The 282,301-nt window shown below is 38.9% G+C and overlaps 2 protein-coding genes across 10 annotated transcripts in view; both read left to right on the top strand.

Annotated features, from left to right (window-relative positions):
- Positions 1–39,345, top strand: part of HERC2 (HECT and RLD domain containing E3 ubiquitin protein ligase 2) — a 120,917-nt gene extending 81,572 nt beyond the window's left edge. For 5 of the 6 annotated variants that reach the window (XM_081946432.1, XM_081946430.1, XM_081946431.1 and 2 more), the window contains exons 66-93: positions 300–471; positions 1,907–2,093; positions 2,551–2,691; positions 3,180–3,371; positions 9,948–10,101; positions 10,691–10,798; positions 13,410–13,541; positions 13,955–14,113; positions 14,199–14,317; positions 14,779–14,904; positions 15,367–15,522; positions 15,807–15,922; positions 16,033–16,231; positions 17,297–17,511; positions 18,171–18,348; positions 19,106–19,267; positions 20,953–21,044; positions 21,367–21,506; positions 22,928–23,115; positions 23,643–23,840; positions 24,111–24,194; positions 26,476–26,617; positions 27,575–27,769; positions 27,858–27,970; positions 29,304–29,494; positions 29,857–29,962; positions 37,053–37,265; positions 38,567–39,345. In XM_081946432.1, coding sequence (XP_081802558.1) covers positions 300–471; positions 1,907–2,093; positions 2,551–2,691; positions 3,180–3,371; positions 9,948–10,101; positions 10,691–10,798; positions 13,410–13,541; positions 13,955–14,113; positions 14,199–14,317; positions 14,779–14,904; positions 15,367–15,522; positions 15,807–15,922; positions 16,033–16,231; positions 17,297–17,511; positions 18,171–18,348; positions 19,106–19,267; positions 20,953–21,044; positions 21,367–21,506; positions 22,928–23,115; positions 23,643–23,840; positions 24,111–24,194; positions 26,476–26,617; positions 27,575–27,769; positions 27,858–27,970; positions 29,304–29,494; positions 29,857–29,962; positions 37,053–37,265; positions 38,567–38,839 — 4,451 coding nt within the window. In that variant the 3' untranslated portion in view covers positions 38,840–39,345. The remainder of the gene's footprint in view (positions 1–299; positions 472–1,906; positions 2,094–2,550; positions 2,692–3,179; positions 3,372–9,947; positions 10,102–10,690; positions 10,799–13,409; positions 13,542–13,954; positions 14,114–14,198; positions 14,318–14,778; positions 14,905–15,366; positions 15,523–15,806; positions 15,923–16,032; positions 16,232–17,296; positions 17,512–18,170; positions 18,349–19,105; positions 19,268–20,952; positions 21,045–21,366; positions 21,507–22,927; positions 23,116–23,642; positions 23,841–24,110; positions 24,195–26,475; positions 26,618–27,574; positions 27,770–27,857; positions 27,971–29,303; positions 29,495–29,856; positions 29,963–37,052; positions 37,266–38,566) is intronic. The other variant, XM_081946434.1, reaches the window with a different exon arrangement.
- A 12,498-nt stretch (positions 39,346–51,843) lies between these two features.
- On the top strand, positions 51,844–261,387 carry OCA2 (OCA2 melanosomal transmembrane protein). 4 transcript variants are annotated; one of them, XM_081947658.1, is made up of 25 exons: positions 51,844–52,163; positions 55,452–55,582; positions 78,972–79,255; positions 106,023–106,121; positions 107,530–107,721; positions 113,508–113,565; positions 114,252–114,324; positions 133,312–133,460; positions 134,550–134,632; positions 135,654–135,807; positions 151,631–151,702; positions 153,609–153,674; positions 156,469–156,525; positions 158,348–158,472; positions 164,765–164,903; positions 167,506–167,638; positions 187,487–187,634; positions 188,910–188,967; positions 193,380–193,488; positions 202,892–203,019; positions 211,559–211,618; positions 212,926–213,030; positions 214,988–215,081; positions 228,366–228,459; positions 260,360–261,387. In XM_081947658.1, the coding sequence occupies exons 3-25, from the start codon at positions 79,005–79,007 to the stop codon at positions 260,442–260,444; spliced, it is 2,532 nt and encodes an 843-aa protein (XP_081803784.1). In that variant the 5' UTR covers positions 51,844–52,163; positions 55,452–55,582; positions 78,972–79,004; the 3' UTR covers positions 260,445–261,387. The 4 variants fall into 4 exon arrangements, with proteins under 4 accessions (XP_081803784.1, XP_081803783.1, XP_081803786.1 ...); XM_081947657.1 differs by having other exon boundaries at positions 51,844–52,188; XM_081947660.1 differs by lacking the exon at positions 260,360–261,387 and adding an exon at positions 250,351–250,450 and having other exon boundaries at positions 51,844–52,188.
- The last annotated feature ends 20,914 nt before the right edge of the window (positions 261,388–282,301 follow it).

Genomic DNA, 282,301 nt, shown 5'->3' with positions numbered 1-282,301 from the left:
GGGCAAGTAGTAATATTGAGAAATTACAGCTGTGCTTTGGCTTAAGATGGAACAATCGTAATGTTCTTAACTAGTATTGTATGATGTTCCATTAAATCTGAAGCCTAGTTTGCCCTCTTGTACAATTCTTCTAGAGAAATAATTATGTATGATATCTGTATACTTTGTAAGGATAAGATTTGGTGATATTTATCAGAAAATAGTTGGTGTAAACAAAATTCTGCCTTTAATATTTGTTTTATTCTATAATAAATCATCTCCCACACTCATTGAGCTTGAAGATCTTTTTTATTCTCTAGGTGTTCCATCAGATGCTGATTCTTCTGCTTCTAGTAACAAAATCAATGGTATAAACAGCTCTAAATCTAACCGACCTTCACTTGCTAAGATCCTTTTGTCATTAGATGGAAATCTTGCCAAGCAGCAGTCATTATCTCATATACTGACAGCACTACAGATCATGTACGCTAGGTAAGCATGTATATAAAGATATATATGTAAATGCATTTACAAATTATCAAATTACCCAAGGATGTTAGCTTTAATTAAATACATGTAGGATATTTTGAAGAATTTTTTAAAATTTATATAGTGCTACCCCCGAAAGGGCCACTGGAGTCCAGATTCTCCTGGCCTTTTATGGTATGGCCACCAGTCCACACTGGTCCCTCGCTCAGGCACTTCTACTAGCCTGGGTCGTGTAGGGTCATGGTGATTAGTCTCCTCACAGCAGGCAGGTCACGTAGTGGGGTGATGGTCAGTCTTTTCCCAGCCAGTGGGTCATATGATGAGATGGTATTCATGTGGCTGGTCAGCCCTTCTTCCTTTCTCTCTCGCTCTCCTCTCTCCCTTCCTTGAATTGCCCACTGAACTCTTCTTCCACCGCCTCTGCTCCTCGGCGGATTCCTCTGCTTGCCCCACAGAAGCCTTTCCTCTCCTATCTCCTTCTGTCACTCAGGCTTGCCCCACAGAAGCCTCCTCTATCTTCTCCCCTTCTCTCCCTCAGATTTGCCCCACAGAAGCCTCTCCTATCCTCTCCCCTTTTCTCTCCCAGGCTTGCCCCACAGAAGCCTCCTCTATCCTATCCCCCCTTTCTCCATCAGGCTTTCCCCATAGAAGCCTCCTCTATCCTATCTCCTTCTCTCCCTTATCCCTCCCTATTGTCTTCTTTTTCCCCAGCCTCTTCCTATCCTCTTAGGCCTAACTCCCCCCCCCCCCCCAAGCAGGAAGGATAGGATCCTCCCTATCCTTAACTTCCGGCCTTTCTCCCCCCCCAATAAAACCCCTCCTTCTCTCACACTCCCTCTCTTCTCCTCTTCCAGCCAAAAACCTCTTCCTCCTATTCCGTTCCCCTGCTACATTTAATAAAAACTTCAAAACATATTTTGAGATAGCTTTTTATATGAGTTTGTAGCAGTACAAAGTAGAAGAATCAATCAATAGGATATATATAATTCTGCAATCCACAGAAGCTATGCTGCTTCTGTGGATTGCAGACTTATATATATCCTATTGATTGATTCTTGGGTCTGATGTTTTTAAAATCATAATTGGGCATATTCCATTGAAAGTATTAAAACCATTTAAGCTTTGAGCTTGAAAATATTTGTAAACCTCTGCAAGTCCCTTACTGTGTTTCAAATAATAAAATTTGGAAAAGAAATGATTGCTAAATACTTATATCTTAAACTCTTAAATGGAAATGTTTGGGATGAGAGGCTTCCTTGTGTAAGTGTATGTATTTTGCTGATAGATAATTGTCACAATCCCAAATTCTATATCAAATGTAATAAAAAAGAAGAAGAATAGGTTAAACAGTGAAGATAGCACTTCTTCTGCCACATAGTATAGGGCACCTGTACAACGTGATGGAAAAACCTGTTAACGATTTTTCCTTTTGATTTAGGGATGCTGCAGTTGGAGCACTGATGCCTGCAAGTATGATTGCACCAGTAGAGTGTTTGTCCTCATCTCCTGCTCCACCTCCAGACCTTGCTTCCATAGGCAGTGCTCCTAGCCTCGATGAAAGCATGCTAGCAATTGATACAGAGGAGAGGCAGAGCCCAACTCCTTGGCAAGACAGGAGAGCGGAGGTAATCTTTTCTCAGATATATGTTATGATAAAGACACTTACCATACTTACAGGCTGCGATCTAGCCTGTAAGCTTTAAAACCAATGGTGTAGGACAAATCGCTCCCCTATTACAATACAAAGTTCCCAATCACTTGAGATATTACCCATTTTAAAATTTCTCAGTTAAATTCGTGGTTTAAATATCTTGGCCAGAAAGGTTCAGAAAAAAGAATCTGATTTGAAAAGGTCACTGAAATAAAGTAACAAGGCATTCAAACTTACTCTAGTTGGAGGAGGGGGGGCTGTTTATTGTTGTTATATTTTGTTACGATTTGGGGGGTACAGAAAAGAAACTACAGGTAGTCATTAAATATTAATGCAAGACCTTAATTCTTCAGTTGGGGATTTCCAAAGTCCTAATCTATCTGCCTTATCAGGCTCTCTCTTATTAGACCGCTGCTGTTCTGCTTTTGTAGGTGGCTTCTGCAGAAGACGCCTTGACTCCATCTGCTGTGACCCCCTCTGCTACAGCAGCCTCATCTCGTCCTTTCATTCCTGTCACAGATGATCCCGGAGCCGCCAGCATAATAGCAGAGACAATGACCAAAACCAAAGAAGTAAGATCCTCATTTGTAATGATTACACACTTAACTAGATTTTCTTCAAAAGTAATTGAATATAGATGAGGATTGAGAGATTTGTGGTGAATATCTAATGAGATATGTCATATGCTTACCGGCCAGATATCATAGACTCCGTTCTTCTGCAATTATAACAAAAAGCATTTACCTGTTTTACGACATTTAATTTAAAGTGAATTAATAAAATTCTGTAGAGCTGTCAAGTAACAAATTGCTTTCACCATCTTCCAATGATAAAAATTCCGCTTCAGAAAAAAGTGTTCCCTATTTAAAAATTTTTTTAATTTAGCTTGCCTACAAACTTACTCTATATTTTGAAATGCTAAAATTTTGATAGTTAAATCAGAAATAAGTCTCTCAAGCTATATAAACTCAAATTAAATATCAATACATGTTGGGTATTTGTAGTTTCCTCTCTTCACATCATTATGGTACTCTGCCTTGCCTTCCATTTTATTTTGAAGGATGTAGAAAGCCAAAGCAAAGTCTCTGGGCCGGAGCCTCAGTACTTGGATGAATTCACCAGTCTCTTGGTACCAGATGATACCCGAGTCATGGTTGACCTATTGAAGTTGGCTGTATCAGGACGTGCTGGAGAGAAGGGAAAAGACGTCCTTTCTGCCGTGCTGTCTGGCATGGGTACTGCTTATCCTCAGGTAAATTAAATTGCTGCTGCATTGTTTATTCTGTAGTTGTTGCTAATTAGTTGCTCTGAAACATGCTGAAGTGTTTACTTGGTGCTTCTGATGTCTTGATTATTACACCCCTATTGAAAATTTGGGGGTTGATGAACCATAGTATAAAGAGTAGAGAAAGAGAAAGAGAAAATAAGAATAGGCCAGCCCAAGTTAGAGAATAAGTGTTCAGGACTGAAAATCTGTAATGTAATGTACCCAACGGATAGGCAATCAGTGCCTTCAAGATGCTGGGTATTGTTTATGCTTGAGGGCACAAGGCTGATCATCTATCTTGGGGATTAATCAAATGCAATCATGGTTTTCTCTCATTTCACCCCTTTGTAGTTATATGTGCCCACCAGGTTTCCGTGCATTCCATCAGCCTTGGGCCCTGGGTAAGGGTGGTGGGGTGGCGGTAGTTATACGGGAAGGTCTAGAGCCGAGGGAGTTCACTGTTCCTCAGATATCCGGGTGTGAGTCCCTTGGTGTGAAATGGGGCCTAGGGAGGCAGTTGGGTTTGCTGATTGTATACTTGGCTCCTCGCTATACATCAGCAGCCCTGCCCGAGCTCCTCGAGCTGATCTCGGAGACGTCGGTTGAGATCCCCAGGCTTGTGGTTATGGGGGATTTCAACCTGCCGTTGACGGGAGCAGCGTCTGAGGTAGCTCGGGAGTTCATGGCTTCCATGACAGCCATGGGCCTGACCCAGTTAATTCAGGGCCCCACACACGAAGGAGGCCACACATTGGACCTTGTTTTTGTATCTGAGCAGTGGACGAGTGATCTGGGTAGAGGGGATTTTACTGTTACACCCCTGTCATGGTCAGATCACTCATGTCTCCGGCTTGACTTCCCTGGCGCTACCCCCCACCGCGAGGAGGCGGGACCAGACGGTCCACGCTGGTACCGCCCCAAGCACCTGATGGAGCCGGATAGGTTCCAGATGGAGCTTGGGCCATTACCTGTAGCCCTGACCCGCGCTCGGTCGGAGGACCTAGCGGCCGCCTGGAATAGGGCGGCGGCTGGGGCCTTGGACCGGGTTGCGCCTTTGCGACCTCTCCTGCGGCAGCGACCCACCCGGGCTCCTTGGTATACCGAGGAGCTGAGGGTGATGAAGCTCCACAGGAGACGTCTAGAGAGCAGGTGGAGGTCCTCACGCTCCGAATCTGATCGAACACAGGTAAGATCCTACTTGCGGACCTACCTTGTGGCATTAAGGGCGGCCAAACGTAGATATTGCGCCACCCTTATTGCGTCCGTGGATAACCGCCCTGCCGCCCTGTTTAGGGTGACCCGCTCCCTCTTGTCACAGAGGATACAGGGGGCACCCTTACAGGGCAGAGCAGAGGAATTTGGGGAATATCTGCAGGACAAAGTCGCTCAGATCCGGAGCGGATGGGCCCCACTCAGTGGACCAGACGGGCCGCCAACAGCGAGTCTTGTGAGACCATCCTGGGAGGAGTTTGATTCTGTTGCCCCCGAGGATTTAGATAGGTTGCGTGGACGGCTGCGACCCACCACATGTTTAATGGACCCGTGTCCCTCCTGGTTGGTACTGGCATCTTGGGAGGTGACCCGAGGCTGGCTTCTGGGCCTGGTGAATGCCTCATTGGGTGAGGGATCCTTACCAACCGCCTTGAAAGAGGCGGTGGTGAGGCCTTTACTTAAGAGGCCTTCACTCGACCCAATGGAGCTAGCTAATTATCGTCCAGTCTCCAACCTTCCGTTTCTAGCGAAGGTTGTTGAGAATGTGGTGGCGCAGCAGTTTCCACGACACCTTGACGAATCCGAGTATCTAGACCCACGCCAGTCTGGCTTCCGACCTGGGCACAGCACAGAGACAGCCTTGGTCGCGTTGGTTGATGATCTCTGGAGGGCCAGAGATAGAGGTTGTTCCTCTATCCTGGTCCTATTAGACCTCTCGGCGGCTTTTGATACCATCGACCATGGTATCCTATTGCGCCGGTTGGAGGGGATAGGAGTGGGAGGTACCGTTTTGCGGTGGTTCGGCTCCTACCTCTCCGACCGGAGGCAATGTGTGTTGACAGGGGGACAGAGGTCGACCCCGAGGCCACTCACTTGTGGAGTGCCACAGGGGTCCTCTCGCCTCTCCTGTTCAACACATATGTGAAGCCGCTGGGTGAGATCATCCGTGGTTTTGGGGTTGAGTATCACCTCTACGCTGATGATACTCAGCTGTATATTTCAACTCCAAACCACCCCAACGAGGCTGTCGAAGTGATGTCCCGGTGTTTGGAGGCCGTCGGGGTCTGGATGGGGGACAACAGACTTAAACTCAACCCCTCCAAGACTGAGTGGCTGTGGCTACCGGCACCTCGGTTCAGCCAGCTGATTCCATCGCTGGCCATAGGGGGCGAACAATTGCCCCCTGTGGAACGGGCGCGCAATTTGGGCGTCCTCCTTGATGCCCGGCTGTCAATGGATGACCATGTGGCAGCCGTGGCAAGGGGGGCGTTCCACCAGGTTCGCCTGGTGCGCCAATTGCGCCCCCTACTGGACCGGGATGCCCTACGCACGGTCACTCATGCGCTGGTGACGTCCGGCCTGGATTACTGCAACGCTCTCTACATGGGGCTGCCCTTGGGACGCGTCCGGAGACTGCAGTTAGTTCAGAACGCAGCCGCGCGGGCTGTGATGGGGAGTACGAGGTACTCCCACGTAACACCTCTCCTACGCGAGCTGCACTGGCTACCTGTGGTTTTCCGGGTGCGTTTCAAGGTGCTGATTACCATCTTTAAAGCGCTCCATGGCACGGGACCTAGTTACTTGCGGGATCGCATCCTCCCACATACATCCCTGCGGCCAATACGCTCACACAGGGAGGGACTTCTCCTGGTGCCGTCCACTAGGCAATGCCAGCGGGCGACACCGAGGAGTAGGGCCTTCTCTGTGATGGGCCCAACCCTCTGGAATGACCTCCCCCCCGACATTAGAACCACTTCTGACCTCCGCTCCTTCCGGCAAAAACTAAAGACCCATCTGTTCCGACTAGCAGGCCTGGCATAATTCAACTGTCCCTCCTGGCAAATGTATTATATCTGGTTATTCTAGGGTTTTTTAATTTACTGTATTTGTTTTTAGGGGTTTGAATTTATTTTATATCTGCTTTGTACAGTTCTTTTAACTGCATTTTAACCTCCTCCACTGTCAACTGTACATATATAATTTTATTGTATCTTGTTATATGTTGTATGAACTGTACACCGCCCCGAGTCCCTTGCGGGAGAGGGGGCGGTCTAGAAGCATTAAATATTATTATTATTATAAAAAAATAATGGTCCACTTAAACTACTGATACATAGATCTAGATAGCTTTCAGGATAGGACTTTTCCTCTTTTGTCTATTGGTGATATTTTAAAATGTTTTTGGCTGATCCCTGGACTAGGGAAATAATCCAGATGATAAACACTGTTGCTTCTGAGCACTGTAGTCAAATTAGCCCCTGCTCCCCTGAAAGTGATGAAGTGGAAAAAACAACAGCTTCAGTACAAATTAAACAATTCTCAGGATGAATCAAATTGGTTACAGGTGAAGGCTATTTCACTTGTATTCCTTTGGTGAAAGCAGCAAAGAACTGATCTCAGGTTTTGCTCAAAATAGGTTGGTGTTTCTTTCCCATACTATGTGTGGCATCTTCTCCATCTTCTCCTTGATGCTGGAGAGAGGAACCAGAACAGCATGGTGGCAAGCTGTGAACATTTTGCAATATTCTTTACTGATAAAGTCACTTGTATCTGTTTCACGTTAGGCTCCAATGTTGGGCAGAGTTTACATTGTGACTTCAAACCACTTGTTTTCATTTTTTTTCAAGTGCGTGAAACTTTAGAAATAGGATCTGTGGAAAGGTGAAGATTACCACCAGACCAGTTTATTGTCTCTTCATTTGAGGCTGACAACAAAGAAATGTTATAATTAAGGGAGCTGATTAATTAATGTTGCCTCCAAGGAAGAATGTTTCTCTGCCAGTTTAAAGACAGAAAAGATAAGAATATTATTTCAGAAAATCTCCATCTAGGTAATATCAACCAGTTTCAAGCTTACCATTTGTGGCTAGAATAATAAGCAATGTGATGGCTCTGTCACTCTAATATCCTAGAGCATTCCGATCATCTTGTCCATTTAATTTGGGCTTTCAACCAGGATATGAAACAAATAAAATTGCCATTTTGTTTTCCATGGATGATCTACACCAATAACTAGATAAGAGGAATGTGTAACTATTTATTTTCTTTGACTTCTCAATGACTTTTGATACCATCGATCATGATATTCTTGTTGAACTCGTAGTAGGACTGGATCTTGGAGGCACTGTTTCATATGGTTTGGTCCTTTCTGTTGGGCTGTGTCCATAAGGTGATATTGGGGAACTGCTGTGCAAAATAACAGGCTATTCCTTCTGTTTGCTCAAAACCTTTTCTTTTAGTGGGTAGAGAGAGGCACAAGGGAATCCGCTATTCTGGGCTTAATAGTAATCAATAGGAAATACCATAGTATAATTTCTTACTATTAAAGGAATTAAAGCTGAATGCAGTCAAACATACCCTGGACCAAGGACAGCATATTATAATAAGCTTGAAGCAATAATAAGTGGAAATCCATGGCAGCAGCTGAGGTGCATAAAGAATTTAAAACTAACCAAAGACTTTTTCAGATATGTTGAGAATAAGATAAGAGAAAAGAGACAGTATGCCAGCTGTTCAGTGAAATGCAGTGAAATTTATAACAAAGCAGAGCTTCTCAACTTTTATTTATGCTTTGGAAATATTTGTAAAAACTAGTTGTGGTAGGTTCATAGAATAATGCTAATTAGTGGTCTGACAGCTAAGTCTTAAAAATAGTATTCTAGGATTTGAGGGCCAAATCCAGTATTTGAGGGGGGCTACGTCTGACAAGCAGTATTCCAATATTTGAGGGGTTGCCACAAAGAAGAGGGGGTCAACTTGTTTTCCAAAGCACTAGAAGGCAAGGTAAGAAATAATGGATGGAAACTACTCAAGGAGAGAAGCAATCTGGAATTAAGGAGAAACTTCCTAACAGTAAAAGCAGTTAGTCAGTGGAACAGGTTGCCTTCAGAAGCTGTGGGTGCTTCATCACTTGAGGTTTTGAAGAAGAGACTAGACAGCCACTTGTCTGAAATGATATAGGGTCTTCTGCTTGAGCAGTGGGCTGGATTAGAAGATATCCAAGGTTCCTTCCAGCTCTGTTTTGATTGATTGATTGATAGATTGGTTGATTGAAGTAGAGATTGAGAGATCCTGATGTTTTTATCTTGAGAAAGATGTCTCAAAAGGTATTAGACAGTACTTCTCTAAAATCTGAAGACTATCACACAGTAAAAAGTCCTGACATGACCTTGATTACTCTAGATTACAGGCCATGAAATAATGGGGTCAATTTTGAGGAAGGAAAATTCTGGTTCAATGTCAAGAAAATCTTTCTGATAATAAGTAAAACCAATTGCCTAGTGAAAAGATTGGCTGGCCTATCAGTTGATATGCTCATGAACAGAATGCATGGTTTGGAGTGAATTCTTTAATTTGGATTCCTGCATTGAATACAGGGATGAACAATGTCATAAATTCTATTATTATCTACTATGCTGTTCAGTATTGATACTAAAAGGTTGGGAGAAATTAGCAGGTGCTTGGAAGTGAAGGGCCATTATTTTTTTGATCTAACCGCACTGTTCCTCCAAGGAAGCAGTAGATTTGCATTACTGGTGCTTGTTCAATAAGGATAAACCACCCAAAATTAAGATCAGACAATCTAGAAGTATTCTTAATAAATAAATAATAAAAAGACAGGTTGTGGGATATATTTCAGTCTGTTCCTGATGGAGTTGTGCCACTTTTGGAAGAGCTCCTTGAACTTGGATTTTCGTGTTGTGTAGCAAAAATTTTATTTGAAGAGTGTTGCAATAGTTGAATTGTCAATAGTTGGTCATGCATTGGTTCCATTCAGCCTTGAGTGCTGTGGTACGCTCTGTGTGCAACAACCTTTGAGCATCTAATAGTTTGCATTTGTGCAGATTACAGCAGCTTGTTCACTAACTTGTGTCCACTATCAGGAATGTATTATCACATGGTGAAAGACATCTGTTTGTTGTTAGTTATTTCCAAACACAACTCAAGGAGTAGAACATTTAAAGCTTTAGCTTTTCTAGACATCCTATCAAGACATTAAGACCAGTAGAACCCTTTTGTCACTTGTTGACATTTGCTTGGCAGGAGTATAGGAGAGGGCCATCTTCTATCTTGTTCCAAGCAAAGGAGATTTTCATCTGCCCCCTAGTCTTTCTGCTTTTAAGAATAAAAGTTTACTATTTCCTCTTTAGCCAGGTATTTTCAGTTAATTTTAATAATAGTTTTAAAAACAATTTAACAGTTTTGTATGGGGGGGAGGGGTGTTGTTAAGTCATTCAGTAGACAGAAAGCCAGGATCTAAATCATATTTAGATAGATAAAAATTAATGATTGATAATTTGTAAGTCATTTTGTCTGAAGACTAGAGTAAAAAAAAAGCTTTATTTTCAGGTGGCCGATATGTTGTTGGAACTGTGTGTTACTGAGTTGGAAGATGTGGCAACTGATTCACAAAGTGGTCGTCTCTCTTCTCAGCCAGTGGTGGTAGAAAGTAGTCATCCATATACTGATGATACGTCTACCAGTGGCACTGTTAAAATACCAGGTACTAAAATCTTTTAAAGAGTATCCTGAAATCAGACATAGGATATATACTACCATTGTAAGTTAGATTGGGAATATATAGTAGTTTTAGCTTTGATGAAAGTGATCTAAAGGTAATATAATATAATGTTAAGGTAATATAATGCATACTTGATCAGCCCTGGTCCCACAGAGTTCTAAGAGATAGCAAAAGGGCAGACATAATATTATGCAATATAATGATTCGTATATTGTACCATAATGATGCTGTTGTAGTGCTAGATTAATTTAGAAGCAGTGTTCCTGTATCTATTAAAATTATTTCAGATATATTGGCTTAATGAAATCATACTACAAATTATTACTAGCACAATTAAATATTTTTTAGAATTTACGTTCAAGATTGGAGTAGTGGTTCTAAACTATGTGCACTTGAATTAATATTGTGCAATTAGTTTCAGATATTCAGCCTGTAAGGCTTAATTATCTTGCCTGAAAAGATACTTAAATCCAACTAAACAATGAATGCAGAATTTAAGAAAACAAATCTTTCTCCTCCTCCTCCTTCTTCTGTGTTTTTTGATTTTACATTTGCTGCATTCATTCTTCAGGTGCTGAAGGTCTTAGAGTAGAATTTGACCGCCAGTGCTCCACAGAACGACGCCACGATCCTCTCACTGTCATGGATGGAGTCAACAGGATAGTTTCTGTGAGATCAGGTAATTAAATATGTATGTGACATTTTAAGTTAGAAAAATGTTTTTTTGTGGATGAACTTCATGTTGAAGGTATGTAAATGTAACAGAATTATAAATAAATTAAAATATTTAATTCAGTTACATTTCATAAATTTACTAATTAAATTCTCCCCCCTTCCTCCCATTCCTATATTACAGTGGTTCTCAACCTTCCAAATGCCGCGACCCTTTTATACAGTTCCTCATGTTGACCCCCAACCATAGGAACTGGTGTTTTGGTTCCTAAGACCATCGGAAATATGTGTTTTTCGATGGTCTTAGGCCAGGGGTCTGCAATCTTAAACACTCAAAGAGCCACTTGGGCCCGTTTCCCAGAGAAAACAAAACACCGGGAGCCATAAAACCTGAGTGGCCATGGCTAACTCAATGTTACTCACTCACACCGAGTCACTTGACTCCCCCCTAGCCACGGCTTTCCAGGTTTTGTGGCTGGTTTTTTTTTTTCCTATGGGAAATACACATACACATACACACATTTCTCCCTCTCCTCTTCTCTCTTTCCCCCTATCCCATCTCTCTTTCTCCCTCTCCCTCCCTCCCTAATTTCTTTATCTGTCTCTCCCTCTCCTCCCTCTCCCATCTCTTTTTCTCTCTCCCTCTCCCATCTCTCTCTCCCTCCCTCTCATCTCTTTCTCTCTCCCTCTCTCCATTTCTTTCTTTTTCCCTATCTCCCTTCCTCCCCTCTCTAATTTCTCTCTCTCCCTCTCCCCATCTCTTTCTCCCTCTCTCCCTCCTATCTCTCCCTCCCTCTCCCCATCTCTCTCTTTCTCCCTCTCTCCCCCTTGTCTCTCTCTCTCTGCTGAGGAACAATCGCCAGCCATGGTGGAAGAGGTGACCCTCCTCCCCCTCTCACAATCCCCTGGCCTTGCTGTGTCATCCCTCCCCCTCACATGAGAGGAGAAGGAGAGGGAGAAGGAGGAGGGTCGCCAGAGCCTTAGTGGAGGAGCGAAGCAGCCCTGTACCTCCCTTTGCACCACATTCGCCCATTGGGCAGCCTTCACTTCCTGCCACTTCAGGTTTGAGCTTGTGTCCTCCGCACTCGGCCAAAGACATGGAGGACACAGCAAGGTCATGGCTGGAGCCTTAGTGCAGGAGAGAAGCCACATCCTTTTGTGCCCTGTTAAGACCCTCCTTAAGTGAGCAGCCAGCCACCCCGTGCACACCTTTGCTTCGCTTTGGTGCTCGCTTGTGGGTGGTCTCCCCCTGTAGTGTGCCCCCTGCCAACCCCACCACAGCTGGCCAGGGGGTTGCAAGAGAAGGAGGTGGGGGTTGCCTGAAAGGAAGTCTTGGCCGGAAAACGGGGGATGGATGGGAAGCAGCAGCACCACTTCCCCCCACAGCCGCCTCAAACCTGGCAAGGAGGAGGCAGAGGGTCAGCGGGGCACCTGGGAAAGCATGTGGGGGGCACAGGATAGGCACATGTGAGTTGGCGGGTCATTGGAGAGCCCGAGACATGGAGCAGCGCTGCGAGGTTCCGATGCTCCGGTTCCTGACAGAAAGCAGAGTGCCCCGGCCAGGCGACCTGGAGCAACGGGCAGGGGCTGCTGGGTGGCTCCCTCCCACCTGTTCCCCGCGGCGGCTGTTTCCTGAGCTCCACTGAGCTGCCTCATCTGTACCACTTCAGGCCCGCTCATAGTGCTGGTCGAAGAAGTGGGGCTCGATGCCAAGGGCGCGCATGCCCGGGTGGCGGCGGATGAACTCCAGCACGGCGCAGGTGCCACCCTTCTTGAAGCCCACAATCAGCGCGTGTGGGAGCCACTTGGCCACTGCTGCCTTGGCCCGGTTGCTCCCGCCGCCCCTGTCACGCGCCGGCCGAGCTGGAGGAGTGGGTGGGTGGTGGGCAGAGGACAACAGGCCAGATGTGCCACTTCTGCAGAAGTTTCTTGCGGGCGGGGGCGGCGTCGGGGGGTGGCTGGGGGGGTGCAGAAGAGGAACAGCAGGCTGTAGCAGAGGCAGGTGCCCGAGAGCGAGAGCAGTGCGCCCAGCAGAATTGCCCACCAGCGCCACAGCTGCACCTCCACCGGTCATGGCTCCATTGCTGGCGGCGGCCACGGCTCCCTGGCTGGCACCAGCGTGGGGTCGGGGTGCGCGGGTTGTGGAAGAGCCACACTCAAGACACTTAGGCGACCCCTGTGAAAGGGTCATTGGATCCCTAAAGGGGTCGCGACCCACAGGTTGAGAGCCGCTGCTATATTACATTGTACTTTCTGGCATTTTTTTCTCCTACTTAAATTTCTTGAACCACTTATTTTTGTTGTTTCTAATTTTTAATGTTGATGACGTTTTCTGATTATGCTCTGCAAAATTTGTATTTGGGGAAGATGTTTTGAAATGGAGTAATTGTTTGGGCCTGAGCATCCCTTCTAGGCATTTTAGTGTTGCCCCTCAGTGATTGAATTGTTATATAATGACCTGCTGCATTTGGAGTCATGATCTTCAGTGAAGATGAAAAGTTGTGACTGGAGGATCATCATGATATATTGTGCTGTTTTATGTGGCAGAGCGAAAATAATAGATTCCCTTCCTGAATAGGTCAAAAGATTAAATTGACTACTTTATCTAAATATTTCAGGTCGTGAATGGTCTGACTGGTCTAGTGAACTGCGCATTCCAGGTGATGAATTAAAATGGAAATTTATCAGTGATGGCTCTGTGAATGGATGGGGTTGGCGCTTCACAGTTTATCCCATCATGCCAGCTGCAGGTGAATCCCATGTATTGTTTCAGAATAGACATATTTCTCTGTACTGGCATATTTGTTCTTTTCATTTTTCACTTGAGTTATTAGCAAGCAGCTTAAATAGCAGAAAAGAGAGATTTACTCCTGTGTTAAAGATACCATGGTTGGTATCTAATTCGTAAAATGATAAACTAAGCCAGTGTTAGCTTTTTATCCATTGATGGCAGCCATATGTCTGTGATAAAAGGTTTTTTTTAGATACAGATATACATGAAATAGCAATCATCGTAAGCATAGTTGGAGTTTACACAAATTGTTAAGTCATTATCTTTCGTTCACCTTCCCAACACAGTTCAATTGTGTTTGTTTTATTTCTCTAAATATGATCACTAATTTTTGATTAGAAAACGGCTAATATTTTGCACTTTTTCCTACAGGTCCAAAAGATCTTCTTTCAGATCGCTGTATTCTTTCTTGTCCGTCAATGGATTTGGTAACATGTTTACTGGATTTCCGTTTGAATTTTGCTTCGAACAGGAGCATAGTTCCTCGCTTAGCAGCTTCATTAGCTGCATGTGCTCAGCTTAGTGCTCTAGGTGAGCTCATGTTTCTATTGAGTTTCTGATTTCTAATACTAAAAAAACCATTTCTTAAGCCTTTGTGCATCTGTATATCTTGTAGCTGCTGGCCACCGCATGTGGGCTTTACAGAGACTACGAAAGTTACTGACTACTGAGTTTGGCCAATCAATTAATATCAACCGAATCCTAGGAGATAATGATGGTGAAGCCCGAACTATGGTAAAATTACCAAGCCTCCCATTACTAGTATCATAAATTCTCGCAATTGCTGTCATGCTGGCTTAAATCTTAGAGATACAGATATAAATCTAAATCTCCCTCTCTCCGTGTCTCTTTCTCTGTCGTTTTTTAAACTGTACAATTGAGCAAGGTTTTGATTTCAGAATGTATGTGGGATTATCTCGATATCTGAGCGGGATGGGTGGTTAAGAAATATGAAGCATAAATAAATGCAAATAAATAAAAATTTGACTTATTTGACTAAGGTTGACAAATTGTACTTAGATACTGGCTTTATCAATTATGCCTTGTATGTGGTATAAATTATGGAAGGCTATGATGGTTAATATTTTCAAACTAGGTAATTATCTCTCAGCTGTAAGATGTAGCTAATATGCAACATCAGAAAATTATCACTGCTATCTAATCTGGGTTGTTTTTTTTATGTGTATGTGTGTCAGAGTTTCACTGGCAGTGCCTTAGCTGCTCTAGTTAAAGGTCTTCCTGAGGCTTTACAGCGGCAATTTGATTATGAAGATCCCATTGTCAGAGGTGGCAAACAACTACTTCATAGTCCCTTTTTTAAGGTAATTTAACATTGGGTGCAAAAGATTTAACAGTCAGAAATGGGAATCCTTTAGCATTGCTTGTAAGCAAACCTGAATGGTCAGCTTGAAATTTCATCTGAATATATAATAGAATTATTTTGATTAAAACAAAAAGTGCAACAAAGCTAGTCATGGGCTTTAAAAGAATAAATTCTTTTTCTTTCACATAAGAACTGAGCTGTTATTCTTTAAACAAAGAGCAGTGCAGTAATTGAAGAATTAAAATCTTTTGATTTTATACTTGTATTGTTAATTGTTTCAGTGTATTTCAATGCACCAAAGTGGTTTCTTATTCAATCAGTTGAACTATCATTGCATCCTTGCCATAATATTTACTAGTACCACTAATGCCTCTACCTCCAGTAATAATAAAATGAAGCCAAGGAGATGATGAAAGCTGAACGTTTGCTCTTTTGAAAAGCGCTGTTTTTATTTGTGTAGGTCCTTGTAGCCCTTGCTTGTGATCTGGAATTGGATACTCTTCCCTGCTGTGCAGAGACACACAAATGGGCTTGGTTTAGAAGGTACTGCATGGCTTCCAGAGTTGCTGTAGCCCTTGATAAAAGAACACCACTCCCTCGCCTCTTTCTTGATGAGGTACTGGTTTAACATAACATTTGCTTAGTTGGATATTTAAATGTTGGTTCTTAAAACAATGCACAAAAGTATATTATATAATACACACGTAAATTAGTTATCCACATTATACTGGGTAAAGACCATGAGGGTATATGTGGTTTGAAGTCAGTCAGTATTGGACTTGTTGCCATAACTTGCCCTATTTCATAATGGGATTTTAATGACTCATTATAGACTCAAAAGTTCAAACAACATTCAGGTTCAACTGAACTGATCCCAAAATAACATAATTTAAATTATAGGTTGCCAAGAAAATTCAAGAATTAATGGCAGATCATGAAAACATTGATATTCTGCATGGGAGCCATGAAGTTTTTAAAAGAGAACAAGATGAACAGCTCGTACAGTGGATGAACAGGTTCTTTGGGGCTATATTGTTTTGGGTAGAGAAGGTTTTTGGTAAATTCTAAATATGTAAAAAATTAGGGAATTTTACATGGTCAAACTATATGTTCTTTCCTTCAACAGGAGACCAGATGACTGGACACTTTCTGCAGGAGGCAGTGGAACAATATATGGCTGGGGCCATAATCACAGAGGACAACTTGGAGGTATAGAAGGAGCAAAAGTTAAGGTTCCTACACCGTGTGAAGCTCTTGCTACGCTTAGACCAGTACAGTTAATAGGTGGTGAGCAGACACTTTTTGCAGTGACTGCTGATGGGAAGGTAAGGAGCATATTTATGTATAAAATCCTCTCCTCTCCCCTCTCCTCCTCTATTATTAATATGTGTGCCTTTTGAAATAAAATCAGAAACTGAAACTTTAAATAAAACTAGTTAAAACATAAACATGCCAAATATTAGTGGTACTGGGAAGATCCCAAAGAGATATTACTGTGAATGAAAACCAAAGATTTACTCATTAGAGGAAAATTATTGTCTTATTAAAAGCAATTGCTCACTACTTTAATGATCCAGTGAATCACACTACTATGTGTGGCATATACTTTTATAGTCCATGCCATATACCAGGAACTGTGGTGGCACGGTGGTTAGAATACAGGTTTGCTGGTTAACTCATCTCATAGCAAGCAGTTCGATCCTGACCAGCTCAAGGTTGACTCAGCCTTCGATTCTTTCGAGGTCGGTAAAAAGAGGACCCAAATTGTTGGAGGTAATATGTTGTCTCTCTAAACCGCTTAGAGAGGGCTGTAAAGCACTATGAAGCAGTATATAAGTGCTATTGCTATAAATAGTGCCTTATTTCTATTCAAATCTTCCAGAATCATTTAATAAATTCTCATCTGAAAAAGATACTTCAAAAAGAATTATTACAGTAGTAGGCTATGAATGTTGGAACTGGAACTGGATGGAAACTGACCAGGCCTTTCATAATAAAAGAACAGCCTGGCCAATGACAACAATGGGAAGAGTAATACTGATAATCTACTGCGGTAATAGTTACAAATCAGACCAAATACTGGGGAGTGTTCATTTATAATCACTTGAATTTTAAGGACCTGCAATGTTTTGAAACTTTCTCTAGCTGAGCTTTTTAGCAGGCATAAATCCATAAATGGATGGTAACATCAAGATTTGTAGAATACAAACAAAGCTAGCAAAGAGAACATGATAATCAGCCCAAAATATACAAATGCTTCTAGGTGAAGCAAACAGAATTGGTGAAAAACAATAAAGATCTTAATTTTGGAAGGCAATACTGTTCTTGATGTAACCTACTAATATTTGTGTGTGAGAAATTCATACAAGTAACACATTTTTTTATTTTAGCTCTATGCCACAGGATATGGTGCAGGTGGAAGACTTGGAATTGGAGGGACAGAGTCTGTTTCTACCCCCACATTACTAGAATCCATTCAGCATGTGTTTATCAAGAAAGTTGCTGTGAATTCTGGAGGAAAACATTGTCTAGCATTGTCTTCAGAGGGAGAAGTTTATTCCTGGGGTGAGGCAGAAGATGGCAAACTGGGCCATGGAAACCGGAGGTAGCACAATTTTATAAGTAATATCACATATGTTCCATAGATGTGTAAAATCCTAAAGCAGCTTGGTATAGTAATTAAAAGTGCTGGCTTAGAATCCTGGAGACAGTTCTAATCCTGCTTTAGGCACGAAATTTAGTTGGATAATTGAGGTTTAGTCACTCTAGAAAGAAAGTACTTCAATCATTTCTGAAAATGTTCCAAACACCCGCAAGCTTTTTTTCTGTGGTCATCAGGAGCCAGAATTGAATTGATAGACCATATCAGCAAAGCAACGAAGCTGCAATGTTTATAATAAATCGAAGAATAATTTAGGAGGAAATGGAAAACTTTAACATACCAATCAGGTTAGACATTGGTGAATTGTGCAGACTTGAATTGCACTAACCACTAATCTGTGCCAGGGATTTTTAAGTAGCAGGCATAGTTCAGAATGTAGTGCATGCTTTTGAGAGAAAGAGGGAAGCTGGGAGTATGGAATTGAAGTGGCTTATCATGAGAGCTCTGTATAATCCTTAAAGGCAGCAAAAAAAGTGTAAAGATTATTTAACTTGAAAGTCTCAAACTGTGTTTTAACTGTTCCAGTTAATCTGTTATACCTTGCAGCCCACAATGTATTTACTAACGTATTGCTCTTGGTGCTTTACAATTATTTTGTTTAGTCCTTGTGATCGTCCTCGAGTAATTGAATCTTTGCGGGGCATAGAAGTCGTTGATATTGCTGCTGGCGGAGCACACAGTGCATGTATTACTGCTGCAGGAGATCTCTATACATGGGGCAAGGGAAGATACGGGCGTCTTGGTCATGGGGACAGTGAGGATCAGTTGAAACCTAAGCTGGTGAGATGGTGTCCAAGTTGCATGTTTGAACTACCTTTTTTAACTGATAAAGCATCCAATTCAACTTGTAATAGGCCACTTCATTATGCCAAATTTCATGCAAAAGATTAAAAGAAGTCAAAACGATAAACAAATAACTTTGGACTTCCTGTTTTGCCAGATTTATTTTTGGAAGCATCCATCCATCCATCCATCCATCCATTTGTTTTAAACCAGAATTTTAAAAACCCTCATAAAAACACAACATACAGCTATTTCAAAACCACTATTAAAATCCAATTTCATATAAAAAAAACATATTCAGAGAGTATCAGGGCAATCAGCTATATTTAACTTCTGTTTCAGGCTATCATGTTGATCTTTTATTTTGCTGAAATTACCTTATAAAAATGAAAAGTATAAAACATTGCTTGAATTTAAGTTCATTTTTTACTTTTACTTTTTATTTCATTTTACCAGAAAATCTTAAAATTGCAAAAAAATTATACTATTGTGCAAATCAAAATACAATATTAATTCAATGAAATGAATACCACATCTAAAAGTGGATATGCCATATGTTCCTGTTTCATAAAATGTATGCAAATGCTCAAACCTTTCAGAATGGCATCTAATATGTAATGTAGCACTGTTCCATTGTACTCAATGCAATGAACCACTGAAGAGAAGACCTACATGATTTTGTGTGATTATACTGATTAACCTTTTAAAGGTCTGATCATTCAAATTATTTGATAACCAAATGCTTGTTTGACAGGTTGAAGCACTCCAGGGTTACCGTGTGATTGACATAGCCTGTGGCAGCGGGGATGCACAGACCCTCTGTTTGACAGATGATGATACTGTCTGGTCCTGGGGAGATGGAGACTATGGAAAGCTTGGGAGAGGCGGAAGTGATGGCTGCAAAGTGCCAATGAAGGTACTTCATTCATACTTTAGTAACATGAGAAAAACATGTGCACCATCGTTCTACATTGTAAAAACATTTAGCCTTATCTATTGGATTCGGAATAATGTTGAATGATATGAGCTAAACAGAATTTTCATTCAAGAAAATTGTGTATTTAACAAATGTATTTCAGACCAGTTTGACAAAAGTCCAATAGGTTATAGAAGACCGCGAAAGATTCTGATTTCTCCCACGCTTGCAAATGTTGGTCCCTCTGGCTTGTATTTTTGTTTTCAGAAATTTAAATCAGGAAAAAGCAGGAAAAGTTTTCAGATTCCTTTCTAGTCTACCTGACATTCTGTGTCACTTCCAGCAATTGTATAGTATTAAAATAAGATATTATGAAATAATCATGGAAATATGTTAGTGTGTATAAACCATTAGATATGAATCACCATTGTGACCCATTAAGCATCTGTTTGAAGTGTTGGAAAAGATGAGTAAATGATTTGCAATTAGGTGTATGGTATTCCACATGCCAGGTATGATAAAAGAAATTTCTTCCTGACTGGTAACAAAAAATATACAGAAGATGTAGGCACATCTTTAATGATAATAGCAGTTGATCAGATCTCTATGGATGTAGCCATTTTGTTAGAAACAAAAATATCAATTTCCTGATATATTTTCTGAATTTTAAGGCTCTTTATAACAATTGTTTTACTCATTGTGAGACTGCCCTACCTGGCTATCATCTGCTTTCATGGGAATGTATATATCAGTGATGGCGAACCTATGGCACGTGTGCCACAGGTGGCACGCGGAGCCATTTGTCAGGGCACGCGAGGCACTGCCCTGAGTTCACCTTTTAAAAAGCCATTTTTCGCCCTCCCCAGGCTCCAGAGGCTTTATAGGAGCCTGGGGAGGGCGAAAAGAGCCTCCCCCGCCCCCCCAGAGGCCCTCCAGAGGCTTCAAGGACCGTCCAGAGGCTTCCCTGACGCCTTCGGAGCGCTTAAAACAACCCTCCGAGCAAAGCCTCCGGACCCTCCTATAAAGCCTCTGGAGCCTGGGGAGGGTGAAAAAAGCATGTTTAAAATGGGAGGGTCGCGCGTTGTGCGCGCATGCGCACTGGGGGGGTCATGCATTGCATTATGGGTGCGGCACACCCGCACACGACCCCCCTGCGCTCCCCCCAATTGTGGTACGCGAGCCAAAAAAGGTTCGCCATCGCTGGTATATATGGTTGGTTCAGATGTGGCCTTCATTTTCTCTGGGAGAATGGGTGGGTAGCTTGACTAAACAAAGATGATAAAGAAAAGAGAATGAGATCAGAGTATTTTAAATTATTTATTTAAATAATTAATCTTGGATTTTAGTAGTATCTTTTTGGATAGTGTAGAGCAGGGTTAGTCAACCTTTTTATACCTACCACCCACTTTTGTATGTGTCTCTGTTAGTAGTAAAATTTTCTAACAGCCCACCGGTTCCACAGTAATGGTGATTTTTAAAGTAGGGAAGTCAATTAAATTTAAAAAAGGAAAGTGCTTCAGTATCGGACAAAACCCCTACCACCCACCATGAAAGCTGGAACGCCCACTAGTGGGTGGTAGGGACCAGGTTGACTACCTCTGGTGTAGAGCTTTAGATACAGCAGCGTGTTGCATGTTCTGCAGTTACCTTCTTTGACAAGTTGTGTTTAAACTTTTTCCTCCTAGATTGATTCTCTCACTGGTGTTGGAGTAGTTAAAGTAGAATGTGGCTCACAATTTTCTGTGGCTCTTACCAAATCGGGATCAGTGTACACTTGGTAAGTGTATTTATTCTTTCAAAAAATGTAATACCACTCTTAGTGATTTATTTTCTTTTAAACAAAAACATAATCACGACAGGCTGGAGGTTAAAAGACACACTACTGGCATTTGTTACAAACAGAGGTAAGGTATTCCTTTACCAAAATTATGCTTCTTTAATGGAATCTAGGAAGATCACAGGTTTATCTTTGTGGTATCTGCTTTTTTAAATATAGGGAACAGTTATATAAAAATCTATGTTCTCCTAATTTACATGTCTGTATAATTAGGACCAATTAAAGATGGATGTATTAATTGCAATTTATATTTTGGATATAGGGGCAAAGGCGATTACCATCGATTAGGTCATGGATCAGATGACCATGTTCGAAGACCTCGACAAGTCCAGGGTTTACAAGGAAAGAAAGTAATTGCCATAGCAACGGGCTCTTTACACTGCGTGTGTTGTACTGAAGAGGGTATGTGGAATAATTCACTTCCTTTAAAAACAAAACAACAACCTTAAACTCCCAAAGTGAAGACATTTTAGAAGGCCATTATATCATCCCTGATCTTTTAGTACACTGCTGAGTATTTACTTCAAATCCCAGTTGCTTTCAATTTTTTAAAAATGTGTCCTTTCACTATTTATGAAGAAAATCTTCCAAAATAATCTTTGCCTTATGTTCAATTTGTGCAGAACCTGACGAAGTGGTAAATCTTTAAAATATACCCATGTCTTACAATTTGCATTGCACATGTAAATTTTATGTACTCCCCAAGTAGATTGTTTCTGAATGCCTTTGCCAAAGGCTTAATGAAGCAATAGAATTAGCATGTAGACGTCGTAGGAAACTAGAAATTTTACAAAATAAATTAGAAGTATAGGTGACAGTATATACTATGGCTGCATTTCACCTATCCATGCTTCATGAGCTGACAGCCAGACATTAGCCGGGGAGAGGAGGCAAAGATTGGAATATGAAAAAAGGGGGGCATCAAAGTCCAGCTGAGTCATTTGAGAAGCCCCAGCCAGCCAAGGTCATTATGATATGCAGAACTGGGAACCAAGCATCTGTTTCCTAAAACAATTTACAAGCATCTCTTTGGACCTTTGCAGATAACCAGGGAAGGTGGCCCAAAAGGGGGGGCGGGGGGAGGGGGGGAGAAGAGGGAACTTTCCTTTGCGTTGTTTACATGGGGAAACCTCAGATTCACATTAATGTCAACCATCCCACTCATCTAGCAGAGAAAGACCCCATGTCATTTGTTTTGTCAAGGGTATATTTTACTGAAGCTGAAATGGTTACATTCAGGATATTCTAAGATAATCTTAGAATATTATCAAAAACAAGAATTGTGACAATTGACTTCAGCTAATGAATGTAATTATCCTAAGAAATACTAATAGCTTAAATTTCCTGTCCTTCCCCTCCCTCTTTCCCCCAAATTATCATTCAGGTTCAAGAATCCAGGCTCTGTTTTTCCTTTGTGCTAAAATAGATTTTTTACAAGCATACATTTTCAGTCTCATGCATGTAGAGAATACTTCTTTGTCCAAGTTAACCAGCCAGAGTTGGAAGGCTATGCCATCAGCTCTTCTCTGAGATGTGACAATTCCTGAATCACCAGCTTTTTTTCTCCTTTTGTTGCTAAACTGACATTAAATTAATTAAAGGAAATACCCATGTCTGCTAAGACTGCTGAAACAGTACCTTCTACCTGTAGTATTGATATATATATGTCTTCTTAAATGTTTTGGTTGTTGTGTGCCAATTATTACTTGTTCTCATTAATACATATTGTTGAAATCATTTTGTAAATGATACTACATTTCTACGTCTTTATTATAAATGATTGATTTGTCTGAGTTGGTAAATAATAATTTTGAATGATACAGGTGAAGTTTATACCTGGGGAGATAATGATGAAGGGCAGCTTGGAGATGGGACAACTAATGCTATCCAAAGGCCACGTCTGGTTGCAGCACTTCAGGGTAAAAAGATCAACAGAGTAGCTTGTGGTTCAGCGCATACTTTAGCTTGGTCTACCAGTAAACCTGCTAATGCAGGCAAGCTCCCTTCCCAGGTAACAAAAAATCTTTTAACTCATGTTTTTAATCTTTTGGAAACTGTGTAAAACCAGAATATAATAGTAGCAAGTGTAGAATTGTAGACGTATTGCTCTATTTATGCACTGGTCATGTTATCCAACGACTTGTTGAGCTTGAGGCCAAAAGCAATGATTTGATGATAAAGATTTAATGTTTTTCCAGAGACTTCTTATGATTTCTTAAAAATCATACTGATGTTAGCTTCTTCATTTTCTATGACTTTATCTATTTTATGGTCCCACCAGTTCTTGCTTCCAGATACAAATGGTATTTATTGCAAATCTTCCAAAGCACCATTGTTGCTACTTAATCATACCATTGTTTGTAGTCAGTCTGTGAATACTGTGTGTTGTTATTATCATTAAAATATAAAACATATAAAAACAATGTGTAATATTCAATAGAGAGCCCAATTAGCTGTCTATTAGGTCTTATACTATCTTACATGAAAGAACACCCACTACTCAATGCACATGAAATTCTAATGATGTGAATTTTGTAGGTTCCCATGGAATACAATCATCTACAGGAAATTCCTATCATTGCCTTAAGGAACAGATTGCTCTTGCTACATCACATTTCCGAGCTCTTTTGTCCTTGTATTCCCATGTTTGATCTTGAAGGACGCCTTGATGAGACTGGCCAGGGTCCCTCAGTAGGGTTTGATGCATTACGAGGAATTTTGATATCACAAGGAAAGGCATGTATCTCAAAACATCCTACTAATAATTACCAGTTACTGCCATACTGCTTAAAGTGTGCAAATTGTTAACATCTGATATATGATTTACGATTTACAGTATATAAAGATCATAGCATTGATACATGGAATTCAAGTATGAATTACTAATAAGGTTTCTTCTAATATATTGCTGCTAATGTAATATTTTGTATTTTAAATGAAAAGTGAATAATCTCAAATATTCAACCAAAAATGTTATGTTCCAAATCGCTTATTTTCTCTTTTTAGGAGGCAGCTTTTAGAAAAGTTGTACAAGCAACTATGCTTAGAGATCGTCAGCATGGGCCAGTTGTAGAACTCAACAGAATACAAGTAAGAATATCATAATACGACTGTTGAATGTAAGATTTCTAGCCAGCCTTGTGTTTGAAGTTGAGGATTAGAGACTGGGAAAGTCCACTTATAATACTGATAGAAGGTTTTGCCACTTTCTAATTCTGATTGATTGTTGCTGATTGATTGGTCGCTTTTAAAAGCTTCACATTATTTGATAGGTCATAAATAAAACATTTTAGCATGCCATGAGAAATCTGTGGATTTTTTGTGGTTTTGTGGTAGATACAGATATATGTAAATCAAACATTAATTTGTAAATATCCAGTCTGCTTTGTGTAACTGTTCACAATTGTGTGGGCTGTATGTACATAGTCACACTCTGTTAGGCATGTAGTAATTCTGATCTTCCACCGTATATATAACCTCGGTGAATGGAATGGATTTACATTTCCTTCCCACTTTCCTTGCATCCACATGTTCCTCTTCAAGAGCCTTTCTGGAAGAAAACAGGGCTATCCTGAGCAACGTTGAATAGATGCTGGTAACATGCCTGAGAGAAGAAAGAGCTCAATTAAGCAGAGCCCTGATTAATTTTACAATGCAATACAAGAGTTGGAAGAGACCTTGGAAGTCTTCTTGTCCAACCCCCTGCCTAGGCAGGAAACCCTATACCATTTCAGACAGATGGCTATCCAACATCTTCTTAAAGACTTTCAGTGTTGGGGCTTTCACAATTTTTGGAGGCAAGCTGTTCCACTGATTGATTGTTCTAACTGTCAGGAAATTTCTCCTCAGTTCTAAGTTGTTTCTCTTCTTGATTAGTTTCCACCCATTGCTTCTTGTCCTGCCCTCAGGTGCCTTGGAAAATTGTTTGACTCCCTCTTCTTTGTGGCAACCCCTGAGATATTGGAACACTGCTATCATGTCTCCCCTAGTCCTTCTTTTCATTAAACTAAACATAACCAGTTCCTGCAACTGTTCTTCATATGTTTTAGCCTCCAGTCCCCTAATCATCTTTGTTGCTCTTCTCTGCACTCTTTCTAGAGTCTCCACATCTTTTTTGCATTGTGGTGACCAAAACTGAATGCAGTATTCCAAGTGTGGCCTTACCAAGACATTATAAAGGGGTATTAACCCTTCACGTGATCTTGATTCTATTCCTCTGTTTATGCAGCCTAGAACTGTGTTGGCTTTTTTGGCAGTTGCTGAAAAACTTTGTATTGACTGTTCATGCATTTTTTTTTCTTGACAAATGTGGGCCCATACTTCTACTTCAAATGTTAGCACGACTTTATTATTATTTTGAGTGATTCTTTTCCTGAAGTACATCATGTCTAAGTTATGTAGAAAGGCTTTTTAGGAACACAAACAGCTACTAATAGAAACATGGCTTGGACACTTATTTTTGTTATATTGATAATCATGACACTGATGAAAGATAGCAAATACATACTTATGTGAACTTAGAGCATTAAGACTGTACTAAGACATTATGAAATCTTCGATGCCTACAGCTCAGTCCCCAACCTTTCTGGCTCCATGGATCGGCAGCGAAAGTGCTGGGGGAGAGAAGGGAGGTTGTGCAACCTAGATCCCACTCATGCACAAATGAAGCTTTGCGCACTCATCCGTTGCTTCTGTGGCTGGGTTCCCAACAGGGGGTTGTGGATCCCTGGTCTAAAGTATATATGAAAATCTGGATGAGGCTCAAATCACAAAAACATAATGCTTCTCTACATAGAACATTTCACATTGCACATTGTTGTTGTTGCTTTACCCATCTTCTATAACTTGACATTGTTCAGAATGCCCTCAGGCATCACTAAATTTCAGGAAATTAGCATTGCATGTGGTCACTTCATAGAATGAAGTGGTTACCATAAAAAATGTCAGTGACGTAAAAACATCTAATATTAGGCCTAAGGCCAGACGTATGTTTCAAGAATTTTTTCCCCAGAGGCTGAATATACTACTGTTTATTGTTTTATTTCATTGCGCAAAACATGTGAAAGACATTGCACATGTATTTTGGAATAATGTGTTTTAGAGAATTCAGTATCCCTTTAAAGGAAAATCAGTGTTAGTAGGAGGGAGGAAGTGCTGAACAGATTTAAAATTGTGTCACTGCTTAACTTTCAAAGACATCATGTTTTAATCTGACTTTCTTCCAGTATTGTGTATGTATCTTCAAAACCAGCTGCTGAAAAGTTTTATTAGGACTATTAATTTGTGTTTTTGCATTACTAAAATACTCCTTAAGCTTTTACGTTTTGCAAGAGTTAGATTTTTACTAGAGTCACTTTTGTTTTGTGATCAGGTAAAGCGATCTAGAAGCAAAGGAGGATTGGCTGGTCCTGATGGCACAAAATCTGTGTTTGGACAGATGTGTGCTAAGATGAGCTCATTCAGTCCAGATAGTCTTCTTCTACCTCACCGTGTTTGGAAAGTCAAGTTTGTTGGTAGTACTTTTTTCCTCACTTTTTTGCAATACTTTGTCCTTTCTTGTACAATAAATACAAGAAAGAAGAAATGTCACTCATAATTTTTCCTTAGCACTAAATATTGTCAACTGATTCTCAACCCAAATCAATTACATATTGTCCTTCTCAAACAGACAGCTTCTTAGATTAAAAATATTTCTGTTACATGTTGCTTGCTGGATATATTTTTTTCCTTGCTATTTTCTTTTATTTTGCCTATATAGGTAGTTCTCAACTTATGACCATCTTAGAACCTGCCCATTACAATCATAAGTTGGGACAGTTGTGAAGCGGGTCACCTTTGTGCCCTACCTGATTCTATGACCTTTTTATTGTGGTGTTCATTAAGTGGCCATTAAAGATGGGCCAGTTCTGACCACAAGCAGAAATAAATGCCAGTTTTAGCAAAACTGTTGTAAATGCAGTCATGTGACCATGGGGGGCTTCAGTCATAAATGGGGGTCAGTTGCCAAGCACCTGAAATGTAGTCACATGAACATGGGGGAGGGGACAACTGTTGGAATTTTGGAACCAAGTCATAAGTACTCCTGGGAAGGTCCATCATAACTTTGAGTAGTCACTAAGCGACCAGTTGTAAGTTGAGGATGACCTGTACGTGGAAATAAAAGTTTATGCAACTTAAATATGTAGAACAAGAGGGAGGATGTATGGCTTTAAATAGATCATATTGAGGGCACTAATTGGCTTATCCTAAAGTATCTGACTGCAAGTTTGCTGATTAAGCATGTTTTTATAGATCAATAAACATTTTGAAATATGTATTCTCTTACGTGTAGGATTAACTGAATGGCAAAATGAGTGAATTCAGCAAGTACTCTTTTTCACTGCATCTAATGTTTATTATAAAAGTGGCTGAATGTAGCTTTAAACTACTAATTCAGCAGTTCCACAAAGTAATTTTTTTCTTTCTCTCAGGTGAATCTGTGGATGACTGTGGTGGGGGCTACAGCGAATCAATAGCAGAAATGTGTGAAGAACTTCAGAATGGACTGACCCCATTATTAATTGTGACTCCTAATGGAAGGGATGAATCTGGAGCAAACAGAGATTGCTTTCTCCTAAACCCTGCAGCAAAATCTTCATTGCACATGAACATGTTTCGCTTCCTTGGTAAATTATGCTGCAGCTTTTAAACTTTCTTAAAAACTTGGATCATACAATATGTGTAACACTTTTCCTTTTTTTTTTAATTACCTAGGAGTTATGTTGGGGATAGCTATTCGGACTGGAAGTCCTCTGAGTCTTAATCTGGCAGAACCTGTATGGAAACAATTGGCAGGAATGAACTTAACAATTGCTGATCTCAGTGAGGCAAGAAAAAGCTTATGTTCATCTATATAATATTATTAGCGTAAGGCAGTGATTCTCAGCTTGTGGACTGTGAAATCCTGGGGGGGGGGCTGTAATGTCATCAGAGGGTTGGTGAAGGCTTAAAGAAATGTTATGATTTAAATCTTGAGTTAAGCCTTGGTGTTCTGTGCCATGGTCCTTGGCCACAAAAGGTATTTAAAGGGGGCCCGTGGCAAAGAAAAGGGGCTGGTGGCAAAGAAAAGGCTGAGAACTACTGGCGTAAGTCTTACCTGGTTATGGTTACATACTTCTACTCCCAGAAGGCCATTCTTTTTGTATTAGATACATGTTTGTATTTGGCTAAATAACATTTTGCTTTCAGGAGGGATAAGATGAGAAGACAGTAAAAGGAAGCATTTGTATGTAGGATTGAAGACATTCTCTCTTTTTAAAGTGAGCAGACAATGGTCTGCCTAATTGATAGCAATACAATCTTAAGCTTGTTTAGTGGAAAATATACTTTCGAATTTATGGAGGTAAGTGGGCTATATCTACCTAAATTGAGATCCAATTTATATCTAGAACATAGGAGGAGATTAAAACCCTCCACACCCTTATCTAAGGCATGTAGGTGCTTGTTGTCAGGATTATTAGTACAGCAAAACTTCTTTCCCAAGAATAGGAGAATAAGAAACTCTCTGTGTGCATCTCTGTGTAAGAAAAGACACAAATACAGGAATATGGAATGCTTGTGTCATGGCTCCCACCTACAAGTCTTGTACATTTGTGCAGTTCTCAAAAGGGCTTTCACCCAAACTTTTCCCGTCCAACTGTAATCCAATATAGTCTTAGAGGTTACTTTATTTTACATTTTATTTCCAGAGCCCTTAATCAACCTGATAGTCAAAATAAAATATTTCCGCTGATGATTCTAGTATTAGTGCCTTTTTGCATAAAAAGCTGACACTGTATGGAAAATACTTACTTTGGGATATGTTCAGCTTGCCACTCCCTTTCATCAAATGTATTCATTCTCCTGCTTTTCACAATTCCCAAAATTAAATGAAAGCTTCCCCAGGCTTGAAAATGAGTTTTGAGGTATTTATATTCTTGTTCTGCAACTCATTAGAAGATTGCTTGTTCTAATTGTTTCTCCCTAAGAGTTTAAAATCCTAAACATTTTGTAAATAGTTCTGCAATTTGCCAATATCTCTAACTCTAAGCATATGTTCTTAACTTGTTTGAAGGATCATAATGTGAACTAATGAATTAGCCATATAATTTATCCCAAATAATAGGATATTTAAACATTATGTAGAAAAGATTTCACTTAGTTCTGTTTTATATTTAAAAGGTTGATAAGGATTTTATTCCTGGACTTATGTATATCCGAGACAATGAAGCTTCCTCAGAAGAATTTGAAGCCATGAGCCTGCCATTTACAGTGCCAAATGCCAGTGGCCAAGATATTCAACTCAGTTCCAAATACACCCATATCACACTGGATAATCGAACAGAATATGTGAGGCTTGCAATAAACTACAGGTTTGTAAAGTAGTTAAAGATAAGATAAATGACAATTAGTCCACCATTGAATTTGTGTTGTATTATTTGTCAGTGTTGAGATGAAATCAAGCAAAGAGAGCATTTATATGGTAAGATGGCAATTGTTAATAATTCAGATTATTTGAAAAAAAAAACACTGAAAAACTCAATACAACTTTGTACCATCTTCAGGGCCAGTGATCTTATGTTCATTCACTCATTTATTACTAATAGTTTCTCCAGGCTTTCTAAGCAAATTATGGAAGACATGCAGATATCTCTTCCCATCCTCTCATATGATTATGAAGCAGTTATAGTTCTCTTACTAACAAATATATGGTGGTGTGATTTTGTTTTGGCAGATTACATGAATTTGATGAACAAGTGGCTGCTGTTCGAGAAGGGATGGCCCGGGTTGTCCCTGTTCCTCTTCTTTCGCTATTCACAGGATATGAACTGGAAACTATGGTTTGTATATACAGTTGTTGTTGCCCAACAATAAAAATTGGAACACGTATTTGTACTTCATAGATTTATAACTATTTAAAATAGAAGCAGGACAGTAGCTATGCCTCATTATTTCCTAAAAATTAGATTTGGTTGAGTAAATAAGACAGCTGTTTTGTGCTTTAAAAATATTTAAAATCTAAATTTACAATTTAGACTTGTATGTTAAACCACAACCAGCAATTTCTATATAATAGGAAGATGTGTGAAAAGTTATCACTGACAGTGAAAATGAATAATTCTCTTTGTTTTTTGTCCAGATGTTGATGGAAAATAGATGTGCATTTCTGACATTTTTCTTATTTAATAATAACACAAATGATTTATTCTCCATCTTAAATTATTCTGATCAAGTTAAAAAAAACCTGGTGGATCTTTAATAAAGGAAGACTAAATGCTGTTCAGTCTGAGTCCTGGAGCTCAGGAAATGTTATTTTAGCTTTTTTACTTGATAGATCTTAGACTCAGAACATATTTTGCAGTTCTGAAATCAGCCCACCTCTTTTCTGCTTGTCCTAGAATCTCCAGATCTAGGTTCCTTCTCTGTTACACCTGTGTGAACCATAAAAATAGGTTTTTTGTTTGTTTGATAGCAGAACATTTATGAGCAGAGGAAATTAAGTAATTGATAGAAATAACAGCAATAAATGTTTACCAGTTCCTGAGTCTTAAAGTGAAAATTAAACATTCAAGAATCGAGAATAATTCAAAAAAAATTAGGCCAGCCTGTCTCCTATAACCTGGAAATCTTCCAAATGTGGAGTCAGAATTCTCAGTAACTGCAGTTATTTCCTCCCCCTTCTCCCCCCCCGCTATTTCCTTGATTCTTCTCCCATATAGACACCAGGATGTTGATCCATGCTTATTTCATTGTCTCTGTTATGTGTGCCTACATTCTCTTTTCTGTCTTTTTCTTGCACATGAATCAGAGATACGACTCTCATGATTATTTTTAGTCAGCTGTCTTTTATTTGCCTTTCTCCTGTAGTTTTATTGTGCAGAACTATTTTGGGATTTGGTGGCTAGGTTATAATAGATTTTTCTGTTATCTGGTTCCAAACATTGGATCTGAATTTTTATAACTGTTGAGAGATAATTAACACACACAATGGAACAAAGCAAAAGAACAAACATGCAAAGAATGTCAGTTGGTCTTACCTGAACTGCATGTCTCGAAGATGGTGTGGGAGTAGTTACACATGGGTATTAACACAGCCCTTTTGCCCTGGAGGCTGAAGTAAATCTTGAGGCCACACCTCCGTACCTCCTCTGACCTCCCAGATTAACCGATGGTCATAGCACAGAACCTGGAAGAGGAAGGGACAGATAAAACACACACACATCCTTCCTGCCTGTCCCTGACTGACCACTGAACCCACACACGGGGGCGAAGTGACTACTCCCTCGCCATCTTCGAGACATGCAGTTCAGGTAAGACCAACTGACAGTCTCCGAAAAGGGGCGTGGGAGGAGTCACACATGGGACATACCAAAGCTAGATGTCCATGGGAGGGATCACTGGGCCTGAGCCCCACGAGAGTCTAAGACTCCCTGAAGAACCCTCCTCCCAAAGGCCGCCTCCGTGGAGGCGTAGGCGTCTAGCCGGTAATGCCTGATGAAAGGCGAGGGGGAGGACCAGGCGGCAGCCCTGCAGATCTCCTCGATAGGAGCCTGGGTGGGCCAGGCCGCTGAGGTGGCAGCACTTCTGGTGGAGTGCGCGGTGATGCCCTCATGAACCTGGAGTCCTTGTGCTTCGTAGGCCTTGGAGATGGCTGATCTGATCCACCTGCTGATGGAGGCTGGGGAGAACTTGGCTCCCCGGGTGGATGTCTGAAAGGAGACAAAGAGGGCCTCAGAGTGCCTGAAGGAAACCGTGCGCTTCAGGTAGATGCGCAAGGCTCTTCTGACGTTCAGGCGATGCCAAGATCTCTCTCTATCCCTGGAAGGCTGCGGACAGAAGTCCGGCAGAACTATCTCTAGGCCTCTGTGGAAGGGAGAGTTGACTTTGGGCATGAATGCGGGGTCCAGTCTGAGGACGACCCGGTTGTCTAGGAATGAGCAGAGGTCCCTTCTGCTGGAGAGGGCGTTAAGCTCTGAAACCCTCCTGGCCGACGTGATGGCGACGAGGAAGACTACCTTGAGGGTCAGGAATTGGAGGGAGACCTCCCTCAAGGGCTCGAAGGGCGCCTCGGTCAGAGCCTGGAGGACCATGGGTAGGTCCCAGGTCGGGAATCGATGGACTACAGGGGGCTTCAGATTCACCGCCCCCTTAAGGAAGCGCTTTTGGACAGGGTGCTGGGATAAAGGTGGGGCGTCCACCCCCCCCGCAGGACCATGGAAAGGGCAGAGACCTGCCTCCTCAGAGTGCTAGGGGCCAGACCTTTTTCCATGCCTTCCTGCAGAAAGTCCAGCACCTGGGGCACAGAAGCCGCGGCTGGGACGATGTCCCTCGCTCGGCACCAGTCTGCGAAGGCGACCCAGGAGGCATTGTAGATGCGAGTTGTAGACTGTCTCCTGGACGCCTCGATGGTCTTAATGACCTTCGCGGAGAATTGGGCCCTCTTAATTGTTCCCGCTCAATCTACAGACGGTCAGATGGAGCCACTCCGGGTCCGGATGCTCCAGAGACCCCTGGAACAGGGTCACCTCCCCCTGCGGGATCCTGCAATGGGGGGCTGAGGACAGATCCACGAGGTCTGCTAGCCAGGGGCGGCGTGGCCAGAAGGGGGCCACTAGGACCATCTCTGCTCTCTCTGCCACTAACTTCCTCAGGACCCCGGGAATGAGGGGAAGGGGGGGAAAGGTGTAGAGGAGACCGGGCGGCCAAATGCAGCGCAGCGCGTCCGTGTCCATGGCGCCTCTGGCTGGGAACCTCGATATGAAGTTTGGCAGCTGGCCGTTCGCTGGGGTTGCGAAGAGGTCTACTGTTGGACGGCCAAAACTCCTGCAGATCTGTTGGAAGATGGTGGGATGGAGTTGCCACTCTCCGTGGTCGACTGTCTCCCTGCTGAGCCAGTCCGCCTGTTGGTTCTCTATCCTGGAGATGTGCTTGGCTCTGATTGATCGGACGTTCTTCTCCGTCCAGTTCCCCAGCCGGAGGGCCTCGTTGCGTAGGGCCTTGAAATGGGTGCCTCCCTGCTTGTTCACGTGGGCCTTGGCTGCCACGTTGTCGGTCAAGACCAGGACGTGGTGATCGGTCACTGCAGTCTTGAAGTGGCGCAGAGCTAGGTGGATGGCTCTGAGTTCCAGCCAGTTGATGTTGTTGCGTAGGTCGGTTGGCGTCCAGCGGCCCTGGGCTATCTGGGATTCCAGGTGCGCTCCCCAGCCAAACAGGCTTGCGTCTGTCATAAGGACCATCGTCGCTGGCTCCCTGAATAGTGATTCCCTGTCCAGAGCTGGAATCATCCACCAACGGAGAGAGAGGCGCACCTGGGGTGTCACGAGTACCTTGAAGTTGGCGTCGCTCGTCCCGGCTCCCTGGTGTGGAAGCAGGAACCACTGGAGCTCTCTGGCGTGAAGGCGAGCCCAGGGTACAATCCCTATGCAAGAGATGAATTTCCGAGAAGCCTGGAAAGAAGAACTACAGGAACAAAGTGACTTGAGGATCTTTTGCACCAGCTGAACAATGCTGTCCCTATGCTCCTGGGAGAGGGAGACCTCTCCAGACACCGAAACTATGATGGCCCCTAGGTGTTGGAGCCTGGTAGATGGAGCTAGTTGGCTCTTCTCGAGACTGATCGAGAACCCCAGGGACCTTAGGGTGTCGATGGTGAGACCTAAGTCCTTCTCGACACTGGCTGCGGACCTGGCTAAGACGAGGATATTGTCAAGGTAGCAATGAAGCCGGACCGGGAGGGAACAAAGGTGACCCACAGCCGTGGCCAGTACCTTGGTAAAGGTCCTGGGGGCTGAAGCCAACCCAAAGGGAAGGGCCCTATACTGGAAGTGGTTGACCTCGTGGGAAAACCTCAGGAATCTACGATGCTCAGGAGCGATTCTAATGTGTAGGTAGGCCTCTGTGAAGTCGATGGAGGCCAGGAAGTCCCCTTGTCGGATACTCTCCAGGATGGATTTAAGAGAGGCCATCTTAAACCTACGGTAGACCACCCTGGAATTGAGCAGCTTGAGGTCCAAGATGGCTCTCCACCCCCCTGAACTCTTGGGAACCAGGAACAGGTTAGAATAAAAGCCCGAACCCCTCTCCCCCTCTGGGATCCTCTCTACTGCCCTGATGTCCAGCAGATGCTTAATGGCCTTGCCCAGTAGGGCCCGTTTGGCCGGGTCTGAAGAGGAGGCGAAGGTTCGGAATCTATTCAGGGGCTGCAAGCGGAACTCCAGCTGGAGCCAGAGCCTACCGGTTTGGCGGACCCACTCGTCTGAGGTAACGCAATCCCAGGCATCCGCAAATAGGGAGAGGCGACTGCCGATGGGGTGATCCCGGGCCGGGTCACTTGAACCTGCGGAAAGGATGGACGCCCCCCCTCCCCTTGAAAGTGCCACTTGCCCTGCTGCTGGCCCCTGAATCTGTCTCTGGGGAACTGCCTATCCCCCTGTCTGGGAAACCTGGAAGCCGTGTACTTCTGATTCTGGAAGTCCGAATCCGGTGGACGATAGGGTGCTCTTCTGGGATAGGGAGCCTGTCGATGCTCTGAACGCCTGGTCGTGGCTGGGAAGACCTTACGCTTATTCTTGTCTTCCACAAGAATGGGATCCAGCGAAGAGCCAAACAGCTTGTCCCCGGTGTAGTCAGCTCCTGCCAGGTGCCACTTTGCGCGAGATTCTGCCTGCCAGTGGCACAGCCACAGCAAGTGCCGGGATGCTACAGAGGACGATAAAGCTCTCGAGGCATACGTAACCACGTCCAAGGTGGCATCTGCCAAAAACTGGGTGGCTGCCAACACCTTGGAGATGTCCTGCAATAGGCACACTTCTGAGGCCGGGGTCCTGTCTCTTAGTTGCTCCAACCATAGGACCGTGGACCTGTTAATAAAGGAAGCAGACGCAGCCGGCCTAATAGCCCAGGTTATCACCTGAAATGACTTACGCATAACCCTCTCCGCTCTCTTGTCCTCTGCTTTGAGACAGTTAGAGATGTCTCCAGTCACTACCACGGAAGATGAAGCCAAACTAGCGACTGGAGTGTCCACTGGCGGTACCTGCAGAGCTTGGGCAAAGGTAGCGTTGAGATTATAAAATTTATGTTCATTGCCCCCTGGGTTAGGGAAAGATCCTGGCTTAACCCACTGGGATTTAAGCACCTCTAAAAACATGTCTGGAATAGGGATCTCTTCCTTTTCTGCCTGGGGCCTGTGGAAGGGTCCCTTTTTGTTCCCCCCGCTGGTGCCGGGGGTGGCAGTCGCTGGAGTGGGCTCTGTAGGAGAGTCCAGGTCTGCCGTGGCTCTGGCCTTACGCAGTAAGGAACTAAACAAAGAGGGAGGGAACAGCCCAATAATATTGGGCGCCTCAAGCGTCTGGGCATCCTCATCCTCCGAAAACCCCATCTCTTTCAACTCTCTCTCCTCCAGCTCCGAGGTCTCGCTGGCAGTGGAGGGGGAGGGAGACCTGGATTCCCTGGGGGCAGAAGACCTGGGGTGATCCTGATGATCCCTGGCAGGATGTCAGGAAGAACTCTGGGACTGGTGCTTCATCCCTGACGCTATCCCCTGAGCTATAGCCCTGGCTAAAACCTCCTGGAAGCTTTCAGGAAGCTCTGGGAGGGCAGGGTGTAGATCTGGGGGTTGCAACCCCTCCCCTGGTACAGGGGATTGGGGGCCAGTCGGTTCCTAGCAGGGCTGGGTGCCCTGCGCCCAAAAGGGTCTCCCCGTGTCTCCGATGAGTGGGCAGGTGATAGCGTGGGCGATAGGGAGCTAAGCCCTCTGCCTGAGCCCTTAGGGGAGCCTGGGGATCCAGACCTGGCCTCTTCCAGAGCAGGGAGTCTGCGAGGGGAGCGGGATCTGGAAGGAGAAGGGCTGATGGTGGCCCTGAAATTTCTCCTAGAGGCCCTGGTTACCCGCACCTCCTTAGAGGAGGTCTCCTTCCTAGCGGCTCTGGGGTGGCCTTGCCTAGTAGAGGACCTCCCTCTGGTGGCTGGGGGCCCTTTGGAGGTCCCCTCTCCCGGATCCGAGTCCCCTGGGGATCTAGGCCTGGTCCCCCTTCTCCTCGCCGCCTCCGCCATGGTACTCACAGTTACGTTGTTCACCACCTCCTCCTTCTGCCGGCCTCTGCTGCTGTGCGCGTGCTTCTTCCAAGCTCCACACTCTTCTTAGCAGTCCCTGCCACCGATCCGCGGCCCAATCGCCGGCTCCCCACCGCGTGTTCAGGCCTTTGAAGCCTCTTCTGGCTTCGGTGGAGTCTTCTGAGCGCTCTTGGCGTCCGTAGAAGGATCGCAGGTCATGCGCTCTCCCACGTGCTCTTTTCAAGATGGTGGGAGTGCTAAGATGGCAGCCACCGACCTATGGCCCGATTCTCCGCCGCTCGGGAGCATTGGGAGCCGATCCTTCGGTTCCTGGCTCCAACGATGTCCAGCAAAGGCCTCCTGGAAGATGCGCAGCTGCCTTGGCGGTCCTTGCGGCGCGGGGCTTCCTCCCCTCTTACGCGGCCGCCCGGCCGCCTGGGGCTCGTGCTAGCAAGCGGAGAGGCTTTGGAGCTAGCTGCGACAAGCACGGATGAGGAGGGGTGAAGAAGCAATCCGAAGGTAAGCAACCTAAAACCTGTGGAAAAAACCTTGAAGTCTTTGAAGAGAGGGAGAGTCAGGAAAAACACTCCTGCTGGGCCGAAGGCTGAGGTTAATCTGGGAGGTCAGAGGAGGTACGGAGGTGTGGCCTCAAGATTTACCTCAGCCTCCAGGGCAAAAGGGCTGTGTTAATACCCACGTGTGACTCCTCCCATGCCCCTCTTCGGAGACCATCATATATCAAAGTGCACCTGAAAATTAGAGATGAAATCTCTAGTAGTAGCATTTTAAAAATACATTCCTATGAAGAACTCTATTTCAAGCTCTCGTGAGAATAAAAGCTAAACTAAAGCAGTTTCTTTTTTCCCCCCCTTTCAGGTGTGTGGGAGTCCAGATATTCCTCTCCATCTTTTGAAATCTGTAGCTACATACAAAGGGATTGAACCCAGCGCTTCTCTCATTCAGTGGTTTTGGGAGGTGATGGAATCCTTCTCCAACACAGAACGGTCTCTGTTTTTGCGCTTTGTATGGGGTAGGACGAGACTTCCAAGAACTATTGCAGATTTCAGAGGCAGGGACTTTGTCATCCAGGTAAGACTTCGAGAGCTTCAGGACAGCAAAGTCCCCTTATCTCATGCAATGTAGTAAATGTATTGAAATAAAATGGGAAACTTACAGTGAAATACTTGTTCTTGTTAGGTGTTTCTTTGAAGATTTCCAGTTCTCATTTTTTTTTTGCCATGGTTTCTATGATGTTGTTGTTTGGATACAAACAAAATGGTTCCGAAAGTAATGCACCGTGTATATATATTTGTCACTGATGGAAAGTAAATTTTTTCTTGATCCCATAGTTATTCTGCTGAATTGTGATGTACTTTGAATAAGAAACAGTTGTTTATTTTCAGGAGATTAAAACAAAATACTTAATGACGGTATATTTAAATGTTCGTGGCTTAAATCAGCCCATAACAAATTGTGAGATGATGTGGGTAGGAAAAGATTTAATATTCTTCAACAAGAACATTTAAAAAATATTCTGTAGAAAGATGGTGAAACTTTAATTTACAGACACCCATTCAGCAGTGTTCAGATGTAACAAATAAAATTCTAGTTTGGGCTCCCCCTCCCCCCCCACAATAAAGTTCTTTTTTTTCCCAAGACAATCGAAGTAATTAATATAATTGACGTCATTTACATCATTTATGTCATTTGTGTAATTAGATAAATGGCATAAATTGCTGCAAATTATGTTAGTTACTTCAATTATGCAAATTTGAATTTAATGGGCTTTGACATTACTTCCCCAAATGCATGCATAAAATTGAGGTTTTACTGTAAAACACATTGATGGCATTCCAGTGGCACAAAGCACTAACCATAACAACCCAATGGTCAAATCAAGAGGGCTCCTCATATGTAATTGGTAGTCACAAGCACTAGTCCAAAATGTGCAAAATACTTAGCTAAAACTTGCATGGCTGCTGGCACAGTGAAACATATACATATCTCCAGGTGTAGCATCCTACTGGTTTAACAACAGGTTCGCTTTGCGCGCACTTCACCCGAACCGGGCCAAACCTGTAGAATCCCACCCTTGCATATCTCCTTTGCACAATGTTTCCGCCATTAAATTACTATTATGTGGATAGTAAGCGGTGTCTCACGTGGATAGTGAGACACAGCTTCAAAATTAGTTGTTATTTGACTCGGGGAAAGCAAAAGCAGGTGACAACTACCTTCAGTGGGCCCTTTTTTTAGGAACAGGACTCTGAACCTCTTTGCTAGAAATAAGCCTTTTGTTTTTCTATAAGCATGGATAGGTGAACCCTTTAAATTTTGTGCTATGCAAATGGCATTCAGTGAAATTGTTTTTTCTTCTTCTCCCCTCACAGGTTCTGGATAAATACAATCCTCCAGACCATTTTCTTCCTGAGTCCTACACGTGCTTTTTTCTGCTGAAGCTTCCTAGGTATTCTTGCAAACAGGTTCTAGAAGAGAAACTAAAGTATGCCATCCATTTCTGTAAATCCATAGACACGGACGACTATGCTCGAATAGCATTGACAGGGGAGCCAACTGCTGATGACAGCAGTGAGGATTCTGACAACGAAGATGCCGATTCTTTTGCTTCTGACTCCACTCAAGATTATTTAACTGGCCATTGAGAGGGAAGGCCCCTTGCCAGAGACAATGCTGGAGCCCCGGAATAGAGTGCCACAAAATAGCTTTGATGCAACGGGTCACAGTCCAAAGGCATGCAACCAGAGAACTACTAATCATTACTAAACAAGGAGTGCGTACAACTTGTTGTAGGAATACCGGCAAATAATGGAAATAACTCTCTATCATCATGGGTGCCATACATGGGCGTTGAACATCTGTTTTGGCGGCTGGAGATTCCCTTCACCCCCTTTATGCTGCACTGCAGATAGAACTTGGTATTTACTGATGTGTTGTAAATGTTTATAAAACATTGGTAGTGTGGAATTTAAAAAAACTGAAATTATTTTAAATGGTCAGTGCAATAGTTTTTTTTTTCCAAGTTAAGTATTGTGTTCTTTGCATCTTCTTGATTGTATATTGGAACTACTGTGCAATTACTGAATAGTATTATAAATATTTCAATTAACTTTAATAGTTGTTTGGTTATTAAAAACTTTTTTGAACGCTGTTATCAGTATTCATTATATTCTAGTTAACTAACTTCCCTATTCACTAGCCAACAACTTATTAAGCTGCCATCTTCCAATGTCATGTTATCTGCTGTCTTCCCTCCCTCTCTCCGAATAACAGGATTCTTAACATAAGATGCAAAATCTACATAATTGTGCCATGACCATGTCAAATTATAATTTCTCTCTAAATAAAACACCCATCACTACCCACTGACAGCTTAATAGGGCTTTTGATAGTGAGAAATCTTTCCAGGGGTTTCCAACTTCTAAAACATCATTGTAGATGCAATAAAGAAGTGTTTACTAAAATTTCAAGTCTTAGATAGCCTAGAGTTTCTGAATTAGTTAAAAAGAAAAAAAGCCAAGTTGTTGTTTTCTTCCTGGATATATTTTTAGTTTCCAAAATTGCAAAAAATCTGGGATTCTCTAGGCAGTCTTGGGGATTTAGCTGTGAAGTAGGAAATTTCCCATCTTGTTTCCACTTACTGCTGCCGTAATTGTTTTTATGCATCTAGATAATTTGCCATTCATATTCCAAGCCCACCAAGAGTTTTTGAGATAAGTAAGATCTGAACACACACACACACACACACACACACACACACACACACCAAACTGCCGCATAGTCACATGACAAAATCACTGCTTAATCCTGATTTTCTCTTTCTGTCCCGTAGAGCCTAGTTCAAATTATTCCTGGAAGACCCTTTGTCTCGGACTTTCTTATAACCTCAAAACATACACTTTGTTTCTTAAATTACATTTTCACTAATCATGTTTTTTAATTTTAAATCTTTGCATTAAGTATCGGACTATTTTTGAAAAATAAAATTAGAACTGCTAGGCTGATGAACAATTGTTTCATTTAGTTAGCACCTTAGTGCAGCGGTCCCCAACCTTTGCGTCTTGACAGCCTGGCTGGGGCTGGAAGGGGATCCAGGCCACATGAGTGACAGGCTGACGCGCATGCTCACACGCAGCTTAACCCACACAAGCAGTGGGCCCGGAGCGCTAAGTGTACGCACACGCTACCCAACTGCAAGTCGACCTGCGTGTGCATACCCGCACGCACTAGCCCACGTCTTGTGTGATTGGTTCCTAGCCTGGTAGTGGACTGGGGCTGAGGACCCCTGCCTTAGTGTACAAAAATAAATCTAGATCAGATGATGAATCACATACCAACTGACATTACAAAGCACATTTAAAATGCAATGGAAGTTCAGTTTTAAGGGATTGACATGAATTTTGGGCATATGGGTTTAGACACTGCCTATGACAGTTCAACTATTTTCTGTCAAAATCATGATTATATCTATTTTTTTTAATCTATTATACTTTAATATAAACATGCATAGTGTGGGATCAATTAGAACTCATAGTAGCTAGAAAATGAAAATTGTCCCTTGATTATTTTTTATCGTACATTTGCTTAATCTCAGGGCAAATTTTTAAATATATTCCAAAATTTTAAGTCAGAAGTTAGGTCCATTGACAAATTTCTGCTTTAATAATAATACTTTCCTTGTGTTGCTCTTTCACTTCACAATGGGTTTCCTAAAAGCTCTTTTAAACCTTGCTAATCTCTGGCTATTCCTTGACTTGTCTCTCTATAGGATTAGTTTGCAAAAGTGGGTCCGGTGTTTTAAAAACTAACACAACCCTCCTACAATAAGCTTTTCATTAAAAATCTTAGATTATCACATTCTAGCTCATATTTTTCTATTTCACTAAGCAATGTGAGGCCTCTGTTCATTGAAAGGGCACATTCTTGAGGCTCTGTTATTGCGTTAAGTTTAAAAAAAAAACAACCCAGTGCTAGCTCAGTTTCTGACTCAAAGAAACTTCCCTTGCTCTTGCATTTTCAGTACTGTTCCAAATCACATGGCAAAGGATTTTTTACATAACCCATCATACAGCATTGAAAATTTGGCCAAATGAGATGTTAGAACTGGAATCAATATTGCTACTAATAGCCCTAACGATATTTACTTGCTGGGTTAACCCAAAGTTAAACCACAATTACTGAAATTCAAGAGAGGCCAACTGGAAAGTAACACACCATAATCTGAAACTAATTTTATATAACCCTTTATATAAGGCACGTAACAAGTTTCCGTTCTCTGTTCTGTAATGGAAGTCTAATTGTAGAAATTCTGTATAAATTAGAAACTAAAACTAGACCATTGCAGCCATTCTGTTCATTACCATCATCAAGCTATAACCAAAAAATGTGTTTAGGATTCAGGCAGCTGTTATGATTTGACTTCCTGCTACTATGAGTTTGAGGTTTGAACTTCATTTGGAGCCTGTCTGAAGACTAAATGCTTCAGGTTGCATGTACTGTTACTGCCCAAAGAAGGGTAAAATAGCAGATGTTACCAACCTACAGGCTTAAAAATATAATGTGTCAATTACTTGTTGGGTGTGAAGGCAACTAATATGTACATATTAGCTTGCTGGTGAAAATGCTAGCCTTGGTTTATATGAAGAAACAGGCCTGAAATCCCCCCCAAAATATATTTATAATACCTAATTCACATGTCTTGCTTTCTTAATTATAAGTGCTCCTTTGTAATTATATTGCTTTACTAGAAGGATACTATTACCTTTTTAAACTAGAGGTAATCCTTGACCTGCAACAGTTTGTTTAGTGACTGTTCAAAGTTGCAATGGCACTGAAAAAAGTAGCTTATAACCAGTTTTCTCAGTTACAACCCGTTGTAGCATCCTTATGATCATGTGATCAAAATTCAAATGCTTGGCAATTGGTTCATACTTATGACCGTTGCACTGTCCCAAGGACATGTATTCCCCTGACAAGCAAAGTCAATGGGGAAGCCAGATTTACTTAACAACAGTTTGACTAATTTAAGAACTATAGTAGTTCACTTAACAACTATGGCAAGAAAGGTCTTAAATGGGGCAAACTCACTTAAATGTTTCACTTAGCAACATAAATTTTAGGCTCGATTGTGATCATATGTAGACTATCAGCACAGCTTGTTGAATGTAGCTTTGGTTAGTTAAAATCTAATGTCTAGCTCGGGGGCTAGTTATCTTGTTTGATTTTAAAACAAGTGTAGATTCAAGGGTTCAGTTTTTCGCTTCAGGAGCTTTTCTTTTTTACACAACTTACAGGGTTGTGTTAAAAGACAATGTCACCCTGAAACGTTAACTTTAGATAATCCTCAAGATGGCTTTGTCATTGTGAAGTGTTAACTTTAGATTAAAAAAGAGTCTGCAGAAATTGGTAGGTGAGTAATAGAATGGAATCAGAAATAATGTCACACTATACTACAATATGTCAAGGCTATGCCTGAAATGGAAAATGTATTTTGCTTCCAATTAAAAAAAAAAAAACTTTACTAGGAATATTCTACTGGAGTATACTGAGGTGATTGCAGAACAAAATGTAAACAACTCAACTATTCCATATTCCATATTTTGTTGGAACAATTTTTAAAGCGTTCTTGCCGTGGGAAAAAAAGGGAAGTCCAGCCCATTGTTTTTCACAAACATATCTAGTGTTGCAATTATCCATGATGCTACCAACCAACTTTCAGACAAATTGCCCAAAGAGATTACGTTTAAAACTTTTGAAAACTCCCACTATAAAAACGGGAGGGAAACAATTTCTTTTTATTTCAGCACTCACAACATTCTTAAAGTAATCTAATTGAAAGGAATGTCAAGAGAAACTAAACTTAGGTTTCTTTTTTTAAAAGAACGTACTTTCAAATCAGTTATTTCCTCCAGGGCAAGCTGGTGAAAGTCACATAGCTGGACACAAAGAAACATCAGTTAATTCATTGATTGAAGTGAACTTCTTTCAAAATATTTTAAAACAAGCACCTTAATAGTGCTTTTATTCGCCTTAGTCAACTGAGGTTTTGATAAAGACATGATATTTACAGGATTCCCATGATGTACGAATGAAATTCCCTAATCAAAATCTGAGAACTTATTGCGACAAATCTATGTTGTCTCCTGGTTATTACTGCATTGCTTTCAAACTTAGAGAATATATCATAAAAAGATCTGCATTGTACTCCAGAATTTTCATAGACATCGATGTTACATTGGCTGGCTTGTAATTGCTGAATCTACTTTCCCCCCACTTTTTGATGATAGGTGATACAGATTGTCCTTATTTAGCAATTGCTTTGTTTAGTGTTTAGCGACTGTTCAGTTAGAATGGTGTTGTAAAAGTAACTTTGTGACTGGTCCTTGCATTTGCAACCATTGTACGTCTGCAAAGCAAAGAAAAACGGAAATCTACTGTGTTTCCCTGAAAATAAGAAAGAAACCTAAGTTTAATTTCTCTTGACATTCCTTTCAATTAGATTACTTTAAGGAAAAAAGAAGAATGTTGTTTGACCCTTGAAATAAGCACTTGGCCTTATTTTTGGGGAGGTCTTATTATTTTTGAAGTGCAGGAGGCGGCGAGTGTGGTCACCTCATGGCTGCTGCTATGTTGCAATATTTTCGGGGAGGTCTTATTATTTTTGATGTGCAGGAGGCGGCAAGTGTGTAGACCTCATGGCTGCTGCTGTGTTGCAATATTTTTGGGGAGGGCTTATTTTCAGGGGAGGGCTTGTTTAAGCATGCACTCAAAAGTCCGATTCTACTGTACTGCCGTAAAATGGCTTCTACTGTACAGTGCAATGGAGCTGCCATGGTAAAGGTTTCACAGTACTCTATAAGGGGGCTCCCTCTGGTAAGGGGGAAAATCCAACTTTAGAAATTATTTTTGGTCTGGACATTTCCCCCCCATAAATAAATATCCAGGCAACATCGGGTTATCAGCTAGCATCATAAAAATATGATGTTTCACTTAGTGACTACTTTGCTTAACTACTAAGTTGCTAGTCTCAATTGTCACTAAACGAGAACTACCAGTATTTGCTCTCTCATCAGTCATCTGCCATTTCACTATTCCAGACTTCTCAAAGGGAACATATAAAGGTTGGGCAGTTCAGTAGCTAGCTCCATTAGTTCTGGATGAGCTGTGATGGGGTATACAGGACATTCAGAAAGTATTCAGACCCCCTTCACTTTTGTCAATTTTTGTATGCTGCAGCCTGATTCTACAGTTGTTGACATTCTTTTTTCCCCTCAATCTACATTCACCCCATAATGACAAAACAGAAGTTTAGAAATGTCTGTAAATTTATTAAAAAGAAAAAAAACCCAGAAATAACACATTGGCATATTCAGACCCTTTGCAACTACACTTGAAATTTAGCTCAGGTGCTTCCCATTTCTCTCGATCATTGCTGACATGTTTCTACAACTTGATTGGAGTTGACCTTGATAATTTGATTGGACATGATTTGGAAAGGCACACACCTTTCTATAGAAGGTCTCACAGCTGAAAATGCTTACTGTAGCAGAGTAAAAGCCATGAGGTCAAAGGAACTGCCTGCGGGGCTCAGAGAAAGGATTATTGCAAAGCACAGTTCTGAGGGAAGGCTACAATAACATTTCTGCTGCACTGACGGTTCATAGGAGCACAGTGGCCACTATAGTTCTCAAATGAAATAAGTTTGGCACCACCAGGACTCTTTTAAGTGCTGGTCACCTGGTCAAACTGAGCAATCAGGGGAGAAGATCCTTAGTAAGAGAGGTGACCGAGAACCCGATGGTCACTCTGATTGAGCTCCAGATATCCTTTGTGGAGATGGGAAAGACTTCTAGAAGGACAACCATCATGGCAGCCCTCCACCAGTCTGGGCTTTATGGCAAAGTGGCTAGATGGAAGCTTCTCCTCAGTGCAAAATACATGAAAATCCACTTGGAGTTTGCAAAAAAGCACCTGAAGGACTCAGACTACAAGGAACAAGAATCTCTGGTCTGATGAAGCCAAGATTGAACTGTTTGACCTCAATTCTAAACATTATGTCTGGAGGAAACCTCTGATCATCTGCCCAATATCATCCCAACAGTGAAACGTGATGGTGGCAGCATCATGCTGTGGAGGTGTTTTTCAGCAGCAAAATCTGGGAGACTGGTCAGGGTTGATGGAAAACTGAATGGAACGTACAGGGATATCTTCAAACCTGTTCCACAGTGGTCAGGACCTCAGAATGGACCAAAGGTTTATTTTCCAACATGACAATGATCCTAAGGACATGGCCAAGACAACACAGGAACGGCTTAGGGACAACTCTGTGAATGTCCTAGAGTGGCCCAAAGCTTTGACTTGAACACTATTGAACGTCTCTGAAGGGACCTGAAAATGGCTGACCACAGACGGTTGCATCCAACCTGACTGAACTTGAGAGGAGGAATTTGCAAGGAGGAATGGCAGAAAGTCTTGCAATCCAGGTGTGCAAAGCTTGTTGCATCATCCCCCAAAAGACGAGGCTGTAATTGCTGCCAAAAGTGCTTCAACAAAGTACTGAGTGAAGGGTCTGAATATTTATGCCAATGTGATATTTCAGTTTTTTTTCCTTTTTAATACATTTACAAACATTTATAAAATTCTGTATGGGATACTGAAGGTAGATTGAGAAAAAAAATGAATTTCAAAACTGTAGAATCAGATTGCAGCATAACAAAATTGACAAAAGCAAAGGGGTCTGAATATACTGTATGCTTTTTTGTTGTACCAAAATGGTGAGTACTTCTGTATTTTCTTTGTACCCATCTTCACTGAGCAGCTGGTATCCTGATTATTTTTCCTTTCCTTTGAACAAGAAGATGCCCTTTTAGCTTTTTCTTGGAATTCTTTGCCAACTTCATCTCCCTGTGAACTTTAATCTTTTAGAATGTCTTCAATTCTTGCTCTTTTCTGATATCTTTTTTCACTTACATTTTTTCATTTTCTGTGCAGCCACAATGACTTGTTCCACTGTTGTCCCCCCCCCCCCTTCCAAAAGTTTGCAATTATGCCTTTGTAAATTAGCACCTCTCTGGAATGAGGGAAGTGGGAAGTGAGAAAAATGACATGGGGTCAATTGAGAGTTGGCAACTGAGAAGAGCTATTGCATTTAAAAAGGGATGCTGCTCGTGGGAATGCCAGACTGGCAGAGAAGAAAAGAAGAAAACCAGAAAACACAAAAGCCCATAGAAATTGTGAGCCTAAAAAGACATTCTGTGGATTGATGAGAGATTGTTTTGTAACTGTGGATCTGAATAGAGAAGATGGAAGTGGGGAAGCTGTAATTAGTCCAGCTGATTACAGAGCTTTAGAGGTCCTAAGCCAGCGATGGCGAACCTTTTTTGGCTCGCGTGCCATACATGGGGGGAGTGCAGGGGGGGGTCATGCGGGGCATGCCGCACCCATAATGCAATGTGTGACACCCCCCAGTGCACATGTGCACACTACAGGCACGACCCCCATATTTTGCATCCTTTTTTCGCCCTCCCTAGGCTCCAGAGGCTTTATAGGAGCCTGGGGAGGGCGAAGAAAGCCTTCCTTGCCACCCCCAGAGACCCCCCCGGAGACTTCAGGGACCTTCAGGAGGCTTCCCTGAAGCCTCTGTAGCACTTAAAACGACCCTCCGAGCAAACTGGAAGTCCGTTCCCGAACTTCCGGTTTGCCCATAGGGCTGTTTTTTTGCGTTCTGGAGGCTTCAGGGAAGCTCATGAAGCCTCCGGAGGGCCTCTGGGGGGGCGGGGGGGCAGGGGAGGCTCTTTTCGTCCTTCCCAGGCTCCTATAAAGCCTCTGGAGTCTGCGGAGAGCGAAAAATGGCTTTAAAAAAGGCTGAACTCAGCTGGCCAGTGTGTGCGTACTTTGAGATTTGCAAGATTCTATTAATGTAACATTACAATAAAGTAGAATTACTTTATCTGGGTGTGCTCTCTGTGTGAAATACCCACAAGACTGACCTGGGACAGAAGAAATGGGGGGTGGGAGAGGAGGAATTACCACGTCATTTTTATTATGACACTCTGTGGGAGGCTGCCCTTAAAGACCATGTTCAAGGGGAGAAGAGAAATTAGTATTTCAAAAAGTGTCAGAATTGAGCTGTAAAACAAAAAAAAAGGGTAAAGTCTCAGTGCAATTTCCTATAGATTTTAGTTTTTGAGCCTTGAACTCTAGTTATTGTTTTCTCCATCTCAACAGTAAGTTCTTCACCTCCCCTGTTCTCACTCCTTGATTTATCACATTAATACTTTACATCTATGGAGATTCTCAGTCATGTAGGTCATAATTGTCTGAAAAGGGCTTTTTCCAAAAAGCAACTGGAATGTTTTTTCTTTGAGGAAGACCTTTCACCTCTTATCCAAGAAGCTTCATTGGTTCTGGCAGGATGATGGGGGCAATGTAAGGATTAGTTCTGACAGGATGGGGTGGGGAAGGGTCATATTGCTTTGTAGTCATCCATTCATTAGCATTCTCCCTGAGAGCTCTTGAGGCCACTTGGGAGTTTATCTGTTTATCTAGTGAGTCCCAAGTACCCTCAAGAGCTCTCTGGGAGAATACTAATGACCAGATAACTCCTTCCATCATCCCACCATCCTGCCAGAACCGACAAAACTTCTTAGATAAGAGGTGAAATGTCTTCCTCGAGGAAAAGAAAGATTCCAGTTGCCTTTTGAAAAAAGCACTTTTCAGACAACTATGAACTTCATGACTGAGAATCTCCACAGAGGAAAAGTATTACTGTAATAAATCAAGGAGTTGAAAGCAGGAGAGGTGAACTTACTGTTGAGATGGAGAAAACAATAACTAGAGTTCAAGGCTCAAAACTAAAACCTATAGGAAATTGCGTTACTGTAACAAAGAAAAAAACATTCTTTTGAGAGGGATATGTTTTAAAATGGACACAAGTAAGAAATCACCATGTTTAGTATTGGCGCTCAGTACATTTTGTGTCTAATTGAATAATAAACCACCTTTTGCAATGAAAGCCTTATGCCTGGCTGTTACGTGTTTTCCCGAAAATAAGACAGTGTCTTATTTTCTTTTGACCCCCGAAATAAGCACTTGGCCTAATTTTCAGGGAGGTCTTATTATTTTTGAGGTGCAGGAGGCAGCGAGTGTGGTCACCTCATCGCTGCTGCTGTGTTGCAATATTTTCGGGGAGGGATTATTTTCAGGGGAGGGATTATTTTAATGCATGTGCTCAAAAGCCTGATTGGGCTTATTATTCGTGGAGGTCTTATTTTCGGGGAAACAGGGTACCATCTTGCATAAATGAATGAGTGGCAATGGCTACTTTCTCTTCCTCTTGTGTCTGAATATTTGCACACGCTGTATCCTTTAATTCAGTGCTTTCCAAACATTTTCCTTTATTACCCTACACTGCTTATTGGAAAGTCCTTATTTAAATATCCCTGTTATGATTGGGTAGTGGGTTTGTGTGCAGTTTTCCAATGGAAAAACAACCCACTTTTTTGGGTAATGCCCAGGTTTTGCATGCACTTTTTAAATTGATGCATTCCAGTCATGAGAATCATCCTACCAGGTCTTTATTATGCTTATTGAATCCCCTTTGCCTTACTGTGCTAAGAGCCTAAGCTCATCCTCTCTATTCCCCATATTTTGAAGCAGGTATAGATTGTGAACTTTATGGACCAATGTTATGTCTGATTTTCAATGACTGCTTTAAGAAGCCCTATTAAGCAATCCCCCCTCCTGTAGGACAATGTCCTTAATTTCTCAGGTCCTTAATTCAGGCTTTTCCATTTCCATTCTCAACAGGATATAGTTCGAATTGCTTTTAATTAATCTCATTATCCTTAGGCCAAACACATTTTTACCAGTCCTGGTTAGGTAAATAACTCAAAACTCTGGCTGCTACAGCTGTATCTGCTGGATGGCCTAGACCAGGGGTGTCAAATTCATGTTGTCACAGCAGCATAATGTAACGTATCTGGACTTCCCCCACTTTGCTAAACCAGGTCTGGGCGTGGCCAGAGCATGACACATCTGGCCCATGGGCTGCGAGTTTGACGCTCCTGACCTAGACCTTTCTTGTGCAAGGGGCCTAGTCTTTTCTTCTCTTTTCCTGGGCCATTTTTGGATCTTGGTGTTCTTTCCACCTTTTATTTTTGAGTCACATATGCGGGCAAATATGAATGAAATCTCCCAATCTGTAATCATAGTCTTTAACTGCTGCGCAACTCCAGCAAGCTCCTAAGAGTCTGATGCAGGTGTGAAATGCTACTGGTTCAGACCGGTTCGCCCAAACAGGTAATTAAAAATGCTCCCAGTACAGGCAAAACAATAGTTCCAACGATCAGCTGTATGACAATCAGCTGTGCCACACGATTTATATTCGCTACTGTGTTTCCCCGAAAATACGACATGTCCTCATAATACAGCCATGCCACATTTTTCTGGTGGGCAAAAATATAAGACCACCCCTGCATATAAGCCCCCTGGACAACCCCCACCTCTGACCAGGCAGAGTGCCACTCACCAACCTAGCGGTATCCCGAAAGTGCAAGCCGCGGGAACCTGGGGGGGAGGCGAAGGTGATCGCGTTGCTTGGTGCCTTCGGGATACTGCTAGATTGGTGAGCAGCGCTGTGCCCAGCTGAAGAGGGGGGTTGCAGGGCAACTGCTCTCTTGCAAGCGGGCTCCCAAAAAGCCGGGCACAGCCTCATGGGTGAATGGCTGTGTTGTGCTGTCGCAGCAGTGCAGCACAACAGCCATGAAGTGACCACGCTCATGAGCAGCCACCCGGCAAACCCCCTTTGCAGCCAGGCACAGCACCAGTCACTGACCTAGGGGTAGGGGTATCGCCAAGCTGCGTTAGTGCCTGTTCGCCGCCGCCCAGCTCTGCAGCTTGGTGCCTTCCAAATGCCAGTGAATGGCGTTCTGCATGGCTGGAGAGGGGGGTTGCACGAGCGGCTTTTCTGCTCTCGCTCACCCACCTCCCAATGCATGGCACCTCTGCCGCTGCTGCCGCCATCCCAGACTAGCTTTTTCTGCGGCTTCCAACCCAAGTCTTTCAGCAGTGGCTGCTCTGGGCGCCGCTTTATGGTTGTACGTTCATGCAACCTCCCTCTCCAGCTGTGCAGAGTGCCATTAACTGGCATTTGGAAGGCACCAAGCTGAGGGAGCCGGGCGGTGGCAAACAGGCGCTCATGTGGCTTGGCGATACCCCTAGGTCAGTGGATGGCGCTGTGCCCGGCTGCAAAGGAGGTTTGTCGGGTGGCTGCTCGTGAGTGTGGTCACTTCATGGCTGTTGTGCTGCGCTGCTGCGATAGTGCAACACAGCCATTCGCCCATGAGGCTGTGCCCGGCTCTTTGGGAGCCCACTCGCAAGAGAGCAGCCATCCGGCAACCCCAAAACAATAAACCCTCCCCCCATAATAAAGGCCAAGCCATATTTTGTAGGTAAAAAGAAAATAAGACCCGGTCGTATTTTCGGGGAAACACAGTAGAAAGCAGGAAATCCTGCTTTCTAGTAAATCTAAATTGTGTGGCACAGCTGTTCCCCCCTCTCACTGTTCTACTTACCCTTGCAGACTCAGGAAAGGCTCCTTAATCCTCCTTTTTCAGTACTGTTCAATAGCGCCTGCGGTGCACATGCACATGCAAATTAAACCGGTAGCAGACTTCAGAGCATTTCTCCCCTGGTCTGATATCTTTCTATTTGTTTATTTATTTGTAAAATTTATTGGCTGCCCACCTTACCTCAGGGTAACTCTGGGAGGCTTATAATCATAAAAGATAAAAACTGTCCAAAGCATATATATATATATATATTTAATGTTGCCTTTTTATATTTGTGTTGTATTTGTACTGATAAATAAATAAAGGGAGACTAGTATAGATCTATTTCGAGCTAATTAGCTCTCATCAGCTAGCCATACCCTTACTGGGATTTGAACCCGGGCTGTATATATCTTAGGCAGGAGTTTTAGCCACTAAGCCACGGGCTCTGTTCCTTATCAGTTGAGCCAGGGAAATAGGTATGTATTTGTGTTACAACCCCTGGTATGACTAAATATGGGAGGAAGGTCACTACTCCCTCTTTCTGTCCTTCGGCTTATCACAGAAGACCATGCAGGCAGAAAACCATATTTTTATTTTTAATGTTGCCTTTTTATATTTGGTTATATATATATATATATGTATATACTGAGGCCCAATTAAAAGATGGGGAGGCGGGAGTAGGATCAGCGGGAGTTGGAACCATTATTAATCTATCAACCATCTCTATTGTGATTCTCCTCCATTGGAGCTCCAAACTAAGAGGCAGATCCAGGTCTTTAGGATCTTACTAAAAGTCAGGAAGATTGGAGATGACTTCACTGGGGGAGGGGGGAGGGGCAAGATGTTCCAAAGGGCAGGCACTGTTCATCTAAGAACTTTCTAAAAGAAATAGTATCTTTGCTTTTAACTTCATTGTAAAGAAGAATTCAAAAGCATGTATTTTCCATGTGCAATCACTTAAAAGTAGGTGGAGTCTATGAATTAAGAATATTTTGAGGATTCAAGGGCTGGGGTAGACTTTGAATGAAGCTGGTTCTAACATTGCATCCCCTTGCTTTAATGATAATTGCCAGCATTCATGTCACCTGCCTCCAAGAATCCTTGGTATTATGTAGAATAATATTCATTCTAGCTCCTTCCAGATCAAGGTTTTCTCACATTATCTCATGTAGTTGGTGAATGATACAGCTGATGCCCATAAAAGTATCAGCTGGAGTAGTTGATCAGCTTGAGAGGAGCTGATATTTAAGAGATGATGAGTGTGTTTAATGAACCAAAGGCATTAATACTACGTATAGCTTTGAAATTGATGTTGAATTAGACAATACCAGGTTTAATCAATCAAAGTATTACTTAAGTCACATTGATTTAAAAGGAAACTTAAAAACTAATTTACAAGGCAGTCCTGTATTCAAAAGCCAGTCCTGTTAAAATCAATTACAGTAAGTTTATACCCACCACTGTTCTTGTTGAGCTCTTGGTACTCTTGGTGAGCTTTGTTTTCTTTTTGCAGATATTTTATTACCATTGTAGGCAATATTATCAGTGCTCTGACATGGGTTAATGAGGTTGTTAACTGCTAAATATATAGCAGCTTGTCCTACCATCCTTGAATTGTAGGCTTTTATGCAAAAATAGTTAGGGTGGAGGTTTGCCTAAATATGAATTTCTCCCATTTGTGTTCATTCTGAAGCATTTTGCACTCATGCTTTGTTGCTGGTGAAGAACAGACATAGCTCAGGGAGAGTTCTTCACGCATGTTTGAGTTCAGCTCTTATTATCCATAGTTAATGTGACTACTGAAGGAACTGCCATTCATAGTCTGCCTGAGACCATTGTTTTTAAGGCTTTACTGAATTATGACATCATAAATCAATTCCATAACTTGAATTCAAGTCTTATACTGTCACAGGACACTGATAGCTGTACTCCAATTTAGTCTATTGCTGTTATCTACAACTCTTACATACTTTAAAAGGGTATATTTTGTTGTCTTTCAAATTTCCTTTTTTTAAACAAAAGAACAATCAATGCTTGGGATTAAACCCAAGATCTTCATAAATTCCATATCATAGAAAAGAAAGAACAATGCTAACTTTAGTTTAAATTGCATTCACTGAGTTGTAACCTGAATGGTCGTCCTACTGATATAGAGTAACTATTGTAATGAATTGTTTTCTTGAAGTTACTGGAAACATGCAAATATGAAAAAAAGCCCAGAGCTGTTTTTTCCCCTTCTCCTCCTCCACTTTATCCCTTCTGTTTCATTGCACTGAACTCAAAGTCTGCCAGGAATGCAGACAAATTATTTTGTATTCACCCTCTTCACCTCCACATGCTTGTCATAAGATATAACCTTCTGAGTGAGAGGCCAGAAACTAATTTGCAAAATCCCAATCTTTCTTTCTAATAGTTATTACTCTTCAGCAATTCAAACAACCCCCAGCCTTATCAATCCAGCCCAAAGCAATTTCCAACTCATAGCTGAAAGTACTGCTAACTAGATCTCCAATTCTTCTGTTGTTGTTCTTCTCTACAGGATTGTATACAAATAGCAGAATCTTCTCCAACCTCATGTTGGAGCCAGTGGTGGGTTTCAAACTTTTTAGAACCTCTTCTGTAGGTGTTGGCTGCTTTGTGGGAGTGGCTTGCCAGCCATGTGACCGGGTGGGAGTGGCTTGCCGGCCATGTGACCGGGTGGGCATGGCCAACTTGTAAAATGTGGTGAAACTCACTTAACAACGCTCTTGCTTAGCAACCAAAATGTTGGCTCAGAAACTCTGGCATTTGAAGCACACAAGTCTTAAGTCAAGTTACAAGACCCATGCACCCCTAACCCTTTAGAAAAAAAACTCCAGAGGTGTTCAAACTTGACAGCTTTAAGACTTGTGGACTTCAACTCCCAGAATTCCTCCTCTAGTCATGTTGGCTCAGGAATTCTGGCATTGAAGTGTGCAAGCCTTAAAGCTGTCAAGTTACAAGACCCTTGCACCCCTAACCCTTTAGAAAAATAAATCCCAGGGGTGTTCAAACTTGACAGCTTTAAGACTTGTGGACTTCAACTCTCAGAATTCCTCCTCTAGCTCTTCATCTTGATGATGTGCGGATGGGCAAGGGGAGGGAGCTGGAACTGGTTCTAAATGGCACTGTAGATTTATGGAACCTCTTCTATAGAAGAGGTTAGAACTGGCAGGAACCCACCCCTGGTTGGAGCGCTGGAGAAGATTATCAGTTGTGAATAGAGTTTGTGAATTCAGAATGATACAGTGGTTAAAATGTTGGACTAGGAATGGGAGAGACCCAGTTTCAAATCTACTCTCAATCATGGAAGGTCCCTGAATGACTGGGTAACTATTGTTTTCTCAACTCAACCTATGTCACATTGCTGTGGGGAAAACTAGGAGGAGAAAACACATTGTATGTTATGTAAAAGCCCCCCTGAATAAAAGGCAGAATAATAAATCAGATCATTAAATGCAATCAACTTATAAACTGCTTCAAAATGTGATAGTTTTGCAGGCTGCATACAATTGGATTAAAGAAATAAACTCCTAAATACCCAGTCAGCGTTCTATGAAAGCAGGATTTGAGTTACAATAGAGTCTCTGTAGGTCAGGGCTGAGTTCCCACAGGACTAGTAATTAATTAGATATGAGCAAAGTGTAGGGACACAAAAATGATAGTAGGGCCATCAAAGCTTTGACGTCCAACATCCTTTTTCAAAAGATGAACTATCCCCCAAGCACTTTTATTCTTACAGTGGTTCTACATTGTAGGCTGTGTTTGCATTGAATTTTATTTGGGCTGTTTAACCCATTTTCTTAATTCATATAATATATTGAACCATAATCCAGATACATTATTGTTTTTGACAACACACTATGCAATCAAAAGTACTCCCCCAACAATCTAACCCAACCCCCAAGCAAGATTAAAACTCGTGTAAAAGCTTGTAGGTTAATCCATAATGGGCTAATTTTCTTTCTTGTGGGAACTTCATTTGCATGAAATATAGAAGGGCAACAGCGTTCAACTTCAGGCTTCAGATGCCGTGCTCAGTTCCAGCAACTGAGTTTTAAGACACTGAGATTTTGACCTGGAACTTCTCCCAACCCCTAGATTTGGAATTTCCTTGCCATGAGTCTCAGACCTAGTTTGAAACAGTTATTAATTTCATTCAAGATCCAACAAACACCATTTTCCTCTTTGAAAAAAACACCTTCTTAGTCTTGATTATTTAAATGTGTTCATCGATCATTTACAAAACGAAGAACAATGTGAATACAAGAAGTTTAATATTCACGTACTTGCTTTTCTGTTCTACGAATAAAGGTTGAAAACAACTTCCTTTATAAGCTGGTAGTGAATGAAGTATAAAGACTTTATAATACTTTAAATACAGTTTCCCAATTTATAAACCGGACACTTCATAATATAAGGGTGTCTCTCTGTGTGTATGTGATCCATTTCCTCCCTCCTTCCACCTCCCTCCTCCCCTCCACTTGAACCACAGGATGATTAGAAAAGGCTTTGTGAAGTCAGAATATTGCTAGTGGCTGTTAAATGAGCACCAGCATTCAAGTTGGTAGTATCACATGATGATTGACCTAAGAATTTTTGCTTCAGTTGGGTTTGTCAAGAATGTAATGGACACTTGTAGACCTGTAGATACTGAACTCATCTTCTCTGTGATTTATACATTTAGATTCCTGAAGTCTCTCTTCAGGAAAATGATAGCAGCTTAGAGTTTACAGAGGTGCTGCAGGAGACAGATTGCGTTTGTATCTTTTTCCTTTTGTGGACTTGAAGAAGGTATCAAGACATCTACAAGACCAGGTAAAATATTCTTGTCTAAGTGCCACATTTTTGAAAGTGTATGTTTAAAACATTTGAATCCAGTACCCAAGGACACAATTTATCCTAATTTCTCTTAGGTTATTGGAATACCATTTATTTCTTTCAAGTGAAATTTGAAATAAAACCAAATTTCACTTGAAATAAATAAATGGTGTGTGTGTGTATATGTGTGTGTGTATGTGTGTGTGTGTGTATGTGTATATATATATATATATATATATATATATATATATATATATATATATATATATATATATATATATATATATATATATATATATATATATATTTGTGTTGTATTTGTACTGATAAATAAATAAAGGGAGACTTTATTTAGGCATAAGTTGTAACACTAATACATACATACATACATACATATATATATATGTATGTGTGTGTGTGTGTATGTGTATGTGTATGTGTATGTATGTATGTATGTATGTATGTATGTATGTATGTATGTATGTATGTATGTATGTATATGTATTTGTGTTACAACCCCTGGTATGCCTAAATATGGGAGGAAGGTCACTACTCCCTCTTTCTGTCCTTCGGCTCATCACAGAAGACCATGCAGGCATGGTATGTATGTACACACACACACACACACACACACACACACACACACACACATACACACACACCATTTATTTATTTCAAGTGAAATTTGGTTTTATTTCAAATTTCACTTGAAAGAAATAAATGGTATTCCAATAACCTAAGAGAAAGGATAAATTGTGTCCTTGGGTACTGGATTCAAATGTTTTAAACATACACTTTCAAAAATGGTAAAAGTGGTAAAAATAAATAATTACACTGTACTGATTCATATTTAAGAAATTAATTGCTTTTCCAAATTGGTACTGGGACCAATGTGATACAGTTCAGACATTACATTCTTTCTTCATATCATCTAAGATAACTAAATAGGATTATTTTGAACAGTAAATATGTTTAAGTCAGCTCCCAGAAGTAATATTTTTAGTCTATTGTTACAGAAAACTAAATACCTTATGACATCATAAAGAATAACACATTTATTATAGCATGATCTTGCATGGGCTATACCTACTTCAGTAGATGCATAAAATGTTAAGGGGCAATCCATATATGTCCACGTATATATACAAACCAGAGGTAAAAACAAAACCCGGCTTTGGTAAGCTGATTAATCTTTCTAATGTGATGGGCAAATTTGACTTCTATTTTAGCTTTGATATTTATATCATTTTTACAAATGTATCCAAAATGGCTATACTGACAAAAGTAATAATTAAAATATTCCAATAGCTGTATCTTCCATGGTCAATGAAATCTTTGGATATCATGTACAGAGTTATCATTTGATGGATCGTATATCTATACTCCCACGATGAAACTAATCTTCTGATCTTTAGATCTTTGGTATTCTAAATAATTTAAAATAGTGTTAAGGGAAAAAGTTACAGAGAAGATGCATACAATGCATGCTAACAAACTCTTTTTAATCCAATTTGTGATACATTCAGATCCAATTGAGAGACATATTGTCTTCAACAGTAATGAAAATTTTGTGAAGATGAATGAGCTTTTCAAACAGTGGGATTTATTTTGGTTAAGGTATATTCTCTAGAAATTTTGGAATATTTTAAATGTTAATATGGTAGCTTTAATTATTCCCAATTAAAAAATTGCTAATAATTTCTAGTATTTTATATTATTGCATTTTCCAGATGTAACAATTTATTAAAGAAGCTTTCAGATATCTTAGGTTTTCACTAGAATTATAGTATCTGCCTTTATATTTTATTTTAGTTTTTTCATCTTAGTTTGTATGTAATTTTAATTTAATAGAATCCGTATTTCAATAGAATTTCAATAGAATGATTGAGGGCTATTTCGGAATAAGATGGATAAGAAAATAAGATAACTGGATAACTTAAGCATCCTATAACAGTTCTACTTTTTGTTTGAATTTCAAAATAGTTGAATTACTCTGAATATTACTTATCCTGGTGACAAATGCTTTTCACCTGAAGTGTTAATGAGTTGTTAAAATTCAGGCAACTGTAAAAATTGTCAGAGTTTGTGACAATGGAGCTTAGAAGAGAACAGAAGCTTTTTGCTGGTATATATATTCTATTTATTTCTCTAAAATAATAAGTTTGAAGACTGACTATTGTTCTTGCATGTTCATACTGTCATCTGCTCCACATGACTGCACAAATACTGAAATTAAATATAATTGGTGAATACATAATTTTTATATGTTTTGAATATTAAACAGTCAGCAAAAATTTGATAATATTTGATATTAATAATTGGAAAAGAAAACAATTAGGAGAAAATTTGAAAATAAATTCATTCCAGTTCTGCCTTTGATCTAAAAATGGTTTCAAAACTACTCAAGAAATAATGACAATCTCTAGTCATAGGAGAATTATTCACATGAAAGGATTCTTTCTTTGAAATTCTAAAACTTTTTCACCATTCCTTATTTTGATACATATTAAAGCATTTCAGAGTCCTTGGGAACTTGCCTTCCTGCAATTCAAAATAAACCAAAGCAATTGCATTTTAAAAATAAGACAATGGATTTATTTTTTTATTTTCTAATAATTGTATAGGTAAACACATATTATTGCCTTATTTTTAACTAATTTAAGCAGTGGGACAAGCTTTTGAATTTAGATCAGTGGGAAAGAGAACAACTAGCGTCATTTCAAGATCTTTCTTCTTGGGCTGCTTATTTTTTATAGCCATTAGTACATAAAATCCATTTTGGAAAAGTGTGTTGATGCAAAGGAATGATTACAATCTTGGGATAAAGAAGGATAAGATTGGAAAAAAGATATTTAGCAAATGAATCAATTTCAAATTCCAGAATCTGTCAGAGATTTTGAATAACTACCGTGGAGGCCATGTCCCATCCATAATTTCATACAAGGGAAAGAACAATGAGGACATTAAATCATGACACACCTAGTAATATCTAAACAACAAAAATTTCAATCACCAAAATTATTCAAAGGACCAAGATATAAATGCAGGATGAGATGTGTGAAAGCAATCCAAAGATATGACAGTTTGGGGTAAAACAGAATTACCAAAACAAACTCTTGTTGTGTTTGCTGTTTGCACAAATGCTGCCCTTATTTGATTTTGTTTCATGTTTCTTCTGCATTACATCTTGCGCTTTGGGTGCAAATGACCATGCCTTGTTAGAGTTCTTGATTAAAAGAACAATAGCTACAAACCATGGATTTTAGAAAGGCTGTTTTTCATAAAGTGAGGGAAATAATGAATATGTCAAAGGGAGAAAAACAAAGGGAAATGTAGTGTCTTGGTGAGGACTTCTTGAAAAGGGAATTTAGGATAGCAAAGTCTCAATAAGAAAACTAAGAGGCATCTAAAGAAGCAATGTGGTTGAATACTGTAGCATTGAGATGAAAGGAGGGTGTTCATTGGAAATGAAAATAGTTAATTACCAACCAAAGCTCTGAAGATTTGGGTTATAAATATATAAATATATATAAATATATATAAATATAAGATTAGGATAGAAAAGGTGGAAAATGAGTTAGGACTTGCAAAAGAGAAAAATCCAGAAAGGGGTTTCTTCAAATATGCCAAATGAAAGAAGAAAACAAAGGAGATAATAAATTCACTGCTTACTCCAAACAGGGAAATTTTAACACATGACTAAGAGAGAGTAAAGGAGCCAACGCCAATTCTGCATTTGTCTTTACAAGGAAATGAATAGGGAAGGATATAGACAGAATAGGTAGATTTAAGTAACTTTGCAGATACAGAGTCTAGTCTAACCAAATACATTACGGCATTTGCTTTGCAAGCAACAGCTCTCTTTATTAAATGCATATAATGGATTTGTTGAGTAGAAGAGAGGGAAGGGGTGGAGAAAAACAAGGTGAGAGGTTAATGGATTTACATAATAGTGGTGATTGAGAGAAAGGCTGAACAATAGTTTATGCATAATGGGCTAAGAACCACTGTTGTTGTTCAGGTCTTCTGTAATGGATTTGATTATTTTTTTAAAAAATGTTTTGTATTGTAATTCGGTCTGCAGAGTGGGTGGTTGAGCCCAGGGGCTGAAATGTTGTACCTTTGTCTCGTGACTGTTTGGAGTTTCCATTTTATGTCCAATTATTCTCTTGCACAGAATAAGACTAGTTTCTCCAGTATAAAATCTACAGGAGCATTATTGGCAGATGATGACATCCAATATATCACATTGGAGCAGTGCTTTTCAAACGGCAACTTTAATATGTGTAGATTTCAGATCCCCAAATTTCCCAGCCAGCCAGTGTGAAAAATAGCATTTTAGAGGATGAGCATATGAAGGTGCCCTTAACAGTATAGGTTGGGGCTTGGTAGGGTGTTATTGGCATAATTATGGGGCAGAGTTGGCATCTGTCATGAGCCATAATTCAATTTCACAATTTGACTCTGATACTGACAATATTGCTTCACCTGAGCTTGTGGATTGTCAACCTCGGGGGGTCGTCAAATCATGATTTGAGGAGGCTGATCAACCATAGGTGTCTCCTGAACAGTGGGAGCAGTCATATGATAAGTCATGACCCCTAAACCCCAGGCCTCCCTACATTCAGCGATGAGCAGAGCAGCGCTCTCAATGAGGCTCCTTACTACGCAAAGGGCAAGGCCTAAGTAATTGCAGCTAGCTGTCTGCAGAGAGATTTGCGTAGCTACTTTGCTTTCTGCCTTTTTTGTTGGGGGGGGGGGGGGAAACAACTGTTCATAACTCCAGCTCATGATACTTGTTCTTGTCTTTCACCTCTCTTGAACCCTTGAGTATTGGACCAGCTAATTACCGGATTCAGGTTTTGAAACTTCAAAAAACATATATTGAACTACTTTATTGTTGCTTGAATTTCAAATGGATTTATTCAGGCAAGCACTCTTTGCACAAACCTTGATTTATGATTGTGTCTTTGGTTATCTGCTTGGTAAACAACTCAACTCCTGAGAAACCGTGTCTATGCGTATATGCATAGGCAACCTGAGATAGAGCAATATCTGAGTTCATTGCAGAATTTAGTCTCTATGTTTGTGTTGTCTTGTTGTCTTTTACTGCTAGTGATAGGTTATTTGAAATTGGGTGGTTGTCTGAGTCCAAGTATATGACCAGTATAGAGCACAACTTATTGATGATACCTTTGAGTGGGCAATTAGTTCTGTTCTGTCAGTATTTTACATTGGTTTGCCTGTCACTAATCTAGCTCTGTGATTTATCTTTTGATCCCATTGGTGGATATTTTAGTTAGCTGAATACCCAACTAAGATTTAGGTTTAAGTAAGGCAGACTTTGTATCTGTTTATCTTCCTAAATGGAGCTTAACTTTTTCTTTATGCAAATACAAGCCTAGTAATGTTAACTCTTAATGTTATTGATTCTCTCTCACCACATGTTCATTCCATTATATAAAACTTCCTGTTACCCATAAAAGGAATTTAGGGGCCATAGGTGCTCCTCAGGAATAGGTTGCATAATCTGGCAGTAGTAGGAATGGTATTATATATCAGGAAACACATAACATATTTATATATCAGCATCTTGGACACCTCTTTGAACTTAATAACTTTCAGTGAAGAGGATTTATATTTTCAGCTGTGAGTTATGAACCCAGTCTTTGTCAAATGATATGTCATAGGCAACATTTACATGCTGCTAATAAAAATTACAATGAATATACAGATTTAAAAAAAAAAACTTAGATAATTTCAACCACAGATTCCGCTGGAACTAAACATTAGAGTTTGGTCCATAAACTTAAAAAACTCTTCAACAGGATTGAAAAAAGAGGGGAACTTGCAGCAGAAGATTAGATTTACTTTATTTAGTATGCAAGATAAACAAAGCTTTTTAAAAAGCTAGAAAGTTTTTTCTGGAGTACTCAAATAATGATATGATTGTATATGATTCACATGGACATTCCAAGAAGCCTTGAAGAGAGGGAGTATTTGGTAAAGAACTTAAAGCACAGTTTTCCGATCTGACATTTTTCTAGTGGTTTCACTTTAGAATAGATATATTTAGATACATGTTTATATTTAAATATGAAAAATATTTAAACTATGAATGTCAGAAGATTCTGGGGAGGAAATGGAAAACTCCTAGTGAGAATATGGTGAATTTATATCCTGCAGAGTAGTGGGAGACATTATGATTAAAAATGGCAAGTGGATGCTAGTTCTGGACTGCCAAAATCTCTCTAGAGAAAAAAGAGATGTTCGAGATCACACACACATACTCTGGGCAGCTACTTTATGTGACTAGATAGCAGAAACCAAGGTTTTTGTGGCACTTGAAATCAGCTGGAAGTTGCAAGATTTCATTGAGTTTATGATCATTAATGTGCCTCCATGGATTCAAGATTCAACAAAATCTCACTTCTTAATCATTTTGGATTTTACTTTTTAAAAAATTGTATTACATTTTAAACATTGAGAACCTTCAGTACCAAATAGTTTTATCATATTCAGTAGGTGCCATTTTTCTTCAATTGTTTAAGAAATAAGATTACAAGTTTAAGATTTTGTAAAAAAAAATCCATTTGGGAATACAAAGCAAAAGAGTGATGAGAGTATTGATTTAGAAAGTTTTAAACAGATTAAGGATTTAGATGGACTTGAACTAAGATTTTGAAGTTAATTAAATGAATCCTTCTTGTGGAAAATATTCGATGTCAACATCTGGATAACTGTTAAGATGACTGTGAAAGTTAGCCACTAAAGGAAACCAGAAGGAAATGGTTCTGTTGAGATTAATATTTTTGGGCATAGAAAATAATTTTAATTGTTAAAATTACCTGCCATGATAGATAAATTAGATGGTGTTATGGAAAAGGAACAGGTTATGTCAAATTAATTTGAAACCAAGTTAAAGGTGGATTTAAAATGTATAATCAGCTGAAAAAAGATGAAACAGCGGACACACTAAAAGACAAACCATTGGCTATACAAGTGAAACCAGCTATTGTTTAACGATTAAAACCAACATCCAAATACTAAATGAGAAGAGTGATATGGATAGCTTTTTAATAGATGTATATGGATAGCTTTTTATATATTTGTTTTTGTAGATTTTTTTAAATATATGTATATATGTACATAGAGTTTGTTAAAATTGTCAATGATTTGTGAGAATTGACAGAATATGAAGAGTGACATGGGTCTTTATACTGAAACTACAAAAAGGATTTGCTAAAGTCAGCAATGAGAGCATAAAAAGAACACAGATGTTTAGATAGTATTTGAGGAGGCTAAAGATTGTTCTGAGAAAGGAGAAAGAATACAGAATTGATTTATTTGATCAAGGCTAAAATAAATGGATTACTATTTCTGGCAACGTTTAATAAATCAGGACAATGTTTTAAAAGTTTTAATGCTGGGCCTTGACTGTAATAAAAATTGAATTGAATTGCATTTTAAGTGTTGAGATAGGGAACATTTATTTAAATAGAAAATGAAAAATAAATGATAAATATAAAAGGAAGGATTCAAAGTGGGTTTGTTAGATTTGCAATAGTTAGGTTAAATAGTTAGTTAAATTATTATATAAATAAAAAATAAACTATACATTTTATGTAGATTTTAAAAATGTGCAGCTTGTTATTGCAGGAGATGTGAGTGGTTATACTGTATGTTTATGAATCAGCATATGCAAAAGTGATACAGAAAAGAAATGGATCTAATTATTGTTTATTAGAATTTTCCCTAACTTGTACATCTTGCCCTGTATATGTGTTGAGAATATAGTTTCCAGATTTCCCATCTAGCATAGCCTGACCAAGCATAGCCATTGGGAATTCTTTTAGTTGCACTCTTTTGAAAAATAGTTGATTAGAGAAGTTTGGTTTAGTAAGATGTTTGTGATCATGGAGTGTGTATGTAATGCATAGAAAGAGGAGCCTGAGAAATATTTTCTAAATGGAATGCTTTAGCAGCCCTTTCGAGATTTAAGGGATTAACTCATAGCCACCAATTAGAAGCTATTGTTAAATCCTTTTAAAAGCAGAAAGCAGTTAGTGTTAATCCTGATGATTAAAAATATCTGTTTCACATTGCAACCATTGATTAAGAAAAACTGCAACAATTTTCAGGAATGTTACACAATTCTTAACACTGATTGGAATATAAAATGTGGGGCCAAAATAAGTGAATTAGGCATGATATTTAACAGTTGAAGGGTCACAAACATTGCATTGCTATTTCTTTATTACTCTATTTCCCCTCAAATCTTGGTATGCCAACTCACCATGGCACAGGTGGGGGAGGGACAGTGTGGTGGTGTTGGAGAGATTAGTGAAGAATGCTAGGAATGTAAATCAAGAGGATATAATTCCAGAAGGGGCACCCAAAGTGTAACGTTCCTCCCTACTACCTAGCTAAATCAAATAGGCATCAAGCAGGTAGTGATATATGAAGGTAGTGATATATGAAGATGCTGCATGATCTCTTCAATGACAACATAAAACAGATCATTTAATACCAGGGTGTCAAATTTGATTTCACTGAGGGCCGCATTAGGGTTATGTTTGACCTGGGGTGGGGAAGGGGGCATAGCCAGGGTGGGGGGTGGCCAGCTCAACTCGTGTTGGCACCGGTGGTGGCCCAAGCACTCTGCCCCCCCCCCAAATAGGCTCCTGAGCACCATTTTCAGCTGCAACAGCTTCCTGCAACCCTCTGCCAGTGAAAATGGAACTCGTGAGGGCTGCACACCAAAAATGGAGCTCAGGAGCCTATTTCCACTAGCAGAGGTACCGCGGGCCCATCCTTCAGTGTTTCCAGGGCAGTCTCGGGGGGGCAGATCTAAGCACCATATGGGCAAGATCCAGACCACAGGCCTTCAGTTTGACACTCCGATTTAATACTATGTAGGGAAGGCAATGGTCAGCCATTCTTTCATTTGCAAGAAAATTATATGGAAATGCAGTATAAAGTGTTTGACAATATAGAGTTGGATGATAGGCTCCCTCCAATTGGATGGCACTCAACATGTTACTGCAGATCTTTTGTAGTTTAGATGTTATATTTTATCCAAGAATCTTTCTCTACACTAGATAGCATAGGATATTGTTAAATACTTTAATACTCACACATCAATATTCTATTTTCTGCAAGTGCAATGGTTTGTAGCCAAGTGGTCTCACTTCCTTCGTTAACTTAGAATTTCCTTCTTGATTTAACTACAACTAATTCCCACTTTTAAAATGCTATTTAGTTAATATGCTTAAGAGCCACAGAGGTTTTTCTGCATATGATACATGAACATGCAACAAAGGCCCAAATAGTTTGGGAATAGATGAATTTGGGTGACATGTTTCATTTACTTTGTATTTACTCAGTGGAGTTTCTAGGGTGGTGCTCACAAACAGTTGCCTTTGTAAGCGTGCCAGAATTGCTGCCCATCACGGTGTTTACATTTTAACTGCTTTTTACAAATTAAAGAAAAATATTAGAGAATGCTAGCTTGTAACAAACTATGTCAGCCTCCAGGACTATTTTTATTTTGAAGCTTATTACTCCTTATGTGTCTTCCAAAGGGACAGTTAACCAATGGGGGAAAATGGAGAGTTTTACTTTAAGGGTTTGAATCAAATGTAAGATGGGATCACTTGAGTCTGGTTTGAATCTTGGGGACTTTGTGGGTAACATCCACATAGTTTTAGGCAACAAAATAGAAGTAGTTTCCCTTCTTCCAGGATAGTTGAGCTTATTACCCAGATATTTACTGGATCTTTTTCCAGGGCATTGCACCTATTATCCATATGCTTGCTGGATCAGTTTCTAGCTTTTAAAAAAAGGTCTGCCAAGGTCAGTGAGGAGCTACCACTTCCTGTAGTTGATGGTCCACAATTATAGAAAAACAACAGAAATGTTCTTAGTGGTGAATCATAGGCATTTTAGCCTATAATGCAAATGCAAATGTTTCTTCTTCCCTTTGAATTTTTTGATGATAGCAATGAGGATTACTGCAACGCTCTCTACATGGGGCTGCCCTTGGGACGTGCCCGGAGACTGCAGTTGGTTCAGAACGCAGCCGCGCAGGCTGTGATGGGGAGTACGAGGTACTCCCACGTAACACCTCTCCTGCGCGAGCTGCACTGGCTACCTGTGGTTTTTCGGGTGCGTTTCAAGGTGCTGATTACCATCTTTAAAGCGCTCCATGGCACGGGACCTAGTTACTTGCGGGATCGCATCCTCCCACATACATCCCTGCGGCCAATTCGCTCACACAGGGAGGGACTTCTCCTGGTGCCGTCCACTAGGCAATGCCAACGGGCGACACCAAGGAGTAGGGCCTTCTCTGTGATGGGCCCAACCCTCTGGAATGACCTCCCCCCCGATATTAGAACCACTTCTGACCTCCGCTTCTTCCGGCAAAAATTGAAGACTCACCTGTTCCGATTAGCAGGCCTGGCATAATTACAACTGTCCCTCCTGGCAAATGTATTATTATCTGGTTATCTTAGGGTTTTTTAATCTGTTGTGTCTGTTTTAGGGATTTTAAAAAAATTATATTTATTTAGCTTTGTACAGTTCTTTTAATTGCATTTTAACCTCCTCCAAACTGTACATATTTAATTTTTTATTGTATTTTTGTGATATTCTCTATGGACTGTACACCGCCCCGAGTCCCTTCTGGGAGAGGGGGCGGTCTAGAAGCACAAATAAATTGAAATTGAAATTGAATATAAGTAGGTAATCTTCACACATAATCTTCACAACTATCACTAAAACATCACAGTAAGGATATATCCAAATTGATTAATTGCATGCACACAAATCCTTTTCTAATGATCACTTCTCCCTTATTAGGAAGCCTTTGCCAAGTGCCAAGGGGAAAAAACAATCCAAATGCAAATGTTTCTTCTTCCCTTTGAATTTTTTGATGATAGCAATGAGGGTAATTTGGCTTTAGATGCTGAGAGTACTTAATTAACAAGTGCTTTAAATGCTTTCTAAGTAGAAATATTTCATGTAATTGATTAATTAATACAACTGGAACCTTGTGACCATGTCACAACTTTAATAAATTAACGACAGACATTTGCTTCCAATTTATGTAAAAACATGCTGACATCCATGGAATATTTGCTGTATGCTGCCAATTTAATATTATTGGGGGTTTTATTAAATGAAAATGTGTAAATTGAATAGTCATCATCTGGTCTACCTTATCTGAGCTCATAAATTAAGTAGGATTAGGCTAGTTAGGAGTTAAACAGAAGATTTATAGAGAATATTGGGCTGTAGGTTAGAATAAAAGTAAACTAGAAATAGAGTATCCAATAATAAACGATGTGATCCCTCTAAGACTACATCTGTCTAGGGTTAAGCCTTTTTAAATATTTGGAGGAAATACTGTAAACACAGACTTCTTTCCTTCATCACCAGTTAAATTAAGTTTTGTTTAACATTAACATTTATCATGACACAATTATGATCTAGATTTGACTTCAACAGATACAAAATATATTCAGGGTATTATTTTAAGTTGGCAGGTAGATAGGACTGCATGATCAATTTCACTTACAATTATAGATTTGCATTAGAGAACAATGGCGATTAAATTAATGTTTTCAGAGCATATAATTTCACCTTTCCCTTGACTTGTACTTATTCATATTTTTTAGTAACAGCAAAAGAAGGCTATTGCCAACTTGTTGGGTCCATCAAATATGTGTGTGATTTTGACAACATTTTCACTTGCTATAGCTTTTGGAAAGTGTAGTGTTTATGTTTGCCCTTTTAGCTTTGCAAGAAAAAAAAACTGTTAAAAATTAATTACATTTGTGGCCTGGATTGCTATATTATTTGATAGGGTTTTAAAGGGTTTTCTACTCCACGCTGCAAAATTGTTCCAGAAGGTAAAAATACAGATACTGTAATGTCAACCAGGTATCTTAGAGATTCTTCTAAAGTTATAGGTCAGGTGCAGTGCTAGATGGTGGAAAATTCTAATTCATCCCTTGGTATCTCAGTTAGCAAGATATGAAAAAATACCAACAACCTAACACCTGAATCTGGACAACCTGTGCCAATCAAAGGCGCAAAATTGGTTAAGTTATTTTGGCACATGGGACATATTATTCCACATACAGCTTTCTCCATCCCAGACAATAAAAACACAATAACAATTTAAGAAAGAACCAGTTTGCTGCCTTTTCACAATACTCCTGAAAACTTATGCCTCAAGCATCTGCTTCATACAGTTTAGTGAGGTGGTTTTAATGGGCCACACGAGACAAATACATGTTTTTTTTAACATGTACCTTTTAGCAGGCGTTCTTCCCATTTTAGCCCTTGCATTCCACGTTTACCCTTCATACTTCCTCTTCACACTCTTCATATCCATTTAAATTATGAGCAAAGTGACTTTTTCAAATCAATTACAAAGACATTTATCTGAAAGTCTAAATGCTTTTTTTTTTTTTTTTGGCTTGGAACAAATTTCAAATTAGAATGCTTGTGAATTAGCATTGTTTCCCCACCCCTCTATGAATGTTAATAGTTCTTCCTCTTGTTTTGTTCCTGTAATACATTTAGTGGCATTTTTAAATGATAACCACCCAAAGTGGGCTTTACCATCTTTGTAATCTAAAACCATTGAAGTTTTAAACAATGCATTAAAGATTTGATTAGCTTTGCTTCAAGCTTCGTAGTGCATAGTTTTGCTTTCTAATTTGAAGCAACCTAAACATTCATTAGCATAATTGAGAAAGCGATTCTCTTGCATTTTTTTTTTTTTTAAAAATATTTCATCCAAGCCGGTTATCTTTACAATGTCATGCTTGGGAACTCGTGTTTGTTTCAACATTGCCTATACAATTTCCTGATACAAATCATTTTCTGTGGCAAATTAACAGAAGAAAGTTAAATGTGGGAAGGGAAAATTCTAAACTAAATGTGAAGACAAAGGATTTGGTTTCCTCTGAAATGTTGGCAAGGCTGACTCTTTTGGGATGACTCTGCATGTGATTAGCCTGCCGTTTTTAGAAGTATGCAGCCCTAGCAGAAAGAATATCTGAGAGGATACGTGAACCCAAGTCAGCTGTCTTAACCTTTCTATGAAGCAGCTTTTGAGCATCCAGCTGTTATTAAAAATGATCTGAAGGTCTCATTAAACCGCTGCCAATTTTACATAAGCCTCAAGCCAGTCAGCTGAAAGACATGGGGATGAGGGCAAATGTAGTATCTACTCTCAAAACTCCAGATCAGACTTTCCTTTGCAGTTTGTTTTAATTCAAACTCTCTGGATGGATTTTATTCTCTTGGAAGTCTCTTCCAGCTGATTAAACTGGCCATCTTCTAGCTTTCTTTACCCATGGCCACTGTTCAGTGTTAATAATTCTTAGTTGGGCAGCTTTAATGGGAGAAAATGGTCCTGCAGATATCCAGCCTCAAACCACGAAGGGCTTTTAAGGTAGCAACCAACAACCAGCAATCATTGCATGTCTCAGTGTAAAATGTTATACGGGTGCTTCAAGAAGTGTACAAGAGCCGAATTAAGAAGTAACTAAGCCATGAGTGACATGAGAAACAAGGGTGGGCTGCTGCGGGTTTGTGCGGGTTCAGGCGATCCTTTAGCTAAGGATCTGCCCAGTTCAGTGAACCCACAAGTCCTACCCCTACCTGACTCCTTCAACCCCACCCCACCCCTCCCAGGAGTTTCCATGTTTGGGATGCCAGGTAAGTAAAGAGCCCGTGCAGAGGCTCTGGGAGGGCAAAAATGCCCCTCCCCATGTGGTGCAGGAGGCTGACTAGGCCATGCCCACCATGACACGCCCACCCAGCAACTGGGCAGAGAACCCATTTCTAAAATTTTTGAAGCCTACCCCTGATGAGAAATGGCTGCTATTGCAGGAACAAGACGCTCTATTCTAGAGCAAGGTTCTCCAACCTAGACAAGTTCGAGATGTGTGGATTTCAAGCCCCAGAATTCTTAGCAATGGCTCTGTTGGTAGAAGAACTTTGGGAATTAAAGTTGACACATTTTAAAATTGTCTAGGTTGGGAAACACTGAGCTAAGTGAGGTTAGGAATTTAGCAATGGAAAAACGTGACAAATCAAAATGGACTTTATTTGCATTTTTTGAACAGATGAGCAGGCACCCCAAACTATACGCTGGACATGCTATGTTTTGGCTCTCTTCTGTATATAGCTGTATGTCGTTCTTTAGGTAGAGAAGCAAGAACAAGAAGGAATTCTCATTTCCTTCCTTCTTTCATCTCACAGAGACCACCAGAATTGTCTGCAAGGAGGAGCGAACCATTTTTATTAACTCCTCCTTTTTTCCAAAGAGGTCATACACTGCCTTATGAAGAAGAGCAGCAGACATGATCCGCCTTTTGTGGTGGAGGTGAATGGGCAGAAAGATACCAGATTCACTCCCAAACCTTACCAGCCACAAACTGGATGTAAGCAAAATGCCTGAAGGCCAGGATCACTAGGGACTGCCTTGGGCTGAAACCTGTATATTAGGGTTAGAGTATTGAATCATTTACATCCATTGACTAGAATAGAACTGGAAGGGACTTTGGAGGTCAAGCAGGAGAACCTATACAATCTAAGACAAATGACTGTCCAGACTCTTCTTAAAAACCTCCAGTGGTGGAGTGTTCACACTCTCTGAAGGCAAACTGTTCCATCGGTTAATTTTCCTTACTGTTAAGAAGTTTCTCCTTAATTCCAGGTTGCTTCTCTCTTTGATTAGTTTCCAACCAGTATTTTTTTCCCTGCCTTTGGAGAACTTTGGTGCTTTGGAGAACAATTTGACCCCCCCTCTTCTTTGTGTAGCCCCTCAGATACTGAAATACTGCTATAATGTCACCCCTAATTCTTTTTAGGGTGTTAGGGTTACTCTGAGGAAACTGAATTAAATAAATATTTTTTTAGATCTGGGGGTGAGACTTGTTTTCTTGGTTGGCTAATACAGAGCAACATTAAGGACTGGCATCTGAGATTTTTTTTCTATTTGGGATGCATTTTTAACCAGAAGAAAAAATATTTTCTGCTTTTTTATTGATTTATAAGCCATACAGGGAATCTTCCTGCTTGAAGAGTAGGGACTAAATCCTTTGCAGAGGTATAAATAAATAAGCATGGTAGACAAAATGGAAACTCATCACATATTACTGTGCTATACACTTGATCTTACCCAAAAGGCTGAGAAGTGTTACTGTAGATCTCTAGTGGGTGATTTTAACAGGCGATGCTTCTCCATGGAGATCTCCCAAGATGTCCTGGATCTGGAAAGAAACTGTAATGTCTGGAGCAACTCTTGACTTATAAAATGCTGTTTTTTATATTTTATTATCCAGCACTTCAGAAGAAAGAAATTGTGCCCAACTCAAGGGCTTGATTCATTATCACTTTCTAAGCCATGTATCATGTTGGGTGTAGATGCAGGGAGACTAACCCAACCTGTGCCATTTGCTTGCCACAACAATGGGCACATGTAGTCAATTTTGACAGCGGGTCCCTTTTTGGATGGGAGACCAAGAGAAGTCCATGCTATAAATCAGGCAGGGAATCACCTGGAGGAAAGCAATGGCAAACTATTTTCACATTACTACCAAGAAACTACACGGATGTTTCCATACAATCACCAGGAGTTACACTCAGTGCAAGAGAGCCTATGCTACTGTATTGTACAGTGAGCTAATTACTCATTCCTTAAATATCAATTGTTATGTAGCCAACATCCATGCCTGCAGAAACGGGAGTTAACAGAAAACAAGGAAGTTTGCAGAGATATCAAAAGCATCCCTTTAGAAAATTAAAAAATCCCTCTAAATCCCCTCTAAAAACAGCCAAAGGTTTGAGTATGGTCTTTGAAACTAGAAATGCTGATCCACTTGAGAGGGAGAAAGAAAAAACATAGTGGAGAATGGAACGGAGCTTCTTTGAAAAAGACAGTTACCAGGATCCAATCTGTGTCAGTCACCAGGACCAGAGGTTTAGTCTTCTGATCTGTAGGACTTGTGCTGGAGTCCATCCTCAGAGAACTTGTCTCTCACCGAATGTGAGAGATTGTTATAACTTTATGGCATTTGATTATCTGCTAACACAGGAATTGAAAGTAGTGGAAGGTTAGGTAAGTAAGCAATTGGACCCAACAGGCATGCATTAATTATTTTCATGCTTGGGCAATTGTTTTATAACTCTACAGACAATCTGGATGGAAAATATATCAAACAGGGTATGGCGCTATAGATATGGAGAAGTATCCAGACAAATAGGAGTACAGATCATCTGTTCCACTGAATATGTGAAGTTGGAATGAGTAAAGAACAAACTTGAGAAAACATGAAGTCAGAAAGAGCAAGATGCACACCAACATTCTGTACCCAATTTCACATCCTGGAAAGGTTCAGAATAGAAACACACTGTTCGGCAGCAACATAAGTCACTCAAAACTCAGATGGCTTGCGAAAAGGATGGCTAAAGAGAAAAAAAATCTGGATTGAGAAAGTAAATCACCAACATCTGTTTTATAAAGGAAAATTAGGCTAATCAGGGTTGAAGAATTTGGAGGAGGAGGGCACTTCCTTAGAATACTGGTGCAGAGCTACAGAATTTAAACACCTTCTGTTTGTCAAGGGAGACTTAAGCAAGATTGACGCAGCAGAATAACAATAATTCAGAGATGTCACTCTAGGTACGATAACACTTTTATTCTCTTTCCTGAAATGTACTTTAGCATGCTTGCTTCTCAGCATGAAAAGCTGCCGGGTAGCTTCAGATAGATTTTTGAATCACTGCAGTGTTGTATTGTTGCAAGGGGAGCTGGTGCTGAATTTATTCTTTTAAAGTGCTTAATCTCTAAAAGAAGAGAGACCAAGTCTCAGATCTTTTTAATAATAATACTCTTTGATCTTTAAGCCTTTCTTTCTTTTTTCTTTTTTTATAAATAATTTTTATTAAATGTTTTGATCTTTAAAAACAATAAGGATGACACAGCAAAGAAAAAAACAATAAGACAGAACAAAACACGGAACATACATAACAATATACAATAATTTTACAGCTTTCTCTATCGGCTTTCCTTCTTAGCTTTTATAATTCTTTCTCCTGCATTGCCTTCCTCTCGCTATAACCTTGTCCTATGATTTAACAAACATAGTATTAACACTTATAATAGTATTCATTATTTATATCCATATATTTGTATTCTCTATTTTCTGTCTTGGCTTCTGTTTTCTAGCCACTTGTACATTTTATTCCATACTTTATAGAAGTCCGATTCTTCTCTTTCTTTTAGTTCTGATGTCATTTTATCCATTTCTGCGCATTCGAGTATTTTCCTGATTGTAGTTTCATCTGAGGGTGTATTGATTTTTTTCCAGTTTTGTGCAAAGGCAATCCTGGCTGCAGTGAGTATGTGTATGATTATGTATTGAGATTATTTGTCCATTTTTTGATCCAGCAGTCCTAATAAGAATGTTTCTGCTTTTAGTTCTATTTTTCGCTCAGTAATTTCTTCTAACCACTTTCGAATTTTGCACCAGTATTTCCTTGTGATGGGGCACGTCCACCACATGTGATAGAATGTTCAAGGCTTTAAGCCTTTCTTTCTATCACTGATATCTGGACATATTGTATAATAACCGAACAGACACAGAAATTCAGTATGCCACAGCTAAGGGCGATTTCATTTTTACTTAAGGGTCAGGATTTGGCCTCAATATAAATTAAAGCCTGAATGTATGGCTATGAACAATAAATATATTAAAAATTAACAAGTAAACCACCAATGTTTTAAAACTGATGCATCTTTTATTTCATTTTATTTTATTATAAACTATCAGATGATAATACCAATAGGGAAAATTACGGGAAGTGGTTTAAAATTGGAGTCTCTCTCTAGGCTGGTCTTTTCCAACTTTTGGTACTTTCCAAAAGGCCAAAAGTCACATTCCAAAAATGGGCTGACCTGAAATTTTCTCATCCACAGATACCTGGAATATGGGGGTATTGAACATCATAGTTCAACCACTTGTAAAACCTGTATTGTAGAAATATGTCCTAGAGATTTTTTTTCCAGTTCTGCTATATAGTTTTTATATATTTTATGAGTATGCTGAACAACTGCAAGGCAAAATCTGTCTTTACAGTTGATTAAACCTACCTGCAGCAATGACCTTTGTATAACACAGACAAATCTCTATAGGGATGGTTAACACTTTTTCACCTTCAGGACAATGTACTACATTGAATTACTTATGCAGCACATGATATGTTCCCTAACCATTTTCTTGTAATATTTCTCCCTTTTTAATATGTTCCTTCAAACTATTTGTAATCTTTCATGTTGATTATAATTTCCATGTAAGTTGTGGAATATGTTTTAGAATTTCCACCATAACTTCCCTTTGATGCAGGTAGAGCAAAAATAATGAGCAGTCAACAAAATCATAGATTTTTTTCCCCAAGACAAGATGATGGTTCTATGAATATACAAGTGTGCATCTTTAACTAACAACACTTCCTCCCTCCCTCCCTTCCTCTCTGGAAATATGATCTAGATTCTCTCATTTCTGTGAGTGAGTAAAAAAGCAACCTGATATGCTATTTACCTGTACCAAAATTACAATAGTTTAAGCTGCTAATGACAGGTGGGGATGGTATACTCTCAAATTAAAATAGCTTCCTGTTCTTCCTACTTTCCCACCTGTCAGGAGCAAGCAAGCAAGCAAGCTGAACAGCTTTGAGGCTTAGGTCAAACCTTTATTGTTAATTCATCACTTCACAAGAATCTTGCCAGACTTCCTGCTTTCCCCTGGGAAAGCCTGATATAGACCCAAGTGTTTGATCTCATACGCCTCCTCCCAGTTATGGAGTTCAGGCTGGACTATTTCTTAACTCCACCATACCACCTAATAGAACATTATGAATTGCCATGTGACCCTGTATCACATTTTAATCAGAACATGGTATTATGTACAATTGGATTTGACAAGAATACAGATGTAATGGTGTTGCAGAAGCAGAAAGAAAGCCTCAGCAAATATCCTTTACATGATTTTACCTGAGAATAGGAATCTATGGCTTATCCTTATGACTTATTAACTATAGCATAAAGACCTCTTGCTAAAGGACGTACCTCACGAGATCACTTTTGTTTCATTCTCATCTGCTGCAAGGCAACTTAACTTCATCTTTAGCTGTTCCAAGTAGCCATTACCCCTTTTCCTGGCATAAGTTTGCTATATGAAAATCATTTTATGATTTTGGGGTTGCTGGAGGGAGAGAGATAGGGAGAGGGAGAGAGGGAGGGAGGGAGGGAGAGAGAGAGAGAAAGAAAGAAAGAGAGAGAGATTGACATTGAGATTGATTGGGCTTTATCCAGTTTCTTTTGGCCACTTGAGGCAAAAGAAGTGGGCACTTTTGATCCACTGAAACCACTAGGCCTTGCCCTGTAGGGGCATCTTTGGCTTGAGTTGTGAGAGAGACTGAACATCTGGCTTCCAGCAGAGTAATACTTGACTGCACATTCCAAAATGTCACTTGGGCTCCTTTTATTCACAAGCTTATTGCTTTTTGGAAAAGAGCATTAGGCTAGGACATAGTGGCTCTTTTGAACTTTTTTTTTTTTTAAAAGCACAAGTGACATTCCTTTGAGTATATCCAATTGGGCATTATTAAACCCTAGGTGAAATTGACCAGAGTTCAGTCTGTTTTCTCTTTTAGTCAGAGAATAGGTACAGTAGACAGGCAGATTCTGAAGTAGAATGGAGGTGCCTGAAGAGTCCTTATAATGCTCTCATTGTACAAGTAACCTGCCACTTAGAATATTTCTGAACATGGGTCTACTAATCCAAAATAATCTGGTGGTAGGTGAACCAAGTGGAGGAACTATGTGAGTGGGTTGAAGGAGGAGTGTGGGGTCCTTGGCTATTGGGACAGCCAAACCAAGAACTGGAGGAATGCATAAGAAAGGCCTAGTATGCCTCCACTGATGGCCTCCCATGTGTGTTGGGACTATAATAAGAGACAGGTTTGCTCTAGTGGCTAAGATACCAGGCTAGAGAGCAGGAGACAATGAGTTCAACTCCTCCTTATCCATGAAAGCCATCTGGATGACTTTAGGCCAGTCACACTCTCTCAGTTCAACCCACCTCACAAGAGTTGTTGTTATGGGAAAATAGGAGGAGGAAAGTGTGTTGGATATGTCTCCACCTTGAGTTATTTGTAAAATAATGGCAGGATGTAAATAAATAATACATATAAGTTGCTCTGGATTGCTTTATGGGTAGTCCTCGAGTTACAATTCTTTTAGTGACTGTTCAAAGTTACAGTGGCAGCGAAAAAAGTGACTTATGACCATTTTTCACACTTATGACCATTGCAGCATCTGCATGGACATATGATCAAAATTCAGATGCTTGGCAATTGTTTCGTATTTAGGGATCATATGATGACCTTTTGTGACCTTCTTACCAGCAAAGTCAATGGTGAAGCCAGATTCATTTAATAACCATGTTACTAACTTAATAACTGCAATGATTCACTTAACAACTATGGCAAAAAATGTCGTAAAATGGGGTAAAACTCAGTTAACAAATGTTTCATGTAACAATATAAATTGTGGGCTCAGTTGTCTTCATAAGTCAAGGACTACCTGTATTTTATTAGTCTCATCTGGACTAGCAATAGTGATAATATTGCCAACCAACCGCTATGCATAAGCAGTATAGTTGACTGTCCTCTAAATAGTTATATGATAGACTGCAAATATTTAATAAAAATGAGAGAAGAGGAAACATTATGGGGATGAAATTGGTTAATTTCTCTCTTACTTCCTAAGGACAGCTACATATTGTAGCTTAGGGAAATGGAATGCAGAAATAGGCTGCTTTGCTTACTCAGTTTTCAGACTTGATAGAAAAGAAGATAACTTTTTTTTTGAAAGGAAGTGGATTGCAACACTTATAAGATCTATATATTTGGACAAGCATTTAACTTTTCAAGTACTAAAAAGAACTCCTTGGACCTGAGCAATTTTGAGTCATTGCTCTTTTAAAGAATTTAATATTACCTGCACATCTGAGTAGACTCACACTGGATTAAGTATCATCAAGATTACACTGTCAGTTGATTGGAAGGAACAGGCAGTTTTACTCGAGCACCTCAGACAGAAGTCAGTCCTGATATCTTCAGATCTTTCTATTCAAAAAGAATATACTCCATCTGTGCACGCACTAAGAATGTAATATTTTTGGTGTCTTCTGTTAAACAGATTTTCTTCCTCCCTCCCTCCCTCCCTCATGAGAAGAGATTTTTCCTCTCCAAATTCCTAGCAGTTCAACTCCTCATACCCTGAAAAACTGATAGTAACACATGGAAATCTGTTCTTTTTCATGTGCTTATTCAAGAATTGCTCACAACTTGACCTGGAGCAGTGGAGATGCCTCCTCACTTTTGCTTTAAATCGATTGGATAGCAACTCCCAGTGATCTTTACATGGTGAACTACTTAGTGTAGGAACCGAACACCTGCTGATGCTTCCCAGGAGAATACTACAGCTACCGATGATGCTGGATAAGCAAATCATGCTCTTAACATGGACAGATGTTGGTTTATTACTTCCAAGAAGTAAACACTGTTAAATACAAAGGGTTGGTATTTTTGTACCACATATATTCTAACTGGATCCACTTTGCACAGATTCAATTTACCCATTTCTTTTACTGAAATACAGCTTGAATGTGATGTATGCCTGCCACAAGAGGTCAGTGTATGCTTATTTGTTTGTAAAAATGCACATTGTTACCCATCATACCATAATGTAGGTGAAAGAGATTACAAATTCCATATTTATAGCATTTCGTGCCTTTGATGGTGATTTCTGCTGTGGATCATTGCTTAAAGGTATATCTAATGCTACTTTGTAAGGTGGATGTTAATTAAATCTTTAGCAATGGGGATCAATTCAAGAATTGATCAGTTCAATTGTTAACTCATGTACATCTGGGAACTGTACTATTTTAAACAGAAACCCAAGTCAGTTCAATATCCACACACACACACACACACATGAGATGAAATTATATGTCATACAGATAGAGTTTTTTTCAGCTGCTTCTAGTGGCAGAGAATGGAGATGCTGGTCTTTTTTTTGTTTAATTCTCCATGTTTATGTCAGGCATATAACTGGCTTGGACCATGTTTTTCAAACTCACACTGTGGTTTGTCGTTTCTTTTCACTCAAAGGTACCGTAATTGTTTTGATTAGAGCTCTTTTCTTCTTTCTTCTCACTTGATAACATTGCTTCAAGAAATAGTAATGCCTGTCTGGATTGCTCCTTGGATGAAGGGGACAATGAGGATATGAAGAGGACATCAGAAAGGAGAGGCAGAAATAGGACCAGAGATTCATGACTGCAATTTGGACTGGATTTCATGCCCTTGTAACTTCCAGATTAGACTACTGTAATATGCTCTACATCAGGCTGCCCTTGAAGACCATTCAAAAATTTCATCTGGTGCAGTTTGTGATTGCATGAGTAGTAAATGATACCAGATCTATGGCACATGTAACACCATTTCTGTGTGAGCTGCTCTGGTGAGCACTGGTGTGTACAATTCAAGATACAATTTAAGGTGCTGGTGATTACTTATAGAGACTTACATGGTTTAGGACTAGGGTACCTGAGGAATTGCCTTTTTTCAAGAGTCTCTACCCATTCAACTAGGTGAAGTAGAAGTCCGCCTTTTTCCACACTGGCCCCTGCGTTATGGACCATCTTCCCTTAGAGATTAGAATGTTCCCAACCCTGTTAGTTTAGTGTAAGGTCTTAAAACCCTGGCTATGTTGCTGGGGAGCCACATGTGCCAATGGTCCTGTTTTCTGCCCATATTATTAACTGACCAAATATTTTGCTCTTGTGCAAAATGTTTTTACTGGTTTTTACTGGTTTTACTATTTCATTGCTTTAAAATGTTTTTTTAATTTTTAATTGTAATATGTCTCCTGAATTATAAGCTTGACTGAGATGGAGAAATGGAATAAATAAAGTGTATGGCTTATCAGTTTACATAAAAAGAAATATAGTACATAAAAATGGAAGCTTCAATGATTCATAAAAACATTAGTTTTTAATATATAGCTGTTGTGCATGTTATTAAATTAACTGAAGATATTACCAATGGAGTATTATTAAAATAATACTTTGGATCGCAAGAAAACTCAAGAATGACCAAACCCGCAGTTGTACTGATACTTTTATGACAAATGGATGTAGGTCATTTTTTTCTATTAAAGACAAAAAACATTGAATCAGCAGAGAAGAGATGAAAAGGAGTGTTTAATTTAATCTATCCTTTTTTTTTTTTTTAGAAAAGAGAACACAATTCATCTGGTACCAGAACTATGTACCTGGACAACAAAGATGATGGTGCAATCACCAGAAACATAGATATGGAATTGGACTCCCATCACATGGATGTGCTTGGAGATGGAGCAACAGAGCCAATTTCTTACAATGTCAGCAAGCTGAAGCTCTTGAAGGAGATCATGATTGGTCAGGGAGCATCACATCAACCCTATCCAAGAATTGCACAAGATCCAGACCAGTGTATTACTTTGGGGAAAGATTTCAGTCCTCTCACTATGCAACCCAGGTAAGAAACCCAAGAGGGAACTAAATATATCCTTTTCCTTCTGATGGATTTGTTCATTGGCTCAGGAATCCAGATGTGTTTTATTTAACATCTTCCTACAATTAATAGGAACTGTGGGGGGAAAAGCTTAGCTGAGGAACCAAAACAGACAATTGCTGCAAAGGGATAGACTCTCAGCAGGTTTCAGAACTAACACATGGTTTTATAGCAGCTCTGTGAGCTATTTTCTTGTGCCTCTATTTTCAAGGATCTTTTTGTCTTCCTTGGCTTTGTATTTAAACAAAACATTCATATGACACACAAAAAACCCTTTATGCAAATAAAATAATGCTAAAATTGTCAAATCAAAAGTTTGCAGGACCCAGTTCTGTAATTATGGGTCATTGTTCAGGTGATTAAGTTAAGGCATGAAGCTGCAGTTATGATAGTAATAATGGTGTTTGTTTATTATTCATTTCATTAGCTGGGTGATGAGTGTATAAAAATAATTTGATGCCATCAAAATGAGACACACAAATACCAGAATATCCCAAAAGCCATTTTGCTTTTGCTTCTTCTATCTTTACCAGGTTTTGTTTGTTTAATCGTATTAGTTTCAGGTGCATACAGCAACTTTTGAATGATTTCTTGAGAGTTGATTCTTCTAGAAGTTTCAGAAAGTGGCAGCAGAAAAGACTACCTTTGACTATTGTGTCTTCACAAATTTTGCTAAATATAACTCCCATCAAGTCTTCCTTACATGACTAACAGTGAATGATTCTGGAAGTTGAGCAATATTAATATAAGTTCATTTCTAGGGCATTCAGTACATAATATTCCCTTTCTGCCATTTTACCTTAACAAACATACAGTGAAATAGGTGTGGGCTAAGGCTCCCCCAAATCCCATGAGTTGCATGGCTGAGTAAAAGATTTAATCCTGTACATTTTTAGTCCATGCAATCTTTACCGACTACTTCATACTGGCTCAGTGTTGCATTATGCAAAAGCATGATATAGTATCAGAGGTGGTATTCAGCAAGTTTTGACTGGTTCTAGTGAATCGATAGTGGAAATTTTGAGTAGTTCGGAGAACCAGCAAATACCACCTCTGACTGGCTCTGCCCCCATCTATTCGCTGCCTCCCGAGTCCCAGCTAATCAGCTTCACAGCTGATTGGCTGGGTCTTCTTCTGTTGCCCTGCACAGGAGAATGGAGCTGGAAAGCAGGTTAGTGGGGTGGGAAGGGAATGGGAATTTTACAGTATCCTTGCCCTGGAGTGGGGTGGAAATGGAGATTTTGCAGTATCTTTGCCCTGGAGTGGGAAGGGAATGGGGATTTTACAGTATCCTTCCCGTGTCATGCCCACCAAGCCACGCCCACCATGCCATGCCCACCAAGCCACGGCACACCCACAGAACCAGTAGTAACATTTTTTGAATCCCACCACTATTTAATAGTATGCATGTCTGTTAGTATAGTATGATAGTATGTTAATGCAGAATCTTATGTATTTTAAAAGCACATAGGAAAAACATAGAATTTTACAACAATTGTACAATTAATGCTGTACTCTTTTATAGGGCTCTTTTATTAGCTATTGTTTTTGTTGCACACCATTTCCCCTAATTTTTCTTTTGTTTGGTGCTTACCTGGGAAGAAATGCATTATAGAAATACAGTGAAATTTGTCCTCAGTGCAGAAGAAAGATGTAGACCTTCTGTAGTGAGGTCTTGATTTATCATAACTGTTGGATCTGGGCAACGAGAGACAGACTGCGGACACGAAGTGACTTAACAGCTCTTTATTAATAGTAGTAATGATCCAGCTTGCTCTGTGGTCGGAGGGTTCCCCTTTTATAGGGATCGGGTACGCCCCTCGACCAATCAGAACGATACCTGTTTCCCGCTGTAGCAGCGGACCAGAGGGGAGACTTACTACGATATATGCTAATATCTAACACCCCTCCCCTCCTAGATGGAACGTTGCGGTAGGTAACATAGTCTTTTAGGTATGTGGGTGTTTGTCTTGCTCGGGAGGAGCGTCGTAGTTCGGGTTGGTTAGAAGTGGTTGCAGGATCGGGTGCTTTTCCTGTTTCACGTTCGGGAGGTTTTGTGCCTTCGTTGCTAGGGCGTTCTGGAGTCTGCTCGGTTGCGTTGTCTGGGGTTTGCTCTGCTTCGTGCGTGTTTTCTTGTTCCAAGCTTGGTTCGCAGGTGTCGTAGTTTTCTGTGATGGGGCTCTCGCGTGGCTGACTTTCTGTAGGCAGGAAAATCTCGTCTTCGTTTCGAAGGTCTGAGTGTGCTAGGCGACCCCGAAGTTGATCGATGTGCCTTTTCCAGTTCCGCCCATCTTCTAGTTCCAGCAGATACGATCGTGGACCCGTGATGCCAATGACCTTTGCCGGCATCCACAATGTTCCCCCTGCATAGTTGTGGGCGTATACTGAATCCCCTATGCTGAAAGACCGAATTTTGCTTGTGGAGTCTGGGGGAGCTGTGGCAGAGTAATTTGGGTGAAGACGGTCCAGGTGAGACCGTAGATGGCGGCCCATGAGTAGTTCAGCGGGACTCCTACCCGTCGTTGCGCTTGGGGTAATATGCTGAATTAGGAGGTAATGGTCAATGCGTGTTTGCCAATCACCTGGACCCATCCTAGCGAGGGCCTCTTTTGCGAATCGCACCATTCTCTCCGCCTGTCCGTTTGATGCCGGATGGAATGGCGCGACGAGGGCATGCCGAATTCCTTGACCTGCTAAAAACGTTTCGAAATGCATGGCCGTGAATTGGGGCCCGTTATCGGAGACTAGGAGGTCAGGCAGGCCATGAGTGGCGAAAAGTCGCCGTAGAACCTTAATGACTGCCTCTGCCATGGTTGAAGTCATTAGGACTACATCTAGCCATTTTGAGTATGCATCCACAACTATAAGGAAAGTCTGACCTTGGAATGGCCCTGCGAAGTCGATGTGTATTCGCAACCAGGGTACTTTAGGTTTCTCCCATTCTGTGGTGGGCGCTTCCGGGGGTGCTGGTCTCGATTCCTGGCATGGGTCGCAAGTGGCCACCCACTCTTCTATTTCTTTGTCCATGTTTGGCCACCAAACGTAACTTCTTGCTAACGCCTTTATTCTAACAATTCCCGGATGACCCACATGTAAAGCATCTAATACATTCCTACGTAAAACATACGGAATAACAACTCGATCCCCCCACAATAAACAACCTTGTAACACTGAGAGTTCGTCCCGTTTTGACCAAAACATTTTGAATTCCGGGCCCACGTTTCCTTTCGGCCACCCCCTCCAAACCCAAGTTTGAACTTGCTTTATTACATTGTCTTTAGAGGAGAACCTTGCAACGTCGTATGAAGAAACCGGTCCAGAGTCCAAACAGTCAATGAGCAATACCGGTACTTCTGGAGTGGGGTCTGGCAGAATGTCAGGTAATGGGCAACGGCTGAGTGCGTCTGCGTGTCCGAGAGTGGAGCCCGGTCGATGAATCAATTTGTATGAATACGCAGCCAGGAAAACAGTCCACCTGGTCATGCATGGAGAAAGGGAGACCGGGGTGGGGCGGTTTCCCACCAAAAGTCCCAACAACGGTTTGTGATCTGTAATTAGTTCAAAATCGCGGCCGTAGAGGTATTCGTGGAAACGCTTTACTCCAGCTACAGCAGCCAGCGCTTCCCTGTCCATTTGGCTGTAATTCCTTTCGGCCGATGAAAGAGTTCTGGAGTAGAAGGCGATGGGTGCTTCTTTTCCGTTGGGCATCCTGTGGCTGAGGACTGCTCCAACTCCGAAGGGTGATGCGTCGCAGGTCAATACCAGCGGTAGGGTCTGGCTGTATTGGACAAGCAGTGAGTCAGTGGTGAGCAGGCGCTTTACCCCGGCGAAAGCTGCAGCTTCGGATCGTCCCCATTTCCATGGTGCGTTCCTCTGGAGTAGACGGTGTAGTGGCTCAGCAACGGTCGCCTTCTGCCTCAGAAAAACGCTGTAGAAGTTAAGTAATCCGAGGAAGGCCTGCAACTCGGTCTGATTTCGTGGTGTGGGGGCGTCCTGGATCGCCTTAATTTTCTTTGAAGTGGGGTGTATTCCCTGACCATCGATTCTATAACCCAGGAATTCTACGCTAGGCACGTTAATTTGGCATTTTTCCTTTTTAAGGCGGAGACCCTTTTCTCTGATTCTGGCCAAAACAGTTCTGACTCTTTTATTTAATTGCTCCTCGTTTGCAGCGGACACCAAGATGTCGTCAAAATAGGGGACGACTCCCGGTATCCCTTGCAAAAGTCGTTCCATGACGCTCTGGAACAATCCTGGGGCAATGCTCACGCCGAATTGTAGCCGGTTGCATTTGAATGCTCCTCTATGTGTCACTATAGTTTGGGCCTCCGCTGTGGCGCTATCAACTGGCAGTTGCTGGTAAGCTTGTGCCATGTCTAACTTAGCAAATACCTTTCCTGGCCCCAACGAGTGCAATAAGTGCTGTACTACAGGCACAGGATATGCGCTCTGTTGTAGCGCGACATTAATTGTGCATTTATAGTCCGCGCAGATGCGGACTGATCCGTCTGGTTTGACTGGGGTCACGATGGGTGTTTCCCAGCGCACGTGATCTACCAGCTCAAGGATTCCTTGCTCCACTAACTTATCTATTTCCTTATCTATTTTTGGGCGGAGTGCAAAAGGCACTCGTCTCGGTTTAAGTCGGATTGGCGCCACTTTGGGGTCTAAATTGAATGATATTGGTTTACCCACATACTTACCAAGACCGGGGCTGAACACATCCTCGAACTCCTTAAAAATCTGTTCAGCGCTGCTGTTTCTCACGGCGTTGATTCCGGTGACTTCTAACCCCAGGGCTTCAAACCAATCAAGCCGCAGAAGGTTCTGTAATGGTGCGCTGGCGATGGTCACGGGCAGCTGGGCTTCGATGTCCTTGAAACTGATGTGGAATGTGCCTTGGCCCACGATGGGGACTTGGTTCCCCTGGTAGTCTCGTAGCAGGACGTCTGGAGCGCGTAGTTGGCTCTTTCTGAGGCTAGGGATAGCCTGTTTCATGGATGCCCATGAAATAATCGTCAGGGTCGATCCTGTGTCAACTTCTAGCTCGCAGGGTGAGCCCTCCAAGAGGACTGTGACTCTCAGCCTTTTTGGCCGCTTAGGGCGGACCTGATGTATTGTGGTGAGATACGTTCGCAACTCCTCTCTCTGGGTCAACTCTATCTCATCGTCTACATCCTGAAAATACTCTCGTTGAGCGTCTTGATAGAACGCTCTTTCAGCTCTTTGTGTGTATTCTCTCTGGGGATACGCTCGCTCAGCTCCTTGTGAGTAATCTCTCTGGGGATACGCTCGCTCAGCTCTTTGGGAATTTTCTCTCTGGGTATACACTTGTGGATTTCTCTCTGGGCGCCCTTTCTGATTCCGCCAAGCCCCTGGGTTGGGCTTCTGTTGGCGGTACATGGGTGGCTGCCGTGAGGCAGGGACTCCGCTCCGGCACACTCGTGCGATGTGCAAGTTTGTTGCAGTGCGAACAAACAACGTTCCTGAACCTACAAGTAGACCTGGGGTGATTCCCTCCGCAACTTGCGCAGGGCGGCAAGCGGGATCTGGGTCTCCCCCCAGGCCTCATGTGACTGCTCCGCATCAGGTGACTGTCCTCGAACTCGGAATCCTCGTAGGCGGGGCTTGTGTCCTCGTAGTGAACTTTGGTGTGTCTTGGCGCTGGCTGGTCAGCGTTGAACCCGCGTTGAATTGTCTCCGCTGATCTGTCTGCTGCTTCTGAAGCTCTTGCCTCCTCGAGTACAATCTGTAGGCTTAAATTGGTTTTTGCTAACAGCCGCTTTTGTAGGGAAATGTCTCTCAGCCCGCTAACGAGTCGATCCATAATCTGCTCATCCAGGTCTCTGAATCCACAATGTGTGGCTGCTTTACGTAGGGCTGCAACATATTGGTTGATAGATTCTCCCGCCTTCTGGTTCCTCGTGTTGAACGCTTGGCGGCAAACATGGCGGGAAGGTTTTGGCGCGTAATGAGTCTGCAGGGCCTGTTGCAACGTCGCCCATGATACTGCCTGTATTGGAGTAGGCGCGGTGAGGTCTCTGGCCGTATTGAAGATTTCCTTTCCGCAGTAGCCGAGGAAAATGTTTTTCTTCCTTGCGTCGGTGATCCCCGTGTATTCGTTCGCTTCGAGGAAACACTCGAAACGAATCATGAAGGCTTCCCATTCGTCGTTTTCTGGGTCGAAAGGAGCGGGGGGAGCATGCATCGCCATCTTCTCTGTTTGAATTTGCCGCGCTGCGGTGATCTGATATGGCAGCCGGAATTTCTGCCGAATTCCTGGGCTGGATCAAATCCGGAGATTCTGGAGGTAGCGTTCTTCGTCCTATCTGCCTCTCGATCCCACCTTCGTCGCCAATGTTGGATCTGGGCAACGAGAGACAGACTGCGGACACGAAGTGACTTAACAGCTCTTTATTAATAGTAGTAATGATCCAGCTTGCTCTGTGGTCGGAGGGTTCCCCTTTTATAGGGATCGGGTACGCCCCTCGACCAATCAGAACGATACCTGTTTCCCGCTGTAGCAGCGGACCAGAGGGGAGACTTACTACGATATATGCTAATATCTAACAATAACACTAATGGGGCAGAGGACCATCTCAGCTGTCTTCTTAACACCATTCGATGGAAGGGATAAGTTACCTGCTGCAGGAGATATAAGATATATTATAAACAAAGGGGGATCCTGATTTAGATCAAGCCACTGCAGGTGTAAACTAGCATGATGAATATGTTTCCAGGCAGACAGTCTCCATTCAGTTCCTGAGTGATGTCTCAGTTAGGACTTTAGTTCCTGAGTCCTGTGAATGTCACATAGCTGCTGATATAAAACAATGTTCCTTGCTTTACAACACAGAGTCAGATTAAATAACACCAGACAAATAGCCTGATATGTGTATCTTTTATTCAGTGCATGATGTACTCACTGGATTTACTCATACAAGATTTGGCCTTTGCTACTAGCTTGCAAGGCTTGAAAGGAGTAGAGTGATGCAATAAATTCATTTGTCTGGTGACAGAGTTAAATCCAATACTAAACAGAGTGTGCTTCTTCAGATACTAGTTTTACCCCTTTCATTCAGTAATCAATAAACAATTTATGTAGTATCTTTTTGTAACAAGAAAAACAGGAACGGAGCTTATGCTTAGGAAGCCACTAAGATAATATCCTGTGGGGAGAGACTCCACCTGCAACTTCCATAGCATCAATATCTCTTGTTATAGTTGCTATAGGGACGTGTTTATTTTCTGTTGTATTTTCCATTTTCCTGATTGATTGTTTAAAATTTAAAGATAGTACTCAGGAAGTCCAGGAAAACATCCTTTTTACTAATAAACTCAGATATCTAAGTTGGCAAAGTACAATTTCATAAACCTGAACCAAGAGAACAAACTGTTCATTCCTGATCTGTTTGTTGTGATAGACATAAATGATGCAAACTGTTTTGAATGGAAAAATGCTTTCACTCATTCAAAGTGACTGTCACTGAGGATAACTTTTCCCAACCTGTGTAGGCTACCTCTGGAATTCTAACATGCATGGTCAATACTGGCTGAGGATTCTGGGAACTATAACCGTAACTCTTTTAAGAATAGATTGGATAACCACTTGTCTGAAATGGTATACAGTTTCCTGTTTGAGCAGAGGATTGGACTAGAACTCCAAGGCCCCTTCTAACTCTGTTATTATGTGGGAACAGATTTTTTAAAAAGAAATCTTCCTTTCTTTAATGATTAGAATTCATCCAAAGTTAAGAATATTCTAAACCTCCATCATTACACAATTATCACTTTTATCTCAGCCAGTGGTAACTCCAAATATGATTGTTATTTGTGCTGGTAATATTAAGACAGGTTGAATAGAGATGTACCTGGTCATAGATACAGATTACAGATTCACAAAGCCGCCTCCTCCTCCTCCTCCTCCTCCTCCTCCTCCTCCTCCTCCTCCTCCTCCTCCTCCTCCTCCTCCTCCTCCTCCTCCTCTCCTTCTTCTTCTTCATGCAGTTTAGCTCTTGCAGATGGTAGAAGCTGTCTTCCCAACTAGAATGGGCTGGATTTGAGGATTAAATGGGCTGCAAAGTTGCATGATCCTAAAATGTCAGATAGGAATGGAGCAGGAGAGAAGCGGAATTGTACTGAAGAAAAGAAGTTTTCTAGAACTTCTCTGTCAGGAAATAACCTATACTTTCTATACACGCTTATTTATTTATTCTCCAAATATTCATATTGGACATGAAATTGGAGTCTTGCAACCTCTTAATGAATGTTCTGAATAGAATATGCAGGACTCCAATCAAATATTTCTGGCCTTGCTTGATGAAAACACAAAGGAAGCCTTTGTCTGGATTAGAATTGGGAATTGGATATGTCTACTTTAATGAAAAACAAAAGGACTAGGGATGACATGATAGCAGTGTTCCAATATTTGCGGGACTGCTACAAAGAAGAGGAATCAACCTATTCTCCAAAGCACCTGAAGGCAGGACAAGAAACAAAGGATGGAAACTAATCAAGGAGAGAAGCAACCTGAATTTAAGGAGAAATTTCCTGACAGTAAGAACAACCAGAGGAACAATTTGCTTCCAGAAGTTGTGGGTGCTCCAATACTAGAGGTTTTTTTAAAGAAGAGATTGGACAGCCATTTATCTGGAATGGTATAGGTTCCTGCTTGAGCAGGGGTTTGCACTAGAAGATCTCCAAGGTCCCTTCCAACTATGATATTCTGTTATTCAGAATAAAAAAAAAGTGCTTTAAAGGCTGATGTAGGAAGATGAATGTAAGATAAATTATTTAGATCATCTTATGCCCAATCTCATTATTGTTATCTAGTTGATACAACTCCCTCAATTCCTACATATTATGATTTTGGTTAAAAATAGTCTGGAGTACGCAGGAGTAACATTCCTCCTAAAATATCTGGAGAACATTAACTTGAGGATGAAGCTTCGTTCCCCCAGCTTGTAGGTTGGTTTCTGAACACTTCATTACCAGGCTAGGTAACATCTTCAGTGGAGTTTAGGATATGTCAGTATCGGTGTTTTTCTGTTTATAAGGGCTTCAGGTGTGGGTGTGTCAATGAGGGTCTTGTGATGGGTCAGATGTGAGTCATCAGTGATGGGGAAGTTACATCAGGTGATGTCATTGGGAGGTGAAGTGCTGGTTGTGGGGGGGGGTAGCATGGATCGGTTGAGGGTGGTGCTGTCTCTGTTTGGCTGTGTGATTGATTTAGATTGTGAGGAGTTCGTAAGATGGTTGTAAGTCAATGTGTCTGTTGATGGAATTGCGTGTGGAGTGCCAGGCTTCGATTAACTCACGAGCATGGCGGGTGGTAGTGTAGCCGATGAACATTGACTTGGACAATACATATTTGGAGACTTAGAGCATACCTGCATTTAGCAATGTAAGCTGCTCCTATCCTGTGTTCATGCCAGATCCACTCTAAGCTCATAAAACAGTTTAAGAAAATCCTGTGAACCAAAATCTTGGCAGCAGTTTGCAAGATTTTCAGTCTAGCTACCACATTCTGTTTTTGGATAATTCCCCTGCTGCTGTGTTTTCTCACTTTTTTGTTCAATGAAAACAACAGCCAATATCCTTCCTGTTGGTGGGTATTCCTGGAGATATATATAAAACACACTTTTATGCACACCCACCCACCTGCTTACAGTGTTAAATTAAATTAAAGGTAATATGATAGTTAAGATCTTTGTTTTATTAGATAATTTAATTTTGAATGCTCCAGCTTCAAGTTTTTGTTTAAAAACTGAATCTCCACAGGAATATAAATCCATATTTAGAAAAAGATATTATTACACATTTAAATATTTTGCTCTATCCTAATTTTTTAAGTTTACTGTAGGAATATTTAAAACTTTTTTCATATTTTCTGATTTTTTTATTTTACACAATATAATGTTTAAGTGTTTAATTTTCTTCACTTTATTTTTTATAAATACAATACATTAGGTCTCCATTCTAAACTATACTTTTATTTTATAATATTACTGTTGTTAAATCGTTAAATTGATACCTATTTTTTAATACAATACGATCAACTTTAAAAATGCTAGTTGCAATGTTTTTTTGAAGTTTAAATTCTAAAAATAAAACAAAAATCTTTGCATTAAGGCCCAGAAAACCCTGTTGATTGAAAACCTTTTCCCAAACTAATTTATAAGTTTTTTTCTGGAGTAGGTACCATTTGCCCCTCTGTTTTTTGTTTAAACAAATCTAGAATTTTACCATTGTACCATTTCTCCAGTTACCTGAACTAAAAGGATTTCTCATCTTGATTTCCAGATAGCATATAGCAGTGATGGCGAACCTATGGCACGAGTGCCAGAGGTGACATGCAGAGCTCTCTCTGTGGGCATGGGCATTGTCACCAAGTGGTCTTCATGGGTGGGAAGCATCAGAAAATGGCCTGAAAATGGCCAAAAAACCACCCAAAAGGCTGTTTTCCATGCTGTTTCCAGGCTGTTTTGGGGGGCATTTTCTGGCCGGGTTTTGGGCAGTTTTTTGGGCAGTTTTTTGAACTGTTTTAGGCCCTGAAAAACAGCCCCAAAACAGCCTGAAAATGACCTGAAAAATGACCCAAAACAACACAATTTGTCGGGTCCTTTTCAGACTGTTTATGAACTGTTTTTCAGGCCAAAAACGGTCTGAAAAAATGACCCAAAATGGCCTGAAAATGGCCTGAAAACAGCTTGAAAACAGCCCAGAAAATGCCCCCAAAACAGGCAGGTGCGTGCCGGCCAGCTGGTCTTGGGTTTTCGGTGATCCAGTGCGCACACATTCCCACACATGCACATGCGTTCTGGTGTGGGCACTCGGTGCTGAAAAAGTTCACCATCACTGGCATATAGCAATAGCAGTTAGACTTATATACCACTTCCTTTCGGGAGAGGGGGCGGTCTATAAGAGCTAATAAATAATAATAATAATAATAATAATAATAATAATAATAATAATAATAATAAGTTTACAGAGTCAGCATATTTTCCCCAACCATCTGGGTTTTCATTTCACTCACCTGAGAAGGCTGGAAGGCTGGAGGGGCGGGGCCGAAATCACGACGACACGATGTGCGGTCTCAATGCTCTGAGATCGTAATCAACACTTTTGCCACTGGGGGGTTCCAAACGGATCTAAACTGTCCCGAAGAGCAGTGAACAGGAAGAATACATCTTGCTGAACTCGGGGATATCACAAAATCCCCGAAAGAAGAAGAGAAATTTCTTCAAGCCGGTGACATAAAATCCAGCCAAGGCTGATGACGTCGGGGCGGCCCCAAAATGGAAGGAATGGAAAGTGAAAGTGTTTCCAGTTGGTGAGGAATCTTCATTGTTTTAAAAGAGAGACTGCTTATAAAAACTGATTTAAATTGAAGAATAGAAAAATCAAGCAGCGAAATTAAACTTGCAATGGTTCTGGACAGTGGCTTTCCCTTTTTTTTATATGAAAGGAATCTTTACAAGCTTTTTAAAATGGATGGAGTAGGTCTTCTTTTTCTACCTTTCTTATTCTGTGACTCTTGGTGATTCATAGATCAAAGCTTTCCTCTTTCATCGCTGTGAGTATTATTATTATTTAATTCATTTAAAGACTGGACCACTTTTTCTAATTTGAAATATAAAACAGATATAAAAAAAGAAATATTTTAAAAGCGCTACGTGTTGGGAGGTTTTGTTGATTGGAGCTTTGTGTACTCAAGCGGAACTTTTCTCTTTCTTCGCGATTTGTTTTGACGGCTCATTGCAGAGCAATAGGGGTAAGCCAAATGTCCCTTTGAAGCATGTTTTCAACCAGAGAAGAAGGGAAAAAACGGCTTTTGTGAATCCATGTTTTAACTTTAAAAAACCTTCCAAGCGAGAGCACTTTGTTTAAGATGGCAGAATGTCAAGAAAATAGAGAGACTGTAAGCTTGCAGACAATATTTTCAGAATTACTAAAATTGACAAATACATATGAGAGAATTGAACAAAAATTGGAATTTTTGGAACAGCTACCAGAAAGACGTGATCGAAAATTTGATGATGTTCACCAAATGCAAAATGAGGGGATTAAAATCCAAAGAATTGAAGTGGAAAATGAATATAAAACGATTAAACTTGCTGACATTTATGGTAATTGGTTTGTTTTTGAAAATGTAAAGAATGGAATACTGAAAGAGGAAATAAATAAAGAGGAAACCTATTTCAAAGGGCAAGACATAGAAGAAGGAGAAAATAGTAAAGAATTAATGGATTATGAAACTTTATTAATGAAAATATGGATAACACTGCTGACAACTAAAGACAAGTGGAATAAAGAAGCAGAAAGAGGGCATCAGGATTATATGAGAGATCTTACAAGCAAGGAGTTGCTAGGACTAGTCCATACAAAGCTGATTAAGAAGAAACTTAGAAGATTGATACCACAAATGGCAGAGGACATAAGATTGTTTTGTTATAGGAAAGATACAGGTTGATAGATGGAAGAGTATAATTTAAAACTACTAGCTAAGCCTAGTGAAATTTAGTGATAATAGGTATAGTTAAATAAAAAATTGATAATGATAATACTGTATACAATGTGTAGTGTTATGATAAGCAATAATTGGATATGAATATTGAATGATACCCAAGATTATATATAAAGGTCAATAATAATAATAATAACAATAAAAAGAGAACTAAATTAGACACAGTTAAGTTTTGATTATTAGGGGGAAAATGTTATGATATAGAATATAGCCAAATAAAGAAAGGATAATAATAATAATCTATATATATGTATGGGTATAATATAAGGAAATTGGATGTAAATTGTAAACAGCGATTTGGAAAGGAGGATTAGAAAACTTTGTTATTAAATATTATGGATGTTTAGCTTGGATAGGATATAAGGATTTAATGTTAATGGAGGATTTTATAAATAAATAAATGAAATGCCAGTATGTGGTTATGTATTAAATTTTGCTATATTTTATGATGAAGGACGTTTAAACAATTATAGTCAAATAAAAGTGGAGGTGTGATGATGGTAATATGTATAAACATTTGAGTTAAGATACTAGAGTTAATATGAATTATACTTGATGATGGTAGAGAGATGTACAAAAACCATTTGTAACCAACTGATACACTTTCTACAGGATGTAAAGAAGGAGGATTTTTATGTTTGCTTTGAAAATTAAAAATAAATAAAAAAGTTTTTGGCAAAAAAAAAAGTATGGAAGGCTGAGTGAACTTTGAACTGTGACATTTGAACTGCCGAACTGCCGCTAGCAATCAGCTGAAATAGTCTGCAGTGCTGCCCCCTAACCACTGCGCCACCTTGGTTCAATATCCTTATGCGGTAAGAGTAAATAAATCCTTTATTAATGAAACCTATTAGAAACCTATAGGTTTGACTGAAAGAATAGTCTTTCCTCTGAAAAGGCTGAAGCCAGATGGAGAGGAGGATTCAAGCAACATAAAGTAGAAAAGAGTTATCTGGAAGTAGAGCAGCAAAAAGGGAAAGGACCTTGCTACCCAGTCTTGATGAGGAATCAAGATTTAAGTGTGGCTTTGATCTTACTAAATGAGATCAATCCACTTGTCACATTGATCATTTCTGGAACATCAAATGATTATGATGTCAAAAGACGGACAATCTGGTTACTATCATTACAATTGTATTCATGCACTTATCCATTCACTAGTATTTTGAGAATAGGTAATTTCTCATACTGGCTTTTTTTCATATCACTCTTAATTTTCTAAACTTATTTGTTTTTTCCTAAAAGAAAAAGGAAGTTGGTAACAATTGCATGCATTTAAAAAGAGGTTTGCAAAATATAGTAGGCATCAGGTTTCTGTTCATTTCAAAAGAATCAAAGTCCAAGTGGAAGGAAGGAAGGACAGGATAATAACAGTAGCTCATATGGTTTTGCTCCTTTAAGAATAATGTCATATACTGCTGTAAAAACGTTTGCGTATGTGATTGGGCATTGGGGAAGGGAGCCTTATGGTATTATTGCGGAGAGTTTTTGTGAATCAGTTCTGCAAATAGGTTCAATAAATAGTTAAATAAATAAAAGGAAGCAAAGAATGATGCTAGCACAGTTTTTGAAAGGATCATACAACTTTTTATTGTTATTTCCAATATATCCTTCTCTATTACCATCAGTCCACTCTCAATCTATATAATGCTTCCTGTTCCTTCAGAATACCTTGTACTTTTGTCTTTGATGTGCCACAGAGTTGTTCGGAAGATGCCATTATTAGCAGATTGAAATGTACCTATCACATATTCTTCTTTTGCTTTCATTTCCTTTTCCCCTCTTCTTTGTGTGAAACAGCACATCTCTTACTATTGAATATGATTGTTTTATGGTTGTGGAATGCCGAGATAAATTATAGAGTTTGAGTGATACTAAGCCACTTTATGTGTGAACTCTGTAGAAATAGCTGCCTTGCTTAGTTAAAGTCTGGCTACTCAGATTATGTAAGTAAATATTCCAGACATCCATTCCTCCTCTCTTTTCATATATAAGGAAAACTGTTGTGTTTATACAATATACAATATGCTTTATATAGTACAGAACCCCTAAAAAAGAGCTGTCAAACTTGTGGCCCGTGGGCCGGATGAGTCATGTGCTAGCCATCCCCCAAGCCCGGTTTAGCAAAAGGAACAAAGTCGGGATACGTCATGTGATACTGCTGCGATGACGCGAGTTTGACACCTCGGCCCTAAAATAATATGTCACCTTAAATTAGTGTATTCTTTCCAAGTTCTTAAGATGACCACTTCACCCACTGTTGGTAGTGTATATCTGCTTTTAATTTTTTAAAATAATTTTGCTTCCCAATTTGCTCCACCTTCACTAGCAGATAGAGAAGATAATGTTTCTAAGAATATAGGCAGCAGCAGTACCTCATGCAATCATAATGCTAACATGATCTGAGCATCAATCCTCCTTAGGATTTTATTGACAACTGTTTCATTATGTAACATTCAGAATAAATACTATGAACCTGATTTTAATTATCATTAAGATTGATAATAGAACCAGGAAAGCCAAAATCGAGAGGGAGGGAAGGAAGTGAAATGGAATAAAATAGATTTATCTTTACTTGTATTGAGGTTAGTTTTATGATAGTATCTGAATTCATGTTGCTCAGCCTAGGTAGATGTGATCAGAAAGGCTGTACTTTATGGATTTTCTCAATCTCTCTTAAAATGGAAGCTTTAAATACTGGCTGAGGGTATTGCTTTGCAATATAGAAAATGCATTAGTGTTGGTTTCCTACAAGTGCCGCATTATTTTTATTACAAGCAGTACACTGTTGATCTAAAAATAGTTGGGTTAAAAGCCTGCTGACGTTTGACCAAATAAGCTGTGCTAATTAAAAAGATTTACTTACCGTTCATATGCTTTGCCTGGAATCAATAAAGAAAAGGATGTATTTTTTTAAAAATAAATATTATGTTTTGCTTATTTTCACTGCACTGAGGAATGCAATAGCTGTGCCCCCAAATCTGATTAAATACAAATGGGGAGGGGAACGACAAAAATAGTAAATCCTGAAAGAAGGTTATTTCAACGCTATTCAAGTTACACAGAGAGGATTATATTCCAGATATATTGGATTTTTTTCTATTTAATCTGAAAACCAAGCATTTCAGCATTCACAAAGCAAAAAAAATGTGTGAAATATTAACACACTGTATGGATCAAGAATGATTCTTTTATACATGTAGAGTGGTGCATAAAAGTTTGTAAAGTACATAGTTAATATATCCTGATTTATTTTGTCAACAAACTTATTGTTCTGACCTAGGCTTCCCAAGAGCATGAAGCAAACTCCTGGTTCCAACAAAAAAAACCTTTTATTAATTTACTGTGAATTCTGCTCATTCACATCCAGCGAAGTCTTTCAAGGGAGGATTTGCAGTCACAGGCCTTATCTTGCTTGGAGAGCTGACAGGCCGATATCTGCAAAACATGCCAAGGAGTCTCGGAGAGTCACAAACCAATTAAGGGAACTAATTGTCTTTTGCAAACTCCACTCCCCTTTTGCTCCCCTTTTATTTCCTCTGGTTCCTCCATTCATCGTCCATCTGTGGCCTTATTCCCAAGTCGACCCCTGTTCTTTAGCTGTTCCCTTCATCTGGCAACTCTGTGCATGAGCACACTGAGAACAGGCGCCAGCTGTTTGTCTGCCTTACTGATGTCTGACTCTGAAGGCAGCTGATAACTAGCATACAGCTTTGGCTCAGTGGTGTATTAACCATTAAGCAGATTAAGCACGTGCTTAGGGCACCTGGCCCAAGGGGATACCACAAAGCTGAGAAAGAAAAAAACCCAGTGAAGATTTGTACAGTGTGTACAAAGGAGGGGAGCACCAAGATTTGTCAGTGCTTAGGGCACCAGTGAGCCTTAATTTGCCACTGTTCTGGCCCCCTCTCTGCCTCCGACACAGAGCCCTCATCAGAGCCTTCCCCAGACTCCAGGACTGGCCCATGTTCCTCTCCAACCTCCTCACTGTCTGAATCTGGCCACAACACTTATAACACTTTGTGGATGAGAAATGAGACAAAATTATTAGGAGTTCATGGGTTTGGTGGACCCAACTTTGTTGAGTTTCCTGTGCTTTCAGTTCCCCCAGTATGAAATGATATTCCTTACAACAGAGATGGGTTACTTGTGCTCAGCTGTCTTTTTAAATGTACCCAATGGCATTTTGTTCCTTCATACATTAGGTCTTCGGGCTGCTTCAAGGTGAACAACAGAATGACTGGGGGGGTGGAGAGTGTCAACCACAGGGTATAGAGGAACAGTGGTGTAACATTCTTTGAAAGATGTTATAGGGCATCCAAGATGGAAAGCGAAAGAGAGAAAAGCCATCAGTTTGGCATATTCCAGTTGTTGCATTGGAGAACAGAATCTTGTGGGTGTAGAAAAAATTGGGAGGCAGAAAACCTCCTTGTTTTTGCTGTCACATTTTATAACACTGAATGCTTGCTTGACTAACTTCCTTATTATTCTATAAATAAACCCCACACATTGGGGACCAATATCGCATTGAATCTATTTGGTGTTTAGTCTCCTTTTTAGCTGACTTCTTTAGCTGACTATTCAGGAGTTTTCAGATATTAATTAGATTTGTGTCACTGATGCTGGAGACATAACATTAAAGCAGTCACCGGTGATTTAGATCAACATCTTGTGGTTCTTCTGTGCATATTGTTGTTGGCATCAAATTATTCCAGAAACTCTGTGTCTCACATTCAATTTTTAAATCCTTCTTTTTGCATATTTATGCATTTCAGCATATTCCGATATCTAGTGAGGCATTCCTCATAAATCTGGGCTGCTCGCCCACATCAGCTCAGCTATGCAACATTTAACTCACCAAATTTTCTGCAAGGAATGGATGATGCTTCTCATGCACTTTTTGCTGACCCAAAGCAGAACAAGATACACAGGGGAGCTGTTTATGTGTACGTGTGCATATAGCTCTGCGATGATAGAATTGCTAGGCAATAGACATGTTTCAAAAAAATAATGATACAGCATGGTCCTTATCTGTTCTATTTAAATTTGAGCACAAAGCACAGAATGCAGAATAAGTGGGAGATGTTAGAAAGGTCAGTGCTTTTCACAAACTAGAGCATCACAGTGGAGGGCTTCGCTTATGCCTCATATATTTTTAGAAATATGCTAATTCTCTGCAGTCATGCAGATCTACACAGAAATAAAGCTTAGCGATCAGATGGGTGCCTGTTCATTGATATACTCAGAAAATCTCCATTTTGGGCAGAGAAGATTCACTACACTTAGCCTCCAGGCAGCTAGATACAAATCAGTTTGCAATTGCCATTAATTTCCCAGAGAATGCCCATTCACTGATCAATTTTGCAATGCCAGTTTCATCTTCCTTTCTAAGCCTGTGACTTTCCCTAAATGAAAATCAGTCAATGTTTTGGGTTTGCCCATTGTATGAATCCAGACTTTGTGGTTTGTAAAGTATGATTACATGCTACTTGAAGTCTAAACCCAGTGTGTTTTGCTTATTTAAGAAATGGTGGCTAGATAAAATAATGAAGCAACACAAGGTATGAAGGCCCAGCATACGTAACCTGGCCAAATACCATTTAACTCCAGCGAAATTTCCATATTGTCTACTCTCAGTTCGTATATTGGTTTCTATTTCAGGGCTGCTTGAAGAGTTTAGGGTGGCTCAAAAAGATTTGAAAAGGTTGTCTTGATTGTTTTCTTTTCACTAGTTCATCTACCCTTAAATCCAACATGATTCCATCCTACAGCTTGCAATTGGACAGTGGTTTTCAATTTTTGGTCTGCGGACCCTTGGGGTGTGTGATATCATCATAGGGGGTCCATGAAGACTTGAAGAAATGTTATGATTTAAATCTTGAGTTAAGTCTTGTGAGTCCATAGCCATGGTCAATAGCTACAAAAAATATTTAAAAGAGCCCGCGGTGAAGAAAAGGTTGAGAACCACTGCAATAGGATATTTTATGCAATTCAATGAAGTGTTATTTTTTTAATGAATTTGGATAAATGGTCCATATCAATTCAATTGCACAACCTTTGTCCCATCAAGTCTTTTATAAGTAGTGGATAAACTTATAAATCTTAGCTAAGTTTGAGAATTTCCCTTTCTCCTTTCCTTTCAGCAAGTTTGAATTTACTGCAATGCTTGTGCATCCATCTGCTAGAAATAGTTTGTGAATATGATTAAAGTTCTGTCTAAGTCCTTGAACTAGTTTATTGAATTAGTCTTTTAAAAGAAAGTATAACATGATGAATGGACTGGGAATCGAGATTGCTTTTGATTCATACTCACCCAGTTGACACCTGACAAGCAAGGAATATTGGGTTAATTTATTAAGGCTTAAAATAACTTATTTATAATTAGGTGATTTTGTATCATCAGTTGCATTTAAATGCTTTCTTAGGAGCAAGCCATACCTGCCAACACTTTCTGCAACTGGAGAATAAAAGCAACCAAATTATTAAGAGAGAGGGAATAGATACTAATGATCTAAACTAGCATTCCCCCCACCACCCAAAGGCTTGTGTGATTATACTGAAGAGTGTTATGAAAGAGAAGCTTTTTTCCCATTCTCCATCTTCATCCCAAAGGATGGACATACACAGAAAAGTCCTAAACTGCAAGAGAAGGACTGGCAGGGGGAGAAGTGAAAAGAGGAATGAGTTTAGAATTGTTATGAGCATCAAGCAAACTTAGTCTGACCCCTCTAGTGCTGTTGACCCTTATCTAGTTCTAACCAGGTGCTTACCATAAATTGAGAAGATTCATGTGCTTTTAGCAATAAATTAGTTAATTTGAATCTTCACATGTGGACCTGGTTTTTCACACCTGACATAACACCTTCCCTACTTGTTGTTTTCCAGATGTGTTGGATCCATGTAATCCTTGGTTGAGAGGGGAGGAACCTTCCTGCTTGTTGGTTCTGATCATTCCTATAGCAAAACTTCTAGTTTTCTAATGCCTTGTGAATAGTATTTTGGTGGCCAATAGCCATGGAGAAGAACATTTCTGCCATAATAGTTATACCCACCTATAAACATTGGAAAACGGTCTAAATTTTCTCCTGAGTCGGAAATGGTAGAAGGCATAAGGACTGGCTTTGAAAGAGAGGAGGAAGAACTGCTACCAAAACAATGGTCAGATAATAGAGACTTGAGAAATGTTTCACTAATTTGAGAAAAAGTCTTAAACGGGTGCCTCTCTAATTCACACAGAGATAAAATGAGATGGCAGGAAGCACATTCTGATGTGTTTGCCAGATTCTGTTTCTACACCTATTAACAATAAAAGTAGTTTCGATTCCACTCCTTCCCCTTTTCTTTGTCAAGACTGACATACACTTTCATCTATATTCCACTTTGCTCACAGCTTGACAAAGAAAAGGTGTGTGTGTGTGGAATGGAATGCAAGTTTGGGAGAATGGCATTCAAGCATCATTGTCCCCGGGAGACATGTTCCTACCTCAAGGACACACTGAGCAGATATTCCAGTATGGCTGGCTGGTTCCCATAACAAAATGAACAGAAGTGATTGGTGTACATAATGGACTGTGAATGGCCCATAGGGAAAGGGGGAATTAACTATGCTTGCTTTTGCACAGGAAGCCCAGAGCTGGTTTCGCTTCTTCTATCCCATGGGTGTCAAACTCACGTGATGTCACGTGATATAACAGAGCCGGGGTGGTGTGGCGTGGCCTACATGTGATACATCAAACTGCCAGTTTGACACCCCTGTTCTATGCCAATATGGTTTATTCAGTAAAGTTTATATTCTTGATAAAATAATGTCCCAGGAGTTTCTTTTTCTGGGTTCACCAATTGGACAATTGACACCTGACCTACATGGCATTGGTTTCTTAGTCAGGTCTGCCTTGCTGGGTCTAACAAAAATTCAGAATAATTTCTGAATTTACTCTATCTCTGACTCACTCTCAGGTCTTTTACCCTCATGTAATGTTGAAACTCTTGAAAAGCTGCAGGTGTTTCTAAAGAGGCCAGGGAAAAGGGATTCTGCTGTCAGATTGTTTTAAATGAATCTTCTTATTCATTTTCAGGGAAGTAAGCAGCTTAGAAACTTGTATAATTGGAGGAATACTCTAGCTACCAGAGCATGAATTCTCCTCAGACAAATATTCTGGATTTCTCCCATCCCCTCACAGACATGGGAGGATCTACAAGATGTAAAAGGCAAAGCATAAACCTATTTCTGACAAACCGTAAGCTCACTCAGAATCAATTGTCATAGAGAAGAGCTTACTCAAGTGCACAAACTTCTAGTCAAAGCAGACTCAATGCTGCAGATAATGAAAATGATCATAATTTGTTCAACTTGTGTGCTGCCTAATTCGCAATGACTGAGTGGCAAATCAACTATAAAATAAATTACAATAAAACCAATAAAACATGAAAGATAAAAGATGAAAATGAAGTTAAGGTCTTACTCTCCCTTACTAAATGCCTGGGTGAAGAAACAAATTTCATAATTTGATAGAAGGGAATGCTTATAGTTCGGGGTTGAAATGAGGCCTCCTTGGTATTCTCTACATTGTTTTTGTTTTTGCAGACATTACATTATCCAAACTAGGTAACATCATCAGTGTTAGCAGGGAATGGGGCTTGCTCTCATTTGATATTCTAGTGGCTTGCCCTGTCAGTGTTGGTGAGAGTGGTCTTGGTAGTCCTTTGGTTGGACTATTTACTCTTAGCTTGTTTGGCAGTCCCTTAAGGTATTGTTTGCTTCTTGATTGTAAATCTAATATTAATCTTAGTATTAATCTCTACTCATCTAGATGTTGATTGCTGGTAGGGAGGTGTTTTATTCCCTTTTTGGCTTGTTGATTGCCTCTTTTGAGTGATATGTAGATATTGTTTATGTCTATGTGCCTGTTAATGGCTGATTTGTCAGTGTGCCAGGCTTCTAGGAATTCTCTAATGTTTTTGCACTTGGCTTGGTCTAGAGTAGTCACAGTTTCACAGTTCATAAATCATCTTCCTTCATTGGTTCTTGATATTTCAGTTGCTTTTTGACTGATTTACTGATTTACATTGTGCTATTTACCTAATTCATGACCTCCTGGCTTTGATTCCTCAGTCTCAATAAACTACTGGGTAATGTTTATTTCCTGTTTGCAAACTCTCCAATCAGTCTCAGATGGGAGGGACATTTTATTTTTTAAGACTGGAATTATCTCTTTGATCTCAGAGAAGAAATCATATACACATGATTCCACTAATCCCAGGATACTTCCTAGATGCCATAAGACTGCAATTTATGATGATGTTTCTTGCATTTTTTTTCCATTTGAGACTGAGTTGCTGTAAATTATAGAAGGAAGAATTGGAAATGTACTGGAAAATAAAGAGAATGATAATATGAATGCTCTCATGGTTTTTAAGCTGATAAAATTCAGGGACTCACCCAGGTAATCATCAGGAGTCAACACTGACTTGAAGGTACAACAATAAATAAAAAAAATTAAGCAGCACTGATGAAAAAGCTTCTAAATGTGTTCCTTTCCACTGGTGAAGACCTCATATATGTCAGTGCTTTTTCTGGCCCTTAAGGAATGGGAAGAATGAAGTGTTTGTCTTCTCCCGTTACAGAGGCTTTGCAGTAAAAAAACCCTCATCAAATTCTCTTTTCATTAATTTAATCATGGTTCATTGATCACAGCAGTGTTTGAACATGCCTGCCTGTTGTGGCCCAGCAGGATCCGGTTGAGCTGCTGGTGGACTCAGATAGCGAGGAACCATATGTCTGCCTTGAACGATGTGGAGGACCCTGTGCAGGGTTCAGATTCAGAGCAGGGACCAGAGGGTTGGTTGGCCACCAGGAGGTGCCTGAAGCATGGAGCAGTGGGGAGGATCAAAGGCAGTTTGTCCCTGATTGAGAAGGGCTGAGAAACGGAAGCAGCAACTCTGTAGGCAGACTCACAGAAGATGATTAAGCACAGATGGTTGTGGATTGGCCCCTCCCAAGAGAGATTATAGGTGAGGCGTTGGGAGGGGACATTTGCAGGAAACAGCCGTTCAAATTAGTAGTTAAGAAAATCTATCTGTGTATTCTTGCCGTGTCTGCTCGTTTGGACTATCTGGGTTGCTCTATTGAACGTGAGTTGTCTGGGCCCTCAGTCAAAGGATTCGTTATCTCAGTAATTAAACAATGGCAAACAGCCAAGCCTGTGTTCTGGTTTATTCACAGGCGTGGAGAGGGGGTCAGAACACCTGCCTATTGTCTATTTTTATTGTTACTTACCTTCCCTACCAGTTCACAAATGTGCGCTCGCTCCCTTCACTTGCATACGCCTTGTCTGCACATGCTCGGAGGGTCGTTTTAAGCACTATGAAGGCTTCAGGGAAGCCTCGGGACGGTCCCTGAACAGGCACAAGACGTGTGTCTCCATCGCCTGGGCCCGGATCACCTCCGCCGTGCGGCGGCTCGGGCCTGGCGTCCTTGCGCCGCTCCGCCCAGCCTCTGCGCGCTCGCCATGGCCCGGCCTTCACATCGCTGCCTCCGCCGCCGCCAGGACGGGCTCGGCCGAAGGGAAGTCCGTCAGGCCTTGGCCGCGCCGCCCTCGCCTCCTCCTCCTCCTCTAGCCGCGCCACGCCATGCAGGCCACGCAGCCGCCTCGATCCCGTCCTCAGGCGGCACTGCGCCGCGCTCAATAGTCGCAACTCGGCTGCCTGCCGCCTTTCCCCTCCTTTGTCTCTCAGCCGGGGCGGCCCGCCCCCGAGTTGCGACTATTGCCGCCGCTGCTGCCGCCGTTCACAGGACCCGCCTTTCACCCTCTTCCTCCAGTCGGCAGGCTCTGACTTGTTCGCTGCCTGTCGGGCCCCGACGCTGCGTTCGAGCCGGAGGGGGAAAGGAGGAGAAGGAGAAGGAGGACAACAAAGCCCCCTTCGCTTTCCCCGTCCCCCTCCCTTTCGGCTTAATCCTTGCGACGCCCGCGCAAAGCCCCGAGGGGACGGATTCCTGTGCGGGACGCATGGCAGGAAGGCTATAGAGTCCCCCCTCCCTCCGCCGTCCAGACGGTCCCTGAAGCCTTCGGAACGCTTAAAACAACCCTCCGAGCAACCTGGAAGTCACTCCGGTTTGCTCGGAGGGTGGTTCTAAGCGCTACGAAGGCTTCAGGGAAGCCTCCGGACGGTCCTTGAAGCCTCTGGGGGGGGGCGGGGGAAGCTCTTTTCGCCCTCCCCAGGCTCCTATAAAGCCTCTGGAGCCTGGGGAAGGTGAAAAATAGCTTTTAAAAAGGTGAACTCAGCTGGCCAGCTCGCGCATGCGCGATGGCCAGCTGACAGGGCAGCGCCTTGCATGCCCTGACAAATGGCTCCACGTGCCACTTGTGGCACGCGTGCCATAGGTTCGCCATCACGGGCCTAGTGCCTGAATTTTAATCATGTGATTGTGTGGCTGTTGTGATGGTCATAAATGTGAGGGCTGGTTGAAAGTCACATTTTCAGTGCTGTTGTAACTTCACTACACTAAGGGTTGTCAGTCAACTGGTATGTTTAAGAACTATCATCCTTTCAGTAAGTATATTTTTGCTAATCCATTTCTTCAAGGGCAAAAGCATGCAGAACCTACTTCCAAATAGTGAAACCAACCATATATGCTCATCACATAAATCTCGAAGTTTTTGATACAATGAGTAGCAATGTTTCCATGTTAAGTACATTTCATATGTCTCTAGATTTTAAAAAAAGCCTTAGCTGCCATGTTCCAGTCAGCCAAGTGGACTAAATTCATGGGTATGTGTTTGCTACCCAGTCCATGTTTATGAAGCAATTAGTCATTTAGGACTAAAATAAATTTTAGCAACAAAGCACAATCATGGCTGAATAAACTCTGTTACAATATTAGTCCTTGGAGATTGCCAAGGTTCTGTTTCCATATTTTGAGAAATCACTGGCAACGTCTAAGGTCTACAATTGCATTTATGCTTGATAACAGAAAGCTTAGTACCTGGAAACCCTTTCTGGATTTTTACTGAAAAAAGAGAAAGGTGAACTTGTAATTTATGGGTTTGAAGATTAGAAACAATAGGTTATGGAAAGAAGGAAATTATGAAAAAACTAGAGAGAGGATAAAATATAAATGTATTTATAACCTCTGTGAAAATGATTGGACACCTCTTATTTATGATCTTTTTTCTTTCCTATTTCTATTTCTTTTTTCCTATTTTCTTTTATATATATAGTCACTATACTTTGTTAAATTCTGTGTTTCTTTTCTAATATTTCCATTCTTTTTATCCTGTTAAAAATATCTTCACACAAATTTATACTAATCTAATGAAGTTAAACTGTAGTTGATGGTGCTATAATTTAAAACATATTACTCTCATTTTTAGAAGTATTTATTATTATTTCATTGCTGTAAAATATATAATTGTTCCCATTTTAAAAATGATTGGTAGTACACCAGAACTTCATTTTTCAAGTTATACAGCTTTTACACTCTACACATTTATAGCAAACTCTCCCCCCCCTCAGCATCCTTCCTAACCATAAATGATATAGTTTACAAAGATTTAAGAAACTGTTTTTTAGTAGCAGTACAGGGTTTGGGTTTTTTTTTTGCAGCTGGAAAGGCAAATTAGATTAAGAAAACCATATTGTTTTGCCTCAATCAGTACATTTCAACAACTTTCAACATTTTAGGTTTTAAAAATACAGATGACATAATTTTCCCAACAGCTAGACCAAAAAGTAGTAGTTTATAGCCTTCAGAGCCACAAATGTTACATTAAAATGGCTGGAAGCATTAATGTTATAAATTGATTTTAAATGAAGGTACTCAATGGCTCAAGTGAGAGATGTACAATGTGTGTGTGTGTGTGTGTGTGTGTGTGTGTGTGTGTAAATAAATAAAGGGAGACTAGTATAGATCTATTTCAAGCTATTTAGCTCTCATCAGCTAGCCCTACCCTTACTGGGATTTGAACCTGGGCTGTATTACATATTAAGCAGGAGTCTTAGCCACTAAGCCACAGGCTCTCCTCCTTATCAGCTGAGCCAGGGAAATAGGTATGTATTTCTGTTACAACCCCTGGTATGCCCAAATATGGGCTTTTTATACAAATATAAAAAGACAACATTAAAAAAAAAAGGTTTTCTGCCTGGATGGTTTTCTGTAATGAGCCGAAGGACAGAAAGGGGGAGTAGTGAGCTCCCTCCCATATTTGGGCATACCAGGGGTTGTAACACAAATACATATACATACACACACACACACACACACACACACACACACACACAAATCTTACAAGATCTTGGCCTATATAAAATTTCAGAGGAATATTTGATAACAATATTTGCTTTTCCTTATGTTTTAGAAAAACAAAGTATGAGAAAGAGAAACAATACTTGTGATTTATATAATTATAGAATACATTATGCACCTGTACTTTCAAGTTCTTAAAGCATCTGTAACCTTGAATCTTCCAGAGATTATTAATAGGTAGTATTAATAGACACACAAACCCAAATAAACTTTGCTTGGTATCACAACATTTCAATATGATGACTTATATGGATACTCTTAATTTCCAGTTTATTTTATTTTATGAGAACCCAACAATCAACTTGTTGATGCATGATTAGTGAAGAACAAATAAGCATGAGAATGTTTTTATTTATAATAAAACATCTTTCTAAGACTAAAACTGATTCCAAACTGATTGTCACAGTTAAAGTAGTAGCTCTTCTCTGCTGTAGACAAAATTATTCGAGATGTATGCAGTGCCATTGCTGGAATCATATTTATATAAGATGCAGAATTTTGAGTTGGTACCGCAAAAAGGGAAGACTGATTGGAAAATTTACATCAATAATATTTTTTAGCTTCTATATAGTGAAGATAAATATACATTTCTCAAGTAGCTCGGGAAAATCAAAAGTGAAATAACTGCTTCCTTGATTACTCTGATCAGGAATTGAGAAAAAAGGTACTTTGATATATGGGCAGATGCTTCTTGGAAAAAAGATTTGTAAGAAAAGCAGTGTTATTACTACAAGAAGAAGGGAAAATGAAAAAACTGAGATAATATTGCTTGCCAGTTCTAACACAAATCTTTAAATTAATGTATCTGCTTAATCTAATAGTAAATCAATTTGTCTACTGATATATGAACTACATATACTGCTTTGGAGAGATGATTACTCTAATAATTATCTTTTTTTAAGGTATCATTACAGTTTTCCCAAATTCTTCAACACAAGATCAGAAGATAACTGTTTTACAGAAAGGACACCTCTGTTGAAAGTTTCCACTAAAAGCAATGGGTAAGAGGGTTTATTTTTTAAAAAAATGTATCTTTCTTGATATTGAGCAGTAGTGGGATTTAAAATGTTTACTGCCGGTTCTGTGGCATGGCTTGGGCGTGGCATGGTTTGGTGGGCATGGCAGGGGAAGGATACTGTAAAATCTCCATTCCATCCCCACTCCAGGGGAAGGTTACTGCAAAATCCCCATTTCCTCCCCATCAGCTGGGACTTGGGAGGCAGAGAATAGATGTGGGCAGGGCCAGTCAGAGGTGATGTTTACCGGTTCTCCGAACTACTCAAAATCTCCACTACTAGTTCTCTAGAACTGGTGAGAAGCTGCTGAATACTACCTCTGATATTGAGCCCCAGAATATATTATTAATGGCTGATGTCCTAAGTAATTTGAAGAGGGCTCATCCCTATGCTACTACTGGTATATCATAAATAACCTAAATGTTAGAGAAATAAATGCGAAATATACCACTTCAAGTTTGTGAAGGAAAGTGAGTTATAAATTACCGGTAAATAACTATCAACAAAGCATTGCTGAGATTCTCTTTCTTCTATAATAAGAGAACTATAATAGAACTCTACATCTTATCAAAATATGGGAAGTTATGTTCTGGACATGGAACTACAAGGACATTGATCAACAGTAAAAGTAAAGAATCATTTTGGAAATATATTTGTACTCTTTTATCTAGTTAAGATATATAAATTTCCTTGAAGCTATCCTTGGAAAGCAACTCTTCTTCCTTCTAAAATCTAGGATATTCTGAGATTACTTAGGAGGATGCCTGAGCTAGAAATAATTTATTTAGCCATTTCCCTAAGGATGACATGGATGATTTCATGAGATAGACTCCTGGTTGACTGATAACAATCAATAGGCTCTAAATGGAGCTTTCTGTAGACCAGATGGTTGAGTGAACCCAACCTAACTCTCAATTCTAGGAAATATTGTAGCATATTGATTTTCAGTTTATTTTGATATGTATCATTTTCTTTTTATGATGGCTTTTAATATGTTTGTACACTGCTCAGAATCACTGTGAATTGGATGGCCTTCCAAGGTAAATGAATAAATAAAATAACTGATTACTCAAGCTTAGTAATGAGGTAGTGAAAAAACATCTCCCTGAAACCCCAGAAGTGTAGAATATGTTGACTGAAAGTAGGCTAATGCTGAGGTTTCTCCTGTAATGGAAAAAGTCAGCATTGTTACTTATTGCAAAGGTATAAATAGCACATTAAGTTGTATTCCTCACAGGTTTAAAGAAATATCATGTTCACAAGCAGTTATATTTTTAAAAAAATGGCATCCTTAATTTCTGCTGTTCTTCAGTAGCCTTAGCTCCCAATGGGACAAATTTGAGACGATCTGACCATAATTTATATTGATAGTTGTCTCCATGATGTTTTATAGGTTAAGATGTACAGATGTTCATAATACAGATTTCATCACAGATGATGACTCTTGGGAAAACAGTTCTGCCGAATTTGAGCAGAGGTCTCAGCCAGGAAGTGAAATGACCAGCTTGTCAAGATCTGCTTCGTGCTCAGAAAAATGTGAAATATTGGACAATTTTCATGTCAAATTCAATTTATCCAAGATGAGGTATTGTTTTGAGATTTTTTTCTTTTCAGCAAATAACTAAAGTAACACTCATTTGCTAGAACTTGCTATTGATTCAAGCAGAACAGTCCAATGAGATAGATAATAGCATCTAGTCAGATTTATAGCCACATTATAATATTACAATACTGGTATATAACCTTCTTTATCTCCCTACAAGGTACTTTATGTACCTTGTAGATGACCTTTTTAAAGTTTAAGTAGGCTTTGGTTGCTGGAAGATTATTATTTTTATTTCTGTTTAAGTGTTTTTAATTATGCTTTGAGTTGTGTTCTCAGTTACATTAGTTTTATAGAGAAAGATGTGTGATAAACTAAATAAAGAAACAATCCTAGCTATAAATTTAGAAATAAGCCTTACAAAGTTTAGTGTTTTCTCTCTCTCTCAACTCTGCTTAGGCCCCTATCTGCATTTGAAAGCATGATCTGATTTAAGGAATATTTTATATCTATGGAATCAGTAAAGTAAAAAAAAACCCCTTTGCATACTATCTAACTGGTGACTAGTGGGGAAAAAGAGATAGATCTAGTGATTTCTGCATCACATGATCAACTAAAAATTCATACAGTGACAATTCTGTAACACGTACAAGTTTCAGTCGTGTAGATATGGGATTTATTCCCTCTAATCTACTACTGTGCTAAGAGGCACCACAAACATATTTCCTGTTATGTTGGAAACTATTCAGAGATAGTTCTTAGTGATTTTTTTAAAACTTGGAACAGAAAGATGTAAGCTAATTAATTAGATAAAAGGAAAAGAAATAGATTTATGTTTTATTTCCAACTAGGTCCCAATAAATCTTAAAACATGTTTGCCCTTGAAAAGCATTGGAAATAAAGTAACTGCACTTTATTTGTTTTCTATCATCTACTGCAAAACATCACTACTAATATGGGTATTCCAGGTGATTTAGTGGATGTAGAATTCAAACAGATGTGGTTTTATTGTATGATTTCTTACATATATTCATGTGAGAAAGCATGTCTTACCATCAGTCAATTTTTGCTCTTATTTAGCAATCCACTTCTAGATTTTTAGAGCAGTTCTCCAATTCATAAAAGAAGACACATAATTTCATTTCCCATGGATATTTTGTACCAAGGCTGCATTATCTTTCTTTGTGCACCAGTCTCTAAAAAGAGGTAGAGACTTTGGAAAGAGTGCAGAAAAGAGCATTAGGAGGCTGGAGGCTAAAATGTGTGAAGAAAGATTTCAGGATTGGGTATGTCTAGTCTAGTGAAAAGAAGAACTAGGGGTGACATGATAGCAGTGTTCCAATATATCAAGGGCTGCAATAAAGAAGAGGGAGTCAAGCTATTCTCCAAAGCACCAGAAAGCAAGACAAGAAATAATGGATGGGAACTAATCAAGAACAGAAGCAACTTAGAACTAAGGACAAATTTCCTAACAATGAGAACAATTAACCAGTGGAATGGCTTTCCTTCAGAGGTTGTGTACTCCATCACTAGAGGTTTTTAAGAAAAGATTGGACAGCCACCTGCCTGAAATTGTATAGGGCAGGGATCACCAACGTTTTGGACTTCAGGGACCACTAAATTCATAAGTTTAAATCCCGCTGACCACTAATATGATCTGCCTAATCACCAGCTGGGTGGGCGTGGCTAGGTGGTCATGTGACTGGGTGGTCATGGCCAACGATGTCACTCATGTCAAGGAGTGTCTCACCAGCCTCTACTCGCCCCTCCCCTCCCAGAGCCTGGCCGCCCGGGCTCCTTAGGACTCCAACAGGAAGCAGTTGTTGTAGCTAAGCAGCCACCTTAAGAATGAGTTGGCCAAACAGCTGGCTCAGTTCAAATTGGATCTGTCTGAAAAGGAGGCTCAGCAGAAGCACCTCACTGAGGACTACAAACATAGGCTTTCCAAGCAGAGGGAAGACCTGCGGGAGTGCAAGGCCAGGTACCGGTATCTGGAGGCTCAGCGGGCTGAGATGGTCAGCCAGTTCCAGGCCATCATGTAGTCCCACTAGAAAAAGGCCTTCCAGCTCTTTGCTACCAGCAGCACTTCCCTCCAGCCTTCACCCAAAGCCCCTCACCAGGAGCTGAAGCAGACCCCAAATCAGAATTTCTCCCTCCTCTAACCTGCACAAAAAGACCCTGAAAGGGGAGACTCTCTGCAGCAACACAAATGTTCATTGCACATATCTGGCCCAGGGGCCATAGTTTGAGGACCCTTGAATTAGTGCAATATAAAAAATTCAATTTTTTTTCTGTGGACCATCAAAATTTTCTCACGGACTACCAGTGGTCCACAGACCACCAATTGGTGACCGCTGGTGTAGGGTGTCCTGCTTGAGCAGGGGTTGGACCTCTGAGGCCCCTTCCAACTCTGTTATTTCCTATTATGTTTTAATAATCCAGTCAATGATCATTTTATTTCTTAAAATCAATTACTCACTTAACCTCCCCCCCAGATGTGCCCTTATATGCACATACAATGTGCCTACCCAAAATATTAAAGACATAACAAAATACCATATAGTTTTAAAAGGTTTTATTTCAGCACAAATATAGCAAATGGCAATATATATTTCTTGCAGATCATTAATTATTTTGGTTCATTGCCTAGTGCAGCTATGCATCTAGGTTAGGGATGTGGAAATCATTAAATATCCTGTGAGCTTTGCTGTCATCCTAGCTCATAATATATTGAAGTGTTCTTAGGCAGAAGGGCACAGCTACAGTTTATGAAGTAAGTCTTAGTGAGGCATGGCAATCTGTTCAGAAATTCACATTTCACATAGTAGATTCTTTGAAGCAGCCCATCCATATTTATACTCTTGAAACAATAACGGAATAAAAGAAGAATGTATTATTGTTGGTACTGATGTACTGACTAGTTGGAGACAGAAAACACAGCAGCAAATATTCTCTGTTGTTAATTACTGTCACATACAACAGCTCATCTGGCAGCAAGAAGATAGATATAAATTTCTAGAATCAGTATGAAATCATGCCTATTATTTTTCTTCTGCACTCTTCCTTCCTTCCTGACCTTCCCTGTTCTATTTTAATTATGAATATAGAAATACATTAAAAGCTGCCCAGCTTTTCTTTGTTCTGTATCATTGCTGTGTAAGCACAGCCCAATATAATTGCCCTGGTTATGCAGAACAGTTGGCAGCTAATCCTGCATTGTATCCCTGGTGCTGCAGCAGGCACAGACTCTTGATAAATTGTTCCCCAAAATACTTTCATGCAGCCCTGTTGAATAAACATGCTGGAGTTTCCAGACGCTGAGGTGGCCTAAATCTGCATAGTTACAGTGAAATAGCTGTGCTATGTTTGGTACAGATCTGAAAAGAAAAAAAAAACCTCATTTTTTTTTGGCAGTCATCAACACGATAGGCAAAAAATAACTGCAAACAAAGCAAGTCCCAAATGGCAAAGGTCAATCTTCAGTACAATGAATTCTAGGGTAGATATTTGGATCACAATTGTTTATAAGACTAGTCTTCATTATAGCTAATTCGACTCATCAGAGCATTTACCTAATATGCTAAAGGATTACCAGTCAGTGAGAAAAATACTCTTAAGTGTTATAGTTGATTAACAAGTTCCTATCTCCTGATTGCTTAGTTGAGTTTATTATTTTAAGGAAGTGCTTTTCTGGATATCTCAATGATTAATGTTTCCTGATTGTTATTGCTATTATGGGCAGTCTTTTTCTAAACATCATATTTTAAATTTAAATCTTAATTCAAAAGATTAAACTTGTCTTTGGTCTATGACTTTGTTGGTTGACAATGGAAATAAATAGACTTGACTTGTAACACACATAATTACATTTGTAAAATGAGTGCCTTAAATGTGTAAATTATAATTACAGTCAACTATTCCTTTTTTTCATAAAACTATGCAAGTGATTTCCTATTTTTCCAGAATATTTTTTGACTTCTCCCATCTAGTTCATATGAATTTCCTGGTGGTCTCTCACCCAACTATTAACATTTTGCTTCTGAGGCAGACAAAGTTGTGTAGAAGCATTGTCAACTGCTAAAACAAGATGCCAGATATAATATACTGTATGTTATTAATGTAGAATAGCCAAACTTCATTTTGTTTCAATTTTTCTAATCCTCAGTAAAAAGGACAAATGTAGACTGCGTTGTATAGTCTACTGCTTTTACCCTTAAGTACCCATGATATGGGTAGGAAAACATGAGTTATTTAGTGAATTAGCAATTAGGTCAAGTGTCTCCAAGTGGCTTGCTTGGAGTTTTAAGGGGCCTCTTCCATAACGAGATGGACGAGAGCTTACCTATTTGCAAACACTTATCACTGTATGTTATGACCAATCATGCAACAGAAAATAGTGATGCTGAAAGAAAAGTAATTTGCGCAGAAAACTAATCCTATGATAGAAGTGGAGTCAAGTTAAAAGAACAAAAAGACACTTTTAGAATTAACAGTTTAGAGCTCTCAGTGTCTTTGTCGCAGAAGGAAAACCGATAAATGCAGAGCCCAATAACTTGGCCCAAAATATTGTCAAAATAAATTAAATGTGTTCTGAGCTTCCAATGATGAATTATTTGTTTGCCACTACAAAAACAAAACAACGCACTTGTTTCTTACAAAACTGATATTCAGACAGTGCCACCCACAAAGGCAAAACACTCATTCATATCATACATACATCTATCGCTTCCCTACCAGAAACCCGAGCAAAACTCACATCACACATAAATCCAGGCAAAATGTATATTACATCAGACAGCTCTCCAAAATTCAGGGAAAATATAGCAAAAAGGCAGACAAACTCAGAATAATGTCCTACCCCAAGAAAACCAATGCACTCATAAAATCCAGGCGAAGCAATCATATGTTCTGGAAAAAGAACTGCATATAATCTGCCTCCTTTCTGTGGGCAAAATCTTCAGTACACCAAAATAGAGCATCAATTTAAAGCAACAAAATCATCATGGAAAAACCAAAGCCAAATACCACTTTCGCTTTATGGTCCACTGATTTTTCTAGTAGAAAAGGTTTCCTACTGAAGTTATTTTCCCCCTGATAATTTAATTACATTCTTTTTCTTCCTGGCATTTCCCTAAAAATACTGTATCTGCTCCCCCCACCTCCTAATTAACCAAGTATTGATGCATTAATTTCAACAGAAATTAGCCTACCAGCTTGTCATCCGAGCCTGATGTTATGGGCTGAGAAAGAGTAACTGGTCCAAAGTCACCCAGCTGGCTTTCATGCCTAAAGTGGGGTTAGAACTCACAGTCACCTGGTTTCTAGCCTGGTGCTTTAACCGCTGGACCATTTTCATTTTGTAATCTTTAATGAATTTGGTTTTGTGGAAAGGGAAATGATTTTGAGGTATCACAGTGATCAGAGAAATGCCTGGGGTGAACAGCATGGTCATTGGTACCTATCTCCTTGGGAACTTCATGCAAGGTATTGCAGAATGAGAACAAGAGGTATTTTTATTGACATCCATGCGTTTTGAACCATAACTCAATTTTTCTTCCAGAAAGTTAAAAATGTGACAGGATTATTTTTGGAAGTTTGAAGAGATTGCCACCAATTATGTTAGATCTGCGTTTAATTGACCGAATCAGTGCATAGAGCTTTCTTATACATTTATAGCATAAAACAATTTAAAAACTCATCTGTAGAAATTCTGTAATCTTTGTCTAATCACTCATATTTTCTCCAGGTTCTCAAACACAGCCCTTGATGACTTCATGACTTATGTTATTTCCTGGTGTTCTTTGTGAATCTTTTCTCTTATTTTACAGATGCTGCTTAAAACTCCTAAAGATTTCGTGCCTTTTTATCTTTGTAGTTATATGCTCTGTGAGTATTCAATTTTGAGAGTGATACTTATCCAAAAGCTAAAACTGATAGCATAAGCAAGCCCTACAAAATAGCATTGTGGGATGTTTTATTAATAATTCCTGACCCTGGCTCCAATTTTAAGGAGACCGTTGGTAAGGTGCTTTTCAGATTTTGTCTCTTCCTGTTTCAATATGGAACAATGAAAGGAATGTTACTGAACACAAATAGCAATAAAGGAGAAATATTAGTAATAATCTTAGTTTGCTTATTTGTTTTTTCTTTAATACCGGTAATATTCCCTTGAACATTCTATTAGAATATAATTTAAAAATAGAAGATTAGAAAACACAATAGAGAAGAAAACAATATTTCTTACTCTGTATTTTCCCCATGCCATTCTGTGATACTATGAATACAGCAAAGAGTATATATTTAAAGCACTGCCCGTGCAGTTTTTATGGAAAGGATAGGAAAGGTAGCAGTGGCTGGGCAGCAGGGACCCCCCCTGCAACCCCTGGTCTGTGGCCCAGTGTCAATCTACAGCGCAGCCCATTCAGAACTGGGCCACAGAAGTGGTGGGCTTTAGGGAATCATTACTAGAAACCATTTGTTCTTTGTAGTTATTTCACCAATGGAACACAGCTTTATGAAAAGTTTATTTAATAACTTGTTAACTGAAATACAATTATTGGGTGTATTCCCAGATTTTGTTTAGCATTCATCCTGAAAACAGAACATCTTGGCAGATGCTGGCTGTTTCACCTGTGGACATTTACAGTATCCTTTACCTGTTACCTTTTTGGAAAACACAAAATCAGAATAGAGTAGACCCAAGTTGCTGACAATGGGCCAATTCAAAAACATACTTGATGTTTAATGGCTTTTATTTTGTTTGCTCAGTTAAATATTGACAATGATTTCTTTCTTTAGAGATCCTGATAGTAAGCACTGATTTTTTAAAAAAATAATTAATATATTTGCGAAACTGTTTTCTAAGATCATGATCCAAGTGGTATTTAAGATCTGATTTCATATCTTCTTTAGCTTCTCCCTGAAATGTTTCTTTCCAAAATATAACCATCATAGAGTGCCTAATACTGTACCTTTAGATGAAAGCAAATGTTCAGTTTTAAATTAAAATGTACCTTTTGCTTTATATACGGGCTATAATTGTCACCCAGCAATGATGCACGGAATGCAGGATGTCCATTGTGGACTATTCTATGGCATTTCCAACCTGTTCTCTTCTAAATGCATTTTGGGACTTCAAGTCCCATTATTTCTATCAGAAGATTGGCTTGGGATGCTATATCTGGGAGGCAACAGATTGAGAAAGGCTTTCAGAGAAGTATAATAACGAGTTGGCTTTGTACCTTGGGTTGTGAATTTCAGAAGAAATTCCAGATGGTGTGAATTCCAGAAAAAAGTTCAGCATAGCCATAAAAGCAACACTTGGATGGAACTCATAGAACAGAACTGCCATTATAAAGCAGTGAAAGATGTTAGGTAAAGTGAACTGATACATAAAATATCTTGAAGGCTGGGTGAGAACATGGATTGAATTGGCAATACATGAGATAACATGTTCTGCATCTCTGCCAAGAACTTGTATCAAGGATGCTGCATTGCATATCTTTGTTTTGGGTTTGGGTTGAAAGAGGAAGTTGTCCCTCTTTCATCTTGTTTTCCCCTCACTGATTGGTAATGGTAGCCTGCAGTGATATGCAATTTATAAAGGCCTACTGTGCTTCTAACAGAGCAAGAATCCGATCATTTTAAACATTTGTAATAAAATGGTTTTCCTCCTGCTAAAGATTAACTTTAGGTTGGCCTCTTTTCCTAATCCAGTGAGCCTCCCTAAACTCAAGGATGTTCACTCTTCTTCCAAGACAATTTTCTCTCTCTCTCTCTCTCTTTGTGTGTATGTATGTACACACACACACACACACATACACAGACACACTGTATGCACATATTGACATATACACACATTTTGATGGGATTTTGGAAGAACTAATGAGTTTATTTTCCCTGGCTTTGGATGATTGTCTGGGAAAATCAAGAAAAGTGGAGAGTGTGAATGAACTACATGTGAAGGTTATCTCAGAGATCATGCAGATCCATATTTGCTGAACTCCTCCTCTCCTCTCCTCTCCTCTCCTCTCCTCTCCTCTCCTCCCTTCCCCTTCCTCTGTACTGTAAGAAGATGATAAAATATTTGAAGAGTGATGAATCTGACAACTTCAAATGATCTTGTTTCCTCTTCTTCTTCACCCTTTATTGTTTTACCTTGCTTGGGTATTTCTCTAATGCACAATTGGTGTCCTGCTAAGATGGATTGGCTGTTATTGTTAGATATTAAACCAGAGACGATATACCCTTCCTAATATCATCAACCCCCTTCACCATGCTGTAACTAATGAGAAGTTTTCATGTCCATTAAATTTGCTCTTAAACTTTATTGATGTGTTTGCTCACACTGGCAAAAATTCAAATTAAATAGCTTTAGTGTAACATTCCAAAACAGTAAGGTTTCTGTTTCTTTTCCTTGGTGATTTATTGACTTAAAAGATCAAAAGCTTGACAATGGAAAGTATTTGTACAGACAGTCTTTTGTTCTAGTTCAAAAGCTTTTGTTAGGCATATTATTTGTAAAGAATTTTTAGATGTCAATATCTAAGGATTTGGACAGTTCCTAATGTAACATGGGGCAATTCCTTTCTTGTGTTGTGCTGGAAGATCATGAAAACAGTTTGAGTTACATTGGGTGCTTCCCACAGCAAGAATGCCAATTATAACAACAACCAGCTTATATCTAACACCAAGTCTAAGGAACACAAGCAAGGTATCTATGAAGCTGTGGAAAAGGGGGGGAATCAAATCCTTTAAGTGCTTATTTAGCAAATTTAAAGAAAAGGAGTAGGGATGATATGATAGTATTATTTTAGCATTCGAGGAGCTGCCACAAAGAAGAGAGTGTCCACTTATTTTCTAAAGCACCAGAGAGCTGGACAATAAGCAATGAATGGAAACTAATCAAGCAGAGAAGCAACCTGGAATTAAGGAGAAACTTCCTAGCAGTGAGGACAATTAACCAATGGAACAGCTTGCCTTCAGACGTTTGGGTGCTTCATCACTGAAGGTTTGTAAAAAGATACTGAACAGCTATCTTGTCTGAAATGGTATAGAGCAGTGATGGCGAACCTATGGCACGTGTGCCACAGGTGATACGCGGAGCCATTTGTCAGGGCACGTGAGGCACTGCCCTGTCAGCTGGCCAGCGCGCATGCGTGCCCTGGCCAGCTGAGTTCACCATTTTTAAAAGCTATTTTTTCACCCTCCCCAGGGTCCAGAGGCTTTATAGGAGCCTGGGGAGGGCGAAAAGAGCCTCCCCCGACCCCCCCGGAGGCCCTCCAGAGGCTTCAGGGACCGTCCGGAGGCTTCCCTGAAGCCTTCGGAATGCTTAAAATGACCCTCCGAGCAAACAGGAAATAACTTCCGGTTTGCTCGGAGGGTCATTTTGAGTGCTCCGAAGGCGTCAGGGAAGCCTCCGGACGGTCCCTGAAGCCTTCGGAGCGCTCAAAAACGACCCTCCGAGCAAACCGGAAGTGACTTCCGGTTTACTCGGAGGATCATTTTAAACGCTCCGAAGGCATCACGGAAGCCTCCGGACGGTCCATGAAGCCTCCGGAGGGCCTCCGGGGGGGGGCAGGAGAGGCTCTTTTCGCCCTCCCCAGGCTGCCATAAAGCCTCTGGAGCCTGGGGAGGGTGAAAAAAAGCATGTAAAATGGGGGGATTGCGCCTGTTGTGCGCGCATGCGCACTGGGTGGGTTGCGCATTGCATTATGCGTGTGGCACGCCCGCACATGACCCCCCTGCACTCCCCCACTTGTGGCACACGAGCCAAAAAAGGTTCGCCATCGCTGGTATAGAGTCTCCCACTTGAGCAGTGGCCTCTTTCTAGAGTCAAGATTACCAAGCCAAACTATGTAAAGTATCTGGAAAGGTTCTGTGTTTGAACTAGGGAGGTTGACGAAGACATTAAGATGGTAGCTGATTTCTTTATCCTGTGTAAAATACTGTCACTGACTCAGGATACTTGAGCAGTTAAAATTATTTCTGACAGCATTCCAGCAATATGAAGGATCAGTATAAAATATTTCTTGGAAATTACCTTCATTCTCCCCCCGCCCTTTAATTGGATATTTTATTGTTTTATGGTTACCAAACAAACTATCCTAGTTTCCTTTTCTTTTTTTAATATGTTTTTTATTTTTATATATACATCAATTTCAATACGTGAACAGTGTGGCATCTGGGTATCCTTCATTTTGATACAAATGACAATACTAATATCAATAATATTTGTTACATTAATTGAGCTTACATACTCCTGGTATTAATGCTCCTATTTGTATTACACTATAAACCTTCGTTTAATTATTCAATATTTCAACGTATCATTCTAAGCCAATTACAACATTGATTAAGCATGCATAATAATACTATCTTTCGACCTCTAATCTTGCCTTTTCTTTAATTGATTCTATTTAATCAGGCCATCCTTACTAATCCTAATATAGTACACATATTGTATTAAAATCTAATTCCCTTACTCCATCCTGACAACAATCACAATATTATTTAAACATACATATTAAATCCATCTTTCAACCTCTAATCTTCCATCTAAATACTTTTATAATATGTATATCTTTATTTCTACTTCTATTCTAACTTTTAATTAGGCACCCATTATATTAAAGAAAGAAGGAAAAAAAAATCAAGAAATAATATTTCCTTTCTATCCATCATCTCTTGCCCATTTTAATATTTCAATTCTTATTTGTTTTTTGCATACTTCCCATACTCTTCTCTTGGATCTTTGTCTCTATCTACCCCTGCATTTTTACTGTTTAGTCTAAGTACTCCTCCCATCTCTATCCTTGTGTGCTGCTAAGCCTCCAAGGTATCTGCCCAAACCCCTACCTCTTTTTCAATGGTATATTTTCATTCCATTTTTAAATCTTGTAAGATACTTTCCCCCTGATTTGTTTCATTAATCATTATGGATTTTATTATCTTCTCTTCTTGCTTTGTTTGTTGATTTATCTGTTCTGTCTTTTCTTTTCTTCCATTCTTTCCCTTGTCTCCTCCCTCTTGGTCTTTATTCATTGTCCCTTGCAGAATATTTTTTATTTTCCCATCTATGCTTTGCATTAAATTGTTTATCTCCCTAAAGTTCTTTGTCATAGAGCCGTGATGGCGAGTCCCTTTGGGGAGAGGGGGCGGTATAAAAGTCCAAATAAAGTAAAGTAAAGTAAAGTAACCTATGGCACGCATGCCCGAGGTGGCACATGGAGACACATCGCTTGGCACACACAGTGTTGACTGTTCCCCTTCTGGGTTTCTGGTGCACATGCGCCAATCAGCTGGCCTTTGTGTGTGTGGCAGCGCCGGAAATTGGAAGAGCTTGTCTTCCATTTTCTGGTGTAAAAATGCACACCGGTCAGCTGATTGGCACGTGCATGCAGTAATCAGAAGACTTGCTGGCTGGTGCGCATGTGTACACTGGAAACCAGAAGTTCATTTTCTGTTGCGCACATGCCCCCTGGGCAACTCCTCTTCCTTGTTGTGGTCCAGACAAGCGCACACGAAGTGCTCCCTTTTCGGCAACTGGCTGAAAAGGTTTGCCATCACGGTCATAGAGTCCTTAATGATTTTAAACATCAACAATATTTCTTTTGAACTTCCATTCATTTTCCCCATATGGAGCATCTCGTCTTATTTTAATATGTCTACTTTTATGCAATAGTTCAACAATCATATGTTCAGGCCTAATGTTGCTCCTCAAAGAATACTATAGTCACATTTCTTTTATATCCCAGGGTTATTCAATCAGACATTCAGATAGTCCAGGAATCTTTCCAAATATTTCCTTATGTGCCCTCTATAAGTTTAATAACATTCAAAAATTGCTTTATTTAAGTATTTTCCTTGTTCTCACTGTTGAACCTCCCATAGTCATAAGGTAGATAAGTATAGAATTGTAAATGTCACCACAGTTCTCCAAATAAATGTTGTTTATTTTTCTAATCAAAAAAATTTCCAGGGTTGTTGAGTATGGTATATTTTCCTTCATCAGTAGATAGCACTCTCAGTTTTGGTTTTAGCATTGTCTCAGTTCTAACAGCTATTAAATCCAATTTAAATTTGATTTATAAGAGCAAAGTCAATTATTAAAGTAGATAGATCCAGCAATATAAAATGCCTCTCCAAAATAACTCTTACCAATTTGGCCATCCAATTTTCTGTGCTTTGAAAATTTTAACTTTTCCTCTCTTAGTTCTTTTCTTTTGGGTCTGTAGTTTTTCTCTATGTGATTCTTCACTGCCTTAATAAATAGTTAAGAGTCTCTTTTGGATTTTTTTCCTCTTTTCTTTTTAAGGTTAGGTTTTGAGTAAAAAAGGAATCATCTCACCCAGTTCCATTCACTGTTAATTTACACTGCTTGGATAACCTCAACTATCCCAACTTCACAGCAGCCATTTTTGGCTGCCTTTTCTCTTCGTCATAAATGCCATATCTCCTGGCATTTATATTTTACTGGTTTTTAAGGGTATTATTCTATAGTTTTAATTTTATTGGGTATTGGGATCTTAATGTCTGTTTATTTTAATTATTTATTAGCAATACAGTCCTGCACATCTTTTATCCTCCTCTTATCCATCCATCCATTTTATATTTGTATATATATATTCCCCATGTAGTAATTTTAATTGTTTTAATTTTGTTCTTTGACATGGACTGTACACCACCCCGAGTCCCTTTCGGGAGAGGGGGCGGTCTATAAGCGCTAATAAATTGAAATTGAAATAAAGGAGAGGGAAACCCCTCCTCCCTGGAACAAGCAGGAGAGATTGCAACTCTCTGCAACCTGCAGGGCGCCCCTCTTTTCTTCACCACCCCTCCAGGGTGGCTTTAGCTCCTTTTGGAGCCTTCTAACACAGAGAACTCAGTGTGGGAGTGTGGAGACCTGCTCCTCACATCCAATATTGCTTTGACATCAGCTGTTCAAACTATCCTAGTCTTCAGATTTAAAATCATCACCAGTACCACAAGCTTTGGGTAAGTGTATTAAATGTCTCTTACCCCAATGTAACAAATAACTTGGATTGTTTTAAATTACTTTCTCTACTTTGTCATTCATTACTACACTTCTCTTCATGCTGTGTTCCTAATAACTTCAGCTGTATGCAGAATTATAATGTGTAATACAGACAAAAGGAGGACAAAGAGCTGAAACAATCAAATTGTCATTTTACAGATTCTATTGGAGAAAACTGCCCTTGTTTTTCCACTTATGGAAGACTAGTGATATATTTTATTATTACTGAATATGCATCCTATAGATAAATTGTTTATTGTGATAATAATGTCAGTCTACTTACCAAAAAATCTCAAGGAAAAACATATCCATATCCTCCTCTATAAAAGCAAAATCAACTTATACAAAAATTCTTTTTGCTGAGTGTATAAAGATGAAGATGTAGAATTATGTCTGCTCTTCCATTAAACTGATATCCAGGTTAAAATGGAATCTATGCACATTTATACTTAAATATACAAATTTCTGCATAGGGAAATATAGTCAGAAATCCTTTTATAGAATTGTATTGCAGATATATTGAGAGAAGAAGTACAGCCTTTAGTGACGCTATTCAATTGAATTTGAGTCATAAACATTATGGCTAGCCTTCTAAATACCTACAATTTGGGGGACACTCCACTCCATCTCACCTCTGCTAATGTTTAGTTTAATAGCTAAAGGCTGAAAAACACTGCCTCAATTGCATGGAATCACACATAAACATCTGTATGAGACTTTTCAATGAACATGTGAAACTTGAAGGGAGAGAAAATCATGTATAATTCTCCCTTCTTATACTCCTTTCCTTCATCCATTGAAGGGCTAAAAGGCATTAAAATATCCCAGCATTGCTGTAAAAGTCTTCAGAAAAATACAAAATGCAAAAGCGCAATCCCATTAGAGTATCAATCTTTATACTCTGAAACACAAATTGTGAAGACATAATTATAATTCAGCATGAGCAAGAAATGTCACTGAGCACTTTCACACATAAGCATCAAATTTGCTGATCTTTAAAGACTTCACATGGCGCAGTTTTGAAAGTTGCCAAGAGCCTCCTCATTTGGATAACTCTTTTGAGGGTTGCTTCAATGTTAGAATGTTAGAAAATCTTCTCTCACATATTTTGACTGGGTAGCCAATGCAAATTGTTTGTATAGACTTGGCAGAACAAAAGTTTACTTAATGAGTGAATTATAACCTAATTATAAGCTAATGATTATGCCATCTACCTATCCTATACCTATTATGTATTCAGAGAGAGAAGGGAATTTTTCCATAGTACTGTGTTTTCTCAAAAATAAGTCCTATCCCAAAAATAAGCCCTAGCTTGATTTAAGCATGTGCCTAATATAAGCCCAACCCAAAAATAAGCCCTTGTGAAGGAGGGTAGGTGTGGCCAACATAGAAGGTGATAAGTTTCGGGCAGTAGCTGAGAGCAAGCAGAGGGACAGAGTGGGGGGGGGCATGACAGATGTGTAAATTGCCCAAACAAGTTAGACCCAAGGGCAGAAAATAAAACATTGCAAAAAAAGTAACTAAAAGGAGGTTGTTCTACCTTGCTTCTGGGTATACCAATTCAGAATCCCACATAAATTGAGGGCCTGAGTTGAAGCTGGGACCCTCCCCCACTAGCCAAGGAAGGGGCGATGAAGCTAGAGGAGAAAACTTACTCCCCCAAATCCTCTGGGCCGGGAACAATCAACAACCAATCATCCAATCACATGTCCCCTCACAAACATGGGCAGTGTTTCTTTTTTTTTTTTTGAATATTGAAAGTGATTTTATTTATTTTTTTATTGTCCAAATTTTATTGATTTTAAAAGTTTTACAGGGAAAAAGGGGTTAAAAGCTTATAGAACATTTTGACAGCTACATCGTGCGGGGGGGAGAAGCCCCCCCAGGTCTCGCAACTTTTACAAAAAGAAATAGAAAATTATCAACATTTACATAGATATTAGCAGTTTTAAGTTTAACACAAAATCATCAGTATGTTTCAATCATTTTGTTTTTTATCACTTCCATAAAGGTACATTGTAACAACAATTGCAATAATGTTTCAAATCACTTTTGTGATCTGAGTCTTCTAGTTGTCGCATCCTCCCCCCCGTCCACTGGTAGAGCCTCAGCCCCTCCCTCCTTTGTTTCTTGTACACCATCCCCCATGTCACCTAAGAGAGCACTGTGTTTTTTAGTGAAAGCCTCTGCTTCCACAACTGTGTTGATTCTGATTCTACTGCCCTCCCAAAAAATCAACATGCCTTCTGGTAACAACCACCTAAACCAAACCCCATTATTGTATAAGTTTTTTGCTAAGAAGGAATATTTCTTTCTCTTATCTCTTACTTTCTTTGGGATCTGTTTAAGAATAGTTATTTCTTTATCCTTATATTTTAATGGTCCTCCCCTTTGAGCTCCTAGAACCTCATCTCTTGTGGTTTTTCTAAGAAATTTAACATGAACTTCCCTTGGAACATTGTGTGTTCTTGCATAGGCTGAATTAATCCTATAGATCAGGTCAATATCCCACCAAAGCTGTTGTTTGTCTTTGTTAATATATTCTGCTAACATTGTGGTCATAATCTCCTTAAGCTTGCATTCTCAACTTCTGGAAAATTTTGGAACCTAAGGAAAAAAGACATCCTTTCAAATTCCATTTTTATCACATGATTCTCAAATTCTACATTCCCCTTTTGGATTGTCTTCAGGTCATCTCTCATCCCAACCGCACCCTCCTCCAGTACACCTATCCTCTGTTCATTCCGTGTGGTTTCTTGTTTCGTCTCTCTGAGCTGATCATTTAAGTCCTGCAATTGTTTTTTCATTTCGTCCTGTCCCTTTAAGATGGATTGAAGCATCTGATGAATGGACAAATCCTTTGAACTCTCCTCAGGGGCTTTAGGTTGTAAGAAAGATCCCAGTTGTGACTGGTGAGCAATGGGGCTGGACGTAGAAGATGTCGGGGTTGATGAGGCCTTTCCAGGCGGTAACTTCTTTGGACCCATCATAAAGCTCGGAGATAGTTATTGTTCTGTACAAAGAAATGGTGTCTCTGGGAAAGCACAGCTGGTAGGGATCACCAGACAGGCAGGTCCAAAGGAAAATAAATCGTTTAATACAAAACTAGAGCAGATAGGTGGATCAAAATATTCCAAATCCAGGGGAAAATTGTATTTGAAGAGGCTCCTGGAGGTCTCTGGGGTGGAAATTAGTTCAAAGCCATAAAGTTTTTCAAGGGAGGAGTCTCATTCACAAAGACAAAGAAGAAGGAGGAAGTTAGCCATATTGGCTCAGCCAGTACAGGTGGTCAGGAAACAACAAAATCAAAGTTCCCATGCATAGTTTAGAGAAGAATCAGTTCAACCATCCTTTCTCTCGCAGTTGTGGTCAAAAGAGAAAAAAGAATCCCCCCCATTATTTAAGGGAAGTGAAAGTAGATTTTAAACTTTCTCTCCCATACAAAGGAGAGATTTTCCAAGTGCCACTTTTCCAAGGGGGGTGGAAATTTCCCCCCTCTAATCTTGACTCCTCCAAGGGTTGAAACAAAGTCCCCAAAAACTGCAGATCAGTCAATAGAGTAAAGAACAGTAATAGACCTGGGGAGACCCCCCACCTCACCGCACTTCAGCTGTTTCATTCAGATTGATCATTTCCTCCCAGGCTGCGTTCGGCGAAGTGTGCGGTGGCATTCCGCGTGCTCCCTACACTTTCCGGCTCCTGGGGCAAAGCTGGAGACCCCCCCACGGCCGCCGCCGCTCCAGGGGGTCCCAGCAAGCCACCCCTACGGCATGGCGCCCCTCCAAGGCACCCTGTGCTCCCCCTAGGATTCAGGGGAGCCCACCAAAACAGCGAGAAGGCGGACGCACGCGACCGTCGCCTTCGGCTGCGGGAAGTCATCTCCAAACACGGGCAGTGTTTCTTGAGGCAGTGCTTAGCATGGTGGCTCCTTCCCTTCCCTGGTAACCTTCGTGCCTCACCAACATGACTCCAGTGGCCAGGTCTTTGCAGGGGAGGGGTGTATGGTGCAACTTGGTGTAGTGGTGGGATCAGCAATGTGGGTAAAGTGCCATACTGAGCTTCGCATGGATCTGACTCAGCCCCTTAATTGCGACTCCACAGATGGGCTAAACCAACGAGGGCCAGGAGCTGCCTCTCATTCCATCTCTCAGGGCACCTTGAAGTGTTTCTGGCACCAAGCAATCTCACAGCCAAGGGCCCCTTTCTTCCACAGTTCACCTTGTGGCTCTGGAACACGTGGCAACCACAGTTTGTGTTCTACCAGGCCTGGGGCTCAGATCAGACTGCTGTTACCATACATTGAGGCAGAAGGCTGTGTGGTGCATCAGGATTGCCTGCTCCTCCCTGTGCTTCTGCCTGGCACCTGCTGATACTATCCTTGCAGGGTGAGTTGGCCTAGATCTATGACCTCTGGCGTGCCTTTCCCATTGCCCCTTTGCCAGTGGTCGCCAGTGGAGTCATGCTTCCTTGCCTGCTATCACCTTTGGGCTGTGCTCATTCTCTGCCTTGTGTGTCTTCAGCAGGCAGGAGCTCCATGGAGGACTTGCAGTGGAGCAGGCAGATGGAGGATGGCGGGGGAGATTATGCCTTCCTCCTTTGCACTCCAAAGCCCTATCTTTCCTGGCCTTCGAGCCGCCGGCCTTCACCTCTGTGCTGGGAAGGTGAGCAGGATGTGCAACTCAATGCTATGCCATGCAATGCAAGCCAGGCACAGCAACCAGAGGCCTTGGAGGTCCGCTCCAGGAGTAGCTCATCTGAGAGCATTGTGACCAGGAGTGTGATGAGCCCCCACAAGGCCAGTAGCAGGAGGTGCCACTGCCGGTACAGGATGGGGTTTGGTTGGCAGAGGCTGGGGAGCCCTCCAGTGTGTAATCCTATGTGGTTAACAGGGAGGTTTGTTCTGGAACTGCGGCAAAGTGTTGTACCAGGTAGTCTCTTCCCCTGAGATTCCTCCCCATTCAGGATCATCCCTGGAGCCAAGAGGGTCAGAGTGGATTGCTTTGTATGGCTTGTGTTGCATGGCATACTGGTAGCACTGAATTGCATATCTTGCTCATATTTCCAGCACAGGGGTGCAGGCCGGGGACTCAGCAGCCAGGAAGATGGGATTTTGGGGCACAAAGGAAGGACTGATCTCCCCCTCCCTCCTCCGTCCATCTGTCAGGGCTGCCATGGAGCTCCTGCCTGCCAAATCCACACAGGGCAGGGGAGATGCAAAGCCTGAAGGCAATGGCGGATGAGGCTGCATACTTCCACTGGTGACTGCTGGTGAAGGGGCTGTGGCAGGCCGGCAGTGGGGGGGGGAGGCACTCTGGAGGGCACAGATCTTGGCAGAGGCATGGGGGGAGGGGGAGGTGATCCCGGGACACTGCACAGCCTTCTGCCTTGTCATATCAGTAGCCTGAGCAAGACCCAAGTTCCAGTGTCCCAGCAGCAGGGCTATGAGCAAGCAGATGGTGAGACAGAGACAGCCAGCTCAGCAGTAGCAGCATTCCCACTCCCATCAATCCCTGTACTTGCTGTCTCATGTACATGAAAAAAACCCAAATAAATCCCCCCAAAATAAGTCCCAGCGCTTATTTTGGAGTCCAAAAGAAAATAAGAATGGGTCTTATTTTCAGGAAAACACGGTATATGTGTGTTTCATTCTAAGAGAAGGAGTTGATTGGCTTTGGAATGGTTTTGATAGTGTACTGTTTTTTTTTTCTTTTTTCTTAAATCAACTCTGTTGCTACTTTCAGCTTTCACTTTTTACTTTCTGTATTTTTTTAAAAATTAAACTTCATTCCTATAAGGGTTTCTATATTTGCTATTACATAGCTTTGGTGCTGGCTCTGTAGTTTACATATATATTTTAATTTCATGTGTTTTAGTATTGATAGCAAGGTAAAAGTAGGAAATAAATTCAAGTCACCATTTTAGTGTAACCAATCCTTGGCATGCAAATTGGAGCAGGAAACAAATGGGGTGGGGCTGAGCTTACAGTCTCATGATCTCTGGTTGAAAATTTTCATATATTCAAAGGATTTTCATCTTATGAAACATTTCCTTTGGGGCTACTAGATTATTTTTAGGGGTTTTGTATAACTATTAGCATACTGAGATCCTAAATTCATGCTTCAACAAGTTTTGCTGACATTTTCAAAAGAATTTGCTGAAGTTGTTGGAATTTAATTTCTTGCTTTTGTCTTCCACTTTCAACATTAAAGCATGGATTCATTCATAACTTATCATCTGACTGCCTCATCCTGTTTCCCTAAGTATTCAAGCTCCTCTAGAGTAGTTCAAAGAACAGAATAGCAAAATACAGAAAGTAAAACAGAAGGGCAATAAAATAGCAAGAAATAATAAAACAGGAGTTCCGGTTCCGGCGGCGGCGGCGACGGGCAGCCCTTTGCCCGCTCCGGCTCCCCGGTGGGCTTCCCCACTCCTTGGGGGGCACAGGACACCCCGCAGAGGGGTCCTGCCGGAGGGGCGGCATCGCGGAGGTCTCCTGCAGCGGCGGCAGCCGGCGGGAGCTCTCTCGCGCGCCCAAGGCACCGGGGAGCAAGCTCGGAGGGCGCATCGCGTTTCCACGCCTCGCGCCTCGCTACAAGCCGACTGGAGAATGCTACAATTGAAGGAAGCAGCTGCGGTGCGGTGAGGTTGCCTCTCCCTTCATCCCTTACTTTGCATGAAGATTTATTCAGCTTTTAAAACTTTAAAATAGCTTTCGGAGCATTTTGGAGGTGCGGCTGGAGGGAGGGGGGCTTCCCCCCCCCTTGGACAAGCGGCAAGAAACAATTTTGCTCTCAGCCCCCGGGGAAGGAGGAGGGGGGAGAGCCAACGAATGAAGCGTCACTTAGGCTGAGATGATTTTCTTTTCAATTTAATTTTACATATTACAATGATTTGAGGACTTTTGGAACTTTTTAAAACTTTGTTACGCCTCTGTGCCCAAAACTGGCAGGGCAAGATGGCACACTTCCGTTGTCTTTATGAACTCTGAAACCTGACTCCACCTTTAAAATTCAGGCTTCCGGTCTTTGTCTCCGTGTCTCCCAGAGGAACCTCTTGTGGATTGGTATTTTTTCAACCTTCTAGGGGAAATTTTCTATCTATTGCCAGACTTATTGGAGAGACTCTCTTCTGCCTGGTTCTTCTGCTCCCGGATTCACCTGGCTACCCTTCTTTTCTAACTGCTTACTTCATATTTGGACTGAACTTTTAACGTTATAAAGGATGGCATCTAAAAGACCCCCTCCTGGAAAATCTGGCTTTGCCACTTCTGCTCCAACATCCGCAACATCCAGTCCAGCCACACAGTCAAAGATAACAGAACTGATGCAACATAAGACTACAGAGATGGACTTTCAACAAATGCTTCAACAAATTTTACAGGGCCAGGAGGAAATCAAGAAACAGCTAAGGGAAATGAAAGATGAAATTAAAGAAAATCAAGCCCAAATATATAAGAACTCACAAAGACTGAATCTTGTGGAAGGGGGGGTGGAGGAGGTGAGGGGGTGTGTGGAAGCTGTGCAGAAAGGGAACAAAGATCTTGACATCCAACAGATGAAATTAGAATTTGAGAGAATGTCCTATTATCTTAGATTTCAAAATGTTATAGAAGAAGATGGGGAAAATATAAGGGACATCATGACAAACATTCTGGCTGACTATACACACAAAGAAAAACAACAGATGGGGTGGGATATAGATCTGGTTTATAGAGTGAACTCAGCTTATGCTAGAACACACAATGTACCCAGGGAGGTTCACATTAAATTCCTTAGAAAAACCACAAGAGATGAAATTCTGGGTGTACAAAGGGGGCAAGCATTGACATATCATGATATGGAGATAACCATTCTGAAGCAGATCCCTAAGAAGATTAGAGAAAAAAGAAAAAATTATTCGCAATTAGCGAATAAATTATACCAGAAAGGGGTGTGGTTTAGATGGTTGATGCCTGAAGGTATGCTGATATTCTGGGAGGAGACAAGAATCAGAATTAATTCACCCATAGAGGCGCAGGCCTTTGTGGAAAAAAATAAAACACTCCTAGAGAAACCACCAGACACTACAACGGACACGCAGGACACGGGAGGGGCCAGAGCTCTGCCAGTGGAGGGAGATGGGGCAATAGCAAGAAGACTCAGATCACAGAAATAAATATGAAAATCATATTATTATAAATTGACCGAAAGTGAAAATGGAATTATATTTGGATTTTATATTGTAATGTTTAATTTGATTGAATTTAATAATAGAACTAATATGCTGATTATAATCAATTATATACTAATGCATTATATATAAATGTACGCTATGGGTATGGAGGGAGGGGAGCCTCACACACTTTGCAACTGCCAAAATTTGTATACCTGTCCATTTACCCTTTTCCCTATAAATTTTGAAAAACCAATAAAAATTTTATTACGAAAAAGAAATAATAAAACACTAGAGTGCAAAAAAGTGCTACGAATTATGAAATAAACCAGCTAACCAAAATTCAAACTAGCAATATCATAGAGAAGTATGTGATTTATTCCTAGCCTGGTGATTCATATTACAGGCATAAGATGCTTACTTGAAAATTAGTTCTTGACTTTTTCTGAATGTGTGGAAAAGTGTCTTGAACTGTGGCTAAAGATTAAAGACAGACAAATAGATAAGCAAGAAAATTAAGTAATAGTTAAAAGAGTTTTTAGATTTTAGATTTTAATGGTAAAGCCTCTTCTGAGTCAAACTCATTTTCTGGTGATTTATACCAGAAATCAAAATACCTCTGAGTCAAACTCATCTTCTGAACACATTTATACAGTTTTCTTAGCAACAGAATGGAAGTGGTTCTGACAGATAAATTTATCAAATTTGATTGCTCCCACATCCAATGATCTTGAATCTGAGGTACTTCCCATAGCTTCTCTAAAGAATGCTGAGAATATTGATGTCTTATCAAAACAGAACCACTTGGCTCTCTCATTTACCTTTACCTGCCAGATTGATTGAATAAATTCAGTTTGGCCCTGTCTGAAGGAGCCCTGCTGAATTGTATTTCTCTGTATACTGTATGAAAGCTGTGTTGGTAATTCAAGACCACACGTTTGAACAAAAAGGGGTTAAAACTCAGACTTTTTTGAGGCAATCACTGAAAGCCCTCTGTTTCAATGGACCAACCTTTGCCATCTATATTCTTGTATTGTTTATGAAGAAATTCTGGTCATTGGGTAAGTTTGAATTTATAAAAAATGGAGCAAATGAATATCTGGAATATATACCAGTATGTGAAAAAGCTACACACATAATGATAATTTTTCAGAAGTTGAAGACAACAAAAGGAGATGAAGAATTGGGATTTCTTCTCCTCAATTGGAGGAACTGAAATATGAAGAAAATGATTAGAGAATGAGAAAGAAATATTATTGAGGAAATAATCCACAATGATAGTATTGTATTTGAGGAACGAAAGACCAGGAAAGCAAGAGGAAAAATATCAGAAATGAATGGGGAATGAGCACAGGGGTCTTTGGGAATATTTATGTCAAAATGTTAAGATATCCCCTAGGTGGATATCCCAGGGAACAAATAATCGAAGACTTTAGTTCTAAGTCTATTTTAAGCCATTAAAACAACATATTTCATATTAAATTCAATTGCTAAGAAGCTAGCTAAAGATCCTGCTGCTCTGTTCAGTAGGTCAATTGCAGTTCTTGTCTGAACTGACATACAACCATAAGCATTCTGGTTAAGTGTTTCAAATGAAGCTGTAACAATTACACATTGGCCACTTTGTTCTATATTAATATATTGTGAAATGAGTTCCATTTTTTTCTTTAATAATTTGAAGAATTTTTATAATAGCTTCTGAATATGCCATTTGTGTAATTACAGAGTATATTTTGGTTGTATTGTGAGCAAGGAAGCAGCTATAATTATGTGCACCTGAAGTTCTTGTGGATACAAATTATGGCTATATTGTAAAATTGGCTACAGGCTGTAAAAGTATTTTGGGCTGCTAGGTTAATTAATACAGGTCAGCAAACCTTTTGAACCACAATTCAGAGAGTCAAGATCTGAAGAACACTGTATACAAATCAACGTGGAAATTATAGCAGTCATTTAAAACTTCAATATTGTAAAAGTTGCAGACAATTATGAAAACAAATGTATAATATTCTTAATATGTTTGTATAGCAATACTATATGTCCACTTTTGTGGACAATTGAAGGCAGTGTAATGTCTGGTGTATCGGAAAGCATATACAGTATAATAATAGTGAGAATTAAAAAAACATACTTGTAGCATGTCTAGATTATTAAAAACCAATTCTGATTTTTAAGATCTCTCTGTCATATAGATAGAGGATTGCTTTTTGAAAATCAATCTCCCTCCCTCCCTCCCTCCCTCCATCTCTACATACAGTAGTGGCCAAAATTGTGGAAACCCTTCGGGAAAAGTGTATTTTTGAGGTTTGATGGCTAATAACACTACTTTTTTTGCAGTAGTACCATAAAATTATGTATCAATGGTTTGTTCAATTATCTGTATTCTATGAAAAGCTATAGCCAGATAACCAGAAAAAGGAAGCACAACTTGCTTAAGTTGATATCAGGTAGCTTTCCTTCATCTGATTATAGCCAATGAGCATGAGTGTTTAGAGAGCCAATCAGGTGTTATCTTGTTTTGGAATCAGCCAATCATATCACAGTAGGATTCAGTTATTGATATTACGTATTGAACCTGAGAGGAGAACATTTGTCAATGTGTTACGTGATCGCTAAAAAGTTGGTTGGGATTTTTTGTGTTCTTTCATTTAGTGAACTTGTAAAACATAATAAAATTAAAGTAATGGTGCAAAGAGTTGACTGGTCACCCTGAAAGTGATGTAAAATAGTATTATTAAGTGAACAAGGCTATAATTATAAAGAAATTAGAAGAAATATTTGTGGAAACTTAACCAAAAGTGGCATTTCTAAGTTTTTGAAGAGGTATAAGGAGACTCAGTCACTACAAAACTATACTGGTAAAGGCAGGAAAAGGTGCACAACAGCAAGTTATAATAGAAGGATTAACAGACTGTGCCTACGTGACAGAAGAAAATCATCTGAGTGTATACAAGATGAAATGGAGCAATGCAATGTAATGTTGAGTGCAAGGACTGTTTGGCGCAGACTGCAGGAATTTGGCCTAAAATCTAGAATTCCACAAAAAAAGGCCACTTTTATCTCTCAAACAAAGATTGAAAAGATTAAACTGGGCTAAAACCCATGTTACCTGAACAGAGGATATATAATTTTATGGTACTACTATGAAAAAAGTGGTGTTATTAGCCATCAAACCTCAAAAATATTGTACGCTTTCCCCAAAAGGTTTCCACAATTTTGGCCACTACTGCATATCTCTTTATATTTCTATAACATCCATCTACTGGGTATCTATATAGATTGTGATTGAGGATATAATCATCTTTATCAATTTTTGACGCCACCTTTTGCTGCATAACTTTTGATGTATTGTGCCAGGTTGCATGTGAATTTGACCATAGTATGGGAAGTTGCCCTGTCAACACCCAGTACCTATTCAGTATGTTGTATTGAAACCACTTGGGAACTTTGGGAAATAACCCAGCAATTTCTATGTGCCAGAATATATATACAAGATTGATGAAAAAAAACAATGTTGCAAAGGAATACTTGGGACAGTCATAATAACATATGGTTCTGTATGTGCTTATCCCATTTTTTGGCCATGAAGAAGAACCTAGCATGTTCTCCAAAGTATTCCATGAGTGTGCAGGGTAGGAAAAATAGAATTTAGAGGCAGAATATTTTTGATATTTATCATAGTCCCACCTTCTTCAGTGAGGTCTTTGTGATACTGTTTCTAAGCTAAGTCTATCAGGGGTGGGTTCCTGAACTGGTTAGTACTGGTTCGCTGCATGTGCTTTGCTTGCTTCGCTCGCGCAAGTACCAGCCACACATTGCTTGCACATGTGCATGCTCATTTGACTAAAAATTGCTCTACGCATACGCAGAACCATGCCGGCAATGGCAAAAGACACTGGCGAACCGGTTCGGGGGCGTATCAGGCCTGGGTCACTGTTGGTTCTGTGACCCAGGTCTGAATTTTACTACTGGTTCAGCCGAACTGGGCCGAACCAGCAGTAACCCACCTCTGAAGTCTCTCCCTCCAATGATTTCCTGATATCAAGGGACTCTAGATCTTTCAATCTTATAAATAACAATGAGGAAGCAGGAAGACAAACCATATTTTCTCCTGAGGAAGTTTCTTTCTTTTCTCTCTCTCTCTTTCCTTTTTATCAATGGTTACTTCCATTCATCAGAGATGAGCTAATAAAATTCTAGACAGAACGCTCTTCAAAGAGACATAATCTTTAAATCTCTGAAGTAGGAGTTTGCTGTTTTTGAATTAATTATATTAACTATATAAAGTTACAGGAGCAGTAAAAAGTCAGATCAGATTAGAATGAGGAAAAGGGATGATACCATGATTAGTTTTTTTATGATGGCATCACAAAACTCATAACTTAGAAGACTATAGGTCTTTCACTTGTTGAAAAATGTGGAGTCCTTAACTATCATTCTATCAGCTGTGAACTTTAGCAGTTTCAGTGATTCTGCTCTTTTAAAGGTAGAACTTGGAGGCCCCTTTGTAACTGAGCGACAACCAAGAGACTATATTGTAGTTCAAATTGGACAAATAGAAGACTCCAGTCCTAAAAGGAGACGTCAACAGCAAGTAAGACTTTAAAAAATTGAATCTTCTCCCCACCCCCACTCCCCGTCTTATAAATCTGCTCATAGTCTTATCAGGCAATATGGGAAGAATCAAAAGTCTTATGGATCTTCAAAGAAAGATGCAGAAGATTCTAGAGCCTAAAGCAGATTTCAACATGAAAATTGTATTAGCAAGGCAAATGGGCCAAGAATGTTTATTTGTGTGCCATGTCATCTTAATTATTTCTAACTGGTTATCAGGTATAGTAGTAGAGGCCTGCAGTTTAAATGGATTTGATAACATTACATCCTTTCTTTCTATCACATTAAAAGTTGAGATGGCATATATGGAAACTTTGCCATTTCACTAGTAAACAAAGACATTAGAACAGGTCTGGTTGATAGAATGTTGAAGACATGGTGTTCAGTGTTTGAATTTATAAGGTTAATTGCTTAGTTTACATATACAAGCAAGAAAGGAGATCAGCAGGCATAGTTATAAGGCAGTAAGAAATCTGGGGAGCTTCCAGGTATAGGCAATTTCAGTATAATTACAACCAACTTCAATTAGTCAGTTTGCATCTCTCTCTGTTTTTTACAATATACCAATTCCTTTATTTTAAACTACCATCATCTGTCTATGGGCAACATTTATTATATGTATATTTATTAACTACATGCATGTATTTTGCCCATACAGTGAGAGCAGGCAAAGGGTATGATTTAGTCTTTTCTTCCCAATAAAGAGTAGGGAAAAGGAGGATAAAACCTACAGTAACTAGTTCAAAGCATTTTCTCCTAAACACTACCTTTCCTCACACTTTAAAGGAAACAGAAAACCATGGATTGAATGCACACCATTCTAATTTGATCCCCTGACACACTGATTCTTCATCCTTAATGGGTGTACTTCCATTGATCAACTGGCCATCTTGAGCTATTAGCTTAATTAAGGAATGACTCTCACCCAATTTACTGTATATATTACTAGTTTTTAAGATATCTACATGCCAATATGCCTCGAGTCTCTTCTATCCAATTAGCAACTGGAATTGGTGTATAGGTAATCAAACCTATTAAACCTCTTAATTCATTCATTCTTTTTTTGCAGATCTTACATAATTGGACTCTTGCATTAAATCTGAAGAAAAATGAGCAAGTTATTGTGACTAGAATCTTTGAGACAGTGAATAGGTTGGTTCATGAATCCAATGAAACCCATTGAAAAATATTTTAATAATTATTTATACAGTTGCTCTAACATTAGGACGATGGATGGGTGGCATCACTGCATGTGCTTATGCTCCTCTCCAATCATTTGAATTAAATCTTGCAATCTGTCTTATGGATCCCTTCTTTTCTCTTTTTCTGGGAAAAAGAAGGCTGCCAGAACATATCCTTTTCCCCCCTCATTGCCTAAATATTTAATTCTTCAGGTGGCATAATAAAAATTAGCAAAGCCATTTTATGAATGTTTACACTGATTTGTGTTTTTCTACAGGTAGTCCTCATTTAGTGACTAATTAGTTCCAACAAAATGGTTGCTAAGAGATATGGTTGCTAATCAAACCATGTAACTTAGAGTGGGAGCAAAAGAAAGAGAAGCTGGATGCTGCCATCTCATTTCAGATAAGGTTTTCTTATATAGCAACTTGAACTTCTTTTTTGCCCTCATGGAGTGGAGAGATCGCTTAAACAGGCCTTGTCTTCCGAGCTGTTTTTCTCTGCAGCTGTGTTTCTTTAAAAAGTGCTAACCACAAATTAACAAGCTCATCTCTGCAACCTTAATTAGTTGATTAAAACCCTCTGGCTGGCTCCCTGCTGCCCAGAATTGACCAAATTTTAATCAATTTCACACCGAAGACCTGCTTTTGTCATATATGCAGGAATTGGTTGCAAAGCTCCTATTTCATCACTGTTTTAATTGTGAATGGTCACTATCTGAGGCCATTGCTAAGCGAGGACTATCTGTATATCCTTGTGTGTAAATCTCTCTTTTCAGAAGTTCTGTTCTTGTGCTGAATGTGAACATGACCTAAAAAAGATCTCAATAATTTGAAATATTCTAAATCATTACATAGACAATATTGAAGCAAGAATAATAGCAGCAGGATGAATAGCATACAATTCGCAATGCTTAAAACCTTTAGCAGTATGAACCTGTGGTCATTTTTACTCCAGCTATCAAATAGAATTTTAACATTTCTTTCCACAGAAAAGAAACCTCCCTAAGAATCCAGGCATTTCTTCAGGAATCAGAAATCATTCCTCTTTCTATGACACATCAGTATCTTCATGCAAATATAGAGGCTCAAGTCATAATAGCTTCAGTCATTTTAGCAGGTGTTTATGTTCTGATTGTGTTTGAGGTAAGAATAATCATTTTATTCAAGAGAAATAGAAGCAGGAATGTTTTTGTCAGTTAATATGCCAACCTAAAAATCGGAATAAGAATCAGTGCATTTCAATTAAGTACATCTAGAAGTCTACACCAATCTTGGTATCCTTTCACCTGATTTTTTTTCATTGATTTTCAGTAAATTTTCATTCTATTTTAAACCCCCTGTTTCTGTGAAGCTGAAAACCAATTATAACATAGATCTCTGTGATAAATTATACTTAGGTTTGTTTTTTTTTTAAAAAAAGATCACTTGGAACTCTGATCAATCCCATCAACCCTTCATAGGAACATAGTAATTAAATGGGAAGTGCTTAACATTCTGATTGCTAGTAATCACACTGGAAGCTATTTTGGTCCTTAGTTGTGTTTTTGGTCAAAAAGATGCCAGGCTGGTATAGGGAATCTGTGATGAAAAGAAAAAAAAATCATTTTATATCTCCTTCCCCCAAATCTCTCAATACCTCATAATTCTTCCTCCGAATTTTTTTTAATTTTTTATTCTCTTACATAGCATTTTAAGTATACATTCACATAATGGTTATTCTTCTTTACATTTATCATTCTTATACATTTATTATTTCATTTAATAGGTTATAATATACAGTTTGGGTTACCATCTCTTCCTCCTGTTATAACACCACCTTATTTTCCCTTTCTTTTCTCCCTCCTTCCCTTCTCTATTTCCTTCCTTCCTCCTCACCTTCCCCTTCCTTCTTCCCTTCCCCTTCTCCTACTCCTACTTTTCCTCTTCCCCTCCCCACCCTCTCTCCTTCGGTTCCTCTCCCTTCCATCCTCCCCTCCTTACCTCTTTCTTCTTTCCCCCGTCCTCCTTTCATTCTCTCCTCCTCTCTCCCTTTCCTTTCTATTATTGTAGGTGTCTCTTTCAGGTCTCAGTTTATGTTTCCTTGGAATGGTATTTCCGCAAACCCAAATATAATTTAATATCATTTCTTATTCCCTTACCTTCACTAATCTATCCTAACTACTAATACCCCATAATACTTTTATGCCTGCATAAGACTTGGAGCAGAAGTAGCATAAAATATACTTTGACTTGCTAAACTTTGGCAGAACTAGAGAGCCTAATCTGTTGTGGCCCAGGAGGAGCTGTTGCCGCTGCCACCAGACTCCGAGAGTGAGGGTCCTTATGAGTCAGCTCAGGAGGATGTGGAGGACCCTGGACAGGGTTCTGACTCTGAGCAGGGATCAGAGAGTCTGGTCGGCCACCAGGAGGCGCCTGAGGCATGGAGCAGCGGTGAGAGCCAGAGGAGGGGGCTCCTGATGTCATGCCTTGGAGCAGTGGGGAGGAGTCATGAGACAGTGAGTCAGAGATTAACAGGGAGTTCCTGGATGCTCGTTATCGCCGCGCCCATAGATGCAAGGAACGTGGGCGTAATTATCGGTGGTAAGGGCTCTCAGCTGTTGATCAGGAGACTCCTCTCCAGGCTATAAAAGGGTTGACTGTGGATATGCTCTTTGCAGCAGTCAACAAAGGACTCCTGCAAGAAGTCTTGGTCTTGAAACATAGCCAGCTGGATAGCTGCTTTCGTGTCTTATCATTGTGAGCTTTGTCTTGGTGGTTTACTGCCATGGAACTTTCTGTCTGTTTGTAAAATAAACCCTGTTCATTTGTATTGTTCCGGAGCGTGTTCTGTGTGGGCGAAGAAGGAAGGGGGGGGGGTCAGAACACTAATCTACGAGCAACCTACCAATCATGTCATTTCAATCCCTTCTTTTCAACTCCTGCCACCCAACAAGATTTTTTGAGTGGTGCCTTTGAGTCAGCATTGATTCCTTGCAGCAACCTGGACAAGTGACTGCAGTTTTCTTGGGTAGATTTCAGAAGTGGTATTTGCCTGCTTCTTAAGGCTACTGACCCAAGGTCACCTAGCTGGCTTTCAAGTGGCTTAATTTCACCAGAATTCCCTCCAGTAATAGTTATATTATTTTCCACGAAGAGGCTAAAAGAAATGCTATGGTTGTTCCAGTAATCTACTGTCTTCCCGTGGAAAAGGGCCATAGTCTGGCTGCATGGTGACATCGGTATTATGTCTCTAGTGGGTCTTGGTAAGGTGAAAAAAAAAGAAAAACAAATATAGACCCCTACCAATTAATGGGTCTGTGATATGAAGGGTTTGAAGAAAGAGTGCAGAGAAGAGCAACAAAGATGATTAGGGGACTGGAGACTAAAACATATGAAGAACGGTTGCAGGAACTGGGTATGTCTAGCTTAAGAGAAAGAAGGACTAGGGGAGACATGATAGCAGTGTTCCAATATCTCAGGGGTTGCCACAAAGAAGAAGGAGTCAGACTATTCTCCAAGGCACCTGAGGGTAGAACAAGAAGCAATGGGTGGAAACTAATCAAGGAGAGAAGCAACTTAGAACTGAGGAGAAATTTCCTGACAGTTAGAACAATTAATCAGTGGAACAGCTTGCCTCCAGAAGTTGTGAATGCCCCAACACTGGAAGTCTTTAAGAAGATGTTGGATAGACATTTGTCTGGAACGGTATAGGGTTTCCTGCCTAGGCAGGGGGTTGGACTAGAAGGCCTCCAAGGTCCCTTCCAACTCTACTATTGTATTGTATTGTATTGTATTGTATTGAATCATAGCCTGCTTACTAAGCCATTATGAAGAGGTAAAGAAGTAAAACTTTTGCATCTGCCATCAACTGTTTAATACAGTAGACTCTTGGGTGCCTAGAGATACATTTCTTGAACAGCTTGGGAAATAGTGTACTGCTTTGAAGTCATTCTCCTTTAATTTAATCATTTGTTTGGAAACATATTATCTGATTCCTGATCCCCCTACCCCTTTTTAGGCACTACTGGAGCAACAGAGGATTTGCAGTTTATAGTTATAATCTTCCATGTTAGGTTTTTTCCCCCCTTCATAGCAGAATTTATTTCACAGAGCAGTAATTTTTTTTTATTAAATAGTTCCATTTCCACTATAATTTTTGAAGGCCATCTCTTGTCCCATCAATAGATTTTTATGTCTCTTTAAAATATGATAAAAAGTGGCCTGGATGAAAATTAAGATTGCATTTAAACACTAGGTGGCACTGCTTGCTACTCTAAATCGTAGCAATTGTTCTGATTTTTGTGATGCTTTCTCACAGAGAGAAAATGCTTTTCGGCCAACATCGGGAGGGTGCCACTCCATCCCCTTAATGGAAAAAAACCCTCAACTTTCAAGTGCATCTACTTTTTAAAGTTTCATATTTTCTCCTGTGCAAAGTTTTATGTAAGGTTTTGCAGTGTTGTTGCTATTAGCAACTAATTTATTCTTTTCTGGTGACCCTCTGCCAGATGGCACAGAGTAACTAATTCCTAAAAATAGAACACAAAGTACAAATTTAATATACTATCTGAAATAAGCTTTCTAATTAGCTATAGTCCTTTGGAAAAGAATCTGGCTAGATTCCATCCAAACCAACCATTTCTAAAAAATTGTGCTCAGCTTTATATTAACACCATCATTTTTTTACAATAAATTAAATTTTCACACAAAAATGTCAGATATTCAAACAATGTGTTAAAATTCAAAGTAACGTTTCATTTGTGATTTGCAGGAACTGAGTGTAGTAGAATGATTTTGCCAGGCTTCAAATAGGCTTACCTTACTACATTTTGAACTATTTTTTTTACTGTTAAATTCTATGATAAAATTCTGTAGCATTGCTTATATCTATGATAGCCAAGTGCTGTTGAAAATGATGCTAATTGTACTTATCACATTTTTAGTTGTATTTCTTCTGTATTTCTGTATTTGCATTTTGTTAGATACTTGCTCTAACTACAGTGGTTTCCACCAAGGTCCTCTGTTCCGGCGGGATCAGAGGTTTAGTCCTATTGGTTGAAGGGTCTGAGAGCTCCCTATAAAAGGGCTGCTGTCAGACCCAACTTTCGTTGGATTGTACTCACTTGTTGTACTTAATAAAGAGCTGTTGTTACCGTTAAGCCTGTGTGTGCCTATCCATTACCCAATCTAACACTGGCGATGAAGGTGGGATTGTAAGGCAACTAGGCAAACCAAAAGAGCATAGCAATCCAGTAAGTACATCCGGCCTGGAGCACAGCGCGGCTTCGAGCAGCCATTTTTGAGTGGCAAACTCAAAATGCCCTCTGAATACAAAATGGCCATGCACGCCCCACCGACTCTGTATGACCCAGTCACCGAGCACTGGGACTCATACATGCTACGATTGGACTGCTTCCTCAAGGCAAATGACCTCATGGGTCTTTCTGAAGGCTCAAGAAGAACATGTTCCTTGGATACTGTGGCCGGGAAGTGTTCGAGATGGCGAAAGACCTCTCTGAACTGGCACCGCTGCAATCAGTCACCTGGTCCTTGCTCCAGCAAACGTTGAGGACCCATTATACCCTCAAGCCGTCCAAGCACGTTCGCCGGCATGAGTTTAACATCAGGAACCAGAAAGTGGGCAAGTCAATTAATGAGTATGTTGCGGCGCTTCGCAAGGCCGCAGCATACTGCAAATTCTGAGACCTGGATGAGCTGATTCTGGACTGCATAATCAGCCGTCAAATCTACTGAGACTCTGCAATGCCAAAGCACTCCACAAGACGTGCAAAAGAGTACACATGTACATTGTGAGGCTGCAGAGCCCGAGAGCTCAGAAGGCAAAGAAGATGACAGCTGCCACATGCGCAGTAGCCATGCCCAGTTGGCGTGCAAATTCAAACCGCGTCTCCCACCTTGCGCTAGCTGCGGAGGAGACCATGCCAGATCGTCTTGCTGTTTCCACGATGCAATCTGCCAGCGTTGTGAGCGAAAGGGGCACATCACCAAAGTGTGCCGGAGTGAATTCCCTGCCACTGCCTGGCAGCCTAGAAGCACACCAAACCGCCAACTGAGGCCCAACCAAGGGGCCTGGCAGAAGCCACCACAGCACTCAGAGGGCGATAATAATAGTCACCTACCATATGTCGATCGGCCAAGTCTGCACTAGGCGGCCAAAAAAGCTGAAGTTCACAGTCCTCATTGAGGACTCTCCATGTGAGATGGAGATCGACACCGGGTCATCACTGACCATCATGCTGTGGTCTACCCTAAAGCAGGCTATCCCTAGCCTAAGGAAGCAGCATCTTCGTGCCCCTGACATCCGCCTATGCGATTACCAGGGAAACCGACTCCCCATCGTGGACCAAGGCACCTTCCAGGTGAAGTTTGATGCAGTTCAGCAGGAAACTCCATATGACAGTGGTCAGCAGCACATGCAGAGCCTCTTAGGGCTAGATTGGTTCCAAGCCCTGGGCCTAGAAGTGACCGGTATCAACACCTTGAAAGACGATGGCACTGAAGCCATCTTTAAGGAGTTCGAGGACGTGTTCGGCACCGGTCTAGGTAAGTATGTGGGGACTTCAATTTCCTTTAGTTTGGACCCCAACATAGCCCCAATAAGGAAAAAACCCAGGAGAGTACCCCAAAATTGACAGGGAAATTGACAAACTCGTAGGCCAGGGAATCCTAGAACCGGTTGATCACGCACGCTGGGAGACCCCTATAGTGACACCTGTCAAATCTGATGGGTCTGTCCGCATCTGCGTGGACTATAAGTGCACAATAAATAAAGCGCTACAACAAAGCACCTACCCTGTACCCATTGTACAGAACCTACTTCATTCACTAGGCCCCAGAAAAGTTTTTGCAAAATTGGACATGGCGCAGGCATACCAGAAATTGCCTGTAGATGGCACTACAGTGGAGGCCCAAACCATTGTGATGTACAGGGGTGCATTCAAATGTCACCGCCTGCAATTCGGCATTAGTATCGCCCGTGGACTGTTCCAGAGCGTCATGGAACGGCTTTTGCAGGGGATTCCAGGAGTCGTCCCCTATTTTGACGACATCTTGGTATTGGCTGCAAATGAGGCGCAACTTTTGAAACATGTACAAACAGTTTTGGCTCGAATTAGAGATAAAGGCCTCTGTCTCAAAAAAGAGAAATGCCAAATTAACGTGCCAAGGCTTGAATTCCTAGGGTACCTAATCAATGGTTCTGGGATTCACCCGACCACACAAAAAATTGAAGCTATTCAGGATGCCCCCGCACCTTGCAATCAAACCGAGCTGCCGGCATTCCTTGGGCTCCTTAATTTCTACAGCGTCTTTCTCAAACAGAAATCCACCATTGCTGAGCCCTTACACCGTCTCCTGGCTAAGAATGTGAAGTGGTCCTGGGGCAGAGCCAAGGCTGCCACATTTGCTGCGGTAAAAATGACTCCTGTCAGCGGACTCCTTTCTAGTATAATACAGCCGGACCCTGTCATTGGTGCTGACCTGCGACACTTCCCCGTTCGGCATTGGCGCCATCCTCAGCCACCACTTGCCCAACGGAACTGAAACCCCTATTGCATTTTACTCCAGGACCTTGTCCGCCGCAGAGCGGAACTACAGCCAGCTGGACTATGAGGCTTTAGCTGCAGTGGCCGAGTAAAGAGGTTCCATGAGTATCTATATGGCCAGGACTTCGAACTGGTTATGGACCACAAGCCATTGTTGGACTTACTGGCTGGGGACCGACCTACCCCAGTGTCATTATCACCTCGCATGACCAGGTGGATCATCTTCTTAGCTGCCTACTCCTACCACCTCATCCATCGACCAGGTTCCACTTTGGGCCACCCTGATGTGTTAAGCTGCTGCTTGCTGCCGGAACTCCTCGTGGACCCTACCCCTGAGACGCCAGTCCTCCTCATTGACTGCCTTGAGACTGGGCCTGTCTTGTCCAGTGATGTTGCCCATCACTCTGCAAAGGACTCCACCATCAAGCAAATTTTGAACTGGGCGTGGGAGGGGGTGGCCCAAGGGACCTGTTGGGGTTGATTTCAAAATGTATTTTACCAAACATGATGAGTTATCAGTTGTTAATGGCTGTTTACTGTGGGAGGACCACCCAAACTGCGCATTGCAGTATTAGAGGCTTTACATGTAGGGCATCCTGGAATTGTCAGGATGAAGTCTTTGGCTAGGAGTTACGTGTGGTGGCCTAACATGGACAGGGAGATTGAAGAATGGGTGGCTACCTGCACACCATGCCAGGAGTTCAGACCAGCTCCCCCAGAGGCGCCCGCTAAGGAGTGGGAGCGACCTCAAGCACCATGGTCTAGGGTGCACATTGACTTTTCTGGCCCATTTCACAGCAAGACATTTCTCGTAGTTGTGGATGCCTACTCGAAATGGTTAGAGGTAGTCCTGATGACCTCCACTATGGCAGAAGCGGTCATCAAGGTGCTACGGAGACTTTTCTCCATGCATGACCTGCCCAACATCTTGGTCTCCAACCACAGGCCCCAATTCATGGCCATGCAATTTGAGACCTTCCTAGCAGCTCAGGGAATCAGGCATGCCCTGGTCGTGCCATTCCATCCGGCCTCCAATGGCCAGGCAGAGAGAATGGTGAGATCTGCAAAAGAGGCCCTCTCTAGGATGGGCCCAGGAGATTGGCAAACACGGGTTGACCATTACTTACTAATTCAGCACATCACGCCCAGTGCCACTACTGGGAGAAGCTCCTCTGAGCTTCTCATGGGTCGCTAAGGTCCCACTTAGACCGGCTACACCCCAATTATTCTGCCTCATCGCCCCCAGACTCCACAGGCAAGATGTGGACATTTAGCGTAGGGGATTCCGTGTATGCCCACAAGTACACCGTGGGAACTCTGTGGATTCCTACCACAATGATAGGCATCACCGGCCCTCGCTCTTATCTCCTAGAGCTCGAGGATGGTAGGAATTGGAGAAGGCATATTGACCAACTCCGTGGTCACCTCTCCAACTCCACTCAATCAGAAGTAACTCCTGCATGAGTTAGCCAACGCCCTACCCAAACGGAGCAAACACTCACTCCTTCCATGGCCAGCTCAAGCCCGAGGGTACCGGGAAACTTATCTGGTTATGTTGCAGGCCTGCAGCGAGCTCCGAGCGAACTGGCTCTAGAAGCTTCAGCCGCGGCCTGTGAAAAGTATCAGGAGCTTCCACTAAGCGGAGCTGCCGAGCAAACAGGTCCGTCCGACCTGTCCAAGGAAACCCCTCCTACTGAACTGCGCAGGTCAGGTAGAGCTACCCAAAAGCCCACCTACCTGTGTGACTACGTAACAAATAGGATTGTTCCATCCAAGAGGGGAGGTGTTAGATACTTGTTCTAACTACAGTGGTTTCCACCAAGGTCCTCTGTTCCGGCGGGAATAGAATTTAATCCTATTGGTTGAAGGGTCTGACAGCTCCCTATAAAAGGGCTGCTGTCAGACCCAATCTTCGCTGGATTGTTCTCACTTGTTGTACTTAATAAAGAGCTGTTGTTACCGTTAACCCTGTGTGTGTCTATCCATTACCCAATCTAACACATTTCATTGTTGCTTCCTGTAAATGGGGAAATTACTAACAAGATTTGTGGTGCAATTACAAAAGCTGTACACACTTTGAAAATAATTCGGAAGAAATGCTTTGTAACTTGTTGAAGCAGAGCCCTTTGCCTATTCATGAAAGCAGCCTATCCTTTTCCATGTGAGCCTGATAAAAAAAAGGTGTGTTTGCTTTAAAATATCAGCTCATTAAAGTTAATATACCTTTTGAGTGTGTTGCACATTTTCTGTTTTGTGCAGAAGCCTGAATAAAGATTGATTCCTTTAATGCAGTGTTTCTTCAAGCATGGTCCTAGGACCCCTGCCCCCCAACACCTCCCAAGGGTCCATAATATCAAAATTATTTGTCAGGCTATGTTGAAAAATAATGCAATATTAAATTCCAAACAGTTGTGAGAGGCTGTGCCAGCAGTGAATGGGTGAATTTAAAATTTTAATATAGTAAATATCAACTAACAACCAGAGGTGGGATGCTCCCGGCATTACTGCCGGTTCAGTCCATGTCTATGCGCATATGCACAATTGCTCATAAAGAGGTATGTGCATGCGCAAACTGGTAAAAAAATGAAAAAAAATTACATTTGTGCAATGAAAATTGTTCTGTGCATGCGCAGAACTGAAAATCAAGATGGCACTGCCATAGGAGAACCGGTTCAGGGGTGTGACAGGCCTGGGTCACTGCTGGTTCCAGTGACCCAGGCTGCCAAACCACTACTGGTACGGTCGAACCTGTCTGAATCAGTAGGAACCCACCACTGAACATAACCCATATAAACAAAAGGTTTTTTGGAGTCCTGTCTGTCTGAAATCTTAAGGATTTTTCCAAGCTATTCTCAAAGTGTGAATAGTCATTTAACTTACAAGTACTCTTTGATTTATGATTGGTTGCTTAGCAGCCATTTAAAGCTATGATATACCGCAAAAAAAGGAAGCCAGATTAGAAATTCTGATGATTAGCCTCACCTCCCATGGAGATCACCTGGCTGCATTTTGGGTGCTCAGCAACTGCCTTGCATTTATGCTTGCTTGAAGTGTCCCACTGTCATATGACTGTGATTTGCATTGTTTTGCCCAGAACTGGTTCTTACTTCCAATTGCTGGGCAAAAATCCCCCTGGTAAACAATTGGTTCACTTAACAGTGCTGGCATTTGTTTATCAACCCCTGCAAAAAAGGATGTAAAATCAAGCAGTCACATAGTGGACCACTTAATGACTGTGGTGACCTACAACTGTAATTCCAGCTCAATTATGGTGGTAAGTCAAGGACCACCTGTATTGTTGGATGGATCTGTCTTTTTCTCTAGAGGAAATTAGCTCTGGGTTTCAGAAGGAGAAGAGAGAGTGACAAGTTTGCTCTGCCCTGGGAAAGTAGAAACCCAAAGAGAGGGATTCAGAACCTTCTTATCATGCTTTGAAAAGGGCAGTGGAGATTTTGGTCTGGCTTCAAAGATTCTGTTTTTCTACCTTATTGCCACAAAAGCATTCTTGGAATCCTTGATTGGCTTACCTCTAAGGGCTCGGTCTTTTACTGTCTCTGTCCTTATTCATCCAGATAGTAGCAAATTTCAACAACAAATATTCCCCAATACATGTTTGTGCCAGATGGCCACTGGGGGAAAAGGCAACTCTGTGTTTATTATTACAATGGCAACTACTGAACGTTGCTATTCTTACTAACTGGAAATAAATTCTTTCCTGAGAAACAGATATATTTAAAGCATGAAAGACAAATATGAGAGGGAACAATAGGGATTAGCAACATGCCTCTTGTTTTATTTGACGTTTTGCACTGAAGTCACTGCAAGCACATTTCAGAGGTAAATCAATCTCTCTCTCTCTCGCTCTCTCTCTCTCTCTCTCTCTCTCTTTCTCTCTGTCTTTCTCTCTCTCTCCCTCTCTCCCTCCCTCCCTCCATCCATCCCTCCATCCCTCCATCCAGTGTATTAGTTGCCTCAGTGACCAAAGCAACTCTAGATGGCATTCCAGGAAATAAACAATGAACACTAAAGAAGAACATGTTCTCTAGCAATTGGAAATGAAACATCTAATGCTGGGGAACAAGCAATGGCGTGTAACACTCATTTAATCCAAATAATAAGATAGGTCAGATTTGCTAGCTTCATTGTATAATTTAAAAGAATGTTTTTAGTTTTGGCTGGGAAAGCAATGAATGATTTAAAAATCAAAACGGCAGGTTTTTTTTTTTTTTTACCACCTGGGATTTTCTGGTGTCATGCCCTTTGTGTTAGGAATTTTGGAAGAAAAAAAACATTTTCAAGGATGACTGAAGTGTTTGGTGAAATCCACTCAAGTTCTTAGCTCAAAGGGATATAAAATTGATGTCAGAGATCGGAATTTGTTTCAGCCTGTTCTATTTTTAGAAATGTATTTTGGAGGTCACTAGAAGGGAATAATATAGTTGATCATATCAAAAACACTAAAATGTTACACATTGATGGCATATAGAAAGCACAAAAGAAAAAATGTTATTAGAAATGCAAAATCTGACCTGATATTTAACTCTGTATGTGACTTACGATATTTTAGATAAAATGTACCTCTTCCTTATCAGAAAAACCTCCAAAGATTTTTATGTCAACAGATTACTGAGTAAACATCACCTTTTCAGCTTAATTAGATATAGAACAGCATTTTGGAGAATGCAAGATTGTCTGATGAGGTCTGTGAGGATCCCTATTGTATAAGACAGTGGCACCCAACCTTTTGGGCACCCGGCACTGGTTCTGAGGAGAGAGGTTTTACCACAGACTGGAGGGGCCATGGTTTTATGTGTTGCCTGCATCCTGTGTATGTGGATTTGCTTGTTTGCATGGTCCAGTTTCTGGTGTGCCATGGCCCTGTGCCGATCCACAGACTGGGGGTTGGGGACCTCTGGTATAAGGAGAAGGTCGTGCTTGAGTCACTGTTTTTTAATCCACAAAATCTTATTCGCTATTTCAGAATTCATCTTTGGTGCGGTTGTCTATATTAATCCTTAGGGTTTAATTGTGATGTATTTAGAGAGGCTCCTAACATTTTAATCTTATTTCCACCTGAAGAAGGTTAGCCCTGAAATGTAAACTTTTATATATGAATGTTCTCCATAAATGTGGCATGCTCCTGATTTCATATTTGACCTCAATAATAATGACATATAAAAGATTTTCTGGACCCCAGTGCATAAATCTTTTTGTATAAATGTCATAATGCTACTATCAATGAAATTTGTTTGTACCAAACATTTATAAATTGTGTACTGAAGAAGAAAATTAAAAATGTTATGTAACATAAATAAGTTATATGTGTATGATGTGTCCATGCATGGGTATATGAATATGGAATTCCAAGGTTTTTTTAAAAATTTGGGCAAATAAATATCTGTTATAAGACCAAGGTTGTTTTTAAAATTTGGGCAAATAAATATCTGTTATAAGACCACCATTATCTTTTGCAAGTATTAATTTCTTGAATGCCTTTTCAAGTTGGTTAATATACAATATAGTTAATATACCTTAGCAGTAGGTGGCAATATTTCAAAATATCACGATGACAGGGTGTATACATTTCTGATCGATAATATAGCTTTATTGGATTGTATAAAGCTTATTTCAAGTTACTATTTTTAATCCTAAATTTCCTAGAATGAGAGAGTGGAAGGACATTTTGACACAAAAGTGCTGCATCTATTGCAATGCCTGTGAAGGATTTTCATCTAATAGGAATTCAACACTTACGTCTTGGCTACATAAATTTATTACTGTCCACAGTCTCTTCTGAAGGCCCAAGGTTCATTCAAGATATGTGGCAAAAAGCTTCATGGGGAGAGAAAATGTACAGAAAACCAATCTTTATGAAATTTATCAGATTTCATTCCCCTGTTGTGCCTAGCTACTAGACAGAGGGAGACCGGTTCTGCAGCCATGTTTAAACTGTTGCACCTGGTTATTATTTTTTTAAAAAGTATTATTACGTTAAAATTATCTAGAGGGAATTATTGTATTCTATAAAATAATACAGAATAATCAGAATAATTCATGGATTTCCCCTCCCAAACTAGGGGGAAAAGCTTTTATATGTTTATATCTCCATGCAATAAATAGATTCTGTACAAGTTACAAAATTTTAAAGGTGATAAACTATGCTCAGCAATAAAAAAACAATGGTACTTAATTTGGGTTGATGATTCAATGAAATAAAACTGCCTCAGCGATCTTTTGAATGCCATGATAGAAGGAGTTTAAAGAGAGGGAGTTCCAAAGTTTGAGAGCTGTCACAAGCTGTTTCCTTGTCTATTTACCTATAAGAAGAAAGAACTTTAATAGCCTTTTGGAGAGATTCTCATCAAACAAGCAGATTTAATTCATTATACATGGAAAAAAGCCCTATGGAGCCTCCAATAATATTATACGTATGTATACACCCGTAATAGGACTTTGCCAATTACTCAGAGGGGGAAATTATGCTCATGCCATGGCTTCATTAGCAGTCCTTTCTGTGCATGTGCACATGATCTCTTGAAGCATAACTCTAATACATATTTCAACTATGTGGACAATTCTAGTAACCCTAGTATGGCCCATGTAATAATGCTGTTATACGAGTCGCAGTGGTTTTTGATTTGTTTTGAATTAGTTGAAAGTGGGTTTTTTTTAGTTACCTTTAAAACCTTCATGACATGAGATCAAACTACCTCAAGAACTGTCTCACCCCAGGGGCACTGGCCTACCCTACTCACTCTAGCAGAAGGGCTTGGCTACGGACCCAATTGTTCAATGTTTTGTTGGTGGGGTCTGGGACAACCTTTTCTGCCATGGCTCCTGCCCTCTGGAGCGTAATGCTTTTGGAGGGGAGATCCATCCTCACTCTCTTGGCCTTCTGAAAATGGCTTCAAAACCTTGCTCTGCTGAGAGTCTTGGGTGTCTATGGGGGCATTCTATGCTGGAAGTGCCTAATGGATTAAGAAAGACAATCCCATCTCCATCCCACTCCTATACTGGTTCCTACTTTCAGTCCCTATTAATTTTAATGTTGTTAATGTTTTTGTATCCTTGTTTTTATGGTGTTGTAAGCTCCCCACAGTCACTTCGATGGTGAGATGGATGGCATATAAATTTTATTTAATAATAATACATTATATTTATTATTATATTAAATTATTCCATATATTATATTATATCATTCCATCTTCTAAGGATTTTCTGTTCCATTTAGCCAAGTATTGCCTATGATGACTATTAACATGACCCATATAATAAAGGTAAAATATTATCCTTTATATGATAGGAATTGATACACACTTTCACATAAGTATAAGCATCTATTGGAGGAACATCATTTTGGTGTCAGCATGGTTTATAACATACTAGATTGTAAACCACTTCAGAAGCAGTTTTGATCCTCTGAATTCCAGTGAGATCAGCAGTCCCGTAAAACAGATGTTCTGTTTCCGATTAATCTCTGGCCTAATCAAAACTGCTACAGCTGTTTTTTGTTGGTTTGAAATGTTGTGCTTTGTTTCTCCATTTGTGGTATTTCCCCCCCCCCCCCCTTTCCTTACATATAGTTTCAGGGCAGTCCAGAGAAGTAAGAAGGACCCTACAAAATTCCATATTATGGATGTTTTTTTTTTTTAAAAAAACCTTTTCTTTCTTTCCCTTTTATGTAGAGTGAGACATGAAGGGATTTTTGCAGTTGTGGGACTCAGCATAAAGTAATAATTTTCAGTTGTTCTCAGCTTATTAGGTCTCCAGAAGTGAAGACAATCACAGCTTGCCTTCAAATGGCTTTTGAGAGTTGGGAAATGAAAACAGTGGTGGTGTGAAAATCTCTTTATTTCCCACATATTTAACTAATTATAGGAGAGAAAGGAAAGCCTTAATAGAAACATCACATCTAGAAGGAGGATTTCTTCCCTTGCTTCCCAAAGCAAGTAAACGGATGACTTTCACATATCTGGGATCCTTGGAAAATAACCTCACATTTGTGACAGTGGGGCTTATTTCTCTAATACTGTTTGAGGCATAGAGCAGGTGTGTGATTTTCATTCCAGTCATCCTGAAACAGAAAAAAATACATTTTTACTTGTTCTGGCAAGGATCCTTTCTCTGCTTGTAATCAAGTAAAAACAGAGCATGGAAATTATTTATGTGTTTCATTTGACTCTAACTGTGCCTCAAGATGGTGTGTAGCTGGTTATACACCCCCTACCCATAGCGTGCCAACTTTGCATGGACATTCTTGTCTGTTCTATAGCCAAAGCATATATGTAAGTAAGCATTTAAGCTTCTGTTATAAGGTGCCCTTTTGTCTCTGGGGAGAATAATTATCAGACTCAAGAAGAATTTATGCTGTTGAGACAGAATCTAGCACATTCATCAGGAGCTATGTTGCATGGTTTACTTATACACATTCTCATTAGCCCTTCATATATTTGGCAATATTTGGCAACCATGCCAAGATATTCATATATTTGGCAATATTTGGCAACCAGGAAGCAAAATATGCAGCATTGATGTTCTAATCAAGAGCTGATGTGATGTGTAATTTCAATATTCTCTTACTGATTGCAATGTAGTAATTCTAAAATTCCATTCCAGTGGTAATAAGTACATTAAAAAACCTTTTTCTTTTACTCACTCCCCCATTGAAACGGAAATAAATGGAGAGAATTACAAAGGTTGTTTCATTGTTTTTTGGATTTCCAAACATGTTCTAGTACTGTTAGCATCAAGTAGATTTTGTGAAATAATTTCTTCTGAATAATATTTTGCTAGATCATATTTTTATTTAATTTGCTTATTTATTTTTATCCCACCTTTCATATGAACAGGGTTCAATGATAACATAGAATGTCAATTATATAAAATCTTTTGTTGTTGCATTTTCTTTAATGGAATTACTCCCTTTAATGGTATAACACCAATTCAATTTGTAGCCCAAATCTGAAGGATGCATTAAGCAAGCCAACACTGAGATACAGTATTTATTACCTTGCTCCTTTATTTTAAAATATTTATAAAAGGTGGCATCCTCTATATGAAAATTCCATGAAAAGATTTGTTTTCTTGGTAGAAATATTTATGCAAAGACTATCTAGCTCTTTCAATGAGCAACCGAAATGTGATTTGAACCTGACTGTGCATGGTTAAATCATGCATTTTCCTGTAAACTCAGAAAAAAGTGGGATGTATTGCAATTTAATGGCCTGATTTGCCTGTACAGTTAAGTCAATCTGTATACAGTAACTGTGTCTCTAAACAATCTACTGTGTGATTGTTAATAGATCTTTGTATCACACTGAAGACCTATTGGAAAAAGACTATTTGAGATATAATGTTTGAACAACTGAAATTTAATTTTGCAAAAGGCACTGTTACAGAATTTTCCATTACTTTTGCTACAGATTGTCCACAGGACATTAGCTGCAATGTTGGGATCTTTGGCTGCCTTAGCTGCCTTAGCTGCAGTTGGTGATGTAAGTAGCAAGCTCTCCTATCTGTATTACTTAGAACTGTTGGTTACAGATTCTGGTTTAATTTTGCTGTGCCATGAACAGTGTGTGTCTTTGCTAAAGAAGGCATCTATATTTAAACTCCCAGTTTACCAGTGACACACCACTGCAAAAAGGTATATAACTGTGATGGCGAACCTATGGCATGCGTGCCATAGGTGGCATGCAGAGCCCTCCCTTCAGGCACGTCAGCCTTTCACTGGCCAGCTGATTTTCGGGCCCCTGCTGCACATGGGGAGACATGCATGTATGGGGTGGGAATCATATTCATGGGCTGTTGCGGGTCTCATGGGGGGGTGGCGTGTCCCCCATGCCCCATTTTTGTTTCAGAAGGCTTTAGGGAGGCCTTCTAGGCCCAAAACGTGGCATGGGGGAGTCACACGCATTAGTGGGGCCCCAAAGCATGGGGGGAGTGGGAGCACACAGGGGGTTGTGTGCGCATGTGCAGGGGGAGCATAGCATTGTGTGTGTGGGTGCATGCGTGATTTCGGCACAGAAGGGCAAAAAGGTTAGCCATCACTGATATATAAGAAAACACATTAACCTAGATAGGAACCATAGAAATAATTTTATATGTACAGTGGGAAAAGGCAGAATCAATTTCAAAATGCATTCAAAAGGAATCTCATCTAGTTTGAAGATGTAGGTCACAAATATTAATGATGGTACTGGAATAGAAATTTGCTGATTTTTAGGGTTCAGCTGCTTTATACTTAGCCGTAATTCTGTTTCATTTCCACGTTCTTTGTGCACATAGCATTAGTTCAGCTCTCCTTTCTTCACGGCAAATCTGTTGATAAGGCTCAACAAAAAACAACAACAGTAAAGCTTGTTGCTGAGATTGCCAGAGATACAGCTGATTCTCATTTGTCAAAACATCAAAACCTTTATTTGAGGAGGCATCCATGGCTAGCCACAATGATACCCAAAGATTGAAACTTGCTTCATAATATCATAACTCAAAAGAAAAACAAAAAAGAAAACATTGCTTGCATTTTTAAATGAGGGGGAAATTACACATTGCTTTTTCTGATAAGGAAAAAAAAAAGCCCGTGCTATATTTGGATGTTCACTCATGAATGACTAGTGGTTATTTTCTGCCGGCATTGTTTTCTCATCCTTACAGCTCATTCATTCTCAGTTTCCATAATGCCCAGACAATTTTACAACAGGAATTATCCAAATGTGGCCTGGGAGCCTCTGGTGGTCCCTGGAAACGAACAAATTATCTATCATAGAGTTCCATTTGGCTGCCAAGCACAATTGGCTGCCAGTTGGCTGACTAGGGCAGAGTTTGTTCATTGCTACAGTCCCCAATTCCTCTTGTTCATTGTCACTCAGTTTGTTTCCAAAAATGGATCACTGGTTAAAAACTGGTTGATCAAAGTAATAAATACTTACTTTTTTTGAATTTCAAAATTGAATTTCAAAAAAGTCTTTAAAAATGGAGAAGATTGGAAGGTACACACCAACACTGTTATTATAATTGCCAAAAAACCCCACCCAATTTTGCAGACTGAACAATATTTTTTCCCTCATGTTATCCACATATTGTCCAGATGTTCATTTAGCAGTCCATCACTGCAGATATTTTGAAAAACACTACTTTAAAAAAATTGCCTTTTTGCCCTTATTGTTTCAATTTTTTTTCAACTGTTTCTTTTTCAAATGCTACTAGTATTTTTGTCAGTAAAACTAAGGCATGTGCTTATACAATTTTCATTTATTTTCATTTACGATCAATATTGTTATAAATAAACCCCGCTCCATTTTACCTTTACCAATATAAAGAGAGTTTGAATTTCCAAGATTCAATGACTAGATAAAAAGATCAATGTGATTCAGTGATAATTGTGCTCTTTAATTGCAGAAGCCGAGCCTGATCAAAGTAGTGGCATGGATTGATTTCGAAACTCTAGCGCTATTGTTTGGAATGGTAACTAAACATTTTCATGACACCTTAAAAGATCTGATTTTTTTTTTAAAAATATTATGTATAAACCCTGCAAGTTACTATCATTCACATGTGTGATTGGGCAGGAAGAGTTTCAGCATTAGCTACTTTAAAAACTGCTTTGGCTTAAAATGTTAAGAACGAGTACACTCCAAATATGGCAGGGAACTGGTCACAGGTATGTACCACTACCTTGCCGGTCCCTATTTTGGGCTCTCCAATCCCTTCAGGCTTTTTTAGGTCACCCCTTTTCCAGGGTATCTGGGTGTAGTTATCTCCCTGAGAGAAAATGTCTTACTTGGGGCAAGTGTCAGGGTTCTGATGGATGCCTTAATTAACTCATGAGCCTCGAGCCAAATTTCAAAAGAAATCCAGGTATTTATTAGGAGCAACATGTCAACACTGTTCCTGAGTGAAGTCAATTCTGCCCGCATGGGATTTATGGTCCAACTGTGACCCTATTTCCCCCTCCTCCAAGAGTGTGTCATTAATCACATTGTCCAACGAGGCACTTTTGCGAGCTGTAAAAAACACGTCTTTCAGGCCAGCACTGGTTATCTGAAATTCAACCTTGAGAAAGGTATGCATGGAATGTGCTTCTGAATGTGGCTGCTGAACTGCTCAATCAGTTTTCCCCCTTCCTACCCATGGCAACTCGAGAGTAGACCATGATTGCTTTGGGAGTTGACAGCAAGTAATTAAACTGTTACCACCTGGTCTTAAGTGAAGAAATACTGTTTCTTCCCAATTCTCTCTCTGAATCTGGATGGGAAAGAACAGGCAACTGCTCTTCTCATGGGCTTAATTTCTAAGCACATAGCTTTGGTATCCCTCTCTAAAAAGATCCAATATCTTTTTGTTGAAAAAATTCAACATTCAATAAAGTTTCCATATATATATTCCATACACACACACACACACACACACACACGCTAGCATTTCTTCATCAGCAAAGAAGAAAAGAACTAGAAGTTCAGAAAAAGGGACCAAAAGTAGCATTACATATCTCATCAAACCAGCACTAAAAAGAAATGTATTACCTGGTACACTTGTTTATATCTTCCCTGTAATTTTACCACAGTGAGTCTAGCAGTTGAGCAATGCCAGGTCCAGTCAAAAAATCTGTTCCTACACTTCTTGTTATTCTGAATCCTGAGGCCAATAAAAATATTGATAACTACCTCTATTTGCAAGAGTTTTTACAGAGCTAGACTATTTCTACATCATCTCCTAGTCTGCAGGCCACTCCATTCACAACTAGATCTTTACTGAATTTGGATCAGTTCAAGGATGTCTGTTTCTGAACTAGTTGTTGAAAAAGAACAATCTTCATTCTTTCACTATATACTCTTGATGAGAATGCATGCTGTAAGTCCAAGTTATAGCTTTACATGCTTATAGTTTCTAAATTTCTTGACTTTGGCCTGGGGGTATTTCTCATTAGGGTTAATTATTATGTATAAATGAATAAATGTGCTTTGAAAATGTCCCCATTAACTAAAGTGAAAAAAAATCAACAAATGGCTATACGATTTCTGCATAAAACACAGTTGGGTATGATTTAGTTCCATAGTAACCCCCTATGAGAATATAAAACAGGAAATCAGCAGCATTTTCACCCCGGAGTGCTAGATAAAATGGGAATGAGACACACTCAAATGTACTTATGTAAACATAGGTAGACTCTGACAGTAACCCCCTGGTAAGTCAACATGTGGTCCCTGTGACCATCCCAGTGGAGTTAGTGGTGTCCTCATTGGGCATCCAGGGGAGAATGTTGGCCCTATTGGATTTGGGTTGCACCAGATGTATGGTTAAATCACGTGGAAATTGGGACTGAGACTGAGGAGATTGAGGGTGCCTGTAGCTGTCTGCCAATTGGATGGATCAGTGGCAGGGTGGCTGGGTGGGAAGCTCACTTCACAACAGAACTTGTAGAAATGAGGATGGGGAGCTACAAAGAGCTTCTGAGTTTTGTAATAGTGTTAGATCAGGGCAATGAGAGGACAGACTCCAGTCGAAGGTAACAACAGCTCTTTATTCAAGTCAAGTATGTACAATCCAGCAACTGTGGGGTCTGGTAGCTCTCCTTTTATAGGGAGCTGGCAGACCTCTCAACCAATCAGAGTAACCCTTTGTTCCCGCCTAAACGACGGACCTGAGTGAAGACCACAGCAGTTTATGTAAATATCTAACAAATAGTACCTGAAACATTTACTAAGTGAGTCCTCCTCCTATGACCTGTTTTCCTGAAAATGTGCAATTGGGTGAAGCAAAGGGCAGAAGGAGCACATAATTGGCTACACAGAAGTCTTGAAATATTAGAGAAATAAAAGTCACTGGTAGAGTACTATCAAGTTGCAAGGATATAGCATTCTGCCTCCCAATGGCTAGCAATTTTCCTTTTAACTGGCATGGGAATGATCCAAACCTGTATCAATATTGGGTTTATCCAAAAGTGAAATACTTCCCAAAAAAGATTTAGTAATAATCTACTCGCTTCATGACCATTCCTATGTTTCAAGATCTTTCACTAAAGTGGAGGCACATTCCTTATTCACTTGGGAAAAAAAAGAATCCCCCAAACAATTGTTTTCAACTCTGAAAAAGAACTTGCACTAAAAATGCTCTGGAATTCATTTAATGACATTAGTTCACTCAAGGAAAATAGCATGTTCAGTTTCATCCGAAAGATTCTCCAGTAGAGTCATATTTACTTATGTAAAGCAAATTCAAGCATGGCAGCACAGCTTTAAAAAGATTTATGTCTTTCTAGATGCTTTTGGTTGCTATCTTCTCTGAAACTGGGTTTTTTGATTACTGTGCAGTAAAGGTGAGTCTGTTTTTAATGGTAAGTATTTACAAATACTTTGTGTGTACCTTACACTGAAAAGTGTGCTTGAATCATTCTCAGTTCAGTTGTTTCAATTCTGCTCTGAGTAATACTGACTGCTTTTACACGTATGCTAGCTTTCTTTTGTAAAGATCTTAACCAAGTTGATGAAATTTAGAGGTACTATTTTAGAAGACTTGACAAAGATTCAGGAGACATTCTTAATCTCTATTGCAGTTAATAGCACTTACACGGCACTTAACTTCAATAAGATTGAGAGACTAGTTTCATCCATTAGATGGTCAAATATTTGATATCTTACTACTATATAGCTGGGTTACATATCTCTTTGCAAATAACTGGAAATAAGCATTGAGGAAACAGTACATTCATTAGCACCAATAAAGTTATCTAGTTGGGTAATGAAATGTCTGCGAGCAACAAGCAAACTCAAAAAACACCAAGGATGCTGCAGTTCATCCCTGAGCTATAGTACATATAGTCTCTTCGATTGTATATCTGAAATAAGTCTGCTTTAAACCAAGGTTATGAAATTAGCTCCTTTTAATTATGATTATGATTCAGGACTTATCATTGAAAATGTATTGTTAATTGAAATCAGAAGCTAAATTGTCTGTTAAATGAAAAGAAAATCAGGAGAAATACATTACTCAAAGCCTTTTTACTTCCTGACAAATGATTGTTTCCTATTGGAGCTATATTAGATTACTGTGAACAATTTCAAAATGCACTTATATCTAAACTGCGATAATATTTACTTTTTCCCCCAAAAGGTCTTACGATAGAAATAACAAACAATCAAATTTTATAGTGGTAACCAAGGGACTATAGGTAGACATTGATTCCCATATAGCATTGCAATTTCCATAGATCCTAATTTCTGAGAAGCAACAATAGGTAATTTGAGAAATTGGACCATTTCTTCACTTCTTCATTTCGCCTTACAAGCTTCCCAGAAGCAGATTTTGTCAATGGGAGGATGGCAAGATGTGTAGGACTGTTGGTAATCGTATCAGTTCCTTTGCAGTTCCCCATTGAAGGGGGAAGCTGTCAAGGAATGTTGAAAATGAGGATCATGTCTTAATAGTTCACTGCAGCAGTGTGGCAGGGGTGTTGAACAGCAGCCACGCAGTGTGACTATGGTGATAAAACATTCCCCAAATTTTGTTCCCTTGGGAATAATGGGTTCCCAGTATCCTGTAAGTTAGCTCTTCTGAGGTGTTCTTGCTGAAAACATTTTGCCCTTTGATTCAGTATTTTGCCCAATTGAAAGTTGCAATATAGTCACAAGAGTTTAAGAAGTATATAAAAATAATATCTTTAGAAGAGGCTGGGGTGGGTGTGGCCAGCTTGACATGTCAGGGCACCTGTAGGGCCCGAGTGCTCTGTCAGCAAAAATAAGTTCCTGAGCTCTGTTTTTGGCTGCCACGGCCTCCTGCAACCCTCTGCCAGCAAAAAAAGAGCATCCTAACTCTGTTTTTGCTGCCAGAGGGGTGCAGGAGGCCATGGCAGCCAAAAACAGAGCCCGGGAACCCATTTTCATTGGCAGAGGCACCGCGGGCCGATCCTTTGCTGTTTCCAGGGTGGCTCTGTGGGCCAGATCTAAGCACACTGTGGGCTGGACCTGGCCCCCGGGCCTTGAGCTTCACACTCCTGCTCTAGAATTTCAACTCTTCTCTTGAGATCAACAGAATCCCTAATATATGTCATGGGAAGAACAGCTGACCTGTTGAAATTTGCACCTTGTTGTTGATCACCTTCATCTATTTCACTAATAATTTTTTTTGCATCTTTTTACTAGGCTTATAGACTTTCTCGAGGTAAAGTGTGGGCCATGATTATCATTCTCTGTTTTTTTGCTGCAATTCTATCAGCCTTTCTGGACAATGTTACTACCGTGCTCCTCTTTACTCCAGTAACTATAAGGTATTTTTTGAATTGTCATATGCATTGCAGTGCATTTATCTATTTGATTGCATTAATATTTTATTTTTTCCACTTTGGGCAAGGAGTTAAAATGTTCAGATAGTCATATATGTATGAAGCATATATAAATAGAAACAAAAAAGCATACTATAAAAATAGAAGTGGAACATGTAGTGAAACTAAGGAGTTTTTTTAATTGCATGAAGTCTGACATGTCCTCTTCCATACCCCCCCCCCCCAGTTTTTTCTTCCTTTAGCAATAATAAATCAGCATTCTGAGATAGATGAAGATGTACAGCTGTTTCTGAAGTTTTAATTTATTTACTTTTTTGCTTTACTATAAAAAAAAATCAAACTTTCAGAAATTGTAGTAAAATTGATCAATACTTAAGCCAAAGCCAAAGCCAGTAAACATAGTTTAAAATCTGTCTGTATAAAATAATAGCTCCTGAAATTAGATTCTCTACACTGAGTTATCTATAAAGAACATTACTGAAGACTTATTGGCTAATTAAAAAGAGAGAGTTTTCTCCTAACTCAGCCAACCAACGTTATGATCACATTAATAGATCTGTGTGCCATGCGAGTAAAAATGAAGTGATGCTATTGTCTTGATTTCGCCAGATTTGTCAAGGGCAGGAACTTCTGAAATGGGATGTTGTGAATGGTTCTTTCATGAAAGCATTAATCTGTGATTGGCACAAAATATTAGAAAAGTACTTAGCAGGGTAAAAGCATTTCCAAGTGGATCAGCACTGTAACAGTGTATGTACTCACTCTCTGAGTGGTAATATAAAAACCATTGTTTCAAGTCACTTGTGATTCTCTCAGGACCAGCCAAACAAGGTATTGTTCTGAGAGGCAACAATGCTTTAGTTCCGAAGGAGTAGCTGACATCGCAATGACACGACGTGTGATCTTGGAGCTCCAAGATTGCAGTCAATACTTTTGCCACTGGATGGTCCTTTTGGACCTAAACCATCCCGAAAAGACAGTGCAAGGGAAGAGTACGTCCTGCTGATCTCAGGGACACCACAAAGTCCCTGATTGATCAGGAGAATCTCTTTTTGCCGGCAACAGAAGCACAGCCATTGAAGCTGCTGAAGTTGGGACAGCTCTGGAACAGGAGGAAAACGGAAAGAAAAAGTGTGTCCATCTGGTGAGGAAATCTTATTATAAAAGAGACTACTCAAAAAAAAATTAAAGCTAAATTAAATTTGAAAACAGAAGAGAACAAGCGGTGAAATTAAGTTACATTAGACAGTGTGTTATCCTTTTTTAAAAATTTTATTTTACAGATGGAACTTTTGCAAATGTTTCCTATTCTTTAAATTGAACAGATTAGTTTTTCTTTTTCTACTTTTTATATTCCTTTTTTTATACCCATGGATTAAAACCTTTTTCCTTATTTTTATAATGCTGGATTGGATGGTTTTATTTTGCTCCATTTAAGAATTTTGTTTTCTTTAAGCCTGGAATATAAAGAAGATATAAAAGGAATACAAAGAGGGCTGTAATAACAGAGGGAAAGGAAGTAACACTGCCACTTGGAGGCTGGAGGCTTGGAAGGCTTGGAAATCTTGTCTTTTCTTTTTTCTCTTTGATCATTTGACTTTGTACTTCAAGGTTCCTCAGCTTGTTTACAGAGAGTGATAGTGAGAAGAGCATGGGTTGTTTATACAGGTGCTCTTTGGGAGCTTTATTGGCAGCTGGAGTGGAGGGAAAACAAAGCCTTGTCTTGAAAGATTATAAATGAACTTGCTTTAAATTTAATAAAAAGTTTTGAATGCCAGAGTGGCAGTGTTTACAAGTTGGAAGAATGGTGCAACATGAAAAAGAAACCTTACCATTGCAAAAGATTATGTTTGAAATTCAAAAATTATCAGGAGTAACAGAGAAAATTGAGAAGAGATTGGACAACATAGATCGCAGAACAGTAAAATTTGATGGAAAAATTGAGGATGTTCATCAAATGAAGAAAATGGAGGTCAGAGTTCTAAAAACTGAAGGAAAATATAAAGAGACAAGAAAATTGTTCATACTGACAGTGAACTGAGAATGGTTGGAAATGGAAAGAGTGGAATATAGAAAGGGGAGATAGATGGATTGGAGCTCTACCCCCAATTTCAAAGTATAGAAGAAGAAAAGAGAGAAGAATTGATGGAACAAAGGAGATAACTTTTGTCAGAAGCACTAGTGATAACCAAAGATAAGCTGATTGAAGAAGCAGATGGAGGGTTTCAAGCTTATACAAGACATGGAATAAGCAATAAGTTGCAAAGAGAGGTCCATACAAAACTTACTAAGGAAATAACCAGAATACTAATGCATCAAATAGCAAGAGACATAAGACTGCACTATTACTGGAAAGACACAGGTTGATGTAATGAAAGCTTATAATAAAAATGTAAATCAAATTTAGTTAAATTTAGAGCATTATGTATAAAATGACGTGATAATGGATACAGTTAAATAATTGATTGATAATGATAATAATGCATATATATGTATTGGTTTGATAAGAGGAAATTTGATATAAATTGCAAATGGTGACTACGAAAAGAGGTTTAGAAACTCTGTTATTAAATATAACCAATTTTTATTTAGAACATGTTATAAAGATGTAATGTTACTGGATGATATTGGGAAGAGCTAATGGAATGCCATTATGTGGTTTTGCTTTAAATCTGGAATATTTTATAGAAAAGAATGTAAAAACAATTATAGTCAAATGAAGGTTTAGATATGATGATGGTAATATATATAAATATATTTGATTTAAAATATATGATTTGATATGAATTGTAGGTGATGGCTGTGGAAGGGATGCATGGAGGTTTTGTAACCAATCAACACACTTTCTACAATTTGTAATGGAAGATGGTTTTGTGTTTTTTTTGTGTGTTTCATCTGTTTGTGTTTATTCAAAAATAAAAAATAAATTCTTTATAAAAAAAACAATGCTTTGGTTCCATAGTGATATCTTTCTGTGGAATAAATGAAAACTATTCTCAATAATCAAAGAAGGAAGAGAATCAGCAAAACAATTTTTGCCCAAAATTGCAACTGGCAATCATACTGAGTTGTTATGTTTATGTAGCTTTTTGAAATCCTTCAGCAATCATGAAGTTGCTTTTCGTCTAGCTTTCAATGGTTAAAGCCCTGAGCATGTCAGCTGACAGGTTGTCAGCCCAGGTTTGAGACTTGAGCACTGCATGATGGAGTGAACTCCCATTCTTGACTCAGCTCCACTTAGCAGTTTGAAAGCATGCAAATGTGACTAGATAAATAGGTACCATTTTGGTGGGAAGGTAGCAGTGTTCCATGTGCCTTTGGCTTATAGCCATGCTGGCCACATGACCACGGAAAATGTCTTCAGACAATGCTAGCTCCCTCAGCTAGAACTGAAATAGAGATGCACACTGCCCTCCAGAGTCAGATACAACTGGATGGGGAAAACCTTTACCATTATCATTACCCCTGTGAATAAATATATGTAGTTTGTATTCTAGTAAACTGAACATTGTTTTAACAACTGTCTCTTTTCGCTTTTTCCTTTGGGTTAAAATAATGTTCACCCCAATAACCAATGTCTATCAATTCTGCTTAATTGTATTGCCAGTACCGAGTTAATTTTTCTCAATCTATTTGATTCTTTTAGAATAGAATTGGCTTCCTAGATTACATTTGGCAGTCACATTTTTATTACATTTTTAACCACACTTCCCCCCCCCCCCCGGTTTTATTTATTATTTTATGGATTAGATAAAACAAACAACAAAAAAGCAAAAACCAAAAAGGTAAAAGAATACGCATACTTACATAAAAACAATCATGGAGAAAATATATGTGTGGTTGCTAAAAATTAACAATGACTTGATGGTACATAATTATTTGCATAATATATACATTAGAGCAAAACTTGATATTAAAATATGATGATTACAAACAAAGGGATGAAGAAAGAATATTATAGGACAAAGCATTTGAGTGGTTTCCCCCTTTTTCCACCCTATCCACTAAATTCTGCTTACATATTTTGTACTATAGACATCTGCAACTATTGCTCATATCTATGTGGGTCATTTGAATTACCCTATTAAACAGTTTCTCTTTTTCTCAAAGAAACAAAATCTGAGTGTGCGTTGTTGTGTAATATGTTGTATATAAGGAAACCACTCTTAAATTTGATCAGATTTCTGCTAAGATTATATCTAAACAATTTTCCACTATTGGTATTCTCCAATTTTAGTTTCCCAATCTAGTATCAATGGCCTGCCTAACACCACACTTTAGGAACTAATGAAGATGCTTAGATAGATGATAGATAGATAATTCATATATGATAAATTATAGATAGATATAGATAGGTAGGTAGGTAGGTATATCCCTCACTTTTCTGCATTACCTTGCTTTGAACAGTTTTTTGTCTCTGAATCCAGATCACTTCAAGAATTAAACATAGTCTAGAAATGAACACAATGATGAGGTAAAGTCATTCATTGAAAAATAATAATTGACTGTCCTTTTTTATTTGCATATCAACTCCAGACATGGCTCCCTGCACTCTACTTCATTCAGTTCTTTTTCTAGGTGTATTTCCCCACTCCTTCCTTCTGTTTTTTTTTACTTCAGTCAGCATCAGACATAGTCAACATGTTAAGGAATTATGGGCATCATACTCACAAGTTTTGTATATTCATGTTCTAGAGCAGGGGTCCCCAACCCCCGGTCCATGGGCCAGCACAAGTGTGCACCATGCTAGAAACTAGGCTGCACAAACAAAGAAAGACCCATCTGCGGGATGCAGGCAGCATGGAAAACGACACCCCCTCTGGTCCATGGAAAAACCTGTCCATGGAACTGGTCCCTGGTTGGAGTTGTTCTAGAGATTCCTTTCAACCTACTTGTTGATTTGAGTGTGTGAGAACAGAAGATTAAACAGTCAAATCTGCTTCATACAATAGTAGTTTAATTATGAATTAACTTATCTTCTCTTATCAAGGTGGCAGAACTCCATCTTTCACTTTAAGGAAGTGACAAAACTAGAATTTTATGGTGAATGTTTTTTCCCCCTGATTGGTTCTGAAATGTTGATTTAATTGGAAACAATATTAAACACAATTTCTATATTCAAATATTTTTTATTCACTTGAATGTCTTGCCAAATAGAATGAGGAACACATATTGAATGAGTGAATAAACAAATGTTTTCATATTATAGTGGGGATCTCATGTATAGTAATAGTATTTTTTTAAAAAGTCTTTCTAAATAAGTTATATATTTCTTCTCTTACATGGTTTTGTTAATCATCCAGTTATTGTTACTGTTTTTCCCAGTCTTTTTCAGTCCAATTTTAAAATGATTTTGTAAGCTCTTATTACCATGGTGATGAAGCTTAGTAGCAAATTCTCCTGATTCCCTGACAATAGAGATTTAGCTTTTTACCAATGATGCATGAAATATGATCTTATTGTCTTGTAGGTTTTGTGGCAAACTCACTTTTTATGAAGAAAAGACCACAGCTTGTCTTTAAGGAAACAAACAAATAAACCCAAACCCATTCTCGCTCATGTTTCCATGACACTGCTACTCAACATTGCTTCTTCATATAAAACATTGTGAAAAATTGGAAATAAATCTGGATCCAGAAGAGAATCCTATAACATCCCTTAATAGGCAAAATTTACTCATTAGAATTGGTTTTATGGATGTTGCATGTTTTTGCAAAATAATTTGTTCTGGTCCATTGATATTGTTATTGCACACATAGACATTCTTATTTTTTTAAGATACTCTGTGACATCTATTTTAATTTGTTCTTCTCCAACCTCAAACCATAAAGTAGGGGTGGACAATTTGTAGCTGTCTCAACACTGTTGGTTTCCAACTCCTGTCATCACCATTACTCTTCATACTTTACAGACATTGTCAGGAATCCCATGTGTTTCAATGAAAAAACTTGAGACAAACCCCATTATTTCTCTTGTTTTTGAATTGGAAGGTTGAAATAGTTAAGGTATATTAATGGAAGACCTATCATGCATATTCCATACTGCACTTTAATTTTATTGGAGCAAAAATTAATGGGAAAACTATGTTAATATTTAACATTAAACTCAAGTTATACAGATGATATATTTTGCTTTATTCTTAATTTTTGTATGATGGTTCGGGTGCTCTTAATAGGCTCTGTCTTCTTCTTATGTTTTTAAGAGAAATATTAATAATGTTTTTAAAAAGTCTTCCAGCAAGAATATTATCTGATATTTTCTTTGTGGAATTTTGCAGGTTATGTGAGGTGCTCAATCTTGATCCCAGGCATGTCCTGATTGCTGAAGTTATCTTCACAAATATTGGAGGGGCTGCGACAGCTATTGGGGATCCTCCAAATGTGATTATTGTTTCAAATCAGGAACTCAGGAAGTTGGTATGTATTGCTCTCTGCTGTATTAATAAAAATAACAATAAATCCCTACGTACAGATATTGCTGTGTATTACTGATTCATTCATCCCACTGTGTTGAAAAATGAACATACAGTATCCATTTTGACAACTTTACATATAACCAAACAATTAGTTTTTTTCCCTCAGAATGGTTGTTCAAGGAATAACTTAAATTAGAAAAATGAATATTAGACCAAAAAACTGTTCAAATCTTAAACTTCAATTTACTTCTCATCATTAATATGTAGTAACTACCTTATTATCTTCAAACTTCAAGTCTATATCCACATGCGTGGAATTAAGTCCCGAAGAATCAATGGAATTCATTTCTGAATGGACATACATTGGAATTGTGTTGTATGGGATGCAAATAACCAAAATTGTGCCCACTGATGGGAAGGTTTATTACTTTCATAAGATTTTTCATTGGTTCATTGATTTAATTTGTTTATAAAATTTTTAAAGCTGTTCATCTTACTCTCAGTGTGATTCTGGGCAGTTACAGATAAAAGCATAAAAACTCTATTAAAAACCAATCTGTACCAAGTTCTGTAAAAGTCCTTTGTTTTTATCTTGCACAAGACATGATATAACACATTTCTAATAGCCTGATAATATATTTATTTTCCTTTTCGGCATTAAACATTTAAACTTTCAAATACTGGTACATTTTAAAGAAACCTGACTATATTTTATAATTTGAAAAAGTATTAGTATTGCTGCGGCTAATTTACATAATTGTAGTTTAATTCATCTCAGCTCAGAGTGATATTGTAGGGACAGTGGGCAGGATCAATAGTGTTAAATAGTTTATGCTCCAAAGTCAATGATCTCAGAATGTAATCTAAAATGTTTTGTAAAATAATTATCTTAGCATTGGCATATGCCACAGGTAACTTCACAGACCATAGGAAATTCTTCTGACTTACAGACTTCAGACATACTGTATGTCTGCACATTAGTAAAGGAAATTTGAAAGAAGATGCTACAGTGTGAAAACAAACCACTGTCTTGGCTTTTTGGCTTTAGGATTTAATATGCTTTGAAAGTGACTCACAAGAGATGTTGCAAGATATATGAGAATGCAAGCACAATATCTCTTTAAAGCAACCACATCTTTTCTCAGACCTGCACAAATTTGAACTCATTAAAATAGCATGTCATTGATATGACTCCTTAAAATAGTGACTTATATTCAGGTGCAGATATATGGCTGTTTTAAAGAAGTACTTATTCATGCATTCTCACAGGTTCTGAAGCACCATTCCTGAATATGTTTTGATGCACAGGCAGCCTTTTTAGGCAGCACTGTAAAAATTGTTCTCACTTACCGACCATAATTGGGACTGGCAACCTGGTTGCTAGGCACTGCATTCATAAAGTGAAATAACATGTGTCTGCAGTGGATCTATGACCTCCCTTTTGCTTTGGTCACTAAGTGAATCATTGCCATTGTTTATTGAGTCATAATGTGATTGTGACTTGCGATTTATAACTGCGTTCTCTACTAAGTCTGCTTCTCAGAAGTTGAAAAGCACATAAATAGCAATTATGTGACTATGGGACATTGCAATTGGTATAAATTGATTGCAAAACTGTTTTTTCCCCAATAGTTGTTATTGTGAACAGTCATCAAATGAGGCAGTTGATAAGCAAATACTACCTATGCTTGTATTTAGTATACCTCTTTCTTGATGTACCTCTACTGAGTCATACTTGATTAAAAATATAGTGCACAGTGACTGAATCTGTTTAGATTTGCGAGTTTATTACAGTATGACAATAAGAAAGTGCTTTGTTTATAATTCCTTTATAAATTGTTTTTCCCCCAAAACTGAAGACTATATTCACTTATTTGTATTACAAAAACGGTATTATGTGTGTGTGTGTGTGTGTGTGTGTGTGTGTGTGTGTGTGTGTATGTATGTATGTATGTATGTGTTTGCTTATTTGCTTGCTTGCTTGCTTGCTTACTTACTTACAAATCTATATGGGCACTCATCTCACAAGAAGTGACTTTGGGTGGTGTATAGCCTATATCTTTCTTATATCTTTGTATTACTTCCTTTATCTTCTACTTTGTTCCTGGTTTTGATTAAAATTATTAATTATAATTCATCTTCCATCTTTATCTTTTGATGTCATAAACATATTTTAAAGACTCGGGAGGTGAAAGCTATTTTTAAAGCCAATTCCTCACGATACACTGACAAATGCTATCTTAAACTATTTTCCAGGATAGTGTAACTGATCAAGAAGGAGGTGCAAATGTGTGTGTGTGTGTGTGTTGCGTGTGTGTTGCATGAGTGTTGCATGAGTGTAAAAAGTAAAATTCTAAATTTCTTTCACTTGGCAGGCATTTTTTTTATCAGAAAAGGTGAGCACATTTCCTGTTATGGAAAGACATACTGTAAGTGGAATTTGAGAGCTCACCTTAAGATGCGCTTCTTCTAAGAGAGACATGACCTTAAGGGTGCTATTAAAAAGACTGTCTGATCACATAAAACAGCAGATGCTTTTGATTTCCATTTTCACTGAGTAAAACCATTGTAACTGACTGTATTTCAACTGTATTTTTTCCTAGGGGTTGGACTTTGCTGCATTTACAGGGCATATGTTTATTGGAATTTGTCTTGTACTTCTGGTTTCCTTTCCTTTTCTACGACTACTTTACTGGAACAAGAAACTGTATAACAAAGAGCCAAGTGAGATTGTTGGTGAGTGGAAATTTGAAACAAGGTAGATATTGATCTGATTTACTTGATAAAATGAAACATTAAGACGGGTGTTTTGTTTTGAAATATGGATTGGATTTATAGTGTGCTTCAACCCTGAGAATTTGTTATATTCCTTTTCCAGAATAATTTAACTGCTTATTCAGTGATTAAATTTGCTATGGACAGCACATTATGGATTGTGTTTAAGACTATCAGACACAATGAATATTACACAGGTAGTTGATTTAAAAGAACATTTGCTGGGAATCAGATGTAAAGTCATTTGGGCTGGCATGTGTCAAATGTTGATGCCAGGTATTACAAAAGTATGGCTTTAAATTCAGCTGCGCATACTCTTAATTGCTTATGAAGGAATTGGCTTATGTGACAGAATGCTAATGGACATGACTGGGATGAGATTAATCTCTTTACTGCAGACAGAAAAAAAGCTGTATACACGAAGAAGAATTTTCTATTGTAGTACCCTGTTTTCCAAAAATAAGACCTCCCCGGATAATAAGTCCAATTGGGCTTTTGAGCACATGCGCTAAAATAAACCCTCCTCCCCAAATAAGACCTCCCTGAAAATATTATAACACAGCAGCAGCCATGAGGTGACTACACTCACCTCCTCCTGCACCTCAAAAATAATAAGACCTCCCCGAAAATAAGGCCTGACAATTATTTTTGGGAGGGGGGGGTCAAAACAGAGAAACACGGTACAAAGAAATCCAAGTCCTTATATATTCTCTGTTACAAGTTTAAATTCTAGGTGTTTTCATCTTCCAGAATCAACAGACAACTTGGCTGAACTTGTGATAGCCTTGATCCAGGTGTTGACATAACGGATCTCCCTTCTATCCAGTGTGAAAATTAATATGGCTCCTCAATCCTCAGCTTTATTCTTTACAGTAGCGATAGTACTTAGAATTATATGCCACTTCACACTGCTTTACAGTTCTCTCTAAATGGTTCACAGTGTCAGCATATTGCCCCCAACAATCTGGGTCCTCATTTTACTAATCTTGGAAAGATGAAAGGCTGAGTCAAAGGCTTGACTACAACGTCAGTCTTGATTCCACTTTTTTGTTTAATATTTTAAATTAGTAGGCAGTGGTTTCTTAAAGACGTGCTTTATTTTTATTTTTATTTTTTTAAAATCATTGTTAGCAAGCATAAAAGGCATTTTTAGGAGCAGCTAATAGCAATTACTCTGAAATCTTAAATGGTATTCTGAAAACTATTAGGAGTTGAACATCCCAAGGCTGAGTTGTCTTGAAGTCTTTAAAGAAAATGGTATTATCCTATGCTTTGTTATTTAAAAGAGCATAATCATCTACAATATTTTTGCGTTTTATTAACCAAAATGGTTAATAAATGGTATTCAGTAAAGAAGCGTATTCAAACTAAAATTAGACGTCATCTGTGTTATTCTCTCATTACTATCTTCAGATTCAGCAGTTCTCATAATTAGTAAACTTTTTTCCTTCTTACAATCAGCAGTGGTTACATCATGATGAAGCTAATCAGTACTTGCTCATTTCTCAATAAAAGCCAATACTAAAGTACTAGTTCTATTAATGATTTCTGGGAAAGGAGATGAGAGGGGTGATCAAAGTACATTTCATTAAAAGGGATCTGAAGCAATTTGGCTTCAGAGAAGTAACAGAATGAGTGCAAGATGTCTTAATGGGACTTTCCAATCTTTAATTTCTGTAGTTCTGTGATAACCTTCAACAGAATTGTTTGAAACAGCTGTTTCAATCAATTCAGTGTCTGCAAAGTTGCCCCCTGATTACCAATCAAACAAGTACTGAATGTTTATAAAAAAAACCCTCATTCACTGTTCTTCATTGCTTAGATTTCTTCAGTTTTCATATTCTTTTTGAAGGTGTTCTGCTGCTACTCAGTTGCTTAGGATGAGCAAGGAATTCACAAGATTGCACTTTGAAATGCAAGGAGACTCCAGACATTTTAAAATTTAGAGACTAGATTGGAAGATATGATACTATATATCTATAGACACATATTGCAAGAATATTTTCATATTGTCAAGAAAAAAGACATGTATATTAACAGAATTCAAGCTTGACTTGAAGGTTCTCTCTCTTTCTCTTTCTCTCTCTTTTTCTCTTTCTCTCTTTCTCTCTCTCTCTCTCTCAGACACACACACACACACACACAGAGAGAGAGAGAGAGAGAGAGAGAGAGAGAGAGAGAGAGAGAGAGAGAGAGAGAGAGAGATTTAAAAAGAAGTTTGACATAAGGCAGTGAAAGTACAGGGAACTTGAAAATCCTGAGGTAATTATCTCTTAGCATTTACATAGCAGTAAAGACTGTGCTACATTAAGGTTTTGTGGAAACAGCTTTCTTTCCTTTAGTAAACATACTGGTTTACAAACCATACAAACCAACCAACAAATAATAACAAAAACCCCTCTATCTATATTACGGGAACCATACCAATTGTTACAATTAATCAACTTTTATTAAAAATTTGACAATGCCATGGAGGAAGGAGACACTCGCTGAATATCTGTAGGTAGGCTGGCCCATCACCTTGGCAACCTGGCTCTTTCTGACTTCCAGAAGAGGCATAGTGAACTCTGTCTCCAGGAGAGCAGAGACAATGGCTGTGGCAAACATCAAAGAACCAGTTCTTTAGAACCTCTCCAGACAAGAAGAGGATGGAAGATCATCCATATGTGTTCCATGAGGAGATCTCACAACAACAGTCTTCCATATATTTAAGCACCCAAGCTCACAACTGCAGTAGAGCCTTTTAAAAGATACTAAGTTTGCTAACATCATTTTCTAATCACTTTTGGAAATTGCTTATTTAACCATCTTAAAGCTATTAGAGACCTTCAGAAGGACAAATTAGATCTGATGGGTATATTTTCTTTTCTGAACAAAAGAAAAATTAACTATATTATCTAGTTTTCTTTCCAACTCTCTATAACTTCTGTCTTACTCTTGAAAAGTAAGAGTTATTTTTTCATTATTTTTTTCTACATCTGCAGGCTTTGTTATAAAACCTGCAATCATCTTAACTTCTTCTTTCACTCCTCTTTCATTTTTATAAGTCTTTCATTAATTTTTTTTCAAAAGCTGTCAATTTATTATTAAGTGATTTAGCTAAGTTACTGGACAAACATAGTTTTCATAGTTGTTCAGACATTTTCTGAAGAAAATCTGGTTTAATTCCTCTCTCTAGCAATCCTCTCCTTCCTCTATTTATTATTGCCACTTTTCTCATTGTTGCCATTATGATACTATCATAGAAAAATAAAAAAATGTCTCAAAAAGGGAAAGACCAAAAACAAGCTTTTCCCTCCTTTTTGTCATTTTGTCTTCCCTTCTCCTTAATGTTTACATACATCTTAAAGTGGCACTCTGCAGTTACAGTGAGAATCAGAGTCTGGCTGATATTACTCTTATATTTTGATCTGTGAAATTCACCAATTGTCTGGACTCTTTAATAGCAAGCAAAAACATTCTTCCAGTTAATTGTTTTTTAACTCTAATTTGTTCAAAAGCACTTTCACAAAAAATAATCTTTCAAAATAATTATCCATTTTATGCTTTCTTATATTCAGTCCTTGCGAAACCTTTTGCAGAAAGCTTTTAAATATTTAAAATTCTTTTCCCCTTTGTAATACTAGAAAGACTGTTGACTCACTATGGGATTTTCTTTTCCTGTCCCTCAGAAAACCTCTCTTTAATTGTAAATTAGTTATATCCGAAAGTGCTTTAAAAATGAGCCTCAGACTAAACTTACATCCCTATAGGTTGCATTACAGCTGTGATTGAAATCCCTCAATTCCCAGCCACTCAATTTACAAGCTGGCCATAAAAATCTCAGTTCCTGCAGTTTATTCATGAACAGCAGTTTCCTGAACATAAGTGGGTGAGCTCACAATCTCTCCTTTTTCTGAAAAGAAAGTAGTGGCTAGAATTCATTGTCTTGATTGTTAGCTCTGCCAAAATATTGTACCTGCTCTTTCAGGGACATCTAGTTCACCATACATCCTCATTTGAAGCTGACCATAAGTGGGTTAAGTATAGAAAAGAGCCTGTCACCTTAGGGATATCTCATTCTTGGTAGGATTCAGTTCAGATCCCTGGCCTTTAATGAATATGTATATGTACAACTGAGAACAAAAGATAGGCTAGGGCAGGGGTGTCAAACTCATGTCATCACAGTGGCATCACATGATGTATCAGGACTTCCCCCCCCTTCACTAAACCAGGCATGGGGATGGCCAGCGAGTGACGCATATAGCTTGCAGGCTGGGAGTTTGACAGCCCTGGACTAGGGATTCATCTGAACGTTTTAAAAATAGCTGACTGAGCTGATCCCTGCAGAGATACTTAAATCATCTAGAGTATTAGTGCTAGATAATGTCAACAGCCTCTCAAGAATTCATAATACATAAGCTATCTATAGGCCAACACATAATGCTGATCACATACTTCATTTGGTCATTTGCTGGGATAGCCTTCTTTAGATAATTTCCCTTATAGTAATCCCATTGTCATGGACCACTAGTTGCCGAAGGCCAAGATTATAGCCACCTTCCATTATCAAGAGTTGAACTAGTCTCCCCCAAAAGATAGGATTAAGCAACAACAAATGCAGAATACAAGTACTGGAATACTGACCTTGAAAATGCAACGTAGAGCCCATTTGAGATGCTATAGTGTAGCGGCTCCCAACCTTTTGGGCACCAAGGACCACTTCCATGGAGAGAGGTTTTTCCGAAGACTGGAGGAGGCATGGTTTCATGTGTTACCTGCATCCTGAAGATGGGGCATTACTTGTTCGTGCAGACTGGTTGCTGGCATGATTCTGACCAGTTGCTGGCATGATTCTGGTCCATGGACTGGGGTTTGGAGACCTTGCTATAGTGTACTGTTGTGGGCTAGCAGGAGCTGTTGGAGTTGCAACCAGACTTTGACAGTGATGGGCCTTATGAGTTGGCTCTGGAAGATGTGGAGGACCCTGGACAGGGTTCCGACTCTGAGCAGGGATCAGAGAGGCTGGTTGGCCACCGAGGCGCCTGAGGCATGGAGCAGCGGTGAAAGCCAAAGGGAGTGTGCTCCTGAAGTCATGCCTTGGAGCAGTGGGGAGGAGACAAGGGAGTGTGCTCCTGACATCATGCATTGGAGCAATGGGGAGGAGACAAGGGAGGTGGTTCTGGATGCTTGGCAATGAAGGGCTAATAGACGGAAAGAACAGCTACGCAGTTACAGGAGATAATTGAACTCAGGTGGTTGTAATTAGGCTCCTCTCAAGACTGTATTTAAGGAGGGACTTTCCGCAAGCTGTTTGCAGGAATCAACATATTTACCAGAGCTGGAGAAGCTATCGGGTCTTGTCCTCTTGGCAGGCTGGATTGCTGCCAAGGTCTAGTCTGTGTGTTAATAAATCATCGTGCAGTATCTTTGTCTTAGTGTGTTTTGGTGTATGAAGAGGGGTGTGTGTGTCAAAACAGTGTACTATGGACAATATATTCAAAAAGTAGTAATGTGATTACACCTACAGAGTCTTATACAACTAACTATTTAGTGTTATGAGAGAATGTACAAATGTCTTCAACCTTGCATTTAAAATTAAAGAACACCCAGATTGCTGTGGCATTTTCAGTGAGTTCTTTCTTTCCAAGGAGGGGCAGCAGTGGGGAGATAGTTGGGATGATTTCGCTACAGAGCATTCTGAGCAGTTGGAAATGACAGAGGATAAGGGCCCTGAGACAGGATCTCCTCCTAGCATTAAAACATATAGTACTGAGTGAAGATCAGAACAGAAGAGAAGAGGTTTGCTTGTCTTCTCATAAGGCAAGTATTTCTATTGATTATTGCTTGCATCTGGTCAGCTCTATTTTAGAGCTACGGCTAGCAAGTAGTCTTTTTCTGGGAACTTGTTCTGCTATCTGGGACTCTGTTCCTCATAAAAATCGGTGCCTTTTGGAATCCCACACTCTTTGACTTCAGAACTTTACATTTCAACCCTGGACTCCAATTCAGGGTTTTGGTTCAATTCTGACAAGACTGAGTAACTGAATGTTTGGATGCCACCAACCCTCTGTGGTTCAGGAAAAATATGCCTCTATTCCCAGATCTGGGGTTGATGCATTTGTGGGATGCGTGTCATATTTTTATTGTTGTGTTTTTACTATTTTTTTTTCTGTATTTAATTGTTTCAACCATGCATTGGCTTTTGTAAATTGCCCATTGTGCATTGGAGTGGTAAATTGTAATGCCTCCACGAGGGAGATGAACTGTGTAAGTCTGCATCCACAAGATTAGCTTTATGGAATTGTGATACTTCAATTATAGACCAGTTCCTAGAATTCTATGGCTGTGTAAGAAAAATGAGAGTGATTCAGATAGACTAAATGAAATAAATATGCAAACTGACTTTAGGATGGTTTATGGGATTGATTATTTGCTGAATGATTTTGTGAATATTTGGTAAATAAATTATTTGGATTATTTAGTGAATGATTTTCATTTGGAGACAAAGAAACTGTTGATTTCCCAAAGTTTCTCAGTGGCTTTCAATATAACTGACCCCAATATCTTTCTAGATCACCTGGCAGTTTGAGGAAATCTCCATTGAAATTATTCCTCTCTTATCTGCTAGGAAGATACTAGATGGTGACAGTTGAGCTTGTAGTTCCATGAATTGGAGCTCATCCCTAAAAGCTTCATTTAATCTCCAACATTTTTTTAACCGACATGTAACAGCCTGGAAGAGATCATCAGCAGATTTAAAAGCAAATGTTATCAATATGATGATGACATTCAAATATCTTTTTCAATGGCAACATCATAAAACATAACTGCCTTGACTAGTTGGCTGCAGATGGCAATGGGTTAGAAGAGGAGAAATAACTTTGAGTCCAGATGGATTGGGAAGGATCATCATTGGGTTTTAATACTAGAATTATATACAACTGTCTAGATATGGCCATACTCTCTTAGAATGAGAAGATACATAGCTTTGGAATGAGTCTGAATATAGATAGTTTTCTTTCTTTAACGGAGTTTATAATCAGAAACACTTTGATTTGTATTAGTTGATGTGCCAGCTTCATCAATTCATAGAGAATTATGAGAAAGTTACAGTTAAGCTCCAGCTTTCTTTTTTGTAATTTTCACATAAGGTTGTCCTTTTGTACTATTTAGAAAAACAAATGATCTCTGAAACATCTGTTATATTTTATATAAATGTTTACAATGACAGCAAACTTGCTTTTGGGAACAGTACAATGTGTTATTTCATGGTGATCCATAGGAAGGATTTAGTAGCAGAAACGTAGTGATAGTGACTGTGTAATGCTAATGTTCTTGACTTTAAGGAAATATAAAACTAAGCAACGTCTAATACATTTCTTGGACTTTGGAACAGTAGAATTCAACAGAACAGTAAGTAGGATGTTCTGACAGGAGTAACTAATCAGAAAAGGAGCTTGAGATGAGTGGGAGTACTAAAGGAGATATTAAAAACATAATTGGAAATGTTTTTAATAGCAGAGAAATAGGGAGTGAGAAAAGACGTTATTGAATTACACAAAAAGCTTAGTGAAGGTCTTAAAATGGAACACATTGTATGAAATTGTAGAGTATGTATCAGAAAACAAAAGCTAGGAGTGAGCCAAGGTTAATAAAGAATTCAAAGAACAACAAACAGAGCTGCTTAAACAGATCTAGGCAAAATAAAAGGAAAATTATCAGATATCAGCTGCTCAATGAAGAAGGCAAATTGCTAACAGATTATAAAGAAGAGACAGAATTACTCAATTCCTACTTTGATTCAATCAGTCAATTAGAATACAACTGGAAGGGACCTTGGAGGTCATTTAGTAGAACTGCCTGCTCAAGCAGAAGACCCTATGCCATTTCTGACAGGTGGCTGTCCAGTCTTTTCTTTAAAACCTCCAGTGATGAAGCACCCACAACTTCTGAAGGCAAGCTGTTCCACTGGTTAATTGTTTTCACTGTTAGGAAATTTGTCCTTAATTCCAGGCTACTTCTCTCCTTGATTAGTTTCTATCCATTGTTTTTTTGTCTTACCTTCTGGTGCTTTGGAAAATAAGTTGATCCCCTCTTCTTTGTGGCAGCCCCTCAAATATTGTCACCCACTAATCCTTTTTTTCTCCAGACTAGCAATATCCAATTCCTGCAATCATTCATTTGTTTTTGTCTCCAGGTGTTTAATCATCTTAATCGCTCTTCTTTGCACTTTTCCCAAAGTCTCAACATCTTTGAGCAAAACTGAATGTAGTATTTCAGGTATGGTCTTACTAAGGATTTAAAAAGTGGTAGTAATACTTCAAGTGATTTTGATTCTATGCCTCTGCTTATACAATAAAAGATTGCATTAGCTTTTTTGGATGCTGCTGCACATTGCTGGCTCATGTTTAAGTGATCATATTCTAAGACTCCAAGGTCCCTCTCACAGTTACTGTTTTTGAGCCAGCTTTCACCCAATCTGTGTATCTTTGGGTGTTTTTCTGCCTATGTATAATGTAAGCCTTGCTTTTCTTCACATTAAATTTCATGTTGTTGAATAGGGTCCATTCTTCAAATTGGTGTAGATCATTTTGGATCTTGAGCTTGTCTTCTGGGATGTTGGCTATTCCTGCCAGCTTAGTATCATCTGCAAATTTGATGAGTTCCCCTTCTATTTCCTCTTCTAAGTCATTTATGAAGATATTGAAAAGTACTAGTACTTGTACAATGCATCAGAAAGAAATAGATCTCAAAACATATTGAAAACAATGCAGTAGTTATCAGAAGCCATCATGGAGTTAAGTATAAATCTTGCCTGACTAGTTTCATCTCATTTTTTAAATTGGATAACTCCCTTAATATATTATTGTAATGTAGTAGACATAATACACCTTGTCATGTACAGAAGCATTCATCATGCTGATTATCAAGCTTGTTAAGTGTGAGCAGGCTGACAATTAAGGGGATATGCTGTTGTCTGTAATATTAGACTCAGAGTTCTGACCAATGATCTTTCAGTGAATTTGAAAGAAATATAAATTCGAATTTCAGAAAGTTCAGTCTTGGTTTATTTATTCTTCAACATTTTTGTTTAAGTGGAGAATGGGGGAACACTTATCAAATTTGCTGATGAGATACAATTGGCTGGGGTAGCTAATATTACAGAAGACAGAAATAAAATTCAAAATGCAAAAGAGATCTTGGAATAGTAGCTTATAGCAAATTGAATAAAACAGACAGAAGTATGATTTGGTTACAATGAAGACAAATGCATTTTAGGCTGTATCAACAGAAATAAAACTTCCAAATCACAGATATGATCTTTTCACTGAATTCTGCTCCCACATCGAATACTGTGTCCAATTATGGGTATCATACTTTTGAAGGAACGACTGAGATAAACCGGGAAGCTACAAACTAAGCTCCAAGAAAAATTATTGAAATAGCTTTCATGTTTAGTCCTGAAAAAACTAAATGACAAAGTTGGGAAATGATAATACTCTTCAAATTCCTCTAAAGGTGTCATGTAGATGAAAGTTAAGATTCATTCTCATTCCAGAATGTAGCACATGGAATAATGCATCACATTATGGGATGACAGGTGATGATTGACTATGAGTCAGTAAAATAAATTACTAGAGAGGGGATGGAGATTAGATGGTTGGGTTAATTCATTTTGGACTCTCACACTGAGCCAATGAGTTCAAGTCCCACCCTAGCCATGAAAGCCCCCTGGTGACTTTGGGCCTATCACACTCTCTCAACCCAACCCACCTCATAGGGTTGTTGTTGTAAGGAAGATTCGTTGGATATGTTTGCTGCCTTGGGTTATTTGTAAAAATAATAAAGGGGATATAAGTAAATAAAATAAAATAACGTGATGGTCTGAAAGGCATCTGTCTGTAACACCAGGGACAACACCTCTTCTTGTAAAATTTTATTTCAAACTAAGGAAATCTGGGGAGGCACACCCCTAAAGGCATATGATCTGTCTGCTTATTACTTAGGCTTGAACTTCCTTCATCTCTGGAGTCCATTTCCCAGTACATGATAGCATTAGCACTTAGACTTATATACCGCTTTACAGTGCTTTACAGTCCTCTCTAAGCAGTTTACAGAGTAAGTATATTGTCCCCAACAATTTGGGTCCACAATTTTACCCACCTTGGAAGGCTGGAAGGTTGAGTCAACCTTGAGCCTGGTGAGATTCGAACTGCCAAATTGTAGTCAGCTGGGAGTTAGCAGAAGTAGCCTGCAGTACTGCACAGGGATAAAAACATTTTATCCCTGTCACCAAAATAATAATATGGTTCAATTTTACTATGTTTATATAACCTAGGAAGTTTTATGTGTTTTGAATGGCTATTAGATCTCTGGTCTAATTGTTTTAGAGCAGTGTTTTTCAAATGTGGTAACTTTAAGATGTGTGGACTTCAACTCTCAGAATTTCTGGAGTTTCAGGATTTTGTGGAGTTATAATTTAAATATTTTAAAGTCGTCAGTTCTAATAACCTCTCTTTTAGATTATTTGGAGATTTAGATGACTGATTCTTACAAGTAAAATAAACTATAAATAAAAACAGATATAGTATAACAAACTGCTATTTCTGAAGGGCCATAGTAATTCTGGAGCAGTGATTAAATTTATTGGCTGTTCAAAGTTACCCTGTGGTAAGGTGGGCAGCCAATAAATTTAATAATAATAAATAACAAAAAATAATAATCAAAGCAATTTTCTTTTAACCAAACTGACTGGTAATTCTGGCAGCTGCCATCAACATCTTACCCAGTTTTGGAAGGCTATGTTGAAAAGAATTAAGACTTTTCTTTCTCCTTGGAATCATTTTGGACAGGTTCTGCCAGATGAAATAAGTTTCACTGAATACAACAGAAAAAGACCCACCCAGAGTTCCTCTTTCATGGAGATGGGCTGTTTAAAATGTGAAATATAAATATTAAATAAATAACCAGTGCTGATATTACTGAAACTAGTGTATACAACTGGTCCCGGGGTTAATCTTCTCATATCAATAATATAAGGAACATGCTGTAATTCCCATGAGTTTTCTTCTTCTTTTAAGGCTTTTCTCCAAGCTGTCATCCCAAATTCTGCAAAGCTAAAACAATTATAGAACCGTTTCTACGCCATTTGTGTAAACAGATCTTTTCATGGTTAAATGTCAAACAATTACTTTTGCTCTGGTTTGCTATCAGACGAGCAGTAATTTAAATATTTGTGTTTTCTAACAAGGCATATCTAATATGGAATCTTACTGGATGATTGTAAACATTGATAGAGGTGTATTTAGGCTATCATCAGACCATTCCTTCAAAACAAATTTGATATGATTACCTGCCCATACATAATTTGTTTCTTTTCTGAGAATTGAAATGCTCTGCTTGATTTAGGGACAGATTGATGGGGTATGTGAAGCACTGTACCTAGCTTGAAGATTGAACTTCCACCTAGTTGCTTCTTGGAATGATTATGATGATGATAGCTTAGTAACCTCCCAAAAGGAAATACCTCATTTAAAAAGTGTTTCATGAACTACTATAGGTAGTAAGGGACAATCACGGCATCCGTCTTGAACAAATCTTGCTAGATCCATGTAGAGAAATGACGGTCAGAATGGGAATTGTTCCAGTATAAATATCTCATTCATAGATAATTAGTACATGATTAAAATGGCTGCTGACTCTGTGGTCCAGATATATTTTAAACATTTAAAGTTAATTCTCCCTGGTAATCAGACAAAAGCAGGGAAAGATATTGCATTGGTTACTTCCAATTTTTAATGTAATCTCTGAAAGGTGAGTGCGGGTTTCAACAAAAAAAATTGTTTGTATATTTAAATGTTGATAATATAACTTTTTAAAAAAGATTTTAGAATATTTTTATAATGATTGTTTGTTATATATTTGATTTCTGTGCACCACCCAGAGTAGTTTTTTGTGAGTTGGGCAATTTAAATTTGATTAATAAATAAGTAAAGATGAATATAACTGTTAGATTTTATATGAGAAGTAATTCCAATTAAAAAGGAGCCAGAGGGTCATTTGGCCGGTCAACTAAGCTGAAAGGAGCTTCACGTTGAAAAAAGTGTGCTTTTTTATATTTAAAATATTACATTTATGATCACTATTTTCATGACTTGTCCTATTATGTTTTGTACTTGTTAACTTTTTTTAGTATGACAAGATCTTTCAAAAATTAGAAATAATCTGCATTTTTAAAAAATCTCTGGGGGATCATGACTGAAAATGCAAAAAAAAAGAACATGGAAAAAAACGACTTTTTTGTAAAGATGTTGACTTACTTATTGGCTGATGGTTGATTACATGTATCAAGTTAGTCTTTACTCCTAATGATAATGTAGATAGATCTTTCCACTAAGATCTGTCCCCAGCCTGGCTCTGCAGGTCTTCCAACAGTGTATTGACTTCTGCTGTAACCTAATCCATCATCTGGCCATCTCTTTCTTCTTATACTTTCTATCATCATCAACGTCTCCAGAGAGTTGTCTTTGTAGAAAGTGTCCAAAGTATGATAATTTGAGTATGATCACAGTACCTCTGATTAATTTCATTTTCCATTGTTTGTTTTCTTGGCTATTGGCAAAAGTGGATATCAGTAGTCGTCTCCAACATCAAAGTTCAAAAGCATCAATATATTCTTTATATTCTGCTTCTTCAAAGTCCAATTTTTGCTTCCATAGAGTGTCACAGGGCATACCATTCCTTCCATGATTCTGATCTTTGTAAGTACAGAATGCCTTCATTGCTAGTCTGAGGCATACTGCATTTCTTGACTGCTGGATGCTTTTTTTGTTTTATTTTGTTATACTCAGTACTAAAAGGCAAACTTCAATATTTTTTTCTCAGTTCTACAATGGTTTTTGAACCTGCTATCATTAGTTTAGTCTTCTTTAGACTTAATCTTGAAAATGGTGACTATCTGCTTGAAATTTTATGATGGAACTACTTTATTCCTTCTCTCTAGCTTGACTTGCGACCCATAGCCAGTCCCTGCCCATCTCTTTGACTTTATAATTGAACTCTTGCACCTCCTTGTACCAGTAATACAGTCAATTTTATTTCTCTGTATCCCATTTGGAGATGTCCCTATGTATTGTAGAGGCATCATTTTAGTTATATGAAGATGATGTTAGAAAAAAAGAAATGATAGGATTGGCAAAAACAGAAATTTAATTGTAATTCTCCTGCTTTATTTCTATTTTCTAAGCCATACAGACCAGCTAATCTTATTTTCTAAGTATTTCCAACTTTGGTATTCCAGTTTCCAACCTCAGATGTTGCATCTTGCATGTTCTGTCAAAATGTGTTTCAGATTGAGGTTCCAGTTGTATTTCCGATTGAACCATCATAAAATTCTTCTGCATAGGAGAGCAAACATATTAAAAGGTGTCCATGAAGTCTAATAGCTATTGATCAGCCACTGACTGCATAGTGCCTGAATAATAATACTATGTTTGCTATATTTTTATTGACCCTGAAAAAAATGCTGATCTTTCTTTTATTTTTTTAATTGTGTCCCAAGTAGTAAACAGTGTCTTCTCATTGAAAGTGTCCAATTCTAGTTCATTTCAATTTACTGATGCCTAGCACATCAGTGTTTGGTAGATTTATTTCATTTTTCCTATGTTTATGCTTCTATGTTTAGATATAGAAGGTAAGAAGGATGATCTTGAGAGAAATACTGAAGAACAATTATCTAGGCCCATGATAGCGAAGCTATGGCAAGCTTGCCAAAGTGGCACATGAAGCTAGGTCGCCCGGCACATGTGGCCTTGCCTGTTTGGATTTCTGGCATGAATGCACACATGATGATTAGCTGTCCTTCGTGTGTGCGGCAGTGCTGAAAACTGGTGTGTGCATGAGCCCTGGCCAGCTGATTGTTGAGTGTGCATGCGTGCCAGAATCCGGAAGTTTGGCTTTTCCAGAGTGCGAACCTTTCACACGTGTCAAAAACTGGTGTGCGCATGCGCATTGGCCAGCTGATTGTCGGCCACACATGCACTCTAGAACTTGGAAGTCTGGCTTTGTCAGAGTGCAGCCCCAATGAACGTGCATGTGATGTCTCCACGTGACCTTTTCAGCACTCGGTGCCGAAAAGGCTCGCCATCACTGAACTGGGCAAAAGGGTCTGAAACATTTTAAAGCCCTAAGAAATGAGATGATATTCAGAAACAACTTAGGCAACATCTCCCTGATTCATAGGAGTATAGGGGGCAACGGTAGAAGAGTTACACCAAAAGTACCCTTGCAAAATTCTGTTAATGTGACCTATTTCAATCAAGCTTAGTTCTAAACTTTTTGTAGAACATTCCCTCAAAGAACTGATGGTTCATTTGGTTTCTTGGTGAAGTTCAGGGGTGGTTTGTGATAGTCTTCTCTTATGGAGTAAAATTATGCTTTTGTGGTTGTCATTAAAGTGATCATCTATCTCCAGCATCTTCTTGTATTGCTACTGTCTGATGTAGGCTTTTGTTTGGTTACCTTCATGCCTTGAATGACCCTACTGGGAATACATAATGCTGGTATACAGTTCTGATGTTCTTCATATTTCTTTTCCAGAAATACTCCCCTCACTATGATCAGGCAGCACCACAGAATTTAAGATTATTTTTGTTCAAGTATAATACAACTGGCCCTCCCAATACTATTTGATTTTTGTAATGTAATGTGGGAATGACCTTGGGAGACAGAGGCAAGAGCCACAGTCAGCGAACAGTGAGACTAGAGGCAGCTTAGGCTGCAGCAAAATTGTGGGTATGCAAAGGTCCCTCCTTAGTTTCTTGGGCTGCAAAGCAATATGGGAGAAATGTATTTTCAGATTTTCAAGATTCTGTTAATGTAACCTTACAATAAAATAGCAGTAGTTCATCTGAGCGTGCTTCCTGTCAGGATCACCTTGGAAAGCTGATCTTAATCTTGCCAGTCTTCAACTTTTCCCATCGGGTGAAATGGGCTGTCTCTGCCATGCTTTCATTGGAAATGGAAGTTGAAGATTGAAGCATACTGTGTGCGAATGAGTGTTTCTGAGAATCTGCCCTTAGAAATTACTAGTAAAGCAGGTTTAACTATGTAACTATAGCAGAAAGGAGATTTATTTACAGGTTAGGGTTCATAGGGATGGACCCTATGGCGTGTGTCTGAATTTTGATCATATGATCATGGGGATGTTGCAACAGTCGTATGTGTGAAAATGGTCATAACTCACTTTTTTCAATGACGCAGCTTTGATCAGTCACAGCTTTGATCAGTTGTAAGTTGAAGACTACCTATATCTCCTCATCTCCTTCTGCAGACTAAATTAAAGGACTAGTTGTCTCCTATATAACTATTTCCCTGGCTATGACTCATCCTTCTGTCTCCCAAGGTCTAATCTACCAACCTCTACCTCTGTAGGCAATTGTCAAGGAAGATTGGAATTATAGTCCAACAACATCCAAAGCAGGGGTGGGTTCCAGCAGGCACTACTGCCAGTTCGCTCGTGTGTGCTTTGCGCACTTGATGCACACTGTGTGTGCATGCACAGTATAATTAAAATTGTTCTGTGCATGTGCAGAACTGAAAAACAAGATGGTAGCACCTATGGTGCTGCCCAGAGAACCGGTTTGGGGGCGTGGCAGGCCTGGGTTGCTGCCGGTTCCAGTGACCCAAGTAGCCAAACCACTACCAGTTTGGCCGAACTGGTCCAAACTGGTAGGAACCCACCACTGATCCAAAGATCTTTAAATCTGCCACTTCTGATTAAGAAACTTGCAAATAGAATGTCAGAGTGATGGCCAATATAATTTCAAACATACAAACATATGCAAATATATGTTTAGGACACACACACGAGATTCATTTTCAAACTCTCCCCACACCAGTCAATAGACTAGTGAGCATATCAGGTTTAGAAGATTGTTTTATCAATTGATTTCTTCTTGATCCCTGCAGTTGTTTAATTGTGCAGAAATATACACCACAGCATATTATAGATGCACTAACTGAAAGGAACAATCCTTTTCTGAAAACAATAGAATGAATTGCAGAAAGACTTTTTTCTCCAATAGTTGCCAAAGAGTAATCTTTTGAAAAAATGTTATCAGCTTGATTTTGGAAATGATGTAACCTAGAAACCTTTGAGAGGCAGTGTCTTTATATGGAATAAATGACAATTGTTTTGATAGTTTTCAAGACTGAATGCAATCTTCTTGGCAACAAATTACATTGCCAGGTGTTTTTTTTTTAGCTTAGTGATGAGCAGTAATTTGTGGTTTTGAATTTGATCTACTGCAGATGAAAATTACCTAAAATTGGTATTGTGCAGATAAATAAGTAAATAAATGATGAAAAATATACCTCATGGCATATGACCCACTCAGGTCAGAATTCAGTAGCTGTAAGGGTGAGATGGATGATGGGAAGAATATTGCATTTCTGATACCATTGTAGACATTTTTATAAATTGAAGAATAGTAAAGTGTAAGACTTTGATTCATTGCCCAAACTTAGATGGCAGATTGTGTGAAAAAGCTGACAGCTGAATTATAATTCTTTGTCAAAATGTCTTTTCTTTGATTGGATATTTGGGTTAGTTGAATGTACAGTTGCGTAATGCTAATTGTAGCTGTAGAAATCCAGGTTCAGATCTTCAGTCAACTAATGAGACTTCACTAGATAATTTTCACTGAGCCACTCTCTCTCATCCTAACCATCTTCTAGCGTTCTTGTGAAATTGCAAAAGTAAAAAGTATTTTCTACCTTGCAAAAACATATAGAAATTAGGCCCATAATAATTACTATGATAAGAAAAACCTAGTGCACAATTGAACCATTGCATTCTAAGCCATGATTATCAAATGGCTTGAATCTTCACATTATAAATGATTAGAAGGATAGAGTCAAAAAAGGCCATTTAGGTCATGACACACCTCCCTCCTTAGTACAACCATTCAATAGGAGACTAATTCAGACATTCTCTTAATCCTGGGCTTTGTGTCTATAAAAATGAAAGGAAACTCAAACGAGATAAGGCAAGATGAAAAGTAACAAACCACAATCTTACTGTCACCATCATTACTACGATCTATTTTCTATTGCATTCATTTAATCAATGCGGGTCATTTGTTGAACTGTTAGCACTTGGGCTTTGCTTTAATGTTAACGTTTTTGATCATATTGATCCTGTAGGCCAGGGCTGACAAACTCCTGGCCCATGGGCTGGATGCGTCATGCATTGCCCATGCCCATCCCCATTTTAGCAAAGGGGGAAAAAGTCCTGATACGTCACGTGACACTGCCGTGATGTCGTGAGTTTGACACCCCTGCTGTAGGCAGTGGCTTTTCTAATAGGAAGCAGCTGTTCAGCTTTTTCCCCCTTGTGATTATCCCCATCTTAGATTTCTGAAAAGCAGAATGTGTGATCTGAAATAATTGGTAGGAAAAAGTGGCAATGTATTCTGCCCAGGATCTTTTAAAGGCCTATAGCCGTGATAGCGAACCTATGGCACGCGTGCCACAGCTGGCACGCGAAGCTATATCTGTTGGCACGTGAGCCGTCAGCTCCAGCGCCAGTTCCCGAACTTCCGGTTGGCCTGTTGGGCCTGTTTTTTGCCCTCCCCAGGCTCCGGAGGTTTTCCTGGAGCCTAGGGAGGGCGAAAAAGGCCTCCCTCGCCCCCTGGAGGAAATACCAAGCTCAACTTGGGGGCGAGCAGTGCGACACACATGGGGGGAGTGTGTGGAGGGGTTTGTGCACACATGCACATGTGGGGGGGTGCTTTGCATTATGGGTGCCGGCACGCATATGCACACTATCCTGCACATGTGCTCACATTTTTGGTACCCAACAACAAAAAGGTTAGTCATCACTGGCCTATAGTGTCATAGTCCATCACAACAATTTATGATAAATTATATTCTAGCTTCGTTTCTGATTGAGATACTCAATTTCAAAAAATAGAAATGATCATTTATACGTTCGATATGTTTTAATGTTTGGTATGGGGTAGCACAAATAATTTCTTTAAAAGAACTCAAGGTTCAAATCAAGTTTAAACACCAGGATGTTATATTGACAGTGTATTATATTTAATGCTTAGCCAAAAGAGTTCAAGATTCAACTTAACTGTACATTGATCTTTTATATATCAAAAAGATCTGGTGCCAAGCAAAAGAATAGGATTTAAATGTTGAATAAATTTCACATTTTCAATGCTCTCTACATAAAGTAATTACAAAAATTGGCACAGCTATGAATAACATTTTATGAATATTTAACATATCTAAGAATAAGATTCAAGTATATAAATGAACAAAAAGCCAATCATAGTACATAAATACTAACAACACTCTAATCTGTTGTGCAGTTTTATCTACACCAAATCTCTTTCACTTTCAAACATAATTAGAGTGGTTCACTTGAATGACTGCATTTGTAATTTTTGCAGTAAACTTTAATATTTGTAAAGTAAACTTTATACTGTATTTCCCCAAAAATAAAACAGGGTCTTATTTTCTTTTCACCCCCAAAATAAGCGCTTGGCCTTACTTTCGGGGAACTCTTATTATTTTTGAGGTTCAGGAAGCGGCGAGCGTGGTCACCTCATGGCTGCTGCTGTGTTGCAATATTTTGGGGGAGGACTTTTTTTCGAAGGACTTATTTTAGTTCATGTACTCAAAACCCCAATTGGGCTTATTATGCGGGGTGGTCTTATTTTCAGGGAAACAGGGTAATCTATATATATATAAAACAAATACTACTCACTCATCATGAAATCTCTAGGACCGTAAAGTCTACAAATGAAATTTGGCATGTATGTTCCTCTTTGCTTCTAGGTGCTTGCTTAGAAAAGATTTTTCGAAATGACCATCAGATCACTAGTATTTTTATACAGTACTTAGCATACTCCGATGCTAAGGAGTTCTACTTCCCCTCCCCACCTGAAAAGAACACTATTCCAACTGCCAGTTGCGTCACATTTTGTTACCTCAGTTCAAACTGGCAGACATTCCACTCTTCACTCAGGAGCAATCTGGGGCTCCTTACAGTACTAAACATTGGTACTTCAACAAAATGTCTTTGGTGCCTTCCACCTAAGGAACTGCTTCCGGACTCAAGGCAGCAGGAGCAATATTCACTTATGTGTTTCAATCACCGACCATCACTGAGCCAACGGATTGTGAATCACATTTCTCCTGCATAGCCCGATCACATAGTTTTGTCGCGAAGCACGGTATCCAGCTTATGAATACATAAAATGACTGGTGATTGCTTTGGAACCAAGTTTCATTTCCATGATTTCATGCACTATTGTTTTTTCTCTAATGGATTTCTAGAAAAGAAATGCAATAATATTGGGTCAATAGAGATCCCCAGACTACCTGATTTGGTACCGGATCTAATAATGTTTAGCATCTATAAAATATTAACTTAAATTGCTTTGCATTCATTTCTTAAAAGTTATTATTCAGTGCCATGTGGAGATGCAGGATTATATCAACTAGCACTTCTTTTATTTTTCCTGTACAATTTCCTGACCAATTTCTGATTTAGGGTGAATTCACACTATACAAGAAACCAGGATATAGCATTACAAAGACTTTTCATCAATGCCCCCCACCGCTCAGGCATTTACAACGAGAAAGAAAATTGGGTGTTTTAAAAAATATATAAATACAACAATGACAGTGCCTGACTCGGTTGTAGCGTTGCAAATTTTGGGCCAGAGATATCATATATACCTCCGTTGTGACAAGGAACATTGAAATGTGCCATATTGTCACTCTCAGCTAAATAATTTTATTTCTTTTTAGAACTGAAACATGAAATCCATGTTTGGAAGCTGACAGCCCAGAGAATTAACCCTGCAAGCAGAGAAGAAACAGCAGTGAAGTGCCTCTTAATGCAAAAAGTTAGGACTCTAGAGTTCTTGCTAAGGAAAAAGCTCAAAACTTTCCACAGGTAACATCAGGCTCTTGAAAGCCAGTCTTATTGGAAACAAGACCTACACTGAATCTTTTTTAGCTTTATTATAAATGAAAGTGTTAGAACTCAGGGTTTCCAGACTTAGCAACTTTAAGATATGTGAACTTCATTTCCCAGAATTCTCCTGTGAGGGGGTTGAAATTGACACATCTTACTGATCTTGAGAAATAATGGATAAAGTTATGGAAATCTCAATGCTTAGACTACTTTTATTTTAGAGCTCCATTTAGGTCTCATATTTAGGGTAATATTCTGTATTTTCTTTCAAATGTCTCTCTTGTCAAACAATGGGTTGCTTGCCCATTTCCTGGAAAACTAAGAAATATGCAGGTGTAGTTGGATATTTTTCCACTGTTTTCTGCATCCTTTCCAGGCTGTGAATAGGCAATCATATATACAGTAAATAACTCTTCACAAAAGATCTATCAGCAGATTTTCAAGGTGGAAGTGATGCATAAATGTTATGTATCAAGCCCTGTGTACCTCCAAATCAGTTCTAGAGAAAGAGGAAATTGACCTGAGAATATTTAGTTATGGTATAAAGTGGATTGAGAAACAGAAGTCAAAGTGCAGGATGAAATCTGGTTTGATAGAGATTCGAACGAAAAATTGAACGAACTCAATTTTTAAAAAATTAAACAAATTAAATGTGAATGAGAATTTTTTTGGAAACATATCCATATTATATACCTCAATAGGAATCCTGCAGCTGCAATAGAGTGTAAATTTAATGGAAAATCTGAATTTTCTACTATGTGATAGTCTAGGACCATTCTAAATGAAGCAATTGCTCAGAATTGCATCCCTGAATCATTTAATTTTGTTATCCGCACCAATAAATATTAAAAACAGCAACACCATTAAATAGCTCAAGAAATTCTATTGATATTCACTGTTAGTGAAATATCCATTCTTTTTACATTCATGGATTGTTGGAAAGAAATTATGTGAAGGGGAGAATCTCTTTGGGTCTATCCATCAGCAAGACAGTTCTTTGAAACTTAAAAAGAACAAGCCACAATTGATATAGTCAGAGGAGCTGGCAAAAGAAAGATTCACTTAAAAATGAGCCCAAAGATTCCATTATTTTTTCTTCTGATCCATCCCTAGAAAATAGGTATGTGTTGTGTCACTTAATGGTAAGTGGATATGGAACATAAATATTAAGTATAATTACCGGCTACAAATAATGATCTAAGTTCTTATTCTATTAGTATGGTTTTATATATATATATATATATTATTTTTCAGACAAATCTCACAAGAAGATAAAAACTGGGAAACAAATATCCAGGAGCTCCAAAAAAAGGTAAACAATTCTGAAAAATGTTCATCTACATCTATAATGTTTTGCTTTTCTTAATATTGAGAACAATGCAAGTGCACAAAATCTTCTATTTTGAAATCTTCCAAGGACAGAAAAAATAATTGGGGAAAAATATTTTGAGGCTGAAGTACGCATATGGGCCTATGTACCTTAGGTCATATACAAATAACTAAAAGATATTTTAGAACACTTTGTTTTACTTCACAAGACTATTCTTGCCTGAAATAGAAACTGGTTTGTTGCTTTGCATTTCAGAAGAGTCAGTGCCATTTTGCAATTGTAATGTAATTCTTTATTATGCTCAATCTCAGTAAAATCTCAATAAAGAATGAAATAAAACTAAAGCAGTAAAATATTAAAAACCAAAGGGGTATAAGGTATAAGGCATAAGGAACAAAACAGACTACAATAAAACAATACAATCATGTTGCAGAAATCAACTTATGAGAATACAAGCAATACAGTGGTGGGTTCCGGATTCTGTTCCAATCGGTAAGGTTGGAACAGCCCTGGAGTTACCCACATGTATGCGCATGGCACGGGCGCATGGCATACACGCACACACACATGGTGCACGCATACATTCTAGCATCAAATGACAGTTCCGCAAGCCTCTGTGACACTCCAGCTGCTAGCGGAGCATTGCGCAAGCACTGTACACGGCATGCGTGTGCGCAGAAGTGCCAACAGCATAAAGCACCGGTAAGGAGTGTGGGCAGGTGGGCGGGCCCTCTGGAGCATCGTACCGGGCAGGATCCGGTATGCTCGTACCGGGGCGTACCGCCTGCAACCCACCACTGAAGCAATAAAACAAAAACTGAGTAATATTTAAGGGATGATATGTGTGGTGGAGGAAAAATACCACTTTCCATTTAACTGAACCACAGCAGCAGAGTATCTGTGGACATAGTGCCTGTTATGTATAAATGCTGTTCTGATGAAGCAATCTAGGGCAGAGTTAAAAGAGGTATCAGTCTAGAATCCCTACATAGTCATAAGCAAACTAAGTCCAACCTCCCTTGACTTCTGTTGACCATTATCTAACTCCAAGCAGGTGATAACCATTATTTGAGACTGCACATAGACATAAGTAGCAATGAGTCAGTTTAATTGGACCTTCATGTGTGGATCTGATCTTTTGTACCTAGTAGGAACAGATGTGGGGGCTTGGAGAAGAATGTTGAGGGAGGCAGCGAGTGCCAGAGGACAAGAAATAGAAAGCACCCAAACACCCCAACACTTCTTTGCTGCTTGGCTGAAACTCAGCTCATTGCCTAGGCAAAGAAAGCTGGTTCCTCTCTTCTAGAAAGCCTTCTCCAGGGGGAAGCAAGAGGTCAAAAAGTACACACTAAGAAGTTGCTTATATACACACAGCTGAGGCTGGAAGACTTATTTAGAGAGGAGAACAAGCCTCAAACTGTTGCTGACAGATCAGTTTACCGCCTTGGTTAGATATTTGATATTGAACATTACTTAGAGTTCTAGGTTTGGACAGATGAGGCAGTGTTTTCAACCAATGTCCTTGAACACTCAAGGGACTGAGGAGGATAAATTTTAGATCTCTGGAGTATGCAGTATTTGCTTTCTGTTACTTGCTAGCCAGCTCCCCACCCTTCTCTCTGCAAAGCTATCTATCTGCCTCAGGATGATTCTACTTTCTATTATTTTTTAATTATATTTATATGCTACCCATCTTACTGCCAAGCAACTCTGGGTGGCTAACAATAATATAAAAACACAATATAAAATGATGAAAGATTAAAAACATTCGGCAGACAATAACTAGTGAAAAAAACTGAGTTTCTTGAGAATTTGAATAAAAGACAAGTTGAAAATCAGGCACATATACTTTTATAAAAAGCACATTATAAAAGAAAGTGATCCTCATTTTACATGGACAAAGCTGGACTGCATATGGCATTCCTTTAAGCCTTCCTTAAAATTGCTCAGTTAGACTTTCAGTACTTTGAAATATGGTAGCAATAAGGTTCTTCTAACTTTTGATACTTTAGTTGATCAAAATATCTGGCTGGCATGATGCTGATTGGCATTCTAAAAATATATCTCTTACAGGATTTGACCATGGCTATAATGTATTGCCTTCCTGCCAAGTTAGATAGATGAAAATCGAATGCTAAAAGACAGTGACGTGCGGTGAGGTTTATGGCTGGTGAGGCTGGTGACGTCATCAGGAAGGAGGGGAATGGGACCACGTGTGCTGGAGGCGGAGGCTGCCTCAGCCTCCAGCACACGTGGTCCCATTCCCCGCCTTCCTGAGTGTGCTCCGCAGGGTTCGCGCTCCGCAGTCCTCGAAAGCGACTGGGGAACGACGAGAATCTTCCTGCCTCTGCTGGACTTTGCACAAGTCCAGCAGAGGCAGGAAGGTTCTCGTTCCCCAGTCGCTTTCGTGGCTTCGTCATCCGGGAGTGCCGACAACATTTCTGCCTCCGCAGCTCGCGGGCGCGAACGGACGGAGGTAGCCAGAGTGGCACTGAGGCAGTCCGGCGGGCGAGCAACCGAGGATCAGGCTGCCTGATCCTCCATCGCTTGCTCGCTCGCTCTTTCGTCCGCCCGGACTGCCTCGGCGTCTCTCTGGCTACATCCGTCCGGCTGCGCCCATGAGCTGGAGCCCCAGTCGCTTTCGTGGCTTCGTCATCCGGGAGCGCCGACACAATATCTGCCTCCGCAGTTCCCGGGCGCAGCCGGACGGATGTATATAATATTATAATATTATACATATATATAGTATATAATATATACTATTATTTCATGAAGAGAGGTGAGGCTCTGCCTCCCTTGCCTCCCCTGACCGCACGTCCCTGCTAAAAGATTTTACAGAAAGACACAATAATACTGCATTTTCTGCTGTATAGATCTTTTCTATCTTGTGAAGAAATTATCAGGTGGATGTCACTGTGGATAGTCCTAAATAGCAAAAGGATATACTTAACCATTAGTCAAAGATCCATGTCTGCAGAGCCACTTTGATAACACTAGCAGCTTTGTGGAGAGCTACACTGAGTCCACATTGGGCCATTTGAAACATTTTCTTTAAAATTTTTGTCCCAATACTGGTGATGCAGAATTGCCAACTTGTCATAGTTAGATGAGCCATACTTGAATTGTCACGCTTGGGTTGTTAGTAAAAATTGTTCCATATTTTGTAGAGATAAAATAATACAGCTAGTGAAGAGATCTAATGGCTGATGCCAATTTCTTGAAGTTGTGCAATATATAATTCAGATGGGAACTCTGCCTGCTGAATGGTTATGACTCATTAAAGCAGCTGCATCTATTTCCAGAATTACTTGTTTGTACAAAAATCCATCCACATGTTTTGAAGCACAATTTCCGAACTGCCTCTTAAATAAAGGATCATTTAATTCATCCTAATTTGTGAGCCATTTTATATTTTCATTAGCTAATATTTATTTGAAAATGTTTTAATAACATATCTGATTTGATTATGTAAATGGAGAGAGAATCCAATTCTTGTGAATTAAAGAAATCCTCAAAACTGCTTTATGCATTAGTCTTATATATGGAGAACGTGGTAGCCTCTTCAGAGCTTCTGGAAAAGAATGCTAGAGATTGGATATAGATATGTGGTAAACTCTCTTCCTAATTTGGGATTTGATGGACAGCATTCCTAACTGTACATTTTAGCTTAATGCTGTTATCAATTTCTTGCAGATCTTCCCTGCAATGGAAGGTTAGGAATAAAGATTCCACAGCAAATTTCTGTTTTTCTTATTCTTATAAGTTACCTAGAGAATTTATAGATCTTGAATACAAATAGTTTCCTAAAGTGGAGGTCTATGTCAAATTATTTATTTCATTTGTTTCTAAATGCATGTTTGTGCATGGGAGAAAATCACAGTAACTACTAAATACAATAATAAATGAATAAAAGTAGAAGAAAAATACAGTGCTCTACCTGTATTTTAACCATAATTAACACCATTTGTCAATAACCTGTCATAGTAACTGTTGAGAAGGTTGTTTAGTTTTGGAATGTGTGGCTCCTGTTAAACATTATTAAGGGACTTTCATTCTGGTGTTTCTGTCCCTGCTATAATAAGAAAAAATAATGAGATCTTATTTTATTTGTATGATAAAAATGAAAACTTCTTCAATTGGGATGAAAGACTTGCTGCTGTTCCCAAGATTGTCAACAGGGTTCTGCTTGGAAATGTAATACAAATCTCTAAAATCTAGATGTGTTTCATTCTAAATTTAAAATCTTGTTTTCATGCTTTAGATGTTTCCCCTGCCATTTTAATGAAAACATATATTACAATCATATTTGGTGCTGACTTGGGAAACATGCTAGTATGAAGCTGGATATTTGAAGACTATTTTCACTTGATTCATCTATTTTCTCTTTTGAACAGCACAGAATAACAGACAAGTTGCTTCTCATCAAATGTCTGATGGTTTTAGGAATTGTTATTCTCATGTACTTTCTCAATCCATTCGTTCCAGGAATTCATTTAGATCTTGGTAAGCTCCATTTGGATTATTTATTGATATTTAAATATATTCTGTTTTTGTAGGAAAAGAGCAGGCAGAGTTGGGGGGCAGAGTTAGGTGCATCATTAGTTTAGAATCATTGTGTTCCCACAAGCACTCCAAGTCTTACCCCTCCTGAATCGCATTGACCTTTATCATTGACCAATTTAGTGTTGAAGTTTAGTTGACCAGATTCTTATGTACAGGCTTGAATGAATCTTCTATGCTGCAACCTCACAAATGGTCCTGATTTTTTGTGCCTGACACCACAAGAGCTGTGGTGGCGCAATGATTAGAATGCAGTACTGCAGACTACTTCTGCTGACTGCCGGCTCACAGCAGTTTGGCAGTTCAATTGTCACCAGCCCAGGCTTGACTCAGCCTTCCATCCTTTCTAGGTCATTAAAATGAGAACCCAGATTGTTGGGGGGAATATGCTGACTCTGTAAACCACTTAGAGAGGACTGTAAAGTACTATGAAGTGATAGATAAGTCTAAGTGCTATTGTTATTTAAGTGCAGTGCTCTTAAGTGCATGCAAATGCATGCAGGTATATGTGTGTGTGTGTGTGTGTGTGTGTGTGTACTTCAAGATAATATAATTGTAACTCATTTGTTGAAAGCTTGATGATACATTTTTTTTAAAATGTAAAAATATAATCTTTTAATATAAAAGATTTAACTATTTTATCTCTGGTTTTCCTGTTGCTGGGTTCTTGACAATTAATCATACAAACTATAATTGAAATATAGTTTATATATTGTGCTACTAGTGCCACAACTGCTATACCTTTTTAAAAAAATGGAAAATAAGATTCTTTTTCTAAAGTTCTTGGTCTGGATTCATATGGATTCTTAACAGAGGTAGATTTTGTTCAATTATCTTTTAAAGAAATGTACCATAGGTTGAATTGAAGACATTTTATATAATACTTTAGAACACAATTTAAATTACTCTACATACTTGGGGCTTCCCTTGAGATGCACTCGGAGACTACAGTTGGTCCAGAACGCGGCCGCGCGGGTGATTATGGGGAGGACTAGGTACTCCCCTGTAACACCTCTCCTGCGCGAGCTGCACTGGCTTCCTGTGGTCTACCGAGTGCGTTTCAAGGTTTTGATTATGATCTTTAAAGCGCTTCATGGCACAGGGCCTAGTTATATGCAGGATCGCATCCTGCCCCACACATCCCTACGACCAATTCGCTCACACAGAGAGGGACTTCTCCGGGTGCCGTCCGCCAAACAGTGCCGGGGGGCGACACCCAGGAGCAGAGCCTTCTCTGTGGTGGGCCCAGCCCTGTGGAATGACCTCCCCCGTGACATCAGGATTACTTCCGATCTCCGCTCCTTCCGTGTTCAGCTGAAGACCCACCTCTTTCAATTATCTGGCCTGGCTCAATCGTAATTATTCTTATTCCTCCTAACTGTTTTTAAATTGTATTTTAAACGTTAAATCTTAATTTTTATACTGGGTTTTTACAATTGGGGTATTTTAATGCGGGTTTTTTATCTGTCTATATGATGTAAATTGTTTACCTCCTCCGAGTCCGTGTTTGTGTATCTGTATGTATGTTCTGTATGTACGCCTATGTGTTTTATATATTTTCTATGTTTTATATGCCCCATTGTACGCCGCCCCGAGTCCTACTTGGAAAGGGAGCGGCTAATAAATTCAAACTTATTATTATTATTATTGAGTTGCAGAGGACACTCAGGACTACATTCTTTTCATATATAATTTTAATTTTCTGTGAATGCATGTAAAAGAGAGCCTAACAATTTATCTGCCATTCAGAGCAGTTATCTTCCAAACTGGTGTTAACTGCATAAGTAGAACCCTGATTAAGAAAGGGGGCTTAGCAGAAACCTTATTGTCTCTCCTAATTATAGCTAAAAGGCTTAGAGGCCTTTCTCTATGCAGTGAAATCTCAAGTTAGTAGACCAGGGTAAAATGGGTGTTGCATCGAATGTACCAGTTTTCGTCATCAATTAATTTGATTTGTTTCATTACATAATTAAACCAGGGATGCAAATTCTAATATACAAATAATACAAATGGACAGAAATTGGATGATTTGCATCATTTGCACAATGATGTCATTAGGCAAATAATGCAGATTGCAGTGCACAGTCAATGCCAGATCCTATGAATAATGGACATCCCCCTCCACAATTAATGAAAATGAGTTTTTGTGCTCTACTGCAATTTCAGTGGTAGTTAGAGACTGTTTTTAGAAGCTGAAAATTACAGAGGGAAATCCAAGCTCAGGACCAAGGAACAAGGAGGTGTGCTTTTTTAATATGGTTTGCCAGCCTTGAAATATACATTTAGTAGCACTTGCAATATTTAGAGCTACAAAAGAAGTACTGCCTTTATTTTTTTAATGAAATGCAACTATTTTAATATCTGTTGATCAGTAGGATATACTAAATGTTTCAATTCTAAAGCATGATTTATCAGGGCTAGAAAATATTTTAAGTATAGAGGTATAACCGTACATTTGAACCTGGGAGAGGTTTTAAGTTGTTTTGATTTTAATTATTTTTGTTAGCAGCTTTGAATACTTTTTATCAGAAAAGCAAGATTGAAATACTTTAGTTAACTAATTTTCAATACATTTATGCTAAGAGATTCACATGGCTATCACTAAATTCAGTCTTTGGAAGAGAATTACTTCTATCTGTGGAAAGGTACTAGATTAGCACTATGTCTTAGGTTTTAAACTAAATATATTTTGAAATCCTACAAAGCTTGCAGTTCTTTTAACATTAAGGCCTACATCTCTGCAGCTGGTTACCATCTGACTTCTATTATCAACGTCCTAGTTTTAATTTGATTTAAAAGTCATTCTCTTCCCCCAGAGAATATGTTAGCTAGAATTTTTTTTTTTTGAGAAAAGCAGGGACTTCTCACAAACCTGTAAATGCAAAGGATATTTAGGAAAAATTGGGGGAATTATATCTGTGAGGCTGAAACACAGTTTGCATGTTGGAAATGAGTTTCTTTATGCATGTGTTGCCAAAATATTCTTTTTCTATTGATAGTGACAGAAGAGAGAGCAGTGTAATGAAAATACTAATTGTCTTTTCCGGATGCATATTTTAAAGATGAAATATAACTTTAGCAAAGGAATGGGAGAAAAAAAAGAATTTATTTTAGATTTGAGAACCATCTTATCTAATTGCATATTTTCAAATCAATACATGGACCAAAACTTAATTACTTTTGAAAATTGCAGATCTTCAAATTTTGCTAAACCCTTTGGCAATTAAAAAAATGTGTTAGGAAAAAAATCTACATCATAGGTATCTGGTGTAAATCTGAGCAAGGAAAGAAGGATGAAATATGTGTTGTGGTATAATAAAATAAACTCTGCCTCTTATGGTGAAATTTTAAAGGAGACATTGGCTGGTGTCACAAGGCTAGGATGTATGTTTCATCATGTCTCCTATGCATGTTTATGCTCTGCACAAAATGCATATATTCCATGAAAATGTGTTATGCTAAAGAAACTGTGAAACCAGTTGAAGGATTTTGACTGGTAAGATCCAGAAGAGAACCTTCGTTGTTTTCACCTTGCTCTTTGGAACATGTTACACCCCCTCATCCCCAAGGTGAAGCAAGCCCCCTTCTTCTGGCTTTCCAAAAGAGTGTTAAGACAAGGTATAGGGTTAAGACGGTATAGGGTTTCCTGCCTAGGCAGGGGGTTGGACTAGAAGACCTCCAAGGTCCCTTCCAACTCTACCATTGTATTGTATTGTATTGTATTGTATTGTATTGTATTGTATTGTATTGTATTGTATTGTATTGTATTGTATTAAGGCTCTGCCAACTGGCATGGGGATTGAGGACTGATATGAGATCCTTGGAATGGCTGGTAAAGTCAGGCTGCTCCCTTTCCCTTTTAAAACATGTAACATTAGGTTGAATTATTCAGATTTAATAGATTCTGGCTTTATTGTTATTTCTTCTGAAAGCAGTTGGCCTATTTGTTGATTTATTTACCTAAGAAACCTGGAGAAATTAAACACTCTAATTGGAAAGAGCAACAATAGAGCCCCTTTGGCGTACTCCCTGCCTTAAACGAATGACACTGAATGCATTATGCAGGGATATTGTATCTTAATAAGCAAACAACTACAAAATGGCAGGATTTGCACATGTAAGTGCTTTTTATTTTTCAGTTTTGTTGCTGCTTGGACAGCCATGCAGGTTAGCTAGATTTTGCAGTAATTTCCCACAGTTAAATGAATGAACATAATAGACTGATTGCAAAGTAGCCATGTGTGACCTTTTCCTGAAGCCCTGTCTAGCAATGATAAAATGTTTACATTGCTCTTGGGTGTCTCATGTGCTCAACTAGAAATTACTGCTGAAATTTCAAAATGAGGAATAGTGAGAGCTGTATTAGCTTGTCCTTATTAAAATGACTTCACTGTTAGGGTCTATATTTTATCATGTTACCTACTCTGCATTATTTGTAAGGTAAAATTGGGACATGTATTTAAAACTATATTGACGTATGGCTAAGGATTTTTGCTGTGAGATATACATGCACAGCCATGCCTCTGTATGCCTTTTTTATCCTATTCATTGCAGACAGAGTAAGATTGGTTTGCAAAGTACAATATGCCTTAGCAAGAAAAAAGTACAGAGTTGTTGCTGACCCCCTTCAATAATTGTTACCAACCACACTGATATCAGAAAGGCTACTTCTGTGCCATGACATCCTAGCAAAAATTATGTTATAATGTCTAACAAAGATATGTGTTGTATATTTGCATGAAGAAATTGTCAGGCTTCTGTCCTTTATCCTCCTTGCCCACACAAACAAATGGAAGTTATTAATCTGAAACCCTAAGAATATGTCTACTCAAAATATTTCAAGAAGAAGCTAATTATATTTATTCTGAACCCTTTTAAATTCATGGCAACTATGCTACCAGTAGATCAAATAATGAACCAAGCAAGTTAAGCCCAGGTTAAATTAATTCCCAAATTTGTTTTGCTTTGCAATAGATTTCCATTCCTTTACTATGAAGTCAGTACCATTATGCTCAATGGCTTTTAAAAAAAACTAGTCTTAACTCCTTGCAACTGCACGGACAGGTCCACATGGTTTCGTTGGCAAGATTGCAGAAGTGGTATACCAGTGTTTGTTTTTCAATTTCCCAGACTAGACTAGAACTGAGAGTAAGTCATCCAGCTGGCTTAAATGCCCAAAGGATAACTAGAATTTGGGTCCTTCTGCTCTTGGTCCAGCACCTTAACCATACTGATTATCTCAGTGGGTGGCATTTATTTGCATGTAAGTTTAATAAGGATATTAGTTTCCAAGTAAGCTGTTTATTCACCAATAAAACAGATGTGCAGCAGAGATTCTGTGCATGCTTATTTAATATGATTAAATCCTATTATACTTAATAATGATAAATAAACAGGTAAAGATCTGGGCAATTAGTTGCTTCAGGTGCTAACTCTTACTGTCTTTGTTTTCTATTTTTTTTCATTAGTAAGGCTTTCCTTTGTTTCTGGATGAGTATGCAAAAGAAAATTTGGAGTCTGGGAGGATTTCAGTCAGGAGATTCCAAGAGATATGGGTGGGAGTTGGAAGGGGATAGATACTTAATTGGGAAGCAAATCTATTCATTATTTGAAATTTATTCTTCTTCTTGAAAACCTTGCTTGAATTAGACTGCTGAGATTTGAATTCCGCCCTGAGCTTAGTATAAGAATGTTTTTCCCGAATTTTGCCTTTCTAAAGCTACTTTAGTCCTTTCCCCCATAGGGAAAAATAATATTTTAGAAGATTTCAGAGTGCAAAGTCTGCGCAGGAAAACCTTGTGTTGCACTTTTCAATGATCTCATGGGTAAACATAATCTGTTGTGTAGCAGTATAACCTTACAACCTGTTGACACCATAATGTTTCTTTTAACTGTGCCTGCAAGCAGAAGCAATTATATTTTACAGTGAAGGCCCTAATTACTGTAAGGACAATGTAGCAAAATTGGCAGTCACAGAAAAACAAAGTTAAGTATTATTGCATTTTGTTCTACACCTCATGTAAAAACTGATCCACTTCCCTTTACTAAATAGGATTTTTTTTAAAATCACACCGTTCAGTTACAACAGTTCATTTAGTGACTGTTCAAAGTTACAACAGCACTGAAAAAAGTGACTTATGACATCTTTTCATATTTAAGACATTGCAGCATCCCCATGGTCACCTGATCCAAAGTCAGACGTTTGGCAGTTGTCTCATATTTATGACGGTTGCAGTGTGCCAAGATTATGTGGTCCCCTTTTGCGACCTTCTGACAAGCGAAGTCATGGGGAAGCCAGATTCACTTAACCCTGTTATTAACTAAACAATTAAAGTGATTCACTTAACGGTGGCAAGAAAGGTCATACAATGAGGCAAAACTCACTTAACAAATGCCTCACTTAACAGCAGAAAGGTTGGGCTCAATTACAGTCGTAACTTGAGGACTACCTATATTTTATAGTTGAACCCTACATATCTACTTCTGCTAAATCACTTGATTGTTAAATCCAAGAATAAGCATGGATATATAGAGAGCCGACAAATTATTAAAGCATCACTTTTTGTATAATGTTGTATATGGATACTGAATAAGCCTGAGGAATGTTTTGCTTTGGCAAAAAGCCCTGTCTCCTTTTAATAAGGATCAAAGGCAGAATCAGTACAAGGTTCTACAGAATATTTGATGATTTCATGTATACAATTATAATGGAAGAGTTTATTTCAACCCCCTTCCCCAATATTTTGAACAGAGAAGGTTGACTTATGTACATACTCTTTTTATTTTTGATCTATTGCTGAAATCATTTTCAAACTTCATTCCAGAAAAGACATTTGCATTTAAAAGGGCAATGCCATGGAAACAACATATAGAGTCCAACAGATAATTTATGGAATTATTTTTAAAAAGTGCTCTTTAAATAAAGGTGCTCAGTACTAAGTATTTTATCAGCAGTTTAATATCCTGGAGAATTGATTCTGGCAGTGGCATCTATGACAAGGAAAACTCCAAACTCAGGAAGATAATAGATGAAATATCATGTTTTACTTGTCCTTTTGGAATGTACTTGTGACTTTAATTCAGGTATAAAATGAGGAGAGGGACGGGCTTGTATGACTGTAGAAGTTAATTCACATTTTCTTATTAATCATGCCAGAAAATGGCGTTAGATTGCAAAGTCTTAGAAACTGGATAAACAGTTGTCATTAAGCGGTGAGTTCATTAAGGCAAAATCTCTGTGGGCTGTTTGATCACCCTTTTTTAAGATTCCTTGGCAGGTAGACTGATTTTGCACTTAAGGCTGAAATATTTACCTGGACTTTGTCTATTATATTTTGGAAAACCTTTTCTTTTACAGACATGACTCTAATTCTGTTCCTTCAAAATGCAGCCATAGTCTTTACAGATAAACTTAAAAAAGAAGCACTGATGATCACCTAAATTATCATTGTGTCTCTCCTGTGAAAAAGAGTTTAATTCAACTATGTATAAAATAGACTCTTTCGGTTGGGTTGTCTGCCTGGTGTACATGCCTTTGTGTGTGTAACTCTGTCTTATCCAACAAGAATTGGATATTCTTATGTAGTTGGGGTCTACCTTAGCTGATGTGGTAAAGATAAATAATATCTCCAAGGCAGTGATGTCATTAGTCCAATCCAGAAAATACTGCCAGACTTTGGGTCAGTAGGTACAGAAATTTCAGTCACTACAATACATATCGACTGCACCTCCTTCTAGGACAATCTTTCACAACTTGCTACTTTTCAAATGAGTTGGACTTCAATGCACATAATCTTCCAGGCAACATATTATTTGTCATTGTTGAATGATGAAGTTGAAGTCCAGTATATCTGGAAAAAATGCCTATTTTAGGACTTTTCTTTGGGTTCTGTGCATATTTCTTAATTTTTATGCCAATTATTGGGACATTACTGTCCCATTGCACTAGATTCCCTTTGAAAATATCAAAATTGTCCCTGCTAGAAACCATGCTATTTTTATTTATATTTGTTGTATGCCATGTACATTATGACTTTGTGGAAAGTATCATTGATTTTAATAGATTATTATGAGCATATATTGAATATTTCATTTTAAAATATTTATTTCATATTAGAGATAACTATTTCAGTTTTAGTTGGGTTTTAAACTCAGTCTTGATTACATTCAAAGCGGAATGATGCTTAAAGGTTATCTTGAAAGACTGCAGTTGTTATATTCTTCTGTTTCTTTGCAACTGAATTTTATTCTTTTGTAATATACTGTGAATATTTTCTTTGAGAAATTCAGCTTTTAGTAGTCATTCACATAATATTTGAAGAAATATCCCATTAATATTTCCCCAACGCATAAATAAAGAATCTGCAATGCCTTAACACAAATAAGAATAAAAAACATAGGAACCATTTTTATCTAACACGCAATATGTGAATGTCCTTTAAATAAGTTCAGTATATACAAATTCCCAAGGTATAATACTCTGGTTGTAGAATTCAAATTTTAAAACAACAACAACTCAGAACTGTAACTGAAGAACACAGAAATGGGTAAGGTCCACAAGAACAAACCCTGCCAATAGCTGTGGAGAAATATTATGTTATTGTGTTATTCAGCTCAGGATGGATTCCATTTGGAAACATGATAATTTGTCCCCTTTAAAAGAAATCTAGAAAAACTTAATTTCACCATTAAAGTTTACATTTTTTCCTAAATTCAGATAGTAAAAATGGGAGTGAAATATAGATTGTTCTTCTCAAGCAGGATGATTAATTTACAATTATCATGTAAAGTTAGTGTTGTAGTAAAGGCAGCTATACTATTGCACAACTTCTGTGTTCTGATATTTATTTTGCACAGCTAGAATTTTCAGCATGGGCTAAATATTTCTGGGTCAAGACATATTTTTAAAAAAAATTAGAATACCAGATTAATAGTCATAGTCAAGCCTGATTTTTTTTTTTAGCATATCCTTGTTTTTAATTCTAAGTGTTGGATTCACACCAGGAAAACACAAGGCATTGGGTTACATTGCAAGTTTACAACTAGTTTATAACCAGATTTCTTTTTTAAAAAAATTCCGAATATTATCTTTTATAGGGCATGAAAGTAGAACACAGAAATAATGGTATTAGAGAAGATCCATCTATTAAATTACTTGAGATATTAAAGGCATATAAGCTATTCCCCCAGGGAAAATAAGTTGCAAGTTTAACCATGATTATGTGCTATTCTACAGTATAAATATGTTTTTAATATTCCTGTACCCAAAGGGTATGTGTACTATAGATTTACATGTAACTGGTTAAAATGGACTTATTCATGCTAACTTTCTTTTCTTTTTATGTAGGATGGATTGCTATGTTGGGAGCCATATGGCTTCTTGTGCTAGCCAACATTCATGATTTTGAAATGATTCTGAACAGAGTGGAATGGGCAACCCTCCTTTTCTTTGCAGCATTATTTGTTTTAATGGAGGTAAGATGAAGACATTTTAAAAGAGTGTTTAAAAACTTGGTGACAGCAAAAAAGAAACATTTCATTTTTACTTTCTTGAGTTGGTTTTCAATCAAGTGAAATATAGATTGCTCTTCTCACACAGAATGATTAATGTACATTTATGATGTGAAGTTAATTTTGTAAAGGCAGTACTGCACAACTTCTGTGCTCTGATATTTATTCTGCAGCTGGAATTTTCAGATATGGACTAAATATTTCTGGGACAAGACATATGAGTTAGGAACTCTTGGTATAAATATGTTCTGAATAAAAGAGCATAAAGGACAATTTCTTTGCAAATACAGAGATTAAATCCATCATCCTCATACTATATGTTTCCTATATGGTGTGGCATAGAGGAAGGATCACCGTATGTACTATTTTTCCTGTTATATACGTAAAAAGGTTAAGGCTGACATAACCAAGAACCATTCCCTTTGGGAATCGCCAATGATAGTATGATGTCTTTTGAGAAACTGTTGATGTAAATGCTTCCTGTTGTTCGTGCTTTCTCTGGCATTTTGTCTGTTAAATATTTTGAGTTTAATAGAATTATAATTTTGCTAGCTGTACTGAGTGGCTTGTGTGCTTGATCTAATCAGGATATAGGGATTGAGTGCCTTGACTGTATGCTGGGTGCAAATTAAATCGGAGACTATCCAATTTTTCAGTATTAGTTTTGATTTGGTTTGAGATTCTGTTAATAGTCAAGATATGTAACCTTTCATGCAGCCTCAGTATATTTCCGATGCAGCCTGTCCCCCCCCCCCGGCAAAAGTTTTCATTAAATATGACTGACTGTATGGGAAATAAATATCTTAATTATATTTAATTAAGGTAATTAATTTCATCGTTGCTCTCACCCCAACAACTTTTTCCTTTGGCCTGCTATGTTTTTGAGCACAGGGCCCAGAATACTACCCCAAAATTGTGTAGCCTGAAACAAAGCGATCTATCCCTTCGTTCAAAAATTGTGTGAATTAAAATAAAGAAAAGGAACTTTAGGAAATTATTCTCTTGTAAATATTACTATCTACTCTCAGGACTGAAAAGGAAATCCTGATTTACAGAGCATTGGGATCTTTAAGATTAAGATGATAAGATAAGACATCATTTTTGACCTGTGAGCTAATGGCCCACATTAAAAATGAAAATTTTAAGGACAGGGCTTTATTCCTTGACCGAAGTGAAGACTGACTATTCATATTACAAAAAGGGAAGATCTCTTAAATCCAAGATCAGTGCAAAGATTTGTCCTTCAGCTGTGTCCCAAATAGCAAGCTTTTTTTACTTTGAGTTCAGTGAATTAAGAAAATCTTCATCTGCATTTCTCCGGGGTGCTGTGTTTCCCATTTCAGTGTTTTATCTGTGTAATCAAAGGTAAATTCAGTGAGGCTTACAGAGAGGCAAATAAGATAGAGAATTTAGCTAGGTTTAAGAATCTTAGAAAGAGAAAGAATGAATACTTTCATCCAGTTGCTATATCATACAGCCAAGAAAATTCTTCTGCTGATGGATAGAGTAAGGTAACTATATGGAAAAATACACTGTGTGCCCTAAACTCTCCTATGGGATGAAATGAGTACAAGCCATGCCACAATGTTTTGATCATTGTAAAGAATAAGCACCCCTGCACTTTATAAAACTCTTTAGATAGTAAGTAAGATAGTAACCCTTTGACCCATTCTGTCATTCTTTGAGAGAAAAATAGTACAGTCTAATGCAGGGGTGTCAGATTCGCGTGTCATGTGCTGGTCCCGCCCCCCACCCGGTGTAGCAAAGGGGAAAATAGTCTCGACACATCATGTGACGCCGCTGTGACGATCCGAGTTTGACACCCCTAGTCTAATGTGAACAGAATGAACATTAAATTTTAAGCTGACTATATTTTCTTATCCCAATGCTGAAGAGTCTTATCTAAGAAGAGTATATATTATAAATAGAAAAATTATAGTGGCAAATGATCTTCAATAATAATATTTATTTACCTAAACGGTTTGACCACAGATGGGCAGTGGAAATAAGAGTGACTTTTTTAAAAAAGAATTTTATTGGTTTTTAAACATTTATAGAGAAGGGTAGGTGGATATACAAAACTTTTTGGCAGCTACATCGTGCTGAAAGTAGAAATCTCTCCAAATCTCACAACTTTTACAGAAAGAGAAACAAAAGGTAAAAGATAAGCAGAAACAGCATCTTGTTATACATTGTATCAACCATATGTTCAATCATCTCTTTTGCCACTTTCTGATATATCAACAATTACAATGATATTTCAAATACATTTATTTTTGTGACCTGAGTCTTTTCAATATTGCTCCCTCCCCACTGTCCTCTGGCAGAGCCACAGCCCCTCCCTCACTCATATCTTGTGTATTATCACTTTTTTCACTACCTCTTATGGTTTCGTCCTCTAGGAGGGCACTGTGTTTTTTCATGAAGGCCTCTGCCTCCACAACTGTATTGATTCTAATTCTGTTTCCCTCCCAGAAGATCAACATTCCTTCTGGCAATAGCCATCTAAACCAAACTCCTTTGTTGTATAATTTATTTGATAAGGAGGAATACTTCCTCCTCTTATCTCTTATTTTTTTCGGAATTTGTTTAAGAATGGCAATTTCTTTATCTTTATATTTTAATGGTCCCCCCCTTTGGGCTCCCAAAACCTCAACCCTCATGGTCTTCCTAAGAAATTTAACGTGGACTTCCCTTGGAACATTATGTGTTCTGGCATATTCTGAATTGATTCTATAAACCAGGTCCATATCCCACCACAACTGTTCTTTATCTCTCTTAATATATTCTGCTAAGATTGTACACATAGCATCCTTAAGATCTTCATCTTCTGTCTCGGGTAGGTTCTGGAATCTGGGGAAAAAGGGACATTCTTTCAAGTTCCATCTTTACCATGAAATTTTCCAATTCTCTATTCCCTTTCTGAGTTGCCTTCACCTTCTCCCTCAACGCAACCACACCCTCCTCCAGTACACCAACCCTCTGTTTATTTTCTGTTGTTTGCTGCTGTACATCTCTGAGCTGTTCTTTAAAATCTGTCACCCCTTTTTTCAGTTCTTCTTGTCCCTTCATAAGAGCCTGGAACATTTGGGTAACTGATAAGTCCTTTGAACTCTCTCCAGTCCCTTCTTGTTGTAAGAATGATGAAATTTTTGTCCATTGGGTCGTTGGGCTGGATGTAGAGGAAGTGGGCACTGAGGCTGCCTTGTTTTGTGGTTTTCTGGACCCCATTTGTTAAGTTCAGAGATAAGTATAAGTCTTATACAAAAGAAATGGCATCTGTGGAATGTGCAGCTGGTTGATGCCAAGGAGGCAGACAAGCCCAGAAGAGAATGTTAATCCTTAGTCACAGTTCCAAGCCAAAAGAAGAAAATCAAATAGTCCAAATCCAGAAAGACCACAAAACAAGGGGGGGCTCCAGGAGACCTTGGGAGGTAATAATAATATAAAGCCAGAAACTTCTTCAAAGGTAGTTTCAAAAGGCTAGTTTCATTTATAAGAGCGAAGAAGAAGACGGAAGTGGGCCATCTTGGCTCCCCCTTTCACAGGGAACCAGGGAGCAAACCATCCAAAGTTTTCATAAGGCTTTTAAAATAGCTCAGGAATCACTTCTTGCAATTATGATGTAAATCTTTCTCACATAGTTAGTACAAGTGGGTAATTCAACGTTTTACTCTCTCATTCCATTCCGAGATCGAGAGATAGTCCAAATGCCGCTTTACCCGAGGGGGGTGAAAACCCCCCTCCAATCTTGCAACTTCAAATAGATTGAATCCACAACTTGCAAAAAGCTGTTGTTCATCAATTAAATGGTGTTAAAAGAGATTAGAGCAAACTTCTCACCTCCGGCACTTCTACTGCAACTTCTAATTGATTATTTCCTTCCGGAATCCATTCGACGAAGGCGCAGGCAGCCAACAGCTGCGCTATGCACCCCCCTTCGCTCCCTGGCTCCTGAGGCGAGATTGGAAACCCCCTGACGGCTGCCGCCACTTCTGGGGGCTCCAGCAAGCCGCTCTATGGCAGGTGGTCCCTCCAAGACCCCCTGTGATCCTAAAAGGAGCTCACCGGAGAGACGAGCAGCGGACGGCAACGTCCGTCGCCTTCGGGGACTGGAAGTGATCTCGGAAATAAGAGTGACTTCTGACTTCCTGACAGCTTCCCCAAAGATGTTGCTTTCTGGCAAGAAGTATTACAGCCTGGATTTTTTAATGCATGCTATAAAATAGCAGAATTTATATTCCTCAATTCAAAACTTGCGGTAGTATAATGCACTGTTTGGGCTAAACTGAGGGTACAAACAGACAAACAGCTAAATACAATGTGTGTTTTCACAGTGTATGTACGTTGTATATGGTAAATTGTACTCCCAATTTGTTTTCCTGCTAAATGGATTAAACTCCTGAACGGATAGGATTACAACATTCAGAGTAAAGGCACTACTATGAAATGAATAAAGAAAGAAGTTACTATGTTAATTTGAAAGACACTCCAGATCTCTATAAACTCACAAAGTTAGCAGAATTGGTGTGCTGAAATTGTTTCTTTTAATTCAGGTGTGCTTATAGTAAAACAGGTGCAATTCTAGGTGTCATTTGTCTTCAGTTCAATAAAAAATCCTAGGAAAGGGTAAACTTCTGAATACAAGTAACAGCGGAATAACTAGCAATAATTTTAGGATTATTGTAATAATTTTTACACAGTGCCAAGTCAGAAATCCTACAAAAAAGGAAGAACTCCATATGCACATACAACTAAGTTAATCAAGCTAAATGTAACTATTCAGGTAGAGGTAAGGTGTTTTTTTTCCAGGTCGGAAACAGCATGAAAATATAAACTCACAATGTAGCCCCCAATCATAGTTGAGTTAATCTTGCAGGTGTAATGGTTCTTCAAGTCTAATTTTCTTCTAGAATTTTGAGTATGCCACACTCAACTTCTCTAACCAGCTGAGCTACACTAATGACTTTTATCCAAATTGTTTCTCTGCAGAACTTATCATAGCTCCAACTGTTCTGTTGTTTTTATTGCCAGGCCTCGCTGAGTGTTCATCTCTTCCCATCACAGGGAAACACAGAAATAAACTTTAAAAGATTGGAACTACTACAGTAAAAGCAGAGGTTATTTTTAGGTGATTCTTTTGTATAGCGGTAGACACATTATTTAAATGCTTTTCCTTTTTACAACTGGATGGATGCACAGTTCTTTGCATACAGTATTTCTATCATATTTTGACCATTGCAAACTTGACAATTATTCTTGTTTTATTCTCTTCATATTTGAGCCCGAGAGCCCAAGAGACAGTTGAATTTGAACCACACATTCTAAGAAACTCATTGTGGGCTTTATATTCGTCAATGCACATCTAGGTGGCAGTGTGCATTTATTAGTTTTTCATCTATGTTTATTGCAATAAAATGGGAATGCTATGGGGCAGCTCAGCCAATGGAAGTTGGTTGGAGGGATCAAGAGGTGCGCCTTCTTGGCTGTAGCCCCAGCCTTCTGGAACATTCTTCCTTTGGAGTCAGAATAGCTCTGACCTTGTTAGCCTTTCATAAGATTCTAAAAACCTGACTCTGTGTAAGAGCCTGGGGTACTGAAGAATACAAAAGACACGGAGCAACTTAGAGAAACTGGAAAGGTCTTCACAGATCACCTTGCAACGTAGATTTGCATAGTTATGATAGATAATCGTATGTAAAATGAAGAAATCCTATATTTGAAATGCCAAGAATTAAATCGGAGTGCCTGCTATATCAAAAAATATTCTGCATTTGCTTGGGGGCAGAAGAAAGGCCATCAATATTATTTTCAAAAAGAAAATGGAGAAAGAGGAAAAACTGTGGACAAAAGTTATTGTCTGCAGTTGGCAAGAGACACATCAAATGCTAACCCAAAGTAAGCAAGCAGATTTTGGATACAGATTATTAATTTCTACCCAAGAGAAATTTGACCAAAGGCTTTGCAGACTTGCTAAGGTTTGTCTATGGGATTACCTGAACTGGGTATGCTGCCTGAAATAAATTGGAATAAAGCAAGTAAGAAAAATTCTCTCAAAAAGCATAAAAATTTGTAAAGTAATGTTTAATATTAGTTGGTAAATGACTTAAAAAGTGCAGACCATGTGAAGAAATAACTTTTAATTCCATGGTATATTTTGTTGCCATGAAACACTGTTTAAAGACTTGTATGTTTGTTTTAATTTTTTCAAGAGGAATCATATTCTGGAGAGAATATGATTCCTCTTGAATCAGGCCAAGGCAGGGAACTTATAAGTAAAATATAGTTTATTTTCGCACAATACTTCAAGAAATAGATTTGATTAAGCAGAACTGTCTAAGATAGTTTCAGAATTAGAACTGCATGTGATTTTCCGGTAAAAATATTAAGAGTCCGAGCAGTAAAGCAATGTATTTGCTTCAGGGGATCTGATTTGTGAAACTTGAAATTTAAATCTAAATAGGAATAACATTTTGCATCCCTATCTTTTGATTAATGGTGATTTACAGAGCAGCATGTTCTAACATAATGCCAAATCTACTAATCTGTATAATTTTTTGTAGCTGGGTTACATATTGTGAATGAATAGCTTGTATTGGGAACAATATAAATTGAGATGGTAGTAATAAATGCTAAAAGGTGTTCTGGACTTTATGTTCCTGGATTAAGCCATTTAAACGGTCTCATTTCTCATTTATTTAGGCCTCAGTTCAGCTGTTTTGGGTCTTATTATTTCAATAGAAAAGAATATCTATAGCTCAGGGTTGAATTGAGGAGTGATGATGCTACCTAGTTGGGTAATGAAACATTTGCAAGCAAACAACTAAGTTTAGAGATTATTAAGGACTTAATTTTACTGTAAATAAAGTTTTTAATTCAAAATTCTAGGATAGACTTGCCTCATAGGATAAAAAGAGAGTGACAGCAAGAATCTTCTCATACCGCATTATTCAGATATTATTATACATATATTCTGTTTACTCCACATCATTGTAACCAGATTTCTTTGTAAAATATATTTATATATAGTTTCAAGCCAGGATAAGTGTCACAAACATTTTTTGATTCTGATTTGACTGGGTGACTTCCCCATCCCAGGACAAGAATGTTGTAAACAGGGCCCTTTGGACTAGCCCCCATTTAGTCCCACAATCTATTCTCGCAGTAATTGATCAATTTAAGGAAGTCACTAATCTCCCAGATTAGTGGCTCAGTGGCTAAAACACTGAGTTTGTCGATCAGAAAGGTTGGCAGTTTGGTGGTTTGAATCCCTAGCGCTGCGTAATGGAGTGAGCTCCCGTTATGTGTCCCAGCTTCTGCCAACCTAGCAGTTTGAAAGCATGTAAAAATGCAAGTAGAAAAATAGGAACCACCTTTGGTGGGAAGGTAGCAGTGCTCCGTGTGCCTTGGGCATTGAGTCATGCTGGCCATATGACCACGGAGATGTCTTTGGATAGCGCTGGCTCTTTGACTTTGAAATGGAGATGAGCAGCACCCCTAGAGTTGGGAATGACTAACACACAGGTGCGAGGGAAACCTTTACCTTACTCTCCTAACAGATGACTTTCAAAGGCAGTCATACTGCCAACAAGGCTAATAGCCATTGATTCCTATGCCTTTTATGAATTGGTCCAACCTGTTTCTGAAGCCAGCTAAGTTAGTGGTCAAGATTACTTATAGCATATTTCTTCATTTTGAGTGGGGATATCTGAAAGAATTTATAGAGGCTTCTGTAAAACAGTTCCTGTGGTGAGACTTATGAAATGTTTGCACTTAGATGAAGCTTATGTGAAGACTTTGTACTTTATTCATCTGCCATTTTCAACATGTAAACATACAGGATCATAGTCAACAACATCTCTCCTTTTAATTTTATATCAGCCATTTAGAATGTATGAAGATCATAATCAGATCTTCATCTACCTTCCTGGAAAATTCCTCTTAGAACATTCTCAGGCTCTGCAGAATTTCAGTCAGTTAGCTCTAAATAACCCTTTTCTAATTTGTTTTTGCAATTTTAATTCAGTACCTACATATTACTTAATGTTAGTCCATCTCATCAAGGACTGTCTACATTCCATGGAATCTGTTTTCTAAACTTTTATTCAAGGCAATAAAACTAGAGCCTTTGGTATAAAAAAATTATTCTTTGCTACTGACCCCAGTCTTCTTTTGTGGCTAGAATATAATAATTCTTAAATTCTTGTAAACAGTTCTGAGCATTAACCATCTGCTTGAAAATCCATATTAACTGAAAAATCACATCAGTCTTTCTTGAGGGAAAAACAAATCTGTTTGTTTTAATTTCTAGGGAGAGAGACAGTACCTAGGTTCCAGTTTACTAACTTTTGTTAGATCTGTCACCAGTGTTTTAAAAAACCTGTTGGATTAATAATTTCTTGGAAGTTGGCAATTATTTTGCCTAATAATTTAGAATGCATATTTTATTTGCTGAATTTACTTCATTTCTTTCTTTCTTTCCTTTTTTTTAATAAAAAAATAGGCTTTGGCTCATCTTCATTTAATAGAATACATAGGAGAACAAACAGCTTTGTTGATAAAGGTATAGTTTACAATACATTTTTTTGAAAGGATAAGTAATATTTTTTCATATTTATGGTATTAAATTAATGATTATGTTATGCTGTCAGAGATACAGTCCTAGATTCAAAGGCAACCCTAGTGAAATCCTGGGGTTTTTCTATTAGGTGAATTGTTAGAAGATGGAATTTGGGAATCAGGGATTTTTTTAAAAAAAGCTCCAATATTGGATCTGGATATTATTATTCTCAGGCTACTGTTACCGCCAGGAAAGGGAATCAAACATAGATCCTTCCTTGGTTGTAGGAGAGCCTCTTCCAATCATCTGGACCTGTGAATATATTTGATGCGGAAAACACTTCATGAGTGTTTAAAAACTTATGAAAAATAATTCACAAAGTAGCTACAACAGTATACAACAGCTGCAAAATAGCAGTTTATAAGGAAAAAAGATGGCAATTTTGCTTCTTTACCGATCATAATGATTCCCTTGAAGAATGGCTGATTTTTGTTTTTTGAGGGAGGGGGTAGATAGTCGCTATTATAAACGAACAGATATGAGGCTTATTTGGAATCTCAGAGGATTTTTTTTAAAAAATAAAGATGATTCTTGATATGTTTAAGTATATTATTGTATATATAATGTACATCATATAACTAGCCATTAAGTTGGCTGATTAGCTATATAATAAAAAACTATATTTTGAGCCATGGTGGCAAAGTGGTTAGAGCGCAGTACTGCAGGCTACTTCTGCTGAGTGCCGGCTGCCTGCAATTTGGTAGTTCAAATCTCACCAGGCTCAAGGTTGACTCAGCCTTCCGTCCTTCCAAGGTGGGTAAAATGAGGACCCAAATTGTTGGGGGCAATATGCTGACTCTATAAACTGCTTAGAGAGGGCTGTAAAGCACTGTGAAGCGGTATATAAGTCTAAGTGCTATTGCTATAACTGGGAAAAGGGCCCTGTAAATTTTGGACTAATTTTTTGCCCCCAAAACTATTCGGCATATAGCTGGAACACAGAATATAATTTTTAAGTAATTTTATATTTCCGTGTCTTTTTCTTATTTCTACTGAATCAGATAATTGTTCTGTTTTTATGTATATATTTGAATTTAAGTTTTAAAAACAAAGCATTTTAAACAATGACTTCTACTACACTGCTCAAAGACGTAATAAAGTTGACCTATCTAACATTTATATACAAATCTGCAGAATTTTAACATGAGTTACAGCAGGATAAATCAATGACAATCTTATTTGCAAAATAATTGCTTTCATGAAAAAGGCCATCTATTTAATCCTTCCTTTCTGTTCTGCCTGTCTGCCAGGTGGTCCCTGAAGAGCAACGCTTGACAGTTGCTATTATTTTAATTCTGTGGGTCTCTGCATTGGCATCATCTCTAATTGACAATATTCCATTCACTGCTACGATGGTAAGTCCTATGTCTTTGCATCCTTCTGCTAGGGATACAGTGTAGAGTAACTGCATGTCACTAGTTGTTTAGGTCACTATACATTTTTCTTCAGTACTTTCAGATATTAATTTATTAAAGTAATTTCCACCTTTCCCATTACTTTATTGCCAAGGGGACTCTTACGTTAATGCTCTGAGATGTGAAAGTTACCATAGCAATTCCCATACTCCATTAAAAAAAGTTAACAGTTAAAAGAAATAAAATGAGATTAGTCTGACAAGATTTCTTTTTAGCAAATCCATGCTAATAAATCCATCACTATGTTGTTTTCAAGTGCTTAGAGATGAAGCTATGTTTATTTGATCTAGAATCTTTTCAGATATTGATAACCCTTCGCAACCCTTTTGGTTCTTCTATTTTCCCCTTTTGAAGATAGACATAGAATTGGTATGTGCATTCTTGAAGGGAAGAGTCTCCATCACACATGAGGTGAAGGGGAGTGAAGTGGCCACAACGTGTCAATGGTGGGTTCCTACCGGTTCGGACTGGTTCGGCCGAACCAGTAGTGGTATGGTGGCCTGGGTCGCTGGAACAGGCAGTGACCCAGGTCTGCCACACCCCTGAATCGGTTCCCCAGTCAGTGCCACTGGCGCTGCCATCTTGTTTTTTTGATTGAACAATTTTGATTGAACTGCGCATGCACATACAGCATGCATCCAGAGACCACGCCGGAAGCGTACCCACAAGCAAAACGGTAGTAGTGCCGACCTGAATGATGTTGTCCTAATGGTGACCTTTACATTCTGGACCATCTTGACTCTCTCTTTTTTTAAAATGACAGAACCATTGAGAGATTCTACCTTCAGAGTGTTATTTGGGAAAACCTTATTTTCTACACATTTATTTCAATAGACTGCTATTACAGTACATGCTGCCAACCGTGAGCCATCTGTTAAGATTTTTCACTTTTATTACTATGACATAGAAAATGTTATATTAAATCAGCTATAACAATAATTATGAAATTTCTTGTATGTCTACTCCTAACCAAAATGTTAAAGAATATTTTAAACAAATAATTAAAATGGTTATTTCCAACACCATATAGTGTATGCCTTCCAATCATTCTGTCTTTTGTCGGGCAGAAATAAGAGATAAAAGTCAAAAGGGATAAAGAGGGTATCTAAAAAGCAAAATGCACTATAGAACATCTTCAGATCAAGACCATTCAGTAATCGTCTGTCACTGAATAAAACTACTACACATACACACAAACTCATCAGCAAAGGCTCAATTAATACATTTCTTTTAAAAAATCTGCAGAGGTGATATTTTCTTGTATAATATATTTAGTCAAAACTTTGATTAAAACAAAAAATAAAGGGCACCCTTCCCTTGTACCCTTTTATATCTTTCTCATGATTTAATCAAACCTCCATTGACGATGATGTTAGTTTGCTGAGTTGCATAAACAGACATAATCCCTTGAATAAATTACTTCCCAAAGTCCAGATTTTCCAAAATTTTAAAACATAACAACCCAATTTAAGTTGTCAAACTTTCTCTTTGTGCAAAAATATCAGCTCTGTTTGTTTCTCCTTGTGTTATTGTAAATACTCAGTGACATTTAAAATAGTTCTCACATTGTCCCTTAACTGCCTTTTTGGCAAAAATTCAGATTGATCAATCTTTGGATCGAATATTTTGTGTGCTTTTGTGCTTTTGGTGGGATTATTTTTAAAAGCCCCTACAGTTCTCAAGGAAAATTCTAGAATAGCCTTTCCCTTTGTGCTAATTTCCATACATAAAGTACTTGGATGAGCATTCACCTCATTCCAGGATAATTGTTTTCATGAAAACAATTTTAAAAGAAGTTAGAAATTAAGTTTCTTGTTTTCAGTGTAACTGGTTATCATCTTTAATCTTAATCTTATTGTTTCTCTTACTATTTATTATTTTAATATACATTTTGTAGATTCCTGTACTTCTCAATCTAAGTCAAGATCCTGAGGTTAATTTACCTGTGAAACCACTGATCTTTGCATTAGCCATAGGTGCCTGTCTTGGAGGTAAGCAGTGATGATGATAGTTTGAAGAAATATATATTATCAGTGAGAGCTAAAGCAACACGCTAAATTTAGGGTTGTGATTTTTAATTTCTCCGTCAGATTAAACACTTTTGTAGTTAACTAAAATGTGATCCATAACTAATCAAATTGCACATTTAAAAATACTCATTTTTAAAATATATCCTGTAGCACATGCAATCGTTATTTTTATATCCTGAAAGAAATAGTAATTCTTTAGAAAGTGGGACTGAAATTGACTTCATGCCTGATTTCACTGGTCTGGCCAATGATGGTATTAGTAATGGTATTAATGATAGTATCTTTCTACAATTTACATCTGCATTGGCCACTCTTATTGTGATGTTGTAGATAATATTTCCAAGTGTTGCAAGCCATCTCGTTAGTTCTGTTTCTGAAGAGTATAATCTGGAACGTTTGCCTCTTGAATGCAGATAGTCCCTTAGGTAGCATCTGCTAACCTATGGCTGTCTTCTCCTATTTCAATCTCGTCTGCCTTAGCTCTCTCAGATGCAACACAGCAATTACTACAAGCAACTATTATTTCAGTATTCTTACCTGGGTAATTGTCATTGGCATCAGCCCTAATATCTTTTCTACTCAAAATTGCCTGGGGCCAAATTGACTGGATATTCACAGTGTTATACTTCCTTGCATTCCTTGCCATAGTACAGAGTTATTTCTCAGTCATCTTATGATACAACATAAATGAATGTTCTTGTCTACTAGGAGCTGGTAGGAATCATCACTAGAACTGCCTTCGTTCAAACACCACACTTTATCCAGCTGTCATAATTATATGTATTAAAGTGGTCATTACCATAATTGGAACAGTCATCTACAGTGTCTTTTTCAGCACTGTTCAGTTTGCAGCCAGGTCTGTCCACATTTGAGGTGATTATAGATATGGTTATAGTTTTGATTCATTAACCAGAATATTGGTCTTAAGTTTATGATATTTATGTTTCGGTGTCATAAAGTGGAACCAAGTCAAGTTTACCTCTACACCTCATTCTTGAAGAAAATTTATTAGTACATTGGGAGACCACTGATTATGCACATCTTGCATGCTGGAACAATATCTGAGTGGATACCTAGACCCCAGCCCTCAATTCTCATAATTTCACCAATGTGTTTTTAGATATCTTTTTGGGAAGAGAAAGGAACTGTTGTGAGAATGAGGAAAATGCTGTCCAAGTTGACTGGTCCTAGAAATCAGTGACATCTGTAACAAACCACAAGGACAAAAATGGTGATGATCTTGATGCTGCAATTGCATATTGCACTATAACCGTGATGGAGAACCTATGGCACGCATGCCACAGGTGGCACGTGGAGCCATTTGCTTGGGCATGCGAGGCGCTGCCCTGTCAGATGGCCAGCGTGCATGCACGTGCTGGCCAGCTGACTTCAACCTTCTTTTGAGGCCGTTTTTCATGCTCCGGAGTCTTAGCCTCGGGAGCGTGAAAACCCAGCCTTACCGGCAAACTGGAAGTCAGAAATGGACTTCTGGTTTGCTCATAGGACCGTTTTTCACCCTCCCGAGCCTTTAGGGGCTTTCAGGAGGCTTCCCTGAAGGCTCCAGACGGCAAAAACTGGCCCTACAGACAAACTGGAAGTTGCAATTCCTGAACTTCTGGGCTCCCCGTAGGTCCGTTTTTCACCCTCCGGAGCCTTCAGGGAAGCTCCTGAGGCCTCCAGAAGGTGTCGTGGGAGGACGGGGAGGCTGTTTTTGCCCTCCCCAGGCTCCTAGAAAGCCTCTGGAGCCTGGGGCAGGTAAAAAAAATGTGCCAAAAGTGGGGGGGGGAAAGCTGGTCGACCGTGTATTTGCATGGAGGGGAGTCACATGCATAGCATTATGGGTATGGCACGCCCGTGCACGATCCCCCTGCAGTCCCCCTGCTTTTGGCACGGGAGCCAAAAAAGGTTCGCCATCACTGCACTATAATATTTAATACAAATATCTAAATTATGGGACATGCATAATGATGATGCAAGTGTCATATTTGGCCTCCATGGTCCTCCTGCAGAAGCTCAAGACAGTAATTCTTCATTTTCATATTCAGTGTTCCTCCATTTTCATTGATCTCTCAAATAGGATCTAATCAGGTCTCAGTCAGACGTCTTCATCCATGGAAACCAGTCCATGGAATCTAGTATTTCAGAAGCAGAAGGTTTATGTCTCTCTACTAATACTTTTTTTACTCTGATGCTAAGAATTATGATCTGAACAAAAGAAAAGAATTCACAGCCTAAGTAGACTAAAACCAACTTGCAGAGAGCCAGAAGTTAGCTCAATAATTGACTGCTTATCAAAGGAAGCTGATAATGGTCCTGAAGCTTTGCAGCATCAGAACTGAACAAAATCATGGCTACAAAACCTAAGCTGCAGTTGGTGTGAAGGACAGAGAAAAGAATTTAAGCATATTGAAGCCTTGATGGAAACAATGAGCCTATTCTTGATATTGATAATCTCTTATTGACAGTGGTGGTTAGAATGCATTATTACAGGCTAATTCTGCCGAATCCCAGCAGTTTGATCCTGACCGGCTCAAGGTTGACTCAGCCTTCCATCCTTCCGAGGTCAGTAAAATGAGGACCCAGATTGTTGTGGGCAATAGATTAACTCTTTAAACTGCTTAAAGCGTGCTGTAAAACACTGTAAAGCAGAATATAAGTGCTATTGCTACTGCTATAATGCGAACCTAGACAATTGGAACTATTTATTTACTTATATTTCATTTTTTTAGACCACCCATCTCCCTTCAGGAAGGCTTGTTTTTTTAATCTTTGTAACTCTGGTACCAAACTTTTTATTGGAACTTGCTATTTTTGTGTGATGGTTGACACCTTAATAAAAGATTATGGATATGTCTACAGTTTTGATCATAAGTGAATTGATATATGGTATCTCTTTTAATTTAATTCCAGAGATTTGTTCAGCTGTTTAAAGTGGCTACTTTCCAGAAAGGGACATATTGGTTGTTGTTGACTCATCGAGTCTGCTTTACTACGCATAGGGAAGCATTCAATAGATAGAATGGCTCTTTTTCTTTTTGCAAAATAATCTTAAACTTTGTGACTATCTAAAAATTATTCATATACAATACAATACAATACAATACAATACAATACAATACAATACAACACAATACATACAATACATAATGCTACACATATTAACTGCAATCAGAATCATTTTAGCACAGAATTGGAAACAAATACATACTCCTCAAGACCCAATTATAAGAAGGAAAATCTATGAATGTGTAGAAATGGATAGACTGTCTATGGAAATGAAGGAGAGGGAAGAAACCGAGTACTATCAAATTTGAATAGATGGTATTCCTGGTTTGAGAGTAAGCGTAGAAGTTAAGGTACAAATGGTAAAAGTATAATATATAGGGTGTATTTAAATAAGCATGATATAGAGATAGAATTTTTTGTAAATAAGATTGTTACAAAAGATATGGATACTGATATGGAAAAGCTGTTATAAGTGTAAATTTGTACTTTGTCTTTTAAATGTTAGAAAATTCAATAAATACTATTTAAAAATTAAAATTAAAACCATTCATATAGAGGACTTTTGAAGTGGAATGGAACAGGTCGTATTTTTTCCTGATTACTTGGAGATTGCTAGTTCTTCATGCATAATTTCTAAAGAATTAATGTTTCTTTTTGGGATTTGAGTCTGAAAGATTTTCAGTGGTTTCTTTAAGAATTTATCTAGCTGCTATCTTCATATTTTGAGATAGTTAATATTTTTTCCCTGTTTTTGCGTCCTGTTGTGAGCAATTTTAGAAAGATAGATCAAGCTCAAAATGGTGTTTACCAAAAGATAAAAGATGAACAGATGGCAACATTATAGACCAGATATCATATTATAAATATGTAGGAAGAGTGTTTCAGCAACTCGGCCTTGGGGCAAAAAAAATAGCTTGCCACTGATAACATTCTGATAAGTGAAGTAGCTATTTTCAACTTTTTCAGTGTGAATTTAGGTATTCTAGTAGATGTCAAAAATCTTTGCTGCTTAAAGTTGGAGCTAATTACTTTATGGGTCTCAGGACCTGGTTTCTGATTAGGCTGAAAACAGTTTGACCAGATTTCCTTCAGGCTATCTTCTCAATAGCATTGCTCTAATTGGAATCAGCCTGATTAAGGTTGAAGCCAAGGTCTGAATTTCACTGATTAATTTTGGCTTCAATTAAATTTCTTCCTAGTAGGCTTAGAACCTATCACTGTGATTGACAATTTTCAGTCTCTTGGCACCAAAATCCAGAAACCAAATTGGCCTCATCTGGATTTTCTTGTAATGGATTATTATATATAGGTTTTTAAAAAGCCAAATGTGTTATTTGATTAGCAACTTTAGATTGTGAGCATCAACATGATCTGGCTAAGTGATCAGTACCTCTAGAGAACTTTTGAACCTTTTTCAACTAACGTGCTATCTTACACAACTCAACCACTTCAAGGAAACATAAGGTCTTTATTCTGGCTTCCTTATATTTTACTCTTGGAAGGTAAAATTAATAATATCCCTATGGGAGACTGGCTCTGCCTTTGTGATTCAGGAGAAGCTGAATCTCTGACGCATGTCTTATTGTGGTGCCCATTTTGTTAAGATATTTGATTGATTCATGTCATTTCTATTTTTGACTCACAGACCAGGTAGCTCTGACATATTTTCTAGTTCCTTTTTATTATCTCTCTTAAACTACTCATTTTTTTTTCTTTTCAAGTCTAGTAAATTACATTTCTGAAAATGGGTTAATGCAAATTAATCAAGCACTAAGCTTTATTAAGATTTTCCTTTTTTTTTTTTTACTATTTCACTTACTTTGCTTACTTGGGATTATCAATGACCATAATAAAATGTTGATTTATAAGAAAGACTTACTAAATTTGCTTCCTCTTTAGTCCCCTCTTTTTCTGTCTTTGGTACTGTACTGGTCTTGAAATGTCAATTTACATTTTTCCATTTTATTGTTCTGAAAGACTGCCTTTCTAATCTCTGATTTGTCATTAGACATGCACTAAATCTAATCTTTTATGCTGGAAAGTTCCAAAGTTGAAAATTGCATGGGGATAGAAAAATTCTGTACTGAGTTATTTTATCTCAGTTTCGTTTGTGGCAGAAATTAGTTCTCTCTGTATTTGCAGACCCCAAAACATCCTTTGATATGTTTAATATCTGATAAGAAGTACTGATTCTGCAATTTTTGGGAAGAGTTTGCCCTTTCTCTCATTCTCAAAATCCCAAAAAGGCATTCTGATCTTACTACTTTGTGAAAAGATAGATGTAGCACTAACCCTCATAAGGGTCACTGGAATCTGGGTTCTCCTGGCCCTCTTTGTATGGCTGCCAGTCCACACTGGTCCCTCCCCGATGCACCTCTACTTGCCAGGATCACATGATGAGGTGGTGGTCAGCCTCCTCTCAGCAGGCAGGTCATGTGGTGGGGTGATGGTTAGTCTTTTCTTCAGCAGGTGGGTCACATGATGGGATGCTATTCAGGTGGCTGGTTGGACCTTCTTCCTCTTCCTCTCTCTTCACTCTCTCTTGAATGGCCTGCTGGGCTCCTTTTCCACAGCCTCTGCTCCTTCGTTGTTTCCTCTACTTGCTTCCTTTCATTCAAACTCCTCTCTTCCTCAGGCTTGCCTTACAGAAGCCTTTCCTATCTTATCCCCATCTCTTCCTTAGGCTTGCCCCATGGATATTTCTCATCTCCTATCCCCTTAGGCCTCCTTTTTCCCAGGCATCCCTTCCTATCCTTCCTGCTTTTTTTTCTTTTTTCCAGCTAAGCCTCTCCTTCCTCCTCTTGCACTCCCTCTGTCTCCTCCCCTTCCTGCCAAAACCTCCTTTTATTCCCTTCTCCCCCCCTGCTACATAGAGAATGATAAATACAGAATAAAAAGAAATTGGCTTCTGAGATACTACTTAAAAGGAATAAACATAAAGACATTCAAAAGTAAAAATAAGATTTATAAGGCTTGCTTATTTGATCAAGATTATAACATATGCAATGTTTTTTTCCCTCACCCAATATCTTCAAATGGGTTTTTCTTGACTGGGACTGAATAGCAAAAGCACTTAGCAATAGCACTTAGATTTAAATATCCCTTCACAGTGCTTTGCAGCCCTCTCTAAGTGGTTCACAGTATCCACATATTTTCCCCAACAATCTGGGTCCTCATTTTATCCACCTCGGAAGGATTGAAGGCTGAGTCAACTTTGAGCCAGTGAGAATTGAACTGCCAATTTGCTGGCAGCCAGAAGTCAGAAATAGCCTGTAGTACTGCATTCTAACCACTGCACCACCAGGGCTCTTCCTGTTCTTGAATATTGAATATTTATTTATAGATATGATATGGAAAGAGGCTATTTTTTCTGTTAAATGAACAGATTTAAATAATTTGAATAAGCAAATTTATGTATTTTAAAATAAATTGAAAAATTATAAGCTATGGTATTAAAACTGAAGGAAAATGTTACATTTGTGAAGGACTTCCTGAAAAGAGATGATAGGAAATTAATTTATGGGACATTATGTGACTAAATTTCTATACAGTGCATTCAGAAAGTTTTCAAACTTTGTTATGCTGCAGCCTGATTCTACATTTGTGGAAATTCATTTTTTCTCATTAATCTACGCTCAGTATCCCATAATGATAAAGTGAAAACAGAATTAGTTTTGCTGATTAAGACTCAATAATAAGGCTTTATTATTAATACATAAAAGATGAGATATGGGATGAAGGCATTTTAGGTTGAGATGTTAGAGAAGGTAATATGTTACTGAAATTAAAAATAGAAGGGACAAATTATGTGTGTGTGTGTGTGTGTTATATACACGTACACACATACATACATGTTTAGCTTAAGAGAAAGAAGGACTAGGGGAGACATGATAGCATTATTCCAATATCTCAGAGGTTGCCACAAAGAAGAGGGAGTCAAACTGTTCTCCAAAGCACCTGAGGGTAGAACAAGAAGCAATGGGTGGAAACTAATCAAGGAGAGAAGCAACTTAGAACTGAGGAGAAATTTCCTGACAGTGAGAACAATTAATCAGTGGAACAGCTTGCCTCCAGAAGTTGTGAATGCCCCAACACTGGAAGTCTTTAAGAAGATGTTGGATAGCTATTTGTCTGAAACGGTATAGGGTTTCCTGCCTAGGCAGGGGGTTGGACTAGAAGACCTCCAAGGTCCCTTCCAACTCTACTATTGTATTGTATTGTATTATTGTATACACACATATACACACATACATATATACACATTCGCACACATACACACACACATATACATAACATACATACATACCTTTTCCCCATATTTTTTCCCTTTCCCCACAATTCTATTTTCTTCTTGCACTTTTTAATGTTTTTTTCTTTTCTTTTTGTATTTTATCTAGTTTGCATTAGTTTTTATCTTTTGTCTTTAAACTTCAATAAAAATTATTATTAAGAAGCAGTAACTTTGTAATTAAATTTAATCCCTCTGAAAATGTGTTCTGTTAGATAGATTGCATCTCAGTGTTTAACTGGTGAGATTTCAGTGTATAAATTTATCTTTCATCAAATGTTACTAGTGAAGCAAGCAATTCCACAAAGGACCAGGGCTTATCTGAAATTTATAAAAACAATATTGAACTTATAACTGTTATTTCTTCAATGCATCTTTATGCTGTTTTACAAATAGTGGCTATGCAGAAGCTGTAACAATGACAACTTGCTAGACTAAACCTAACTAAGAAGGGGATTTACAGAGAGATATTAAAGAATTCAAAATTCACGGCCATTGTTGCCATATTACTTAGCCACCACAATGGACTTCCTGTAAGAAACTTTTCTGTTTCTGTTTTGGCCTCAATAAAAATTAGTACTGGGCTGTTTCAGCAAAGAATAGTTGCCATTTGTTAACATACCTTAACCAACAAATGAAATCAGAAGGATCAAATGTCTCCACAGACAAAAGATGAAGGCAATATTATTTGTGTTAAATCCACAAAACTGGTGCAAAATACTCCAACAGTGGGAAATCTCTCACGAAGTGAATTTGCCATCGGCTTAATAGGGGGTACTTTGGATTTCTGCCCTCTGAGAGGTCTATGGGAGGAACTGTTCTTCTTGGTCATTATTCCAATCTTTTGGAATAATTTCTTCTGATGTTCAGACTGTCCCTGCTTTGCTGTTCTTTAGAATGCTTTGAAAACTTGATCGAATACTATTTCACAGGGAATTTGCATTTGCTTGACTGTTTACATCTTTCTTGTGGGACAGAAGGTTATGATTATTTTTTAAAAAAACACTAAGAATTGGTTTTGAACTATTATCAGTGCTAGCACAAGTTATTTGTGGTATAGTATACCATTCCATTCCAAATGACTTGTGTTAACAATGATAACAGCTGAACTGTTGAACTGTTATCATTGTTAACACAAGTCATTTGGAATAGAATGGTATACAAGTAAATACTTCTCCCCCATTCCCTGGGCAAACATTGTTTGGACTGGTAATTCAGTCTTAAGGCAACTACCAACAATTGAAGAACTGCTCCTATTATACTTGATGGGGACCAGCTAACCTAAGGTTAAAGATACACAGTTGTGTATAGAATCCTACTCTTCTCTGTCAAAATGTTCCCACTGTATTTATTGTCCCTAGTCATTGGATTGTGTTGTGCTTTATTCCATTGGTGTTCTTTTTACTAGTACCTAAATAAATACAATAGTATTAATAAACTCTCAAGAAATGTGTAGTACAGGTGAAACTCTAAAAATTAGAATATCATGCAAAAGTTCATTTATTTCAGTAATGCAACTTAAAAGGTGAAACTATTACCTGAGATAGACTCATTACATGCAAAGCAAGATAGTTCAAGCCGTGATTTGTCATAATTGTGATGATTATGGCTTACAGCTCATGAAAACCCCAAATCCACAATCTCAGAAAATTAGAATATTGTGGAAAGGTACAATATTCTAGGCTCAAAGTGCCCCACTCTAATCAGCTAATTAAGCCATAACACCTGCAAAGGGTTCCTTAGCTTTTAAATGGTCTCTCAATCTGGTTCAGTAGGAATCACAATCATGGGAAAGACTGCTGACCTGACAGTTGTGCAGAAAACCATCATTGACACCCTCTATAAGAAGGGAAAGCCTCAAAAGGTAATTTGCAAAAGAAGTTGGATGTTCCCAAAGTGCTGTATCAAAGCACATTAATAGAAAGTTATGTGGAAGGGAAAAGTGTGGAAGAAAAAGGTGCACAAGCAGCAGGGATGACCGCAGCCTGGAGAAGATTGTCAGGAAAAGGCCATTCAAAAGTGTTGGGGACTTTCACAAGGAGTGGACTGAGGCTGGAGTCAGTGCATCAAGAGCCACCACTCACAGACGGATCCTGGACATGGGCTTCAAATGTCGTATTCCTCTTGTCAAGCTGCTCCTGAACAACAAACAACATCAGAAGCATCTTACCTGGGCTAAAGAAAAACAGACCTGGTCTGTTGCTCAGTGGTCCAAAGTCCTCTTTTCTGAAGAGAGCAACTTTTGCATCTCATTTGGAAACCAAGGACCCAGAGTATGGAGGAAGAATGGAGAAGCACACACTGCAAGATGCTTGAAGACCAGTGTGGAGTTTCCACAGTGTGTTAATTTGGGGAGCCAAATCATCGGCTGGTGTTGGTCCATTGTGCTTCATTAAGTCCAGGGTCAACGCAGCCGTCTACCAGGAGATTTTGGAGCACTTCATGCTTCCTTCCGCAGACGAGCTTTATGGGGATGCTGACTTCATTTTCCAGCAGGACTTGGCACCTGCCCACACTGCCAAAAGCACCAAAACCTGGTTCAATGACCGTGGGATTACTGTGCTTGATTGGCCAGCAAACTCGCCTGACCTGAACCCCACAGAGAATCTATGGGGCATTGCCAAGAGAAAGATGAGAGACATGAGACCAAACAATACAGAAGAGCTGAAGGCTGCTATTGAAGCATTCTGATCTTCCATAACACCTCAGCAGTGCCACAGGCTGATAGCTTCCATGCCACGCCGCATTGAGGCAGTAATTGCTGCAAAAGGGGCCCAAACCAAGTACTGAATACATATGCATGCTTATACTTTTCAGAGGTCCAATATTGTTCTATGTACAATCCTTGTTTTATTGATTGCATGTAATATTCTAATTTTCTGAGATTGTGGATTTAGGGTTTTCATGAGCTGTAAGCCATAATCATCACAATTATGACAAATGACGGCTTGAACGATCTTGCTTTGCATGTAATGAGTCTTATCTCATATATTAGTTTCACCTTTTAAGTTGCATTACTGAAATAAATGAACTTTTGCAAGATATTCTAATTTTTCGAATTTCACCTGTATTAAAGAAATCAGACAAAGCCATCATGAACTCAGCATTATAATACCCTGGTGAACATGAATGTAGCAAATTAGCCTTGTAGTGATATATAACAGGAAGAGCAGGCAATGTCAGAAAGAGAGGTCTGCCGAATGTGGGAATTTGTGGAAATCACTGAAACATTTGGAAGGAACGGGAGCTACTCAGGCAAGATTGATCAAAGTTCTTGAATTCTAAAACGTTCAGGAATAATGGTTTCCCCTTCTTTCACTCCTCCTCTCTAGTCTAAAAGCAAACTTAAAAGTGAAATTAGCTTTCTAACCAAGTGAGCAAGTAGTGATAAGGAATGCCATTTGGAATAAGGGAGGTAGAGTTTTATGAAGCTGCATGTAAGAGCATATGATTGTATGGTTTGTTAAACAAAGGCCATTGCATAGAAGTCAGTGAAAACCATTTACTGGAAAAACACTGTAATAAGAAATATCACTGAAGTTTGGAGTGGAATAATGTGTGTTTCTGTGCCTGGAAAGTTCTGGTTCTTTTTCCCATTGTCTAACAAATGTGGAGTCAAATATAAGAAAATGTGTATAAGGGTGTTTTCCTGCCTTTGATTGGTTAATACAATAGAATCTGCAGCGGTAGCCCCCATTCCCCGTCAAAGTCCATTTGATCAGATAGTGGCTTTAGCAAATGATCTCAGAAAAATAAAATTAGAGAATAATTTCAAAACACTGGAAGAGAAATCCGAAGATTTCAAACTGGAGTGTGTGAATGGATGATTGAAGCCTGCACATATTAAAAAGAGATGAATTTGTGATTTTTTGGGGGGATGCAATAAGGTTCAATCTAGGATTTAAGGATGATCCAAAGTAAGTACATTTACCTTCTGTTCAGATATAGTTATGTTGAATGTGAAAACTGGGATGAAATTAACATTTGAAGAACACAGTCTTTTGTTTCATTTTTTAAGTCACAGTCATAGATCTCTGACAGCTTCAACACTATCATGTAATGATTTATTCACACATGCACACAAAATCCATGATAACATTCTGAACTGCACAGACCTTCCTTGTGCAAAACGTCCAATGTTTTACTACTTCAATGAGTCTCTCAATTTCTTAAGTAAACAATGGAGAGAATGCTCTAAGGTATCTTTTTTCCAGTTTGTAGAGGAAGAACACTCAAATTCTGCTCAGTGACAACAGAATGAAAAAACCAAACCAAATTGCATGTACAGTAATTGATTTTCAGTTACTGTTGGGACTAATCCCATTCTGAAACTGTCACAGACTTATCACAGTTATAGTTTGCCATGGATAATCCATTGCTTATCTCTATGTTCACACACTGTTTCTTCATTTTAGAAAACATTGCCGCAGCTTCCCTCTCTAGGCTTTTACTGTATTTTATGCCACAATTCCCAGGTTTCCAGGGGTGTCTACAGGGAGGGTGTCTAAAAGTCAAAATGATGGCCACAACCACGAAGCCTTACCCTTTTTGTGTACATCACAACAGACATCTTTGTGAATTTATTATATTCTCTGTTCTTCTCAAAATCATGGCATGCCCCTTAATTCAGATTACATTTTATTCAGTCTATGGCAATTTATTATAAAAAATGAAAGTAGAGTTTTATGAAGCTGCACATAAGAGCATATGATTGTATGGTTTGTTAAACTAAGGCCACTGTATAGAAGTCGGTGAAAACCATTTACTGGAAAAACACTGTAATAAGAAATATCACTGAAGTTTGGAGTGGAATAATGTGTGTTTCTGTGCCTGGAAAGTTCTGGTTCTTTTTCCCATTGTCTAACAAATGTGGAGTCAAACATAAGAAAACGTGTATAAGGGTGTTTTCCTGCCTTTGATTGGTTAATACAACAGAATCTGCAGCTGTAGCCCCCATTCCCCGTCAAAGTCCATTTGATCAGTTAGTGGCCTTAGCAAATGATCTCAGAGAAATAAAATTAGAGAATCATTTCATCACAACAGACATCTCTGTAAATTTATTACATTCTCTGTTCTTCTCAAAATCATGGCATGCCCCTTAATTCAGATTACATTTTGGTCAGTCTACGGCAATCTATTATAAAAAATGAAATAACATCTAGATACAGCTCATCAGATGTTTAGATACTGAAAACTGTTATTTTTCCCCAATTTAGAAATGTATCTTTAATATATTGCATATGCATATATTTTTTAAAAATGCCTTTAGGAATTCCTTGATTTTACATGTATACATTTTTTTTTCAAGAGAAGGTGCTTAACCCAAAAAAGGAAGGAAACTATAGAGATAAACATTGCAACCTGCTAAATTTTCATTTTTCCATTTTGTGGCAAGAGGAGAAATTCCTGATTTCCATGCTTATGTGTACCCACATTTGTGTTTGTAGGTTTAAAAGTCATTGTATAAGATACAATGGGCATCTTATATTTTAAAGATACTTATTGTGCTACTGTTACATACCTTTCTGGGGAAATGAAGGACCCCCCTCTGTTTCCATTGTTCCACCTGTCAATAGTCAAACAGTGATGTCTTTCTCGATGCTTTTCATTTTATCTTAATGTTACTTTTCTGAATTTGAAAGAAATAATCAGCAAATTGCTTTGAATGTGTCATCTTAACAACACAGTGCCATCGTTTTTCTTCCTCTCACTATCTCTTGTCTCATTCACAATAGGAGCACAAAGACAGGCTTCCTTTGAAAAGGTGCAACTGTTTATAGGCAGGGAAGTTATTGTTCTGTCAATTTCTTTCCAGGTAAATGTAAAATGATGACTCTCCTTTCCTCATTTGCATTTAGTTTACACGTTGATCTGAGTGGCAAAATCCATAGATAAAGACCCCCCCAAATATCTGCTGGGTTTTGTTTTACTTGTTATTTATTGAATTTCAGGTAATGGGACATTGATTGGAGCCTCTGCAAATGTCGTTTGTGCAGGCATTGCGGAACAGCATGGCTATGGCTTTTCTTTCATGGAATTTTTCAGGTAGGTTTTAGACCTGACACTCCTCTGGTTTTGAATTTGATTGTGTTTTAGAGATCATTCACTAATTTAAAAAAAAAATCAAAATGACGAAGAAGAAAGTCTACATAATCAACAGCACAACAAACAGAGTGAATTAAGTGGGTCTCCATTTCAGTAACAAAAAATAATGTATTTTGTTGATTGTCTCTTAACAAGTTTGTATATAGAAACATAGACAACTGTCAGCAGAAAAAAGACCCAATGGTCCATCAAGTCTATTGTTTAAGTTTATGTGTGTGTTATGTGGTGAGGAGAGTGCTGGGTTTAGTCTTAGATTGAAGATATCTGTCTAAGCATCAGAGTCCAGCTGGACAAACACAAACTCCATGTCTTTCCAACCCCCATGTACCTTCCTGATTAATCACTTCCTAAGGCTGCAATTGAAAGGTAAGACTAAGCATCTGTCTGCCCTGCCAACCCCAAGTCACAGTTCTGTTTGTCACTTGCTTGTTGTGGGAGAATGACCGGCTTAATTCATTCCACAAATATGACATTAAATAGAAAGAATTTAGAGGGCCTACAATCCGAAGCAGAACTGAAGCCAGCTGAACACATTATTTGTCCCTTCTTCCTATCTTAATTTTCCTCATTACCAGGACCAGCAGTAGACTTTCGCCTATTCTTTTTCTATTTATCTTTTTCTATTTATTTGCCCCAACTGATTTTATGCTACAAAAATAACCACAAACATCTCCCCCCACCCCCGTTCTGAAATTCCTGGTTTTTGATTTTTGCTTCCTGCAAAGCTCCCTTAATCATCCCTTTTCTCATCAACAAAATGACTGCCTATCTATTAAGCAGAATACCTGGTTAATATTGATTTAGTGATGTGAGCAAGACTAAAGTCATCAATTGGTTGATCCAAAAAAAAGCAAAGTCTAAACTTGTGGAAAAACACTGGGAAGAGAAAAAAGAGCTAGAGTGAAGAGCCTGCCTCATCCTTGCATTGCTTGGTGTAGATATTTTCTTGCAGTTTGAGCGTGACTGGGAATGAGAAGAACGAAAACAAATTCAGAGGGATCCATTAATAGCTTTAGCTGCAAACAATAACTCAATACATCCAGATACTATCATTTGACAGTAAGCTGGAACAGTTTACTGTTGCAACATTGCAGGATAGGATTTTGGCAATAAGCCAGCACATTTTATGCTACTATAGTTTACAGGCAATTTGAGGGTGGGTAGGAAACACTATTAGCCTGAATCCAACCTGACTTTTAAAAAGGTTATCATTCTTTTTTTAAAAAATAATAATATTGTTTTATCATAGAAAATAAAAGACAAAACAGTGAAACAAGCAAACAAAACACAACAAAAGCATACATTCAACCCTAACAAAAAAAGGGTACAAAAATTGCTTGCACATATATACTAGAAGATAATAAATTTGACCAATCCTAACTCAGCCTGTTCTCTTCACAATGTTAATTAACTTTCATTGAGGTATAAGTGATACTGCTTAGCAAAATTTAATATTTGATTTCATTTTCTACATGCTTAATAAGTATGCTCATAATTGCAATAAGTTATTGTCTTAACAGCACATACCACAAGGAACAGCTTTCAAAGTGATATAAAAATTGATTAACTACATAAAAGTAGAGGAGGAAAAAAAATCTTATGAAGGGAAATTTCCACTCAATCACAGATAGATTGTACTATACCATTTTGGGTCTAATGTTTAAGATATACCATGTGTTATAAGCACAATTTTCAGATTATTTTCTTAGTGATTGATGACTGAAATAATAACATTTCATTCATTTGTTCAGATTCAAAAATTATGAGTGGAAGTTGTTATAAAGTTGTTTTAAATATTGATCTAATGCACACACTCTTGTAGTATATTTTCAGCACTACTTCTAAAAATCCTCATATGGGAAACCAGTACCTAGTAATATTTTATGTAAAGGCTATTGAAAACTGTACTAATCATTATGAAAATCTCTTTGTGGTTAACAATAGATACTTTCCACTCAATCTCTTCTTGCTATAACAAAAAAAATTAAAGGTATTTACTTATCAGGTTTAATGTATTATGTAGCATAACAGAATAACAGAGTTGAAAGTGACCTTGGAGGTCTTCTAGTCCAATTCCCTGCTCACCCAGGAGACCCTATACCATTTCAGACGTGGTTAAAAACTTCCAGTGAGGGAGCGGTCACAATGTCTGAAGCTATTCCACTGATTAATTGTTGTGTGAGGAAATTTCTCTTTATTTTAAAGTTTGTTCTGTCCTTGATTAGTTTCCATCCACTGCTTCTTGTTCTGCTTTCAGGTATTTTGGAGAATAGCTTGACTCTCTCTTGTTTGTGGCAGTCCCTTAGCTATTGGAACACTGCTATCATGTCACCTAATCCTTCTTTTCATTGAACTAGATATACCCAATTCCTGAAGCTGTTAATCACTTTTGTTGCTCTTCTCTGTACTCTTTCTAGAGTCTCAACATCTTTCTTTATATTGTGATGACCAGAACTGGATGCAATATTCCAAATGTGGTTTTACCAAGGCATCATAAAGTGGTACTTATACCTCACATGATCTTATACTGTCCTGTTAATGCAGCCTAGGACTGCATTTGGTTTTTTTTTTTGCAACTGCAGCACACTGCTGACTCATATTTAAGTGATTGTCCAGTAGGACTCCAAGTTCCCTCTCACAGTTACTACTATTGAGCCAGGTACCACCTATTCCTGCCTGCCTGCCTGCCTGCCTGCCTGCCTGCCTGCCTGCCTGCCTGCCTGCCTGCCTGCCTGCCTGCCTGCCTGCCTGCCTGCCTGCCTGCCTGCCTGCCTGCCTGCCTGCCTGCCTATCTATCTATCTATCTATCTATCTATCTATCTATCTATCTATCTATCTATCTATCTATCTATCTATCTATCTATCTATCTATCTTTATGTAGATATTTATTTTTGCAAGTTGTACTTTAGTGTATAGTGTACTGAATCACATTTTCAATATTTCATTCTTTAATTACTTGTTAAGTAAATAAAAAAATAATCCTTGAATAATAACCCCACCTTCTGTCCCCCCCGCCAAAGAAAAATAAATATTTTACATAAACTTGTGCCAGACTTTAATTCAACAAAGGGTTGAATCTAATATGATGTAAAGAAACTGTAGGAACAGACTTGTTCCCTTCCTTTACATGTTCTCAAAATCCTTTAGTCCTTCACATGTCCTTAAGATCTTCCCCAAAACCAATTTTGAAGAAAAACAAGAAGGGTTGTAAAAAATAGATGTAACCTCCATCGTGGGGAATCACCTCTATTCACAAAAACTCACCACTTTATGCCTCTTGATTAGATTATTGTGACCTGAATTACTATTGTATGCTGTCTTTTTCTTGAATTAAAGATATAGCCTTTTCCCTTTAAACTGAACAATGATATTTTATTTTAGACTAGGGAGTATGCTGAAGAGAACTGGTTATTTTGCACTGAATTGCAACATTGTGATGTTTATTCCTTAGTTTGTAGGAGAAAATATAATTGATTTAATGACATTTCACATTTAATTAGTACTTCAGTTACTGTATTATTTTTAATTTCTTGATAGAAACATATAGACTGAATATGATATTTTTATGATATTTAGGATTGCCTTGAGAGTAATTTATACCTATTCATGTAGCAGTGGATACTATCCTGTCCAGTAGGAAGTCTGATATCTAAAACAGGATTTATAAAGTCCTAGAGAAGGGGTGTCAAAATTGCAACCCACGACCCGGATGTGTCATGCGCTGGCCATGCTCACACCCAGTTTAGCGAATGGGAAAAAGTTGCGATGTATCATGTGACACTGCCGTGACAACGCGAGTTTGACACCCCTGTCTTAGAGGCTTGACACACTGACAAATCAGCCAAAAAATGACAACCATATGGCATCAGTGTAACTGTCAGGACTGCAAGCCATCTTTTCTTTTTGGACTTCAGGCCTGCCACACTTTCTACTATTCATTTTCTATTGTGGGAAAATGGGAGGAGGATTATGTGGAATTGGGTGATATGTAGCCATAATAACATTCTTTCTAGAAAGCCAAGGTCATTCTTTGTCTCTGCACTTGGCCGGAACTGGATGGGTAGAAGCTGCCAACATGGCAGTGGAAGATTGGACCATATGATGGACTTTGGGTGTGGAGGCAGGATCTTGAACTTTTAACTGGGTGGGAAAATCTGGAAGCTTTCAGATTTGGGTTTTCCGAGATGTGCCAACAAGGTTCTCTTAATAAATTGGACTTTTGAGGAATCCTTTGCCTCAGACTCAGACTTTGATTTACTTTTGGATGCTATTTGGAACTCTGACAGTAACACACAAACCAGCAAAAGCACTCCAAAACATCCTAAGTAAGTGAAAAGACCCATCAACCCCGGACAAAAAGGAGGAATCATCTACACCAAAGAATGCAAGGACTATTGTCTCTACTCTACTGTGTAGAACAAGCAGGTAGAAGACTAGCAGTTTGCATCCATGAGCACCAACTATGAAGAAGACTCCTTGATTTCACAGCATATAGACAGACTTAACCATAACTTCAGTTAGGAAACTGTGAGCATCTAGACCAAGTCAACTCCAAAAATGCTAGAGAGTTCCTGGAAGCCTGGTACTCTGACAAATCAGCCATCAACAGGTGCATAGGTATATAAACAACATCTACATAATACTCAAAAGAAAAAAATCAAAATGTCCACAAGGAAACAAAAAGACGAAAACACCTCCTCATTGGCAATTAATACCCAGATGATCAGAGATTAACACCAAGATTAACATCAGACCAACGATCAAGAAGTAAGCAATACCCAAATCAAGGAACTACCAATGCAGGCAAATAAGCTAACAGTAAACAACAGTCTAATCAAGCAGCCACCAAGACCATTCCTCTAACGCTGACAGAGCAAGCCACTAGTATATAAAACAAGTGCAAAACTCACTCCCTTCTAATACTGATGGTGTTTCCTAGAAACATCTGTATGAAAGAGACCACCAGGGACCCCACAAATCAGCCATTAAGAGGCACATTGATATAAGTTCCAAAAATAAAAAGTACCGGTATCTTAAGGTGAAGGAAAAGGGCAAATAGACCTAAAGCACTGCCCCCCCAACCTTTTGGGAACCAGGGTTCCATAGACAGAGGCTTTTCCACTGATGTGAGGCATGGTTTCATAGGAGACATGGTTCCACATGCTGCCTGCATCCTGCAGGAGGGACTTTGCTTGTTTGTGCGGCCCAGTTTCTGGCATGCCATGGCCTGGTGCCAATCCATGGACCGGGAGTTGGAGACTCCTGCCCTAAACAATACTTTCTCGTTACACACCTATTAGCTAATATTCAGAGAAACAGTCAAGGAAGAAATAAGTGCCTTAACCTTTAGACTGGCTTTATTGCTGGTCATTGGAATTTTCTCTTCACCAAGTGTTGGATGCTGAAGATGTGGAGTTTGGAGAGAGAATTTTGCAAGGGTGACCAGGATTGTCACAATTGGACAAAGATTTTTGCATTGGCAATAAGTAAGAAAAGAAGATGCAACTGATAACCTAACCCAGCCAGCTGCCAATTGTGGGATTTGAGCACTATTGATCAAGTGAGCCGGCTTGCATCTCACACCCTTCAAACTAGTACTGAAATTCTACCCTTTCAAGGAGGAAGGCTTATCTAACATGGGGTATTTACATCTGGTTTTCAAATATCCTGCACAGGATCTTGCATGCCTTCCAATGTGTACCATTAAAAATTAATAGCAGAAAAGTCAGAAAAAGAACATGTTTGTCTAAGAATGGCAGAACCATCCATGTTTCTGTCCCTATTTAATTTGTGAGGACTCTTCCCGTGGCTACTCCTCAATAGACTCTAGTCAAATTCTAGTTGATTAGTCATCTGATATTCAGAGGTCAAACGATTCAAATGATGTCATATCTATATGATGCAATTTTTGTCATTTTCATTTGCATTATAGATGTAAGAAAGAATATTTGCTTTCCAAGGGCACAACTGTGCTTTCATTATATGACTCTCCTCGCAGCCAGATGGCTTCATTTGTTTTGGTCAATTATAATTCAGATACATGTTGCACTGTATGATCACATTGAGAAGGTGGTTCAAATTAACAAAAACCCCAGACCTAAATCACAAAACAGATTGATCTTAGTTTCACAGTTAAAAAGAAAATAGTACTTTTATACCAAGAAGCAGCAATCAAGCCGTCCCCCCACCCCCAAACCTATAAGCCACTCCACAAAATGTGGCTACCTTTTGTAACTCAATCTGTCTTTCCAATTGGATTTGACCTGGCAAGCAAAAAATATAACATATCTTGATAACATTGCTAGGACTTTAGAAATGAGGCAGATAACCGAGTTTAGGATGACATGTTATTTAAATTCAATCTTCGCACAAAGGCAAATAAATTCTAATACAAATAGAAAATTCTTCTTTTTCTCACTACTGCAGGCAAGAGATTACATTATGCTAACTTGAAGAGCCTAAACTTGGGAATTAACATAGGAAACAGTTAATACACTGGTTTTATAAAATACTAAGTTCTATTCAAATTCAAGTTAAGCCATCATTTATCAAATCTAAAAGGAAGTTCTGTAAATAATGCTATTCTCCAACTATTCAGTATATGCATGACTGAATCATCTTTTAAATAGGTACATGAACGAAGGACTAAGGACTTCAGGGCAACACAGAGTTGCTATTCAGGGCTTGGGCTATTTGCCTAGAGAATTGCAATCTCTTGGATTTTAAATTCAAAAGGATGTTGGCTATTCAGGGAGATGCAATACTTTTATATTAAGCACATTCCTATGAGAGAGGACAAGAAAAGAAAAAAAAATGGATTTCCTGCACGTAACTTGCTGTCTAGGTAATAGAGGTTCCTACAGGTTGGCCATATGGCATATTAACTTGATTGCAAGCTTTATGTAGAAGCTGGGCATGTCCTCCCTTTCCTTACAATCCTGTTGGTTTCAGCAGCTAGTGTGTCCTGCTTATACTGACAATTCTTACTGCATTTGACACAAAAGGGTTGTCAAATGGAATAAAGAAACTCCAAGTCCATTCAGCCACCTTCATGTACTATTGATTCATACAAAGATGGACTTTCTTCTGTCTCTGAACTCTGGAATTTTTTTTTAGAACAGATCAGAGGGCAATCTGTAAGCCCACTAAGAACAATGTGGAGACCCATAAAAATTTGTAAAGGTTTACGAATAATAATTTTATCAGATTAGATAGTTTTTCAAAAAATTGGATAACCATTAGCAGATAATTAAAATACTGTAGGCATCATATATCTTGATTTCATCAAAGCATTTAATATAGTACTCTATGATATTATGACTAAAAGTGTGAACTAATTACAATTAAATAAACTCTTTCTGTCAACCTGCCAACCCATTCTACAGAACAATAACAATGTTATAATTCAGATGAATTGTAATATTGCCAATGGAATATTTTAATGATTAATCCTTAACAGATCGCAGATATTTGGAATTTTGTGTTGCAAAGAATTTGAAGAAGATTAGTCAAAATGAAATTTCAGATCACAATCCAAAATTTGTTGCAGGATAATATGTGAAGTGTAATATAGAATGAATATAATATATTATAACATAATGTAATATAATGTAACATTAATAAGGTATATTTTAATTAAATAATGTAATTGTACAGTATTCTATTTTTGTTGATATTTTTAATTGATGAGATCAGTTATTTTTTAGAAAGGAATGATTGAACTTTCTACTAGGTACAAACTCTAAAGGAAAATGTTTCTAAAAAATTTAAAATCTATATAAATAGAGAAGTGATGGTTGATCTTGATTCCTTTGAAACTAGGTTGATATCTGATTATCTGATATCTTTTGCTAGATATTCAGTACCAAGCTTCTATTTAAATAAATCTGTAATTCTATAAGTTATTTTATTTTCCCATTCCTTATATTAAACAAATACAGTATGTATTTGCTTAAAAAAGGTAGGATCAAAGAATAGGAACAGGTCAGGGATGAAGGGTTGCTTCCATATTTTCCAAGTTTCAGAAAAAAAGTTTTAAATATGGATTTGACATAGTAGATACTTTGTACTGTCCTAGCCAGCAGGAAATTCAATATTTATTCAATAGTAGCTGAATACCCGTGCTTCACTACGAAACTATGTGATTGGGCTTGATAAATCGATACTTACAGCTTGAAAATTAATGAGTAGTTATGATCGGTCTCCCTCTCCCCTTCTCTCCCTCAGGCTTGCCCCACAGGAGCCTCCCCTATCCTATCCCCTTATCTCCCTCAGGCTTGCTGCACAGAGGCCTCTCCTATCCCCTTCTCTCCCTCAGCCTTGCCCCACAGAAACGTCTCCTATCCTATCCCCATCTCTCCCTCAGCCTTGCCCCACAGACACCCCACCAATCCTATCCCCTTTTCTCCCCCAGCCTTGCCCCACAGAAACCTCTCCTATCATATCCCCTTCTCTCCCTCAGCCTTGCCCCACAGAAACCTCTCTTATCTTATCCCCTTTTCTCCCTCAGCTTTGCTCCACAGAAACATCTCCCATCTTATCCCCTTCTCTCTCTCAGGCTCCTCTCCAAACTCCCAGCCAGCAGGCTGGATGAGTCATGTGCTGGCAACACCCAAGTTGTAGTTTGAACAGAGATCTTTTCAGGTGGGGAGGGGTGAGTATCATCAGAGCGTGTTAATAATAATATAACAAATACTAATGATCTGATGGTCATTTCAAAAAATCCTTTCTAAGTGGGTACCTAGAAGCCAAGAGGAACATATGTGCCACATTTCAAGTTTGTAGCCTTTACAGTTCTGGAGATTTTGTGATGCGGCGTGAGTGATTTTCACTTATATACAGTATATATAGCCACTGAACATTATTTGATGTGCTAATGCTATAAATTGTCTAGTTGAGAAGCTTAAATAGTTTCAGTTTTTCTGACTGTCCATTGTATTTAAACCTAGAGGTTTTTTAACTACCTGTCTTAATTTAGTTATTTTTGTTTATTAAATTTATTTGCTACCCATCTCGTATCGAAATGGGTGGTTTACAGCATTAAAATATTAAAATTCCAAGAGATAAATATTTATAAAGCAATAAAAATGGAAATCACAATTGAAATAAAATTATAATTAAAAGATGGAGAGGGAGGGGACAGGATGTGTGTGCCTCTTAATTAATCTCCTCCAAAGTGATGTTTCCCTTTTGGGTCCCCAAGCCATCTGGCAGAGCCAGGTCTTCAGACTCTTGTGGAAGGTCAGGAGGGTGGAAGTCAATCTCACCTCAGGGGAGTCAGAGTTTGCAAAGGGCAGGAACCACAGCAGAGAAGGTTCTTCTTCTGGACACCACCAGCCAGAATTGCTTGACTGACAGGGCCCATAGCATGTCTCCTCTGCCAACAGGGGTGGAGTGGGCCAGCCCCACTGGGGTGAGATGATTCCTCAAGTAATCAAAATTAAAACATTTTTGTCATATATGAAACCAAGAAGCGTGTAATATAAAGCGATATGAAAACCAGAAAATTATAAGAAATGCAATTATTGTACTCAGCAAGAATAATAAAAGACTTTCAGGACAAAGTCAAAATTATATTCTTAGTTGGCCTAGGCTTTGAAGTAGTTATTTTTAAGTATCTCTATGCATGTGAATCAATATAGAGCTATGTTACTTTTGAAGCTGTTACTTTCCATGATAGTATGTGGATGTTAATTAACACAGTGGAAGATACATCAAAGCTAACTTACAAATATATTACTTCATGGAACTTAATTAAAATTGCAATTAAGATATATTTCAATTTGGATGTTTAAGGAAATGAGCATATCATCTGCAAAAAATATTTATTACTGATGTTTTGTTTTATATTAACTCTTTCAGTATTCATATTCTTCCTAATCTTCTGGGCTACAACATACTTTATATAATGAAGTCAAATATATAATGAGAGCGGGCATCTTTTTTGGCTCCATTTATTTGAAAGACACACATTTAATCCATTAGTGCTAATTACTGCTGGTGGTGTTGAATATAACTGAATAATTATACTGATGAAGTGTTCAAATCCCATTTCTAATTAAAACAACAACAACTTTACACTCTATCAAATATTTTAAAGACATTTGAAGTTAGCAGAGAAGTCATGGGGTAATTCTGTCATTTTTACTATAATATACTATATTTAATACTTTCTGACAGAATCTATTATATTAAATTGTAAATACCTATATTGACCCCCCCCCCAAAGTAATCACTTAAAATGTATTTAATCTATTAACCAATAAGGCAGTAAGTTTTAAACTGATTTACACTAATATAGACTGATATGATGACGTGTTGAAGATGATTGTTGGGTTTAGGAATAAGCAGAACTTGGATGTGCTAGCAAGAGGTAGGAACTTAATAATACTATGTTATGAAGAATAAAAAAAATATTTGTATTATTCCAATCTAAAACTATTTATAGCCACAGCATTGCTATTTTAAACTGATTTCTGTTACCAGTATTTCTTATTTCATCTGATGAGTTTCTGATCTCATTATCCACAGAATTGTTATACGCATAAATAAAGACCACTCTATAAGTACATTTTGCATGTAATTTTACTTAGACAAAGATTCTTATTAATTATATATTCCAAGTTATTTTTATTCCTAATTCCAAAAGCTAGTAATTTTGGAGTGTGATTTCCAAATTTTTAGTATCTACATTTCATAAGAATTCCTGTTGACATCTTTACTATCTCAGGCTAATAATTCTTTCTATATTGAAATTAGGTCAGCAACAGCAGCATTTTCACTTTCTTATGTTTCTTTTATATCCCTTATTCCAGTTTATAAAATATTAAAGATAATTGCAAAGCACAATTACCTTTAAATATTTTATAGGATGAGGGCAATGTTTAGTTATTTGGTTTCTTTCTATAGCCTGCTGTGCTGCTCTGTCTTTTCTAGAGCAGTGTTTCGCATCTTGGCCACTTGAAGATGTGTGGATTTCAACGCCTAGATTTATGGGAATTGAAATCTACATATCTTCAAGTGACCAAATTGAGAAACACCATTCTAGAAGATTCCCTATTTCTTCGGAGGAGGTTTGTGGAAGGGAATGCAGGAGGGAAGCCACAGTTGCTTAAAATTTCCAAGCCTTTGACATCTTTTGGCTAAAGCAGTCTTTCTCAACCTTGGCAAATTTAAAATGTGTGAACTTCAACTCCCAGAATTCCCTCTCTAGCATAGCAGTTTTGGAAGTTTAAGTCCACATGTCTTAAATTTGCTAAGATTGAGAATCACTAAGCTAAAGGAAAGACATAATCCAACATATGAAATAAATTGGCATGGATATTTCAATTACTTGGTGATGGAGAAATACATTAGAGATAATCCTCACTTGTTGACCATGTCTAGTTTAATGATATCATCATTTGATGATATGTCTAGTTTAATGAAAAGAAGGACTAGGAGTGACATGATAACAGTGTTCTGTTATCTCAGGGGATGCCACAAAGAAGAGGGAGTCAAGCTATTCTCAAAGCACCTGGGGGCAGGACAAGAAGCAGTAGGTGGAAACTAATCAAGGAGAAAAACAACCTAGAACTAAGAAGAAATTTCCTGACAGAACAATTAACCAGTGGAACAACTTGCCTCTAGAAGTTGTGAATTCTCCAACACTGGAAGTTTTAAAGAAGAGATTGGACAACCATTTGTCTGAAATGATATGGGGTTTCCTTCCTGAGCAGAAGGTTGGACTAGAAGACCACCAAAGTCCCTTTCAACTGTGTTATTCTATTCTATACACCAGTGATGGCGAACCTTTTTGGCATTGAGTTACTCAGTTGGTATTTGCATTTCTGCTGTGTACATGTGCGCTGGCCAGCTGGTCTTTGCACGTGCTGGAAGACCAGCTGGCTGATGTGCATGCGCATGCTGGAAACCAGAAGAGCAGCTGGCAATGGCACACATGCCCACAGAGAGGGCTCTGCGTTCTACCTCTGGCACGTGTGCTATAGGTTCACCATCTCGGCTATATACCATAATTGGAATTTTGAAATTTTGGGTGTAAGCCATTGTGACCATCTAAACTGGTTATCGTGTGATGCAACTTGATTTTATGACTATTTTTACAGTAGCTGTATAGTGAGTCACCATGATTGTTAAATGAGCCATGTAGTCATTAATCAAACTGTGTGGTCATTAAGCAAATTCACCATATTCAATAGGAATTTTTGCTGTTTTTTGTCAGAAAATGTCAAAAATGTTGTAAATTGTGATCACGTGACTGGAATCTACCGTGTTTCCCCGAAAATACGCCAGGGGCTTATTTTATTTTGACCCACGAAATATGGCCTTGGGTTTATTATCGGGGGTGGGTGGGGTGGGGGTCTTATTTGCGCCAGCCGAGCGAGTGGCCGGCACTGCTCTGATGTGTCCTGTTACCGCCCTGCGTCGGGCTGGGCTTTCTTTGCGAGGGGGACAATCTGGGGAGTGAGAGAGTTAGGAAGCCGGGGCTGGCGTTGGGCCGTTTCTCCAGTCAAGCGTCTGATTCATCCCCAGGGGTGAGCGTTTTGCCTCCTCTCTGCCCCGGCTTGGAAGCTGCAGAGGAAGCCTGCCATGCCCGGCGAGGGGGGGAGAAGAGACGACAAGAGAAGGCAGGTCTCGCTCCACACCTCTCACTTCTCCTCCACCCCACCTGCCACCCCTCTCGCTAAAGAGACGGTGGAGAAGGGAAGCAGCCTGGATTCTGTTAGCATTGGGGCGGGGTGGGAGGAGTTGGGCTGCGACATACGTGTCCTACCCAAGACTTGCAGCTCCGTCGTGTTTCTCGCTGTTTTGTCCAGGGAAGCACCCTGTAAAAAAAAAAATCTTGCGAGTTCAACTTCCCTGGACAAAACAGCAAGGAACACGACGGAGCTGCAAGTCTCGGGCAGGACGCATGTCTCGCAGCCCAACTCCTCCCACCCCGCCCCAATGCTAACAGAATCTAGGCTGCTTCCTTTCCCCACCATCTTTTTAGCGAGACGGGTGGCAGGTGGGGTGGGGGAGAAGCGAGAGGTGTGGAGCGAGATGTGCTCCTCTTGCTGTCACTTCTCCCTCCCCTCCCCGGGCATAGCAGGCTTCCTCTGCAGCTTCCAAGCCAGGGCAGAGAGATGACGAAGGGTGAAACGTTCACCCCTGGGGATGAATCAGATGCTTCACTGGAGAAATGGACACACGCCAGCCCAGGCTTCCTAAATCTCTTGCTCCCCAGATTGTCCGCCTTGCAAAGAAAGCCCAACTCGATGCAAACGCCACCTCCAGCCACCTCTTCATCCTGGTGAAACTACGTTTTTAAAGGATGATCTGCGGGGGGGGGATTTCCTGCACATTGGCAGTGGCGTCTCCTCACAGGGCTTCTCCCGATGTCCCAGGGGCGAAGCAACATCCCATAAAGGAAGGCATGGAAATCCATACAACTGGGGATGTCAGAAGAAGACTTGTGAGAAGACGCTGCTGCCAACGTGCAGGAAATCTCCTCCCCCTCCCCCTTCAGATAGTCTTGTGGGCTGGCCGGAGAAGTCTTCAATGAAATTCGCTCTGTCTGTGCCTCTGCAGGCAGCAGTATCTCCTCGCAGGTCTCATTCTTCCTTCTCTTTGGCCGATTCTCATATATTTTCAAGCAAAACACTGCCAAGAGAGGGAAGTATCTCTTCTCCCTTCCTTGCCAAACTTTGAGTGTAGACGTAACGCTTCACAAAGCTCCTTAATCCGCGGCTGTTGGCTCCCCCGCTTTGTGTTTTTTATACACATACCGACATACCCACCCTTCCTGGGAATGCCGTTTCCCACTCCCAAGATTCCGTTTCCAAGGAAAGAAGAGCGCTGGGGCCGCACTGGACTTTACCCCCTGCCCTGACTCCTGTCAGCCTCAACTTTGCTCCTGAAACCCTGCGGGCCACTTCTCTGCTTGAGCTCAGCCGAAGGGGGGGTTGAGGGCAAGGGCGAGATGAAGCTGATTGCTTCCCCTTTGCCTCCTCTCCCAAAAGCAGTCTCGGGCGGAGCCACTTTTGCAGCAGGAGACTCAAGCCGGCCTTCTGAAGGGTACTGTAGCAGCAGCTATCCACAATTTTTTTACCCTTATTTTGTCCCGATCCACGTGGCTCACTGGGCCACGTGGGTCGGGACGAAATAATGATTTAAAAATTGTGGATAGCTGCTGCTACAGTACCCTTTGGAAGGCCGGGGCGAGGAGCGTCGGGTGCATTATTGGCCTCCTGCTGCTTTTGTGGCCGTAATCGATGGCAAAGGTAGCCGCACCTGCCGGAGGCCACGGCCTGAGCAGCACCCGCAAATCAGCTGTTTTTTGAATGGAAGCCGGATCAGCTCAACTGATCCAATTAAGGAGCCGAGAAGCGCTGAGGTGACTAGGGAAGGGAAGGGCTTCCTTCTGTACTTGCCATGGCACCCTTTCACTTGGGCTTATTTTCGGGGAAGGGCGTATATTTACACCCACCTCAAAAACCAGGCGTGGGCTTATTAGCAGGACATGTCGTATTTTCGGGGAAACACGGTAACTAGTCGTAAGTAGGAGCCTGTGGCCAAGCACTCAAAGTGCAATCACTCCGAGGGTGGTGGGTGAGGGGGAGCAGTTGTAAATTCAAGGACATGTCATAACTTTTTTTGAGTCTGTTGTGTAATTGGTCATTAAGCAAAGACTACCTGTACTATATTATGTTGATAAATAACATCTAACCTCTACTAATGAAACTTATATAAAACAAATTCCTATTTTTTTCCTGTAAATGGTTTGTCTTATCAGGCTGGTCTAAATATTCAGATTAAATGTATCTACCATTCAGATAGTTTCACTGCCTAGTGATGGAGAGGCTGATCTACTCACATTGTTCATATAGTGACCTAATCATGGAATTTTGTACCCCTTGACTGGAACTCATGTGAATCCATTTGTCACTTTGTCATGTATTATGCCCCAAAAGCACAAGAGAAGGGAAAATTCTTTCTTTAGAAAAAGCCACATACTTCTGTTAGTAAGTATATCACACACTTTTAAAATACTAAACAAAGCTTCTGCATAGGATTTTGAAAACTATTATTCTCCGTCAATATCTAATCTTGTCATTGGAGGTCTCTTCCACCTTTAATTACATTGTTTGGTGTCATCCACCATGCCATGTTACAAACATATTCTTCAGATGTGGTACTTAAATATATGGAAAGAAAGAAAGTGAAGAATGTAGTCTTCTAAGATTGGAATTCTAAAATTATATAATATACTATGAGCAATTTTATCTATGGTAGTGCTGATTTAATTGCTTAATCTTTCTGTATCTTATATGTGCTTGAGCACAAAACTATTAAGTTCTTGTTGCAAGAGGATCTACTTACTAAATAATTGTAAGGGTAAACTCAGGGACATGATCTTATTCAGAAACTGCTACAACAGCAACATGTGCAAAAACATACTTTGAGCCCAAGAAACAAGGAAAATGTTAGGAAGAAACTCAGACTGGTCCTCTCTGATTCCCTGAGGTAAAAGATGGAGGGAAGGAAAAACAAAGGTTTGCAATTCTGTTACTCTGTTAAGGTTATACTACAATAGCTTGTCTCACTAAAGTATAGTTCTAGTCATCTTGTGGGGGTTCCTCATCTTGGCAGCCTTGATGGGCTGACATTCTTTATATATGAATCAAAGGCAACATATTGACTGGATGTTTAGAATATGTCGTCTTTACTTTAACTTTACTATACATGATTCTTATGATTTTATGCATTTTTATTCACTTACCATTTTGCCTGCCTATTAAAGCTTGAGATATGACTCAGTCTTTTGTAACTGTACCCAATTGCCTTTAATAATCTGCTTAACCATAAATGAGTCTTAGAAGAAGCACTCTGCACATGTTTTATTAAGCTCTCTTTCTGCGTGTCTTTCTCTATTCCTAGCTTCAGTTGAGGAAGGATGGGGGGTTGGAGGAAGAAGTGTGATTTATCTCCTGACAGCTGATGCTCTTGTATATTTCTTAAGTGATAAATATTTTAGAACAAGCTGCAGCTACTAAGAATAGTTAAAAACTTTTGATGGGGCTAGTCGCTAGGGAAATCTATTTGAAAACAAATATATATTGTAAATATGCCGATATCTATATCAACTTGCATGGCATATAGAACTTGTACAAAACAGAATATCTGTTTTCATGTACACACAGTTATGTGTTCATACAGATCTAAAAATCTGTCATACATTTGATAAATTACATTGCCATGCAATTGGAGATGCATCAAAAGCTCCCTTGGTGCCCAGGAATAATGCTTCAGACAAAATGTTTTGTTAAAAGATACTCTCCCTGTGAATTTTAAGCCTTTCTTTTAGCTAAGCCATTTTCTAAATTTGGTACAGCACAAATGTTTCAAGATGAATGAGAAGTTCCTAAAGTGAGATTAAAGAGAAAACCAGAAAGATCAATTTCTATATCTGGCTAGTTGCTTGGTTTTATAACATGGGAGCAATTTTCTTGAGATAAGAGTATCCTTTCAGTTGTAAATTTCAGTGTAATCATAAGGGGGGGAAGAAAAAAAGTTAAACAAGATTAAAGTCAGTGTTAGAAGTCCTCACATCATATACATGAAAGCAAATACTTTTTTTTTTAGGTCTCACTGATAATCAGTTGATTGGCTTCTTATATTCTCAGTTTAGTGCTTGTCCAGTAGTTTGAGAACAGAGCAATATTTACAGATCTGTTACAGTTTTTACCTGGCAAATAATATTGAAATCTAAGAGTGGCACCCTGATGAACTTTTGTCCCTTGTAAAGTACCTTGATAAAAAGATGAATTGTATTGAAGAAAGCACAGAAAAGAATGCTTAAGCTTCCTTACTCACTAATCTTCCATTGGTTGTTCCTTATTCCACCAAGATTCAAAACTTCAAAACATCTAATACCCAGTACCTCTGTTTAGGTCTCTGCAGAGCTGGAAACTTACAAAGCCTGAAGATAAATCATTGTGAGTTCTTTTGATTATTATGAAATTATAGCATCTGAACCTGTAGCCTCTGATTTTCTTCACTTTAGCATTCCCTTCCACCCAGGGCTGTGTTATTCATGGCCATGGCTGTATTACATAGGATTTGTTTCTAAGACATAAGTCCCTCTTCTACAGAATAACATAAATAGAACACTTTTATGTTTGTCTTTGATAATAAATTCCCTGTTTTAACCATATTGGCAGAATCAATAGTTCAAACACAAAGGGGAGTATTTGTTTGAGAATTATGAAAACAGATAATGGACAAATCATGTCAAAGCATTAACTCAGGTTCAGCAAGAGCGAAAGGGCCAAAGAAAACTCTAATAATCCAGAAAGATTGTACTGAATCTTGGTACAGTAAAGATATCCCATTAAAACTTAGTCAGCATTCCAATTCCATATGAAAAAAGTGGACAAATACAAGCATTAAAAAAATGCAGAGGTCACTTATGGACCACAAACTCTCTTTGCATCTCTTTGCATCTTTTTGCATCTTTGAATTAATTAATCTTTTCCTGGATTTGGGGTTGAATGGGGTAAAATATGTGCCACTCCTTTTCCTCCCATTGATCTTAAAGCAATGGTCCCCAACATTTTTGGCTCTATGAACCGGCAGTGGTGATGGTGGTGGTGGAAAGGGGTAGTTTTGTGTGTGTAACCTAAACCTGCACATGTGCAAATAAAGCTCCACGGACTCGCCTGCTGCTTGCGCAACTCAGTTCCCAATGGGCTACAGCCTGATACTGGTCTGCAGCCCAGAATTGGGGACCTCTGTCTTAGAGCCTTCAAAGGATGAAATATGCTTCTTCAATCTTGCAGGTGCTTAAGCCCCTTTCATTCTTGGCTCCAAGAGTGGCAGTTCAGGTGGCATCACCTTGTCAAGCTTCTCTGTGTCGCCTGCTCCATGCACAAAATCAATATTAGAATGCCCAACTTGTCTTTTTTGTGTGTGGTCTTCCTCAGTTTCTGTTTGAATGTCAAGTTGTCTAACCTATTTTAAAAGGTCCATCTGGCAAGGAAGAGATCCTATTTCTTAATTCATTGACAATCCAAATTCATCTTGTTAACAAAGCTGGCTTTGAAGGAAAATACACTTCAAAAAATCTAATAGATGATTAATGTTTCTGCAAATGAAATCTGCTTTCCTTACTTTAACTTGCCATTCTGCATCTTAATATATAGTATATTGTCTCCAGCTGACAGTATTTGGCACCCAGGCCATTCAGGAATGATTTGGGAACTTGAGAATAATAAGATTCATAAAGCTAATAATTTCTATGAAGCCACTATGACATTTTCCACTTTTGACTTTGCACTAGGGAAATGAAAATAACAACAATTCTTTGATCTGGAAAAAAGAGACTATTTTATCAAACAAGAACCTGAACGAAACCTTCCCCCCACCAAGTAACACTGGGGTAGGATGAGCTCTGAAATAACAAGAGAAATTGCTTCAGTTTAACATACATTTTAAAAGCTTATTTAGTAATTTTGTATGGCAGAGATTCTGGCCTTTTGTTTGTTTGTTGTATAAAACTTTTTAATGTCCTGGAGACATTTTTTTTAAGTCTAAGGTCAACTATAGGAACATCTCCACAATCAATAAAATCCTTCTAACCTTATTAGTGTCCAATCTCCTTTTTATTTCTGGGACTTGCATTTTTTTTCTTTCTGATAGGTTGAAAATTTGCAATTGACTTTGTCTTGACTTCTTGCTGTGGCCCAGCCCACAAGGTGATGTAAGATGGGTAAAAGGAAATATATGCTGGATCCAGCTGAATTTAGTAGTAAATTGGCTGAGTTGTTTACATTTTAAACACTTCCTGGGCTTTTGTCCAAGTATTATTGACTAGCTCAACACATTTAAATGTCAGTGTTTACATCCATTTATTTATTGCTTGTTCCTGTGAAATCTTTTCCTTTATGCTCCTAAATTGCAATATGTTCAAATATATGTTAGAGATAGTCCCCTGCATCTGCTTCTATCTGACCATTTGTTTATTCAACAGTCTATTATTCTCTAGCAATATTTGGCTCTCATCTTTGACAGTATATATTTGAATTGCTTGTTAAAGGCAATGATTTCATTGTAGAATAATAGGATGGACTTACAGAATTACTGAAAGAGAATATTGAGGCAATTGAGTTCAATCCCTGCAATGAATTAACACATCATACATTGAAGGGAAACCCAGCAATCTATTAGCTAAATCCATTGTTGAATTGCTCTTAGATTTAGGAATATATGTGTTTTAAGAGTCAATTACAATGTGTCTTTCATAACTAAAACCCACTATTTCATAATTTCTCTGGGAAAAGAGAACCAGTCTTGATTTTTATATGGTATTATTTAATATATATTGGGAATCTAATCTAAAGTAATCTAATCTAATCTATAAATCAATAGTATCAACTTCCCTCAACAGTTGGCTTTTCTCAAAGCTAACTTTATACAGTTCCTTCTATTTGTCAGAAGTATTTAGTGTATTTTTGGGAAAGATTCAGGAGCAAATAGGATCAGTAAGAAAGTTCCAAAAAATTTTGGTGTAATTTTTGAATATCAGAGCCTTGGGTGGGACTCCTTTTCAGAAGATGAATATATGGTTAGTTGATGATATTAATTCTATCAAACTTTAAGAAAAACTGTAATCTTGAGATTTAAATGTATCTAAGTTAATTATAAAGCAGGTTTTGCTAATATTTCTTTACGAAGAGCTTTTCCCTACTACTTATGTTAAAGCAGTCTATACCAGTGATGGCTAACATTTTTCTCCTTGCATGCCGAAATCGTGTGTGCATGCACGTGTGCCCACACCAATAATACAATGAGCTCCCCTGCACATGCGGGCACGTGCCCACACCAATAATGCAATGAGCCTCCCATGCTCATTCCGCCTCATGCATGTACGCAACCATCCCTGAGCTCCCCCTATGCATGGGCCTAGCATGCCTCCCTGAAGCCTTCTGGAATAGGGCCATGGGGGCACCCCACCCCCACCCCTGCACTCCCACTCCCTCTTGCATGTGTACATGAACCCCTTCCCTCTCTATACACAACCCCCTGGTGCATGTGCGCACATCTCCTGCATGCATGGCAGAGACCCAAAAATCAGCTGGCTGGCGGGAGTGTTCTGATCTGTGGATGATTTTGAGAAGTGGTTAGACACAGGGATATAGTTGTCTGTTACTGATTTTGAGACAACTGATAAGTGGGGTGTGGTGGCACAGTGAAGCACCCCATAGCTAAGGTGTCTTTTGTGAGGTGTCAAGGACTTCTTGGAAAACAAGAGAGGTGGCCTAATCTGATCAAAGCATGACTGGCTCATCCCATCCCATGCAGATCTTTGTATAGGATTATATGCAGGACTGTGCCATCACCAATATGGAATGGGAAGTGTGGCAGATCATCCTCAATGGAAAGTGAAATCAGAATGGGTAGTTTAAATTTCTGGTCATAGCTGAGGTGGGGATGAAGGCGCTATCAGAGGAATGTGACAGAATGCAAAGGTAGTCAGTACACATTCGTATCATGTTTAAATGCATGTGACAAAAGGCCATCAGTCTAAGCAAATCATTTCAGATACTAATCTAAAATTAAGATGACAATAATTAAATGTTGACAAAAAGAATATGTGTTAAAATGTTTAAATATAATTTGCAGTAAGATGATGATGATACTTAAAAAAAAAAAGCAACTGGACCATCTGCCTGATAGGCAGGAATACTGCAGAAACTGTTATTCCTAGAAAAATTGGTTAAATCAAGACTTATTAAAAAGTCAACTAAAATGTTTATGCTGGAATAAGTGCCTGGAAGCAATATAATGTCACATATAATGATTATAACTTTGTGGGTAAAGTCTGAACATAATACGCATGTATTTTTCTATAAAAATCATACAATAGACTTTAATATGGTAATAATATTAAATTTTGATGATACACAAATTAAGTAAGTACAAATGTACAAATTAAAAATTTATCTAGGTAGGTAGTCTGTATGTGTGCATGTATGTCATGTGTAGGTAGTCTGTATGTGTGCATGTATGTCATGCAGAGACATATACATACTCTATACAGAAACCTATTTAATCTCACTATCGTTCTTTTATTCAAAAGTATGATTCCATCATAATTATAGCTTTGACTTACAATGTACATATGTAGAAATAGTTAACTTAAATTGTGTTGCTATTTCTGTTAGACTGGGAATTGGAATCTTTAGTAAAATCCATTGTGGAGTTCAGTCATCCAGGTCATGGTTGTTCAACTGTTGAAGCTTCTTGGATGAGAAGCAAAATGTCTTCAAGGAAAAACAAGTTCAGTTGCCTTTTGAAAAAAGCACTTTGAAATATTTTAGCAACTTGTTTAAGGCATCTGGCTTTCCCACTGAATTTTCCAGTCCTGAAATAACATAAAAATAAAAATAGTGAGAAGATTTGTCTTTAGATAGGCTGGGTGTTGACGTGCTGGGGTGGCACATACAACCCAAGGTTTGTAGATTGCCAACCTTTTAAAAACAGGATTCTACTGTAGATGCTGCTTACAAAATGTGAGAGTTACTTATTGTACAAAAGTTGTTTGAAGGATCCTTGAAGCCATAGAGATAAAACTGTGTGTATGTGTGATGGAAAATCTAAACTAGAAACGTCATGTTGATATGCAGTGAATGAATTATGTCTTGATATTCTTTTTCATATTTTCTTCCTCCAGCAATATTTAATTTCATAAGAACAAAGATTTTTTAAAAAAAAAAATCCAATAATTTGACTGAGGAATAAAATGTGGAACATCTGTTACCATCATCTATTCTGTTTATTGGTTTGATCAGGAAGTGAATCTCCAAAGAGATCAAGGCAAGATTTCAGGGCTAATACAGAAGAGAGACATTTGCATTAAGGCAAATATACTATGAAGATGGTAGACCTTTCGGAAATTACAGTATTTAGTGAGAATGGCTCTAATCATAATTTTGTCCATGTCAACCATTCAGTCATGTCTGACCCGCGGCCACTCTATGGATCAACACTCTCCATACCCCTCTGTCTCTCACTGTCTTCTTCAAATCTGCCACAGTCATCCTGGTCTCATCTTTTATAGTATAGACAGTGGGTTCTAGGACTTTTTCCCAACTAGTGTAATTTCCAGCTAACACATTGTAAAATTAATTCAGAGAATCTACAATGTACTTCCATCAGATTATTTGTTATACTATCCAATTTGTGTTCTGTAAACTTGTTGGAATCACAGTTTTCTGTGCCTTAATTTTTAACTTCACAGATATCTGCTGGATATATTCACTTTGGATGGGCTCTGCAAATGTTAATTTCATAGCAAGATCATTTGATTCAACAGCTGTGGTTTCCAATATTATAATCAATGTTTTGATTTGTTTTTAAAGTTATGTCTCAAAGTGAAATTCATCAGACTTCAGCTTGCTTGCCTTATGCTATGTTTGAATTTTAGCATCATATATGTTAAGGTATTATATATTTATCCTTTGTCTAACTTTTGAATAGCTTATAAACAATTACTGTAAACCCATTTTAACTTTGAGAGCCCTGTATGTTTGTTTAATATTCTTGAATTGCAAAGCAGGGTCCTAAGAATTAGTGAATGAACAATTTTGTCTATAATGTCTATAGATGTACATAAATTGATAGTATAAAATACTGCAGAATTTAAAAAAACCCCATCATCTTAATAAAGCAAAATACAGACAGCCCTCGTTCAATGACTGTCTTGGATAATAACCATTTGCAGTTATAACTGTGTTATAAATGTGTCTCTTGGTTGTAAGTTACTTTGCAACCAAGAGCAACATTTATGACCTTTATAGCATTCATTTCTCTCTCTCTGTCTCTCTCTCTCCCCCTCCCTCCCTCCATCCCTCTCTCTGTTGCCAGTTCACTATTAGAATCCTGCAGCAGGCTTGCAGTGTTGGCTAACCCTAATTTCATCCTAAAGTCTAATTTTTGGCCTCTTAAGGAATATTAGCATATTCTTTTAAATGTGCATTCTCCATAGTGTGCCTGCTTACTCTTTTGTAATTCCTTCCTTCCTGATGAATGTAAATGCAAACCTTAATTCACAGGCACATGCACACCATTATAGTCAATATATGTTACCCGGTGTCTAAGCTGTTGTTTTGCTTTTTTTTTGTCTCTTGCAAAGCGAAGAAATTGTAGAGGAAGGAATTACAACAGAATAAGCAGGCAACAATAGGGAACACATTGAAAGGAATATGGAGGTGTCAGCAGCTCTGAGAGTGCTATGGAAACATTATGGTGTAATTTTTCTCTCTCCTCAATTGTTTAAGCAATCTGTCCACTCTACCAGGAGGGGAAAAAACAGAACCCAAGCAATTTAGGCAATCTCTTCAGCCTCATCTGCTTTTTTCTCCCTCCCTCATTGAGTGGAGAGACTGGAGAGGAAGGAATTACAAGAGAGTAAGCAGACATGCAGCAGGAAATTCACGAGACTATTAATGTGGGATGCTCATGGTTCTCATCTCTGAGCATGTCTGCTTTCCAATGAATGTAAATATTAATTTGCTTCTTGCTAATTATCCCAGTGATTGGAGAGCATTTCAAAGAGTGGGGAAGTGGAGAAAAAGGCAAACTGAAGTAAAGTTATTAGGAGAAAAACTAAAACAAGAGGTATAGTAAGTGATGAGTCTTGTCAGTTACAGTTAGTAGCTGCAAGCTGGCTAAGGGTTAGTATTTCAACAAGTGAAGGAGTGGGAAAAAGAAAAGCACAGTCATGGTCATCTGATTTTCCATCTAGTGACCACTTTGCTTCATAACACAGTTGTGAGTCCCAAATGTGGTCACTGTACAAAGAGCACCTTTTTTCTTTTTTAAAAACTATGCATCTTAAATAGAATATATTTAACTTTTCATTATAGTTTGATTCTTACAATGCTTCCTAAAGTAGAAAGACTGAAATAGAAGTGCATTTCCTCTAGCATCATTTTTTAATGTCTTTGAATATTAGTAGCTTAGGTTGGTAGTTATGGTGTTGGTTTCATCTACGAGCTTGGTGATTTCGTTGCCACCATTTTGTCCCCATTCGAGGAGACATCTTCAGTGTACATTGGCTTGTGCTTGTCTGTTTATTGACAGACACTGGCCTTTAAATACCTTTCTGAGTCCTGATCTGATTTCAGGATCTAACCGGGACCACAGGCGAAGTCAAGGAGAGAAAGTGAATTCCAGGAAGCCTGGTTTTCTACCAAAAAATCAATAAACAGACACATTGACATCAACCCAATCTACCAACCATTTAGAACAAAAGAACAACATCAACCATGATCCCGAAGGCAGCATTTAAAGACCAACGAACAGATATGCTACAAACAAAATTATAAATTGACAGATCACAAGAAATTGGACCACATGACACATAGCCAATCAAATCAACCCAAAACCAGACCATGACATCATCAGAAGACATCTAAACAACACCACCAGCATTAATTTATATCACACAGACCGTACTTATAACCAAGGACTATGGCTCAGCAACTACAGCCAGCCAATCACATGACCCGAAATCAGACCAGGACTCAGAAAGGTATTTAAAGGCCAGGGCTCTCCCAGACAAGCACAATCCAAAACAATCACAATCTCCTCAAATGGGGACAAAACATTTGCAACCAAATCACCAAGCTCAAAGCTCAAACCAACAACATAATCATTTTCTATTGCCCTGGTTAGGTTTTGTATTATACAACAAATTTGTCAACCTAAATTGTCAAAATTCAAAAATGTTATTTTTATGATTCTAAGGTCTCTAAAATCTCCTTAAAGAGTGTTTTGTTTTTGTCATGCACACTTTGATAACTTTTGAACATGTTTCGTAGGCAGCCCTATGAAGAATACATTGTTACAAAGTGTTGTATCCTCGACTTGCAACCGGTCATGGGTCCTCGACTTACGACCTGTCGCAAGTCCTCAACATATGACTGACAGCCCGGCAACCGAAGGCTCGCTCCTATTGGCTAAGGCGTGCCTGGCTAGAAGCTGGCTTTTCTGCTGTTTGCTATTGGCTGCCCTGCTTGTCAGCTCCTGTATAAATAGCTGTCCAGCAGGGCATGGTGCTGAATTGTATATAGTTGTCTTCTTACCTAATTCTTGTTAATAAACACTGTTCTTTGTTACCTCAGCTCTCTGCGCCTCATCTGTCCTCACAGTATTTTACACAAAGTAACAAGGCATTGTTCCTAATTGTCTTCTTTTCTGATTTGCCATGTTGGAAACTAGAAACCCATGGCAGTTTTATAGAGTTGGGGTTAGGCTTTGTGCTTTCCCTGCCCATAGACCCTTAGTAGAATCCATTCCTTTGTGTGGCGACTGCACAAGTTGCTAAGCCAAAGGTGTCTCGAATATGCCATTCTGTATGAAAAAATCAAGTGTTTTGTGGTCTAGGAAATGGCTGTGTAAATCATGGCCTTGGAGCAGGAGAAAAGCATGGAGATACAGGGTGAAATGAGATTGCCAGATCGCTCAAGTAACAGAAATATCTAATGAAAAAAGGCCTTTCAAACATTGTCACCTTGAAATGCCAAGTTCTGGCACTAGACAAAAAGGCTTTTTCATCAGCAGAAAAGATACCCATGAAGCTATCCTGCCCCAAGGTCAATGGCTGCCAGGGGAGATGCTTATTGTGCTTTCTCTAGAAGGTCAAGGAAAATGTTTAGTGTGCATTTTGTTGGGGGAAGGGTCCAGATTTCATACAGAAATAAATTAACCAAGCTTTTAATTTGTCTGCCTTGAGAATGATTCCCACCATTTCCTACTAGTATAAGAATTTTTTAATTGAGAGCAGCTGCATGAAGAAAGTGGGCAGAGGTTCAAGGGGGAGAAAAATAAGAAGTGACTCTTGTAATTTTAGCATTCAGAACAAAACAGGATTATAGGTTTCATCCTGTAATTTCAATTCCTCACTAACTAGTATGGTAACTAAAAAGTAAGGTCACAGGCATCTTTATGCAAATATAGAAAATTCATAGCTATTTTCATGTTGCATCAGAAGGAAGCTTTAGCATTATATGGTATCACACAGAATTAGAGGGAATGCAGGATCTTCTAACATAGAAGAAGATGATGGTTTGAAAATATGTTTGTATATATGCTTTAGATGAAGATTTCGACAATGTTTATGTTTGGTGCTTTATTAAAAGGTTATATAATTAATAAAGATGGGTGATGTTGGGGAATTAATACCTTTTAAACTGGAACTAAAACTCAATTTGTTACATATCCCTCTTCATAATGTAAAAACAGTTGACATAATGAATACTTACAGCTGCCACTCCTTGCTCTGTTTTCTCAGGGTCTTTTCTGCTTTCCAGCCTAGCCCCCTAGTTAAATCTGAAAACAAAGAAATCCAAACCTGGGAAGCTGTTTAATTGCAGGCTGGGTGATTTGGGTAGGGGAGCAGAAAAGTCAGCAGGAGGAAGCCTTCAAAAACCACTGAGAAACAAAGTCAATAGGAAGAAAATTGAGGGACAGATGGGGGAGACCCAGTGACTGACCCAGATTGGATCCAGCAACTTTATCCTGGGACATGTATATTCTCCTTCATTCCTGAGGATTTACAAAGCCAAGAGGATGGGCAGAAGAAACTAATCAAAAGAAATAGATCAGCAGTTAATGGGAGAACAGATCGGAGGGGAAAGGATTTGAGACAAAGGAAGTGTGTATGTTCTTATGCATGTGTTAAAAAGAAGAAGTAATAATTGTGTGCTTTCACAATGGGAGGGGCAGGTTTCGTGATTTTTAAGGGGAAATGCCACTGAGATTTGTGGGTGTTGAGGATTTTGATTTAGGACACAGCCTATGAAAGACTACTTGTGTCAACAAACAAAGCAGCACAATCCTTTAGCTTTGATTCTAGGCAGTATTCTGTTATTGTAGCCTGAGTTGGGAGCAGCTGCCAGGCATTATAAAACAAATTACTTCTCTAATACTAAAGTAAAACATCTTGGTGAAGTGTACCATGTTATGTGTGTAGTCTCCAGTTTTGACTAAATGGGACTAATGTTATACTTGTGTTTTATCTGTACTTCCCATTTAGAGATGAGTATGTCACGTAAATATGTCTTTAATAATAATTATAACATACAACTGTAAAATAGCATACAACCGTTGCCTCCTTCCAAAGGTTCTTATAGTTGTTGGGATAAGGAGCTACTTCAGTGTGGTTGGTTTTCTAATTGCTACCAACCTCTTGGCGAAGCTCCAAGCAGATCTTCCACCAGGATAAGTGACTCGCTGTGATCCTGGCAGTTTAATGATGGTCCTATTGCTCGCTTTTAACAACTGCCAATCTCCAGATATTGCCTCTACTTCCCTGTCTGTGACTTGCTTATCATGTACCTTCTTCATACAGTACATCTTCCCACTCTGACCTAGCATTTGCTTTTGTCAGTAGAGAGCCTGAGTAGAGTGAGGTGGTTTCTGCACAATAGCATATTCTTGAAAATACCAGGTTCAATTATCCAGGCAGTAGCAACAATAGCTTGGCTGCTTGTGATTAAGTTTTGAGTGAACATATGAATGCATGAGGGAAATGGGGTGAGAAGGAGGCTATTTTTCCCAATAGCTGCAACTATTTTTCTCAGTTCGCTGATAATTATGCTAGTTAACATTCTAGTTCTCTCTTGCTGACTTCTTTGTCTTCAACCCTTCATGGAAACTTTCTGTGAAGGATAGGTTTGTCCCATGGCAGTTCATTTATTCTTTCATGGCTCTTCGGGTCTCTCCCTGCTTCACCCAGGATCTTCTGGGAACAAGCAAACCACAAGAGCCAATTGTGTGTTGGACAATTCATCTACATGAAATCCTGAAATACTCTTCTTTCTTCCTTCCTAGAGTTCTTTTAAAGTCTCTGCCTTTCTCCTTTTTCTTGCTAGTTTAGTAGGAGGTCCGATTTCCTATGAAAAAAATTATAAGAACCCATGTTGTCATTCCTGAACTCAGAGTCCACTTAATGTTTAAAGGTTGTACATGACAGATTGTTAGAGAGCCATGGGTGACTGCAGGCTCATACAGTTGAATGTTTTATTTTTTTGCCTGCATTTGTGCCAGAAATTCTAGACAGCTCACAATGTACAAGACTAAAACACATATAAAAACAATTCGTACAAGCAAATAATAATAAATACAATGATTGAATACTGCTCGTAAACAGCTATTTGAGCCATTGAGATTTTCATTCAATGCCATCTAAAAGAGATTACCTTTATTATTTTGCTAAAGTCCATGAACTTATGAATGCATATAACTATGATGAGGAAATGAGTTTGGGAAATTTAATTTTGGAATAATGTATTTAATATGATTGTTGACACATTGCCATACCCTTCTGTGAAGTGAACATATGTTGATGCAAACAAACAGATAGAATGGTGTAAATGAATGTGTTCTTTAGGGGATTCAAGAAGACAGTTCTCATGATCCAATGCTTGTCCTCTGTGTAAACTGATTTATTTGCTTCTTTCTGTTACCTTTTCCATCTATCAATTAAATGTGAATTTATATTTAAATTCCACACCTGCCCCAATTATTATTAGGACAAAGGGTTGACTGAGGTTCTGCAGTGGATGAGAAAAAGTGAGCACGAATTGGCATTCTCTTTGAGATGTAGACTCAAATACATGCAGGGTCCTTCACTTCCTGTAACCAACCTAACCTAACCTAACCTAACCTAACCATGGTCAAACAAAATTTCATGATATTATTGTTTTCAGTTGACTCAGACATAAGGGTAAAAAATCTACTTGTTGGTGGAGACAGTTTAAAGTTCATTAGACTGAAAAAGCCCTTTTGTCAACTGCTTATAAATCATTAGAAAAATCCATGAAGCCAGAGGAACATGAGGACAGAAGGTATAAACAGCGGATGCAATAGCAATAGACTGAGATTGTATTGTCTTTTCTCCCCTTATCATTCAGGTGACCTATGAGATAATTAAAAGTAATTGAAGAATTCCATGCTATTTCAGACTGTTTTTAGGAGGCGAACCGATTGTGAAGAGTTATGTATGTAAGATAATACTTAACTTAAAAACACAGTTGCAGCAGCTTGTCACTTTTAGGCTGTATACACATACAGCATGATGAAGGGATCAGAGCACAATGTAAAGGCTCAGTTTCAATCCTCCCTGCTTTTCCCCCCCAGTTAAGTACCAGGAAACGTTTCCCTGTTTGTATCTATCGGAGGCTGCTATGAATCTAGCAGTAATGGACTACATTCGTGTTTCTCAACCTGGGAAATTTCCAGAGGTGTCAATTTCAACACCCAACTTTTCCAAATAGCAGGCATAGGATCAAAAATTCTGGGAATTGATGTCAATGCTTTGGAAAACAGCTAGATGTAAAAATATCCAGTCTGTAGAAAGAATGCAACACTGATTAATGTCTCATCTGATCATTGCCTGCAAATATATACTATCATTAGGTAAAAAGGACGTCTGTCTCAGACAACAGATTTGAGGTGTTATGTGCGCATATAAAATGGTTGCTTATTTTATAATATTACTGAATCTTTACTGCAAAAGGAGGAAGGGAAAAGAACTTGTGGGATATTCTGCCTCATGATCCACAATAACTTTAATAGCTTTGGGTCCTAACTCTGTTTATAGACAAAGGCTAAAGCAATGATACTGCGATTCCAGCCCATGATATAAACAAAAGGTCACTTATTTATTATTTATCTACTACTTTATTGCAGGGCTGAAGAAAGTGATGATAAATATGTTTTGAGTAAAATCAGATGGAAGGCCAATTTAAGAATTCCAGAGGAGATCCCAGACCCTTGATCCCAGGCTTACCTCTAGATACATGAATAACACATTGCTAATGTCTCCAACCATGATATATGTAACTGGGACATTTTTCTACTAGGTGCATTTGCTAACTGCAAATACAGTTTAGAAAGTGCTGTTTTCCTATACGAACGTATTTGAATTTTTTTCTGGCTTTTAAAAAATAAATTAGCTTTTTAATTTTAAAATGTTTGAGCTTCTGTATTTCAATTAAATTAGTAGAAATGTAATATATACTCATCTGGTCCATGCTTCCAGCTCTGCTGTATTGGAACAACTGTCCAAAGAGGCTTTAAAAGTTACTTGGATAATTGCTTTGTTTAAAGTAGTAGAACATACAGATAAGTTTTAATAAGGAAACTAATCTCCTAAGGTTTCTTTTATTTTTCTTATTAAAAAAATAGGTGGATAAATGTAAGTGGTGTCATTCATCTTTTTAAAAAAGAAATCTGGCAAGGTTTTCAATGTAGTTTTCTACATAGCAAATTGAGAGCAGAGACAAAATGCTTAACAGGCAGGAGTTAAAAGAGTCTTGTCTATAATTAGGCAGTGATTTGAACATTTCTATCTGAGATCAGGTACAGGATGTGTCTGGGGGTTAGAATGAAGATGAATGAAGAGACTAACTAACCGCTTGTGGCTAGAAGGAAGGCTATGACAGGAGTTGAAACAAACAAATTGAAGGTTAAAGATTTGGCATGATGAGAGTTTGGTGGCTTGTGAGCAAAAGGCCACCAAAAATCAGAAGCTGCAAATATTCCAAAATTCCCTGCTGGTTGGCTGCCATGATAGAACTGCAGTACTTTTAAGGAAAATGGGACACATAAACAGCTGTTGTGGTGCACTCTCCTGATCATTTAGGGGGAGAACTCCCTTCTGATGTGTTATTTAACTTCTGAACTACTGAGTTTTCTAAATTTAGAGCAGACACTTGCTTTTATTATCATAATTTATACTGCAAAGCAGTCATGAGTTCCGGATCCCGTTGCAAGCGATACGGTGCAACGAGGCCCGGCATCCACTACATGAACACAAGCAGTGCGCACATGCGTCCTTACCTCCGTGACGCCTTTGCAACGCTCCAACTGCTTGGAGCATTGCACAGGCACCATACGCGCCGTGCACGTGTACAGAAGCACTGAAGAGCTCAAATACAGGTAAGGAGGATGGGCAGGTGGGTGTGCCCTCTAGAGCACCATACCAGAACGGTACCCGGTGCTCCTGGCAGGCACCCATACGCCCGTACCGGGGCGTATCGTCTGCAACCCATCACTGCTGCAAAGGAACATCATACAAAATTTACCATATGGTAGAAAAGTTACTGAGAAACATTAGGTCAATAATGTGGGGGTTTGTGAGAGTATGCCATGAATATTCTGATTTGGTCCTTTGTTGGCAAATCCTCGACTCTCAATTGTTATGGCCAACACTGTAGAAATATATTCAGATACCACTAGCATGTTGGTAGTAAGTAATACAGAAGACTTAGAATACGTTGTAATGTACTCTATTCTAGAGGAGTTAAGTATTTTAGACATATCTTGGTATATCTGACTTCATTTTTACTCTCTGATTTCCAGTTAATGTCTGAAAATAGCCTGCAAAGTATTTTTTTTCTTTCACCTTCAGTCTGCAAACTATATCCTTCCTTTATGCACTTGGGGAATGAAACTCTAGATATTTAAATAAAATTGAAATAACTGTTACTCAATGTATTGGCATAATCCATCAAAAATTATTATGATTAAGTCTCATTTTAATACATGGTTGAAACTAGTTTCTAATCTAATATTTTCAGCAGGATTTTATAATGAAAATTTCCTTTGTCTGATGTATTTTAGAGGCACATACATTTGTAAATTATATCTATAAAATTGTAACACATCAATCAATTACACTAACTTGGCATTGCTTTGTTATTGTACTTGTTAATAATAGCTAAATTTCAATGAGAATGTTAACAAGAAAACACTAACTCCCTTTTTTTCTTTCTTTTTTCTAATTTTTAGGTTGGGGTTCCCCATGACCATCATATCCTGTACCATTGGAATGTGTTATCTTCTTGTTGCTCATGTTGTATTGGGTTGGGCTTAAATTCCATATGTTGATTATGTATTAGATGAACAAAATAGTCTGTCAAACTTTTTCAGCTTTTGTTAAATCTTTTGAACAACGAAAGAAAACCAGATTTTTTTTAAAAAAAATATGCTCCAATTTGCCTTTCCATCATATGCAAAAAATCTAGTTTCTGAATGAAATAAAGCATTGATTTTGGTAGGAAATTTTTTTTGAGTCTATGCTCCGTATTGAAACTGAGATAAATAGAACCACATGGAATGCAAGTCACCATAATTTTACTTAAGAGGTGATAGCTCTATGATTCCCATGTCAAACTTTGAAGAATTTGTACTATTTTATACTGCAATTGGAAAAATTGTGGTTTGTAGATGAAATGGGATATGAGAAAAGGAAGGAAGAGATGCTGCCTAGGAAACAATCAGACAAGAGAGGAAGGACAGCCCAATGGCTTAATAGTCATAAAGGCAAACATACAAAGGACCCACACTAATGGGTCAAGCAGTCCAAAGTGTTTGCAGGAAGTTTGTGCCTTCAGATTTGCAAGATTCTGTTAATGTAGCATTACAATAAAGTAGTAATATTTCCTGTTTGACTTACCCAGGAGGGCTGATAGCACAGTAAAGAAACTGCCATATCAAAAGTAGATTAAAATCCTTCCCTTTGATATATTAATTTGGGCTCTCCAGTTTTAAAAGGCAGAAATGAACAAAAGCCATGTATCCTTTTGAATAATGTGCTCAGGTCCTAATTCAATGTTTCTCTGATGTGTTCCAGATGGACTTCTTGATAATAGTTACGGCTAGGTGAAATGTATTCCAGGGCAACTTTTCACTTCCCCAAAATTATAATTTGGTGAGGTAATTTGATTTACCAGAGATTTAAACATTACCTTTTAAAAAATATGCCTGTGGGTAATGAAGCTGAATAAATGCTAGGTCTATATTTTCTGTAAATATCATTATGCAGCAATGATAAACCTTTCTGCAATGGTTCACCCAAAACACTCTCGAGGGAGGGAGGTTTATTAATTAATGCTCAAATAAATATACATAATTTCATAATAATCTATTAATTGAAGCTTGAATGTACCTGGGATTATATTTTCTCCTGAAATTTTGGATTGCTAAATTTTGTCTATAGTCATGTGTAAAAATCTTGCTACTGCAGATATTTTCTGTTTCTCATTTGAACTTTCTTTTGTCTTGGTGATATGTTTAGCAATTTGTAGTGTAAACTGCTGATATTCACCTTATGCTTGCTGTGATAAATAAGTAAATAGGGACACTTTGCATAATGAAAGTACTTCATTGTTTTAAAATAAACAGTGATTATTTGAAATTGAATAATTATCCCTTTTAATGTGGCTCATAGTTTTCTACCAGTTTCAGAAGAATTGTTATTCACTCAAATGCATATGTACAAATAAAATGAGCTACATTTTGGACAATTATCATGGGTATTTATCTAAGGCTAAGTGTAAACAGTTTAATTTTAATATATTTAGTGATCAAGGATTCATGCTTGCTTATTGTTGCTCTAGCTAAGCAGGACAGAATGGCAAACTAATTAGAATATTTTTCCAAGGTATTTTTATGGAAAGAGTTTGTAAATATAGAAGTAAAGAATGATACCCATAGATTGAAGCAGTCCATCTATTATGCTCTCATATCTACTTTCCAAATCTAGGTAGAGTTGCTATCTCTTTGATCCCTAGGACTCAATAGTTTGGCTTTCTGACTGCCTGTTCCATTTAAAATGTGACTTGGCTCTTAAGTAGTACTAACATCTCCATGATGTAATAAAACAGTATTGTATTGTAATAAGTACTTTTCCCTATATGAAGATTGTTCTTTGGATTGTGTCTACTGACTCTTATGACCTTATTATAGGTAACCATTCCTACCCACATGGCACTAGGTTGATAATAAATGTCTTATGGCATCACATCCTCCACCTTTTCACATGTACATCATAGTGTCTCATGAAAGTATATAATAGTGAATATAGCATTACAATGCTGCAATGCATATTTCATCTCTCTGTCTCTGTCTCTGTCTCTGTCCGTCCCTCCCTCCCTCCCTCCCTCCCTCTCTCTCTCTCTCTCTCTCTCTCACACACACACACACACACACACAGGCATTTATGTCAGAAATTCTAGACAGCTCGCAATGTACAAGACTAAAACACATATAAAAACAATTCGTACAAGCAAATAATAATAAATACAATGATTGAATACTGCTCGTAAACAGCTATTTGAGCCATTGAGATTTTCATTCAATGCCATCTAAAAGAGACTACCTTTATTATTTTGCTAAAGTCCATGAACTTATGAATGCATATAACTATGATGAGGAAATGAGTTTGGGAAATTTAATTTTGGAATAATGTATTTAATATGATTGTTGACACATTGCCATACCCTTCTGTGAAGTGAACATATGTTGATGCAAACAAACAGATAGAATGGTGTAAATGAATGTGTTCTTTAGGGGATTCAAGAAGACAGTTCTCATGATCCAATGCTTGTCCTCTGTGTAAAGTGATTTATTTGCTTCTTTTTGTTACCTTTTCCATCTATCAGTTAAATGTGAATTTATATTTAAATTCCACACCTTCCTCTCTGTCTCTGTCTCTGTCTCTGTCTGTCCCTCCCTCCCTCCCCCCCCCTCTCTCTCTCACACACACACAGAAACATCATACATCCTGTTCAATGCACTGCAGTGTCAGGTACATGAAGGACAAATCTGATAGATGAACTTCTTGTCTATCATGTGTTATCAAATAATAGTACTGCTTTTCTCCCAGTTCTTAGTTCTTAACTCATTTAGTAAGATTCTGCCTCAGGGATTAAACAATATGCCTCTGTCTTGAAATCTTTCATAATCTTATTTAATCATGTTATATGTTCTAGAAATAATTTGCTTTAAATTGGATCCGGACTTAACATTATTTAAAATAAATGAAATGAAAACAATACATTTATTAGTCTCAGTCTTGCTAAATATGAATAGGTGCTATATAAGAATCCATGACAATATTAGCCTATTGTGACATTATCATGCAAACAATATTGTAAAGTTATATACTTTTATCCTTTTTGCAATGATATTATGGTATGTGATGACATTATGAATGCGAAGTTCTTGTCTTCTCTCTCTGACGATGCCAATGTCAATATGATTCCACATATTATTTATAGATTTTGATCTTATTCTTCAGTTGATTTTCTTAAACTAGTTGATAATATGAGATATCATGTTTTATACAGTTTGAGTTCCAGTACCAAAAATTTTCAAAATGACAATTTGCATTTTTAGAGCGACAAAGTACAGTTTTCCTTTTGTATTTTAAATCAGTGCATTGACATTTGGCTAACAGAGAATGGGAAGATATGCAATTCTCTCATTCATTCTCAGCAGCTGTCTGAAAAAAATCCATATATGTGACTTACTTACAGATAGCTTAACAGTAAATATGATGAGCTTAAAAGATTAAATATACTGAATACACACAATAGGATTATTTTCTATTGTAATTTTTTTATAGAACTTAAGAAATCAAGAAAAGTGCATGCTGTATTTTTCCAGTGATGTACTTCACCAAGAGAAAAAATATCATTGTAAAAGAAATTTTGTAATAATATACAGGATACCTGTCCACAAGTGTGTGGATCTTTTTTCTTTTCTTACCACTTGTGCCCCCCCCAATTATATTCCTTAAATATAATTTTTAAAAACAACAATATAACACTTCAAAGTTTGATTGATTCTATTCTACTGCCTAAACTGTGCAGTTCTTTACTGAAGACTTATCTAATTGGATTTTCTAGAAGCACTAGATTTCTACTATTAGATTTTCTGCTGTTCCTTCAGCCAAAATGACTTTTCAAGACATTATAAGGAACTAGAAAACCTAGAGTCATCCTTCTTTCCATATATAATATAGCAAGGGTGAAATCCTCCTGGTTCAGCCCGGTTCGGCTGAACCGGTAGGGACAATTATCCCTGGTTCTGCAAAACGATAGTAAAAAAAAAAAAGCTTCCAAGGATTGCATGGCTCAGCTGTGAGCTGCACGATCAGGGGAACCTATTTTTCCGCTTTTTAAAGCATTTTTTTAAAAAAGCGAAAAAAAAGCTTGGAAGCTTCCCCCCTCCCCACTTTTTAAAGCATTTTTTCCCTGCCTATTTGCTTGAACCGGCAGGAAAAAAAATGCTTTAAAAAGTGAAAAAACGTTGCCCACGCCCACCCAGTCACATGACACCCCCCCCACCAAGCCATGCCCACAGAACCGGCGGGCGAAAAATTTAGATTTCACCACTGTAATATACGCTGGTGCTATTCTCCCTCCCCTCATGACACTTATCAGAGCCCCAGTGACGCCTCCTTCACTGGAACCAAGAACAAAGGGGGTTGCTGGCCTTGAAGAAAACTACACCCCCGTTCCCCATCCGGCTGTGTCCTGCATGGAGAAAGAGTGTTTACCTAACATAAGCACATCCAAGACATCCCTACCTTGCAAATATGCACCTGAGTCACTCCCTGTTGTTTCTCTACCTGCCCACTGCCAGTAAGAGACTTCAGATTTTGGCCTCAGTTCCCAAGCAGCCAATCACTGCTTGCCAATCAGAACTTGCTACCAGCTGTTTGAACGCAGAGGCAAGAGGGAGGCAGGAAAGAGGATAGGGATATACCTCTCCGATCTTTCCTAGTACCATGCAACCTATGGGATTCTGGAAAATGTCATTGGAAATCATGGTCATGTGATCATGACTAATTGTGACAATGTTGCGGTGGCTACTGTTTTGTGAATGCATCTGGTGTGAAGATCCTTGAAGTTTCAATTGCACAGAAATAATGGGTTGTGCATCTTGGATGCATTGTTTAACTCAGGCTATTTGAGATACTTTGATTAAAAAAAATGTTGCCCTGTGATGTACCATTTCACCCAATTAAAGGTGACAAACAAAGGAGTTTTAGTAATATATAGATTAATTCTGATAAAGTACATGGATTCTACAAAATTGTTATAGGCAATTAATTTTACCTCCCAACCCTGCATGTAATATATTTAAAATGATTATTTTAGTGATATTGAAGAAGTTAAGTGATATCTAAAAGCAATAAGCAAGATAGGTTATATGTAAGTTTATGTTGCATGCAAGCATAATAGATGAATTAATTCTGATGCACAATAATAGTGTTTTATAATTTGCTCTTGTGCGACAGTCACAACTTCATATTTATAAATTTATGCTGGAATTATATGCCTTCAGCTAATCTGGATCGAACCTACTTAGGTTCAGCTTAGCTGGATCGAACCTACTTAGTATTTAGATAGGAGACTTTTAGGACTGTAGGGTAAGATGGATATTTGTAAAACATTCTGAAAAAAGGCAGTGACCAACCTCTTCTGTACTTTTGTTAATAAAACTTCATGATTCTGTCCATGAAATTACATGGAGTCAAGCTTGTCCTGGACATGATTTTATTTTTACCAATATATAACCTAACAGAGTTGGCTAGAATGATAAGGATCAATGCAATCCTGAAGATGGAGGCAAGTAAGTGGATTGAATGCAAATTTTGCCCCACTGCTTTGTTATGTAGTGATGGTTAATGATCAGTTGTTTAATGAGTTTCACATATATAATTTTATGCACAACTGTGACAAATCATATATAGTCTTGTAGTCCTTGCAACTAGTTCTTGAAGTGTACCAAGGTGTGTACATTCTTCTAGCAATCAATGGTATAGTCTCATCCATGGTTTTGATTCCATTCAAAACCCAATAGCTCTTTAGTATAAACTACCTTCTCAGTGTTACTATTGATCTGGCATGCATTTGTATGCTGCGCAGAATCATTGAAAGGCGGACAGTATACAGGTTTAATAAAATTAAATTGTCAGTTAATCCTGCCTACCATATACTGTAGCCTCCTCAAGCTTAATGGCATTTTTCTGAGGTGAAGACATTAAGTTCCTACTCTTTCTGTAATTGCTGTAATGGATCTTGATAAAGTACCTACCTCCTATCTTTTCAATCACTGGTTGCTTTAAAATCTACAACTTGTGGGTCTAGGTTTTGATTAGGATATAATTAAATCCACTCCTTCATTCTCTGTCACCTACCAGAGATAAGTAATTATGCTGTATGTTCTATGAATTGTATACAGAAAATAGACATTTTCCAATATTTCTCATAATGATACCATTAAGAATTCATGATTCGTGCAGAGAACTTGACTAAACACAGAAGAATAATGTATAGAATAATAACGTACGGAGATCAACACTACTTGGCTAAATGTGGACAGCCAAACAGTTCTAAATAGGTTACATCAATTCACAAGCAATCCATATTATACTATCAGAAGTGGTATTCACTTATTTTCCCTACCAGTTCACAAATGTGAGCATGCAGGATATAGGATGGGATAGAGCTGGGGCAGGTGGGCAGGTCCACCCACAATTTCCACTACCAGTTCGGGAAAAGTGGTCTGAACCAGCTGAATACCACCCAGTGGTGGTATTCAGCTAGTTCTATCCGGTTCGGGAAAACCGGTAGCAGCAGGAGGCTCCGCCCACCCACCCAAACATGATCATGTCCTGTTTTTGATGCTCTACACATGCGTGGAAGGTCCTGCACATGTGCACGCTCACATTTGTGAACCCGTAGCGAAGGTAAGTGAATACCACCCCTGATGCCAGCTCTGTATACTATCCATACTATATTATTCTACACATTTTCAGATAGTGTGTATGAGAATTATGTGTGTATGTCTTTAATTTAAGGACATTTGAAGTGCTTCTTTGTTGCTTCAGTAAGGAGTAGTATTTGGAGGCAAGCTCTTGGATAATAAATACATATAAAGCCAAGGACTGGAGAGATTTGAGTCCTCCCGTGACCACAAGGCTCATTTGCCAATTTGGGGTCCAGTTTTCTCTCATACCTAATTTACAGGCAGGATAAAACTGCAGTAAATAATAGATGCAGTGTTTTCCATCTACTGTTTTTCCTTCCTGATGTTTTTGTTGAAAATATATATTTTCCAAAGCATCTTTGCAATGCATATGTGCAATTAGAAAGTCTCCTTGCTAGTCTAGATGTCAAAATAAGGGATAATGCAAGATGAAGTTGTCTGTTTATGCATAACGCTCAATCTGCCTTTCATTATTGTAATCTAACGTTAACTGGAAGAAGCACAGAGATGATTAAATGTGCTCCTGGAATTCTCCCATCTGTGCTAGCTTGCCTCTTGGAATATATGAAAATGAAGATATTATACATTTTGAGATAAAGCAGTAAAATTCAACTGTAAAGTGAATAAAATTGCAATTCTAATGTAATTGTGATGCTAATATGCAGTTAGACATAAATGAGCTGAAATATGTCTTCGATATCTTCATGCGCCATCTGAAAATAAATCACAATATTAAAGATATAGGCAATATTACAGTAAAGAGGAAAAAGATATTGTTTTCTTTATATATTTCATTAGTTTGGAAATCAATTCTATTACTTCACAGAAAGAAGCACATGCTATACATAATCGGGAGTGGGGAAAATATATGTATAGCAGTAGAGAGGAAATCAGAGAGATACATTTTTCTCACTTATCACTTTCCACTATAAAGTATATTGGCAAATGGATGACCAACAGAAACTGTCTTATTTTTTATTTTAACTAATGTATAAACCACCAAACCCCAGTGGCTTTAGTAGCTTATACATATTTTACAATAAAATTCAATTCGAAAACAGTCTTTGAGTGCTGGAGATCAAGAAGAATAGATAGCTTAGAATCATGTTTTCCAAGCTGAAGAATTATTTGGATGGCCATTCCCTAAAGCTGATAGCATCAAGTTCTGTCATTCCTTTAGAAAGAATGATTCCTACAGCAAACATATTAAATTCAGCTTTGTATTGCAATGCATTACAGTGGAAACAAATCCTACCAGGACATGAGTAAAAGTCTTCCCAAGTGCAACATTCTCGAAGATATAGCTTCAAGTAACATATCTTTTCTCAAGCCTTGACAACTTAAAGAAGAGATGACCAACTGTAAATACATGACTTAGTTCTGGTCCCAGGAAAAGCTCTCCTCTCCTCTCCTCTCCTCTCCTCTCCTCTCCTCTCCTCCTCTCCTCTCCTCTCCCTTCCTCTCCCCTCCTCTTTCTCCTCTCGTCCCCTCCCCTCTCCCCTCCCCTCTCAACAGTGGTTATCTACCAAAGCAAACAGCATAACAACAAATAAAATAAGAACTTAAGGTAAAATCACAACCCCTTCCCAACCTTACTATCTCATGGGCTCTGCAACATATGCTTACCTCCATGCCCTGTGATAGAGCCATATTATCAAAGCTTTATGATAACAGGAGAATGAATGTTCCCTGAACATGTGCCCTGACTTATTTTGATTCTTAGTAGATTTAAGTTATAATTCCTCCTCATTCCCTTTTTCTCTGCAAGATTGCCTTCAAAAATTACATTCTTACAAATAATGATATTCTAAGGCAGTGTTTCTCAAACTTGGCGACTTTAAGTCCTGTGGACTTCAACTCCCAGAATCCCCCAGCCAGCATAGCTGTTCTAAGGGCACATCTCTTTAAGGGGTTACATAGTAATTTAGCATTACCCAAACTTTCTCAGATCTCATACTTCTTTACAAATAACACTCTATGGTTGTTATGAAATAATCTTTCAGTCTTCAGCCAGAAGGAATAGTTACTGATGAAATAATTCTGCAAAGAAACCAGAAGCTGGTCCTAGCCACTGAATTGATTCCTTTGGTTCAAAAATACTGCAGTTCCAAGTCTTATATACTATCCCATATAGTATATATCCGTGATGGCGAAGCTATGGCACGTATGCCAGAAGTGGCACACAGAACCATCTCTCTGGGCATGCCAGCTGTTTCCTGTTGCTCTTCCGGATTCCAGCGCACTGATCTCCATGCACACGGGAGTGGTGGAAACTGGAAAACCAGCTCCCTGGTGCGAATGTACATGCTGGGAAGCTGATCTTCTGGTATCTGGTGCACATGTGCACATGTGTGCCTGAAACCAGAAGACCAGCTGACACGCACATGTGCATGTCATAAATTGGAAGCTCAGCTTCCTGGGACCTGCACGCACACCAGAGAACTAGTGTTCCAGTTTCCGGTGCTCCCATGCATGCATGCCGGTCAGCTGGTCTTCCAGGTTTGCAGTGCTTCCCCGTGCAGCTTCCCGTTTTGGCACTTAGTGTCGAAAAGGTTCGCCTACACTGGTATATATAGTATATATACTATAAACTATATACTACATACTATATCCAAGTCTTATATACTACATACCTTATATCAGTGGTTCTCAACCTTCCCAATGCCATGACACTTTAATACAGTTCCTCATGTTGTGGTGACCCCCAACCATAAAATTGGTGTCTCAGTTCCTAAGACCATCGAAAATATGTATTTTCCGATGGTCTTAGGCAACCTCTGTGAAAGGGTTGTTTGACCCCCAAAGGAGTCCCGACCCACAGGTTGAGAACCACTGCCTTATCTACTATCAGTATAAAAGTTATATATTGGTATCAGTTTTGAACAGTGACGTGCAGTCAGGTGAGGCAAGTGAGGCAGAGCCTCACCACTCTCATCATGAAAAAAAAAAGTAAAAGGAAAAAGCTGAGCTAGTTGCTGCCTCACCGTGGATGACTCTGCTTAACCTCACTGGTGCTCTCCCTCCCCAAGTGTAGTGACTTCCTCCCCAGGCCCCCATTCATTTCTCTCTCACACACACACAGCTGGATAAAACTATATAAAAATCTAGCCCAGCTTCACTGATTACAAGTTTGAAAAGGCAACGTGGGTCCACCTGCAATCAAACTACACTTGGGGGATGAGAGCACAAGCGAGCACTGAGGAGACCACAGGAGGAGGCAGGAAGCCAGTCAAAGAGCCATGCTATAGTACACACACTTCCCCCCAGCCTCTTTCTTTTGGAAGGCTCTGATCGGCTCCCCTCCGGCTTCTCTGTCTCTCCTCTCACCCCAGCCTGCCAGCAGGAGATGGTGGGTGGGCTTTATTGTGTTCCAGACATTTCCCACCCAGACAGCAGGCTGCATTTGCAATGGTGGAGGTGTTTGGGAAAGGCAGCAGGGGAATGGGGGGGGGGATGGCAGAGGAGCTGCTTTCAAGCCACTGGAAAAGATATCCAATCCAACTTTTGTGTGTGGGGGGGTTTGTTTGAGAGTGAGTGAGAGAGGGAAGGGGTAGGAGAGATAGTCCAATCCAACTTCTGTGTGTGTGTGTGTTTGTGTGTGTGTTTGTGTGTGTGTGTGTGTTTGAGAGAGGGGGAGGAAAGGAGAGAGGGAGGAAGGAGGGGAAGGAGAAGAAAAAGAAAGAAGGAGCAAAGGAGAAAAACAAATGCTGTCGCTTTAAATTGGAACTGAGCATGCCTGGCTGTGGAATTCTGGGAGTTGAAGTCCACAAGTCTAAAAATATTTGAAACTCAGCACTGTGTCAGTGCCTCACCAGTCATAAACCTCACCGCACACACTGGTTTTGAAATAATATTGATTGTTTAGAAAATGAGTAGTATCTTATAACCTGACCAATACAATGGAATATCAGTATGGTTCTCTTGCTCTATATCTGTCTTTCCAGGCTAAGAATTTTGTCACAGGTAAGTAATCTCACCACAACAGAGACATTCATATTGGACTCATGTCACCATTACCACATAAATAGCCAGAGTTCACATTTTTATACCATTATGGTGCTTTCAGATACAAACCATGCTACAACATACAATATTGCTATGATTTGCAGCACCGTTCAAAATGTGTTGCATATTAAGCTGTGTTTGGGACCCAAATTTATAAACTACATTTAAGGAGTGCCTAGTTCATCCCATTAGAGTGATTTATGACTTCATATACGTAGTCTTCCACATACTAACCTTTTATACTACCCCTTCTTTTAATTACTTTATTTTTTACATATAACTTTTACTTTATGTATTTTTTAGCTTTTTATATTTTTTATAATTTTATTTTTACTGTTGATGCATTCTTTATTCCTTTTAAATGGCTGGACCCTCCCTCCTTATCCTGATCTACGACTATAATAAAGATTTGAGTTGAGTTGAGTCTCACATTTGTACTTTGGATTGCAGATATCATTGAAGGATTAAAGAGGCTAAAAGATTAATTCCATTAGTCAGTTTGTAAGGGATAATTAAAATGAATTTTGAGCTTCTTTCCCAAAAGATTAAGCAATTTCATAAAAAATTGGGTTATTCAAAAAACATCTTAGGAAAAAGCTAAGACAACCCCATTAGTCAGTGTTGCCAAGCACAACTATATATGGGTAGTTATCTGGAACTGAGCTTTATTTGAGAATATATTTTATTTTTTAAAGTTTTTACAACTGGTCTCTAAAGAGAAAGTATGTTAAAATAAGAAACAAATATAATAACCTAGCTTTTCTAATTCTATTAGCTAAAGAGTACATGATATATCTATTTATATCCTTGATTAAAAACTTTATTGACTAGTAAAATAATTACTGGGTGTTTTAAACATCTCCTTTAATTGTGAGTAAGCTGTGGAACAAAGATGAGATAAATGCTATAGATGGATTTCTGCAAAATGAAATGCTAAAACTATGTATTCAGTATGAATTATCCACAGAATTGGAGCTAAAAATTAGAGCTACAGATCCTGAAGAGACATTCTGAATTAAATGAAAGTGTTCCATTAAGTAGTAATTTTTGAAAAATCGCATTATCTTTTTTTACCATATCCTACTTCCAGAGGCAGAAGAATAAAAGAGAATGAGATGTTTTAATGTTTACATGCTATGTCCTTTGCTTTATATATGTTACACTAATGGACTCTGTTATAACTATTATATATAAAAGAAATAGGGCAATAATAACAATAATGTCATGAATGTTCTTCTAGTAGTAATAATATGTGCTACTAGATATTTCTTCCTGCCACATTTCCGGTTCTTAGCCAACAGTGTATCCAGGAGAGGGCTCATCTTCTTAACTCACAGCGTTTGACCAGGGTCATTGTCAAAAGCTTTTTCAAAGTCCAAATGCACAATGCGAACTGGATTACTTGTATTTAGGTGGTATTTAGCCAGTTCTGACAGGTTCTGGAGAACTGGCAGTCGAAATTTTGAGTAGTTCACAGAACTGGCAAATAGGCTGGGCCTTGCCCCCACTGCCTCCCAGCTGATCTTCTTTTGTTGCCCTGAACAGGAGAATGGAGATGGAAAGCAGGTTAGTGGAGTGGGGACGGAATGGGGATTTTGCAATAACCTTTCCCCAGGAGTGGGGAGGGGAGGGGGATTTTGCAATATCCTTCCCCTGCTGTGCCCACCAAGCCAAGCCCACCAAGCCATGCCCACCAAGCCACACCACGTCCACCAAGCCATGCCCACAGAACCGGTACTAAGAAAATTGAATCCCACCACTGATGTACATGCCTGTTCACATGCCCATTCTCTCTCCCATTCCAGACATGATAGAATGGAAAATATATGACCTGCTGCTGTATTGCTGAACATGCTACTCATATCCTCATTCTTGCAACAATGAGGGTAGGGGGTCCAGAGTGGCCAGGCACATAGGAGGAGAGGGTCTATTCTGGAGAATGGGAAGATGGAGTAGATTAAACATTGGCAAACATGAACTGGAGGACATTAAAGAACCTAATAATGGAAGGCATGATGAAAGACAAAAGGACAGCAAGGACTAATTTTTTTAACTCACCAAGTGTATCTCCAACTAAAAGATTACTAATGACTAAATCGTTAGACCCAAAGAGAATGGTAAACAATGTTCTAATCTTCTGTTCTATCAATGCCAATTCAAGTCACAATCCAAACATATATTTGTGGCAAAAAGCATCAGTTAGGGTTCTTCAGTGGAATCACAAGTCTCTTAGTGTGAAGCATAGCTACCTCTTCTCTGAAAACCAATTGTTGCTACACCAACATTTCACACAATTTCCTTTCAATAACCATGTTGCTGCTGGTGCATTATTTCCATCACTATGTTGGATATGCTCTCTCTTCAGCTCTAGAGATCAAAGAAGGCTGCAGCCTAATATTCATATCTATCTATCTATCTATCTATCTATCTATCTATCTATCTATCTATCTATCTATCTATCTATCTATCTATCTATATCTATCATCTATCATCTATCTATCTATCTATCTATCTATCTATCTATCTATCTATCTATCATCCCCCATCCATCCATCCATCCATCCATCCATCCATCCATCCATCCATCCATCCATCCATCTATCTATCTATCTATCTATCTATCTATCTATCTATCTATCTATCTATCTATCTATCATCTATCTATCATCCTCTATCTATCTATCTTTCTGTCTGTCTGTCTGTCTGTCTGTCTGTCTGTCTGTCTATCATCTATCTATCTATCTATCTATCATCTATCTATCTATCTATCTATCTATCTATCTATCTATCTATCTATCTATCATCAACTCATCTTATTGGGCCAGCAGTATGATGACTTAATTATACACATGAGACAATTGTACTTACCATTGTGCACTCCCAACTTCTTTTCAAAAATCTAAATATGCAGAATAAGCAAGCACATTTACATATGGCTGAGATCTTGTTCTCAGTGTGAGAAAAACATGTGCCAAAGGAAGAAGTTGGCAAAAAAAAGTTGTGAATGTCAATGTTCACAAATAATAACAAACTGAAGAGAGTATAGCTCCATTCAGGTGCTGCATAGAAGTTTATACTCAACCACACAAGAACAATGGCAAGTTGAGTGGAGAGGTTGACAGAGCAATTATGTGGTTTCAGTGAGTATAATGTGAGTTTGATTGATACATGGGAACAATATAATTGAAGCCATTTTTCATTCTATGCCCTACCGTTGAGTTTTCAGGTGTGTGTACTTTTCACCATCTTCTTATATGATCTTTTCTACACTGGAACAGTATGAACAGAAGATATAAGCACACTTTGTAAGAACTTGCATTTGATGCTATTCAATAAGCAAAATATAGTTTCTACCACATCTTAAGACAAGTGTTAGAATTTTCACGTTTACGAATACAAAAAACAGAAAAGATTTTGTCAAAATTATGTAGCAGTAGAAAAGGACACAGGCTTCTGTTATACAATCCCAACGTTGATTATAATGATTCTGCAAGCTGCTATTATGGCTTTGATAGGCTGCAGCAATTTACTGGTAGATTTTTCAATCAACAGTTTCCCTCAGGACTTAGTAATGGAAAGGGTTTTTTTCTCCAATGCTTGCTCCTGGTCATCTGGGCTATTTTCACAGCAAGAGAAGTAAAACCTGTGCTAATTGCTCAAGAAAATAGCCATTTTACATCATGCATAGTAGAAAATAAAAGCACAACTGCAGGGACAAAGAAAAATTGAAATGTCAGGCTTATATACCTTCACAAAAGCAAATACAGAAAATATCCGTTACTAAGGAACGAGCCACGTATTAAACAAATGTAATCACAATTTTCAGATTTGAGATGTGGTTTGGGTTGTAGAGAAGACACCGTTAAAAAAAGTTATGTTTCACTTGATTGGATAGTGCTATAAGTTACCCGCTTTTCTCTTCTCTTTACATCCTCTCCATTGGCAGCTGCTTTAGTAATTTAATTTCATAAATTGGATGCACATATTTATTCTGGCTTTGTCTTGGCAATGCTAATATTCCACTTTGATATTCTTTCTTGGCTGTACTTTTGTACAAGTCACCAAATTGCATTTTCAATAGGACATGAGATTATCTAATGGGTGGATACGGCTGCAATTTTTTCCCCTTTGGTTCTAGTTCCTTTTTTCTTTTTAGTCTGCCACCAGTGATGAAATCTTGTGTCCAAAAGCTTTTTGGCCCACAGCATCTAAATTTGCACAAGCTGGTTTCTACACATTTTTATTAATCAACCACTTCGTTTATATGAATATTTCACAGATGTACCATGTGGAATGCATTCAAAGATATCCTTGTGATTACAGAAGTCACTGGCAGGCAAAAAAGAAAAAGAAAACTCCCTCTTTTTGATGGTAAAAAAATGAAAACATTTGTGATCTGATTACTAACTTTTTTGAGATTTGCCATGCTCTTAAACTGAGTAAGTCAGAAATGTTCAGAAGAGATTCAGGGAAATATAAGGAACTATATATATAATCTTGTCTTGAAATTGATGTTTGTGTGAAATCTGAACTTCATTGTGTTGTTTCAGTTGTTTCAGATATAGGACAGATCTACAGTGTGTATTCTTATTTAAGTTTTGGCCCATGGCAAAAACTGATGGAGTAGGAAGCAGGTTTTAACTTTGTTGTGCAGATATGAAACTAACGAAACTCAATATGCCTTTAGTACAGTCACTTTCAGCTCTTTCTATTTCATGGGGTTGCAATAAGAATAAAATCAAGACCCCCAAGTTACTATGCTGTCCTGTTCTCTCATACACAAACATTGCTGTGATTTAGTGGGTTGATTAATATTCCCCCGCAACCCTCTACACCAAAACCCCAGAACTGTCCCAATTAAATCCAGTCACAAGCAGACCAATATTAGTCCACAGAGAAATGGCCAATGAGTCCACAAGGCACTTAATTTGATTTTCTAATCAAAATAAACCCATGAGGCAAAACTAAATCTACAATGCAAGAAGGTTCACGAGGCAAGAAAAGTCCAGAATTCGCAAGGCACGATCCAAGTCAAGGCATGATGTCAATCCAAAGCAAGGCAAGAATCACAACAAGCAGAACAAAAACACAGCTAGGAAGTCCCAAAGGTGCTTTTTCAAGAGGCAACTGGATTTTAATTTTTCTTTGAAGACGTTTCACTTCTCATCCAAGAGGTTTCTTCAGCTATGACTGGATGATAGGCAATGGAAGGATTTATATTCCTTGCAGACAGCTGGTCATTTGCATTCCTTTAGACAGTCATTGAGGCTACTTGGATGGTTTTCCGTGTCCTCATTTGGAAGTTTCTTTGTGTCCTCAGAGTCACCTGACTGGTGCAAATGCATGTGGAGCCTTCTTGGAACTGCTGAAAGGACTATGTTGTAGACAGGAGATAGATGTCATATCCCACCCCTTCTGTTGAGAGAGGGCTGTTCAATTTTGACATAGATGGCCTCTTTGACCCCTCTTTCAAGCCAGTGGTCCTCTCTGTTCAAAATGTGAACAAAATGCAGAAAATGAATCTTTAGGCATGTTGCATTTCATGGTCTTATATGCTGTAAGAAGTTTGTCAACCAGCTGAATATAGTTTGGTGCTCTGTAGTTGCTAAGAAAATTCTCAATTATATCCTTGAATCTTTCCAGGTGATTTTCTCTGGCCCCACAATGTTTGAACCCTTCTCATTGATGATGTATCTGATCAGTGGATCAACAAAAATACTTTTCTTAATTTTGGCATCAGTTATTCTTGTAAACATCGATTGAAAACCTTCAATTCCCTTGTTCATCATTTTCATAACATTTTTCATCAGTCCAAGTTTTATGTGACGCAGAAGCAAAAATATCTTTGTGGGGTCAACAAATAGTTCATGTGGCATGTTTTTCTGCCCTGAGACCAAATTCTTCAGAGTGACAGTTTCTTTTTAATGTCATGTGACTCTCTTGCATGGCTGTCTCATTTGCATATGTAACAACAATACTTGGTATATCAGAGCTTCATTCTAAGCAGCAGTACCATTACTTCTAGAACTCCATGGATATTTCATTTGTACTTGGTGTACTGGATGTGGTTCAACAACAGTTCCATGTTTCATGTGTGCAGCATTGCTAACAGATATTTAAAAGTTATACTTGCTATTGTGAAAAAAAACAAAAGATTTATATAAAACAGTATGTCATAGGTTACATTATAGGTTATTTTTGTGATTAGAAGCCAAAAAAACTATAAGAAACACCCAAAGCAGCCAGGATGCAAAATCTTTGTTTTCCAGTGTTAGCTGCCTTGAGGTCCCTGAGAAAGGATGAAATTCAGTTAATCAAATAGTATGCTACCCTTGATAGCCCCTTTTGAGATATACTTGCAGCAAGAGATAATAGTAAAACAATTTAGAAACTTCTGCTATACTTCTGCACTCATGGGACAGCTCATTCTTTTACAAATTGTAGCTTTAAGCCAGGAGCGTTCAGCTTTCAAAGGATGACAGATGCAATAGCTTTTCAGCAACATATTGGGCCTCCCAATGCAAAACCTAATGGCCACATAAAAGAAAGTTAAGGGATGCCTGAGATGAAAGGAAAGAGAAAATAGGAAGGCTGAGAAGAAGCCAAGAAAAGAAGCAAGCAGATAACTAGGCATCCAATCCTCTTGAAACCATTGCTACTCTGTAGTTATCATATATTAATGTGTAGAAGGTTGGTTAATACATGCACACTATTGGGAAAGAAATTGGGGACCACCTCATCCCTGGAGGGACCTGTATGTGACTCAGGAGCCATCTATGCTAGTGGTTTTGAGCCAATTTATTCTAATCAAATAAATGAATAAAACCCTGCTGAAGGAGTACCCTGTTCTAAAAATCAAAAACATCAGAAAATCAAGATAAAAGAACATATCCCAAGTATGTCAGTCTTTTCCATATAACTCCTAATTTGTGTGATGAAGGTTACAGTATATTGACTTGTAAGATTAGCATTCCTATCTTACATAAAACTGTGTGAGCATACTTGGGATAGAACTGGACTTTGGATATGCTTATGGCACACAAATTAAAATGTCTCCATACTGAGACATGATGTCCTTACAGTTAGTAGAAAATGCGACATGTGGCATGGAAACAGGCAGGTAACTTAGTATATTTCTTAATCTTATTTAACAAGTTTATATTAAAAAATTAATTGGCTGATGGGTGGTAATGATAAAAATTTGGAGGGCCATTTATTGATAAGCGGTATGGAAAGTTACAATTGGAATGTAGGATGAATATATAGTAAAGAGCATGCATAATATAGGTAGAAAGTTATGCGAATAGGTATAGAGTGTGCTATTGATATAAACTATGTCTAATTACATTTTAAAATCTGATTTTAATTTCTTTGATTTAGTACTTTTTCTGCATGTTGCATAATATAGAAAAGGGAAAAAAAGCATGATGTGTATGTATGGTATGTAGGTTGTAGCACAGTTAAATACATCTAGAAAAAACTTTCATCCAAAGTTTCATCCATTACACGGACTTTGGAATTTGCCCCAAGAATAATTTTTGCTTAGAGTAGTTTAGCAGTATGAACTGTGGTACTTGAAGTGGAAAGTTTCTGATTATCTTACTCTGCTGTAGCTACACACAATTCATTCAGGCAAATGAAACAGACAAACAAATCCATCTGCATAGATATAAGGGCAGATGGAACTTGATTACTTGTGGAATTTGACCTAAAAAAAACTAATGCAAGTTCTCTGGAAGTATAATTTGTGGAACAGTGGAAACCAGCTAACATTTCTGTCCCATTAAAACATAAAACTTGGTACCTCTCTGTCTTTGCGTATTCATAAATTTGAAAATTAAATGAAAAATGCACAAATGGTATGGCATTCCCGATTAAAAAACCCATAATAAAGAAGGAAGGATGGACAGTGGAAGCTGTTAATGCCCTTATAGTTAATGCAGAAAACAGCTCAAGCAAAAATACAACTGTCAGCCTTGCTAGGTTCCTATGGTACAGTGGTGGTTCCGGGTGGTATGGCCCAGTATGGCCGTACCAGGAATAGCGGGGAGATGTGGCCACCGCACTGGTACAGTAGCTTGTTTGGCCCACCCACCCGCATTCTATGGGTGTTTAATACTGCGACCGGCCCATTGCTCACTCACCCACAGCGTGTGGCGCCTGCGCGACCTCCACCGGGCAGCACACATGCTCATATAGGATGTCCAGCCCCATGCACAGTGTACCAGCTGCACGGGGGTCCAGAACCCACCACTGCTATGGTAAGACAAAATGTGGATGGAACTGCCTAGTACATGTCATAACCTAGCTTGAGCTGAAATGTTTTAATAACGTCAGAAGTTGATGACTATAACTGTTTGCCTGTGACAATTAGGGCTGGTAGCCCTCCTTATATGCTTTTAGGCTTATTTCCAGTGTCTCTTCTTGAATTCCTTCTTGAGTCCCTTTCGGGAGAGGGGGCGGTCTATAAGCGCTCAGTAAATAAATAAATAAATAAATAAATAAATAAATAAATAAATAAATAAATAAATAAATAAATAAATAAATAAATTGTTCTTGGCTTTTGGGAAAGCCTGCTTTGCATTTCCCACAATCAGTCTGCAGTTACAGTGGCCTGTTTACATTCTTTGCATTTCTGCCCCCAGAAACTGTTGCTTTTAACCTAACTATGGACGTTTTCCACTAAAGTTAAGTGACAATGATTCTTTTTTAAAGTTCTTTTTAAAAGAACTTTTATTTTTCTTAGAAAATAAAGCAAACCACAGACACAGAATGGATATATTAGATAATAATTTAATATAAATTAAATTATTTTTTGAATTATTTAAATTATTAAATGATAATTATTTTAACGGCTTGTTGTGGTTCAATGATTTTGCAAGAGTTCCTCATATAATTTCACGTTTTGTAAGAAATATTGTAATAAACTGCTTTTTATATTGTGACCCAGGTAAAAAAGGGGTGGGGCTTTAGTCACATGGTTGTCACATGTCACCACTCTGTCTTTACAGACCCTTCCATAGACACCCCTGACACTGTTTTCTGTGTTCTTTACCTTTAACATTCTGCCTATTGTCAGGAATAGTTCTTATTCTTGCTCCAAATAAACATTTCTTTGCTGCACTTCCATTTTCTCTGGTTGGGTTTTGGTGGGTTTGGGAAAAAACTATCCAGCAATATTATCTTTCTGGTGAATATTCAGATATTTTCATCCCACACAAATGTATTTTTGGAATTGTCACGGAGCAGAAACCATGGAATTCATATACAGCTATGGAGAAGAACTAGAATTATATTTGAGGGGCTCCTGAGAAGCTCCCCTTACAATGCTTGAGTGCAGACATAACAGTTGAGTGCATAACAGTTAATTATGGGCAGAGCAAACAGCTTCAGAAATTCATTGACGGCAGTGGAGATTATTGGCTATGGAATGATGTGAAAGCAATTCTCTGCAGGCATTGGGACAAGGCCAAACTTCAAATAACTCCTTTTTAATGTGAGCAAAGAAGAAGGAATTTATTTGCAATAGTAATAAAGGCAGGCATTCCCTCATGGCAAGCTAGGCTCATAACTCATTTTTGGTGAGCCTGTAACAGTGCTTCATGCAAATTTTCCTGTTTTCAAGAACTGGGGAGATTAAAAATGTAGAACATGTTTCTAAAGTACAGTAACTGTAAACAAATATTCAGTAATTGAGATGAAATAAAAATTAACTCTCAGATTAGAATGATTTACATACTGAGTCGTCTTAAATGGTTCTAAGAATGCAAGCTAAAGAGATGAGAAGAGTGAGATGTTTATGAATATTCCTGATCTGAGGAGATGTATGTTTATCTTGTAAACTTGGTTCATCTCAGTACAACAACTTCAAGATAATCATTGCCTCTCTTGGAACTCATTTGTAATTTGAGATTTGAATTTGCATCACAGTAATTTTTTGGGAGCCGTTGCCCACTTGCCTGATTGCATTCAAATGATCTCTAATACAAATTATACTTTCAGGTTTTCTTTAAACCTTCCAGTTCTATGGGATTTTATGGTTACCACATACTTCTGTTTACTCTTTAATACAGTATTTCTTCATAATTATAGAAAGTTTAAAAGTGTTAAGCGCTGCCTCATTAGCTCCTCATTAACCCCTAGAATAATATTCCCAATGGAAATGTTTTCATTTTTACTCCTAGGCTCTTTTGTAATGATGCTGAATACAGGCATTCAGAAACAAGTAATCAGTAGAGTCCAGAAACTATGAGTAAGGAAGTCAAGATGAGAAGCTCCATTGTGGAGCTGTGATCACGAGGCAGACATCCTGCAAACACCCCCGTAGGTAGTATTGTCTTTACATTATTTACTTAATTCCAAATCATCACAGTCTCGTAAGCTAAGAAGCTTGAGATGTGCTTCACAGGTGAGATGAACACAATACCACTTCTGAAGCACAGAGTCAGCTACAACATCTGTAAGATTTGACATGACTACTTCAAAGGCTACTTCAAAGGCTTTCCCAGGTCATCTGTGCCTTCATACCAATTATGTTTGTTGGCAGGCCAAGCAGAATTTTTGTTTGAACATTTCATAAACACACACACACACACACACACACACACACACACACACACCAAAATCCTTTATTATGGTAATGACCAGATATAGGTACAATTCAGCAATAATATTATAGCAGGACATCTTACACAGACAATGTGGGGTGGGGGACGGACAGTCCTCAAAACAACTGCACCAAGGTTTCACTTTATAGTTTGTGAAAGTATGCTGCTTTGCACAGCTCAATCCTTCAGCTTTTCTCAGATCCAAATGTGATTCGAAAAGGATTCATATAGTTGATTCTTAATTTAATATAGAAGAAGAAATGTCTGGATTTTATTTATTTATTTAAAAAGCTAACATGGATGCCCATCTTGTGAAATACTACTGTAGGTGATACAAAATAAAAAGAAGAGTAAAACCAAAAAGCGGCACCTTAACCAACACTCTCCAATTAATCAAACGATACAATCCTTGGGCTACAATCTTATCCTCTTGCAGGATGTGGGGATTTTTTTTACCTTAGTTGCATTCATAGAATAAAAGATTTTATCCTGATGGAAATTGATGTTAAATTACTTCATTCAGAAATTATTCAGTGAATAAGATTTAGGGTGTTAA

This window comes from Natrix helvetica, assembly GCF_964273705.1.
Source record: "Natrix helvetica genome assembly, chromosome: 3".
NCBI lineage: Eukaryota > Metazoa > Chordata > Lepidosauria > Squamata > Natricidae > Natrix > Natrix helvetica.
The sequence above is the reverse complement of the archived record's forward strand: the minus strand, read 5'-3'. Positions and strand labels throughout refer to the sequence as shown.

What these genes read in the sequence shown, in the direction of transcription:
- OCA2 (XM_081947658.1), top strand. Translation starts at nt 79,005, where the DNA reads ATGTACCTGGACAACAAAGATGATGGTGCAATCACCAGAAACATAGAT. An exon ending in CCTTAGCTGCAGTTGGTGAT is followed by an intron (nt 151,703 to 153,608) that starts GTAAGTAGCAAG and finishes CTTTAATTGCAG; the next exon opens with AAGCCGAGCCTGATCAAAGT. An exon ending in TCTTTCATGGAATTTTTCAG is followed by an intron (nt 228,460 to 260,359) that starts GTAGGTTTTAGA and finishes TCTAATTTTTAG; the next exon opens with GTTGGGGTTCCCCATGACCA.